General features: G+C 39.9%; 10 protein-coding genes across 20 annotated transcripts; 5 read left to right on the forward strand and 5 right to left on the reverse strand.

Moving 5' to 3' along the window:
- Positions 1-31,263: 31,263 nt before the first annotated feature.
- LOC110958010 (actin-related protein 2/3 complex subunit 5-A-like) lies at positions 31,264-36,412 on the forward strand. Its single transcript, XM_051953228.1, has 4 exons — positions 31,264-31,509; positions 32,830-32,903; positions 34,679-34,855; positions 35,841-36,412. Exons 1-4 carry the CDS (start codon positions 31,371-31,373, stop codon positions 35,901-35,903), a joined length of 453 nt encoding a protein of 150 aa, XP_051809188.1. The 5' UTR covers positions 31,264-31,370; the 3' UTR covers positions 35,904-36,412.
- A 281-nt stretch (positions 36,413-36,693) lies between these two features.
- Positions 36,694-49,580, reverse strand: rnf2 (ring finger protein 2). Of its 3 annotated transcripts, none has more exons than XM_022204278.2 (9): positions 49,466-49,580; positions 47,072-47,169; positions 45,763-45,923; positions 44,361-44,443; positions 43,430-43,562; positions 42,787-42,886; positions 42,504-42,676; positions 42,097-42,286; positions 36,694-40,489 (listed from the first exon to the last, which is right to left on the reverse strand). In XM_022204278.2, exons 2-9 carry the CDS (start codon positions 47,156-47,158, stop codon positions 40,388-40,390), a joined length of 1,029 nt encoding a protein of 342 aa, XP_022059970.1. In that variant the 5' UTR covers positions 47,159-47,169; positions 49,466-49,580; the 3' UTR covers positions 36,694-40,387. The 3 variants fall into 3 exon arrangements, with proteins under 3 accessions (XP_022059970.1, XP_051809187.1, XP_051809186.1); XM_051953227.1 differs by lacking the exon at positions 49,466-49,580 and adding an exon at positions 49,356-49,380; XM_051953226.1 differs by lacking the exon at positions 49,466-49,580 and adding an exon at positions 49,317-49,335.
- Positions 49,581-52,591: 3,011 nt separating this feature from the next.
- On the forward strand, positions 52,592-78,756 carry si:ch211-267e7.3 (ADAMTS-like protein 2). 3 transcript variants are annotated; one of them, XM_022204279.2, is made up of 19 exons: positions 52,592-52,800; positions 58,691-58,794; positions 64,481-64,556; positions 64,643-64,745; positions 64,983-65,128; positions 65,212-65,335; positions 65,786-65,866; positions 66,625-66,800; positions 66,932-67,265; positions 67,819-67,887; positions 68,002-68,293; positions 68,589-68,689; positions 70,029-70,155; positions 71,432-71,645; positions 72,454-72,609; positions 72,811-72,981; positions 73,819-73,995; positions 74,820-74,973; positions 75,554-78,756. In XM_022204279.2, the coding sequence occupies exons 1-19, from the start codon at positions 52,708-52,710 to the stop codon at positions 75,700-75,702; spliced, it is 2,847 nt and encodes a 948-aa protein (XP_022059971.2). In that variant the 5' UTR covers positions 52,592-52,707; the 3' UTR covers positions 75,703-78,756. The 3 variants fall into 3 exon arrangements, with proteins under 3 accessions (XP_022059971.2, XP_051809515.1, XP_051809516.1); XM_051953555.1 differs by having other exon boundaries at positions 75,557-78,756; XM_051953556.1 differs by lacking the exon at positions 72,811-72,981.
- Positions 78,757-79,614: 858 nt separating this feature from the next.
- si:ch73-14h1.2 (putative ferric-chelate reductase 1) lies at positions 79,615-87,088 on the forward strand. Of its 2 annotated transcripts, XM_051953243.1 has the most exons (7): positions 79,615-79,837; positions 82,076-82,280; positions 83,747-83,824; positions 84,373-84,449; positions 84,943-85,040; positions 86,330-86,420; positions 86,499-87,088. In XM_051953243.1, exons 1-7 carry the CDS (start codon positions 79,757-79,759, stop codon positions 86,556-86,558), a joined length of 690 nt encoding a protein of 229 aa, XP_051809203.1. In that variant the 5' UTR covers positions 79,615-79,756; the 3' UTR covers positions 86,559-87,088. The 2 variants fall into 2 exon arrangements, with proteins under 2 accessions (XP_051809203.1, XP_022059973.1); XM_022204281.2 differs by lacking the exon at positions 79,615-79,837 and having other exon boundaries at positions 80,571-82,280.
- An 897-nt stretch (positions 87,089-87,985) lies between these two features.
- agla (amylo-alpha-1, 6-glucosidase, 4-alpha-glucanotransferase a) lies at positions 87,986-125,171 on the reverse strand. Its single transcript, XM_022204282.2, has 35 exons — positions 125,030-125,171; positions 122,097-122,223; positions 120,439-120,649; positions 118,420-118,589; positions 117,905-118,108; positions 112,744-112,925; positions 111,013-111,124; positions 110,493-110,619; positions 109,076-109,178; positions 108,814-108,911; positions 107,010-107,149; positions 106,192-106,379; positions 105,026-105,149; positions 103,112-103,275; positions 102,914-103,015; positions 102,000-102,155; positions 101,222-101,372; positions 100,171-100,295; positions 99,976-100,088; positions 99,754-99,888; positions 98,969-99,099; positions 98,732-98,868; positions 97,943-98,076; positions 95,391-95,566; positions 95,175-95,277; positions 94,879-95,002; positions 94,298-94,399; positions 92,768-92,879; positions 92,345-92,480; positions 91,519-91,631; positions 91,235-91,446; positions 91,055-91,152; positions 90,822-90,909; positions 90,188-90,321; positions 87,986-89,217 (listed from the first exon to the last, which is right to left on the reverse strand). Exons 2-35 carry the CDS (start codon positions 122,182-122,184, stop codon positions 89,100-89,102), a joined length of 4,611 nt encoding a protein of 1,536 aa, XP_022059974.2. The 5' UTR covers positions 122,185-122,223; positions 125,030-125,171; the 3' UTR covers positions 87,986-89,099.
- Positions 125,172-129,546: 4,375 nt separating this feature from the next.
- frrs1a (ferric-chelate reductase 1a) lies at positions 129,547-139,949 on the forward strand. The gene is made up of 16 exons (XM_051953443.1): positions 129,547-129,983; positions 131,454-131,596; positions 131,699-131,793; positions 132,225-132,372; positions 132,457-132,576; positions 132,731-132,802; positions 132,880-132,978; positions 133,920-134,064; positions 134,607-134,720; positions 134,958-135,073; positions 135,177-135,263; positions 135,526-135,623; positions 137,879-137,937; positions 138,019-138,162; positions 138,288-138,346; positions 139,480-139,949. The coding sequence occupies exons 1-16, from the start codon at positions 129,761-129,763 to the stop codon at positions 139,570-139,572; spliced, it is 1,815 nt and encodes a 604-aa protein (XP_051809403.1). The 5' UTR covers positions 129,547-129,760; the 3' UTR covers positions 139,573-139,949.
- Positions 139,950-141,627: 1,678 nt separating this feature from the next.
- LOC110958008 (uncharacterized) lies at positions 141,628-178,221 on the forward strand. Of its 4 annotated transcripts, none has more exons than XM_051953209.1 (7): positions 141,628-141,720; positions 164,007-165,113; positions 167,401-167,615; positions 168,402-168,611; positions 169,756-170,318; positions 172,601-172,692; positions 173,568-178,221. In XM_051953209.1, the coding sequence occupies exons 2-7, from the start codon at positions 164,136-164,138 to the stop codon at positions 173,658-173,660; spliced, it is 2,151 nt and encodes a 716-aa protein (XP_051809169.1). In that variant the 5' UTR covers positions 141,628-141,720; positions 164,007-164,135; the 3' UTR covers positions 173,661-178,221. The 4 variants fall into 4 exon arrangements, with proteins under 4 accessions (XP_051809169.1, XP_051809167.1, XP_051809168.1 ...); XM_051953207.1 differs by lacking the exon at positions 141,628-141,720 and adding an exon at positions 153,023-153,430 and having other exon boundaries at positions 173,537-173,658; XM_051953208.1 differs by lacking the exons at positions 141,628-141,720; positions 173,568-178,221 and adding exons at positions 153,023-153,430; positions 173,355-173,530.
- Positions 178,222-180,538: 2,317 nt separating this feature from the next.
- palmda (palmdelphin a) lies at positions 180,539-190,392 on the reverse strand. Of its 2 annotated transcripts, XM_022204283.2 has the most exons (10): positions 190,234-190,392; positions 185,836-185,881; positions 185,558-185,638; positions 185,239-185,366; positions 184,267-184,381; positions 184,169-184,193; positions 184,002-184,094; positions 183,405-183,565; positions 181,873-182,839; positions 180,539-181,516 (listed from the first exon to the last, which is right to left on the reverse strand). In XM_022204283.2, the coding sequence occupies exons 2-10, from the start codon at positions 185,878-185,880 to the stop codon at positions 181,506-181,508; spliced, it is 1,626 nt and encodes a 541-aa protein (XP_022059975.2). In that variant the 5' UTR covers position 185,881; positions 190,234-190,392; the 3' UTR covers positions 180,539-181,505. The 2 variants fall into 2 exon arrangements, with proteins under 2 accessions (XP_022059975.2, XP_051809675.1); XM_051953715.1 differs by having other exon boundaries at positions 180,539-182,839; positions 190,234-190,391.
- Positions 190,393-190,960: 568 nt separating this feature from the next.
- On the reverse strand, positions 190,961-200,309 carry LOC110958016 (phospholipid phosphatase-related protein type 5-like). The gene is given in 6 exon segments (XM_051953979.1): positions 190,961-193,133; positions 193,878-194,018; positions 196,414-196,638; positions 196,641-196,936; positions 198,627-198,759; positions 200,101-200,309. Coding segments are annotated over 6 exon segments (1,029 nt in total). The 5' UTR covers positions 200,305-200,309; the 3' UTR covers positions 190,961-193,103.
- Positions 200,310-200,599: 290 nt separating this feature from the next.
- Positions 200,600-207,338, reverse strand: tyw3 (tRNA-yW synthesizing protein 3 homolog (S. cerevisiae)). Of its 2 annotated transcripts, XM_051953981.1 has the most exons (7): positions 206,631-207,338; positions 204,694-204,774; positions 204,507-204,605; positions 203,487-203,558; positions 202,854-202,987; positions 202,511-202,768; positions 200,600-200,712 (listed from the first exon to the last, which is right to left on the reverse strand). In XM_051953981.1, the coding sequence occupies exons 1-6, from the start codon at positions 206,796-206,798 to the stop codon at positions 202,522-202,524; spliced, it is 801 nt and encodes a 266-aa protein (XP_051809941.1). In that variant the 5' UTR covers positions 206,799-207,338; the 3' UTR covers positions 200,600-200,712; positions 202,511-202,521. The 2 variants fall into 2 exon arrangements, with proteins under 2 accessions (XP_051809941.1, XP_022059977.1); XM_022204285.2 differs by lacking the exon at positions 200,600-200,712 and having other exon boundaries at positions 202,334-202,768; positions 206,631-207,331.
- Between the last annotated feature and the right edge of the window lie 8,665 nt (positions 207,339-216,003).

The raw sequence follows: 216,003 nt of genomic DNA on the forward strand, positions 1-216,003 counted from the left end.
CACATACTAAACAATTATGTTTTTGGTGATTTTTCGGACGTCATAGTAACTTATGATGTTTTGAGTAACTTTTCGGACGAAATACTAAACTATGACGTTTTTGGTGATTTTTCGGAGGACATACTAAACTATGATGTTTTTCAAGATTTTTCGCACGACATGTTAAACTATGACTTTTTTGGTGACTTTTCGGACGACATACTAAACTATGATGTTTTTTGTGACTTTTCGGATGACTTACTAAACTATGACAATTTTGTTGTCTTTTCGGACAACATACGAAAGAATGACGTTTTTGATGACTTTTCAGACGTCATACTAAACTATGACGTATGTGGTGACTTTTCGGATGACATGCTAAACTTTGATGTTTTTGGTGACTTTTCGGATGACATACTAAACTATGATGTCTTGAGTAACTTTTCAGACGACATTCTAAATTATGATGTTTTTGGTGAGATTTCCAATGACATACTAAACTATGATGTTTTTCAAGATTTTTCGCACGACATGTTAAACTATGACTTTTTTGGTGACTTTTCGGGCGACATACTAAACTATGATGTTTTTTGTGACTTTTCGGATGACTTACTAAACTATGACAATTTTGTTGTCTTTTCGGACAACATACGAAAGTATGACGTTTTTGATGACTTTTCAGACGTCATACTAAACTATGACGTATGTGGTGACTTTTTGGACGACATGCTAAACTATGATGTTTTTCATGACTTTTCGGACGACATGCTAAACTGTGACATTTGTGGTGACTTTTTTTCCAACATACGAAAGTTTAACGTTTTTCATGATTTTTCGCACGACATACTAAACTATGACACTTTTGTTGTCTTGTCGGACAACATATTAAACTATGATGTTTTCGGTGATTTTTTGGACGACATACTAAATTATGACGTATGTGGTGACTTTTCGGACAACATACGAAAGTATGACGTTTTTGATGACTTTTCAGACGTCATACTAAACTATGACGTATGTGGTGACTTTTTGGATGACATACAAAACTATGATGTTTTTCGTGATTTTTCGGACGACATGCTTAACCTTGACGTTTTTGGTGATTTTTCGGACGACAGACTAAATTATGAAGTTTTTGGTGACTTTTCGGAGAACATACTAAACTATGATGTTTTTCATGACTTTTCGGACGACATGCTAAACTGTGACATTTGTGGTGACTTTTCGGACGACATACTAAACTATGATGTTTGTGGTGACTTTTCGAACAACATAATAAAATATGACGTTTTTGGTGACTTTTCGGATGAAGTACTAAACTATGATGTTTTTGTTGACTTTTCGGATGACATACAAAACTATGATATCTTTGGTGACTTTTTTTCCAACATACGAAAGTTTAACGTTTTTCATGATTTTTCGCACGACATACTAAACTATGACACTTTTGTTGTCTTGTCGGACAACATATTAAACTATGATGTTTTCGGTGATTTTTTGGACGACATACTAAACTATGACATTTTTGGTGACTTTTCGGAGAACATATGAAAGTATGACGTATGTGGTGACTTTTTTGACGACATACTTAACTGTGTTGTTTTGAGTAACTTTTGGGACGAAAAACTAAACTATGACGTTTTTGGTGAGATTTCCAAGGACATACTAAACGATGATGTTTTTTCGGACGACATACTAAACTATGATGTTTATCATGATTTTTCGCACGACATACTAAATTATGACGTTTTTGGTGAGATTTCCAAGCACATTCTGAACTATGATGTTTTTGGTGACTTTTTGGATGACATACTAAACTATGATGTTTTTGGTGATTTTTCGGACGACATACTCAACTATGAAAATTTTGGTGACTTTTCGGACAACATACGAAATGTGACGTTTTTTGTGACTTTTCGGACGACATGCTAAACTATGACGTTTTTCGTGATTTTTCGGACAACATACTAAATGATGACTTTTTTGGTGACTTTTCGGATGACGTACTAAACTATCACAATTTTGTTGTCTTTTCGGACAACATACGAAAGTATGACGTTTTTGATGACTTTTCGGACGACATACTAAACTATGATGTTTTCGGTGATTTTTCGGACGACATACAAAACTATGATGTTTTTGGTGACTTTTCGGGAGAGACATGCTAAATTATGATGTTTTTCATGATTTTTCGCACGACATACTAAATGATGAGGTTTTTGGTGAGATTTCCAACGACATACTAAACTATGATGTTTTTGGTGACTTTTTGGATGGCATACTAAATTATGATGCTTTTCGTGATTTTTCGCACGACATACTAAATGATGACGTTTTTGGTGAGATTTCCAAGCACATTCTGAACTATGATGTTTTTGGTGATTTTTCGGACGACATACTAAACTGTGACGTTTTTGGTGACTTTTCGGACAATATACTAAACTATGACGTTTTTGGTGACCTTTCGGACGGCATACTAAACTATGATGTTTTTGGTGATTTTTCGCACGACATACTAAACGATGATGTTTTGAGTAACTTTTCAGACGACATACTAAATTATGACAATTGTGGTGAGATTTCCAATGACATACTAAACTATGATGTTTTTGGTGATTTTTCAGACCACATACTAAACAATGATGTTTTTGGTGATTTTTCGGACGTCATAGTAACTTATGATGTTTTAAGTAACTTTTCGGACGAAATACTAAACTATGACGTTTTTGGTGACTTTTCGGATGACATACTAAACTATGACGTCTTTGGTGATTTTTCGGAGGACATACTAAACTATGATGCTTTTCAAGATTTTTCGCACGACATGTTAAACTATGACTTTTTTGGTGACTTTTCGGACGACATACTAAACTATGATGTTTTTTGTGACTTTTCGGATGACTTACTAAACTATGACAATTTTGTTGTCTTTTCGGACAACATACGAAAGAATTACGTTTTTGATGACTTTTCAGACGTCATACTCAACTATGACGTATGTGGTGACTTTTCGGATGACATACTAAACTTTGACGTTTTTGGTGACTTTTCGGATGACAGACTAAACTATGACGTTTGTGGTGAGATTTCCAACGACATACTAAACTATGATGTTTTTCATGATTTTTTGCATGACTTGTTAAACTATGACGTTTTTGATGACTTTTCAGACGTCATACTAAACTATGACGTATGTGGTGACTTTTTGGACGACATACGAAACTATGATGTTTTTCGTGATTTTTCGGACGACATGCTAAACTTTGACGTTTTTGGTGATTTTTCGGACGACAGACTAAATTATGAAGTTTTTGGTGACTTTTCGGAGAACATACTAAACTATGATGTTTTTCATGACTTTTCGGACGACATGCTAAACTGTGACATTTGTGGTGACTTTTCGGACGACATACTAAACTATGATGTTTGTGGTGACTTTTCGAACAACATAATAAAATATGATGTTTTTGGTGACTTTTCGGATGAAGTACTAAACTATGATGTTTTTGTTGACTTTTCGGACGACATACAAAACTATGATATCTTTGGTGACTTTTTTTTCCAACATACGAAAGTTTAACGTTTTTCATGATTTTTCGCACGACATACTAAACTATGACATTTTTGGTGACTTTTCAGAGAACATATGAAAGTATGATGTATGTGGTGACTTTTTTGACGACATACTTAACTATGATGTTTTGAGTAACTTTTGGGACGAAAAACTAAACTATGACTTTTTGGTGAGATTTCCAAGGACATACTAAACTATGATGTTTTCGGTGATTTTTCGGACGACATACAAAACTATGATGTTTTTGGTGACTTTTCGGGAGAGACATGCTAAATTATGATGTTTTTCATGATTTTTCGCACGACATACTAAATGATGAGGTTTTTGGTGAGATTTCCAACGACATACTAAACTATGATGTTTTTGGTGACTTTTTGGATGGCATACTAAATTATGATGCTTTTCGTGATTTTTCGCACGACATACTAAATGATGACGTTTTTGGTGAGATTTCCAAGCACATTCTGAACTATGATGTTTTTGGTGATTTTTCGGACGACATACTAAACTGTGACGTTTTTGGTGACTTTTCGGACAATATACTAAACTATGACGTTTTTGGTGACCTTTCGGACGGCATACTAAACTATGATGTTTTTGGTGATTTTTCGCACGACATACTAAACGATGATGTTTTGAGTAACTTTTCAGACGACATACTAAATTATGACAATTGTGGTGAGATTTCCAATGACATACTAAACTATGATGTTTTTGGTGATTTTTCAGACCACATACTAAACAATGATGTTTTTGGTGATTTTTCGGACGTCATAGTAACTTATGATGTTTTAAGTAACTTTTCGGACGAAATACTAAACTATGACGTTTTTGGTGACTTTTCGGATGACATACTAAACTATGACGTCTTTGGTGATTTTTCGGAGGACATACTAAACTATGATGCTTTTCAAGATTTTTCGCACGACATGTTAAACTATGACTTTTTTGGTGACTTTTCGGACGACATACTAAACTATGATGTTTTTTGTGACTTTTCGGATGACTTACTAAACTATGACAATTTTGTTGTCTTTTCGGACAACATACGAAAGAATTACGTTTTTGATGACTTTTCAGACGTCATACTCAACTATGACGTATGTGGTGACTTTTCGGATGACATACTAAACTTTGACGTTTTTGGTGACTTTTCGGATGACAGACTAAACTATGACGTTTGTGGTGAGATTTCCAACGACATACTAAACTATGATGTTTTTCATGATTTTTTGCATGACTTGTTAAACTATGACGTTTTTGATGACTTTTCAGACGTCATACTAAACTATGACGTATGTGGTGACTTTTTGGACGACATACGAAACTATGATGTTTTTCGTGATTTTTCGGACGACATGCTAAACTTTGACGTTTTTGGTGATTTTTCGGACGACAGACTAAATTATGAAGTTTTTGGTGACTTTTCGGAGAACATACTAAACTATGATGTTTTTCATGACTTTTCGGACGACATGCTAAACTGTGACATTTGTGGTGACTTTTCGGACGACATACTAAACTATGATGTTTGTGGTGACTTTTCGAACAACATAATAAAATATGATGTTTTTGGTGACTTTTCGGATGAAGTACTAAACTATGATGTTTTTGTTGACTTTTCGGACGACATACAAAACTATGATATCTTTGGTGACTTTTTTTTCCAACATACGAAAGTTTAACGTTTTTCATGATTTTTCGCACGACATACTAAACTATGACATTTTTGGTGACTTTTCAGAGAACATATGAAAGTATGATGTATGTGGTGACTTTTTTGACGACATACTTAACTATGATGTTTTGAGTAACTTTTGGGACGAAAAACTAAACTATGACTTTTTGGTGAGATTTCCAAGGACATACTAAACGATGATGTTTTTTCGGACGACATACTAAACTATGTTTATCATGATTTTTCGCACGACATACTAAATTATGACGTTTTTGGTGAGATTTCCAAGCACATTCTGAACTATGATGTTTTTGGTGACTTTTTGGATGACATACTAAACTATGATGTTTTTGGTGACTTTTCGGACAACATACGAAATGTGACGTTTTTTCTGACTTTTTGGACGACATACTCAACTATGATGTTTTTGGTGATTTTTCGGACGACATGCTAAACTATGACGTTTTTCGTGATTTTTCAGACAACATACTAAATGATGACTTTTTTGGTGACTTTTCGGATGACGTACTAAACTATCACAATTTTGTTGTCTTTTCGGACAACATACGAAAGTATGACGTTTATGATGACTTTTCGGACGACATACTAAACTATGATGTTTTCGGTGATTTTTCGGACGACATACAAAACTGTGACATTTTTGGTGACTTTTCGGACGACATACTAAACTGTGATTTTTATCGTGATTTTTCAGACGACTATGACGTTTGTGGTGAGATTTCCAATGACCTACAAAACTATGATGTTTTTGGTGACTTTTCGGACGACATGCTAAATTATGATGTTTTTCATGATTTTTCGCACGACATACTAAACTATGATGTTTTTGGTGACTTTTTGGATGACATGCTAAATTATGATGTTTTTCATGACTTTTCGGACGACATACTAAACTACGACGTTTTTGGTGACTTTTCAGACAACATTCTAAATTATGATGTTTTTGGTGAGATTTCAGACGACATACTAAACTATGATGTTTTTGGTGACTTTTTGGACGACATGCTAAATTATGGTGTTTTTCATGATTTTTGGACGACATAGTAAACTATGATGTTTGTGGTGAGATTTCCAACGACATGCAAAACTATGATGTTTTTGGTGATTTTTCGGAGGACATACTAAACTATCATGTTTTTCATGATTTTTCGCAAGATATGCTAAACTATGACTTTTTGATGACTTCTCGGACAACATACGAAAGTACGAAGATTTTGATGACTTTTCGGACGACATACTAAACTATGACGTATGTGGTGACTTTTTGGGCGACATACTAAACTATGATGTTTTTCGTGACTTTTCGGACGACATACTAAACTATGACAATTTTGGTGACTTGCCAGACGACATACTAAATTATGACGTTTTTGGTGAGATTTCCAACGACATACTAAACTATGATGTATTGAGTAACTTTTCAGACGACATACTAAATTATGACGTTTTTGGTGACTTTTTGGACGACATGCCAAATTATGATGTTTTTCATGAATTTTTAGATGACATACTAAACTATGACAATTTTGGTGACTTTTCTTAAAAAATACTAAACTATGACATTTTTGTGACTTTTCGGACGACATACGGAATGTGACGTTTTTTGTGACTTTTCGGGCGACATACTAAACTATCACGTTTTTGGTCATTTTTCAGATGACAGTAAACAATGATTTTTTGAGTAATTTTTCAGATGACATACTAAACTATGATGTTTTTGATGACTTTTCGGACAACATACTAAACTATGACGTTTTTGTGACTTTGCGGACGAAATATTAAAATATGATTTTTTTTTTTTTAACTTTTGGGTCGACATACTAAACTCTGATGTTTTTCGTGATTTTTCGAACGACATCCTAAACTATGACAATTTTGTTGTCTTTTCGGACAACATACTAAACTATGACGTTTTTGGTGACTTTTCCGATCACATACTAAACTATGATGTCTTTGGTGACTTTTTTGACAACATACGAAACTATGACGTTTTTGATGACTTTTCGGAAGACATCCTTAACTGTGACAATTTTGTTGTCTGTTCGGACAACCTGCTAAACTATGACGTTTTTGGTGACTTTTCCGATCACATACTAAACTATGATGTCTTTGGTGACTTTTTTGACAACATACGAAACTATGACGTTTTTGGTGACTTTTCGAATGACATACTAAACTATGACGTTTTTCGTGATTTTTCAGACGACATACTAAACTATGACGTTTGTGGTGACTTTTCGGACGACATAATAAACTATGACGATTTTGGTGAGTTTTTGGATGACATACTAAACGATGATGTTTTTCGTGGTTTTTCGGACAAAATACTATATTACGAAGTTTTTGGTGACTTTTCGGACATCATACGAAAGTGATGTTTTTGGTGACTTTTCCAATCACGTACAAGACTATGATGTCTTTGGTGACTTTTTTTCCAACATACGAAAGTTTAACGTTTTTGATGACTTTTCGTACGACATACTAAACTTTGATGTTTTTGGTGACTTTTCGGACGACATACTAAATTATGACGTTTTTGGTAACTTTTCGGAGAATATATGAAAGTATGACGTTAGTGGTGACTTTTTGGACGACATATTAAACTATGATGTTTTTGCTGATTTTTCGGACGACATACTAAATGATGACGTTTTTGGTGATTTTTCGGACGACAGACTAAATTATGACGTTTTTGGTAACTTTTCGGACGACATATTAAACTAAGACGTTTTTAATGACTTTTCAAACTATGATGTTTTCGTTGACTTTTCGGACAACATACTAAACTACGATGTTTTTGGTGATTTTTTGGACAACATACAAAACGGTGACATTTTTGGTGACTTTTCGGAGAACATATGAAAGTATGACGTATGTGGTGACTTTTTGGATGACATACTAAACTATGATGTTTTTGGTGACTTTTCGGACGACATTCTAAATTATGATGTTTTTGGTGAGATTTCCAATGACATACTAAACTATGATGTTTTGAGTAACTTTTGGGATGAAATACTTAACTATGACGTATTTGGTGAGATTTCCAACCACATTCTAAACCATGATGTTTTCGGTGACTTTTTGGACGACATACTAAAGTATGAAAATTTTGGTGACTTTTCGGACAAAATACTAAATCACGATGTTTTTGGTTACGTTTCAGATGACATAGTAAACTATGACGTTTGTGGTGAGATTTCCAACGACATACTAAACTATGATGTTTTTCATGATTTTTCGCACGATATACTAAACTATGACTTTTTTGGTGACTTTTCGGATGACGTACTAAACTATGACAAGTTTGTTGTCTTATCGGACAACATATGAAAGTATGACGTTTTTGGTGACTTTTCGGACAACACACTAAAGTTTGACGTTTTTGATGACTTTTCAGATGACATACTAAACTATGATGTTTTCGGTGATTTTTTGGACGACATACAAAACGGTGACATTTTTGGTGACTTTTCGGAGAACATATGAAAGTATGACGTATGTGGTGACTTTTTGGATGACATACTAAACTATGATGTTTTTCGTGATTTTTCGGACGACATACTGAACTATGATGTTTTTGGTGACTTTTCGGACGACATTCTAAATTATGATGTTTTTGGTGAGATTTCCAATGACATACTAAACTATGATGTTTTTGGTGATTTTTCGGACGACATACTAAACTATGACGTTTGTGGTGACTTTTCGGACGACATACTAAACTATGTTGTTTATGGTGATTTTTCGGACGACAGACTAAATTATGACGCTTTTGGTGACTTTTTGGACGACATGCTAAACTATGATGTTTTTCATGACTTTTCTGACGACATACTAAACTATGACAATTTTAGTGACTTGCCAGACGAAATGCTAAGCTATGATGGTTTTCATGACTTTTCAGAAGACATACTAAATTATGACGTTTTTGGTGAGATTTCCAATGACATACTAAACTATGATGTTTTTCATGACTTTTCGAACAACATCCTAAACTATGACAATTTTGTTGTCTTTTCGGACAACATACTAAACTATGATGTCTTTGGTGACTTTTTTGACAACATACGAAACTATGACGTTTTTGATGACTTTTCGGAAGACATCCTTAACTGTGACAATTTTGTTGTCTGTTCGGACAACCTACTAAACTATGACGTTTTTGGTGACTTTTCGAATGACATACTAAACTATGACATTTGTGGTGAGATTTTCAATGACATACTGAACTATGATGTTTTTGGTGATTTTTCGGACGACAGACTAAACTATGATGTTTTGAGTAACTTTTCAGACGACATACTAAACTATGATGTTTTTGGTGATTTTTCGGATGACATATTAAATTATGACAATTTTGGTGAGATTTCCAACGACATACTAAACTATGACGTATGTGGTGACTTTTCGGACAACATACTAAACTATGTTGTTTATGGTGATTTTTCGGACGACAGACTAAATTATGACGTTTTGGTGACTTTTTGGACGACATGCTAAACTATGATGTTTTTCATGACTTTTCTGACGACATACTAAACAATGACAATTTTGGTGACTTGCCAGACGACATGCTAAACTATGATGTTTTTCATGATTTTTTGGACGACATACTAAATTATGACGTTTATGGTGAGATTTCCAATGACATTCTAAACTATGATGTTTTGAGTAACTTTTCAGACGACATACTAAACTATGATGTTTTTGGTGATTTTTCGGACCTCATCGTAACTTATGATGTTTTGAGTAACTTTTCAGATGAAATACTAAACTATGATGTTTTGAGTAACTTTTCAGACGACATTCTAAATTATGATGTTTTTGGTGAGATTTCCAATGACATACTATACTATGATGTTTTTCGTGATTTTTCAGACGACATACTAAACTATGACGTTTGTGCTGACTTTTCGGACGACATAGTGAAGTCTGATGTTTTGAGTAACTTTTGAGACGACATACTAAACTTTGACGTTTTTGGTGACTTTTTGGACGACATGCCAAATTATGATGTTTTTCATGAATTTTTAGACGACATACTAAACTATGACAATTTTGGTGACTTTTCTCAAAAAATACTAAACGATGACAATTTTGTTGTCGTTTCGGACGACATACTAAACTATGACGTTTTTTGTGACTTTTCGGACGACATACTAAACTATCACGTTTTTGGTCATTTTTCAGATGACATAGTAAACAGTGATGTTTTGAGTAATTTTTCAGATGACATACTAAACTATGATGTTTTGATGACTTTTCAGACGACATACTAAACTATGACATTTTTGGTGACTTTTCGGAGAACATATGAAAGTATGACATTTGTGGTGACTTTTTGGACGACATACTAAACTGATGTTTTTCGTGATTTTTCGGACGACATACTAAACTATGGTGTTTTTGGTGACTTTTCGGACGACATACTAAACTGTGACAATTTTGTTGTCTTTTCGGATGACATCCTAAACTGTGATATCTTTGGTGACTTTTTTTCCAACATACGAAAGTTTAACGTTTTTCATGATTTTTCGCACGACATACTAAACTATGACAATTTTGTTGTCTTTTCGGATGACATACTAAATTATGATGTTTTTGGTGAGATTTTCAAGGACATACTAAACGATGATGTTTTTGCTTTGTTTTTCGGACGACATACTAAACTATGATGTTTTTCGTGATTTCTCGGACGGCATGCTAAACTATGACGTTTGTGGTGAGATTTCCAACGACATACTAAACAATGACGTTTTTCGTGATTTTTTGGACGACACACTAAACTATGACGTTTTTGGTAATTTTTCGGATGACATTCTAAATTATGATGTTTTTGGTTAGATTTCCAATGACATACTAAACTATGATGTTTTTCGTGATTTTTCAGACGACATACTAAACTATGATGTTTGTGGTGACTTTTCGGACGACATAGTAAAGTCTGATGTTTTGAGTAACTTTTCAGACGACATACTAAACGATGATGTTTTGAGTAACTTTTCAGACGACATACTAAATGATGACGTTTTTGGTGAGATTTCCAACGACATACTAAACCATGATGTTTTTGGTGATTTTTCAGACGACATACTAAACTATGACGTTTGTGGTGACTTTTCGGACGACATAGTGAAGTCTGATGTTTTGAGTAACTTTTCAGACGACATACTAAACTATGACGTTTTTGGTGACTTTTTGGACGACATGCCAAATTATGATGTTTTTCATGAATTTTTAGACGACATACTAAACTATGACAATTTTGGTGACTTTTCTCAAAAAATACTAAACGATGACAATTTTGTTGTCTTTTCGGACGACATACTAAACTATCACGTTTTTGGTCATTTTTCAGATGACATAGTAAACAATGATGTTTTGAGTAATTTTTCAGATGACATACTAAACTATGATGTTTTTGATGACTTTTCAGACGACATACTAAACTATGACATTTTTGGTGACTTTTTGGAGAACATATGAAAGTATGACATTTGTGGTGACTTTTTGGACGACATACTAAACTGATGTTTTTCGTGATTTTTCGGACGACATACTAAACTATGGTGTTTTTTGTGACTTTTCGGACGACATACTAAACTGTGACAATTTTGTTGTCTTTTCGGATGACATCCTAAACTGTGATATCTTTGGTGACTTTTTTTCCAACATACGAAAGTTTAACGTTTTTCATGATTTTTCGCACAACATACTAAACTATGACAATTTTGTTGTCTTTTCGGACGACAGACTAAATTATGAAGTTTTTGGTGACTTTTCGGAGAACATACTAAACAATGACGTTTTTGGTGACTTTTTGGACGACATACTAAACTATGATGTTTGTGGTGACTTTTCGGACGACATACTAAACTATGATGTTTTTGGTAACTTTTTGGACGACATGCTAAATTATGATGTTTTTCATGATTTTTCGCACGACATACTAAATGATGACGTTTTTGGTGAGATTTCCAACGACATACTAAACCATGATGTTTTTGGTGATTTTTCGGACGGCATACTAAACTATGATGTTTTTGGTGATTCTTCGCACGACATAGTAAACGATGATGTTTTGAGTAACTTTTCAGACGACATACTAAATTATGATATTTGTGGTGAGATTTCCAATGACATACTAAACTATGATGTTTTTGGTGATTTTTCAGACCACATACTAAACAATGATGTTTTTGGTGATTTTTTCGGACGTCATAGTAACTTATGATGTTATGAGTAACTTTTCGGACGAAATACTAAACTATGACGTTTTTGGGGATTTTTCGGAGGACATACTAAACTATGACGTTTTTCAAGATTTTTCGCACGACATGTTAAACTATGACTTTGTTGGTGACTTTTCGGACGACATACTAAACTATGATGTTTTTTGTGACTTTTCGGATGACTTACTAAACTATGACAATTTTGTTGTCTTTTCGGACAACATACGAAAGAATGACGTTTTTGATGACTTTTCAGACGTCATACTAAACTATGACGTATGTGGTGACTTTTCGGATGACATACTAAACTATGACGTTTTTGGTGATTTTTCGGATGACATACTAAACTATGATGTCTTGAGTAACTTTTCAGACGACATTCTAAATTATGATGTTTTTGGTGAGATTTCCAATGACATACTAAACTATGACGTTTGTGGTGAGATTTCCAACGACATACTAAACTATGATGTTTTTCATGATTTTTCGCACGACTTGTTAAACTATGACTTTTTTGGTGACTTTTCGGGCGACATACTAAACTATGATGTTTTTTGTGACTTTTCGGATGACTTACTAAACTATGACAATTTTGTTGTCTTTTCGGACAACATACGAAAGTATGACGTTTTTGATGACTTTTCAGACGTCATACTAAACTATGACGTATGTGGTGACTTTTTGGACGACATGCTAAACTATGATGTTTTTCATGACTTTTCGGACGACATGCTAAACTGTGACATTTGTGGTGACTTTTCGGACGACATTCTAAACTATGATGTTTGTGGTGACTTTTCGAACAACATAATAAAATATGACGTTTTTGGTGACTTTTCGGAGGAAGTACTAAACTATGATATCTTTGGTGACTTTTTTTCCAACATACGAAAGTTTAACGTTTTTCATGATTTTTCGCACGACATACTAAACTATGACACTTTTGTTGTCTTGTCGGACAACATATTAAACTATGATGTTTTCGGTGATTTTTTGGACGACATACTAAACTATGACATTTTTGGTGACTTTTCGGAGAACATATGAAAGTATGACGTATGTGGTGACTTTTTTGACGACATACTTAACTGTGTTGTTTTGAGTACCTTTTGGGACGAAAAACTAAACTATGACGTTTTTGGTGAGATTTCCAAGCACATTCTGAACTATGATGTTTTTGGTGACTTTTTGGACGACATACGAAATGTGACGTTTTTTGTGACTTTTCGGACGACATACTCAACTATGACGTTTTTGGTGACTTTTCGGATGACATACTCAACTGTGAAAATTTTGGTGACTTTTCGGACAACATACGAAATGTGACGTTTTTTGTGACTTTTCGGACGACATACTCAACTATGACGTTTTTGGTGACTTTTCGGATGACATACTAAACTATGATGTTTTTGGTGAGATTTCCAAGGACATACTAAACGATCATGTTTTTGCTTTTTTTTGGGACGACATACTAAACTATGATGTTTTTGGTGAGATTTCCAAGCACATTCTAAAGTATGATGTTTTTGGTGACTTTTTGGACGACATACTAAACTATGACGTTTGTGGTGACTTTTCGGACGACATACTAAACTATGTTGTTTATGGTGATTTTTCGGACGACAGACTAAATTATGACGTTTTTGGTGACTTTTTGGACGACATGCTAAACTATGATGTTTTTGATGACTTTTCGGACGACATACTAAACTCTGACGTTTTTGGTGACTTTTCGGAGAACATACGAAAGTATGACGTTTTTGATGACTTTTCGGACGACATACTAAACTATGACGTTTTTGGTGACTTTTCGGACGACATGCCAAATTATGATGTTTTTCATGAATTTTTAGACGACATACTAAACTATGACAATTTTGGTGACTTTTCTTAAAAAATACTAAACTATGACAATTTTGGTGACTTTTCTTAAAAAATACTAAACTATGACAATTTTGTTGTCTTTTCGGACGACATACTAAACTATGACGTTTTTTGTGACTTTTCGGACGACATACTAAACTGTCACATTTTTGGTCATTTTTCAGATGACATAGTAAACAATGATGTTTTGAGTAATTTTTCAGATGACATACTAAACTATGATGTTTTTGATGACTTTTCAGACGACATACTAAACTATGACATTTTTGGTGACTTTTCGGAGAACATATGAAAGTATGACATTTGTGGTGACTTTTTGGACGACATACTAAACTGATGTTTTTCGTGATTTTTCGGACGACATACTAAACTATGGTGTTTTTGGTGACTTTTCGGACGACATACTAAACTGTGACAATTTTGTTGTCTTTTCGGATGACATCCTAAACTGTGACAATTTTGTTGTCTTTTCGGACAACATACTAAACTATAACGTTTTTGGTGACTTTTCCGATCACGTACTAAACTATGATGTCTTTGGTGACTTTTTTTGACAACATACGAAAGTATGATGTTTTTGATGACTTTTCGGACGACATACTAAACTATGACGTTTTTGGTGACTTTTCGGATGACATACTAAACGATGACCTTTTTTGACTTTGCGGACGAAATATTAAAATATGATTTTTTTTTAAACTTTTGGGTCGACATACTAAACTCTGATGTTTTTCGTGATTTTTCGAACGACATCCTAAACTATGACAATTTTGTTGTCTTTTCGGACAACATACTAAACTATGACGTTTTTGGTGACTTTTCCGATCACATACTAAACTATGATGTCTTTGGTGACTTTTTTGACAACATACGAAACTATGACGTTTTTGATGACTTTTCGGAAGACATCCTTAACTATGACAATTTTGTTGTCTTTTCGGACGACATACTAAACTATGACGTTTTTTGTGACTTTTCGGACGACATACTAAACTATCACGTTTTTGGTCATTTTTCAGATGACATAGTAAACAATGATGTTTTGAGTAATTTTTCAGATGACATACTAAACTATGATGTTTTTGATGACTTTTCAGACGACATACTAAACTATGACGTTTTTGGTGACTTTTCGGACGGCATACTAAACTATGACATTTTTGGTGACTTTTCGGAGAACATAAGAAAGTATGACATTTGTGGTGACTTTTTGGACGACATACTAAACTGATGTTTTTCGTGATTTTTCGGATGACATACTAAACTGTGACAATTTTGTTGTCTTTTCGGATGACATCCTAAACTGTGACAATTTTGTTGTCTTTTCGGACAACATACTAAACTATAACGTTTTTGGTGACTTTTCCGATCACGTACTAAACTATGATGTCTTTGGTGACTTTTTTTGACAACATACGAAAGTATGACGTTTTTGGTGACCTTTCGGATGACATACTAAACGATGACGTGACTTTGCGGATGAAATATTAAAATATGATTTTTTTTTTAACTTTTGGGTCAACATACTAAACTCTGATGTTTTTCGTGATTTTTCGAACGACATCCTAAACTATGACAATTTTGTTGTCTTTTCGGACAACATACTAAACTATGACGTTTTTGGTGACTTTTCCGATCACATACTAAACTATGATGTCTTTGGTGACTTTTTTGACAACATACGAAACTATGACGTTTTTGATGACTTTTCGGACGACATACTAAACTATGACATTTTTGGTGACTTTTCGGATGACATACTAAACGATGACGTTTTTGTGACTTTGCGGACGAAATATTAAAATATGATTTTTTTTTTAAACTTTTGGGTCGACATACTAAACTCTGATGTTTTTGGTGACTTTTCGGAGAACATATGAAAGTATGACATTTGTGGTGACCTTTTGGACGACATACTAAACTGATGTTTTTCGTGATTTTTCGGACGACATACTAAACTATGATGTTTTTGGTGACTTTTCAGATGACATACTAAACTGTGACAATTTTGTTGTCTTTTCGGATGACATCCTAAACTGTGACAATTTTGTTGTCTTTTCGGACAACATACTAAACTATAACGTTTTTGGTGACTTTTCCGATCACGTACTAAACTATGATGTCTTTGGTGACTTTTTTTGACAACATACTAAACTATGATGTCTTTGGTGACTTTTTTGACGACATACGAAACTATGACGTTTTTGATGACTTTTCGGAAGACATCCTTAACTATGACAATTTTGTTGTCTGTTCGGACAACCTACTAAACTATGACGTTTTTGGTGACTTTTCGAATGACATACTAAACTGTGACAATTTTGTTGTCTCTTCGGATGACATCCTAAACTGTGACAATTTTGTTGTCTTTTCGGACAACATACTAAACTATAACGTTTTTGGTGACTTTTTGGACGACATGCCAAATTATGATGTTTTTCAGGAATTTTTAGACGACATACTAAACTGATGTTTTTCGTGATTTTTCGGACGACATACTAAACTATGGTGTTTTTGGTGACTTGTCGGACGACATACTAAACTGACAATTTTGTTGTCTTTTCGGATGACATCCTAAACTGTGACAATTTTGTTGTCTTTTCGGACGACATACTAAACTGTGACAATTTTGTTGTCTTTTCGGATGACATCCTAAACTGTGACAATTTTGTTGTCTTTTCGGACAACATACTAAACTATAACGTTTTTGGTGACTTTTCCGATCACGTACTAAACTATGATGTCTTTGGTGACTTTTTTTGACAACATACGAAAGTATGACGTTTTTGATGACTTTTCGGACGACATACTAAACTATGACGTTTTTGGTGACTTTTCGGATGACATACTAAACGATGACGTTTTTGTGACTTTGCGGACGAAATACTAAAATATGTTTTTTTTTAACTTTTGGGTCGACATTCTAAACTCTGATGTTTTTGGTGACTTTTCGGACGGCATACTAAACTATGACATTTTTGGTGACTTTTCGGAGAACATATGAAAGTATGACATTTGTGGTGACCTTTTGGAAGACATACTAAACTGATGTTTTTCGTGATTTTTCGGACGACATACTAAACTATGATGTTTTTGGTGACTTTTCGGACGACATACTAAACTGTGACAATTTTGTTGTCTTTTCGGATGACATCCTAAACTATCACGTTTTTGGTCATTTTTCAGATGACATAGTAAACAATGATGTTTTGAGTAATTTTTCAGATGACATACTAAACTATGATGTTTTTGATGACTTTTCAGACGACATACTAAACTATGACATTTTTGGTGACTTTTCGGAGAACATATGAAAGTATGACATTTGTGGTGACTTTTTGGACGACATACTAAACTGATGTTTTTCGTGATTTTTCGGACGACATACTAAACTATGGTGTTTTTGGTGACTTTTCGGACGACACACTAAACTGTGACAATTTTGTTGTCTTTTCGGATGACATCCTAAACTGTGACAATTTTGTTGTCTTTTCGGACAACATACTAAACTATGACGTTTTTGGTGACTTTTTGGACGACATGCCAAATTATGATGTTTTTCATGAATTTTTAGACGACATACTAAACTATGACAATTTTGGTGACTTTTCTTAAAAAATACTAAACTATGACAATTTTGTTGTCTTTTCGGACGACATACTAAACTATGACGTTTTTTGTGACTTTTCGGACGACATACTAAACTATCACGTTTTTGGTCATTTTTCAGATGACATAGTAAACAATGATGTTTTGAGTAATTTTTCAGATGACATACTAAACTATGATGTTTTTGATGACTTTTCAGACGACATACTAAACTATGACATTTTTGGTGACTTTTCGGAGAACATATGAAAGTATGACATTTGTGGTGACTTTTTGGACGACATACTAAACTGATGTTTTTCGTTATTTTTCGGACGACATACTAAACTATGATGTTTTTGGTGACTTTTCGGACGACATACTAAACTGTGACAATTTTGTTGTCTTTTCGGACAACATCCTAAACTGTGACAATTTTGTTGTCTTTTCGGACAACATACTAAACTATAACGTTTTTGGTGACTTTTCCGATCACGTACTAAACTATGATGTCTTTGGTGACTTTTTTTGACAACATACGAAAGTATGATGTTTTTGATGACTTTTCGGACGACATACTAAACTATGACGTTTTTGGTGACTTTTCGGATGACATACTAAACGATGACCTTTTTTTGACTTTGCGGACGAAATATTAAAATATGATTTTTTTTTAAACTTTTGGGTCGACATACTAAACTCTGATGTTTTTCGTGATTTTTCGAACGACATCCTAAACTATGACAATTTTGTTGTCTTTTCGGACAACATACTAAACTATGACGTTTTTGGTGACTTTTCCGATCACATACTAAACTATGATGTCTTTGGTGACTTTTTTGACAACATACGAAACTATGACGTTTTTGATGACTTTTCGGACGACATACTAAACTATGACGTTTTTGGTGACTTTTCGGATGACATACTAAACGATGACGTTTTTGTGACTTTGCGGACGAAATATTAAAATATGATTTTTTTTTAAACTTTTGGGTCGACATACTAAACTCTGATGTTTTTCGTGATTTTTCGAACGACATCCTAAACTATGACAATTTTGTTGTCTTTTCGGACAACATACTAAACTATGACGTTTTTGGTGACTTTTCCGATCACATACTAAACTATGATGTCTTTGGTGACTTTTTTGACAACATACGAAACTATGACGTTTTTGATGACTTTTCGGACGACATACTAAACTATGACGTTTTTGGTGACTTTTCGGAGAACATATGAAAGTATGACGTATGTGGTGACTTTTTGGATGACATACTAAACTATGATGTTTTTGGTGACTTTTCGGACGACATTCTAAATTATGATGTTTTTGGTGAGATTTCCAATGACATACTAAACTATGATGTTTTGAGTAACTTTTGGGATGAAATACTTAACTATGACGTATTTGGTGAGATTTCCAACCACATTCTAAACCATGATGTTTTCGGTGACTTTTTGGACGACATACTAAAGTATGAAAATTTTGGTGACTTTTCGGACAAAATACTAAATCACGATGTTTTTGGTTACGTTTCAGATGACATAGTAAACTATGACGTTTGTGGTGAGATTTCCAACGACATACTAAACTATGATGTTTTTCATGATTTTTCGCACGATATACTAAACTATGACTTTTTTGGTGACTTTTCGGATGACGTACTAAACTATGACAAGTTTGTTGTCTTTTCGGACAACATATGAAAGTATGACGTTTTTGGTGACTTTTCGGACAACACACTAAAGTTTGACGTTTTTGATGACTTTTCAGATGACATACTAAACTATGATGTTTTCGGTGATTTTTTGGACGACATACAAAACGGTGACATTTTTGGTGACTTTTCGGAGAACATATGAAAGTATGACGTATGTGGTGACTTTTTGGATGACATACTAAACGATGATGTTTTTGCTTTGTTTTTCGGACGACATACTAAACTATGATGTTTTTCGTGATTTCTCGGACGGCATGCTAAACTATGACGTTTGTGGTGAGATTTCCAACGACATACTAAACAATGACGTTTTTCGTGATTTTTTGGACGACACACTAAACTATGACGTTTTTGGTAATTTTTCGGATGACATTCTAAATTATGATGTTTTTGGTTAGATTTCCAATGACATACTAAACTATGATGTTTTTCGTGATTTTTCAGACGACATACTAAACTATGATGTTTGTGGTGACTTTTCGGACGACATAGTAAAGTCTGATGTTTTGAGTAACTTTTCAGACGACATACTAAACGATGATGTTTTGAGTAACTTTTCAGACGACATACTAAATGATGACGTTTTTGGTGAGATTTCCAACGACATACTAAACCATGATGTTTTTGGTGATTTTTCAGACGACATACTAAACTATGACGTTTGTGGTGACTTTTCGGACGACATAGTGAAGTCTGATGTTTTGAGTAACTTTTCAGACGACATACTAAACTATGACGTTTTTGGTGACTTTTTGGACGACATGCCAAATTATGATGTTTTTCATGAATTTTTAGACGACATACTAAACTATGACAATTTTGGTGACTTTTCTCAAAAAATACTAAACGATGACAATTTTGTTGTCTTTTCGGACGACATACTAAACTATCACGTTTTTTGTGACTTTTCGGACGACATACTAAACTATCACGTTTTTGGTCATTTTTCAGATGACATAGTAAACAATGATGTTTTGAGTAATTTTTCAGATGACATACTAAACTATGATGTTTTTGATGACTTTTCAGACGACATACTAAACTATGACATTTTTGGTGACTTTTTGGAGAACATATGAAAGTATGACATTTGTGGTGACTTTTTGGACGACATACTAAACTGATGTTTTTCGTGATTTTTCGGACGACATACTAAACTATGGTGTTTTTTGTGACTTTTCGGACGACATACTAAACTGTGACAATTTTGTTGTCTTTTCGGATGACATCCTAAACTGTGATATCTTTGGTGACTTTTTTTCCAACATACGAAAGTTTAACGTTTTTCATGATTTTTCGCACAACATACTAAACTATGACAATTTTGTTGTCTTTTCGGACGACAGACTAAATTATGAAGTTTTTGGTGACTTTTCGGAGAACATACTAAACAATGACGTTTTTGGTGACTTTTTGGACGACATACTAAACTATGATGTTTGTGGTGACTTTTCGGACGACATACTAAACTATGATGTTTTTGGTAACTTTTTGGACGACATGCTAAATTATGATGTTTTTCATGATTTTTCGCACGACATACTAAATGATGACGTTTTTGGTGAGATTTCCAACGACATACTAAACTATGATGTTTTTGGTGATTTTTCGGACGGCATACTAAACTATGATGTTTTTGGTGATTCTTCGCACGACATACTAAACGATGATGTTTTGAGTAACTTTTCAGACGACATACTAAATTATGATATTTGTGGTGAGATTTCCAATGACATACTAAACTATGATGTTTTTGGTGATTTTTCAGACCACATACTAAACAATGATGTTTTTGGTGATTTTTTCGGACGTCATAGTAACTTATGATGTTTTGAGTAACTTTTCGGACGAAATACTAAACTATGACGTTTTTGGTGATTTTTCGGAGGACATACTAAACTATGATGTTTTTCAAGATTTTTCGCACGACATGTTAAACTATGACTTTGTTGGTGACTTTTCGGACGACATACTAAGCTATGATGTTTTTTGTGACTTTTCGGATGACTTACTAAACTATGACAATTTTGTTGTCTTTTCGGACAACATACGAAAGAATGACGTTTTTGATGACTTTTCAGACGTCATACTAAACTATGACGTATGTGGTGACTTTTCGGATGACATACTAAACTATGACGTTTTTGGTGATTTTTCGGATGACATACTAAACTATGATGTCTTGAGTAACTTTTCAGACGACATTCTAAATTATGATGTTTTTGGTGAGATTTCCAATGACATACTAAACTATGACGTTTGTGGTGAGATTTCCAACGACATACTAAACTATGATGTTTTTCATGATTTTTCGCACGACTTGTTAAACTATGACTTTTTTGGTGACTTTTCGGGCGACATACTAAACTATGATGTTTTTTGTGACTTTTCGGATGACTTACTAAACTATGACAATTTTGTTGTCTTTTCGGACAACATACGAAAGTATGACGTTTTTGATGACTTTTCAGACGTCATACTAAACTATGACGTATGTGGTGACTTTTTGGACGACATGCTAAACTATGATGTTTTTCATGACTTTTCGGACGACATGCTAAACTGTGACATTTGTGGTGACTTTTCGGACGACATACTAAACTATGATGTTTGTGGTGACTTTTCGAACAACATAATAAAATATGACGTTTTTGGTGACTTTTCGGAGGAAGTACTAAACTATGATATCTTTGTTGTCTTGTCGGACAACATATTAAACTATGATGTTTTCGGTGATTTTTTGGACGACATACTAAACTATGACATTTTTGGTGACTTTTCGGAGAACATATGAAAGTATGACGTATGTGGTGACTTTTTTGACGACATACTTAACTGTGTTGTTTTGAGTACCTTTTGGGACGAAAAACTAAACTATGACGTTTTTGGTGAGATTTCCAAGCACATTCTGAACTATGATGTTTTTGGTGACTTTTTGGACGACATACGAAATGTGACGTTTTTTGTGACTTTTCGGACGACGTACTCAACTATGACGTTTTTGGTGACTTTTCGGATGACATACTGAACTGTGAAAATTTAGGTGACTTTTCGGACAACATACGAAATGTGACGTTTTTTGTGACTTTTCGGACGACATACTCCACTATGACGTTTTTGGTGACTTTTCGGATGACATACTAAACTATGATGTTTTTGGTGAGATTTCCAAGGACATACTAAACGATCATGTTTTTGCTTTTTTTTGGGACGACATACTAAACTATGATGTTTTTGGTGAGATTTCCAAGCACATTCTAAACTATGATGTTTTTGGTGACTTTTTGGACGACATACTAAACTATGACGTTTGTGGTGACTTTTCGGACGACATACTAAACTATGTTGTTTATGGTGATTTTTCGGACGACAGACTAAATTATGACGTTTTTGGTGACTTTTTGGACGACATGCTAAACTATGATGTTTTTGATGACTTTTCGGACGACATACTAAACTCTGACGTTTTTGGTGACTTTTCGGAGAACATACGAAAGTATGACGTTTTTGATGACTTTTCGGACGACATACTAAACTATGACGTTTTTGGTGACTTTTCGGACGACATGCCAAATTATGATGTTTTTCATGAATTTTTAGACGACATACTAAACTATGACAATTTTGGTGACTTTTCTTAAAAAATACTAAACTATGACAATTTTGGTGACTTTTCGTAAAAAATACTAAACTATGACAATTTTGTTGTCTTTTCGGACGACATACTAAACTATGACGTTTTTTGTGACTTTTCGGACGACATACTAAACTGTCACGTTTTTGGTCATTTTTCAGATGACATAGTAAACAATGATGTTTTGAGTAATTTTTCAGATGACATACTAAACTATGGTGTTTTTGGTGACTTTTCGGACGACATACTAAACTGTGACAATTTTGTTGTCTTTTCGGATGACATCCTAAACTATCACGTTTTTGGTCATTTTTCAGATGACATAGTAAACAATGATGTTTTGAGTAATTTTTCAGATGACATACTAAACTATGATGTTTTTGATGACTTTTCAGACGACATACTAAACTATGACATTTTTGGTGACTTTTTGGAGAACATATGAAAGTATGACATTTGTGGTGACTTTTTGGACGACATACTAAACTGATGTTTTTCGTGATTTTTCGGACGACATACTAAACTATGGTGTTTTTGGTGACTTTTCGGACGACATACTAAACTGTGACAATTTTGTTGTCTTTTCGGATGACATCCTAAACTGTGACAATTTTGTTGTCTTTTCGGACAACATACTAAACTATAACGTTTTTGGTGACTTTTCCGATCACGTACTAAACTATGATGTCTTTGGTGACTTTTTTTGACAACATACGAAAGTATGATGTTTTTGATGACTTTTCGGACGACATACTAAACTATGACGTTTTTGGTGACTTTTCGGATGACATACTAAACGATGACCTTTTTTGACTTTGCAGACGAAATATTAAAATATGATTTTTTTTTAAACTTTTGGGTCGACATACTAAACTCTGATGTTTTTCGTGATTTTTCGAACGACATCCTAAACTATGACAATTTTGTTGTCTTTTCGGACAACATACTAAACTATGACGTTTTTGGTGACTTTTCCGATCACATACTAATCTATGATGTCTTTGGTGACTTTTTTGACAACATACGAAACTATGACGTTTTTGATGACTTTTCGGAAGACATCCTTAACTATGACAATTTTGTTGTCTGTTCGGACAACCTACTAAACTATGACAATTTTGTTGTCTTTTCGGACGACATACTAAACTATGACGTTTTTTGTGACTTTTCGGACGACATACTAAACTATCACGTTTTTGGTCATTTTTCAGATGACATAGTAAACAATGATGTTTTGAGTAATTTTTCAGATGACATACTAAACTATGATGTTTTTGATGACTTTTCAGACGACATACTAAACTATGACGTTTTTGGTGACTTTTCGGACGGCATACTAAACTATGACATTTTTGGTGACTTTTCGGAGAACATAAGAAAGTATGACATTTGTGGTGACTTTTTGGACGACATACTAAACTGATGTTTTTCGTGATTTTTCGGATGACATACTAAACTGTGACAATTTTGTTGTCTTTTCGGATGACATCCTAAACTGTGACAATTTTGTTGTCTTTTCGGACAACATACTAAACTATAACGTTTTTGGTGACTTTTCCGATCACGTACTAAACTATGATGTCTTTGGTGACTTTTTTTGACAACATACGAAAGTATGACGTTTTTGGTGACCTTTCGGATGACATACTAAACGATGACGTGACTTTGCGGACGAAATATTAAAATATGATTTTTTTTTTAAGTTTTGGGTCAACATACTAAACTCTGATGTTTTTCGTGATTTTTCGAACGACATCCTAAACTATGACAATTTTGTTGTCTTTTCGGACAACATACTAAACTATGACGTTTTTGGTGACTTTTCCGATCACATACTAAACTATGATGTCTTTGGTGACTTTTTTGACAACATACGAAACTATGACGTTTTTGATGACTTTTCGGACGACATACTAAACTATGACATTTTTGGTGACTTTTCGGATGACATACTAAACGATGACGTTTTTGTGACTTTGCGGACGAAATATTAAAATATGATTTTTTTTTAAACTTTTGGGTCGACATACTAAACTCTGATGTTTTTGGTGACTTTTCGGAGAACATATGAAAGTATGACATTTGTGGTGACCTTTTGGACGACATACTAAACTGATGTTTTTCGTGATTTTTCGGACGACATACTAAACTATGATGTTTTTGGTGACTTTTCAGATGACATACTAAACTGTGACAATTTTGTTGTCTTTTCGGATGACATCCTAAACTGTGACAATTTTGTTGTCTTTTCGGACAACATACTAAACTATAACGTTTTTGGTGACTTTTCCGATCACGTACTAAACTATGATGTCTTTGGTGACTTTTTTTGACAACATACTAAACTATGATGTCTTTGGTGACTTTTTTGACGACATACGAAACTATGACGTTTTTGATGACTTTTCGGAAGACATCCTTAACTATGACAATTTTGTTGTCTGTTCGGACAACCTACTAAACTATGACGTTTTTGGTGACTTTTCGAATGACATACTAAACTGTGACAATTTTGTTGTCTTTTCGGATGACATCCTAAACTGTGACAATTTTGTTGTCTTTTCGGACAACATACTAAACTATAACGTTTTTGGTGACTTTTTGGACGACATGCCAAATTATGATGTTTTTCAGGAATTTTTAGACGACATACTAAACTGATGTTTTTCGTGATTTTTCGGACGACATACTAAACTATGGTGTTTTTGGTGACTTGTCGGACGACATACTAAACTGACAATTTTGTTGTCTTTTCGGATGACATCCTAAACTGTGACAATTTTGTTGTCTTTTCGGACGACATACTAAACTGTGACAATTTTGTTGTCTTTTCGGATGACATCCTAAACTGTGACAATTTTGTTGTCTTTTCGGACAACATACTAAACTATAACGTTTTTGGTGACTTTTCCGATCACGTACTAAACTATGATGTCTTTGGTGACTTTTTTTGACAACATACGAAAGTATGACGTTTTTGATGACTTTTCGGACGACATACTAAACTATGACGTTTTTGGTGACTTTTCGGATGACATACTAAACGATGACGTTTTTGTGACTTTGCGGACGAAATACTAAAATATGATTTTTTTTTAACTTTTGGGTCGACATACTAAACTCTGATGTTTTTGGTGACTTTTCGGACGGCATACTAAACTATGACATTTTTGGTGACTTTTCGGAGAACATATGAAAGTATGACATTTGTGGTGACCTTTTGGACGACATACTAAACTGATGTTTTTCGTGATTTTTCGGACGACATACTAAACTATGATGTTTTTGGTGACTTTTCGGACGACATACTAAACTGTGACAATTTTGTTGTCTTTTCGGATGACATCCTAAACTATCACGTTTTTGGTCATTTTTCAGATGACATAGTAAACAATAATGTTTTGAGTAATTTTTCAGATGACATACTAAACTATGATGTTTTTGATGACTTTTCAGACGACATACTAAACTATGACATTTTTGGTGACTTTTCGGAGAACATATGAAAGTATGACATTTGTGGTGACTTTTTGGACGACATACTAAACTGATGTTTTTCGTGATTTTTCGGACGACATACTAAACTATGGTGTTTTTGGTGACTTTTCGGACGACACACTAAACTGTGACAATTTTGTTGTCTTTTCGGATGACATCCTAAACTGTGACAATTTTGTTGTCTTTTCGGACAACATACTAAACTATGACGTTTTTGGTGACTTTTTGGACGACATGCCAAATTATGATGTTTTTCATGAATTTTTAGACGACATACTAAACTATGACAATTTTGGTGACTTTTCTTAAAAAATACTAAACTATGACAATTTTGTTGTCTTTTCGGACGACATACTAAACTATGACGTTTTTTGTGACTTTTCGGACGACATACTAAACTATCACGTTTTTGGTCATTTTTCAGATGACATAGTAAACAATGATGTTTTGAGTAATTTTTCAGATGACATACTAAACTATGATGTTTTTGATGACTTTTCAGACGACATACTAAACTATGACATTTTTGGTGACTTTTCGGAGAACATATGAAAGTATGACATTTGTGGTGACTTTTTGGACGACATACTAAACTGATGTTTTTCGTTATTTTTCGGACGACATACTAAACTATGATGTTTTTGGTGACTTTTCGGACGACATACTAAACTGTGACAATTTTGTTGTCTTTTCGGACAACATCCTAAACTGTGACAATTTTGTTGTCTTTTCGGACAACATACTAAACTATAACGTTTTTGGTGACTTTTCCGATCACGTACTAAACTATGATGTCTTTGGTGACTTTTTTTGACAACATACGAAAGTATGATGTTTTTGATGACTTTTCGGACGACATACTAAACTATGACGTTTTTGGTGACTTTTCGGATGACATACTAAACGATGACCTTTTTTTGACTTTGCGGACGAAATATTAAAATATGATTTTTTTTTAAACTTTTGGGTCGACATACTAAACTCTGATGTTTTTCGTGATTTTTCGAACGACATCCTAAACTATGACAATTTTGTTGTCTTTTCGGACAACATACTAAACTATGACGTTTTTGGTGACTTTTCCGATCACATACTAAACTATGATGTCTTTGGTGACTTTTTTGACAACATATGAAACTATGACGTTTTTGATGACTTTTCGGACGACATACTAAACTATGACGTTTTTGGTGACTTTTCGGATGACATACTAAACGATGACGTTTTTGTGACTTTGCGGACGAAATATTAAAATATGATTTTTTTTAAACTTTTGGGTCGACATACTAAACTCTGATGTTTTTCGTGATTTTTCGAACGACATCCTAAACTATGACAATTTTGTTGTCTTTTCGGACAACATACTAAACTATGACGTTTTTGGTGACTTTTCCGATCACATACTAAACTATGATGTCTTTGGTGACTTTTTTGACAACATACGAAACTATGACGTTTTTGATGACTTTTCGGACGACATACTAAACTATGACGTTTTTGGTGACTTTTCGGATGACATACTAAACGATGACGTTTTTGTGACTTTGCGGACGAAATATTAAAATATGATTTTTTTTTAAACTTTTGGGTCGACATACTAAATTCTGATGTTTTTCGTGATTTTTCGAACGACATCCTAAACTATGACAATTTTGTTGTCTTTTCGGACAACATACTAAACTATGACGTTTTTGGTGACTTTTCCGATCACATACTAAACTATGATGTCTTTGGTGACTTTTTTGACAACATACGAAACTATGACGTTTTTGATGACTTTTCGGACGACATACTAAACTATGACGTTTTTGGTGACTTTTCCGATCACATACTAAACGATGACGTTTTTGTGACTTTGCGGACGAAAAATTAAAATATGATTTTTTTTAACTTTTGGGTCGACATACTAAACTCTGATGTTTTTGGTGACTTTTCGGAGAACATATGAAAGTATGACATTTGTGGTGACCTTTTGGACGACATACTAAACTGATGTTTTTCGTGATTTTTCGGACGACATACTAAACTATGATGTTTTTGGTGACTTTTCGGATGACATACTAAACTGTGACAATTTTGTTGTCTTTTCGGATGACATCCTAAACTGTGACAATTTTGTTGTCTTTTCGGACAACATACTAAACTATAACGTTTTTGGTGACTTTTCCGATCACGTACTAAACTATGATGTCTTTGGTGACTTTTTTTGACAACATACTAAACTATGATGTCTTTGGTGACTTTTTTGACAACATACGAAACTATGACGTTTTTGATGACTTTTCAGAAGACATCCTTAACTATGACAATTTTGTTGTCTGTTCGGACAACCTACTAAACTATGACGTTTTTGGTGACTTTTCGAATGACATACTAAACTATGATGTTTTTGCTTATTTTTCGGACGACATAGTAAATTATGACGTTTTTGGTGAGATTTCCAACGACATACTAAACTATGACGTTTTTCGTGATTTTTCAGACGACATACTAAACTATGACGTTTGTGGTGACTTTTCGGACGACATAATAAAGTATCACATTTTTGGTGACTTTTCGGATGACATAAGAAACTTACATTTTTGGTGACTTTTCAGACAACATAAAGTATGACGTTTGTTGTGACTTTTCGGACGACATACTAAACTATGATGTTTTTCATGATTTTTCGGACGACATACTAAACTGTGACGTTTTTGGTGACATTTTTGACGACATGCAAAATTATGATGTTTTTGATGACTTTTCAGACGACATACTAGAGTACTTTGAAGAGTTGATGAATGAGGAAAATGAGAGAGAATGACGAGTAGAAGAGGTGAATGTTGTGGACCAGGAAGTAGCAAAGATTAGTAAGGATGAAGTGAGAAGGGCATTGAAGAGGATATTGAATGGAAAGGCACTTGGTCCTGATGATGTACCTGTGGAGGACCGGCTGGAGAAAAGTGTCAGGTGTGATGTGTGATTGAAGAGTTTCAGCTAAAATGAAAGGAAAGGTTTACAAAACTGTGGTGAGACCAGCCATGTTGTTTGGTCTGGAGACAGTGTCCCTGAGGAAAAGACAGGAGGCAGAGCTGTAGGTAGCAGAACTGAAGATGCTGAGGTTCTGTTTGGGAGTGACCAGGATGGATAGGATCAGGAATGAGTACATCAGAGGGACAGCACATGTTAGAGGCTTTGGAGATAAAGTCAGAGAGGCCAGACTGAGATGGTTCAGACATGTCCAGAGGAGAGAGAGTGAATATATTGGTAGAAGGATGCTGAGTTTCCCACTGCCAGGAAGACCAAAGAGGAGGTTTATGGATGTGGTTAAAGAGGACATGAAGGTAGTTGGTGTGAGAGAAGAGGATGCAGCAGACAGGGTTAGATGGAGGCAATTGATTCACTGTGGTGACCCCTGAAGGGAAAAGCCGAAAGGAAAAGAAGAACACTATACTATGGCGTTTTTCTTTTGGACAAAATTTTTGATGTTTTTTTTCCCCAAAAAACTGCTCTATAGTGTTTTTCACGGCCTACTTTAGATTATATCATCAAATGGCGTGTTTTTATGACATGTTGAAAAAAATGTCATTTTTTTCGACATAGTATACTATGGCTTTTTTTTTGGACAAAATTCTTTTTTTTTTAAAAAAAGAAAACTGCTCTATAGTGTTTTTCACGGCCAAGTTTACATTATTTCATCAAATGGTGTGTTTTTTTGGGCCTTTTTAGGCTTTTATTGATAGGTGCAGTGAAGAGACAGACAGGAAACGTGGGAGAAGAGTGGGGGAAAGACATGCAGCAAAGGGCCGCGAGCAGGAATCGAACCCGACCGCTGCGTCGGGGACCAGCCCTGTACATGGGTCGCCTGCTTAACCTGTTGAGCTATATGAGAAAGAAAAAGCAATGACAAGATTTACCTTTTTATATTTATTCTTTATTTGTTCGTCTTTATAATTTTATTTAATTCCTGTTTTAAAATATATATTTATTTATTTCTCTATTTTGAACAGAGTTATTTATGTATTTATTCCTCTATATAATTTTTTCCTTTATTTATTCATTTCTTCTTTTATTTGTTCCTCACTGTATTTTGACATTTATTTCCTTTTTTAAAAAAAGATTAATCTTTTTCATTTGTTCCTCTTTGTATTTACACACGTATTTCCTTCTTTATTTATTTCTTTTTATGTTTACATATTTATTTCCTCATTTTTAGCAGATTTATTTATTTATTTATTCCTCTTCATATTTATTTGTTCTTTCATTGTATTTTTATTATTTCATTTTTTTGCTCCCTTTACATTTTGCACATTTATTTCCTTATTTTTTTAACAGATTTATATTTTACTATGGCACTCCTATGACTCCATAATTTTTCCAGAAGGTTTAATAACAAAGATAAAGTAGGAGCTACACCCCGGTATCCCGACAGGGGGCGCTGCAGCGACTAAAGCGACCACCGACCGTCTCTACAATGTAGCAGAAGAAGAAAGAGGAAGCGAGGGAAGCAGGAAGTAGGGCTGCAGAGGGAAGTCTGCTGTTCTTCATCTTCACGGTTTTCCTCGTCGGGTCCAGAATGTCTAAAAACACGGTGTCCGACCGCTTCAGGAAGGTAGACGTAGATGAATACGACGAGAACAAGTTCGTGGACGAGGAGGACGGAGGAGAGAACCAGGGAGGTCCGGACGAAGCGGAGGTGGACGGTTTGCTCCGACAATATCCTTCCGCTACCGGGGGACCGGTGGGGACCGGGGCAGGCCTGGAGGGGGCTGTAGCTTCTCTGCTTCTCTGTTTACTGTTATAAATTCAAAATATCTCACGTTGTTGCTGTTAAAATAACACATGAGCGGCAGATACGTGGCGCATTTTTATTTATTTTTTGTAGTTTTCATCAAAAAGTGGTTTCCGGGTGTCAGACCCAGCAGGAGGGTGTGGTTCCCTCACATATTTCAGTCCACACGTCCAGAAAACGGGTGTTTTAACACGTTTTTTTACCCTTTAATTGCCCCAGTGTTTTGCCAGAGTGATGCCAGGTTAGTTTACTGTAAAGTTTTGGAACAATTAGCTCAGGTGTCAAAAAGTGAACCAGACTGCTGTCGGTGGGTTGGAGGCCTTCTTTAAGCTGTGCTGCAGTCATGTCTACGACAGGGCTGGAAAACCAACGACTGCATTCATTTTCTATCATTTTCTCCATCACTTGATCAGTAATTTGCTCTGTAAGTGTTCAGGAAATGGTGTAAAATGTCAGTGTTTCCCAAACCCAAAATATGGCAAATTTCTTCTTTTGTCCACAAAGATATTCAGTTTACTGTAACAGAGAAGGAAAAAAATGAAAATACTCTCATTTAAGAAGCTGCAGTTACATACAAACATAACTTCTGTTTGTGTGTCTTTGTGAAAACCACTAACTGACCAAAAACACGTTTGCAGATTCATCAGACGTGATATTTTACATGATTACAGGTGATGACGGGTTATTTCTGGTAATTAGTCTGTATAGTTTTGTTTGTTTAATGTCCTTAATTAAATCCTATTTAACAGGATCTCCAATGCATTTTAAACATCAGAGAAAAAAGGGACGATGTTTTTGCTGTCGTATGAGCTCAGATCTTTAAAATATGACCCCATGAATGACGTCAAGTTAGAACTAGCTGTTGATAATTGCTCTTATTTCATCTTTATTATCTAATATAAAGTCAATTTTATCATGTTTTTATGCAGCCTTTTATGTCGCAGTGTTTAAAATGCCCCAAAATGCAGAAATAATGAAGTTTTCCTGAGGTTTCTGATCATAGAAGACAAAAAGAGGAGCTGGAATGAGTTGAGTTTTGATTAAATATTTGAATAAACTGTCAAAATTGTTGTCCTAATACTCTAAATAATCATCTCAGCTCCAGAGAACTGGTTAGTTTCTGTACTGGAATCTATGATGCTGTAATCACACGTTCCTTCATTCTGCAGCGTTTTCTGTTTATCTTCAGCTGAAACCTGCTCGTATCTCTGTCCTCTGTTTGTTCCTTGACTGATGTTCTTTAAGGGGAACATGAACGGAGCTCTGCAGGCCGTCCTGAAGAACCCTCCAATCAACACCAAGAACCAGAACGCCAAGGTGTTTTCCTTTAATACGCTCATGCTCCTCGCTTTCTGTTTCACCAGGTTCATAATTTCAAGCATTAACCACAAACCTGGAGTGTTTTTTTTTTTAAAGGCTCTGAATGGATGAAAACAGAAACTCCTTCAGCTGATTAAAGTGATTCAGGAAAGTCAGATTCATATTAAGACCTGAGAAGGACGAACATAAAAGTTCCTGATTAAGTGAGAATCATCTGATGAGACTTTATCCGACTAACAGGAGTGGGAATGTTGAGATCAGTTTTTTGTTATTTTAAGGCTTTTAAAGTAGTTTTAATGTGTTTTTTAACATCTACTCACTTTCTTCAATCTAATTTTATTGATTTACCTGATTTCATTTTTCTTTTTTTTCTTAATTTCTCTATTTTTTTAATGTCCATTATCTATTTATTAGTTCATTTTTTCTCCGTCATTTTAAAAATATGTATTTTGCCCATCATTTTATTTACTAATAATTTATACTTATTTAGTCATTTTTCTGTCTTTCTGCTCCTCACTTTCAGTTGTGTTTTACATTACTGTGTGTATTACTCTGTGCAGATGGATGTAGAGGATTTAAACGTACGTCTGCATGACTGCAGCAGGATGTAACCAGTTTAAAGGCCGCTGTGGGATGTTATTGGTGGATGTGTGCTCCGGGCAAACAAACCCAACAGAAATGTGCTCTACACAGTTCTTCTGTGGATTTATCAATCCGTTTATTCTTTAACCGTTTAAGTAAAACATTTCCTTTAACTTTGTAAAACAAACAAACTAAAATCTATCACAGTAAAACATCTGTTTGCTCCCCGTCCAACACACCTGACCTCATTACTGGAGCTTTTAAAAACCAGGACCCTAGCGCCCCCTACAGATCAACATAAAACCTGATATAAGGCCAGTCCGTAGTAAAAATAAAGAGACATGAATAACGGCTCCAACATGACTTTCATAATGCGTACATCCATCTATGCTCTTTTCTTTTTGTCGTTGTCATTCTCCTGGCTTTCAGTTTTTAAAGAGGAATAAAACATGCTTGTGTTACACGACATGTGCAAGAGTGGAGAAAAGTTTTGGGACGTCCACATATTGTGAAATATCGTGTTAAGAGTCACTGTGAGGTGTTCAGATGTAGTTTCTTTTAGTACGATCACAGCCACAACGCTGAACAAATCCTACAAAGCCTCTAAAAACTTCACATCGATCGGTTCCATAACAAGACATTTGGGTCCAAACAAAGACAAACTGTTTGTGTCTGTTGCAGCCACACCTCGTGGAAAACACAAAAAAGATTTTCCACAAATATTTCTTGATCATATTTGAGATGCTGTAAAATTTTAAGGATGTCTGAAAACTTTTTTCTACCGCTGCATATCTGAAAAAGTTAAAATAACAAATAAAAAAAAGTCATCAAAACAGTTTAAGTGTGTTCTAATTAGAGGTGAGGTTGTTTGAACAGCTTTTAAAAGCTTCAACTTAGGAAGGAATTACTTTAACAAAGGAGGAAAGAAAGACATTCTGCTCATTTATCAGTCAGAGTTCCAGCTTTTAAATACTGAAGTTCCTCCATTTTTGTCACTGAACAGTTTTTCTTTAGTTTTCAGAATATCACAACATTTACACGGTTTGTTCTGTTCTCATTTAAATTCTCCTGTAAATTGGATGCACAGTTGTTCTGCTGACATACTGGAGCTCAGCGTGTCTCTTATCTGCTGTTAAAATGAGCTTCCTGTTGTCTAACGGATGGTTTTCTCGCTGCATGTGTTGGTTTAGGATCGAGCGGAGCTTCTGGTGGTCAAAGTGCTGAGCAGCTTTAAGAGCAGCGACATTGAGAAAGCCGTGGGCTCGCTGGACAAAGCAGGAGTGGACCTGCTGATGAAATACATCTACAGAGGCTTCGAGAAGCCGTCCGACAACAGCAGCGCCGTCCTGCTGCAGTGGCACGAAAAGGTGAATAAAGAGCCAAAAACAACACGCTGACAGAAGACGGGGACAAACTTTATACGACCTTAAAGCTGGAGCTAAAATCTGGCTTCATTTTCACAAAGAGCAGCGCTGTGTAAAAGGGAAACTAAAGGTGTAAATAACAGATCCCTCAGAGCTTTGTTTAGTTGTTAGAGATCGTCTGAACTCTGGTTTTCCTTGACAAACATCGATATTCTTTACCTTTATTTACCCAGAAAGTCCCACTGAGAATAGAGATCTCTGTTACAGGGCCGAGTAGCAGCCGTACAACATTTAAGAGTTCTATAAGACAGATGAGCAGATGGACATCCCTCCTTCACTGCATTCTTTATGATATTCTTAAACTCATTATTGGATATGAATGTTTCTAGTTTAAGTTTTAGAGCTTATTCTGGGACCGTGGTGCATGATGGGAGAACGTTGTTTTGCCAAAGTTCATTAGAGTCCAGGGAACATTGAGAAGCAGCCACTTGGAGGTTAGATGGAGATATTAGTATACTACATATATATTATACTCGTGGAGCTGAAAGCATGCTGAGGTGTTCTGGGAGTTCACCCTTTAAAGATGACACACATTTATTCACACATCACTGCAAACACGGCTGTCTGTAGGTCTGTAGGCCTTCCAGCAGTATAAGAATGAAGGACACTGATCTGATTTACCGTTGCAGAAAAGCCACTGACCACTGTGATGTTTTTAGAGTTTTTTCTTTAGAAGGCCATTTTAAATATTAAAGTTTAGTCTGTACTATAAAAACACTTCTAACTTAAAATCTGTGGAAATACTAAATGTAATTAAAATATTCACACATTTCAAGGCATCGTGATTTAAAGTGACTTTAGCAGGTGGTAGGAAAGCGTTGTATTAAAGCAGCCACAGTGGTAAAAGCTCAACCTAACCTGTAAGCTGGCCTTCAGCTTCATAACAACACGTACATGAAGCTGAATGATTTCTGTGTTTGGTCCTCAGGCTCTGGCGGTGGGAGGAGTCGGTTCTATCGTCAGAGTTCTGACAGCCAGGAAGACGGTGTGAAGCTCCAGAACCTGCAGAGTCTGTTGGTGGACTTTTATTTTGTACCGGAGCCGAGCGTCTTCCTGCTGCACCTTTTCCCTCCTCTTTGTGTTTTTTTCTCCCTCTGCATTCTGTCCTTTAACTTGTGGGATGTAGGAGATGCTGGCACCTCCTTCTGCCTCCGCTGGCCGAAGCAGAAACACAAAGCAGCTCCTTCAAACTGCTGCTCTGCTCCTCCTCCTCCTCCTGCTTCTCCTTCCTCCTCCTCTCTGGAGCCTTTGACTCATCCAGGCTGAGGAAATGAAACGATGGATGGACCGTCACTGACTGCTGGTTTTTCCCGGTGCATGCTGGGAGTGGATTCATTTTGACCCAAACCGTTCTAACTTTCTGAACATGTTTGTTCATTGACTCTTTTTTTCTACTTACACCAACACCATGCTGTTTTGTTGAGCCTGATTTTCAGGTTTTACCGCTTATATTGATTCTTTTGATATCTGGAAGCAGAAGAATAAAGATCTGAAGCTGAACACTGACTCATTAATGTGATCATCGCTCAGACTGTGGCTGCTCTGAGGAATCTCCTGTTTGCCACATAAATCCATGTTTCATCGTTTATTCTGCAGAAAAACTTAAATGTGTCCATATAAACATAGCAGTGTTACATCATCATCTAATCTAGTTTAACTTACATTTCATGTTATTTTTTGTTCTTTAATCGACGCTGTACAGAAAATAAGTTGAGACCTGAAATGCAGACTGAAAACACGGTTAACGCCTGTTTGGTGCTTCTGATGAGACAGACGATCAGTTCCTCTGAACACAGATTCAGGTTTATTGTCCAAACAGAAGAAAAATGCAGTACACAGATTCCACACAGAGATCAGACACTCTGGGACTGAAAACGAGACGGGAGCTCCACCGCCATCACATCAAATCTTTCTTTCCTAAAACCCAGAAAACCCACCTGGGATGTGAGACCAGCTGGCACGTTACCAACAAAAACTCAGTTATGGAGGCCACGTCGCCATGACAACGGAACAGGAGCTCAGCAATAAACATTAACATTCTCTATTAATCTAACTTTTTTCCTCGGTACATTGATTTTGTCCATAAAATGTCAGAATTTAGTTTAAAAATGTCATCTATAAATTTTCCAGAGCCCAAGGTGACACATTTACACTTAATTCCCCAATAATTCAAAACTTAAAGAAATGCAGCGAATCGGGCAGAAGAAACAACTAAAACTTTCAGTTTCAAGGAACATTTTCACCAATTTCAACTGGGAAGTTCCAAACTGGATGCAGGGAAACTGTAGCTGCATCTGCGGAGGAACAGATCTCCACAAAATAAAAATAAATCTGCACAGAAGGTGAAAGAGATGGACAGAGTGGAACAGTTTGAAAACATCTGGAAAAAGCTTCACAATGCAGCCGACGCAAACCAGGAGGAGAAATATGAAGAAAGAGATTAAAAAATCATCTGTGGAGGCCCAGTTAATTGTGATTTTTATTTATTTTTTAAATTATGTACAGGATAAATCAAAATTTGGCTTTTTTATCTCAGATTGTTGACTTTCTAACCTCAGATTTGATCTAATAAGTCAGACTTACTAAATCATTTCCATTCCAAAGTATGACTTTCCATCAATGAGTTTCCATCAATTCTGTTGCTGCAGCAAATATGAATCTACTCGTTTTTATCCCTGGCTCAGGTTTGTACGAATCCAAAAATCAAATAGAGGCTCGATCATAAACCCACTGCAAAATATTGAATTTTCGTACAACAAAAAAAGCTTCCAGGTTTCGCTGTCAGTAAAATGTCTTTTCCAACCTTTAAAAAACAAACGTAGTCGTAACAGCAGTGAGAACGAGTCCATGGGTGCAGACAGGTCATTTCAGAGTCTGATGCACAAACACTCATCGCTTCACTCAGATTAGTGTCCACGCCCCCTAGTGGCCGTCAGCAGCCATCGCAGCGCCGGCACATTTTCACACCAACTTTGCACTTCTGCTCACACCAACAAACTTTACATTTCTCTGTCACAGTTTTAAAAAACAAAAAAACAAACAAACAAACTGGTGCATCATCAGTTCAAACAAACAAAGTCCCGTTAAAAAGATCACGTGTGTAAATGTTGCGGTTCCTCGAGGTGTGACGACAAATCATCAACAAAAAAAGGCGGCAAAAAGAGTCAAAGCAACATCTGTGGTTTCACATTCACTGGAAAGGTTGAATCGTCACTAAATCCTCTGGAGGTTCTGTTCTCGTTTGACATTCAGACTCCTAAGTTAGCTACATAGAGAATAAAACATTTATCCAAACCCTCGGTTTAACGGCTGAGGGAGCAGGTTTGTGGACAGATGGTGAACATTAACGGTCAAACTGTCTATGGGGCTGCAAAAAATAAGAATACATCCCCTCCCTCCCCTCAGAACCCTCCTGCAATCTCACACCGCTTCCGCTGCAGGTTACAAAAGACATTTATAAAAGGACGAGCCGCAGAGAGCAGACATCAGAGGACAGTTTGTTCCTACAGACAACAGATCAACACATCAGCTTCCAGATCCTCCATCCAAACTGTTCATGTGTTCACAGGAATCCATTCACCCTCCGTTTGATGCTCGCTGTTCCCTACACTGCAGCCTCCCTCATGAACTCTCCCTGGGTGGACAGATTACAGAGAAATCGCTCTTTTTTAACGTCACAGCACTACATAGATGTAAGTGGATGAGCACCGTGTAGCGCTGCTCAAAGGCCTTCAGTGAGACAGAACATGGACACGGTCAGCTGTTCCACTGCAGGAACTTTGAGAGGAACCTGAACCTTTGGAGCACGTTCACCTGCAGGACGTCTTTCAGGTAAGAAATGAAATAAATCAGTCTGAGTGGCACTGGAAACCTGCTGATTATATGCCTTAAAATGCAACCAAACAACACAAAAATGACCATATAAGCCAGGAGGGTCCAACATGAGGCCCGTGGGCCCAAAGCGGCCCTCCAGAGGGTCCAATCCGGCCCTCAAAGTGGAAAAATGAGAGAAATTTAAAATATAATATATAAATTTAAAATAATTTCTAGACCATGACAAATTGTTTTGATCATAAAGTAAAATAGATTGTTCTTTTGTGATTTGGGGTCTCGTTCTGGTAATGTTTTGTCTGTTTTTGATGTTTTTTTTATCATAAATGCTATATAATCCAGCTCCAGACACCTGACTGTCAGCTTTGTGCCTTTTTGTAGATAAACTGTGACCTGGAAGTTGTAATGTGGAAATGATAAACTGAGGATGAATTTGGTTGAAATGGAATTTATTTTTCTTCAGAAATTTCAGGCTGTTCATGACGTTTAGTAAAAAGATAATTCCTTAAATGTGAACTTCTGATGCCGGTCCACCAGAGGTCAGACTGGGCTGAATGAGGCCCCTGAAATAAAATTAATTTGACATCAACAAAACAAACCCTGATGATCATAGAGCCGCAGTTCCATCCAGTTTGTTGTTTGTTTGTTGTTGTTTTGTTGCACCACGATCACAGAAACGTAGAAAGAGCCAAATCACGAGGCGGTTTCTGTAAGTTCCTGCAGTGGAAAGTGTCTCAATAAATGTTGGTTTCAGTCTGTTTGATGCCAATTTAGATTTTAAGATCTATGAGAACTAGATTCTCTAAACATGATTCCTTCATGTCAAACACTGATTACTACCTGCACATGTGTGATTAATTCCCCTCTGGGTGACGTCCAACTTAAAAAAAAAGCACTAATGTTCTTAAACTGAACAATGAATACAGTAATCAGATTTAAGTGATCAGTTTGAATGCTTCTAGTTCTTCTTCCAGCAGTGGTGTGATCTGATAAGAAACCTTCAGATGAGCTACCAGAAAACACATTTTCAAATTTACAAATCAAGTTTTTAATAGAGCAGAACTCGAAGTTGCACGAACATTTCAGAGAGGGGAATTCCAGCCACAGACGCTGAAAAGCAAAACACTTTGATGCTACATGATGAATGATGGTCTTTCTGTCTGTACGAGTCATTTTACAGAACCTTGTATAGTTTAAACACACCAACGTGTACGTCCACGAGTATTTACATCATTTGGACACAGCTGGATTTGTCTCTAAATCCACAGCGACAGACTCAACATTTCACCTCGTTTCTCAGTCCAAAATCTCCCATTCAAAGGAGGCTGTGCTGAAGACAAATAGAACGCATTTAATGAAGTCAGAAAGGAGCTAACAGAGTGAAGATGGACCGTGGTGTTTGGGGAGAACCTACAGTCTGCTGTTCTGATCTGCTACCTTCTACAGACACACAGAGAAAGATACAGAGAATATAAAACAGAGTTTTTGCTTTTTACAGAGTCCTTTCAGAGGGCTAAACGACCCCCTTCATCTCCTTCAGACACACACTTCTCCTCTGGTTTCTGGTGTGTGCAGGTGTAGCCCAGTCCGTGTGTTCGCTTCCTACCGCCGAGTGTGTGTGAGTGTGTGTGTTTTTATGTGCGTCTACTTGTGCTCTTTAGTGGGAGCGAAGTAGAGCTCCATGGGCTTGTTGACCTTCCAGTACTTTTCGCTGACCAGCTCCAGGGAGAAAGAACCGTTCAGAACCTGTGGACAGATCAGACAGGACGGGTCAGGGAGACATGCTGGTACCTCTGTTCCTGATCAGCTGCTTATACGCTACATGGCATTTTCAGGGAAACTAATTTCTGAAATTGAGAGTTACAGATGGACAGCGGCTTATAGAAGCGTGAGTCACAAACGAAGACCTCAGCTTCTGTCAGCTTTGAGTTTCAGTCTGAAAAGGCTCCTTGGTCCACTTAAGGAGCCTCAGCCTCATCTCTAAGAAGCTGTTCTGTCTGAGGTTTGCATGTATGGAGAAGCATCATAAGCTTTGGGTTTCTGTGTGAATTACAGCAGCAGAGCAGCGGGGGATTACACTCTATTCAACAGCATCACCCACATGAGCCCATCACCATAGCGACAGGTCCAGCTATGTCTCCCTGCTGCTCTTTAACAGCATCCAAAAGTCAGGGCCAAAAGTATTAGCAAAGCAGCTGCTGAACACAAGAGAGAGACCGGCTGCATCGCTCTGAGCTACTGTGAAACCGTACCGCTGGCCTTAACGCTTAGTTTATACTCATTCTAAATACATCACATTTGTCTTAATGAACATGTTTTTACTACATTTAACACTCAGAATATGGAGCTTCTGAGTGCCTTAGACGTAAAGCACGTTGTTGTTTTTGCTACTCAGAAGACGATGTACTGAACTGTGGCTTCAAAATCGAGGCACATATCAAAGTGGGAAGGCGCTAGAAAGTCTGGATGAGAACATTCAGGAAGGGAATGAAACAGAGCAGTCCGTCTCTTGGAATGAAGCACTATGAGCATCAGATTCTTTTTCAACTGAGTTTCTCAATTTTCACTCAGAACAAGCAAATAAAATGCAACAGACTGGCTCCAAACTAAAAGAAATCCTCTGGGTTTGAAGTCAGGAACACATTTTCATTACAGCAGGTCCTCCACTTACATCAGAGTTCTGTTCCTACAGAGTGATGAACGTTGATTTTTACCGTAAGAACTCAAAAAAAATAAGTAAACAAATCCGTTCTGTTCATCACGATATCCATCAGTTCTTCATAAAGTCATGAGTACCAACGACTTTCATGCATGTATGAATCATTTTACTAGAAGATAACAGAACATGTAGCACAGGTTTTACTACTTGATCTAATAATGCCGATGTTTCTGTTCCCAGTGTTTTATTCTGTCTAATCTCACTTCCATGGAGACGGCTTTCCTTTTCTTCCATCAGAAGAGTCTGACTTATGCAGGGAGCCATAATGAAGGTAAAAAGTTAGTGAATGCAGCACAATCCAAGGTGGAGTACAACCAGAGAATGGAAACAAAGACGTGTGACGACGTATTCATCCGCTCATCAACTAGTTCCACATAACCAGCTCTGATGTAACGATAAAACGCTGTAAGTTGAGGACGCCGTAAACTGAGGACCTGCTGTATTTAACACTGTAAATAAATGTTTTGGCCTCTTTTAAAGAGTCAGTGTGTTTTTAACTTTCAAATGCATTTCTACACAGAGTTTTTTGAAGACGCGTTGCAGAGTCAGATTGAGGTCAGCAGCATTAAACATCCAGCGGTGAAGATCAGAAAGCCTACAGCTCTACAGCAGCTGTGTGTCAGCGTGTACTCACAGTGAACTGGTTTCCAGCTGTGGGGATGTAGATGGTGTACTGTTTCTCTGAAGCTGCTTCCACGTTGACAGGACTGGCCTCGGCGTTTCTCCTCAGCTCCTCCAGAGCCAGTCGGACGGCCAGGTATTTAGACAGGTGATCCACCGTGGCGTTACCAGACGTCTTAATGTAACGAGGAACGAACTCCACGCTGCAACGATTCCATCAGACACGAGCACACATGAGCACACGGTCACAACTCAGCATGCAGCAGCCAGATGTGGACGCAGTGATCAATGTTCCTGTACGTTTGATGTTCTATGCAGGCAAAATCAGGCAGCAGAACGGTTCAAAAACATCCACGTATCACTGTATTAGTTGTTGAGAACACAGAGAGCAGAAGCAGCTGGGTTTGAGCGTCTGCCTACCTGTTGTGACCGTCGTCCTTCTCCATCAGGGTGGGATGAGGCCTGAACACCAGTTCTATTTCGCTGGCTCCCCCGTCAATCACAGAGTCCCCGCCCCCGTTCTCTGCAGCGTTATCCATGTCCAAGCCGCTGTCGTCGCTCGTCTTGGTGCGCTTGATGCTCGGACCCGCCTCCTGGGGAACCACATTCATTTGGTGTGAAAACGACACTAAACTGGATGGACCCCCCCCCATGTTTGTTTTGCTTCTTTTATGAGTTTCAGAATAACACGTGTCCGTCTCACCTGGTTGCTGTGGACGGAGGCGTTGCTGCAGTGAGAAGAGTCTCCGTTGTCCTCAGCTCCACTTCCATTCTCCACCGTGTGTCTCTTTCCGCGCTGCAGTCTGAGAAGAAATGCAGACGAGGCTGCAGTTTTAGTCGTGTGTGTGTGCTGAGGTGTGTGTGTGTTACCTGGTCATAGCCTGTAGGTGTGTGTGTGTGTGTGTGTGTGTGTGTGTGTGTGTGTGTGTGTGTTACCTGGTCATAGCCTGTGTGTGTGTGTGTGTGTGTGTGTGTGTGTTACCTGGTCATAGCCTGTGTGTGTGTGTGTGTGTGTGTACCTGGTCATAGCCTGTGTGTGTGTGTGTGTGTGTACCTGGTCATAGCCTGTGTGTGTGTGTGTGTGTTACCTGGTCATAGCCTGTGTGTGTGTGTGTGTGTGTGTACCTGGTCATAGCCTGTGTGTGTGTGTGTGTGTGTACCTGGTCATAGCCTGTGTGTGTGTGTGTGTGTGTGTGTGTGTGTGTGTGTGTGTGTGTGTGTGTGTGTGTACCTGGTCATAGCCTGTGTGTGTGTGTGTGTGTGTGTGTGTGTGTGTACCTGGTCATAGCCTGTGTGTGTGTGTGTGTGTGTGTGTACCTGGTCATAGCCTGTGTGTGTGTGTGTACCTGGTCATAGCCTGTATCTTCAGCCCCTCCTCTATGCTGTGGGACAGGGCTTGCTGGTTGTTGTGTTTGCTAATGCGGGCCAAAACTCTCTCCTGGTGGGCTTCGTACTCGTCACGGCTGGGATAAATCTTACCTGAAACAGGATAAATAAATGCAGGGTTTTTACCACCGTTCTGAGGCTCCACAGCACTGAGACAAAAGTGGTTTTGTGTAACGGTGCCAAAGCCCAATGAATGGAAAATAACTATGAGAGCTCTGTAAAGCTCTGGAGGGAAAGGATACTCGGATGGCCTGAAAACAAGACAATAGAGTTTTCTGAACGTTATGCTAGAAAAAAAGGGTTTGTTTTATATTTAGGTATGAGACAATGAAGTGTCCATTAGATATTATTAGAGACTTGAAGTGTTTGTTTCCTGTGTTCTGTGGTTTACTGCATCAGCCACAGAGGAAGCAAATGAATCAGTCTCCTAATGTCTTCACTACAGAAATGATGTGAGGAAAGAATGTGGACCGCAGTGAAGAATTACAGCTGTGAAAGAATGATTCAGGAAGAGGAAAAGGTATGAGAGGAACCAGGTTGGTTTCTCCATCCACACAGAAAGTGACATCCCTTCAGACCATTTAGAAATCTGACTGGCCAAATGGAATGATAAAGGATCCACAGCTGAAACAACAACCTGTGGTGTTTTGGGTTTTAAACATGCACAGAATTACACACAATGATGTAAAAACTACATTAAATGTCAAATAACAGAACATTTTCTTGGTGAAGGACCCCAAAACTCCACTGTAGCACCTCAGCCCTCCAGAAAGCCATGAAAAATCTCAACAAATGAACGCTTTCCGTTTGGTGTTCTGTGACAATGTTCGGTTTGTGTCGATCTTTTGGAGTTCTCCTTTAACCTGGTCCATTCCTCTGGTGATTACTTACTAATCAGAGCATCAAAGTTTGGGTCTGGACGCAACGACCTCTTGGACACCAGCTTCTTACGACAGGTAGGACACTCTTTGTTACTGCAAAGACAAGCAGAAGAATCATCAGCCAAAACCACAGAGCCATCAGCATTTACATTTCTGTCATAAGCAACTTTCTAAAAGCAAAATGGGAGGCAGAGCCTTCAGTTATCAGCGCCTCTCCTGTGGAACCTGCTCCCAGTTTGGGTTCGGGAGGCAGACACCCTCTCTATTTTTAAGACCAGGCTTAAAACGTTCCTTTTTGACAAATCTTATAGTTGGGGCTGACTGGGTGACCCACAGGGGTTCGGCTTGTGTCTTCATTGCACAGCTGACTCCTTCTTGGACGTCCCTTCGTTCTGCCCCTAGTCATGCTGCTATAGGCCTATAGGCTGCTGGGGGACTTCTCTTGATGCACTGAGCCCTTCTCTATCTACCTTTACATTTAATATGTATACCGTTATTGCAGTACATTCACTCTGTTTCCCCCTGTGTTATTTCTCCGAGTGTCCCTGGTTCCAGAGCTGGATGCTTCAGATCTGCGGTTGATGTTCCACCAGCTGGTCCAGTCTCCACCATGTCCACTGTGGGATGCTGCTGCTGACCTTCCTCCAGCCCTCTGCTTCCAGCTCCCTTTTTCCACCAGTCAACTCTGCATCGCCTTCACTATACTGTTATGCTAACTTACATACTGTTTGAATTTTACTGCTAGCTATATATGGAGTATGTTTAATGTCAGAGCCGTACATCATCAGAGTAAACTATGAGTCAGTTTTCAATGTTAGCTTATACTTTGTCTGTGTCACATATCCTGTCATACATGTATCCAAATGTGTGTTGTGTTTTCCTTGCTTTCCCACCCCTCCCTCTTCTCCCATCCCTCCCCCTTGCCCTCCTCTGTCCCTCTCAACCCCCCCGGCCAGCAGGCAGATGGGTCCCCCCTATATAGAGCCGGGTTCTGCTCGAGGTTTCTTCCCTGTTAAAGGGTGTTTTCCTGCCACTGTCTCCTTTGGGCTGCTCTGGGGGTCAGGCATATGGGTTCTGTAAAGCGTCTTGAGACGATTTGACTGTAACTGACGCTATATAAATAAAATTGAATTGAACTTAAATCTAAAACTACCCCCCCACCCCCCCTTCACTATTTTGGGCTGTAAAAGGTCATTTTAATACACATTCTAAGCTCTAGCCTTTCACCATCCACATTATTTCTTAAGGGAAGCCAACTTCTACCACTGGGCACCTGAAAAGATCTGAAAGAAGACACCCTCTCTTCTCTCAGAAGTCACCTCTTCTGATCCTCTACAGCTCTGACGTTAGCGTTTACTAGATTAGCTGGTGTTAACCTGGACATAGAAGGGGGTCGCCGGTCAGAAACTCACCCAGATCTCAGAGCTGTGATGATACAATCAGCACAGAAGCGGTGCAGACATTCTTTGGTTGTCATTGTGTTCTTCAACATGTCCAGACAGATGGGACACATGAGTTCGCTGTGCAAGGACCTGGGCGACACCGCTATCTCCAGTCCATCTGTTATAGCCTCCTGTGGCAGCAAGAAACAGATCGAGATGTAGGTCAGCACACATACATCTACGTCTATGGACTGAGACTCATGTTGTCGTCTTTCTGGATGCACATGTCTGTGTTATACACCGCCTGTCCAAAAAAAAGTCTCCACCTGGATCTAACTAAGCAAATAGTTCAGAATCTTCCATTGGATAATTACTGCAGTGATGATACAACTTGTTTAACCCTAGCTGATGCAGGGAGGAGCTTCTCATTCCTTCAACAACCATGGAAGACATGTCCTGTGGTCATAAAGGAAGTTAATCTGTTTTAAAAGGGTCAAATTATTAGCCTGTATCAAGCAACGAAAACATCTAAGGAGATGAAACGACTACATTCAGGTTAAGAACCGTCCAATGCATCATTAGAACCTGGAAATATAGTGGACAACCATCATCTTCAGGAACAAACTCTTAGATGATCGTAGGAAACCAACAGTAGAACTCACGGCTGTTTAATAGAGAAAGTAAGAGCATCCTCAAAGGATTGGGACTAAACAGCTGTAGCTCTAAGAAAACCACTCATCAGTGAGGATGATGAGAAAAAAAGGCTTCAGTTTTCTGTGGAGCATAAAGATTGGACTCTGGATCAATGGAAGAAGGTCTGATGGGTCCAGATCTACCCTGTTCCAGAGGGATGGGGGCATCAGGGTAAGAAGAGAGGCAGAGAGAATCTTTGGATGTTCTGAAGAAGACTTTGGTCCAACTACCATCATCAAAACAAGATCTTTGTAAAAACGAATGCACCTCTGGACAGAAATAAACGCTGTGACACTGCAGAGGCTTATTAAACGATGTCACAGCAAACGAGTGTCGTACTCAAAGCTAAAGGCGGTCCAACCAAATATTAGAGCGTGTGATTTATTTTTTTTTGGATGGCGGTGTATATCCAGGAGGATGGAGGAGCTTCAGCACCTCATAAATGTGTTCCAGCAGTGACTATATCATCAGAAGGTCTAAATCTGATAAACTGTGAGTGTTAAGGTTTGCTGTTACACATGAAATGCTCCAGCTCCTTTTCATGTTTCACCACATGGAATAAAAACACATTTACATCTGAGACAAAAAAGCATTTAAAGGCCATGTAGCAGAAAACACACAGCAAACACACAGAATCAAACATTACCTGTGGAGTTCTCTGGAGCTCATACAGACTCAGCTCCCAGGTCTTACTGAGGGGTTGAACCCCGTTGGTCTGAACTGTCTGAGTCATCACTGCAAAAACTGGAACACAGAAAAATGAAATGAGATTTTCATAGAAATCCAGGATGTCACAGTGACCTGCTGTGATGATCACCAGCAGGATTTTATTGTTGTTGTTGCAGATGAACAGTAAATGGACTGCCCTTTTCTACCTTCACAGACAAAAAGCACTTTCTAGTTTGTCTCTACTTTAAACCATCCACAGACGGCTGCAGAGCTGCAACACCAGGCCTGTTCTCTGGAAGCACCTCAGTTTAACGTCTAGCTCCAGGACATTCAGACCTGTGGAAAAGATGCTGCTACCATCAACCCTACAACCACTGAATAATGTAAATAAATCATTAGATTAAACGTGTGAATGTGGAGCTCAACTTTTCACATCTTTGCTTCACTTGTCACATATTTAGAATCATCCATCTGATTTCATTAATAAGAAGCTGCTTGTTTAACAATCCACCACCTGTCTGCAGCGATAAAGACGTTAAAGTAACAACTCCCTCCATCTCTACAGCTCATCATAACAGGACAAAAGCTATTGCAGAACAGCTCTAAATCTGCAGTATAACATGCAGTAACATACATGAGACTTCTTGCAGTTTATGTTAATCTGAAAGACTATTTAACAAATGTTAGAAATATTTTTAATTCAGTGTTTTTATCCTGCAGCAGGCTTTCTCTCTCTCTCTCAGATGGTAAATATTTTGCTGTGTGAAGCTTGTATTTCATGACAAAATCACAACTAAAACTGAATTATCAAAAGGTAAACCTCCTGTAAAAACAAACAAATATTTTTGGAAATGAAATATTTTGGGAAACTTTGGCGTTTTATGTTTCATCCAGATTTGATTTTCAGTTTTGTGTTTGGAGTCTGAAGAAGGTCTGAACATCAGGATCTGATAATACGCCACTTTGTCTTGGCTGATAATCTCTAAACAATCACCATCCATGCATTGTTGTTTTGTGAGGAATTCATCAGTTAATCTGGCAAAAAAGTTTACGTCACCAAAAGACTATCTGGTATCTCTGGTAAAGATACTGGGCTACTTTTCTGGCTGGCTGGACAAAAAGTTATGGCATCTGTTGATTAAATGTCTATTAAATGAGACTGCAGTAAATGTTATAACACCTACAACGTGGAATGTTGGAGTAACTGATGTGGAAGCCAAAAGCAAGAAGCAGCAGCCATCTAAAGACCAAAGTGAGCGAATTTTATTATTAAAAAAACTAGAACAGCCTGTATTAAATACCCAGACATCCATTCATCTAGGGGTAAACAGATAGTGGTTCACACCCAGGTGCTTTATGGAGTTCTAATTTCAGATATTCATATTTTACAAATAGGAAGATCTGAACTACAGTTACAGCTGCAGTTACTGGCATCAAGCATCCTCTACACAAATAAGACAATCTTCTGGTCAAACCCACAATGATACCGGTTCTGATGGGTCACGACTACTCACTGCTACACAACAGCACTTACGAAACACAGACACAAAGATAAATTAGACATACAAGCAGAAATGTTCATGTGAAATCTTCAAATCAGCCCTCAGAGCATGCAGCTGTTTCCACGCCGCCATACATGTGACTGGCATAAAGTGAAAGTGGGGGTGGTCCATATTCAAAGGTGCATCATTCCCCATGAGCTTAAATAATGCCAATAAACAATAACAATGGAGCTTAAGGTGTCATGACCACCAATGTATTTCTAGCTGCTAACCTGTACCGCAACCATCAATATATGTCAATAATCAGCTCCCTGTGTGTTGTAGCTGCTGACTGGATTTAGACACACGGCTGTTAGCTTATACTTTAGCTTTTCTAGCAACTAACAGGCACTGGCATCTGATTTGGTCCCTGTTTTTGGTACTAGCTGATCACAGACGGACCCCGCGCACAAATTTCAGGGGGCTCGGCTAATGCTAACTAGCTACCAGAGAGGCTCGCCATTCTTCACAGCGCTAACACTGAAGGAAAAATAAGCTCAGGGATACAGCCACAAACACAGAACACACAGGCGTGAGGTACGGTTCCATCGGTCGCATTTAAGCACGACAAACAATTATGAAAATAGCTGATGTATGGAATATTACTGGGGAGTCGTGAATGTAATTTGTGGCTGTGATAGAGGAAAAAAACAACAACAGATAAAGAGCCGACGCACCAACCTCCTGAGCTAAACTGATCGCCCTCAGAGCCCCACTTACAGCGTTTTAACAATTATAAACTCGCATGCGAATCGCCGCCGGTGAGCAAACCCGCAAATAAAAGCGAAATATTCACAGCTGGCATAGAATATTATTGTTTCTGTACTTACATTTTCTGTTGTAGGTACGAGCCTATCCAGCCAGCGCGTTTAGGCGAAGGCAATATGGCGGATGCACAAGGAGCGGTGCATTCTGGGAAATGGAGGCGCTATAAGTGAGGGTCCCTCAGAACATCTCTGCCCCTCTAGTACACACACACAACGTATAATGAATTTGGTTTCGGCTGTTGGTGTCAGCCAAGGAACATAGAAAGAGAATAATAAAAAGAAAGAAACTAGAGAAAGAAGAACAGAGGAAAAAACAATAACAAAACACAATGCATACAGATATTTACAAGCTAGAAAGGAATATATAAACACAGTAGTGCTAAAATGATAATTGCATGATACAGTGCAAAAAGCAGAGAATGCTGTTCATAGTGCAAAAAAGATTATAAATAAATAAGATAAGATAAGCTCCACTTTATTCATCCAGGAGGAAATTATTTTTGCTAGAGTACAATACAATAAACAATAAACAAAGATTAGTGGAATATGTAGAATTACACAGAGATTAGTAGTAAAATAGAAATAACAAAGAATACAAAGTACAAAATGCAAAGTGTCTAAAAGTGTTTGTGTTAAGTGTCTCAGTGTGTAAAATGTCTAGAAAAAATTAGAATAAAAATAAATCACTCACTCCTGGTTTAGCCTCTTTGCAGTGGCTCACAGTACGTTTTAGGGGAGATTTTGAGTTTTACTGAATAATTTTACCTCCTAGTTATATTTCTGTCATTTCAGTGTCATATGTGGCATTTTGAGATCAGGCCGGTTGAGTGAGTGACTTCTCTTAAGTCTCTTTTAAAGTGTAATTTTATCAGAGGCTTTTCCTGATTTTATTAGAGTTTTGATTTCCTTTGAACTGTATTTGTGTCTCTCAGTGATGTTCTTCCCTCCTCTAACGCTGTGTTGGTTTGTATCCACCTGACTGTATTTAAATCTGCTGATTTTATGATTTGTCTGTTTTAATTTGCTGACTTGTAAATCACTCTGTAACTATAAATAAAGATTATCATGCTGAAAATAAACTTGATTTGGTTTGAGGCAGCACAGTGTAAAGATGTTTTCCCATTAAGGACAAAGACAAAATATTCATGAATTCAACAGAAACAGTTCAAAAATCCATCACAATCAGTATTCTTTGAGACATCCACCTCTTTCCATTAATCTGGCGACAGCTGAACACGCCACCTTCATGTCTGAACGCTCACATTTCTGTAAAAATCGTGACTGAAATCTTACCAGCTGAGACTAAATAATATCTCTGTATCACTTTCAACACAAATCTGACCTGCATCCATTCGCATTAACAGACAAGTGACAGTGCTTCAAGTTGTGTGAAGTGATTAATGAAGGAATTTCACCCATTTTAGTACCGATATTTGGCCTAAAACACATTTATGAAAATACCGGCAGCATCAGACAACAAGAGAGCTTCTCACTACTGCAAATGTGGAACAACGGCACCGGTAACTTCATAAACCTACACTGACATGGAGACAGTAAGAGACAGAAAGGGAACTAACACTTAGTTTCAAAATACATAAACATTACAGATTTAATTGGATCCTGTGTCATATTTGATGGGTTGTGCTCAGCTGAGCAGGAGCACAGAGATAGTAAAAAAAAAACAAAAAAAAAACATGCAAAAGTAGTAAAATGACTACATGAAATGCAAAATGATTACAGAAGATGACCACAAGAGGGTGTAAAATGACCATAAAGTCACCCAAATTGACTGCTATAGCACAGAAATGAAGAAGCTTTTTAGATGAAGGTGAAACATCTTCAACAATCTAAAAGTAAAGTTGCTTTTCCTAGAAGCTCTCTGGATCAACATGACCTGGATCACTGAGAATATGCAAGCTAATATAACAAAATAACTGATTAAAAAAATCAAGAAGACCACAAACAAACGTGATGTTGTTTTAGGTCTCCTTCAGGCGGGTTGTGTCTGTCTCTAATGTACAAGTGGTCCATATATGAATCAACACTATCAACAGGCTTTTTGGATTGATAACAGATTAAATAAATAAATAAATGAATGAATAAGTAAATAAATAAATAAGGTGCCTTTTGTCTTTTCTATTTTTGGTAAACTTCTTCACTTAAGAACACAAGAAGTACGCTGAAGTGAAAAAACGTAGAGCTTAATATTTATCATGGCAGATAACATTGTAATTACTGAACTAAAAGTGAAATATGGCATGAAAACCGTAATATGAATTTTGATAACACATACATAGATTTAGACTTGATAGATGTGTAAGACAAAAGTATGAACTTCCCTGTAAACTTATTATTATTATTATTATTATTATTATTATTAGCTTAAATGAAGTTTGCTAGGTAGTACTACAGCAAGCTAATATAACATAACATTATTAGTTCAACATTAAATTTAGCTAGTGCTAAAACAAGCAATTATAGCATACTGTTATTAGTTCAACGTAAAATCAGTTAGTCAGATAATATAACAGTAAATTAATATAGGATAATGTTTTTAGCTTAACATTAAGCTAGCTAGTTAGCTAGGTGGTTAGCGCTACAGTCAGGTAATGCAGCATAATGTTGTTTTACATAGTCAGCTAGTTAGCCGGTGTTACAGCAAACGAATATAGCATAACATTTTAGTTTAACTGTCAGCTAGTTAGCCAGGTAAGTAGTGCTTTAACAGGCTCAGAATAATGCTATTCGTTTAACAAAAACTCAGGTAGCTTGCCTTTTATATAGAAGTATGTTTTTATTGCTTGTTAGCCGTTATGTTACTGTATCTGATGATTGCAAACATAAATGATCATTTAGACCTTTTTTTAGTATTTACTATTAAAAATTACTGCCAATGCCAGGGTATATTGCCTCCTAAATTTCCACATAATACAGAAAAAATATTTGTTATTTTTGCTCTTATATATTTACCATAGACTGTGATATTTACTGTATAAACAACAATTTTTTGTTACATTGCAATGTGTTTTTTTGTTGTTTGTTTTTAACCCTTGTTTACCCTACTATCAACAGCCACAGACATATTACACATTTGTTAAATAAAAAAAAGCAAAACTTTTTTTTTAGTAATGTTTGGGGGTCGTCCTGTCGTGTGGCGTGCGCGACCTCGTGTGCGTGTGCGCGCCGGACCCAGAAGGCGTCGCTACATCAGAAAGGGGGTTTAAGGAGGAGGAAGGAGGGAGAGGGGTGAGGAGGAGGTGAGGGGAGGGGAAGTGTTGTCGGTCGGTCCGCGACATGAATGAACCATGTTCGGTAACGGAGGCTTCGCTCTCCCGGTGTGCTCCTTTCTGCTGCTGCACCTCCCGGTTCTCCCGCTAACCAGCAACTGGCCCGTTAAGGTAAATAGCTCGCGGTTTGTTCACCGTTAGAAGCCGTGTGGGGCTTTTAGTTTTGCCCCCGTGGAGGGTAAAGTAACTCTACAAGTCTGTCACTTTGCTTCAGCCTCGTTTGTCGTCTCAGATTCACCGTTAACGGTTCGGTTTTCTAATTAACACACCGGAGCTCGTATTTCCACCCGTTACTTTTGGGTCTGCTCAGTGTCTGTGGACCCTCATAGCTGATACCAAATGCGGGAATGTCACTGCTCCCCTTCGGCGAACCTCCTGGAACAGCCGATACTCTGAATTTACCGTGCTCGGATGCACGAGAATGAACGAGTCGTTGAACCGCTCAGATGTGTTTACATGAGACTAAATGATGCTAATAAACGGTGTTCAGGGAGAGGCTTTAATCCAAACCTATCCTCCAGAACATTATTATAAAAGCCGGACCTCAACCCTTCTTTCAGCACATCACTGATGTTATTACAAAAACACACTGTAGTGCTCAATTAATTTAATTTCTCATTTGATTCTTTCTATTATTGACCTCTTAATGTTGGATTTAACTCTCTGGGCAGAGATTTATTTGCAGAACTCTCCACTAAGATCAATCTAAAGGCAGTTTCGATAATGGTACAGTCCATTTCAAACAGCTTCTGGTCCCAAGTAGATCTTCATATCCCTTTTTCTTTGTCCCTAGAAGGTGTTTGCAGGTGATTGCAATACAAAACTCGTTCCGATTGGATCAATCTTCATCTCTGTCTTAGGTCTATTTCCTCTTTTTGCTGCATCTTTATTTTCTCACCTGTTCATGTCTTTTTGCTGTTCAAATCAATGGAAATCAAACTGCTTTAGATGCTGATGTAATTGTTGTATATTGGGTCTTTGTAAGTGATTTTTCTCCCAATCGGAGGAGAAAACTTACTCATAACATGTGAGAATTAATATCCGTGACGTCACACTCCTTTAAATTTGCTCCAAACTTGAATGCCCTGCTGTAATCTGTGGTTTTCATTCAACTTGCCTGTTTAACTGTAATGCTTTGGTGAAAAACAGCAGCTGAGATCCAACAGAAATGATTTTTGCGACTATTATCGTGTTTTTTGATTCAAGCCGGTGGCTGCGAATGTCATCACACGAGGAACAGGAGATGTTAAGGTGTTATAAATGCTGTGGTCTGCTCAGAAATACGTCTATAAATCAGATCTTTAAAAGGAAACTTTCCTTGCTGTTGAGACCCACTGTTAAACTGGACACAGCTCAGCTCTATTTAGCAGTAAACTACTCATGTTTAGGGTTTTAATATATTTGTATGACCAGGTTTTATCAGCAGTTATAGTAGGGTGCCCATATCAAAGATGCCTTATAATTTCACTACATTTAAAGTATGCCTCCTCTGTATGGATAGAAAATCATCTTACCAAATACTATCTATAACCAAAGACATAAACTCAGACAGAGGTTCCTCAACATGTTTTATTATGACGATCACAAACTTACAAAAAACTAACTAGTATAAAATATTTGTGAGTTAATTTTAGTTCAACTTAGTGGCCCAGTGAAAAACAATGAAAACCAGGATATTTTCATCACTTTATAAATAATAAAAAACAGCCAGGACAGGACGTAAAAACAGGACGTTTGTTCCCCCTACGTTATGACCAACCACTCTCTTATTAATAGTCTTGGTCCACACACAGAACCTCACTCTGTTCTTCATTTGTAGCCTTGCTAATGCCACTTATGGGCTCATTTCAACTAAACAGCACTTTATTAGAATCATATGTATTATTAACCCTTTGATGTGCGACATGGGTCAGAAGTGATCCAAATCCAGTGGAAAATGGGAACTCCTGACCCACACTGTGCATCAAAGGGTTACGTACATAACTCTGTCACGTAGATATGAATTCTCTAGAAAGCAAACATGCAAGTCGGTGCATAGATACCATCTCTGCCTTACAGTTGCATGGTGGTGACTGACCATCTGGTTCCAGCTAGCAGACTGACACACTAACACACTGAAAGCCTTTTGGTCTGCAGTGTAAAGAAGAAAACCAGGGATAGCAGGGTGTCTAAACTCCAAACAGATGCATCACCAAAGTCTTTGCAAACAATTGTTTGCAGACACTTTCTCTCAGCTGTGGTCACCAGCAGATCCCTGAGCCACAAACATTACTGGGTCTGTGTGCAGACGAACATTTTGCTGGTTTCATCGTTCATTCATTGATGTGTGAAAGAGAACGCTCATATGGTGAACATGAAAGGATTCCTGGATGTGAAGTTTGTGGGTGAAGATGACGACAGCAGTAAAACGTTGTGGAGCTTCACAACAACTGGCAGGACATCTATTGCAGACTATTGAAGGCATTGTCTTCCAGCATTATTACACACCAACGTAAGGCAGCGTAGCAGCAGTGAGCTAATGCTTTCTGCTTCCAGGTTTATGTCCGCTGTGGTAACATCATCGTAGCTCTTCCTGTTGAGGCGAGGAGCTTAATTCAGCTTCATGATCAGCCAGTTACAGCACTGACTACTGTTTATATTAAATACATTTCAGCTCCACAGACAGACGTGGTTGTCAAAGTTGTTTCTACCCCGGTTAACCTTCCTGTTGTCTTCATTTACGGGCAACAAAAAATATTGTTTCCTTGTCTGAAAAAATACAAGAATTCAGCAACAAATTCCCCAAATTTCTGAAAATTGGCAAAAACCTTCAGGAAGAAAATTCCACTAATTCCTTCAGTTTCCCTTAAAAAAATACCTCAAATTTGGCAAGAAAATTCTTGTAAATATTTTCAAAAAATGAGTAAAAATCCTCTAAAAAATCCTAAAAATATCTAAAATGATTCCATATATACCAGTAAAACGTATAATGTTTTCTTTAAGAACATTCACATAAAATCAACCAAAATCCGGTGAAATTTGCTGGATTTTGTTTGATTTTTATGTGAATGTTCTTAAGAAACATTTTTAGCATTTCTTTTTTCCACCAAAAAATGTTCAAAAATTCCCCAAAAATGTTGAAAATGTGGACATCAGAAGTTTCACTGTGAAAATGTGTTTTTTATCCACATTTTTAAACTTTAAAACGGGTCAGTTTGACCTGCAGGACGACATGAGGGCTAAAAGCGTCGTCCCAGCAAACCCAGTTCATCCTACAGCCCTTTGATGGCCACAGCTTTGATAGTCAGCAACCATTCCTGTGTATTTTCAGCTGGCAGGACGCTCAGTATCCCAGTGTGTGTGTTTATGTCTGAATTAGGCAGAGGGTAATCTGACAGCGTGAGCGGCTTGTGTGGACTTGTTTAGGAGTCTGTTGACACAACACAGCAGCGGGACGTGGAGCCTTGATGTGTGACTGTGGCTGATGGTTGAAGGATTAAAAAATACCACTTAACCAAGACTTAAAGCGAATCACATCCGTCTGACGCCTGCCACTTTTCTTCAGTCTGCTTTAGCAGCTCAGTGTGGATCAGTGGAAGATTATTTAACTCTCCTGTGGGTCAGATTTACCTGCTCTAAAGTTTGAAAATGTGGGGAAAATATATATATATTTTCAAAGTGAAACTTCTGATGTCCACATTTTCAAACTTTTTTTGGAAAAATTTTAATATTTTTTGATGTAAAAAATGTTTTAAGAAAAGTTTCTTTAATTCACAAAAAACAAACCAAAATCCAGCAAATTTCACTGGATTTTGGTTGATTTTTTTCAGTGTTCTTAAAGAAAACAGAATATGGAATCACTTTAGATATTTGTAGAATTTTTTGGAAGGTTTTTACTCTGAAAATATTTACGAGAATTTTCTTGCCAAATTTGGGGGATTTTTTTAAATAACATTTTTCAGGGAAACTTTGAAGAAATTATTGGAATTTTCTTCCTGAAGGTTTTGCAAATTTTGTAGAGTTTTGTAGAATTTTTTTGCTGAATTTTTGGATTTTTTTCAGACAGGGAAACTATTTTTTGGTGCCTGTAAATGAGGACATCCGGAGGGTTAAATGAGTCTATTCAAAGAGCATCCATTAGACACACACACAATCCCATGGATAATGTTTAATTTGGTCTCTTTGTTTTTTAGAATTGAGCTTTATCAAATTATTTATCAGATGTAAAAAGCTGAATGTCAATTAATACTAAATATGATGACTAAACACTAAATATGAGACGCTGCTTGGAGAAAAGTGGGATGAAAATGACGTTTCCACTAGTAGGTCACAGAGAAATTATTATTTAGAAAATGTGTTATTCAAGTAAATAAACTGTCTTTTTGTTAGCATACAGAAAAAACTCAAACTCAGACAGTTTTCATTTTCTACAAAGTCCTCATGAAGCGTTTTAAAGGGTCGGTTCAACTAAAAGTCTATTTATAAATCATCAATCAGTGGATCCACTTCTATACACAGCAATGTGTGTGTGTGTGTGTGTGTGTGTGTGTGTGTGTGTGTGTGTGTCCATTTTTTTGCTTCATTGTGGGGACCAAATGTCCCCACAACTGTAGGAAAACCGAAAACTATGTCACTTGTGGGGACCTCATTTCGGTCCCCACAAGTTTAAACAGTGTTTTCTTGGCCATGTTGTTGTTACTGAAAAAAGTAAAAGTGCAAAAACGTTTCTTTAGGGTTAGACATTGTTTTGGTGTTGGTTAAGGTTAGGGTTAGGGTTAGATATGAATGGGAGTCAATGTTAAGTCCCCACAATGATAGCAAGACACACGCGCGTGTGTGTGTGTGTGTGTGTGTGTGTGTGTGTGTGTGTGTGTGTGTGTGTGTGTGTGTGTGTGTGTGTGTGTGTGTGTGTGTGTGTGTGTGTGTCAGGACAGCAGTGAAGGGAGGCTGGAGCAGCGTAGCGTCCATCTGCAGTCAAACAGCCACGGCAGTCAGAATGTCAGACAGACGAGCACAAAGGTAGTACAGTCACAGTTTCTAGTCTTTTTCATTTCTGTCTGACTTTTCATCTTTGAGGGTTTTAGCTCTGTGATGTGTACCTATAGAAGTTTTTTTAATCGGGTGACATACAGTTATGGCAGAGATGCAGGTATCTTGTTTGACTTTTAGGTATTTTTATCTCATTCAGGATTGTTTTAGGATTACATCTGAGTGCAGCAGTAATCTTTTTAATCAGTAAGTGAGGGCAGAAATTAGCAGGAAAAGATCATTAAAGCCATTATAAGCTCCTTTTATGGCGGCTGCTGTTGATGCTGTTATCAGTGTTTTAGTAGCAGATTGTTTGTGTCAGATTGCTGCAATAATAAAATGATTAGACATTACAAATTCATATTTCTTTGGTCTTACATAAGCCTTGTATTTGTTTTGATGTCTAAAATAGATGCGTAGTTTAATGCAGACTATAAAAGAAAAGCCTGAGTTCTGTAATCGGTCCTGATGTGGTCCGAGGTCGCTGCTTGTTCAGGTTTGGTTGAAGGTGTTTCACTCTCATGTCGTCCTGCAGGTCAAATTAATCTGTTTCAAAGTTTGAAAATGTGGAGAAAAAAAAATTCACAGTGATGTCCACATTTTCAACATTTTTTGGATTTTTTTTTTAGCATTTTTGGTGGAAAAAAAGTTCTAACATTTTCTTTAAGAACATTCACATAAAAATCAACCAAAATCCAGTTAAATTCGCTGGATTTTGGTTGATTTCTATGTGACTGTTCTTAAAGAAACATTTTTAATATTTCTTTTTTCCACCAAAACACGTTGAAAATGTGGACATCAGAAGTTTCACTGTGAATTTTTTTTTCCCCCAGATTTTCAAAACAGATCAATTTGTCCCACAGGACGACACGAGGGTTAAGTAAGAAGCAGCACAGTTTTATGAACTCTCCTTAACTCCAGCATCCAAACTGAAACCTGAATCTGCCTCCTCTGCCTGCCTTTCTAAACCCACTGCTCTGTGAATGTGCTCCAGGAGGAGGTGTTCCAGTGGTGGGGGGAGTGGTCCAGCTGGTCCTCCTGCTCCAGGAGCTGTGGAGGAGGAGTGAGGAGTCAGGAGAGACACTGTCTCATCCAGAGGTACCGTGTTATAAAAACCACTCCATAAATTCTTGTGAATGTTACTCTTCTTTCTAAATATTTAGATTTTTAACACGAATGCAGCCGCGGTCTCAGGAGCCAGCGTTTGTAACTGTGATTGTCTGGAAGCTCAGAGCAGCTCTGATGTCATCATAAACTGCAGGGATAAAGCTGAATTAGTCTGAGATGTCCCAACAAACATAAATCCACCGTGAATGTCGCTCTAAATAGTGGACGATGTCCTGTTTATAGCAGAGTTTATGTTGAGTGTAATGGTAGGCCTGCCGAGGCAAAATCCACTTCATTCTATAATAAGTTGTTGTTTATTTAATTAATTAAAAATTGGGATCATCTAAGCACCGTTTATAGAAACGCTGACATACAGTACTGCTTCAGATATTTTAGGATGTGAGTGCTTGTGGCAAAATGGAATTCTCTCCATTATATTGTGAAAAATATCTTGATTGCTCAGAGAAAACTGAGCCATGGTGGAGCTGTGGATGAGGGCGGCCGCTGAACACGCTGTACTGGTAAAGTTGTGTTTAACAGGAAAATTAAACTTAAAAGCTCCTGTCGTGTTTTAGATTCTGAGCAATCCTATCACTTTATCAGGAGATTACTGTAAATTATTGAAGTTAAATGGCTGCATGATGATCAAATCAAATTAATTTGAACAGCAAGTTTAAACAAATCTGAGTGGAATACGTTTAAACAGTGATTAGTTCATCAATGAGAATAAAACTGTTAAAAATATTACCAGGAATAACAGAATAACTAGTTTTAGTATCAAAGTTTAAGATTAAAAAATATATAAAGCATGAAAATTAGGGCTGTTAGCAGCTAACAAAAGACACTGAAAACATCTACAACTTGAGATTATCTTAACCCTTTTGTTATCTTCATTTATGGGCACCAAAAAATATTGTTTCCTTGTCTGAAAAAAATACAAAAATTCAGCAAAAAATTCATTCAGGAAGAAAATTCCAGTAATTTCTTAAAAGTTTCCCTTAAAAGTTTTATTTTTAAAAAATCCCCCAAATTTGTCAAGAAAATTCTTGTAAATATTTTCGAAAAATGAGTAAAAATCTTCCAAAAAAATCCTAAAAATATCTAAAGTGATTCCATATATATCAGTAAAACATTTTTTAAGAACATTCACATAAAAATCAACCAAAATCTGGTGAAATTTGCTGGATTTTGGTTGATTTCTATGTGAAAGTTCAACATTCTTTTTTTTTCACCAAAAAATGTTCAAAGATTTCCCAAAAATGTTGAAAATGTGGAAATGTTACTGTGAAAATATAGATTTCTCCACACTTTCAAACTTTCAAACGGGTCAATTTGACCAGTAGGATGACACGAGGGTTAATCATATGAAACTGAACATAACAGATCATTACTGTGTGATTACAGGTGGCCATAGTAAAACACACTGAACTGAAAGCCTGCTCAAACCCTGACCTTTACCAGGTTTAACGCCACTGTAACACCATGCTGAGCGCTGAGCAGAGGCCTGGCCGTATACAGCAGGAAGTTTGGTAAAGCTCTGACAGAATGTGTGTTTGTAGCCGTCCGGTTTCATCTGACCTCCCTCTGTCAGACCGGCGGAACTTTCTGTCAACCAAGATTAACAGCACTCTGCCCCAGTGCTGCCCTCCGTCTCCCCCTTTCCTTCTCTTTATTCTCTCCTCTCGTTTGTCACTTTTACTCCTCCATCCATTTGTAAACCCCACGTCTCTCCTGCACACCTCCTGTTTTCTCTCCACACCCCTCTCCTCCCTTCTCCTTCCTCTCTTGTCCTCCCCCCTTCACCTCCCTTCTCCTTCCTCTCCTGTCCTCCCCCTTCTCCTCCCTTCTCCTTCCTCTCCTGTCCTCCCCCTTCTCCTCCCTTCTCCTTCCTCTCTTGTCCTCCCCCTTCTCCTCCCTTCTCCTTCCTCTCTTGTCCTCCCCCTTCACCTCCCTTCTCCTTCCTCTCCTGTCCTCCCCCCTTCTCCTCCCTTCTCCTTCCTCTCCTGTCCTCCCCCTTCTCCTCCCTTCTCCTTCCTCTCCTGTCCTCCCCCCTTCTCCTCCCTTCTCCTTCCTCTCCTGTCCTCCCCCCTTCACCTCCCTTCTCCTTCCTCTCCTGTCCTCCCCCCTTCACCTCCCTTCTCCTTCCTCTCCTGTCCTCCCCCTTCACCTCCCTTCTCCTTCCTCTCCTGTCCTCCCCCCTTCACCTCCCTTCTCCTTCCTCTCCTGTCCTCCCCCCTTCTCCTCCCTCTCCTGTCCTCCCCCCTTCACCTCCCTTCTCCTTCCTCTCCTGTCCTCCCCCTTCTCCTCCCTCTCCTGTCCTCCCCCCTTCACCTCCCTTCTCCTTCCTCTCCTGTCCTCCCCCTTCTCCTCCCTTCTCCTTTCTCTCCTGTCCTCCCCCCTTCACCTCCCTTCTCCTTCCTCTCCTGTCCTCCCCCTTCACCTCCCTTCTCCTTCCTCTCCTGTCCTCCCCCCTTCACCTCCCTTCTCCTTCCTCTCCTGTCCTCCCCCTTCACCTCCCTTCTCCTTCCTCTCCTGTCCTCCCCCCTTCACCTCCCTTCTCCTTCCTCTCCTGTCCTCCCCCCTTCTCCTCCCTCTCCTGTCCTCCCCCCTTCACCTCCCTTCTCCTTCCTCTCCTGTCCTCCCCCCTTCTCCTCCCTCTCCTGTCCTCCCCCCTTCACCTCCCTTCTCCTTCCTCTCCTGTCCTCCCCCCTTCACCTCCCTTCTCCTTCCTCTCCTGTCCTCCCCCCTTCTCCTCCCTCTCCTGTCCTCCCCCCTTCACCTCCCTTCTCCTTCCTCTCCTGTCCTCCCCCCTTCTCCTCCCTCTCCTGTCCTCCCCCCTTCACCTCCCTTCTCCTTCCTCTCCTGTCCTCCCCCTTCTCCTCCCTCTCCTGTCCTCCCCCTTCACCTCCCTTCTCCTTCCTTTCCTGTCCTCCCCCCTTCACCTCCCTTCTCCTTCCTCTCCTGTCCTCCCCCCTTCACCTCCCTTCTCCTTCCTCTCCTGTCCTCCCCCTTCTCCTCCCTTCTCCTTCCTCTCCTGTCCTCCCCCCTTCACCTCCCTTCTCCTTTCTCTCCTGTCCTCCCCCCTTCACCTCCCTTCTCCTTCCTCTCCTGTCCTCCCCCCTTCTCCTCCCTTCTCCTTTCTCTCCTGTCCTCCCCCCTTCACCTCCCTTCTCCTTCCTCTCCTGTCCTCCCCCCTTCACCTCCCTTCTCCTTCCTCTCCTGTCCTCCCCCCTTCACCTCCCTTCTCCTTCCTCTCCTGTCCTCCCCCCTTCACCTCCCTTCTCCTTCCTCTCCTGTCCTCCCCCCTTCACCTCCCTTCTCCTTCCTCTCCTGTCCTCCCCCCTTCACCTCCCTTCTCCTTCCTCTCCTGTCCTCCCCTCATCACCTTCCACCAATTAGAAGTGACACTCTCACACAGTGACCTCCTGCTCACCTCCTCCTGCTGTCTCCTGCTTTACTGTCTAAACAGAGGAGGAGGATGGGCTGGAGATGGATAGAGTGAGGAGGTGTGTGTGTGTGTGTGTGTGTGTGTGTGTGTGTGTGTGTGTGTTGGGGGTAGTTAACGTGGGGTAATGAGAGACAGATGCAGTAACTCCACGCTCGGTCCTTCCACACAGAATAAGGATCCTGTTCACCACAACCACAGCGCTCTTAGAACTTTCCGTCGGTCCAGCTGTTGCAGACAGATGTTCCTTGTTGCTGCAGAATGTTATTTTGAAGCGCTGAGACCCTTAAGATTTGTTTCTTTCAGCTGGTGTGTGCAGACCTCTCTACGTCTGTGCTGTCAGAGTCCAAACAGTTCATGTTGTAATGTTATAATGTAGTATGATTACACATGTACTGTAGAAAACACAGCAGTATTACAAGTCAATAGAAGTCATGACATTTTTACTGTGGCAGCAGTTTCACATCCACGTATCATATATTAATTATACTGTGAGTGACCACAATATCTTTGTCTTTTTGTGGACATTTTCTAATAATAGTTCCACTCTTGTGCCAATCAGAAGCAAGAAAAGACAAAATGAAGGCAGATGAGCTTTCTAAAATGTAATAGTCTTTCTTAGGATGTTCTCATAGGGATGTTGTCTGTGATGCTGTAGTATTATTGGATATGATTTTAAAGCTGCATTAGCTGTTCTTTTTTTAGCCATCTGGGAAACTGACATACAGCATTAGCAACATTTGCCCCTGTTTAAGGAAAAAAAAATGAAATACTTCCTTATTTATACATCCTACACATATAGAACAGCATTAGCATATTTCTCTGTGCTAGTTTAGCCCTTTGGTTTTGGTTTCCACTAAGGATGTCTGATATTGGCTTTTCTGCCGATAACAGATACGCCGATATCGTCCAACTCTCAATTTCCAATTCTGATATCAGCCGATACCGCTATCTGTGGCTGTTTAACTAATTCTAGCTAACATCTCATATCTCCTGTGGTGGAATTAACACATCAAGACTCATTTTATTGTGATGCTCCATTGGATGCATTCGTAGATGGAAACATTGTAAAATAAGAAAACTGCTTCAACTGAAGTTATGGAAAAATGGCATATTTATGCCTTTTTGTTTCTTTAATTGTGTCAAACAACAGTTCACACTCTCCCTCCCTCTATGAGTGAATGCCGGTGAAATCCAGGCTTTATCAGTTTTCATGAGAGGCAAAAAAACAATAACGTTATCGTCCGATATTACATTTTCATGCCAATACCTTCACATCCTTAGTTTCCACCACCTCTGTGAGAATTATCTGCATCTTTAGCTGCAAAATGCTCCTCAGTGTTCACTGTTTTTGTGTCTGTCTGATGTTTGGGACTAAACAGGTCATTTCCGCTGTAAACGGATGAAAGCAGAGTTAAACCAAACCGTGAAACCAAAACAGGAGGCTAAAAGAGTCTTAAAACCTCCATTAATTGGATAGCAGATGCAGAGCTGGGTAATAAATCTGAAGTGACCACTTAACTTAAAGTTCACCCAGCATGAAAAACATTTAGTGCAGCTTTTATCCTAAACATGGTGAGAATAGTCGGCGTTTAAAGAGAGACAGCGGTGTGGAAACATCAGGAATCCTCTGTGAATGTGACGTGTGAGTTAGTGCCAAATGTCTGAGAAGTGTATATAAGTACTGTTTGCACAGAGCGTCGTAGCTGCTTATTACAGAAACAAGCCCACTTTTCATTATGAGCACTAAATGTCACTGAATCACTGTTTATTCTGCAGAGGAGGAGCAGTGGGAAAAAGTGGTTCTGGATGCTAACATTTTCCTTTATTTCAGACATTTCCAAAAACCCAATGAGCCTCAGTTTGGAGGTTTATTTCTTACAGTAACACTCTTTCATTTTAGGTTTTTTGTCAAATATTGTGAGACTGTCTGAGACTTCTTCTAAAAATCTGCCATAGGTGCTCAGTTGTGTGGAGATCCGGTGACTGTAGATGCCGTTAAATCGTTCTCCTGCTTATGAAGCCATTCAGCGAGCGTTTGTGTATTAGCTCCACTACAGACAGCTCTGCCCAGAACAAACATGACTTCAGTTTTTGAGCAGAAAGGACAGAATAAAGTTGCTTTTTCTTTTTCAGCTGAACTGAGTGGACATCAGTGCACAGAACAGTACACCAGAACAAGCACATGGTGATGAGGATGGCATGGGTTAACTGTGTTTCATTCTGTTCCAGGTTATCAAGCACCCAGAACGTAAACAGCTCGTTCTGTGCCGGCTCTCCCAAACAGTACCAGCTCTGTCCAAACCCGGTACCACACCACACCCACACTGATAGTAGAAAACGTGCATGTATCCTTTATCTGTGTGTGTGTTTACGTGTTGTTGTGTTTTCCAGCCGTGTCCCAGCCCCAGTGTGAGCTTCAAACAGCACCAGTGTTCCCAGTTCAACTCTAAAGCCTTTGGAAGAAGATATTACCAGTGGATACCGCTTTATCCAGGTGTAGTTTTAATCTGTCTACCAGTTAATGTCATGTCATCCATTCCTGAATAAGACAGCCATCCTCTGGTAAAGACTCACTGTTTCCTCGTTTACCACTTTCAGCATCAGGCAGCTGTGCATTTCTGCAATCACAAATTCTAACCAGATGTAACTAATTGAGTTTCATTACACAGAAATCCTATATTGTGATGTCAGTAAAGGAAACACTTTCCTAAATGTGTAATTCCCCGTGTAGCCGATTACATCAGCATCTCCAATAAGCCGTGTGACCTCCAGTGTACGACCATCAGCGGTGAGCGGCAGCTGCTGGTTCCGGCCCACGACGGCACCTTCTGCCGGGACACCAAGCACCACGGAGTCTGCATAGAGGGGACATGTCAGGTACGCCAGCCTGTAGGAGATATTATCCTACAAATAAATATATTCAGTAACATGTCTGAGTTTACGCTTCACCTCTGCTGCAGCCCGTAGGCTGTGATGGGAAGCTGTACAGCAGCAGGACAGTAGACAGATGTGGTGTCTGTGGAGGCAACGGGACGTCATGTCAGCGCATCTCTGGATCCTACAGGACGGCACTCACACAGTTAGGTAACACACACACACACACACACACACAGACACACACACACACACACACACACACACACACACACACACACACACACACACACACACATGTAGACAGACGCTCATACAAGCGCTAAGCATGATTACAGTCAAGTTATCTGGTTCACTCACAGGTCAGCTGCTGTGTTCAGAGGAAGATGTGTTTGTCTTCAGCAGCAGGTTTCTAGAAGAATGTCTTCACATAGATATATAATAATAATAACTTTATTTATAGCAGCCCTAAGAACAGCTTTGACGGTTAAAACATGCATGACAGACAGACAGACATGCTGTAGGAGACAAATCAGAGCAGCCAGGTATAATAAAAAGTAAATGAGTGTTCAGCTAGATTTCAGTTCTCTCTTTGTGTTTTGTTGCACAGCTTTGGGACTGCTGGTAAATCTAAAGTTTAAAGTGTGTTTTTGCTTTCAGGTTATGTGTTCATCACCAACGTTCCAACTGGAGCTTCAGACATTCAGATTATAGAGAGACACAAGACGGAGAACATCCTGGGTGAGAACCTCCAGCTTCCTGAAGATGAAACGAGAGATTTGTGTCTCCAACTGGAACTTCTGGGATATTTTGATCAGAAACATGTCTTTTTGGTTTTAACCCTCATGTCGTCCTGTGGGTCAAACTGATCCGGTTTAAAGTTTGAAAATGTGGAAGAAGAAACACATTTTCACAATGAAACTTCTGATGTCCACATTTTCAACATTTTTGGGAAATATTTGAACATTTTATGGTGGAAAAAAAAATGTTAAAAATGTTTCTTAAGACTATTCGGAAAAAAATCAACCAAAATCCAGAGAATTTCACTGGATTTTGGTTGATTTTTATGAGAATGTTGTTAAAACTTTTACTGATATATAAGGAATCACTTTAGATATTTTTATTTATTTGAAAATATTTACAGGAATTTTCTTGCCAAATTTGGGGGATATTTTTCAAATAATTTATTTCAGGGAAACTTTTAAGCAATTATTGGAATTTCCTTCCTGAAGGTTTTGCAAATTTTCAGAAATTTGGGATTTTTTTGCTGAATTTTGGGATTTTTTCAGAAACGGAAACCCTTTTTTTTAGTGCCTGTAAATGAGGACAACAGGAGGGTTACTACAGCTAACATAAGTCAGGAAAAGTTGTAAAGAAGCTAAAGAAGAAACTCGTCCTTACTGAGACACCGCTGTCTTCAGGATCATTAGTAATGTTGTGTGTATGTTTTGAAAATGACTCTTCCAGTTGTACTTGCTGATGTTTTTCCTGCTGTCCAGCCCTGTCAGATGAAGCGGGACATTTCTTCTTCAACGGAAACACTGTGTTTGACAATCCTCAAAACTTCCATGTGGCGGGAACGGTGTTCAAATACCGACGACCAGGCAGCGTGTTCTCTGACGGGCTGGAATACATCATAGCACAGGGGCCCACGCTGCAGGGCCTCAACGTCATGGTAGCACACCTGGACATGCACTCATCTGTTTAGTGACACAACCATGTGGAGGATCATTTTTAGCTCTCCAGGTTGCACGTCCTTCCAGTATGAAGCAGTAAATGAGTCTGTTTTTCTCCCTGTGTGTGCAGTACTACAACCTGAATGGGAAACTCCCTCACATCACGTATGAGTACACCATCCCCCTCAAGCCTCACCATGTCACCGCAGCAGGCTCCGCCCACCTAAACCTCACCTTTAACGAGGTAAACGAGGACGTCAGAGGGGATCAGAGCAGCCTGATGAACCACAGCAGAACCGTCCATCACTACAGCCCTCAGGAGGAGGAAGTGGTGTGGGAGATCCGGACACCCAGCCCGCCTCCCCCGGTGGCCATCTTAGTCTACAGACCAGCTGATGTCACGAGTCACGTGTTCACCCACAACGATGTGGAAGAGCAGGGACCTCCAGCACCATCCGGATACAGTGAGTGACCGATTGTCTGATAACTGACATCTGTAGGTGTTCTTATAAAACTGCTAATACACAGTGTGTCACTTAAAATATATACAGGGGGATCTATGGGTCTGTCTGTCTGTGTCTATAGTTCATCTATCTATCTATCTATCCATCCATCCATCTATCTATCTATCCATCCATCCATCCATCCATCCATCCATCCATCCATCTATCCATCAATCCATCCATCCATGCATCCATCCATCCATCCATCCATCCATCCATCCATGCATCCATCCATCCATCCATCCATCCATCCATCCATCCATCCATCCATCCATGCATCCATCCATCCATCCATCCATCCATCCATCCATCCATCATCCATCTATCCATCCATCCTGCTCATCCATCCATCCATCCATCTATCCATCCATCCTGCTCATCCATCCATCCATCCATCCAGCTCATCCATCATCCATCCATCCATCCATCCATCCATCCATCCATCCATCCATCCCTCTCTCTCAGGCTCTGATCACTGCTCATTGTCTCTTTTATTGCTCTTGTTTTTGTTCAGAGAGTTCTTCCAACTCAGTTGATGAACCGTCCAATGCTGATGACAACACACTGCTGCTCTCATTCCCAGGTAGAAAAGCCAGATTAGGCCTTTATTTCAGCATGCTTTTTGTTGAAATTCCTAAATGAAAGTAAAACATCCACCTAGAACTGAATGCTGTGAAAACTCTTCATCCATCCACAGGTAGTCAGAGTGTTCTTTCTGCTGCGCTGCCAGACGATGCTGCCTACGTCCTACTGGAGGATTTACATCACAACCAGACACAGTCCAACACTCACACTGTCCAACACACACTCACCCATCCACCAGCAGAAACACATGCAGAGACTCTGGCTGCCTCAGATGCAGAAATCCAGCCGGACACGCTCACGGTTACCGACACACGCTCTGTCGTCCACGCAGAAACAGAAGCACACACCGGCATGTTAGTGCAGCTGCAGCAGGTGTCAGCCGTCCCAGCCGCCAACACAGAGAGGTAGGAGGCAGCAGAGAGGAGAAAACCCACAGTTCACCACATGTTTACGTCACGTCATGTTCAGCCTCCTCATTTATAAAAACATCACTGAGTAGAAACTGTTTCTGGATATTTTCCTCATAAATCTGGATTCTGATCGTCTGTGAACTCTTTGTGACTTTGCAGAGACTTGTCTGTGGGTCTGGATGTTACCCTCAGCTTTAATGTAATTTACGTGGTTGTTCCATTAGTGGGTTCAGATAAAATAAAGCTTTCAGAAACCTACCTGACTGTCTCCGTTGGTCTTTCCCTCCAGCAATGACTTTGATGTGGGCCTGGACCCAGATATCAGCCTGGCAGACATGTACCGCTGGAAAGTTTCTGCTTACGCTCCATGCAGCTCCACCTGTACAGCAGGTAACCACACGTACACCAACAATACATACGTTTATTCACATTTTATCTGATCGTGCCTCTGGAGAAAGTCCCTCTCCTGCAGCCAAGAAAAACATTTCTGTCTGATTGTCTGCTATTGTTGGTTTATGTTAAAATAAAAATCAGAACTCATGAGATCTCAGTTTATCCTTCGTTTAACCCTCGTGTCGTCCTGCAGGTCAAACTGATCCATTTTAAAGTTTGAAAATGTGGATAAAAAATATATATTTTCACAGTAAAACTTCTGATGTCCACATTTAAAACCTTTTTGGGAAATCTCTGAACATTTTTTGGTGGAAAAAAAGAAATGTTAAAAATGTTTCTTTAGAACATTCACATAAAAATCAACCAAAATCCAGCAAATTTCTCTGGATTTTAGTTGATTTTTATGTGAATGTTCTTAAAGAAAATATTAAAGATTTTATCTTATATATATGGAATCACTTTAGACATTTTTAGGATTGTTTTAGAATACTTTTACTCATTTTTTGAAAATATTTACAAGAATTTTCTTGCCAAATTTGTTGTTTTTTTTTAAAATAAAACTTTTAAGGGAAACTTTTAAGAAATTATTGGAATTTTCTTCCTAAGATTTTGCAAATTTTCAGAAATTTGGGGAATTTTTTTGCTGAATTTTTGTATTTTTATCAGACAGGGAAACTCTATTTTTTGGTGCCTGTAAATGAAGACATCAGGAGGGTTAAATGAGTGTTCTTTGATTTCTCAAACTGACTTCAGTACAGATTCTAACTACTGATTCAGATGGAAAGCAGTAAAAACCTGAGACTCTGCTCTTACATTTGAGCAGATTCTCAGGTCTGATGAGTCTTAATGTGAACTGTTTGGGTAGAATTCCAGCCTCCATGTGTGGTTGGTGCAGACACAGCCTGGTGGGATCATCTGCAGTGAAGCATACTGATAGCAACCACTGGAACTATTTATAGGGTTAAAATCAAAGGGAAATATCAGCAGTGAACACAGGCCGGTTCCTGAAGATAGAAATGACATTATTTCATAATGAACTAAATGTCTGAGCAATTTTGTAAATGAGAACTTTCAGTTTTTGTTTGTATCTGTTAAGAATTACATTTACGTTGCAATAAAGTTGCGTTCTCTGAATGACTTTGTTTCATGTTGTTGCTGTTCATCGTATATATAAATAAACCATTCATTCATTCATCATCGTCTTCTGCTCCACACAAACTGTTCTCACATTCATTCTACTGCCTGTGTGTATCTGACATATCTCAGAGGAGCTAGCTTGTATAACTAACACTATCTGGGTTCACCATGTTACCGTTGTTTGTGTTTATTTTTCTAGGAATCACCACCAGCTACGCCCTGTGTGTCCGCTATGATGGGACTGAAGTGGATGACGGTTACTGTGACTCTGTGACCAGACCAGAACCCACTCATGAGTTCTGCTCAGGAAAGGAATGTCCTCCACGGTACTGATCCAGCTGATTTAGCACAAAATGTACAGATCTACAGAATGAAACGTATCAGGTTTATCTGTGATGATTAACCAGAAAAACAAATCTGAATCTGTGACATCACATTTAAAGACACAGTGTGGGCGTGCCTGAATCTGTGACATCACATTTAAAGACCCGGTGTGGGCGTGCCTGAATCTGTGACATCACATTTAAAGACCCGGTGTGGGCGTGCCTGAATCTGTGACATCACATTTAAAGACCCGGTGTGGGCGTGCCTGAATCTGTGACATCACATTTAAAGACCCGGTGTGGGCGTGCCTGAATCTGTGACATCACATTTAAAGACCCGGTGTGGGCGTGCCTGAATCTGTGACATCACATTTAAAGACCCGGTGTGGGCGTGCCTGAATCTGTGACATCACATTTAAAGACCCGGTGTGGGCGTGTCTGAATCTGTGACGTCACATTTAAAGATCCGGTGTGGGCGTGCCTGAATCTGTGACGTCACATTTAAAGACCCGGTGTGGGCGTGCCTGAATCTGTGACGTCACATTTAAAGACCCGGTGTGGGCGTGCCTGAATCTGTGACGTCACATTTAAAGACCCGGTGTGGGCGTGCCTGAATCTGTGACATCACATTTAAAGACCCGGTGTGGGCGTGTCTGAATCTGTGACATCACATTTAAAGACCCGGTGTGGGCGTGCCTGAATCTGTGACATCACATTTAAAGACCCGGTGTGGGCGTGTCTGAATCTGTGACATCACATTTAAAGATCCGGTGTGGGCGTGTCTGAATCTGTGACATCACATTTAAAGATCCGGTCTGGGCGTGCCTGAATCTGTGACATCACATTTAAAGACCCGGTGTGGGCGTGTCTGAATCTGTGACATCACATTTAAAGATCCGGTGTGGGCGTGCCTGAATCTGTGACATCACATTTAAAGACCCGGTGTGGGCGTGTCTGAATCTGTGACATCACATTTAAAGATCCGGTGTGGGCGTGCCTGAATCTGTGACATCACATTTAAAGACCCGGTGTGGGCGTGTCTGAATCTGTGACATCACATTTAAAGATCCGGTGTGGGCGTGCCTGAATCTGTGACATCACATTTAAAGACCCGGTGTGGGCGTGTCTGAATCTGTGACATCACATTTAAAGATCCGGTGTGGGCGTGCCTGAATCTGTGACATCACATTTAAAGATCCGGTGTGGGCGTGCCTGACTGCTGGATCTCCAGCTTTCCTTCACGTCCTAATAACTGCTCCATCTCACCACTTTTCTTCAGATGGGAGACCAGCGGTTGGAGCGAATGTTCTCGAACCTGCGGTGAGGGCGCTCAGTATCGGACCGTACGCTGCTGGAAGATGCTGTCGCCTGGCCTCGACTCTTCTGTCTACGATTCCCTGTGTCTGTCCCACGACCTCCACAAACCGGCCAGCAGGAAGGTCTGCCACGGACAGAGCTGTGGAGCTCAGTGGGAGGTGTCAGAGTGGTCCGAGGTAGGACGGACTTCTCCACCATCACATCTAACCCTGAGCAGGAACTACTGGTCTTTATTCCAGACAGACGACATTTATTCCAGATAGCCATTATTTCAAACAGAAGACAATCATTGGTCGATTCAATACAAAAACATCTGTATTCTAACAAAACTCAGGTATTCATGTGAACATTTAACAGGTTTTTCTGGCTATTATTCACACTGGCCATTAAAGATCCTCCTGTCATATTTATAATGCTGAAGCTGTTTAGACAAATCAGCTGGATGTGTTCCATAATTCTACTTTTATTTGTGCTAAATCTCCTCTTTGTGTGTCTGTATTCCCCTAGATAATGTTTACCTTCTAACAAAGAATGTATTTTATACTAAAAGGACAAAGTTCAGATGTTATATACTTGATTTAACTAAACAAGAAGCCTCATAAGTCTCAGCCAAACCTTTTATTAAGTTTGTAATAAAACCAGGACTGTGGATTTTTCCTTCCATTTCTTTCACTGAAAATCCACTGAGAAGGGCTTTCTGAACATGGATAGAGGAAAGTTTCAGGCTTACACAGGCCTCTGAGTATTGTCTGAAGACAAACTTAAAAAATGTAGATTTTGATCCTTAAACTACAACCCAGCAGACTTTAAATCAACAAAACTTACAAACAGAAGAGCGTACAATAAAAAGCAGTAGTTGTATTTGGCATGTTGAGTAATTTCGTGCTTGTGTGTTTTTGATGTTTGTTAACTATAGCCCAAGCGCTGCAGTAAGTATGAACATATAAATAGATAAATAAAAGTGTGTTCCTGTTTGTCTGGCAGTGCTCGGCTCGTTGTGGCTCTCGGGGCGTCCAGACTCGAGAGGTTCGATGCTCCGTGGAAATGAAGCTGTGTAACAAGTCCTCTCAGCCAATAGAGAGCCAGGAATGTGAAGCCCCGCCCTGTGACAGACGATGGACCGTCTCTGATTGGGGGCCTGTGAGTTTGTGGTTCACTGCACAGAAATGAGTGAAGGAAATGAGCTTTAATCAGCCAGTAACAGCAGCCCTACAGAACTGTGTCGTCATTTTACAGCAGTCATGTTTGTGTGTTTTTGTGTAGTAATGAGTGTAGTAATCAGTAGTGAATGTGTGTGTTTTTGTGTAGTAATCAGTAGTGAATGTGTGTGTGTTGTGGCAGTGCTCAGGTGTGTGTGGGGAGGGGAGGATGGTGCGTGCCGTCACCTGCCGCTCATCAGGTGGGCTAGTGATGTCAGAGGAGCAGTGCGACCAATCACTGCGGCCGCTGGCCATCTATCCTTGTGGTGACAGAGACTGCGCCCCCCACTGGGTGGAACAGGAATGGCAGCAGGTAGCTGAGGATCATTTTAATGGTTTAATGGACAACACCTACAGTTTTAACGGCTCGTTTATTAAAGACGACAGAATTCATCACTTTCTGCTCAAACATTTCAGTTTCTCTGATTTACGTGAAACTTTTTTATCGTAGACTATCGATGGTTCAAATGGTAATTTTAGATTAATTTGGCAAGAACTTTATGAGATTTTAAAAATTCTTCTCATTCAGCAGGTTTGTTTGCATTGAAATGTGAATCTATGTTTAAATGAAAATATCTCAGGAACTATTGAAGATAAAAGTGGAAATCTTCAGTGTGATTTTTATGGCGTTTATTCAGAATCTGAATTCTTCATTAAATCAAATAATCTCTGATTATGGGTGAGTTAAATGAATACAAACATTCAGCTGATCTGGAAAAGCTGCTGATGTTTTCTGAACTACATGTAGCTGCAATAATACAAAATATTTTAAAAGTGAAATAGTTATTGATGATAAACTTTCATAACTGATGAAGCAGGTCTGACACAGAAAGAAGCAGTAACCCAAGTAGAAGAGAGAGCGAATTCTACATCAGTAACATGATTACAAATAACAGGTTCAGGCTTTTATCTGCAATAGCTCTAGAGATGTTGGTGTGCACATAAAGTGTTAAGAGTGGGTCAACAGGCAAAGTTTTATCTCAGAAAGTACTTCAAATATGGAGCTCAGATTTCACCAGCGTCTTTATAAATATTCAAACTTTGTGCTATAAACCGTTCAGGCCGATCAGTGGAGCAGAAGTTGCTCTGTAAATGTGAGGATTTGCCGTGTCGTTGCCTCACATGGAGTTGTGTGTTTGTCGTGCTTCAGTGTAACGCTACGTGTGGCCGTGGCGTGCGACAGCGTCAGGTGGTGTGTGCCGGTCTGGAAGGAGGCGTGTTCAAAGAGTTTCCAGACAGCAGCTGTGAGCAGAGTAAGAAACCAGAGACGAGCTCCTCCTGCTTCCAGAGACCCTGCTCCAAGTGGTTCACCACATCCTGGTCCCAGGTAACGTCACAGAAACCACAGTGAGCTCACACAGTCTGTACGCGTCAGAGGAGGTCAGATTTGGTGCACATTTACACATGACAGCATCTGTCCTAAGAGAGTTTACATTAAAAAAAACTATAATGGGAAAGAACTGATAGAAACCTGGAACTAAAAAAACAATCGGTCCTCTGAGATGAAAAGATGTGATTTTATAAATGTACAGACAAGCGACATAGCAGACAGATATATGGATAGATACTGGTATAAAAATGTAATATCGGTCAGTATCATTACTGTTTTTTTTGCCGATCGTGAAAACCGATAAAAAAATGGATGGATTTCACGGTCAGTTTTCAGAATTATACAGTAAAGCTGCCACATTGTAACAGACTCAGAGGGAGTGTGAACTGTTGTTTGAGACTAAAAAAATTAAATAAAAATGTAATTTTTTTCTATAACTTCAGTTGAAGTAGTTTTCTTATTTTACAGTGTTTCCATCTGAGAATGCATCCAATGGAGCATCACAATAAAATGATCCATGATGTGTTAATTCCACCACAGGAGATACGAGATGTTACCTAGAACTAGCTAAACAGCCCACAGATATCGGCTGATATCGGAATCAGACATTAAGAGTTGGATGATATCGGTGTATCTGTTATCAGTAGAAAAGCCAGTATCACACATCCCTACTTTTACCTGTACAGTGTGTCAGAGTAATTCTTAAATGGACCATAGCTTCTTGTTTTGTAGGTCCAGCTGTAGTTGAACTGAGAGTCTGCAGCTCTGATCATCACTAATGTGTCCAGAGGAACTGAACATTTCCCCTCTTGCTCCCTCAGTGCAGTAAGACCTGTGGGAGTGGCGTCCAGGTTCGAGAAGTCAAGTGTTACCAGGGGGAGGAGCTGGTAACCAGAGGCCACAGCTGCAACTCTGAACTAAAACCAGAAGCCAGACAGAGCTGTGAGATCCAGAGCTGTCCCACAGAAGCTCCAGGTACGAAAACAAACGTCCTTTCAGCTCCACCAGCAGAGGATCAAGTACCTCCTGGATGCATCATCATCAGAAAGTTTTTTTCTGCAGTGCGTTAACCCGCCTGTTGTCCTCATTTACAGGCAACAAAAATATTATTTCTTTGTCTGAAAAAAATACAAAAATTCAGCAAAAAAAATTCCCCAAATTTGGCAAGAAATTTCTTGTAAATATTTTTGAAAAAGTGAGTAAAAATTTTCAAAAAAAATCCTAAAAATATCTAAAGTGATTCCATACATCAGTAAAACTTCTGATATTTTCTTTAAGAACATTCACATAAAAATCAACTAAAATCCAGTGAAACTCACTGGATTTTGGTTGATTTTTATGTGAATGTTCTTAAGAAACATTTTTAAAATTTCTTTTTTCCTCCAAAAAATGTTCAAAAATTTCCCAAAACTGTTGAAAATGTGGACATCAGAAGTTTCACTGTGAAAATATTTTTTTTTATCCACATTTTCAAACTTTAAAACGGGTCAGTTTGACACGAGGGTTAATAGATGTCGGGGATCGGACTCATTCTGACTTTTGTGTGTTTGTTCAGCAGCGCCGCCGGCAGCATCGGTGTCTGGAGACGACTCCTGCCAGGACAAGCCCACGGCTAACTGTGCCCTGGTCCTGAAGGTGAAGCTCTGCTCCCACTGGTACTACAGGAAGGCCTGCTGCCAGTCCTGTAAGGCACCCAGACCCTGAAGCCTCCACACCATCACTGGTACAAAGCTCACACTTCATGGTGCTACACGAACGCCTGCTGCTGGCAACGGAAGGCCTTCAGGACGTCAGCATTAGCCTTATTACTGTTACCCTGACACTGATGTCCACATGTGGTCACTGTCATCCCTTTACTCTTTAGGCACTACTACTAACGATAGAACATCTGAACTACTTCCCCTTCCTTCAACATTCAGTCCATGTTCTAAAGCTCCACCCTGTTCCAGAGGGGTTAAACATTCACCCACCACCTCCTCCCCACACAATGTGAAGACAGACTGACTTTATAACACACTGGGACACACTTTGTAACAGATAAACAACAGGTCTGTATTCTCTCCATTCTTCTTCTTAAGGGGCTACAGAAGGTGCATCCAGACCACACTAAAGCCCTGAGGCAGCTTTGTTGTCACCGTGGCAACAGATCAGGACAGAAAACAAGCTGACTGAGCCTCCTGAGGCTGTCCTGCTTCACAAACACAAACCCCTACAGAGAGTTTGGTCTGAGGTTCTGCTGCCATGCTGTGGAGCTGCACACTTTATCTTTTTAGTACTTGCTCTTTTTTTGTTGTTGTTGTTACCAAACTGCTGCATTTCTCCTAAAACAAACTCATTCTAATAAATCCTGTGCTCAAAATGAACTTAAATACAGAAAAGGAAAAATAGATAACTGCTGTTTGTGACTGAATAAAGCAGGCGACAGTCTGTGGAAGCTAAACTAAAAAAGAACGTCCGTTTTAACAGACACCAAGCTGGATGGGAACACATGAAGAGAAGTTTACAAAAGACATAAACCAGCCTGTTTTAGATGAACAGTTCTCCACTCATTCAGCTTCACACTCAGTGATGTCAGACTCAGAACGGAGCGCTAACGAAGCAGCAAACTAAAGCTTCACTTTTTTTGAAGAGCTCCTAAAAGCAAACGTTGTCCACAGTGAGAGGCATCAGTCTGAGTTAATGTGTGACAGATGAGCATCCACAGAGATGTACTGCTGTCCACACACTGCTGGACTTTTCAGGCTTTTCTGTGTCGTTAGCTTCAGTCGATGCTGAATGAAGACGTTCAGCTGGAAACTCATCATTTGGATTAACAAACTGTTCATTTCCCCAGATCACATGAGAACATCTGGATTAGCGTTATAAGTCTGAGATATGAGCTGCTAGTTTAACTACACCTGTCAGAGGAAAGAAAACAGAATGATGCCCAGGAACTTCTTCTGGCTTTGATGCTTCTGTCGACGCTGCAGATGTTTCATGAACTCAGAGGGAAGACTTCTACAAACAGCTGGATTTCAGCTCAGGTTGATGTTTTTTGTTGTTGTCAAAGCCTGGTTTAAATCCATTTTAATGTGACCTGTTCTAGTCTCTCATCACAGTAAAGTCCTGTTTTTATGGACATCAGTTTGTAATAGACACAAACCAAAGTGAAACTGCCAAAGTACTGTTCACAACATGTATAAACTTTACCTTGTAAAAGCTCGAAATACACTCAAACAACAAAGACACAGTGAAGTGTGTTTTGCTCTCAGTGTTGGTGCTGAAATGAGGATAAAGCTTCTACAAAGTACCCGCCTGGACATGTTAAAGAGAGAATTGTTCATATTTAGACACAGCAAACAGCAGGAACTCACTGAAGAACTCTAAATAGAACTTATCTGCTCCATGGAGTCAGTATTTTAGAACTGCATCACTTTTTTACTTTGCTAACCATCTTTTCCTTACTTAGTTTTTATGTAAAAAGTGATGCTATTCTAAAGTCAGAAATGACAAAATGAACGTAATCCATCTGCCAGGTGGAGACAGTAAAGTTCAGATCTAACATCAGCTCACACCGTTCAGCGCTCCTCTATTTCTGAGCTACACAAACAAGCACAGTTCCTTCAATAGTTCCTTAATGTTGGCATGTTCCTTTAAAACCAGACCGTTTCTTTAGCAGAAATCCAGCGTGCTTCTACAGTTTTCCTCCAGATCAGGATCAAACTCATTTTAATTCAACCCGAATTCATCTCCAGTGACCTGTCAAATCACAGCATAAAAACCAATAAATAATGATAAATCCTAGTTTTTCCTTTGCTTTAGTGCAAAAAGGTATGAAATTTGTTCAGAAAAATAAGTTCAGTTCTAACAACATTCATCCTCAGTTTATCATTTCCACATTACAGCTTCTAGATCAGAGTTTCTACAAAGAAACACAACATTTAGTCACCTGGAGCTGAACCACGGAGGATTTACTGGAGGATCAATACGACAAAAAAGACAAAAAACAACAAAAACAAGACAATATATTACAAAAATGAGACTCGGAATGACAAAACAAGACAAAAGAACGGCAAAAGTGAGAAACAAAATGAGACAAATAACACAAAAAAGACAAAAAAATCTGACAAAAGGCTACAAAGCAACAAAAATGAGACAAACAACACAAGTGAGATAAAAAAAGACACATAATGACAAAAAAACAAGACAAGAAAACCCACAAAATGACAAAACAACGCACAAAACAAAAATAAAGCGAAACACAAAGCGACAAAATTAAGAGAAAAAACAGAAGCCCACAAAAAGGAAACACAAAAACATGAGACAAACGACAAAAATCAGACAAAAAAGATTAAAAAAACGAGACAGAAAATGGCAAAAGAACAATCTAATGTTTTACTGAATGATCAAAACAACTCATGGTCCAGAACTTATTTTAGATTTACAGTTGTTCAGTTGACAGTTTGTGTTTTCTGTGTAATTTTTCCTCGTTCCGTAGACCAGACTGGACCGTCTGTTTGACACCCTGCTCTGGATGGGATTTGTGACAAATGGAAACTGAACATGTGCGCTCATATTCCTGTTTCATAGTTCAGTAAACTTCTAAATAGAAATAATTGAAACACGGCTGCAGTAGAACCTGCTGGGCCAAACGCTCCTCTACAGAATACACTGCTGTCTCCCAGAGCCTGGTTTACCTGGTGTTGCATTGCCCACAGAGCTGCTGTTGTTGTTTTTGTTTGTACTGTATCGCACATAAAGAATAAAAGATCAGCTGTTTGTGTTTTGTGTCTGACCTCTGACTGCTGTAACCTGGACTGACCCGCTGGACTCTGATGGTTTTACCCTGGTGTCGTCCTGCAGGTCAAACTGACCCGTTTTAAAGTTTGAAAGTGTGGAAAAAAAATCTATTTTCACAGAGAAACTTCTGATGTCCACATTTTCAACATTTTTAGTGGAAAAAAAGAAATATTAAAAATGTTTCTTAAGAACATTCACATAAAAATCAACCAGAATCCAACGAATTTCTCTGGATTTTGGTTGATTTTTATGTGAATGTTCTCAAAATATTAGAAGTTTTACTGATATATATGTGATCACTTTAGATATTTTTTCCTCATTTTTTGAAAATGTTTACAAGAATCTTCTTACCAAATTTGGGGGATTTTTTTAAAATAAAACTTTTAAGGAATTGGAATTTTCTTCCTGAAGGTTTTGCAAATTTTCAGAACTTTGTGGAATTTTTTTGCTGAGTTTTTGTGTTTTTTTTTTAGACAAGGAAACAATAATTTTGGTGCCTGTAAATGAAGACATCAGGAGGGTTAAGAACGAGGAGAGAAACTATCGAATAACGAGGTGTGAAAAGCTTAAATTTCAGTAGTTTCCAGCTTAACGGCAGTAATTCAAACCAAACATTAGACAGTAATAGTAATTAGTGACCAGCATGAAGGAGCGTTTAGCTGTGGGGGATAATTAGACCTGAAACCCGACCTGGACCTCTGCTGTGCTCCACAATTTACCATTGTGTTGCTCCAAACGTTCGCCCCTCTTAACCTGCAGTTAGCATCGCCATGGTTACAGGAGATCCCAGCCTTCACTGAAACCAAATCACACACATAAACACACATGAACACACACATACACATAAACACATAAACACACACATACACACACACAAACACACACCGATTACTCCCCTCCAGTGGCACTTTGGGTTTGAAGAAGCAGACCTGAGCAGAGGAGCTGCAGACGCCTGGAGGACCTTCAGGTGATCTGATTCATGAGGTCATTTTACTGTCAGGTTTTATTGTTGATCCCTAATTTTCTGCTTCTGTCTGCAGGAACGGCCAACAGAGAGAAGGTGAGTAGAAACATCTCAGCTGATCCGTGTTCAGACAGGATTTAGTTTATTGTAAAATCAGATCACATTAATTTCATCAGTGGTTCTGCTTCCAGATGTTTCTATTAGATTGAAAACTACAGCATGTTTTTATTGTGCTGAACCAGAGGTTTAAAGGTCAAATAGTCATTAATAACTGGAACCTGTAAAACTAGACGTAGCAGAAAAACAGTTCAACTGATGGGATTGTTCACATCTTTAACTGTGACTGTTCAGAACATCACTGACTCTGAAATCCTGTTAGAGACGGGACTGTGGTTTGGATTTCCCTTTAATGATGTTCAAATCTTTGAATGTTTTCTTGATGTTGGTTTCTAAATGTTTTCTGACACTCGGCCCCAAACATTAAAACCTTCTACGGCTCACAAGCTGCAACAATTCACACATTATCAACGATCTTTGTGACTAAACTAAGATAAAAAGTGAAAAACTGTCTGATTCCTGCATCATGAATGTAAATCTTTTTGGTTTTTATGACAGTAAACTGAATATATTTGGGTTTGACATTTTATAAACCAAAACAAGAAATGAATTAGTGGAGAAAACAATCAACAGATTAATGGACAAAGAAAACGTGTTTTCCAACATCTATGTCTGAATTCCTCCAACATTACAGGATACACACAATTTAAATTCAGTTTTATTTATAGAACACCAATTACAGGTCAAACTGTCTCAAGACGCTTTATTTTTATATTTATATATTTTTGTCATATTTAAAATATGACAAATTAAGAAATTTAAACCTCTTGACTAATCCAGTTTATTATTTGGTTTTTAAGAGACTAATCAACAATTAAAATAACTTTCTCCATTAAAACTAATAAACATGAGGTCAAATAGAAGGAACAGTTTTAAATCCTGCAGTCCCACGACGACAAGAATAAAGTTTGTCAACAAAAACTAAATCTGCTGCTGGATTCCATTAAAGTCCTAATAAATGATCATAAAGTGTGATACTAAAGGTTTGTGGTGCTAAAAATCTGAAAGTAAAGATATCAAGTTGAACATCTGGATGGAGGCTGATAAAAGTTGACCTCCCTTCATTTCTCTGGAGCGACTCCATGGATTTTAGGGATGCTGCTTAAAGACCTGCTCTTCTAGTCGTCTTCCTTCTAGTCGCTGTAAAAAGTCACTCCATCCTCGCCGACTTCAACACCTCTTCATGACAACTTGTTCTGCCTCTGACCTGGTGGAAACAACAGAAACTCGGGGAAACTCGTCGAGACTTGGATTTTCGAAAAACTGGTCGGGCGGGTTAAGGTGTGGTGGGCGGTGGTGGTGGGGGGGTGTCAACATCCTCAAACCCCAAGATCAGACTGAAGTTGAAGATGGCTTTAAGCAGTACGATGTCATCACTGCTCTGGACATGGACGCCATGATGAGGAAGATCTACGCGTGGCTGGAGAACCCGGTGAAGTTTGAGAAGTCTCATGGCGTTAATAACACCCTGGACACAGAGATGGTCCTGAAGGAGGAGGAGGAGACTCACATCCTCACTGTGGTGGACTTCCTGCTTCACACCTACAGGCCTTTGATGGACGCTAAACCAACGTTACTTTATTTCCATCCGACATGAAGAATGCAGAAAGAGGAGGAGCTCTAGGAAGTCCACGGTACCAGACCCCCCCCCCAGCCTGTTCGATGTCCACGTCTGGACCATGGACCTGCAACACCAGAACATCTGCTCACTGTGGAAGATTACTGAGAGCAGCTTTTAGTGATTTCTGTGCAGAACACTGTGATGTTTGCTGAGCTGTGAACTATTAAATGACTGAAGAATATGGAGTATTGTTCCTGTTTATTATTGTTCTCAGGTTTATTATTAAATGCACAGAGTGCTACTTACTGAATTTTATTGTATTTAAAATGGACATTCCTGCACAGGGAGGAAGGCGGCAGAAAAACGACCTGTGAAGAAAAAGAATCCCAGTTTCAGCCCTGATCTTTTTACCAGGTTTTCTATGTGAGATTTGAAAGAAAGCCGATCATCAATTAGAACAAGAAGATGCCTGTAACAGGTTATCTCACAGCCTTGTAATGATGAAATGCTGGGACAGGGCTCAGGGGATCACTTTAGCTTTGGCAGCATTTAAAACAACTTTTATCTGAATGAGGTGACGTTGCACAAAGGTGGACCACAGCAGAACATGAGCGTATCGGCGCATAGACGTAAACTGTGTCTCCTCTCTGGTCCAGATGTCTCTAAAAGTCGCGGTGTTCATGCTCGCACTGCTGTGTGTTTGCTGTGTGCACCGATGTGTGTGTTTCCCCAACGGCTCGGTGGCGTTCTCCTGTGGAAACATGATGCCGGTACACCCGCCCTTCACCCCCTCTACCAGCAGCCCACCCTTCACAGTGTCCACCTCTGCTGCCACCTACAGGCCAGGTGATGTCATTACAGGTAAGAGAAGCAGCTCCTTTACACCAACACTGTTACATATAACCTGCTGTATGTGAAGCACATTATATTAAATCAAAATATTCACATCATTCTGCTTTGTATATTAACGACCATTCGTTTCGTTACATTCATGATAATCAGAGTTATTTCACATTTATTTACATCCTCTGTGATCTGAGGGGAACTTTGTTTTCATGCTGAGAGAGTTTAATCTATGTTCATGCTCAGTTTCCTTTAGTTCTTCAAGTTTCATTAGAAAATGGATCTTCTTTCTTGTTTTCTTGTCAGCCTGTGTTGAATTCAAAGCATCGCTGTTTTTTGTTTTTTCATTACAAATTTAAAATTGCAAGTTGTCGTTTTAGCTCCAAAAAACAGGAAAACACAAAAACAAGTTAAACTGAAAGGATTGTGACTAACAATCATTTTTAAAGAAGGACTAAAAGATTGAAAAGAAATCAGTTCAAATAAACAGCAACTGGAGCAAATCCTATAAATTTAAAGTCATAAAAAGTTGCAGTAATATTTACCGTGTGCAGGAACGTGCAAAACTTTGAGATGTGCAGAGGATATAAATGATCCTGTTTAAAATGCTGCGTATTAATGGACCACTGTGGACTTGTAGATTGATCTGGTTCTTCACAGCATTCATTCACTTAAATACACATACACATATAGTAATAATACATAACAACAATAATGCATAATAATATTACTGCAGTGGTGGAAAAAAGTTTTCAGAAACTCTTGAAATTTGACACAATCTCAAATATCATGAAATATTTGTGGAAAAACCTTTTTGTGTTTTAAAAGTTGTGGCTGCATCAGACAGACACACAAACACAAATTATATGTTTTTGTTTATTGTTTACAAGAAAAATTAAATTCTACCAAAATGACCCAATATTCAAAATGTATTATTTTTATGGAACCAATTTTAAGTTTTTAATGGCTTTTTTTAGTGTTATGGCTGTAATTGGACTCAAAGAAATGACACTTGAAGACCCGAGGCTCTTAATGTGATATTTCACAAATGTATGAACGTTTTTCCACCTCTGTATCTGCTGCTATTATGATGCAAACATGGTTTTAAAGATGCAGAGCTGGTATTAAGTGTTGAGGTTAAAATGAACAGTGTTGGTTCATCCTGACTGGTCCAGTGAACAGATCCTGCCACTCTGTTCTTAATGTTCTTCCCTAGAATAGCTGACTCCTTCCCTCTCAGAGGTGGTTTTGTAGTTCAGAGGTTGAACGTCGTGTTTAGAGGAACTTATGTGAGCCTCAAACTCTCTGCGTCCTTCTCCGCCACATCAATGAACTCATTACTGAGCTAAGAGGCTTTCTATGAGACATTCTTACTGCTCTGCTTTGCTTCCTCACTAACACCTCCTGTCCATGTCGCCTCTTTGTCCTGAATCTGTGCCATGTTTCCACAAACCTGCTGCTTCTCTCTCCTCTCTGATCTTCAGTGACGCTGGCGGTGGTGGACAACAGCTCCTCACAGTTCCAGGGTTTCCTGCTGCAGGCCAGGAGCAGAGCACAGCAGGGTAAAGGAAAGCTTTAACAATAAGTCTGTGTGTGTTTTTGTCCTTCACAACAGCAGACACATGGAAAACTAAATATTCTCTAGTAGTAGTAAGAATCTTGGTATGTTTCCTTCTAAAATCTGACAGAAGTGGTTGTTCTGGTCAACAACACATGACTGCAGAGGTTTGTACCCATCAGATGAGCTGCATTCATGTTCTCTTAGAGGATCATTTTCTAACCGATGAACGATCAGATACTCGTTAAAACACTCCGGGTCAAAAGCCTGGTCCAGCTCAAAGCTTCTTCATCTCAGGGCACTCTACATGGAGAAGATCATCAATAACCCAACAAATGAGCAGCTGTTTGGCAAAAAAACCTCCATGAGAACCAGGTTCAGGAGGTCAGAGATCTGACAGAACAACAGACACCAGAGAAGAAGCACCAGAGAAACCTGCAGAGAGAACAGAAACTACACGTCAGTGACATGCACGGAGTAGAGCAGAGGTGCATCATGGGAAGTCTACAGGGAACACCTGTGTGATGGGAACTCTTTGTTTTCTGCTTCCAGCTCTTCTTTGGCCTGTAGGAAAGTTCACCAACATCAACGCCTCCCAGGTCACTGCTCTGCACTGCAAAAACATCCAGGTATGAAAACGCTGCATTCCAGCTCATTTCTGACCACATTTAATAACAAAAAGACAGACGGACGGACGGACGGGCGGGCAGGCAGACAGACAGACAGACAGACAGACAGACAGACAGACAGGCAGACAGACTCCAGTCGTCACATAACTCTGCTGTGTTCCTACACAGAGTAAACATGACTCTTCCTAACAGCTTGGAGCATCACTAAGCATAAACCATGAACTCCATGATGTGGTGTCTGGAGGAGCTTAAATCCTAACAGGATCTGTGTGCTGATGTGAAACGGGTTATTCTTAACATTCAGTAACACATTATTGCTTTATCTTTGGCATTAATATAAAAACAGGTTGTCTTTTAGTTTTAGTTTATTATTCATCCAGAAAGGAGAACAAACTGTCAGTGGAAGGTTTTGTAGAACTGAAATCAAAAGTCATAAAAATAATGACTTGTCGTTCATATCATCTGAACACCAACATGAGCACTACTATTGCAGAACTCCACCGTGAGTCAGGCATCAGGAGACAAGAAGAATGAAGTCCGGCTGAGCTGGGAGGCTCCTAGCAGCAGGAACTATGGAGACGTCTACTTCAGGTGAACACACCACGACGCCACCAGAATCTGCTTTTAAACATGTAAAAAATGTGGAAATACGTCGTTCTTATTGGACAGGAGGGATGTGAAAAAATGTGACCTGAGGAGCAATTTAAGCTTCTTTAAAACTTTGACTTCTAAATGGTTTCCTGTTCTTCCTGCAGACCGTGCACTGTCATTTCTGAAAGTTAACTAGAGTTCATGTGACTGAAATAAAGACGTTCAGCATTCAGAGCTTTGGTTTGGTGAAAGTTTTCAGCCTAATTTACCTGAAGAAAGGACAAATATCCTGCAGAACCATGCTGTCAGTGTCTGACTGTCATATGCAGGGGTTTAATTCTGCTGGATGGTTCATTTTACTGCTGCAGGAGTCAAACTCATTCTAGTTCACGTCCACATTCAGCCCAGTCTGACCTCCAGTGACCAGGAAAACCAGGAAAACCAGTAAAACCAAGAAAACCAGGAAAACCAAAGCAGAATAACCTCTAAATAACCACAACTCCTAATGGTTCCTTTGTTTTAGTGCAAAAATGTTCACATTTAAGGAATTATCTTTTTACTAAACATCATGAACAACCTGATTTTTTTAAGAAAACTTAATTCAGTTTCCTCAGCATCCATCCTCAGTTTATCATTTCCACATCACAACTTCCAGATCACAGAGTGTCTACAAAGGAACACAACATTTAGTCACCTGGAGCTGAACCATGGAGGATTTACTGGAGGATCACAACCACAAAAGTCAGACAAAAAAACAACAAAAACAAGACAAAATATTACAAAAATGAGACGCAAAATGACAAATAATGAGACAACACAAAAAATTGACAAAAAATTACAAAGCAACAAAAAACATGAACACTAACAAGACAAAAAATGACAAAAAGACAAAATATTACAAAAATGAGACACAAAACAACAAAAGAACAATCTAGTATTTTACTTTATGATCCAAACAACTTGTCATGGTCTAGAAATGATTTTAAATTTATAGTTTTACTAATTTAAAATCTGCAGTTAATGTCTTCCCTGTAATTTTTACACTTTGAGGGCCGGATTGGACCCTCTGAGGACCACTTTTGGACCACGGGCCTCATGTTGGACCCCCCTGGTTTAAACCTTCAACCAAAATCCAAAGTCAGAAATTCAACAAACCATCCTGTAGCTCAAATCCTGCCTTTAAAACCAGCCATTAATCTGCATCACCTGTTATATTTCTTTAAAGACCGTTTAATGCTGACGTCATTATGCTCTCTGACGATCTGTTCTGATTATGATCTCTACCTCAGCGCCACCCTGGTCCAGGACTACAGCAGCTTCTGGGTGGGTCTGAACAGCAGCTCTGTGAAGCTGGACGTCAGCGGGAGCTCAGCGGCTGCAGTGAGTAAACAATGAATCACTTCTGTTCACCGACCGAGCTGCTGGACTCACAGTTTGCTGGTTTCTGTATCTCTGCAGGTTTCCTCCTCCTCGGCTCTGCTCTTCATCAACCTGCTGAGTCTGACTGTCTACTACTGACGCACAAAAACACACACAAGCCCACCAGCAGAGAGCTCCTTTTAACTGTACTGTGGGGCTTTCATTAGGAACCATTAGCTGAGGTGGTGTCTTCACTAACGGATGTTTTCACTGTAAATTATCAGCTCAGAGCCTCTCTGCTAACAGAGGGGATTTTATCTGAACAGTCAGTTGGAAAGTTTCTAATAAAACATTAATAGGGGAGCAAAGCTGGACGTTCAGCAGTCATTCTTTTCTTTCTTTACAACCAAACCGGTGTGACGTCACTTAAACGTCAGTTAATTCAGAAATGAGCTCACCTTTACTGCAAACATTTCCTCTTATGAACTATCAAAAACAAATACAGGTCCGAAGGAAAACACCTGAAATGTCTGAGTTCAGCTAAGATGGGCCCATGTTTGGTATAAACTGAACAGCGCCATCATGGTTTAAAGCTTCGTCCTGACAGGGAAGCACACAGATTGGAGAGTCACAAGTTATCAGCTGGAATCTGGCTCTTTATGCCACGATGTGACAGACATCACATCGACCTTTATAGATCCACAGTCCTACAGTTTAATTCAGCTTCCATCCAAAGCCACGTACATCTGAGTAAATCCAACACAAGCAAGGTTCTGGTGAGGAGAAAACAACCTGGATAAGATCCATGGAACAAGTTCTGGAGTCACAACAGGACCGTGGCGTTTACAGGCAGGAGACAGAACAGGATTTTATTTTTAGTTTGCAGTCTGTTCAGTGCCAAGTGTTCAATCCATGAAAAAAAATGTGTTTTTCTAATGATTAAACTGAAGAACAGGAAAGGAAGCCTGGTGAATATTTGGAGGCTCAGATGTGAGTTTTCCTGAGCCACAGTGAACACATCGTCCTGACAGTGAAGCACAGATGTGATGAGATCAGGTTTTGGGGAGGTGATAGATGTCTGTGAGGTGAATCATTTTAAAGTGATTAACCCTCCTGTAGTCCAGTTTTAAAGTTTGAAAATGTGGATAAGAAATATGTTCCCACAGTGAAACTTCTGATGTCCACATTTTCAGCATTTTTCTTTAAGAACATTCACATAAAAAAATCAACCAAAATCCAACAAATTTCTCTGGATTTTGTTTTTTTGTGAATGTTCTTAAAGAAAACATCTGAAGTTTTACTGATATATACGGAATCACTTCAGATATTTTTAGGACTTTTTGGAAAATTTTTACTAATATTTCTTGCCACATTTCCTTTTTTTTTTTAATAATTTTTTAAGGGAAACTTTTAAGGAATTATTGGAACTTTATCGCTGAAGGTTTTACAAATTTTCAGAAATTTGTAGAATTTTTTGCTGAATTTTTGGATTTTTTTCAGACAAAGAAACAACATTTTTTGGTGCCTGTAAATGAGGACAACAGGACAGTTACAGTCATTGTGAACAGAGAGGAGGACACACCGCGCTCGTGTAACAGTTTATTCAGTGTTGCTTTGTCTGCGGCTACGAGGAAACATTACAGACGACGTGACAGAGAGTCTAAGTTACAGCAGTTTTCACTGAACGCTCCACCACCGTTCACCACATAGAAGTTTAAAACAGAACAGATGGAACCAGTGGAGCTGTTCAAAGACACACAGCGACTGTTCTGAGCTTTTCTCTTTAGATTCACCTAAAAGTCTTTTCTATTCTGCTGCTTCTCTCTGAGAGGAAAACGTGTTTGGTGGAGGTCATGAGTAGATGCACAACACGGTTACACACTAGCACCAGAAACGACATCCAAGCACAAACCTGGAACACACAACGTGAAGACGATGGTGGAGCAGAAATATGAGGGCATGGTGAGGCTGAGGGAAGCTGTGGAAGACCGTTTATTAGATCTAGGAAGGCTGCAGAAAGAACTCAGAGCAGCTTCTGATCATCAGGAGTTCTGTAGGTGGAGGCTGACGGTCAGAGGTAGGATTTAAACGCACAAAGGGACACAAACACATCATTAGTACAAAACACTTGTTCTTTGATGGGTTAGAAGTCAGCTAAAAGTAAGTTCAGCCCTTTTTTTCTGTTTTCTGAGCTGCTGAGGGGCTGGTGTTGATCTGAAACCTGTAACAGATAACCTATCACAGTTCTGGGATCAGTTTATGATCATTTAATGCTCGATAAGAACCATGTCTGCCTTATATTAATGTATATAGAAGGTATAAACGTGTGGCTGTGGGACCGGCTGGGTCTATTTACTGGTCAAATAGCAGCTCTAATGGGCGGTGTGCTGCATTTGGGATCCAGGAACAGATGTTCTGCTGGAAATACAACACATCTAAGCTTTTCATGCAACCTGTGAGCAAAGATATCAGTCAGTGAACCTCAACCGTGTTTTTAGAGAATTCCACCTGAAAATGATCCTCAGATTCACAGCAGAGGATTCTAAAAGCCTAAAGTGTCCAAACTGTGAATGTGCTGGATGTGGTGCAGGCTGTGTTTTAGGAACAGACGATGCTGGTGAATGTTAAACGTGACAAGAGGACTAACTATCCACCAGTCAGTCACATGGAGGCAGCACAGAAACAGCAGTCAGAGCTCCTCTACAGGTCATAGAGAACCTCCAGCATGGTGCCCACAGACCAGGCCTGGGTCTCACAGCTGAAGGAGCAGTACTGGCCGTTCTCATTGGTCAGCTCCGGCAGGCCCTTCCATGGAGACCTGAGGAGGAAGAAGGACGGTGAGACCAAACACCCAATCAGAGGCTGGATTGGCTCATTTTTATTCCATGTTTGTGTGTTGTTGCTAACCCTACTCTAATCCATGCTAATGTGATCTTTTTCTCAGCAGTAGAAGCTAGATATTTAGCTAGCTGTTACTGCTGACCACTGATGGAAAACAGTCCAAAGAATGAGTCTGATCCTGATAATGAGGTAGAGAGAGACGTTCAATCAAAAAGATGGAAAACAGAAGAGAGGACACAGCTTTGATCTACACATTCTGTAGGAACACTGATGGAGGATGGAAACGACAAAACCGAGACACAAAACGACAAGAACGAGACACAAAAGTACAAAACCGACACATAAAATGACTAAACTGAGACACAAAACGACAAAACCCAGACACAAAAGTACAAAACCGACACATAAAATGACTAAACTGAGACACAAAATGACAGAAACGTCACCAACAGGTGATGCTAACGTGGGAAACGTTCCATGCATAATCGTTATGTAAAATATTATACTGATTACAAAATGTTCCTGCAGGTACAGAGACATGAATGAAAAAATAAAACCTAACAAGAGTCTTAAATTTCATTCTAACTGTTTTATCAGAGATTTAGTTTGGTCATCAAGATAAAAATGGTATTTTAGGGGAAATCCAGACTTATTTGATATTTTAAAAACATTCAAACATTATTTTCTCCTAGTTTTTACAGATTTGGTCTCAGGATAAGAACATCTATAAACTACAGCATGTTTTAGTGTTTTGGATGTAAAACGTCCTCCAGGTCTGGACTGATCCTTGCATCACTTCCTGTTTATGTGCAGCTGCTGTCTTTACTATTTATCCTTCTTTAAAATGTTCTACGTGTTACTGTTAAGCACCAAGTTTAAAAGTCCTAAAAGTGAGAAGCTGCTGGAGATAAAGTGACGCTGAGCAGCTGCAGCAGAAACTCTCTTACCTCTCCAGGTGAGTGAAATGTCTGGACAGAACATTTTTCACCAGAGTCACTGTCTTGGTGTACGTTTCTTCTCCCAGCTTCCTGGCAAAGTAGAGTTTAGCTCGCAGGAAGTATCCGACGGGCCACAGCCACTCCTGGACACAAACACAGAGATGTTCAGGAGGAGAAGATGTTTCTGCTGCAGGACCGACCTCTAGAACCTCATCTTCTGCAGCTCAAACACGTCTTTTCTTTTTACCGCCTTCCAGCATGTTTGCATCAGGATTTGATCCATTTTTAGCAGGGGGGGTGTGATACTGGCTTTTTCACTGATAACAGATATGCCGATATTCCAAGATTCCGATATCAGCCGATGCCGATATCTGTGGGCTGTTTAACTAATTTTAGGTACCATCTCATAAACAGTATCTCTCCTTTTAACACATTTTCATTTCATCATTCTGGGTTACTCAGTGTGGAGTCATCACCAAAAAGGTCTTTTATCCATTTAATATTAACTCTATCCCCTACAATGATGTAAAACGTGAAACCATGGATACTTTCTGAGGACCAAACTGTTGGATTATCTGCTCCCTGTGCAGCTGTAGCTTCATCATTTATCTGCTCTAACCCCAGCAGAGTGTTTGAGCCTCACCGGTCCCTGGTGGTAGTTGAAGCCTTTTGCCAGGTTGTAGTTGTCGTTATCCAGAGCGTTGTCGTACACTCCACAGTACACCATGTCGCTGGAACACAACACACACCGTCACAGAGTTATTTCTACTGAATCACAATAACTACACTTTTCTTTCCACCTCACATCATGAACCTTCCTTTAAGGGTTCAGAGCAGAGATTCAACGTGTTTGAAAAGAATCTGAGGCTTTATTACTCAGGGTCCAGTGTTTTCATTCCCAGTGGTCCCAGTAGTTTCTTCTCAGCCACATCCAAAGCCTTCCAGGCCTTGTCCACTGAGAACAGCTCAGGAGCCTGTCACACAAACACACAGACATGATTTACTGCTGGTCCAGACGCTCATAAAAGCCTCTAACGGTGATGCAGCTCTGCGTACCACCACCATGGCGATGGGGAAGTTGGGTCTGAGCTGGTAGTCACACCAGGGGCTGGAGGCTCCGTAGCTGTCCTTGTAGATGCCCTTCTTGTGCACCAGGTCGGGGTGCTTCTCGTTGGGGTCGTCTGGGTCTCCAGACACCCAGAACGCTGCTTCAAAGCTCTGCTGGATCTGCTGGTTCCACTGGGAGTACGAGATGAAGCCTGTATCACCTGGAACAGAACCAGTGTTTTACTGAGCAGTCAGACTAATATTCACTAGAATTACTGGTGAGTGTGTGCTACCATTGGTGGCCACTTTAGCTCCGTCATAAGGGAACAGTCCTTTAGCGTGAAGCTCCACAACCCAGCGGACTGCTGACTTACTGAGACCAACGATCTCCACTGCTGCTCCGTCTCTGCACAGAAAACCACAGAAAAAACTAATTAGGCTGAACATTACTGCTGTTATTGGACTCATTATCCAAAAAGCCAAAAGCAGCCGTTTGCTTCATTAACTGGATGAAATTCAAAGAGCAGCTGGAAATGATTTAACCTCTGAGCGCTCCACCGTTTAACCCTCTGACTCACTTTGTTACACTTTATTATTGCATCAAATCCTCCAGAAAACAAAATCTTCTGTGCTTCATACGTTTTGTTTTTCATCTGTGTTGGTGTGTAGTTTTCTCCTCCTCCAGCCCTGGTGGTTTTACTTTCCTACAGGTAGAACTTATAATAAAAATGAGTCCACAGAAGCTGCTCTGAGGATTAAAGAACTGTGCTTTGTTTCTCACATTTATGGTGAGACCCTCTGGAAGGACCAGAACCCCTGACTCCTTTTCTAAGTGTCCATAAAGTAATTAGCTTCAAAAGTAAAACGTTTTTACACCTTTACAGTCAAATGTTAAAAATTTATATCAGCCACAGGAAACAGAACATTTCTGGGTTTTTTAATTCATAAATGTATTAAAGAGTGTTTTTTTTTTTTAAATAAATTTTAAAAGATGGATCAGTTTTAGTGCTTTCTGGTTAACTAATACAGAGCATTGAGTCAGACTCTAAATGTGACACAGAAGGTAGAGAGCGATTGGTTCTGACTGTTAGAAAGCGCTGATGAGTTCGTGTCCGGTACCTGGGAGTAGCCGGCATGCCTTTGTTCCTCGCTCTCTCGCTCTCTCCCATCTTGTCCATCCACGTTCCACAGTTGAAGCGGTTTCCTCCGGTCACGAAACCCGTGGAGTGATCCACCTTAGCGACCACGTTGAAGCCTGGACACAAAGACAGACAGTGGAGTGGAGGCAGGACCACAGAATCAGGATTTTCTACCTTTTCTACTGCTGTAAAAACAACTAAACATATGAGAGTTCATAGAAGAAAAGCAGTAGTGCAGTGTTTGTTATATTTCTGTCTTTATTGTGCTTCATCAGCTGCTGTGATGTGATGGATGGAAGTTTATCTCATGTGATCCTACAATAATAAAACAGTCACTCTACCAGCAGCTGATAAACTTCCTCATCATCTTCCCTCCAGTTTAACACCTCACAGCTTCTTCTACCTTCATCTCTCATCTTCATGTCGATCTTGGGTCCAGCGTTTCTCTCTCTGAAGGAAACTCCCTCCAGGTGGCGCTGCAGAGCCTCCTGGATCACGTCATACAGAGGCTGCTCCTGAAAACATACATGGAAGTATTTTAGTGAAAACAGTCTGAATGGTGGAGTTAAAACGTCACTGCAGCGGCATGAATGTTAGATCTAAACTCCTGCTGCTTGGTGTCAGGAGCAAAAAACTCATCTGAGTTCAGGTTCCACATCCAGTGACCAGTAAAATAACAGCAGAATAACCTGTAAAAAAATACTGTTTTCCTCTGTTTTAGTGCAAAAAGTTCATTCTGAAAATGTTCACATTTAAAGAATTATCTTTTTACTAAACATCATCAACAACCTGAGCTTTAATAAGTTCAGTTTCATCAACATTCATCCTCAGTTTATCATTTCCACATTACAGATCACAGAGTGTCTACAAAGGAACACAACATTTAGTCACCTGGACCTGAACCACAGAGGATTTACTTTATGATGAAAACGACAAAAGTCAGACAAAAAAACAACAAGAACACAACAAAATATTATAAAACTGAGACACAAATGACAAAAAACGAGACAAACGGCACGAAACAAAAAAAGCTGAAAAATGTGACAAAGTTACAAAGCGACAAAAAATGAACAAATGATAAAAACAGGACAAAAAAATACACAACAGAGTCCAAAAATGACACAAACGAGAAACAAAACAACAAAAACAACACGAGACAAAAAAAAGTAGAAAACGACACAAAATAATGAAGCAAAACACAAAATGGCAAAAATAAAACAAAAAACACAAGTGAGACAAAAGAAAACAAAAACGACAAAAACGTGAGACAAACGAGAAAAATCTGACAAAAGACAACAAAGACTAAATGTTACAAAAATGAGACACAAAACAACAAAGAACAATCCAGTGTTTTACTTTGTGATCTCAACAACTTGTCATGGTCTAGAAATGATTTTAAATTTATAGTTTTACTAATTTACAATCTGCAGTTAATGTCTTCTCTGTAATTTTTACACTCTGAGGGCCGGATTGGACCCTCTGGAGGACCACTTTTGGACCACGGGCCTCATGTTGGACCCTCTGGAGGACCACTTTTGGACCACGGGCCTCATGGTGGACACTCCTGCTCTAAATGCTCAAATGATGGAAGTTTAAACAGACATTTAATCCTCGTAAACATTCCCTATCTAAAGTCATGACTTTATTTTCAGGTGAAATGCCAGAATAATAGTAATAATCATATTTTTTCTCATCACATCCAGTCAGTATCTGGAAGATTTGCCTTTAAATTTTATGACTTCAGTGAAATGTTTCTAATAGTTTTTCACAATAAAATGCTTGAATTTCAGCCTAATCTTTCACAGTCAGCTCACATTCATGTTTTCAGTCTGCATTTAAATCTCCTACTAAGCTGAGCTTCTCCAGAGCATATCAAAGTGGTTTCTGGTGTCCACATCCCATAATACTGGGCTGGCTGTGTGTGCTTACGTACCACCTCTCCAGGTCTGCAGGGTTCACAGTCATCAGTAGGATACATGCGGGTCACAGGACAGAGGAGGATCTCATGTCCTTGGGGAACGTGGACGGTGTAGTCCTGCAGAGAAGAAGGTCACAGAAACAGCATGAGTAGCTGCTGACAGGCCTCCATCCTGTCCTCCACATCATCTAAGGCCAGTCTGTCTTTCCTCAATGCAAACTGGCTCCTTTCTTTCTTTTCTTACGTATATATATATCGTGTGTTTATATATATAAACACTCCGTATAAACAGAGAGTTGGACGATATCATCACATTAGTTATTTCCCTAATCTGTAATTATCCATAAGTAAATTAACCGGGCCTCGTCTTTATAACCTTTATATTCCTATATCTGATCAATAAACTCTATATTCTGTTATATTCTATTAGTTTACATGTTTAGCCCTCTTCTACTTCCAGCAGCTCTCATCCATGCCCTACCTGTATTAAGCTGCTGTAACATGCCTTAATGAGCCTATATTCAGTGACTGTGGCCCCTCTGAACCCCCGCTGTGTTCCCATCTCTTTCCGTTTCCCGGTAAGCGTGTCCTCCTACCTGGATGCACTGCAGCCACCACCACACAGCGTCCCTGCAGTTGAATCTGGCACAGCGACCTTCTCCCAGCAGGTTGGGGATCAAACCGTGACGTAAAGTACCGCCAAAGGCCAGGATGATGTTCCTGTGAGGACAAAGAACGGCTCATTTTAAGGTTAGATTGTTAACAAACAGGTCTACCAGTTAGATAAAGACATCTGAAATAAATCCGTCAGCAGCAGCTTCTGGGCTCGTTACCACCAATATCCTGGTATGCAGCCAGGAACAGTTCAGATCACGTATAAAAGCACACGTACCGAGCCTCGATGTGTCTTCCAGGGATGATCATCACTCCTCTGAGAGCGATGAAAGTGTCTCTGCCCCAGCAACGGAAAATCCCAGCAGAGAAATGAGGAAGACCTGAACAAACATGAAGCGTTGTCCATCTGTATTTGCAGCTCTGTGTTTATCACTAGCACTCAGATTATTCCGTTTCATCCATGAATCCAACATTCGGTGTGTGTCTGGACTACCTGCTGAAAGGGAGGGGCAGCACTGCTCCTTCTGGCCTGTGATTGGACCGATGCGATACGGGACGCCGTCTAGTTTAGCAGACAGCGGCGACAGAGCGGGGAAGCGTCCGACACCACACATCTGGACCGAACACAGCGCCAGGTGACGGACAAAGCTGGAGCCGTTCTGGATGAAGCTGTTCAAAGACAGACAGTTCACTGCTCCACCTGACTGCAACAAACATCCATCCATTCTCTATATTATTATTATTATTATTTATTTTATTTAACAAACTCAAGGTCCACACAACGTCTAAACACATACAGGTCTAAACGCCGCTTTATCCTCACTAGTGCCACAAACAGTACATGAGTCAGTCTAAGGCTGAGCTGTCAAACGCATTTTAGTTCAGGGCTCACATCTGATCTGCAGTGGACCAGTAAAACCAGTAAAACCAGTAAAACTAGTAAAACCTGTAAAACCAGCAAAACCAGCAAAACCAGCAAAACCAGTAAAACCTGTAAAACCAGTAAAACCAGTAAAACTAGTAAAACCTGTAAAACCAGCAAAACCAGCAAAACCAGCAAAACCTGTAAAACCAGTAAAACCAGTAAAACTAGTAAAACCTGTAAAACCAGCAAAACCAGCAAAACCAGTAAAACCTGTAAAACCAGTAAAACTAGTAAAACTTGTAAAACCAGTAAAACCAGCAAAACCAGTAAAACCAGTAAAACCAGTAAAACCTGTAAAACCAGTAAAACCAGTAAAACTCGTAAAACTTGTAAAACCAGTAAAACCAGTAAAGCCAGCAAAACCAGTAAAACCAGTAAAACTAGTAAAACCTGTAAAACCAGTAAAACCAGTAAAACCTGTAAAACCAGTAAAACCTGTAAAACCAGTAAAACTAGTAAAACCTGTAAAACCTGTAAAACCAGTAAAACTCGTAAAACTTGTAAAACCAGTAAAACCAGTAAAGCCAGCAAAACCAGTAAAACCAGTAAAACCAGTAAAGCCAGCAAAACCAGTAAAACCAGTAAAACCAGTAAAACCAGTAAAACTCGTAAAACCAGTAAAACCAGTAAAGCCAGTAAAACCAGTAAAACCAGTAAAACTAGTAAAACCTGTAAAACCAGTAAAGCCAGCAAAACCAGTAAAACCAGTAAAACCAGTAAAGCCAGCAAAACCAGTAAAACCAGTAAAACCAGTAAAACTCGTAAAACTTGTAAAACCAGTAAAACCAGTAAAGCCAGCAAAACCAGTAAAACCAGTAAAACCAGTAAAACTAGTAAAACCTGTAAAACCAGTAAAGCCAGCAAAACCAGTAAAACCAGTAAAACTAGTAAAACCAGTAAAACCAGTAAAACTCGTAAAACTTGTAAAACCAGTAAAGCCAGCAAAACCAGTAAAACCAGTAAAACCAGCAAAACCAGTAAAACTAGTAAAACCTGTAAAACCTGTAAAGCCAGCAAAACCAGTAAAACCAGTAAAACCAGTAAAACTAGTAAAACCAGTAAAACCAGTAAAACTCGTAAAACTTGTAAAACCAGTAAAGCCAGCAAAACCAGTAAAACCTGTAAAACCAGTAAAACTAGTAAAACCAGTAAAACTTGTAAAACCAGTAAAGCCAGCAAAACCAGTAAAACCTGTAAAACCAGTAAAACTAGTAAAACCAGTAAAACTTGTAAAACCAGTAAAACCAGTAAAGCCACAGCAGAATAACCCATAAATAACCACAACTACATTTTCCTTTGTTTTAGTGCAAAAAAAGTCCATTCTGAAAATGTTCACATTTAAGGAATTATCTTTTTACTAAACATCATGAACAACCTGACATTAAGTTCAGCTTCCTCAGCATTCATCCTCAGTTTATCATTTCCACATTAAAGCTTCCAGATCACAGAGTGTCTACAAAGGAACACAACATTTAGTCACCTGGACCTGAACCATGGAGGATTTACTGGAGGATCACAACCACAATAGTCAGACAAAAAACAAAAACAAGACCAGATATAACAAAAACGAGGCACAAAACAACAAATGATTAGACAAATCACACAAAACAGAAAGACAGAAAAGTTACAAAGCAACAAAAAAAAATTGATAAATGACAAAAATGAGACCAAAAATGAAAAAAGCAACAAAACCAAACGACAAAAATAGACACAAGTGAGACAAAAAAAACAGAAAACGACCAAAAGGATGCACAAAACAATGAATAAAGTGAAACACAAAATGACAAAAATAGACAAAAACACACAAGTGAGAAAAAAAGGAAACACAAAACATAAATGAGAAACAAAAGAACAAAAACATGAGACAAAAGTCAGACAAAACAGCAACGGAAATGAGACACCAAATGACAAAAGAACAATCTGGTATTTTACTTTGTGATCCAAACAACTTGTCATGGTCTAGAAATGATTTTAAATTTATAGTTTTACTAATTTACAATCTGCAGTTAATGTCTTCTCTGGAATTTTTCCACTCTGAGGACCGGATTGGACCCTCTGGAGGACCACTTTTGGTCCACTGATATAAGTCATGAAAGGACGGACGGACAGACAGACTCTACCTGGACATGAGCTTGTAGGTGGCGTCCAGGGCCGTGGTGTAGGTGGACACCAGGATGGCGTCGAAGTAACAGGGGATGAGGTAACGAGGGATGTGCTTCAGGAGGTTAAACATGGCAGCCATCCACTGACCCACCTGGAGACAGAAGATAGAAAAGATGATTTACTGCAGAGACCATAAAGTTACTCTGACAACAGAGACAACGTCCGCTGAAAAAAATCAGGACTCCACTTCCTGTTTCTGTGCGATTAAACTGGTTTTAACGAGCAGCCTCCTGTACCGCTAATTCTGCACTATTTATTACTAATTACCTGCCTGGGAAGCTGTGAGTGTGATTTTAAGTGTCTCTTTGTTTGGTTCTTCAGCAGATTGTGGCTGTTTGAAGAAACTTTATTTCCAACCTGAGAACTGTTTCAGAGATGAGACCAAGCACACCTTGTTAATATTTTAAACACCAACATGCAATTTTCTGGTCAGTAGGTGCAGATAATGCATCAAAGGGTTTTAATTCTCAGTTATGTTGCTGTAAATAGAACTTACCAGGTGAGTTTAAATGTCTAATAAGGAGCTCTGCTTTAGTTTGAGCAGCAGCCACAGCTCCTCAGTCGGCCTTTTTTAAACTGTCTTATCCTCCCAAAAGCAAACAACTCTTTAAAATTACATCCAACTTTGGTCCAATCATGACCACTGGTTGTTTGTTTGTTCCATAAAGCAGCTCAGTGGATATCCATGTCGCTGTGGCTGTAATGTTTGTGACTGGAGTGAAATTCTAAGGCTGCTCTATCCTGACCTGTGCCAGCGGTCCTTCTCTGTGGATCAGCCTGTTGGAGACAAAGTCGATCAGCCAGTCTCCCTGTCTGAGGTTGGCACAGAGCGGATGGCCGAGGTCGTTGTTGGGACGGATGTCAGCCAGCACTGAGATCAGACCTGCACAGACACAGTCACATGTACGCTGCTTTTCCTGCAGAACATCTTTGTTCTTTTAACTGATGAACTACTTAGATGTGTACAGCTGCTGCGTAATGACCTTGCAGTCCTGCGTATTTCAGGCTCTCCCAGTCGGGGATGTTGTAGCATCCTCCTCCATCCTCCTGTTCTTCTGCGTCGCAGCGAAACAGCAACACGTTCATGTCTGCTAAGGTCAGCTTGATCATCAGCCTAAAAACACACACAGCTTTAAAACACTCCCTTACACATGTGCTGCTCTGTTTTACGGTCTGACAGCATCTTATATTCTCTCTCTCATGGCATTTCCTGTTTGAACGTCCAGACTCAAAACTCAAATGGAAGTGAGATAAATGTGTCGTGTTTTTTGTGTTCACATTTACAAAAACTCGTTTTAAACCGTCTGAACCTTAAAATCTGCTTGTTGGTTTGAAAAGGCGTCATTTTATTTCATTACAGTTTTGTCATCTATCAGTAAAAACTGAAAGAGTCCACAGACTTTCTTCATCTTGTTTCTTTGTCTTCTTTGTATTTTCTACTGTGTCTTCAACGTTTGCATTCGCTCTGAGAGAAACTGCATTTCCATCCCGTTTATGTTTTGACTTTTAATTATTTGAATAATTTTTTCCAACAGTCTGACGATGAATGAATCAATCATCTGGGACGTGAGCGACCGTCAGAACATGATCAAATCTAAGCTTGAAATTGTCACATTTCATCCAACGAATCATTCATAGATTCTGTAAAAATTACAAAATTCCATGAACCTTTTTGAACTGCAGGCTGAGTTCACACAGAGCAGAGATGAAACTAATAAATAAACAGTGAAATCAGTGCTACATTCATAAAACAGAACAGTGTACTGACTGTGCCAGAGGTTTCTGCAGAGCGTCTGGAGGGTTCTCATCGGCCACGCTGCCTCTCCTGTACTTTGGGCTGAACTGGGACAGATAGTACCTCAGCATCCCCACCGCCTTCTGGGCTTTAGGGTCCAAACTGACTCTGTCATTAGGAGACAGGATGGGAGGAAAACACACAGTATGAATTCATGTGCTTCTAACAAACCTTTAACAGAATGCTGTGTGTTACCTGAAGGCGATGACGCTGCCGGGGGTCAGCTTCTGGAAGACGATCTCCTGCACAAACTCTGAGCGTCCTTTAGACGTCACTCCGGCCCGTTTCACCACCGTGCTCTCCTCCAACTACAAACAGAACTATTTTACTGATCTGCCACTAATGCACAGGAAAACACTGATCCTAAAACAGCAGCAGCAGCAGTGTTACCGGTATGTGCTCTTTTATTTCCACAGTGTATTCTGGCATCCCGTTGATGTAGCCGTCATCCTTCTGATAACTCCCAGCTTCCCGTTCCACCGTCCTCGCCTCCAGCACCACTTCCTCGATCTTCCCTGGAGACACAGAAACTCTCTGTTTACAAACTCTCTGTGTTCCAGACCCTCCACGATGGATGAAAATCCACCGAGCAGCGACCATGTTTACAGATAGTTTGAGCAGAGCAGCACTAAGCAGCGATCGGACGTCTGTGTGAAAGAATGAACGCTGCTGTAGACGGAGACAGAGGGACTGATGCTGCAGTCTCTGAGCCAATCAGAGCCCAGCGCCGCGCTCTGAGCCAATCAGAGCCCAGCGCCGCGCTCTGAGCCAATCAGAGCCCAGCACTGGACGCTACACATTTTATTTACAATTAATACTCTTAACATGTCTTCATTATTACTTTTACTACATTTTGATTGTTTTCAGTTTTTTAGGCTAGAAAATGCTTATTTTACCACAGAAACAATTAAAATAACGATGGCAGAGCCGGTCTGTGACTGAACTGTGGTGCTGCAATGCATCATGGGAGTTCAGGGTGTTTTGGGTTTAAATGTCATTATTGTGGTTTCTGGTAGTGTTCCAGTGTTATCAGTGTTTGTGTTTCATTGTGTTTCTGTGGTTTTATCAGCCTCGTTAGCTCGGTTAAATGCTGTCAGGACCGTGTGTTTGATGAACTTCCTGCCACATTTGCTATAATACTGTGTGTCAAAATAAAAGCATCTGCCAGCTGTAGAGAGCATAAAAGGCAGATATAATTTCTCCAGCATCATCATTCAAAGCAGCTCGTCACAATAATAAATATATAAAAATACGTTTATACCACAAAATCCTGCAATACAGCAAAAAATCCCCAATACCAAACACAATTTAAAAAACCCGGATACCATGAGACCAGAACACGGTGAGGAACGGCTGTACGAAGGGGAAAACACCACAGAATGTTCTAACTACATGTCCATAGTGTAGCATGATTGTTGTTGTAGGGATGCTGCAGTCGTACCAGGTATGAACATGGGCGGGACGTTGGCGTCGTACTCGTGGGTTTTGGGGTTCCAGAAGGCGGTTCTGCTCACAGTTACAACAGACTGGTGGGTGCTGGGACAGTGACGAGTAACAGCAACGATGTCTGCATCCACCTGGTCTACGTACACCTGAGGAGCAGAAACAGAGATGGAGAACTTCATGGCTTTGTTTTAACCCTGGTGTCGTCCTGTGGGTCAAACCGACCAGTTCTAAGTTTGAAAATGTGGAGGAAAAAACATATTTTAAACTTCTGATGTCCACATTTTCAACATTTTTAGGAAATCTTTGAACATTTTTGGTGGGAAAAAGAAAAGTTAAAAATGTTTCTTAAGAACATTCACATAAAAAATCAATCAAAATGTAGAGAATGTCTCTGGATTTTGGTTGATTTTTATGTGAATGTTCTTAAAGAAAATATCAGAAGTTTTAATGATATATATGTGATCACTTTAGATATTTTTAGGATTTTTTGGAAGATTTTTACTCATTTTTTAAAAATATTTACAAGAATTTTCTTGCCAAATTAGTTTTTTTTCCAAATTAAATTTTTAACTGAAACTTTTAAGGAATTCCTGGAATTTTCTTCCTGAAGGTTTTACAAATTTTCAGAAATTTGGGGAATTTTTTTGTTGAATTTTTGGATTTTTTCAGCCAAAGAAGCAATATTTTTTGTTGCCTGTACATGAGGACAACAGGAGGGTTAAATAAAGCCATCTTTAGTCTGAAAAGGCGTTCTGTTCTGTTTGCGGCTGTACCTGCATGAATCCCTGAGCAGCCAGCTCCCGGTGCAGTTTGTTCAGAGCTCGTTTTCCTGCGATGATGCCGGACTGGAATCCAACCTCACCGGTGGAGGTCGGGGCTGCTGAGGGGTTCCACTTGGGATAAAACCGTTCCTCCTTCACCACAGAGATCTACAAGCACACAGATAGGAAGCAGCTCAGCAGATCAGTGGGATTTCCTGCACTAGATTTAATGTAGAGCAGCTGGAAGAAGCCTCATCTGCTGCATACATGGTGACAGGGAAAAAATACAGCACACCACTTTTACCAAACGACTTGAATAACTATTCAGAACAACCTAGTCATTCTAAAACGATTAAGATGGACTTCTAAGGGAATACATCTACACAGAAAATAAAGATTGTTAAAAAAATCACTGTGAAGACTTTTTTTGAGTGCAAACCACAGCGAAACACTTTCCATACAATCCAACACCATCACGGACATATAAAGTATGTTTCTACACTAAATGCCATTGAGATCTGGCTTTGTAATCGTCATACAGAACGCTGTTGTTCCGATTTAAATGCTCAAACCACATTAACCATGTTGCTCATACAGCGGCAGCGATTACAAGACGCTGCTTTCTATCCCTACCATCACTTCTGCAGCCAAAATATTTCTGTACAGCCGACTGGAGCCGCACATTTATGACCAATATGATCATCACAATCATTTCTATCAATATTAAGATCACAATTATGTGTCAATATTCACCGATATTAGAGAGAAATCTAAGTATTGTATGTATGACAGAGAATTTGGTACAAAAACTGATAACTTTTTTATATCTGCAGGAAATAAACTGATGATCAGGACTTTATGTGAACATACAACACTATGATATAGTGACAGAGTGCTGAGTAACAGCTTGTGTGTTTCTAAAGAACCTGATGTGGCACTAGTTCATCGTATCCTCGGGTGGAGCCGGTAGCGCAGCAGGCCATAGAAACGATAGCAGAACTGGGCAAAGAGTCCAAAGCTGAACGCAGCTGGAAAACAAAACCCAACAAGCAATCATTTAAACCTGGAACAGACAGACATCCTTCATCCACCACAATCTGTAGCTGAAACTGACGGATGCCCACCTGGATGGGACACTCGTTGTCGTGGGTTACGTCCAGGAACATGGCGTGAGCGATGGAGGGCATCAGTGGGCGGAGGCTGGGCTGAACAAAGGCTCCCACCGGCTCTCCTCCATAACGATACACCAGCCGGCCTTCTTCATGGCTGTCTCCAGCCGACATGGCCTCTAAGGAGAGAGTGAGTGGGCGAAGTTAAGCTGGAGAGACGGGGGAGGAAACAACACCAAGCAACCAAAAACACCACAACAACCAACACCACACCAACCAACCAACCAACATCAACCAACCAACAAAAAACCAACCAACCAACCAACACCACACCAACCAACCAACATCAACCAACCAAGATCAACCAACCAACCAACATCAACCAACCAACACCACACCAGCACTACACCAACCAACATCAACCAACCAACCAACACCACACCAACCAAAAACACCAACACCAACCAACCAACCAACCAACACCAACCAACCAAGATCAACCAACCAACACCACACCAACCAAAAACACCAACCAAAAAACACCAACCAACCAACACCACACCAACCAACCAACACCACACCAACCAACACCACACCAACCAACCAACATCAACCAACCAACATCAACCAACCAACCAACACCAACCAACCAACACCAACCAACCAACACCACACCAACCAACCAACCAACATCAACCAACCAACATCAACCAACACCAACCAACCAACCAACACCACACCAACCAACATCGACCAACCAACATTAACCAACCAACATCAACCAACCAACCAACACCAACTAACCAACACCACACCAACCAACCAACCAACACCAACCAACCAACACCACACCAACCAACCAACCAACACCAACCAACCAACACCAACCAACCAACATTAACCAACCAACATTAACCAACCAACAAAAAAACACCACACCAACCAAACAACCAACACATGCTGCAGAACGGTGGATGAGTTCACAGTAAAAGCTCGGTGCAGCTCAGCTCTGGACACATTCCATTTGAGCCATGCAGATGTTTGTCACACTAGTGAAGACATTTCTGGTTTGCTTTTAATTAGCAATTATCATAATATGTTTCGTTTCAAAAGTCAAAATTGGCTCAACGATTTGAGTGAAACTTGGAATCTCTGAACATGTCCAGAAATGTCAGAATAACCTGATTGGTTTTAACAAATAAAAGCCAAGTAGCTTCTGACAGGGTTCTACACAAATTTCATTTCGGTTAGTTCCTGTACAGCTGCTCTAACACGGTACAGAAAGTCATTCCTTCCCACAGCGATGAGACTTTTTAATGCATCTGGCAGATCACAGAAGGATTTAATCATTTTACCTGCTGATGAAACCACTTTACATTCTAACGCCACTCATCACATCGGGAAACTCATCTGCACCTACTTATGTCATTTGCACATTTCTGTGTCACTCTTGTATATTTTGTGATTTTTGTCTTTATCTTACCTTCACTTTACACCTGACTCTAATATTCTGTGCTGTCCTATTGTTGAATACCGAGCTGCTGTAGCAACAGAATTTCCCTCTGTGGATTAAAGACTAAGTCTAATAGCATTGCTTGGTCAAAATGATATCAGTCAAAAAGCCTAGCATTGCATTAGCAGCAGCATTTAGTTACTATTCACTACATATCTGCAGTGACAGATCACTAATCTATGGACTGAATCCAACACATGGCTGCATGTGTGGATGTTATTTACTGATGCTTTACTAGAGTTTTACCCACCAACATTCATAAATTTAAAATGTTAGAGAACTATAAGGAGTGCTACATGAGCCAGATTATTTAATGACCTCTTTCTTTGAACTTCACTGAGTGTGAGAAAACACACATTACTGAATGAACTGGAGGCTGTGTGCAGGTTAATGTGTTAAAGTAAACAGTACTGTACCTCGTATGAGTGATGTGATTCCCAGCTTGGTAACAAAGACATTGTCCAGCTCCTCGCTGCCGGTGAACAGCTCAGCCACCACATACAGGTTAGGACACACTCTTTTGGCCACGTCCAGCATGAACTGGTCACAGCACGGCAACACACCGAAAACAGCGCAAGAGGAGAGAGTGGAGGAGGACGGGTGCAAGGCAGGCATAAAACAATAAAGAAAGAAAAGATTGGAGAGAGGGAGAAAGAGGAGGAGGAGGATTAATGTGAAGGGGATACAGTTGGTTAGTGATAGCAGGCCTCAAAGTAAACACAGCATGCAGTCATGTAGCATCAGAATAAAGAGGAGGGCAGAGAGGGATGTTTGGAGAGGTAAAATGCAGAATGATGCAGTGAAGAGAGAAGAGACAGACAAAGGCATAAAGTTAGTGTGTGCAGGAGTTCAGTACCTCGTATGAGGCTGCTAATTCCCAGCCGGTTCACAAACACATTGTCAACGAGCTCGCTGCCTGTAAAGAGCTCAGCTATCACATACAGATTGGGTCTGACCACTCTGGCTGCGTTTAACATGGCCTGGATGAGAAGAAGAAGCTGTTAACAGGATTACAACCACAGAAAACCACAGTACCTTATCTTATCTTCTTCTAAATGCCATAAATTAACCGGGATAAGGACACTACACCCGTCACTGTCTGCTCTACGTTCTAGCACTGAACACACCTGTCAGTATAGTTGGGCAATTTACAGCAAACAATAGAAGTGAGTACAGTTCTGTTGCACTTAAATGTCGAGTAATTAAAAACTGTTGCAGTAATTCTATCATTTCTATGTGGAAAAGAGGAGTTTTCGCACTTATGAGCAGTGAAAAACACACTTTAGACTGAAAGTCAGAGCAAAAAAAGTAAAAACATGAATGAGAAAACCTGTGATTCTAAAACAAACCTGAGTACATCTGCACACCTGTATCCCCCACGAGCAAAAATACGTCCGTTAAAGTAAAAAGTTCACAACAGGTCAGAGCAGCAGAAATGCCGAATCACAACTTTTAATGACTGAATCCAACTAATGCAGTGTGAGAAAGGTGTTATATGGGACTCATTACTGCTCAGTCAGCGTGCTTAAAGTCTGCAGGATACCAATAATAATAAGTAATGATGACTAATTTGTGACTATACCTCAGCAACATGTAACGGTGTGGAGTGGCAGTTGTCCAGTCTGACTCCGTGGAAATACTGGGCTGTGATTTCAGTGTATTTCTGCATGTGAGCCCACAGGTATGGACAGTCCTCTGGTCCTTTACCGTAGCGGAGTTTCACGCTGTCGCCCCAGCAGATCAGCTCCCTACGCAGGTACACGTTGGAGCCTGCAGAGACAAAGATGCACCTGAACGCCTCACGCAATGATCCAACTTCAGCTTTATTGTCATTCAGCAATGTGAACCCTCCTGTTGTCCTCATTTACAGGCACCAAAAAATATTGTTCTCTTGTCCGAAAAAATCCAAAAATTCTGCAAAAAAATACCCCAAATCTGCAAACCTTCAGGAAGAAAATTCCAAGAATTCCATAAAAGTTTAGAAAAAAATCCCCAAATTTGGCAAGAAAGAAAAAAATTTGAAAAAAAATTAAAATAAAAATTGTTAAAAAAATTTTAAAAATTAATAAAAATCTTCCGAAAAAAAATCCAAAAATTCTGCAAAAAATACCCCAAATTTGCAAAACTTTCAGGAAGAAAATTCCATAAGTTTCCCCTTAAAATTTTTATGTAGAAAAAAATCCCCAAATTTGGCAAGAAAGAAAAATTTTGAAAAAAAAATTAAAATAAAAATTGTAAATATTTTCAAAAAGATTAGTAAAAATCTTCTGAAAAAATCCTAAAAATATCTAAAGTGATTACATATATATCAGTAAAAAGTTTTGGTTGATTTTTTTGTGAATGTTCTTAAAGAAACATTTTTTTAACATGTCTTTTTAGCACCAAAAAATGTTGTTTAACCTGGTTCAGCAAAGTTGCGCAGCGGATCGTCGCCCATCACCCAGCCGTTGTGAGCCAGGAAGTGCGACGTTTTGTCCGGCTGGTCGAGCAGCTGCAGCTCCTGCTCCAGAGTCATGTCCTGGTATGGGAAGGTGAAATACCTGAGAGGGGAGGATGAAAACCATGAGGTCCCCCTTCCTGACATCATCATGATCCTTATTTTACCGCTGTAGCTGCCATTCATACAGCACTATTTTATACGTGGAATTATTGTGTCTGTGATCTTTCACATCACACAGAGAACAGAACGCTCACACAGCCACTGATCTGTTCCAATATTCTTTTGTCCAAAGAACACTGAAGCAGAAACTTCACTGAGATCCATCATGGTACCAAGAGAACGAATAATTTACCATTTCAGATACAGAATGAGCTTTTATCTTTAAAGTCATAAATGAAAAGTTCTACTTTGAGCATAAAATACCTCTTACTGTACGTAGACTACCATGAAATCAGCAGAGTACATCCATGCTACACCTGCATAAGGTGATTTAATTTACATTTTACTGGCCAGGTTTCCTTCAAAAACCTTGAAATGTTTGGCAGGGCCTGTGGTAGACCACGTTTGCTTTTTGTCCATCCTTCTATCTGTCAAAGTCACTTAAATCACTCGAATTCATTCTAAAAGTCACAATGATTTAAAATGTGTAAATATTTTATATAGAATTTTAATTACATTAAGTATTTCTATAGATTTATAAATTACAAGCATCTTTTACAGCATTGTACAGCAAGTTTTTCACAGCATATACTAACCTTTAATGTTAAAGTTACTAACCTTCCTGTCTTGTCTTTTTGTTATTTATGTTGTTGTTTCTAAGCCGCTGAACACTTAAATTTCCCTCAGGATTAACAAAGTACCCATCCATCCATCCATAGTCTATCTGTTCATCCATCCATCATCCATCCATAGTCTATCTGTTCATCCATCCATCATCCATCTATAGTCTATCTACCTGTTCATCCATCCATCATCCATCCATCCGTCCATAGTCTATCTATCTGTTCATCCATAGTCTATCTACCTGTTCATCCATCCATCATCCATCCATAGTCTATCTGTTCATCCATCCATCATCCATCTATAGTCTATCTACCTGTTCATCCATCCATCATCCATCCATCCGTCCATAGTCTATCTATCTGTTCATCCATCCATCCATAGTCTATCTGTTCATCCATCCATCATCCATCCATAGTCTATCTACCTGTTCATCCATCCATCATCCATCCATCCATCCATAGTCTATCTGTTCATCCATCCATCTATAGTCTATCTATCTGTTCATCCATCCAGCCATCCATCATAGACCTCAAAGTTCAACAGAGAAGCAAACTTCACATTCGGTGTCAGTCAGCACCAACCTTCATGTAGATGACCCTCAGTGCTAACAGAAGCTACGTCTGCAGCTACTATTGGAAGAAGACATGAGATTGCAGTTTCCAAAACTAGGAAAGGTCCATCAGGTCAGGAGCACACCAGGAACAAATGTGTTGTTTTCTTTAACTTTAGAGAATTAGTCTCCCAAAGTCAGACTGTGGATACAAAGACCTACTCAGGTTGATGGGTTCCTGTTTTCACATAGTTTAAGAGACTCTGTGCTCATTGCAAATGGTGCTTATCATGTCCAGCTAACAGGACTTGCAGGTAGCATTAGAAGTGGTAAGTTCAGTCTTTGAGCTTCTGGATCACCCTTACTATGCATCACCTTTCCCTTCCACATCTCCACTTCTTTTTCCTGTCTCACTAAATCCACGTCTTTACCTGGTGACCAGAGGGTTCTTCATGGAAACTGGACCCAGTTTGGGGCCGTGGTTGGCCAGACGTTCATACAGCACGTTTCCCACAATGCAGTTGGCAGCCTGGTGGGAAAAAGAAGGAGAACATGATGAAAAATGATGAAGTTCCACACTATATGTGCACTATATCTCTGACTCCGTCATGCCAACACGTTCACATGAAGCAGACACCCCATCCTGTCATATACTGCTGCTGTGTCACATTCTGTTTAAGAGCTCGACCGTACCTGCTCCTGATGCTGGTGGATGATCTGATGCTGTTCTTCATTCAGCTCATTCAGTTTCTGTTTCAGCCAACCGCAGCAGTCCTCGATGTGCTGAGGGGAGGAGCTACAGAGAAAAAGAATCACGCTCTGAACACGTATGCATGCTGTGAACAGCTGAGCACAGGAACAGTGGAAAAGGAATGTCAGGACATGGTATCTCAGTTTTACAAACATTCCTGCTTTTTTGTGGAGCACATTTTCAATCACAGAAATTCAACCACAAACATGTTTATTTGGCTTCCTGCTTATAAAGTTTCAAAATTTAAAACGTGTGTATTACGCTGAAGTTTTCTTTCTTTTAAACACGTTGGTAGCGCCACACTTCACGTAGTTTTCTGATATTTTAGTGCTGGACATTACAGACTTTAAAAGTACAAGACCTCTAAAAGCAAAAGATTTATCAAATAGAAATCTTAAATTTTTCCCCTTTTATTTGAAGAAATGGTCACTGACAGACCAGCTTTGTTTGTAAAAACAAGTGTTGCTGGCAGCTAACTAACAAATGTTAACACTGATATCAATTTTGAAAAATATGAACATTTTTATAAACAGTAGGGATGTCCGATATCGGCTTTTTTTTCCATAACCGATATCGTCCAACTCTCAATGTCCGATTCCGATATGAACCGATACCGATATCTGTGGGCTATTTGACTAATTCTACGTAACATCTCATATCTTCTATGGTGGAATTAACACATCATGTCTCATTTTATTGTGATGCTTCATTGGATGCATTCTCAGATGCAACAAGGCTTTCAGATGGAAATACTGTCTGTGCAAAATAAAAAAATTACTTCAAGTTCAGTTGTGGAAAAAATGCCTTTTTTATCTTTAATTGTCTCAAACTACAGTTTACACCTCCCCTTTATGAATCTGTCACAATGTGGCAGCTATGCTGTAGAATACTGAAAACTGTTGTTGAAATCCAGACATTATTTTATCAGTTTTCATGATCGGCAAAAAAAACTCTGACAATGTTGACCGATATTACATTTTCATGCCGATATCGGGCCAATAATATCGGTGGGCCGATATTATCAGACAACGCTAATAAACGGTTATGAAATATTAATGTTACATAATTTTTTTGTTTGTTTGTTTGTTTGATTTTGCTAAAACAAACCTTAAAGCAGTTAAGAACAACTAAATCTCACTTTTGTAGCCTTTGTAGAAAAAAATCTAAAGTTTTTCCAAAAGTTAATTCAGGCATACTTTAATTCATCAGTGTTAGCTAAAATAAAGTTTCAGCATTTCACTAAAAAACAGATTAATGTGTATGATCAACATTTAGGCAAGTACAAGCATCAGAGCAGATTATTAAGGTGAGACCTAAAACACTGGATCTTGACATCCCTACTATAACAAAAAGTCTCACCTGTGAGGTACGAAGGTCTCCAGAGCAGAGTCCATGTCCACCGTGTTTCCAAAACGACGATAGTACGGGTCCTGTGTGATCTTCAGGCCCTTCTTCCCTTCAGTCTTACCATGATCTGGCTTAGTTCCTAAAAAAAAGACACACAAAGGTTGTTTGATGTCTAACAAGTGTCTCTACAAAAGCACAGAAGGGGTGAACCCACACTGATTTATTAGCAGACAGACTGAAATTTACATTAGTTATGGTTGATTTTAAATCCGTTTGACCAAGAAGGTATCTATCAGCACAAAATACTGAACACATGCTAATCGTTTCAAACCATTTTTCGGTCTCATTCACATCTCTGGTAACAGTTTTACATCTCTTACCAGAGGAGTGAGTTTCTATACTTTGGCTGTTTTCCAATTTACACACTTAATCTCAGTGACTTCACAGTATATTAAACTGAAGTTACTGCAGTTTTTTTATAGATTTCACATTGTTCTGGAGTAATACTTCCCATCTTCAGTGATCTACGCACCGTTTTGCAGCAGGATTCTGAACTGCTCCACGGCGTGGTCCAAGTTGACCTGGTAGAACTCCCACAGTCTGATCTGAGGATAAACGTCCTGCCACAACACACTGCGGATGGCCTGACACACAAAACATCACTATTAAATAAATGGCGTTAATCATGATAAACTGTAAAATAAGCAAACGGTCAGCATTAACAGCTGTGTTATTTTTATTATGTTTACATCAGTGTGAAGCAGTCTGGAGTCCAACAGAATCAGCCTGTCTACGTCTATGAAATATTGGTATTTTCCACAAAGGAATCTGTTAAAAACCTGAATGACTACAAATAGAAGAATCTGTGCAGCATCAATAAAGCTGATGTAGATCTCTTGCTTAATTACATTTCTCCACATTTATGCCTGTATTTTTTTTTATTTTTAAAATCGGTCCATGGATGTGATGATGTCCAGACTCTGATCACACATGTAAAGTCTGATTGGAGCTTGTACAGGTGAGTCAGACAGCACTTCCTGTTTCATGGCAAAGGATCCAAAACGGCCGCATTCCGTGGGTCGCCATTTCCACGCCATCAGACTTTTGCAGAGCGTGTTAATAACTTCTGATCACCCATGCCTGCTGTACATCCTGGTCAATGTTAAGCTCTATCAGGGTTACCCTGTTTGAGTTCATAGCTATTAAAAAATGTCCAAAAACAGCTGCGTTTCCATTACCCTTAGATATGCACAAAATGTACATAGTGCAATAAAAAACTGGTAATGGAAACACCTGAATTTCGAAAAAGGACTAAAATATCGCTAAAAAGTTTTTACGCTCTCATGAGGTGGTTTTTCAGACGTTTCCATATTGAAAAATATCTCAAAAGCGCAATGGAAACACTTTTTCCGCAATTCTACGTGACCAGACGTGACGTACCTGGTCACATGACCAGTTCTCTCGGAGTAAACATGGCGCGGTACGTGTGGACAGAAGAGGAGACCGAGACTTTTCTTGCCATTATTCTTGAGAAAAACATCACAGCCATACTAGACAGCAAACAGCAGAGGAATGCAGAGTGTTAGAAGGAGATAGAAACGGAAATGAGGGAGAAAGAAAAATCTCGTGGGATGATATTTTACGAGAGTTACGATGCTTCTGCCCAAAGCGCAAATATACTTTGTCGAAATTTTAGAAATACCGCTTTTATTTAGCAAAAAACTGTCATGGAAACCCAGCTAATGACAGAAAACTGTCCAAATTATGACTCATAATTCAAAATGGCCGACTTCCTGTTGGGCTTTGGGTAATGATGCACGAGGCTTCATTGTGCGTCTTGATGTGTTACAGGTCGGTCGGTATTTTATTAATCCTGAGGGAAATTCAAGCTCAGCTTCCTTTAAAGATGTGACATTTACCCTGACTTCACGTGTGTCATTATTTATGTCATTATTTGCAGGTTTAAATGCACATTTCATGGTAAAAGGCAGCAAAAAAATGACTTATTATAGTTCCCTTGTGGATTTTTTTGCAGCACAGGAGGCATCCCACTGATCAGAAAAACATTCTACGTGCACTTATTCTCACTCTGCCTCTGAAACGTGACCGTTTACCAAAGGTTACGAGGTAAAATGTAACGCTGCGGTCTTTGTCGCATGGCCACAGTAAGCTAAAGAACGCTTTCATCTGACACACTAATCCCACTGGTGACATGTGTCCTCTGTGATGCCAAGTCATGAGGCTGGTTTCAGGCTGCACTCACATTCAGATGGCTCTCAGTGGTAATCTCTGCAGGCAGTCCTTTGTCCTTATAGCGTCCCTCTGCTACTCTGGTGGTTAAATGCCACACGGCTCTGTCCAACACCCAGGCAGGACGCAGGTGAGGAGAGTTCACCAGGTTATAACCGCACTCTGGATGTTCTTTAATCCACACACTGTTAGCAGCTGTAAAGACAAACAGAAACACAGAATACTGATGATTAATAAATGCTTATAATAAAACAGGTTTACTGTCCCGTTCAGTGGGAATTTAAAGTGTTCAGAGCCTTGCAGAAACCTGCTGATGGACTGACAGTGAGGCAAACAGTAAATCAGCTGCTCGGTCTGTGTTTAACCTTTGAATCAGGCTCATTTTACAGCACGACCTTTTCTGAGAGAGAAGGACGAGGTGAGAAGGCATGAGGGGTAACAAGGAGTACACGGTGCTAATATAAGACAGCACATATAGTACAGAGCTGCAGCGCCGCTCCTCCTCTAGATCAGTGTTTTAGTTTAAGGGAAAAAGGCTGCCAAAGACTCAGCAGAATAAAACATCAGTACAGTCTTTAAGAGGAACAGAATGAGCTGTAGAGCTCTGGGAGTCTGTTTTATGGAGGGAAGACACAGACGAGACGAGACGAGACGAGACGAGCTTTATGGATCCCACAGTGGGGAAAGTTCAGCGTTACAGCAGCTCCAAAGGAGAAAACCAGTATAAAGGCAGTGCAGAATAAATTAGTGCAAAAACAGAAAGAACAGTAAAACTATTTGGACCAACGGGTCAGCTCTGTTTGGCATAAGAAGGGAAGAACCTGTAGAACCATAACAACTGTATTTGTGTGGCATTTATGTGCAAAAAGACTTAAAACCAAGGCCATAATACAATAAAACACTGAAATTATTACTAACAAAACTGAAAAATGATGTCAGATTTAAAGACACCAGGAGGTTGTGAGGCCCAACAGGAGGCTGCTCCACAGCTTAGGGCCATAAAAACTGAAAGCCTTTCTAGGTCTCTTTTTGGCAGACATAAGGAATTTCTAAAACAAAGGGAGTAAAAGAAGAAGCATAATGTGAACTTGTCTTTTATTCTTGTTTCAACCCTGCTGTGATTTAAATGCTTTCTGAAGACATTCTTTAATGTTTTTATGGTCATTATCATCATGTCTTTATAAATTGCATAATTATTTATCATGGAAGCAATCACTTAATAAAAAATGACAATTATATATTGAATGACTTGAAAATGATCCATAATTATGGAAAATTAGTCCAGAATGACCTGACATTTGTTTGAAATGACTCGAAAATTATTCCAAAGACACAAAAATTTTCCAAAATGATCAGAAACGATCCAAGCTGACACAAAATTTGGTGAAAATATAAGAAAATTGTCTAAAACGACTCAAAAACTGTCAAAAATGACAAAAATTGACCAAAAAGACAAAAAAACATCCAAAATTACATTAAATTAATCCAGAATGACATGAATTTGTTCTAAATCATTTGAAAATTTGGTTTACTATAATGTCTTCATGAATAACTTTCTATTTCATTTTTCCTCAGTGGTATATGTAATATTTAGAAGATTTTTTCTAGAATGCCGTGTGGTGTTTGGTTATAGGCGGCCATGTTGGTTTTAGGCCTGAAAACAGCAGAAATGTCAACTATGATACTAAAAGTCCTGCTATTATTGACCCATGTATTCACAGCATGTATCTGGATCACTGGTGATTTTATGTCTGTGACCTCATTAAGAAGGCAGCAACAGTTTACATGGGATTACTCTCACATCTGTAATATGTCTGGAAACATCTGCAGTATCTGCCACAGCAGGATCTCTGTTTTCTGCTCATTTCATTCAGCCTTTTTTAAAGGAGAAACCAAAGAATGCAACATTTAGGTGGGTCTGTCCTGTTGTGGGGATAAATTTAAGTCTTTCCTCATCATACAGACGCTGTAATGTTGGTTTTAAGGTGGTAGTCCGTTCACTCTTAGCTGAAAATGGACAGTAACAGTCCTGTTCCCACAATGTTGAGTTGTCAGCATGTGTAGTGTTTTGTGTAACATCGTCTTCTTCCCCTGACTGTTCCTCTGCTTTATGGCTTCATGCCAGCAGCCTCTTTGCCAATTTAAAGCCACTTCTTGGTTCAGCAAGCGTCACACACTCTATTACTCCACAATGTGTGTTTGAGAAAGACTCAGAGAAACAAGAACATCATATACGCTGAGCGCTGAAAGAAATCCACCATGTTTATACAGAGCTGTGTTTAATAGGATAAATGTTTAACTGTACTTTTTGTTGTTGCTGCTGTTAGATGTTTTTGGCATTTTCCAGATAAAAAACTGAAGCGACACCATAGATTTTAAAGATTTTTGATATCAGCACATAGTGGAAAAGAAGAACCATCTAATTAGAGTGTGGAGAAGAACACAAACTGCACTTTTGTGTGACATTTTGGCAAGAGATTACAGCAGCATGGAGGAAATGATGTAAATGGTGTGTTCACTGCACAAACAGCTGCACCAAACACTACACAGAGATGTGGTTTGATAACGTTAAACGTTTCTGTTCAGGCTGAATAATCTGAAGTAAAAACTGAATTATCTATTATATGATACTCTCCATGTGCTACAGAGATGAAAAACCTACATTTGCTTTATTTTTTTTAAGAATTATCCCACCTTATTTACTCTTTATCCCCATTTTCTTTTAGTAATTCCAGTATTCTTTCCCCCTATGATTCATGGGGGTTAACAGTAACACTGGAGATGAAAATGAGAAAACAACCTACAGTTTCCTAAATGTCAGAGTCACTGTGTCGTATCATTTGAAAATAACCAAACAGGAGTAAAAGAGCAATGTCTGAGGCATATTTCATGAGCACGTTATAAAAAATTTAAATGAGATATTAGAAAAAGAACAGCGATCTAAATTAGAGAACATTTTCAGACACCTCCCAGTTATGAGCACTAATCTGCCACCTGGTGCTAATTTCCTTAATTATCTGACTAACTCCATGTAACTCGCTGTGAATAAACTGAAACCCTCCAGCAGCAGCTTCTCCAGATGAAGGCCACAGCAAGAGAAGCTGTTTGCTCCAAAGCTGTGACTTCCGGCATGCTGCATCTTTACAAACTCATTCAAGTCTCCCCAGAAGGATGGCAATCCATGACAGAGAAACGCAAGAGAGGACAGGATAACGCAGAGGATCTCAGTGGGCAGTCGGTTCAACGCTGTGGCTGGGACTGCTGACAGGGAAAGGATCTGTCTCATCACTCAGTGTCTCCACGTCTGACAGCGTTTGGACTGAAAGCCGACTCTGCAGTGACCGAACCTCTCATCAGCAGAAAGAATCCAAAGTCAGACTAATCCTGCTGAGGACAGAGGAGAACCGGTCCAAAGCAAGTTTCATTTATTTGGCTTCAATGTGAAACTTGGTTTGTTGTCAAACTGGGGAAAGACTGAAATCCAAATGTGTGAAGACGTCAGTGAAGGTGGAGGAGGAAGTGTGGTGGTTTGGGGAATGTTTGGCCTCCAGTGAATGCTGATGTTTAGCAGAACCTTCTTCAACAGCATCTGGTTCCATCATCCAATCAGACAGCAGCTTTCACACAGCAAAACAGCTAAAGCACTCCTTGAAACTGGAAACATTGAAATGGTCCAGAATCCTGATCCAAACCCAACAGAGAACCTCAGCTGTGGACCAGAAACCCACTAAAGTCACCGAACGGTGGCAGAGACTGGAAGAAGAGTGGACCAAAACCACACCAGAGCAGAGTGAGAGACTAGTGTGGCCACAGAGGTCATTTAAAGCTTGAATTTCTCCTAGGATCAATAACGTATCTGTCTATCCATCCATCCCTACAGTACAGACACGTCATACTAACTGTGACTGCTGTAACTTTTACAAAATGTATTTGTAATCTCTCTCCATTACAGCCGTCGTTCTCTAAGTTTGATCATTGTGTTTTCCACAAAATGTCTGTTTTTTCTGTTTTGTTTGTTGGTTAAAACACTGTTCTAGTAGCATGGAATAGCCACAACAAAACCCCTCATCTGTTGAGTAATGAAGATTAAATTACTTCTGGAAAGAAAATCAAGTGTTCATGAACAGTTTTCTAATTTTGATCTCCGGTGTAGTTGTGATGCTTTTATATGCATCTTTTTTTACGTGTGCTTTTTCAAGGATCCAGTTTCCTTTAGGGATCAAAAAAGTTTACTGAGTTTTTATCTCACTCTTGTCAGAACAATTTAAGCCCCTGTCTGTGTAGAAGGAGGTTAATAAACTGTGAAGGATCAGATCATGGACTACTGACCCTGTTGGCTCATGGTCAGCACTGTGACTGTAACTGGATCACAGTCAGAAAAAACACAACATGTATTCTATTCACTTTGTGGAAACCAGTCTGTCAACGAATCAGCGGCTGTGTTCATATCTTGTTGACCAATCAGAGGCCGTGTCGCAGTTTCATGCAAAGAAATTAACGAACCGCCGTCTTGTAATTAGCTTAAAATGTTTAACCAACCTCCTAAAACTGTGCCTGGTAGACAGGCAATAAGAATGACTGAGTACAAACAGACGATGACAAAACAACACTAGAGATGTCCGATATTGGCTTTTATGCCGATAATCGATATGCCGATATCGAACATCTCTCAATTTCCGATATCAGCCGATACCGATATCTGTGGGCTATTTAGCTAATTTTAGGTAACATCTCATATCTCCCGTGGTGGAATTAACACATCATGCCTCATTTTTCTGTGATGCCCCATTGGATGCATTCTCAGATGCAACAACTTTCCAAATGCGAACACTGTATGTAAAACAAGAAAATTACAACTGAAGTTATGGAAAAAATGTCTTTTTTGTAATTGTCTCAAGCGACAGTTCACATTCTCCCTCCCTCTACGAATCTGTTACAATATGGCAGCTATACTGTACAATTCTGAAAACTGTCTGTGAAGTCCAGGGATTATTTTATCAGTTTTCATGATAGGTAAAAAAAATGAGAACGATGTTGACCAATATTACACTTTTATGCCAATATCGGGCCGATATTATCGGACATCCCTACACAGCACCAAAGTCCTACAGAGGTGGTCTTAGAAGTTTCCATGGATCAGTTTGAATCCATAAACACACACTGTAAGTTCTTACCAGTATGATTGTACACCACGTCGGTAATACACAGCATGTTCCACTCCGTCCTCAGCTTCTCCACCAGCGCCCCCACGTCCTCCCAGCTGTAGCTCCGACCCTCCGGACTGAACTCAGGGTTGAAGGTCAGCTGGTCAGCTAAGGAGTAGCAGGACCTGGACTCTCCCAGAGTCTGCAGGGGGGTGAAGTGGATCATGTTGTACCCTGGAAGAGAAATTCAAAGACATTATTCTGTTTAATTCTACTAACATCCTGAAGTCACCACACAAAAACCCAAATGTCTGTGTGATAACAAACCTGCATGCACACACAAGTCAGGGGTAATGACTCATTTAGGTTCAGCCTTCAGAGTTCAAAGCAAAGACTAAAACAGCACAGAGCAGCTGTCTGTCTCTAAACGCTCTTATTCTTCCTAAACAGAAAGTTCTAAACATTAACAAACTATGAGCTCCATAATGGTAAACATTTGATGAAAAAGACCAGATTCTTCTCATTTACTTTAACCCCAAACCCACCGGACTCCTTGGCCACCCTCAGCCTGTCCGGCCAGTCGTCCAGGTGTCCCAGACACTTGGACAGGTAGGTCTGGATGGTGATGCAGTCTAATGGCAGGACGTGGTTGTCTGCACCGACACGAAGGACGGGGTCAACGACGATGTAGCCTCCTCCTGAACGCTTCACGTCTCTGAGGGAAAAGGGTCTAATTCAGTATAAATACATAACAGAGACAGCGCTATAAAAATAACAGGCAAGCTTCACTTCACTTTCCTCTTAATTCAATAAATGTTGAAGAGGTTTGGCATAAAAATAAACAGCATTAGGCTACATTTCTGCTGATGCATAAAGCATCAAGACTTAAAAACATCTTCAGCTGAATTCAGAGCTTCTCCTATAAGCTAAATATGAATAAAAGCGTTCACTGCTTAAAAACAGACACTAGAACTTGTTGATGCTTTCTAAACACATCACAGCGCTAAAAGTAGATGCTAGCTTCTCAAACAGGTGTGTGACCAAAAAATAACATAAAAAGAGAGATATTAGGGCTTCTAATGTCAGATTTAGCTGAGATGAAACCAGTGGTTTTACCTACAGGACGTTTCCTCTGAGTCGAGCATTTCAAACCTAAACATCACAGCCAATAGTGTTCTTTGATTAATATTCTGTTAATTGCACCCTCATGTTCCTCACTCATTGAATAGAAATGTGGAAACAATACATCATGCAGTCCTAATGTACACCTGGTATTAACATGCAGCAGTGATGATAGCAGTTAGAATAAATGAACACCGAGCAGATACAGCAGCATCTCTCTGCTTTACGTAGTCACACACCTCACCTAATTAAGTTACTGAGATCAGATCAAACTGCAGCCACAGAGCAGCAACCTACTTTAATACCAGGTGGAAAAAAAGACCCACGATTCAGATCTTATTTAAGAAGTTAATTAAATGCTGGCATAAAACGTGGAAACATGAGGAAAAATGATCATCACTGACAGCTTTATGCTACTGAAGAATGAACCCTTTGATGCACAACATGAGTCTAAAGTGACCCATATTCAACTGAAAACGATGTCTGCTGACCCATGCTGTGCATCCAAGAATTAAAAACGCCGTGAGGCAGAGGAACACTTCTAAGAGTTAAACTACTGACTGTCATGTTAAACCGTCACAGATTAACGGGGTGCACGTTCCAAACAACTTACGCAGAGTCTTTAGAAACCATGCTGAAATTAAAAGGTCACACATGATGGTATTAGCATTATGTTATGCTTTAACAAGATGACAAGTGATGTCATTTATACCACTGCTTTATACTTCTAAAATAAACAACAGGGTCAATTTATAACTGAGGGACTTCTGAAGTACATGGGATATATCTGCATACATTTTCATTAAAGGTAGAAAAAAAACAATGTTTTTATGTCCATTATGATCATGTCTTCACTTATTAATAAAAATGACTGAATATCACTAAAATATCAACTAAATAACGTCTGAATTTAACACCAACCACCTTCTAACGAGCTAAACAATAATAAAATGAGCTGATTCACAAATAGTTTGGATTGTGTTCTTTTATTAAGGTGAGAGAATCAGGACTCATATTTATTTTATGGCAATATATCAAATTTTATATGGACAAATTAAATCCCTTTCCACTAAGTTCCCCGTTCCAAAAACTCCTCTCCAGGAAGTGTGTTAATTCCAGATCACATGACCTGCTCCACATGATGTCATTTCCTCCTGAAGAAAAGACTGGAAGACTCCAAGACTTTCTGACTTATTTCATATAAAGTAGTCAACAGGTTTACTACAATGTCTGTAGAAATCAGTTGTATAAATAATATTCAGAAGAGTTTTCCTCTCAAATGCCGTGTGGTGTTTGGTTATAGGCGGCCATGTTGGTTTTAGGCCTGAAAACAGCAGAAATGTGGACTAAGATACAGAAAGTCCTGCAGTTATACACTGACTTACATAACTACACAATAACTAAAGTCTGAAGTCACAGATGTAGGAAACCATTGTTCTTACGCATGTCCAAAGTAGTACTGGTAGGACCCGGCTGTCTGGAGCTCCAGAGAGCAGTACTTATCCGAGTCATCCTCTCTTCCTGTGGGGTAGTTCCAGGCCAAAGCACGAAAGTTGTTTCGATCGAATTTGTGTCCTTCTAGAGGGTAGTTTGTGTGGACCATGACACTCCTCCCCTGCAGGCTGGGACCCAGACGGAACTGCAGCTCAAAACCTGAGGATCAGAAATGCTTTATAGAACAACACAAAGGACAGGTTATGTCTGGAAAATTCCACACTATTTCCATCCTGTGGCTAAATCTAGTTTGGTTCATGCAACGTACAACCACGTTCTGTCTCGACATGTTTGTGCTTCACTTCCTGCAGTTAGAAACCCTCATCAGCTGTTTGCTTCAGCTTCAGCCGTGTCACTGCTGCTATGAAAACAGAATTCCATCCCACAATGCTCTCACACAGCGAGGCATTAGCCAAAAAACGTCAGCCCTGTTGGTTCTCTAGAGTCTTGTCTATATTTAGTCCAGTTTAACCTTTCAGGTTCAGAGGGCTGTAAATGTCAAATGCTACTCTTCTCCCCTCACGTCTCTGAACCAACGCTCTGTCACTATGATGTCCTGATCATCATCACACTGGACCTACTGTGAAATAGTCCAGCTTCACAGCAGAGTGTCTGAGGTACGTCTCTGTCCTCGTGGTGTCCTGGACTATTCCACTGTTTCATGGAGAGACTCAACCATTTACCGGTTGAGTTTGACTGTTTAAATTAAAGTTGGATTGCTATTCCAGATGCCTATAATGACCCAAAACAACTGTGATCCAGTTTGGATTGTCAATCTAATGGAATAAAAACTGTCATTCAGAATGTCTGCCGTTACGTCTTGGTTGGTCGTAATTCCAGTTTGAGAAATCTAAAATGACATTTGCAGTAATTTACACTTCAACAAAGATAAGAAATGACGACAAAGACATGCTGAACTGAGGCGAATTAAAGACATCAGTGGTGAAATCAAACTGTTTATCTCTGAAACTGATCAGAAATGAGCTGCAGGTATCTGGAATTTACAGAAATCTGCAGGTGAATTTTACAGAATGAAACCCCACACACACGAACAGAAAAAGTGGGATAATTTGTCCATAAATGTGGATATCTGAAAAACTCTTTTTGTCTCTCATGGACTGAGCTACAGGTGTTAAACAGTCGGACACAGTGAGTGACTCAGTCTGTGAGAACTCATCTAAAACCAGAGATGGAGAGAAACTGTCAGGACAAATTAGTACGACGCACCCAACCTGAATTAAGCAGCTGTGGCAGAGAAGCTAGTCCAACCAGAACAACAGAAAGAAAAAACTAACTAAATAAAAGGACAGAGAGAGAAGTTTGTAGGGAAAAGCTTTGTAGGCGGCAGGACAACCATCGTCAGTCCAACCTGTGGGAAAACACCAACATCCACCAACAACTGCATCAGACTCCACACTTAATCCAAATTTTTTGGAGGTTTTTTTGTGATATTACAGAAAGTTAAACATCTGACTCTCACTGGTTAGAGCAGCAGAATCCTACCGTATATTTCAAACTGTATTTTAAATGCACAACAGAATAAAACTTTAACTATGAGTTTGTTGTACTTTAATATCACCAAAGACTCACTAATCAGCGATCTTACCTTGTTCAAGCCTGAACAAAGTCCTCTCCAGGTTTTCCTTGTCGTTAAGCATTAGAACTCTGATCTGCTTCAAGTGTTGAGGCAACATAATGAGAAGATCTCTCCACAGTGAACTGATTCCCGCCTCCTGTAAGGGCAGAAAGAGACACGTTACCACACAGGGAACACCCACTGATCAGCTGCAGCACGTCCTGTCAGATTAACCACAAGGACAGGCTTCCAATGACTTGCAGCGATGCAATGGAAGTACGTTAGCGCTTCATTCACACCGTCTTCTTATTGGGGTGTTCAGGGGAAACATCCAGACTCAAAGCTTCCATTTAGACTGATGTTCCTCTAATGTGCTTTTAATGTGAGTGATGGCCGACAGAGCACACCCTCCATGCAGTAACACAGTCTTCCAAAGCTGCCACTAGTATGTACTGTAGTGCTATTTGTAAAACCTCACAGTACGGGGAGTCCTCGGTTTACATCACTTTGCCATTAGGTCAGAACTGGTTCAGTGGAATTAGTTGGCGGAGCGGACGAATACGTCGTCGCACGGCGAGCAGGGCGGATGAATACTGTATGTACAGCGGTCATGTGGCGCTATAAGACGGCTTTGTTTACATCTGCTAACTTCACTACGGCTACCAAGCCCATGTTAGGCTCACAGTTTACATGTTTGCTGGTGTTTTCCTACCGAGAGCTAATGACTGTTTGTTGTTGCTGTAGTTGTACAGATGTGTAAACTGATCGACATCGTGATGCACGGAACAGCTTGACCCTCACTGGATTTCTTCAGAAATAAAAAGTGGACCACCGACATGTTACTGCTGCAGTAACAGTCAGTAATATACAGTTTCAGGGTATTTTCCATTCATTCTCACAGCAGCTGTATACATCTCCATTGTGTGGAGTAAAGACTGCTGAGATGAAGTGATCGACTAAACCTCTATACAAACTGATAAACGGGTCAGCATGCAAATGTAAACAGTTCAAACTCTGAAGGAACAGATGATGAAATCTCCTGCAGAAGTGTGTCAAACTGCTATCAGAGGTCATCTATCAGAGATCTAACAGAGCTCTGCAGTGCTCTGATCATCATACATGCATCAGTGTGGAAATTCTGACAGCACATCCCAAAAACAGCATTCAGCAGTGAGCTACTCAGCTGGCAGAAACAGAAAATATAGTTTACATGAAGACAAGAAGGTTTAAATTTTCAACAAAGAGATTTAAGCAACGCATGGATTGAGACACGCTTTGTACAAACCATGGGACTGAATATGAGGAAGTTAGAGCTGATAATTCACCGACTATAAACCAAACTGATGCTCGACATAAACCTTCCTCAGATAGACGCAGATGGTGATCTAAAGGAAGTTTTCTAACAGGTGTTAAAACTTCATAAATGCACATCTTGTTGCATCTGTAATGCACATGATTACAAAGAAATGTCTGTGTAACTTCTGGCTCTGTTTATATTGCATTATGTAACTATACACACATATATATATAGACAGACATATACAGTATAGGCAGTGCCAAGTGTAAAAAGCAGTACTCACACAGTGTACTAACGTGCACTTCCTACCTACTTTTCTGCAACTTTCTCCTACTTTATACTTTTATTCCACTATATTTCAATTCTAGTAAACAATTATTGCAGATATTGTACTATATTGAGCATTAAACTGTTAAAGGAGGCTTTGCATTGACAAACCACACTGCATAACATCCCATAATAGCACTATACAGCAGATATTGTGCAGAACACATCATATGCTCCCACAGGGATAAAACCCACACAATGAAATGACTGACTGTATTGCTTGTTAAACAACGTTTGATCAAAAGGGGAACATATTACAAAGTGAATTTTAAAGAGCTACAACTGAATTCCACTTTAGCATAAAGTGAGCAGCTTTTAGAGGACGGTGATTAAACAATTAGACTAATATCTGACTATCACAGGCCCCTGCACAGTACTTTAGCAGGAGTTTGATCACAGGATAACATGCAAGCAGGTCCAAACCTTCCTGTCTGAGCTCTGGGTTCAGTTCTGCAGGATTTGGAGGCAGCAGGTTAACGGATCCAGAGTCAGTGAACCCCACTGAGCCCTCCCTCTGAGTCTGCGCACTGCTTTGGTCCGACCGGGACAAGGTCAGGAATCCAACCCTTAATGTCACACTATTTATAAAACTCCCACCACTGTTTCAGTCCGCCCGGTACACCAGGTTCACACCGACACAAAGCGACGAAGACACAATCACATCGAGATGACGGTGGACATTTAACCTCCACGGGAACGTCCTGTTTGTGGCTGCACCCCAAACTCCATTTTAAGAAGTACTACTTTAAATTTGCGTCGCCTAAAAGCACGTCTATATTCAGTTTAAAACAAAAAATAAACTCTATGTTACGTGGTAGTAAACTCTTAACAATTCGGCATACGTATAATCCACCAGTGGGACCGTATTTTAATAAGGCAAGCTAATGAAGTCGCGGCTCATCATTTTCTTCGTGCAGCGGCCCCCGTTAGAATGCACTGCAGTGGGCGGTGACGTCGAGCTGGAATTCACTGAAAAAATAACGACCGCTGGTTTAAACCGGAGACGCTCAAACTTCAGATTGGGGTTTATATTTAAATGCAGCGTTTCAAAAAGGGAACATTGAGTACTTTGAAAACTAGAATGAGGCACTGTCACTGTGTAAATCAAAGCGACTGACAGCTAGTTCTCCCATTTTAGGGTGTAAATGTCAATAAGCACCGTGAGCAGCGTCACGTTTCACTCTCGGTTCTGACAGTTAGCCCAACTTCTGTCCGCTAGCTGACGGAGCGACTGTTTATCCTGCAAGCTAGCAGCGGCTAGCTGGGGGCTAAAACTCTAATACATGTCAGCACGGCAAGGTAACGCAAAAACACGTCAAAAATGTCCATTTCCATTCACCTGTCAATTGTGTTTTCAGTCCGTCACAGCAACAGGAGAACAGTCTGCGGAGTGACGGTTCTATTTTTCCTGGATGGACGGTTAATTGAGCGGAGGAGGCGTGGCTTGGGCGCAAGGGGGCGTCGTTTTTACCGTAATGCAACGAATAAAGCGGAAATAGAAAAGAAAGAAGAAAATTTGCGCTTTTATTTAGTGAACATATTTAACCTGTTATGTTAATCATCGCTTATTCATTTATTTATTCATTTTCGACTTTTGCTTTCTTGTTTTATAAAATAAGATAAGATAAATAATAATAAAAATAATAGTAAATGATAATAATAATGACAACAGTAAAATAGAATAAAATAAAAATAAAAATACAATTTTTATATTTTTATTTTATTTAAAAAATAACAAAATAGAATAACATAAAAATAAAATACAATCTTTATGTCATTTTATTTTATTTTAATTTTTATTATATCCGATTATTTTTTATTATTTTGTTTTTATCGTATCTCATTTTATTTGTTATTTCAGTTGTGTAAAGGGAGCTTGCAAAATAAGAATTTCACCCCTCATGGTAACCGCTGTGATTCTGCTGTGTTTATGACAATGAAATTCTTGAATCTTGAATTTTGAATAAGGTGAGATAAGCTTTTGTTAATCCCACACTGGGGAAATTTACAGCAGCAAAGATCGTGTACATTTTTTAGGAAATAAAACGTATGCAAAATAAATCAAGCAAAACAGAAATAACATTCTTCCCCATTACATAAATGGAAATATCACCACAAATATTATTATTGCACAGGTTATATCTATATTGCACAGACCTTTATTTAAAGAAGAAAAATACCTGCATGTCCTCGATAAGTATAAGAAATAACAAAAGTCCGGAATGCTCATATTCACACTGTTACCAAATATTAATGTAATATGTCCTTGATGAATGACACATGTTTTCATACAACTTTCTTCTTTTTTCTTATTACTTTCATGTCAATAAAGCAAATTGAATTGAAACAGTACTTTAAACAAATTTAATTTTGCTTGCTGAGGCATTACTTTTGTTTTGAAGCCTTCACCGTTTGCATTTTGATTCAAACCAGAAACGTTAAATCATAAAGCTTCTATGCTGGCTAAGGAAACACCTTTATTCCACTGCAGATATGTTCATTGATAAATTATAGATAAATTCATAAACTCTAAAGTCTTCTCTGCGGTGTCCGTGCAGTTCTGGAGCGCTTCATGTAATCTGACATCATGTTTGCAGTCTAAGTGGAGGCTGCTGCCACAAAACGGCCACAGAAAAACCTCCAGTTGCATAATTTCTCTTGCGCAATTTCTGAGCATTACCGCCTCCTGCCGGCATCGTGCACGTCTCTGGTGCACACGCATGGAGGGAGGTTATGTAATGTGAGTCTGCAGCAGAGAGCAGGAATAAATCATCCACCGGAACAGGTCAGCTGAACCCCGTCAGAGTTTTTAAAATCACATTTCTACCTCATCATGTTTCCAAACATCATGATTCTGATTCTGCAGCACATCCACCCATCCAAGCCTGGACATAAAGACTGACTTCATTTACTGCCCATATGCTTACACACTATTCTGCATATTAATTCCTTCATGAATCTGTTTTGACTGAGACTGAATGTTTAGCAGTGATACAGAATAATCAAATACTTCTATATTTTAATCCTTTATAACAAGATGAAATTATCATATTTTAACATTTTTGAACTGTATTTTTCTGAACACTTCATGGTTATTTTACATGGTCTCATATTTGTTCCAATACAGATAATCATTAGTAAAAATCACAGAAAAAACAGCATTAATTCACATGTTAACTGTAAAAAACTATGCTAAAATCAACAGACATCCACATTTTAATAAGTCTGTATGTATATCATTTACATTAGCAGCAATAAAGATGCAGAAAGGCTGCGTTTGGTCTGCTGATGCTGTAAAGCTCCACATGTGACGTCCTGCACCATCAGCAGGAAGTTTAAGTATGTCCTCAGATTGATCAGTAACAAATAAAACACTGCTTCAAACCTCCGTCATCACTCTGCTGCTTGTTGTAAAATGCACTTTATGATCACATGATATTACCAATCCCATAATCATCACGTCATTAATAGTCAGTAATACTTCAGTGAGATTGTTGCTCTAATAGCAAATGATTGGTTTAAAAATTACACTTTTTCTGTACGTGTGTGTTGGTGAGTTTTAGCTTTTACTGCTGTTTGTTGGACATTAGCTGATAAATAAGCATCCTTCCTTTACATTTAGTGTGTAAACCTTTGCACAGCCTGTAAATACAGGAGGTGTGACAAAGCTGTGAAACGCCATATCTGCACATTCCAATAGTCCATCCTCTGATCGTAAAACTGCTGCAGTTTCCTCAAGCTCCACTTTGAAACACACACAGAGTTCAGGCTGGATTTCTTTGTCCTGCAGCTGAGCGGTGAGTCTAACCATGTCATCCATTTACCTAAACACACATTTTAATGAGCAGCACTTTTTCATTTTTTTTAACCATTTAGTGCTATTTTAAAGATCTTACCTCATTTCTTACTCAAAATAATAATTGTGTTGTGTAACATCACAAAAAAGTATTCATTTATAAACTAATGATTAAACAGTCAACGTCTGTAAATAACATCCACATCACTGCAAATGCTCATTCTTTTATTACCCTCCTTCTGCTACTCATCTGGATTTCACAGAGGACATGAAAAGGCGTGTTAATGCTGGAACAAAACTGACACCGCGTCAAATCCCATCTGCTTAACAACTAGTCTGTCTTTGAAAATTCAGCTGTTTCTGATGTCTGATGTGTGCCAGGTCCAGGCTTCATTCAGGCTTCATATTAAGGTTATCAAGCAGGAAAAGCCGGGGCCTTATGGGAATCAGGTAACCACTATTTCTGTCCTCGTAGGCAACAGAAAAAGAAAGGTGGCTATGTCAGACACAGAAAGAAAAAGCTTTTGAATATCGTACATATTGTTTGTGAGCCACAAACAACTTCCGCTCACATGGCTGCCAAAACTCCTCAAACTTTAAAGATGGCTTTATTAAACATCAGATCTTTAGCAGGGAAGACATTTTTAATTAATGATTTTATTATTGAGCACAGTCATGATTTGATGTTTTTAACTGAAACTGACCAAAATAACAGTACAGCTGTTCTCATCGACCCCTCCCAGCTTCAGTTTTATCAGTGAGGCCAGGGTGCACAAGAGAGGGGGCGGTGGTGCAATTTTATTCAAAGAATCTTTTCAATATCAGCAGTTATCCTTTGAACATTTCTCCTTGTTTGAGTACGTAGCTCTTCAACTGAAGTCCTCATCTCGAGTTGTGCTACTTAATGTTTACAGGCCTCCTAAATACTGTGCAAACTTTTTGGATGATTTTAGTGAACTGCTGTCTATGATCTGCATTGATTTTGACTGTGTAATTATTGCTGGCGACTTTAACATCCATATTGACAATCCTCAGGGCAGAGGGACTATAGATCTGTGTAACTGCTGGTTCAGCATGTAACAGAGGCCACACATGACAAAGGGCACACGTTAGACCTACTTATCTCCAAGGGTCTGAGTATTTCCAATGTTACAGTGTCTGATGTTGGTCTTTCTGATCATTCCTGTGTTTTCTTTGAGAGCACTGTCTCGGCGCAGTCAGCAACTTTCACGGAGGTAACCAAAAAACGGTGTTTTACTGAAAACACCTCTGAAATATTTAACCAGGCTTTCTCTTCTACACCAGCTCTGTCTGGGGCTTCAGTCGATGAGCTGATAGGTAGTTTTAATGCTAAAATTGTAAACATTATGAATGTCATTGCTCCAACTAAGGTGAAAGTAATCTCTGGTAAGAAGAAATCTCCGTGGAGAAATGCCACACTGGTCAGAAAAGAGAAAGTAGGAAAGCTGAACGCAGATGGTGAAGATCAAAACTCCAGGTTCATTATGACATTTACAAAGAGAAACTGTAGACTTACAATTTACAAGTGAGGAATGCAAGACAATCTTATTTCACAGATATAATCACCAAAAACAGTCACAATACACGAGCCTTATTTGCTACTTTGGACAGACTAACAAACCCCCTCAGCTGCATTCTACGTTTTATGACAGTTACTTTAAACAGCTTCTATTTTATGACATTTATTATAAACAGTTAATATTTTATGACAGTTACTTTAAACAGCTTCTATTTTATGACATTTATTATAAACAGTTAATATTTTATGACAGTTACTTTAAACAGCTTCTATTTTATGACATTTATTATAAACAGTTAATATTTTATGACAGTTACTTTAAACAGCTTCTATTTTATGACAGTTATTATAAACAGTTGATATTTTATGACAGTTACTTTAAACAGCTTCTATTTTATGACATTTATTATAAACAGTTGATATTTTATGACAGTTACTTTAAACAACTTCTATTTTATGACAGTTACTATAAACAGTTGATATTTTATGACAGTTACTTTAAACAACTTCTATTTTATGACATTTATTATAAACAGTTGATATTTTATGACAGTTACTTTAAACAACTTCTATTTTATGACATTTATTATAAACAGTTGATATTTTATGACAGTTACTTTAAACAACTTCTATTTTATGACATTTATTATAAACAGTTAATATTTTATGACAGTTACTTTAAACTGCTTGAACTCCATCACTTCTGTTCTTTCAGACAACCTGGACACCAGCTGATGCTTCGTCTGCAGATGTCTCCTGTGGGTTTGTGCTTTCTCCTCTTCTTCTCTGTCCTGGTGAGTCACTGGGAACCAGGATGTTGCTATGCCAACGGTAAGGTCACCAGAGCGTGTGGCAGCATGAAGCCTCATCATGGTGGAGCCTCTGGTCAGACGACAAAGAGTCCATACCAGCTCCAGACCAACACCTCCACCTTCAGCCCTGGAGATCAGATCAAAGGTAACTAAGGACAGTTAAACCAACAGATTTGTTAAAATGTCGAAATTCTAAATTATTTCGATAAGACAGATGGATCAGGAGAACATTCTGACCACTGACAGAAGAACACTGATCATCTCCTCATCATGGCTCCTGGTAGAGGGATGGATTTATCAGGCAGCAGGTGGACATTTGGTCCTCAAAGCTGATGCTAGAAGCAGCAAAAATGACCAAGATTAAAGATTTAAGTGACTTTGACAATGCGACTGGGTGAGAGGTTCTCCTGTGGGTTTTCCTGGTCTGGGTGGTCAGGATCTATCAGAACCGGTCCAAGGAAGGAACAGTAGAGAACCAGAGACAGGATCATGGACGGTCAAGGATCACTGATGTATGTGGGGAGGAAGGCTGGTCCATGTGGTCCCACCAACAGACGAGCTGCTGCTGCTCAAACTGGTGCAGAAGTTCATGCTGGTTCTGGTAGAAAGATGTCAGAATCCAGAGCATCAGTGTGATGTGTCTGCATAGATAGACCAGTCAGTGTCCATGCCGAGCCCTGAGCATCAGAACTGGACCACGGAGCGATGGAAGAAGACGGCCTGGTCTGATGAATCACGCTTTCTTTTACAGCAGCAGATCTTGCTGGTATTCCTCTTTGTTTACTCTGGTCTTCTCCCAGCTGTGCACATCGTTGCAAGTAAACAAAACTACCAAAAGAATTAGAAAAATTATTCAAATCTTCTCAAAAACTCATGAGCAAAACAAAAAACTAGTCCAAAATGACTAAAACTTACATAAAATTCTTACAATTTGTCCAAAATTATGTAAAATCTGTCCCAAATGACTAAAATTTGTCCAAAATACATGAAAAAAAATGTCCAGAATGATCCAAATTAAGCCAAAATGTGCAGATAGTACAAAAAAGATGAAAAAAAAGCATGTCTTTATGCGCATTGTTGTCAACAATTACCCAAAAATAGTCCAAAACCAGACTAGAACTTTTGTAAAATTCCTAAAATTTAAAGAAAATATACTTTCCTTATTTAGTTTTCAGTTTAAAGGTAATGCAATTCTATAATAAGAAACGACAAAATGAACATATTGTCTCTGAAATCAGATGAAATCCATCCAAAATGAATTAAATTGATGCAAAATTGATCCAAAATGACAGAAAAAAGTCTAAAATGACTCAAATGGGCCCAAAATAAAGTCATACCGTGTCCTTAATGACTTCAGTGTTTTAAAAACGGCTCAAAATTTGTCTAAAACTACATAAATTTTCTTAAAAATATTTTTCTAAATGTCCCAAATTACTTAAACTTTCCAAAATTTCTAAAATGTGTCCAAAATTAGGTGAAATTTGTGACCCAAGTTTGTCTAAAATCAGTCCAAAAGTTAATGACTCAAAACTCAGAGAATTCAGTTGACTGGGTCCCGATATCTAGGAAATATGCATTTCTTTAAATGCTTTAATATGAAACACTTTATTTCCAGTGGTCCTCTCTGGAGCATCGTACTTTGAGGGTTTCCTGCTTCAGGCCAGAGATGCAGCCCGACCAGAATCACACTCAGCGATCGGCAGCTTCACTCCGACCGATCCAGACAGGACACAGCTGCTCACCTGTAACAGCCAACAGGTGGAGATTCACACACAGCTTCTACTAACAAACACAAAAATAGAGGTAATTAGTGGCCAAAAATCGGACATGTGGACTGAATTTTAGTTTGTGTGTTTTCAGGGTTCAGCGGTGAGTCACACAAGCGATGCCAGACAGACGGAAGTGGTCGTCTTCTGGACCGCTCCTCGAGATCCTCCAAAAGAGGTTCAGTTTTTGTAAGTTTAATTCTCCATAGAAATGCTCCCCTAATGCTACAGTGAAAAGAGAGACTCAAAAACATTACAATATCAAAGGATAGTATGAGAGCTAATCTGCTGTATTTCCACCTGATCTGTTGTTAAATATTAGGAGTCTACTTATGGCCAAAAAAAACGTTGCTACATAAATTTAACTAAACAAAGAGATGGATGGATGGATGGATGGATGGATGGATGGATGGATGGATGGATGGATGGATGGATGGATGGATGGATGGATGGATGGATGGATGGATGGATGGATGGATAGATAGATAGATAGATAGATAGATAGATAGATAGATAGATAGATAGATAGATAGATAGATAGATAGATAGATAGATAGATAGGTAGGTAGGTAGATAGGTAGTTAGTTGTGTTCATCTCTGTTTGTGGTTGTATTTTCCAGTGTGACTGTCGTTGCCCACTACAAGGTGTTCTGGCTGAAGGTACCTGGACCAATCATCTACCAGCACGGTGCCACTCCTCACCCCCATCAGACCACCACTACACGTCCTACAGTTCCACCGACTCCGCCCTCCATCCTGCCTGGACCTGTGAGTGTCCCAACATTTACCCTGCTGACGGTGAAACCAGTGCAGCTCATGAAGACTAAGAATCACCTCGTCTCACACCTTTAGTTCACCTCTGAGGGCTGCGGCCAATCAAAATCCTGCCTGATGGACCCTCCAGGATGTGATCCAGAGGAAGACCCTCACTGCTTCTTCATGTCCATGTCCACAGAGGGCGCAGACAAAACGGTTTGACGGTTTAAGTAACAGAAGTGAATGTACCATAGAGATAGACATAGAACACTACAGTAAAGGTGATTAGAATGATGTCACCGTGTGAAATGACAGGATTAACATAACAACGTACAAACACCTGCTCCATCATCATCACTTTCCTCTGCAGTCTGTGACATTCGAGCTGAGTGGTCCGGCAGAGGGATACGTTTCCTTTGCTCTGTCATGGGATACGTGGATGGTGAGTTCAGAGGAACACAACACGATGCATCAAATACAGCAAGTATTCAGTATTCATGTTGGTGTTTGTGTGTGCAGGGCAACGATGACGTGTATTTGTGTATAAAAGAGGAGGACAGAGTTTCAGTGAGCGCGGCCTTCGTCAGCGGACGGACGTATCCCGAGGACCAATCACAGGTAACAGACGGACATGTTTAGAATAAATACAGAGAAGGTTTTCAGCAGGAAGGGAGATGAGTGGATATCAGGTTCCACTGAAAAGGATAACAGACCAACAGCTTTGGATGCTGCATTATTCTGTTGTGGTTGTATGTTTTGTAAGTTTGTGCTTGAAAATGTTGCTAAAAAATAACTGATACAAGAATTCATGTCTGTGTGAAGGCAGACATCAAGTTTTTTGAAAATGCAGTGGATTTCTGGCTGCATGTGGACGCAGAAACTGCTCCACACGTTAGAAACTAGAAGCCCATGTCTGTGGTTATTGGACTGTTTGCCTTAAGAACCAGTTCTGACTCTTTGTAGAACCACCTCTGTAGACTCACCAGGTCTTCATCCCATCATTCTTTTCAGTTTTATGTAAGGAGACAAAGCTGCTTTAGAATTTCTGGCATCCTGGAAAGTTGTTTTAGTGAGATGAAGGCGTATTGGGACAGTAAATGTGGGCTGCAGTAGGTGGAATATGTTGACATGCTCCCAGCACTTCACAGTGATTTATTTCACGATTTGAAATCCTAGTTTGTACTTTATATATATACTGAATTTTTTTGAATGATTTGAATTTGGCTGTGTGGTAAATAACACATTGTTCTGTGCCGTGACAGACTCAGAGCCACTAGACCAAACATATAGATCCAAAAGTGAAACAGTGACAGTGCTCACAGCTCTGTTCTTACAGCCATGTTCATGTTGGGTTACTGGGAAATCACAGGTGGACTCAGTTTGGTTTCTAGGATTATTGTTCAAAAGAGTCTTTCAGAGTATGTGTTTTTTTATTGTTAATAAGAGGAAAATCTCTACTTGCCAGCTTGGAAATCATGCAGGTACAGTTTGACACTCATTCTAGTGTTATATTACATTTCCTGCTGTCCTAGTTCTCTGTTCTGTGTCTCTATCTGCAGTCTGCTCTGTCCTCGGTGTCGTGGCGACTGGCTGATGGATCGATCCAGTGCAGCTTCAGTCGACCAGTCAAACTGTACAATCAGGAACGCTTCGATCTAGACCAGGAATACTTCCTGTTTCTAGCCAGTGGACACGCTCAGTACGGTGAGAAAGATTACATGATCGTGTGTTGCTTTTAAAACTTTGAACCTGCTGAACCTGGCAGTCGTTCTGTCCTCATTACAGTTCTTATTAATCAGTAAAGGTTTTATCATTAATGTGTCACAGGATGCCATTAACGGGAAATGATGAGAACATAAAGTACTTACTGCTGCTTTGCTGCTTCTTCAGGACTTTTTCTTACATCCTGTTTGATATTTAATTAGCTTAGCAAGATTTCAATGATCTTTGAGTCGAGTCTCATTGCTTTTTAATAACTATGGTTTTACTGTAAAGACTGAATGTTCTGAAGGTGCTGCAGTGGACTTTATGTTGAACTGTGACTCATGAAAGCTACATTTCGTGGATAAGGATTTCCTGGTTTTGCTGTTTGTTCAAAGGGAGTGGAAGATCTTGTGTTTTTGTCAGCTTTGTCAGACTGCTGGTGTCTAATAAATCCTTCATGCCCTACATAGTTCACCTTCTTTGACATATAAATAAGTGCTACCATAAAAATTAGGGATTTAACAAGCATCATCTTCCTGTAGGTGAAATAAGAAAACACCACCGTCAGCCGCTGATCTCTAGAGGCAGAAAACTCATCACCGGTCCTCCTCAAGTCCTCAAAGGATCCCGGAGTCCAACCATTATGAAAATACATGGTGGGTTGAGCTCTTAATTTTTAAATTTCAGTTCCAGAGGACATTTTATTTAAGCCTGATTACATTATGTTTCTCTATGTGTTGCATAACTCTGTACAATAACTGCAATCAGAATAACTTTCTATGCACAATCAGTGACAAACAAAAGCCAAAATTAAAGTAATATCAGTCAGACAGCTCATTTTGTTTAGAGGGAAGAAGCTTGTTCAGCGGCTGAATTGCTTCCACTTCTCCTAGGTACGCTAATGCTGTTAGCTTGGATGCTAACAGGAAGCGTTGGTACCTTCATTGCCAGCTTCTACAAACCTCACTGGCCAAATCAGACTCTGTTCGGCCAGAAAGTTTGGTTCCAGGTGGATATTAAGCACACGGACATCATCACACAATATCAAGTCTGCAAAAGCAATGAAACAAAAGAAATATCAGTGCTGTCATATTGTGTGTGTCTCTTTGTAGGCTCATCGAGGCCTGATGATGCTAACTGTGATCCTGACTGTTGTAGCTTTCTGCCTCCCGTTTGTCTACAGGAAAGGTTGGAGTACGGTAAGATACACAAACACTATCACACAGGGAAAGATTCACACAAACACCTGGAGGCAGCAAGTGGGTCAATATATAACTGCAGGACTTTTTGTATCATAGTCAACATTTTTGCTGTTTTCAGGCCTAAAATCAACACAACTGCCTATAACCAAACACCACACGGCATTTTAGAGAAAGACTAGAAAGACTGTGATGTTCATCCTCCACCAGCAGAGGGGGATGTTGGAGCAGGTAGCAGTTCTTACCCTGTGTGTCTCTGTAGGACGCAGGTGTCCATCCCTACCTGGGCTGCTGTGTTCTGGTGTTATCTCTGATCCAGCCAATAGCAGCCATGCACAGACCACCACCTGACTCCAACAGGTAAACACTGATTACATTTACATGCAGAAATCAGCTTTTAATGTCTGGAATGACAGGAAACCGGCTTTCTGTGTTTGTTGTGTGGTTTGTTCTAGTTAATATGATGGATCGGTGCTTCAGTAGAATCTAGTGAATGAAGAGGTTTAAAACAATCCCTGTATCATATTATTTTAGCTATACTGACATATGAAAAGAGATTACTGAAGTATTCACCGCTCTAAAGTGGCTCACCTATTTCAATAAAGGTGCAGCCAATCGACACTAGAAGTCTAACAGTGAGTGAAACGGAGACGATCTGAGTGCCGTGAATGTAACTGAAGTGATTGTAGTATAAAGACTCCTGTATCTGGAAGGTCCAGTACTGGTTTTAACTACACCGTAAAGACTAAAGAGTGCTTCAGGCAATTCAATGAAAAGGTTACTGAAAAGCATAAGTCAGGGGATAAATACAAGGAATGTTCCAAGTCACTGAAAATCTCTTGGAGTCCAGTTAAATCCATCCAGAATATGGCACATGTGTAGATCTTTGGAGCAAGTCTTCCACTGTGCGAGAAGGAAACGGGTGAGGGAGGCCACCAAGACAACGATGACTCCTTAAAATCTCAACTAGAGTTTGCCAGAAGACACGTGGAAGACTCTGAAATCAACTAAAGGTTGTTCAGCTTTTTAGACATCAGGAGTTGCGACTTCCTGCTGAAGGCCAGAGATGATCAGCAGCTTCATCAAACATGACGTCAAAAATCAATTCTGGTTCAAAAATTGGACTCTTCAAAAGGTTCTCAAGAAAGAGTCTTCAAGCAGTCTTCAGAGTCTGATATGAATAATATTTATTCAATACAGAGGCTGTAAGAACATACATGAGTAAAATATCCAGATTTTTACCGGCTACACAAAGCCTTACATCGTCTTCTATACCTTCACTTAAACATTCCTCTTCCATTCTGAAAGCTACAACCCATCGTCTTAAGCCCCAATCAGAATGCACATGAAGTAATCGTATCAAAAGTTAGACCACCTCCTCTTTTTATTTCTGCTTAGCTCAGACTGAGGTTTCAACTCAGGAGAGCAGATCAAGAGAAGGTTCTGGTCTGATGCCTTCCATGGGCTCCATGGGCGTCCATTGGGTTCCACAGGATTATTCAGGGTACTCAGAACTTCAGCTGGCACATTAGGTCTTCCAATCTGATCATTGTTTGCTCTTAAATTTGATTCAAATACACCAACGACCTCACATCATCTCAAACATCGTGAAGCACGGTGGAGGCAGCATCATGATGTGAGTTTGCCTCACTGGATGGTAAAATTAAAGCAAAGTATAGAGAAATCCTGGAGGAAAACCTGAATTGTAAAACAAAACTGTTTTCCAGCAAGACAATGACCTGAAGCATACAGCGCAGATACATATATGTTTGAAGGTGATTGTTGTGGAGCCCAGAAATCAATCCAGGTGAGAATTTGAAAAGGACTTTTAACTCATAATCTCAGAGCAACATGAAGATTTTGCAAAGAAGAATGATGTAAAAGATGTGTGAGACTGTTTGAGCTCACAGGTTCAGTGCTGTCATTGTGGCCATCCTTTGTTTTTGGACACCCCATCATTTGCATGCATATTGCATTAAGAATCACTTTTAGGTCTTCAAATGCAATTTCCTTTAGTCCAGTCACAGCCATGACACTAAACAAATCCTAAAGAAAAAAGCCATTAAAAACTTAAAATGGATTGGTTCCTTAAAATAACAATTTTTTTTAGCACTGGTTCATTTTGGTAGAATTTAGTTTTGTTAGTTTCTTTGTAAACAATAAACAAAAACAACATCATTTGTTTGTGTCTGCCTATTGCAGCCACAACTTTTGAAACACAAAAAAGATTTTTCCACAAATATTTCATGATAATATTTGAGATTGTGTAAATTTTGAGGGTGTCCAAAAACTTTTTTCCATCTCTGTATACTGGCTTTAAAAAAGGGGATAAATATTTATGGAATTTCTTATTTTCCATTTTAGATTCCCAATCGGTTGACATTATTTTGTAAAAAATTATTTTTCACTTTGACATACAAAATTATTACCAAAAAAATACAAATTATGTCGACCATGATTCAGTTTCAAAAAGCTACAAAAGTGGAAAACTTCCAAGAAGGTTGGATACTTTGATATATTTTTTTCAATGCTCTGTTGTTTGCTGTTTGATAATCACCGTATTTCCATGTATTTATGCTGATTGTTACGGTCATGTCGTTGCTATCTTTGTCTAGGAGGTTTATCTTTAAATGGACTCACTCGAGCGTTGCAGTCATTACGGAGGGCCTGGCAGGTACGTCTGCTCAGACAAACCAGACTTCTACGAGAACATGGTCGGTCTTTTTAATCCAGTTAACACTCTGTTGTCTCGCAGTGGCGGCCATGTTCCTGGGAGTGATTCAGACATCGTTAACGCTCCCGTCTCCGTGGGCTACACACGTTCTGATTGGCTATGTGGTCTGGGTGGCGTCGTTAAGGGTCGCCCTCGCGTGGCACACTCACTACTACGTCAGAAAATGTACGTAGCTGTTCACACGTTTTGTGTTTTACTGGGACACTTTTGATTTGAACCCACTTGGAAGAGCTTTAGAAGCAGTGTGGAGTGTTTTTATGTTTTATAAGTGTAATGTGTTTGACCTGCAGCGTTGGGATCAGATGAACAACAGGCCGTTCTTCCTAAACAAATACTGCAGAGTCACTGGGTAGGAACACGCTCTTCAAACTTACTAATCCCACAGTATTTGTGTTTTTGTGTGTTTTTTCAGTGTGTTGTCTTAGATTTTGTTTCAAACTGTAACAAATAATAAGCTACAGACGTGTCATTCTGACTTTTTATGTGTGAATCTAATAGTGGTTATGCTCCTGTCTTTAGTGACTCATATGAACACAGCTGAGTCATTCCTCGTGTTATCTGTTGCTCTGATGCTTTTTCTGCTATGATGAGTCAAATCTGGCCTGTTAGGAGTCCATTAAATCTGCAGTCTTTTTTTTACTGCCATCCACAGCTCAGGTGAGCTCAGGTGATTACACATCAGTACATCCATAGGTTAGACTGGGCCGGAGCACATGGGAATGGAGTCTGTTTTAGTATCACAGAATGAATGTAGACTTCCTGTACAATCACACAGCATCATGCTCCAGGAACTGTGCTCCATTTATTTAGGTGGCACAGCAGCAGGAACTTGTTCTGACGCGTCATCGTGACCAGACGTAGCTTTATGAACCTACAAATCTTGGCTGTGCTCAGATGAGATTTCCAGCTGAAGTTCAAATGCAGTTTCCTCTGAAGAATCACAATATTTTCCTTGCATATCAAGTGGAATATGACAGGAAGGTTTATAGGGACGTTTCAGTTTAGCAGCCTGATTAAATGCAGTGATATTTGCTGGAGTGCTCTTACTGTGATCTTCCAAAAGTGAAAAAGCTCAGATAACCTCCTGTAGATACTGCAGTGGGTTTGTTCTGTACACTTAGGGCGTTAAATTTAGGTTTTTTGGAACTTCAGAACTTCACCAAGGTACGAATGTATAAAATGGATTTAACCAAATCACCAAAAGGTACAGAAAGAAAATAAAAATCAGAACCTTAACAGGCGAGAATCTTAGTGGGGCCAGCAAAGGATGTTTTACTGAAACAAATCCACTGAATACCACGTGTAGTTTTCACACCTGAATTTAACTTTGAATACCAGCATCACTCTGATTTAAAGTGTTTCAACACAGGATTGAGGAGAACAGAGCAGCTTGAGAAATGTTTCCTATCTGCTGTGAGAAAAGTCTCTGTGGAAAGCTCAATGGTTCTGTTTCCACCTTCTAATCTCCACTTTCTGTTTCAGGTGTCCATCACAAAGTCTCTCATCCTGGTTGCGCTGGCTTTAGTAAACTGTGCTCTCGTAACAGCTCTGTTGTCTTCCATCGCTGACATTTGACATTTATTACAAAAGAAACTGAAATAAGTTTAGAGAGGAGCAATGTTTCAAGTTCATTAAAGCTTAATAACATAAATGCACATGCTGTTTTATTTTTTAATCTGATATCTATTTCATCATATGTTTCCTTATTGGTCATATATAGATTTATTTTACTTTACATATGGTGTTTACTCCCATAAACTGTTAAATAGACGCTATTTTCAGTGATTATTAATGTTTAATGGTAAAACTTCTAGGCCCTTTTTATTGAATAATTCATGAAAGAAAACATTTATATCAGCAAAATGGTGTGCTACACATGCTTTTTCTTGCTTGTCATTTATTTTTTTGTCTCAATTCTCGTATAGTTGTAAAAATAAAATAAATAAGCTTCACTGCTACGACAGCTTTTGTTTGTGCACAGGTAATATCTGTTATGTTCAGTGTTCCTGGAATAGCAGAACTATGAACAAACATGATGATCATCTGGTGCTGTAGTGCTGCATTACAGCTTCTTTCACATGGAAGTACTGGAGAAAACCAGCAGAACCTGCTCATAGCTGCTCCTACTTCTAAACATGCTGGAATTCATTGATTATCGTGTTGCAACAAAATTTATCCATCAAAAAACATGAATCCCGATGAAACTCTTGTTGAAGGAAGACGACACATTTACTTTGTTTGAATGCGGAAATGAAATGAAGCACAACAATGCTGCATCCATTTCATTAATTAGTGCTAGGTGGCCTCTTAAATGACTGCTCCATGCTGAACAACATTCAAAAAAATGTGTTTTTATTACAGTTAGTCTGGTCCTGATACATGGATGGAAAAGATTCAAAGAGTTCACATCCATCCATGCTTTAAGGCAGTTTAAATCAGAGGAATCGCTTTAAAAGTGCTGCTGCAGCAGCTAAAATAGACAAGAGTATCATCTGCATAAAAAATAGACAAGAGTATCATCTGCATAAAGACAGAAACCAATACTGTGCATCTCTAAGAGCGATAAGATCAAGTAAAGATAGTATATTCAGTATATTAAAAATAAAAATGTCCCCGAGGAACGTCACAAAGCAGATCTATACTAGAGGAAAAGAGGATTATAGGGTTCCTGCAGATCATTTTTCCTTACGACAGTTTAAAATAAAGAAAACCTCCTTAAAAAAAACAGAGTATCGTCTGCACAAAGGGAGAAACTGGTGACAGTATGCATGCTGAAAATAAAATTCACCCCGAGGAACCCCACAAAGCAGCTTTCTAGATAAAAACAGGGATTACAGGGCTCCTGCAGATCAGTTTTCCTGAACCCAGCAGGGCACCCAGGTTAATCTGGTCATCATTTTGTCCAGTTCTGATATGCAGGAGGCTTCTAGGGTTCACCTTGTTAGAATAAACATGTGGAGGGTTGCAGGAGGATTCACTGAATAAATTCCCCTGAAGGATTGAATGCTGGTTTCAGGATCTGCTTTTAGACTCTAACATCCAACCCGGAGATAATTTATGATCATTTATATGTTACGTGACTCATAATTTCCTGTGATATCCCGAGGCTTATGCTAACCAGCATCGTTTGAATGAAAAAAGCACCACGCTGGAGAGATGTCACATTTTGTTGATTATATAAGATTCTTAACCCGAGAAGATAAGATTGCATGTAAATCGGAGCGGCATCACGAACGGCAGCTTTTCCATGCCTCGTACAAAATGAAACACAAGAAGAAGACATCAGGAAAATCTCAGCGCTGCAACAACCACGCGTTCAGTCACAGAGATTATCAAGTTGAGTTTCAACGTCAAAAATGAAAAAAAAACACGCTAATCCTCTGAAACGTTGGATAAGATGGTCACAGATGACAGATGTGCTTCAGTGTGTGTGTGTGTGTGTGTGTGTGTGTGTGTGTGTGTGTGTGTGTGTGTGTGAGAGGCAGAAAGTATTATGTACGTCTGCATCCATCCTATAATAAGTGTGTCAGTATGAGGCTGTGAGACTGAACATGTGGGAGCTGCTGTTTTCTGATTGGCTGCTGCCCACACACGCTCAGTTTGCCCCCCGCTGCCAGCGAGGGGGAGAGAGAGGGGGTATAAAAGGGCAACGACGGCAACAATATAGGGAGACGAGAAAGACGCTGAACTGTTGATTGGTTCCACAGCAGCTGAAAGCAGCAGGTAAGACTCACTTCCTGTTTGGGTTTTCTCTGTTTTTCCCAAGTTTGTTTTCAGGCATTTATTAAGATTGTGAATGAATAACTGCTTCAGTTGTTGTATTTTCTGCGTAGTTGGTGGATTTGATTCATCCCAAAGGTTCAGTTGGGATGAAGATCGGTGTCATGATGATGATGATGATAGGAGATGTTCATATTTTCGTGCAGATGAGAGATCTCCAAGTCCAAGAGTTTTACTTTCTGTTTCCTTTCATCCATCTATTAGCTGTACTCGCTCATGCTTGGGGGGTGGGCTGCAGCCAATCACAGCTGGACACACACCAGATAAACCAATCAGTCAACAGAGACACAGCGAGACCTGATAACATCCAGGATTTAAAATGCATGTCTGTAAGAGGAACAGGTTAGAACCCAGAACCGTCCGGCTGTGAGGGGACGCTGCTGATATTTATTCAGGGGAACTTAAACTCTAATCAAACATAAAACCTGCAAAAGTGTTCACAAGTTTAAACACAAAATAATATAAAACATTCTAAGCTAATAAATTCATGTTGAATCTGACAAATCCAGCAAATGTGTTTCCTCTTCAGGGAATGAGAAAAATGCATTAGAAAGTAAGTGGTGAAAATAACAGCAAATTTCAATATAATATCAATATAAATAAATCCTTTTTTTCTGATTTTTCACTAGGTATGATCTGTCTTTAAACGAAACAGAGAAAATGTGTAAAATATTATTTTTAATTACTAATAGTTCAATAACGGTATTTTTGCTGCTTTCTTTCACACACTGAGAAAGAACAAATGAGTGTCTTTAAAAATACTGATTTTTGATGTGGACATTATGATTTAAGCCTGTTTTTTGTAGTTTTTTAACAGTCAACATGTAAATATCTATTTTTTCATTTTTTTAATAGAAGCAACAAAGTAAAAAATCTGTAAAATTGTGCTTAAAGAATTATTTACTATTTTTGAAAATATTTAATATTCAGAATTTTTCTTTTAATTTACAGAAATATTTTTTTATTTACATAAACACACACGATTTTACCAGATATTATCTATAAATGAGCTATAATTTGACAAATCATGAGAAAAGCTTTGAAGCACACTTGCTGCTCTTGTACGACTTCAGATTTTACTTGGAGAATCAAACAGTAGACCAGTATGTGTGTGTTTCTTTCACCCACATCACTGCTCTGAAGCGCCGTCACCTCACAGACAAAAAGGTTCAATGTGGACTCTCTTTATGGGAGAGGACAAAATTTACGTCACACAGACCCTAACGGACACAAACATGTAAAATATCAACACTGGCCTGAAACCGTCAAAAATCAACCATGAAATTTGCTCAAATATAAGATGTTTGTTTCCTGGTTACAATGACTGTTTTTTAATAGAGAAACTGTTGAAGACATTTCACTCTTAGTCCTTGATAGTTTGCTGTAGTAGGTGTTTGTTGGTGTTCTGACCAACACAGAGCATCAATCTGTGAAGGTAAAACCACCCAGAACATTCAGAAAGTCCACATCTTACAGGGATGGCTGTAAATACAAGAGGAATGGTGGTTAATTTGGTTACTGATCAGTGACAGAAGGTCAGACAACAAAGAAGTGAAGGTGGTTGAATCAAAGTGTCAGACAGACGGTAATAAATGACAGAAGATAACAGAGCTGAGGATAACAGTAGAAAACGGAGTGAAGGAGGGACACTAGAAGGTATCTGCAGTAAAAGGTGTTATTTTCTTCATCATGAGTAAAAGTTATCAGAGTGTTGCATTATGGGTCGGCTGTGGCCTGACAAGAGAGTTTATAGAGAATCTTAAAGAGCTCGTCATCTCTGAAAGTGTTTGGTTTGCCCACTTTAACCTGTAGCATGATCTCACTGAGGAAATAAACCAAATAAACCTTTTATAGAGTCTCCTGACACCTTTAGAGCAGAAATGAAGCAGGAAGAGAACCAAGAGCTGTCACAGATGATGAGCTGATAAAATCAGATTATTCTAGTCCAGTAAACATGGTTTAATGTATTATTAGTGGTATTTCAGGGAGTGTCAGAGTGTTTCTATCTGCGGTTCTATCAAAAGTTTGACTTTAACATATTAAATACCTGCCTGTACACTTCAGTCACAACAATCATATGTTTAGGGAGTGAAAGGAACACTAACTGGTCAGTGTTCGTGTCAAAACACATTCAGAGAAACTACTAACTGGAAAAATTGGCTCCAAAACGGACCTTTTCGTCCTCTGGAACACACTGAGAGATTGAAGATTAGCGATGGGAGGACGGAGTTTGGAAAGGTTTGATGGATTTAACGAGTCTTAACATACAGATTTAGGGAAATTTTGCAATATCTCTCGGGGCTGATGGTCTAACGAGGCTCAGCTGCATTTATTCATGACATTCAAGTGCTAAGAAAATCAGACAAAGCTCCACAAGCCAATGACAAAGTGTTTCATTAAGTGAACATCTGTCTTGTGACCTTTGATGCAACATTTGTGCATGAAAAAGCCCTTCGTCTCTTCATCTACGGGGTAAGTTCATCCATTATTGTGTCCCACGGCAGCATTGATCTGTCTGTGTGGACACAGGAAACACTGGTGACGCTCACATGTGAGGAAATGAGCATATGTGTGCGTTGGTGTGTGTTGGTGTGCGTTGGTGTGCGTTGTCAGCACAGTGTGTCTCGCTGTGACCTTGTCTTTCATCCATTAATCAAACGAGAAAAGCATGTAATGATTCACACGGTTGGAAAATCCGCTGCACGCAATCCGATCGATGCAATACGATGAAGCCAGTTTGAAATATGGCATGAAGGCAGGATTACAGCCACATGTGGGACTGTATGACAGGAAGGTTTCACTTTTAATAGCCGAGTTTCACTATTTGCTATCAAAATTATGGATAATAACTAACTTTGACTGTTTGTAGTTACATTGAGAGTAAGACTTTCTATTCCAGATGTCTTGAATTTCCCTCAGGAATAAAGAAGTATCTATCCATCTATCTATAGTCCATCTATCTATCTATCTATCTATCTATCTATCTATCTATCTATCTATCTATCTATCTATCTATCTATCTATCTATCTATCTATCTATCTATCTATCTATCCATCCATCCATCCATCCATCCATCCATCCATCCATCCATCCATCCATCCATCCATCCGTCTAACTTCTCAGATTTCATTTTAATGAGAATAAATTGTTGTGTTTAAAGCCTCTGTGATGCTGGATTTTGGTCCAGCAGTTGAAAACGCCGTGAATTAGAAAAAGTTCATCAGGGAGGAATTTGTGGAAAATAAGAGCTGCATTCACTGGAGATTTGTGGTCAAAATACAGAAGAACTTTGTCCTGAAGCTGCTCCTCCATGGCTGATAACATGCCATTGTGATTGAAGTTGCATCTTGTTGTACTGTTTTACACAAAGAGGATAAATCTTTCTGATTCTGATCTTCTGGTGTAAATGCAGATATCTGTAAAGTCGTTTAATCTCCTCAAAACTCTAATTCATGATATCTGTAACTGTATTTTGATCAGGAAGAATTCCAGTTTGAGCTATTTTCAACGTCATGCAGACTAGTTAGGGCTTCATTTAAAGATGTCTAAAAACGACTAAGAAATTCTGTAAGAAAACGACAAAAATCTGGCAGCAAAACACAGAAAGTTTCAATATTTTTAGCTGACTTAATTACAGTAGAAAGGTGTAATTTTATGATCACATTGGTTATAGGCGGCCATGTTGATTTAAGGCCTGAAAAAGCAAAAATGTCGACTATGTCCCGAAAATGTCCCGCTATTAAACACTGACTCTGTGAGTATTACAGATGCAGGTTAACTAGTACAGCTTCATAGGAAACTTTACTAGAAGGAATCCATCCATCCATCTTTTAATCCTCATCAGGGTCATGGGGGGTGGAGTCTATCCCAGCTGACTGAGGGTGAAGGCAGGAGACACCTGGACAGGTAACAGTCTATCACAGGGCTACACATAGAGACAATCACACTCACATCCACACCTACAGACAGTTTAGAATCACCAGTTAACCTCAGCATGTTTGTGGACTGTGGGAGGAAGCTGGAGAACCTGGAGAAAAGCCACACATGTACAGGAGAACATGGAGACTCCACGCAGGAAGATCCCAGGCCCAGGCTAGGACACAAACCGGGGATATTCTAGCCGCAAGGCAACAGTGCTAACCACCACCAACTATACGGCCCTAGAAGGAACCCAATATTGATAATAATACTTCTGGTTCATTTTAACCACGCTAAAATAGCCATTTTGTCTCTATGGATCATGCTAATGTTGCATTTTCCACCTATGATGTACAAATTACGAGAAAAGCATGAATCAGGACTAAAAGCTAACCTTCATCGTTTAGTTTAGCTGTTGAGTTTCATCAAAGTCAGCCTCATACATGCCAACAAAGCAACGTAAAGAGATGAATGTAGGTGAAATGGGAAGTATCACCAAAAGGAAATCAGTTTGCAGTTTGTAACATGGACGATCCAGATGTCTCACTTTGTTTGCTTTCAATCAGACTCAGAAACGCAAAAAGACTGAGCTTGAAAAGCAGTGAATGTGTCCTACAGACCTGAACGTTGCACAGCCTTTTCCTATCACTGAACACTCAACACATGATCCTCACTCAGAATGTTTTTACTACATCCTCCAGGGATGGCAGTTAATCTGCAGAAATACTTTCACATAAGAAAACACTGTTCAATAAATCTCAACAAGATCTACACTTCCCACAAAGGTTTAAGAGCAGATTGTCTCCAGATTAAAGCCCAAGTCATTTCATCAGCAGTCTGGGTCGGTGGCACTTTAATAATGGTCTCTATTCTGAAGGTCAGATCTGGCTTTTGCTTCCCGTAGTGGCAGAAAAGCCACACTGAGAAGACTTTCCCTCTGAAATCACTCATTTTTTAGTGCATCGACGAGGATTTATATGCCGGTTATTTAAAAAGGTGTTCAAATTTGCTGCTTCTGCTTTTTTCCAGTAAATCCCCACAAAAATAAAGAAACCAGTATAACACTAAAACAACGCACATTCAGGAAGCTATTTCTGTTCATTACAAATCTGTAATCATTTGTACAGCTGAATTTGTAAGAATAGTTTTAAAGATCTCTCAAGCATAATGTAGTAACTCTGAATTAATCCAGCATCAGCAACAGTTTAACACTGTCAAGCTTGGAAACAAATCTTTAGCACATGTAAAAACCAACTGTATATCAGTGGAACCAATCAGCAGCCTTCAGGGACGAAAAATGAAACCAATGTGCAAATGCCAAAAGCTGCACTACCATGAATGACCACTGGAGGCTCCAAAAGCAAGTTACTTCACATAGACCACCATTTTAAAATACTTAACTGTGCAGCAGAAATAAACATGTTTACAGCCTGGTACGAACAGCAGTTTTGGTCTTTGCAGCTAATTTCCTTGTTGATGAATTTTTTTATGGATGTCACCTGTTGAATTTCACCTAAAGTTCAAAGTTTTGCATAATTAAAGGTGCGGACACTCCATAGTGGTTACATGGCCACTTCAGCTCCACTCACACTCCGACTGTTCGCTCATTTTCAGATCAACTGGGAGTTTGACAGAGGTATTAAGATCCAGACGGTGAAAACCAAAGCCACCACGCTGAGGTTTAATACGGCTGTTTGGACGTTTCATGGGGGGAAGCAGGGAGCTTAGGGTTCGTTCCTGCAGCCAAACTTGTGCTTTTGTGATGTGGTCTGTATTGACTGCACACCTACTGAACAATTCTCTTATTGCTATTGATGAAAAGTCCATCATCTGATGCCGAGTAACAAAAATCAACAAAAAATGAGCAACACAATTCACTGGTCAAATACAAGTCATTGGTAAAATACCAAATCTGAAACAAACTAATACACCGAAGAGTGCACCTTATTTTACAGAACCGGTCGAGAAAATAGAAGAAAACCGATGTGCTGAATGTAGGATGGTGTGTTTGTAAGAGGTTTATAGACAAAGATCAGAAAAGATGACCTAAAACAGACTTCACAAATGTCTAAAAACACCTTAACTTTCCTGTTTGCTCACTAATTTTTAGCTCCACTCATTTTTGGCGACTTCATCCAATGAAACGTTTTCTGAAATGGCAACAGTACGATTGTAACGCAGACAGAACTAAAGTGGACACGGTCAGTTTGGATGCTGTGGTCTGAAGCTCAGGACATCTTATTTATAAATCAGTAGTACTTTGATTAATAAAACCTGAAAATCAGAATCATCGCACAGTGCTGATCGATAAATACTGGACTTTTTAAAGAATTCTAGTGTATATTTCTACGTCTTGACAGAAGATACCGTTTTATGCCGATAGTTTACACCCAAACAACGATTGTTTAACAGCGTTCCGGTCCTATTCCTGCCTTTCTCTCTCTTTTTACATATATCTGTCTGTATCTGTTTCCCAGCTGTAGTTCTTATTCAGGCTGGTGGATCTCAGTATGAGTCCTCTGATGTGCTTCCATTTGAGCAGATGTGATCTGCTGTGCAGACTTTACCTCATCAAATCTCTTCCACAAACACTCACAAACAGATGACATAAGAGTCTGTCAGTCGATGCTGAAGGTCGCGAATCAGACGCCAGCAGGGTCATTTCATTTCAGCCATCACTTCTGCAGCGATAGGCTGTGATGGTGGGAAAAGGTACTGATAAAGCAGAAGGGTCTGACTGTGTGGGGAAAGCTGAAGACAATCTGCCCCACAATGACAAATCTAAGCAGGAGACATAAGGCTGTCATACAGACATACAGCTGGTGAGAGCTATGTGATGCACAGTGCACAGGTCTCTGGTAGTTTTATCTTTTACAAAAGGAGGATTTTGCATTTTGCTGATGAGGATGACCATGTCTGTGGTACAGTAATGCTTTGATGACACATCGCAGATATTCCTTTCCCAGCTTCTTTAAAGTGTTTGACAGCTGCATGGTAATAACCCATGTAGTGCTGCTTTGTCAGTCTATTCTGTCGTATCATTCCTCTACGGTGGGAAAAACACTCGATTTTTTTGTTTTTCTTCAATCCAATCACTGTCATCTTTGGCGGGGGGGTGAGGCAGTTGGAAATTTCCCTCATTTTCATATTCCAGGGTTGGAAAGTATGCCAAATTTGTTGCTGTTACCAGCCCTAATAATCGCATACAGTCATGGAAACAATGATCAGACCACCTGGTTCTCTCTAATTCCTTGCTCATTTAATGCCTGGTACAACTAAAGGTCCATGTGTTTGGACAAATATAATGATAACAACAAAACAGCTGATCAGAGTTTAACTTCAGAGCTGATATCAAACATTTTCATGTTTTCTAGATAGTAACCAGAATCTCTTCAGTTCTTCCATCAGTAGCTATGGCATTGTTCTGTCAGAAACAGCTTTTAGGATTCCATGTTTTCTTTTCTGTCTGTTTTAGTCCCATGATCCACCAGGAGTTAGTACTGATTCAGAACCGATGTTCCTGATGTCTCTTCATGCTCTCCACCAGCTTCTGATCACAACAGTTCATTCCTGTTGCACTAATTCTAACTAATCTGCTTTGTTTTTGGGCTTGTGGTTCTCTGTTTAGTGTGTGATGATTTTCCACAGGTTTTCAGTTGGATTTAGATCTGGTGATTGAGCAGCCAAGGCATGGTTCCAGTGTTCTGGTTCTCCATCCAGGCTTTAACTGACCTGTTGGAAAATCCAGTCATTGGAGGCAGGAAAGAGTTTTCACTGTATTCTTCAGGTAATGTACCTTTAGTGGTACCAGGCATTAAAATGAGCGAGAAATTGAAGAAAACAAGGGTGGTCTGATAGCCTAGCCACGCTAGACCCAGCTCTGAAGACGCAAGGGTCTAGGACCGCTCGACAGGGAGGGAGGCGGGCTAAAAGGTTGTCTATCAAATCACTCTGCAGCAGTTGGGTAGGTATACAACCAATCAGCGCAACGAATAGGCTGACGTAGTTCCTAGAGCACCGGCGGATTGTGGCTAAGTCCCATTAGCTTCCCAACCAGCGGAGCCAACTGGTATATTAAGGATTTGCCATATCCCGTCGGCATAAGTCCAAATACGTCTTTCTTCTCAATGAAACACTTCAGTGCCGTCCTTTGTTTATCTTTCAAGTTGAATTTTAGCTTCAAATCTTTAAGGGCTGTGGCCAAAGCCGAGTCGAAAGATAACTGTTTATTGTGCGCCGGTTGTTTCTGTCAGAATCGTCGCGCCTCTGTCGTCACTTAGTTACGCCCGCCTTCTGACTCTACACTTCATGGTGATTGGTCCGGCCAGTTTTAGGAGAATCCAGCCTCGAGCCTTATGGAGGGTAACTAGACCCACCCTGGCAGAGAATTAAATTCGTTGCTGTGGGTTGTCTAGCGCGGCTAGGCTAGTGGTCTGATCATTTTTTCCATGATTGTATCAGTGCAAAGGGCACTTAGAGTACCAAACACAACATCACAGACTATGCTGGAGACTCAGGAGATCTGGTGTACAAAAGAGTTTGTGTACAAAATCCAACTGAAGCTAGATGCAGTACCAGGACATCAGGAACTGAGGAGGCTTCTGCTCTTTATGAGGCCAGCTGTGGATCATAAGCTCACAGATATATTGGAAAAGGGCATGATGGAACATATCGATGCGTCGTAGTGGATCTCTTCTATAGCTGAAACCAGTGAAGGCAGAGAGGAAAGCTGCTGTATGTTGACCTCAGAATGGAACAAGTCAATCATGAGCGACTGTCATCTTTTACTGCTCATGAACTGCAGTCGTTTCTACAATCGTTTCCACCGTTCTAACATCTGCCTGTCACTCGATGCTATTTCCAGATCGCTGTGACTTCTCAGTATTTATCACTCATGATGGTGTTTTTGATTTCCAGCCTATCGGGGCTGCAGGTTTACCTCGATGAAGCCATATGCTATGAGGCTGACCAATAACCGGCTCTAAGACCCACACTCCCTGTGATCCTTCATGAGCCTTGCTGAAGTTGCTACAGTAAATTTATTCTCAGCTCTACTGTTGTTGAACTTTAACATTCAGCCCTCAGGGAATGTGCAGAACTGAAGTTCAAATGTCCTGCTGAGCCTGAGCATCATGAACCAGTATTGGACAAAGCTGAGAGAAGGAAAAGAAAAGAACGAGGTGAAGGAAAAGCACAGCGCCTCCAGCAACCACTTCATTGTTTTTGTACACATGTAGCGCTGCTGCTACATTTAGCTGTGTGTGTGTTTTTTACACTACAATAACTACAACAGGGATTTTGTATGCTGTGAGCGTGTTCCAGACTGCCATATTGACTCAGTGTCCAGAAAACTGTGCACCCTGGGCTATGAAAAAAAAAAAAAAGCAGAAGAACTGAGGCATGGACATGAACTGAAAACATCCTAAATGACAGTAGGACAGATGTTGGCCCGTACATATTGAATTTAGCAAACAATGAAGCTCTCCTTTATTTGTTGTCACTTTGTTAGCTTTTTTTAGTCTGTTTGCATCAGATGGTGTGTTATATTTGTCACCTAAAGATTCAGAAGCAGCAACACTTTTTATGACTTTACTGTGGGGCAAACTGAACTAGTCTGTACTCATTTAAATGTGTTTCCTATAAAACTATGAATGTTAACAGAGAGAAAGAGAGAGAGACCAAACAACCAAAATATTAACTGTTAAATATCAACTTTTATGAGTCTATGCACATCAGATTATCGGTAACACTAAATGTAAAATAATAAATCAGTGTATATCAGAATGTGATTTCTCAGCTCTCATACCGACATATTTTACTACTAGCCTCTAAAACAGCAGAACAGAACTCCTGAAATTCAGTTATGTCTTTTGCTTTTTTTATCCACCCCTAAGACTGTCATTGGCCCCATTTGTCTCCACTTTGAAAAACGTTTGGAAGCGATCCTTGATGCTTGCAGCACCAGTTGAACATCTACCATACCTACATGACTTGTATTAACCACTGGGCTTTTTCTTACTTTAACTAGTATGGACTGATGGTCAGATAAACGAATCATGGTGTTTGACTGCTCCAGCTCTGAAAAGCCTGAACTGGCAGAATGATGAATAAAGAGACTATGGGTCTCTCCTGTGGTGGACATTAATTAATAGTATTTTAAGAACAGAGTCCAGCCTATAATGTTGGTCTTCAACGCCAGGTTTATTGCCAGTGGAACCCAAAGCAAAAGAATCCATTTTGACCCTCAAACAAAAGACTTTCTTATTACCACATCATCCGGTGCCTTGCTAACCTTTCATTAAACCTCTAGACCAGCTGCTGTTGAACTACAGTGAGGACAGATTCAGAAAGAGCACCAGTTAAGCACACCAACTTGGACGTCCATCGCTGGGAAGCAGTGCAATCCTTCAAGCACACCTGTGGACACGTACCTGTATTCTGCATCCTATCTGTCAAAGTAGTTTTATAAAACCAAACTGTAGTCTGTTATGGTTTATTTACCCTCTAGATGTGGTAATTATGGTCTGTGTGCCCAGGATTTGTCCGTTTAATACTTTCCATTCAATGTCTACGTATAATGCCCAGCACTGCATTCTGGTAGTGTCGCATTACATTCTGAGGAACGAGGCGTCGTGTTGCCCACTGGATGACTGGACCTCAACTTTATGCAAATCAGGCATGTTGAGCGCAGGTCTGGTGCTTCGTGAACCTTTCGTTACACCTCTAGACCAGCCGCTGCTGAACTAAAGTGAGGACCAGCTAACCACACCCACTTTTTTTCTTTCATCTTTATGGGAATTTCTGGACTTTTCAGCAACGTCTTCGTCATGTCAAAAAACCGCTTCTTAGATAAACACTTCCTGTGCTGCTGGAATGTGACAAAAAAATCCAGTAACATTAAAAAACACGCTTTCAAAATAAAAGCCTGGAGGGAGCAATTATTTTAGCGCTAGCAAAACAAAGGCTTGCTAAAAAGGATGAACTGATCAACAGACCTTTATAAGAGTAATTTACACGCAATTTGGTATAAATACATAACATGCACACGTATAACACACGCCTGTGCTCAGCACAAGGTCATTTTTTATTAAATATTTCATTCGTCTGAAATGATACATCAACTGAGCAGCCTTGGAGGAGGACTGCGCTCTCTGAGTGCTTTTCTAGTTATGTCTGTATTTTACAATAAAATAAAGAGAGATTCTTCTTCAGGGGGGCTTCTGTCCCCCACAAAATAGTGATGTCATCATGATGCATCCAATCAAAGCGTGACTTCAGTGAGAGTTCCATCCCTATAGGCCTAGCCTACTTGTTCTGATGAGGATCTTTTACAGTTTTGGAACCTGGAGGGCGGGAAGGAACGAAGGAAGGACGGAAGGAAGGGGGTGCAGTGATAGAGAGAGGTACAGATAGAGAGAGAGAGGTAGAGATAGAGAGAGGTAGAGATAGAGAACAGAGATGAGGTGAACAACATCCTGCCAATACAGATTATTCCTCTCTTCTGCTCTAATTCACGGCCTCAGCAGCGGCTCGATCCTCTCTCTCTCTCTCTCTCTCTCTCTCTCTCTCTCTCTCTCACACACACATCCAGCCGTCCGTTGCCGCATGCGTCCCTCCTCGCGCCGCCGGGTGGCCGCCTGGCTGCTCGCGCTGCCGTCAGGGAGAGGAGAGGAATGCGCGCGCCGCGGCCGCCTGGAGATGATCTCGTTTTGGCTGCTCTGCTGGAAGCTGCTGGTAGGTACCGAACCGAGCCGAGCCGAGCCGAGCCGAACCCAGCCGAACCGAGCCGGAGACCTGTGGAGGCTGACAATGAACCGGAGAGACCGTTTCATTCCGAGCCAACACCTCCTCCTCCCTCAGGGGCACATTTGGGGTGTTTTGTAGTTTTTATTGTTTTATTATTTTTGTCTCAATGCTTGACGCTCTGGCTCAGCTTCTGCTGCCATCAAATCCCGGTTTTTCTTGGCTCCGGTTCTCGCGCTTATCTGTCACGATTCTGGTGCCGTTCCCGGTTCCAGGATGCTGCTTATATAACATCCTGGCTCGGTGCCGCTCCCGTTAACGGAATAAATCAGGAGGAAATGCTGTAGCAGATTAGAGAATGGATGGATGGTAAAGAACAGGAGAGAACATGACCAAACCCAGAAAAAAGGTTTAAAAACAGAGAAAACAGCAGCAGATGTCTGTCAAATGAAGCTGTTGTAGCTGATTTAATGCACACAGCAGGAGCAGTTTAGGGGCACACTTTGTAAAAAAAAAAAAGAACAATTTTCTGACTTTGTAACAGTCAAAAAATCTGCTTTTTTAAACCTGTGATTTTTCTAGATATTTTCTGCAATTTTACAAGAGAATAGTGTTTTTTAAAGAGGTAAATACCTGTAAAATTACTTATTTTTTGCTTATTTATATGCAGTAAAAATACAGCAATTTTATTTATTTAACAAATAACAAATTATCATTTAATTCTGATGTGGATGGTATTCACACCATGTGCATGTTTTTTATGGTTAGCATGTAAATAATACTCTTTATCTGTGGTTTTACGGCTTGTTTGTTTTGTATTTTTGTAAAAACAAAAAAATACAGAGAATATCTGAAAAATAACAGTGATTTTTTCAAAAATAATCCTGAATATACAGAATTTTATTTTCAAATAATGGCAGATTGTCTTTTCTTACTTTTAATATGTAAATTAATAATATTTTTTCAGTAATTTTACTGGATATTTTCTGTAATTTAACTGGAACTAATCAAGTATAATCTGTAAAATAATAGTCAAAATAATTATTTACCACTTCTAAATATATACATGTATTTATATTAAATAATGGTAAAATCTATAAAATAATGACATCATTTCCTGATTTAAGTACAGTGAAAAAAGTGTAATTTTCCAGTGAAACATTATAAAAGAACAGATTGCCGTTTGTCATTTCTTTGCATCTTAAAAAAAAAAATCAGTTTTAAAAAAGGTTCATCTTCAGAGTGCAAAAACATAATTTTTGCATTGGAATGTCAGAATATGACTAGCTGAGCGCTCACTGATGAGGTTTGAAGTGATAAAGCTGCTCTGTAATCCTGTAAAGCCCTCCAGATGTTTGCTAGGTGGGTTTAAGGTGAATTTACTTATAGTCACTTATTTCCATGGCTTTGATAAGCGACAAGTTCAACAAGTTGACCGCGGTCACCGAGGTTCAGCAGTAATCTGAAAGCCGCCGGTTCAAATCCAGGCAGGCGGTGATCAGAAACAGGGATTAGAGCTGAGAAGTGCTGCAGGATGATAATTCTGTGCTCTGGTCTGAATGTCGTTATGAATTAGAGCACAGAAGCACTGACCTTGTTTCAGCTTTATGGGGAGCATGTGGTCTCTGGATCAGAAATCATTTTATTTGATTTGGTCAACAGAAAACATTTAAACCAGGAGTGTCCAACATGAGGCCCGTGGTCCAAAAGTGGTCCTCCAGAGGGTCCAATCCGGTCCTCAAAGGGTAAAAATTCCAGAGAAGACATTAACTGCAGATTGTAAATTAGTAAAACTATAAATTTAAAACAATTTCTAGACCATGACGAGTTGTTTGGATCATAAAGTAAAATCCTAGATTGATCACTGTTCTTTTGTGTCTCATTTTTTGAATATTTTCTCGTGTTTTTGTTTTTTGTCTTTTTTGTCTGATTTTTGTCATTGGTTCCTTGTTTTTGTCGTTTTGTGATTCCTTTTTGCCTCGCTTGTGTCTTTGTCTTATATTTTTCATTTTGTGTTTCTCTTTATTCATTGTTTTGTGTTTTTATGTCTCACTTGTGTCATTTGTGTAATTATTTGTCTAGTTTTTGTCATTTGTACATTTTTTTGCTGAAATATTGGTCTCTTTTCTGTTTCGTTTCTTGTCGTTTTGTTCTGGTTGTCATTTTTTGTATCATTTTTGTAATATTTTGTCTTGTTTTTTGTTGTCAGACTATTGTTGTTCTGATCATGACTAAATGTGTTCCTTTGTAGACACTCTGTGATCTGGAAGTTGTGATGTGGAAATGATCAACTGAGGATGAATGCTGATGAAATTTAATTTATTTTTCTGAAGAAACTTCAGGTTGTTCATGGTGTTTTGTTCATTAAAGCTGAACATTTTAAGAACATACTTTTATGGCTAATATGCTGTAATTTAACTGGTCCAGAACATTTAAGATCAAATTGGGCTGATTGTGGAATATAACGAGTTTGACACCCCAGATTTAAAAGCATCAAGAAGCTGCACAGATAACTTTAGGTTGCTCTTAAAGGGGTAAATGAGAGTCAGACAGATGTTCAGTCTGCCGTAGAAATGAAGCAAATGCACCGCTGGATTATTCCTTCATTTATTCTTAACTAGTCTGGACCGATGGCCGGATGAACTAATCATGGACTGAGATCTGTTTCCACGGCCACATGTTCTGAAAATCTCCAACTGGCAGGACGACAAGTAAAGAGATTTTTGGTCAGTTTTAGGCAGCAGCAGCGCTCCAAAGGGTCTCTGCTGCGGTGGAGATTTGGACTCTATTTCCTGTTCTGGTAAAATTACAGACAGTAACTTGTAAAATCAAAGGAAAAAAGTTCTGATTTACATGTTTACCATTAAAAACAAGTCTGGTATTTTGTTTATTTACAGTGTTTGACCATGAAGTAACACCTTTTATTATTGTACTTCAACCAGTAAAAAAGAAAAAAGTTATTTTATAGATAATTGTCGTTATATGAAAGAAAAATTATGATTTATAATTAATATCTAATATTAAATTATTACAGGACCGAGGACTGAAAAATGTTAAACATAAAAATAATTCTTTAACGGTTATTTTACAGTTTTTTCTGTTTTCTAAAATTACAGGTAATATCTTGTCATATTACAGAATAAAAAGTGTGATGTGTTAATCGTAATAAAAGCTGAACAGTAATTTGTTAATCAGTGTGTTTCGCTGTAAAATTGCACCTTTTTTACTGTATTTAAATCAGCTAAAAAAATCACCTTATTCCAGTAATTTGCTGCTGTTTTCACTGTTATTCCAGTTTTTTAGTGTCACTATATTCCACTGTTTTTACCTGTATTACTTGCTGTCAGATTTTCATTTTTCAAACAAAACTTTTTTACAGTGTAAAAACATTGTTAACAAGAAAAGCACTCAGTCCTCCTCCAAGGCTGCTCATTCCCCCATATGGAGAAATGCAGTATTTTTATTAGTTATTGATGATCAGAAATCACCATAGAAAGTTTCCATTTAATACAGATGAACACACAAACCAAATGACCTGAGTACAGGCGTGTGTTCTGCATGTGTACGTCATGTACGGACACCGGATCACGTGACCTAAATATGTAGCAGGCGACTCAGAAACACCCCCACAGTTTAATCAGTTGTTCCTTGGATCATTTCTGATGGATAAGTCCTGATAAGTCCTCAGAGGTGGATTTGTAGTAGGATCACAATCAGCTGATGTAGTGTTCACTGGTTGCCATGGTTACTGTGACACCATGCTGCTATCTGATAATGATACAGAAATGTTTAACTAATCCGTGGATCCAGACTATAAGCTGCATCACTGCCAGAATCTGATCACTTTGTTCGTGTCATGTTTTACAGCAAAATGAAACAGAACAGATCAGTGATTGTGATTTTATTGCTCTGACACGTGTCTGCTGTGAAAAAGGCCACAAACATGATGGTAATTACTCACCACATTAACAGAACTAAACAGTGAAATGACAAAGAGAGGCCATGTTCTCTGAGCTCAGTTTTTATGCAGAACTAAAGTCTGGACAGCAGCCATGAGGACTGATTGATCCTAGCAGATACAGTCATGGAAACAATGATCAGACCACCTGGTTCTCTCTAATTCCTTGTTCATTTAATGCCTGGTACAACTAAAGGTCCATGTGTTTGGACAAATATAATGATAACAACAAAAATATCTCATGAAAGTTTAACTTCAGAGCTGATATCAAACATTTTCATGTTTTCTAGATAGTAACCAGAATCTCTTCAGTTCTTCCATCAGTAGCTATGGCATTGTTCTGTCAGAAACAGCTTTTAGGATTCCATGTTTTCTTTTCTGTCTGTTTTAGTCCCATGATCCACACAGGAGTCAGTACTGATCCAGAACCATTGTTCCTGATGTCTCTTCATGCTCTCCACCAGCTTCTGATCACAGCAGTTCATTCCTGTTGCACTAATTCTAACTAATCTGCTTTGTTTTTGGGCTTGTGGTTCTCCATTTAGTGTGTGATGATTTTCCACAGGTTTTCAGTTGGATTTAGATCTGGTGATTGAGCAGCCAAGGTATGGTTCCAGTGTTCTGGTTCTCCATCCATGCTTTAACTGACCTTGTCTTGTTGGAAAATCCAGTCATTGGAAGCAGGAAAGAGTTTTCCAGCTGATGGAAGAAGATTGTTTTCCAGAGTAGCCCCAAACATGACCTGGTTCATTGTCCCTGATCCTCCCAGACTGAAACTACCCCAGATGGTCACTGATCCACCCCCATGTTTTACTGTAGGGACAGACAGTTTGGTTTGGAGCTTCTCCAGGCTTCCTCCTAACCAGTAAGTTGGATGGAGTGGACATCAACTGAAAACTGGAGTTTTGTTGGAAAATCCAGTCAGAGTGTTCATTGTGTTTTTCAGGTAATAAACCTTGAGTGGTACCAGGCATTAATTAAATTAAATGAGCAAGAAATTGAAGAAAACATGGATGTTCTAATATCTTTCCATGACTGTCAGTGCTGAACAGCAAACTGAACCTCCCATTTGTTTCAACAACGATTCCTGATTTATTCCCATCGTCTGATTGGACTTTGACTCGTGAAACTCTGAGACTCACTGATCACTTACATCCATATTTACATGAGTTCATGATAAAATGAGCAGCAGAGGAGGAATTCTGCACAGAAATTTGTCCCGTTTGACTTGTGAGCAAGTTGTGAAGATTTTAAAAAAGCCCTGTTTGCAGCATGTGGATGTTCATTTTTCCAACAATCTGAATGTATTATACTTCACTGACGCACAAATTAGAGCTGCCAGCAATGATGGGAATGATGACTCATAACCCCCAGAAATCTCCATTTACTCGCTTTTCTTTAGCAGACTGAATACCTGAAATACATGTGGATTTGAACGGTGATTAAGGAGCGATTTTTGACACATAAAGATGCTAAATGTACAGCTTTGGATTAAATGCTGTTATCCAGCACATAAGCAGCTTGAATCCTGAATATATTATTTACTGTTCCAGCTACATTTAGCCTTAATATGCCGCATCATTTCACAAATCTACAGACTGCAGTTTGTGTTCTTACTCCTTCTCTGTCTTCAAATCATAAAAAAACTAGTTTTAGCAGCTGAAAGTCTCTGCTGGTGTCAAAGAAAACCACAATCACCACAGGGGCTGTTTTCTTCACAAACTGTTTTATCATTTTAACAGAATTAATGATCCTTGTACACCAGGGAATACATGAGAGAATAGTTCATCCTATTTACAGTCTGATTTTGTTAAACAGTTTGTAGAGCAGGATGCTTCTATTACGACTGAGAGTAGAAATGTACAATGAGAACTTAAAGTCTGGACAATGAGCTCAAAGTTATGGAGAAACAGTGAAAAAGGTAAAAGTGTAACCTTAGTAATAAAGATGTGTTAAAGCAGAAGAAAAGATCATGAATGGTTGAAACAAGCTAAAAGTGATGGACAAATGGTGAAAAAACCAAACAGTAATGGATAGATGATGCAAAGAACTAACTAGAAGGCAATAAATGGTTAGAATAGACAGATACAACTGTGGTGGATAGCCATTAAATGGTAAAAATGTTGGTAAAGGTAGTGGATACATGGTTGAAATAACTAGAAAAATGTAGTAAATAAATGGTTAGAGTACAGCTAAAGGTGGAAATTGTTAGCAAATGGTAACTTATAGTTGGTAAATGGCGAAAAACATTGTTAAAAGTAGTGGATGAATGGTTGAAACAAGCTAAAAATGATGAATAAATGGTGAAAAAGACAACGAGCAAATAGGCAAATGACACAAACCTGAAGAATAAACATTAAATAAGTCAAATTGAAAGTGTAATGGATAAATGGTTGAAATGGCAGCGAAAAGTAGTTGATAAAATGTTGAAACTGATCACCAAAAGCTGTGGCTAACAAGTTGAAACCATTAGCTAAAAGTTATGAACAGTTGGTAAATGCTGAAAAGGCTAAAAGTGGTGAAAAAAATAATTAAAATAATGACCTACAGGTTATGGATGAAAAGGCTTGAAGTAGTGGAAAAACGGTTAAAGCAGGTAAACATAATGGATAAACCGTAGCTAAATGTCGTGGATAAATGGTTGATCGAGGAAGGAAATAGTTAACCGTCTGCTGTGTCTGAAGTTACGTCTAATCCAGGAGAAAGAAAACGGCCTTTCAGCCTCATCACATCACAGTTCATTGAAATTAAGCTTTACTGCCAAGGAAATTAAATTTGTACAACACAATGAAGTTCTGCTCGTTAGTTTCAGCTGTGAGCTGCTGAGGTGATGTTTGGATGACGACTCAGAATGAGATCTGAAGGAACGTTTGCTGGGAAAAGACGGAGACTCAACTCAGACTGTGAAGATTTCACTTTGAGAATAAAAATAGAAATGACTTAATGTATTCAGACTCCTTCATCCACCATCAAACAATGCTGTGATCTTATTAGTTTGTTCTTTCAGAAACCATAGAAAATGCATGAGTCCATTTAGAAAGTCTGAAAACTGCACAGAGGAAGCTGCTGGAAACTTAAAGCTGCTAATTCAGGGTTTCTGCTGACACACATTCATGGGGTGCATGCATGTCAGAGATGCAGTCACGTTACGTTTTCAGATCTTCTGATGCCTTTCCTGATCATTTCAGATCCTAAATTGTATCGTATCACTTTTCACACATTTTCACATTTTAGTTGTCAGACCTTTAAGAAGTCCGTTTAAGACGCCAAACACGTTCAGTCTCAGGAGAATCGTTGCAGAACATGTGACTGAACTGGTCTGACTTTAGCAGCTCGCCTGCCTCTGCATCTATACTTAGTGTTACCATGGCAACGCCTCCCGCCTGTCACCAGCACATGCCTGGAACGACAGACCACGATAAACTGCAAGCCCACTCACAGCCAACGCAGCGTCGCCATGGCAACGCTGTGAAGGTTTGAGTTTAGCCCATCAAACATTTGTAGGGAGAGTTTTAATCTGCTCTGCTGTGAGTGTTACTGCACTGTTATTAATGGAAGTCCATCCAGTCATCATTAAGCACGTCTGTGTGTACGTATGCCACATTATACTAGATAAAAGTAAGTGTAGACTGCTTACTTTACCTTTATGTTGTCTAACAGGTTGCTGAAGGGTCAATATTTGCTGTTTCTGGCTCTGTTTTGATCTCCACCAGCTTGTTCTTCAGCTGCTACATGTTCGGCAGCTTTTTACTGACTTTGGCTGCAGGTTCCTGGAGATAGAAATGACACTAGGTTTAACCAAAACGGTAGAATTATGGCAAAACAAACAGCTGAAAGACACTAAACTGTGTGTAGAGTCGAGAAGCTGCACAGTTGGGTTCATTTTCTTTATGGTTATTGGCTCTGGGTGACGCCTTTTAAAGGCTTTTTGCTTCGTTGTCAATACAACAACACTGATTAGTACAGCTGGAACTGCAAGGTACGAGGTCAGTAAGTTGGTACACTTACTGACATCTGTTGGATTAAATGTCAAGTTTTTGAGAGATGAAGTCACAAGTAAAAATGAAAAGATGATAATTTATCATTTTTAGTGTTTACGGCCCTCATATGAGTCTTAATTCTGACACATTTTAGACTAAGTCATGAGCAGGGGCGATTCTAGGATCAGAGGTTTATGGGCGGTCACCGGCCAGGAAAGATAAATTTCACTGTTTTGTACATTTTAATGCAACTTCAGTCCCACATTTGTGAAAGAAAAGTCTAAACCATCCAGTCTGATAAAGATTATTTAAATGCTGGATCACAGCAAACGAGGAATGCATTGGAATCTTAAAATAAACATATCCTAACCCTAATTTCTGTGAAAAGACGACTCATTTCGATGCAGCAGCTCCTTAACATACACATAAACAGCATGTATGTTTGTGGAGTAAACCAGCCCCTATACCGAGAACCAAAACAACAAACATGGACCTTGGACTTATTTTTTTAATTTTATTTCAAATGCGATGCACAGCATCTCTCTCCCTGTTCTTCTCCTCCTTGTATAGTGAAATTAAGCAAATATTAAAGCATATAGATAATTAGGAAATGTAATGAAGACGTCCTGTTTAGAATGAAGTCCACTGATATCTGTTAAGTGTGTTTCTGGGAAGCATTTACTGTGGAAAGAACACATAACTTCCATGACATATATGTCAAATTACATTGTGAATGGATGTTTTTCTTTGTCATCTTAACAGGTGCTGTTTTGCGTGCCTTTATTCTCTGTTTGTTTTCTTACCTGGTTCTTCCTGACTTTGCACTCTCTCCTCTCCTTCCCCTTTTTCGTCTCTCCCTCTTTGGACTGACAATCACACACAAATAGATTGTATTCAACTAGATGAAAAATTACATAAATATGAAAAAATACCAATAAGAATACCAATAAATAACGTCCTCTCTCTCTCTTTGTACTGTCAACCTAAAGCAAAATAACCAAACAATGTGTTTTATATCTGATAAGAGATATAAACATTGATCCAACTTACAACATTACTCATGATTGATCATTTTACACTCTTACCTGAACCTGGCTCTTTTTTGTTGTTGTTGTTTTTAAACTGTCTTACGTCCATAATGAGGCTGTCTGTCTGTGTACACACACACACACACACAATAGGAGTTATAATGTTAACGGGCATCCGGTCAGTTAGCTAGTCAGTAGAACCTTAGCTTTAATATTAACACATGCACTGACACCACAGCTAGCTTCTCTCAGTCCAGTTCAAACAGACACTGACCACCTGTAACGTTTGATAGCCAGAAAAAACGTAAGCTAACTCCTACCTAACAACACAAGCAGTAACCTGTGATTAAATGCAGCAAAAATAAGGACTTGTATTGATAATAATGTGTTGGTATTGAGTGGTAGAATCTAAGAATTGTGCCACGTATCCTGATTTAAACCAGGTACTTACACTACTACAGCACATTAGCTCTTGTGGGGGGCGGGGCTTAGCTCTGCAGGTAGAGGCCAGGCGTGAACTAACCGTGACGTCACCCGCTGGTTTCAACACCGAGAAAATGAAGCCCGGATTTTGCTACTTCCTGGTCGCCGTTTTGGATTTTCTGGAGCCAGTGACATAAAAAGCGTCATCAAACAGGCTGGACCGGAGAGCAACTAGGGGCAGGACCAGTCTATGGGACTGTCAATCAAAGATAGCCACGCCCCCTGGCTCCGCCAACTTTAACGATTTATTTAAAATTCAGTATTGATTTATTTTAAGATCGGCCACCTGATCTCTCATTTTGACCATGAAAACTAATGGGGAAAAAATCCTGAGCTGTAGAAAATCAGTCTATCAAATTTTATTTTCTCCAAAAATGAATTGGGGTCTATGGAGGAAAAGCTTTTTGGAGCCAACCCTAGCGGACGGCGTGATATTGCAAGTTTTTGACACTTCCGGGTTGGCTTCAATTCTGGAGCCAGATGCTACGTCCATCTTTATATACAGTCTATGGTAGAGGCTCAGAGCCCAGCTGGGAAAGTCGGACTGGATCAAACCATTTGTGAGGCAAGATGGGGGGGGGGGGGGGGGGGGGGCTGTATTTTTGTTGTTAAAACATTACGTATCAACCAAGTACTGTATGATTTTTACACTTTTCTGGTTCTATGGTCATTTCCCTGCTCTCTGCATATTTTCTGTCTCTCTTCACTTCACTATCAAATAAATGCATAAAAAATTGACAAAAGGGATTTTTAACAAACATACATTCGTTAAGTCAACAATTTGACCTGCTAAGTCAAATTTTTGAGTTATTATTTAGTAAAAAGTAAGTGTTTGTAGCACTTTAGGACTTTTTTGATCTGAAGAATATTTCTAAAATGGAAATCTTATGCAGTTATTTTTTTATGGAATTTGGACTTATCTCAAAGTTTTAAATAATTTTTCAAGTTATTGACAATATTTCAACAGTTTTTTTCATTTTTACTGACATAAAAATATGACAATAAAGTAATGTAAAGCTAGTATATAAAATAAAGTACACTAATTGGTCAATAAAATAAAGAACAATGATTAAAACCTGTCAGCACTGGGTCTAAATCATAACTGTGTGTTTCCACAGAGAGCTACAGCAGGACTGAGGAGGACCACCCCTGAGCTAACAGACGGTAGCCACGACAACAGTAGCCCCGGCAACGACAACCCTGTCAGTGACTCTCCCACTGCTGCACCGCCGGTGGATTCGGTTACCATGGAGATCAGCCCCTCACCCCCGCTAACAGACCTAGAAAGAGACAACTTGTTCAGCTGCCGTAGCCCAGAAGAAGAAGAACTCCATTACCCAGAGGGCCATGGGGCAGAAGAACAGGTTGCAGGGGAGGAAAACGGAAAGGGGGACGAGTGTGACTATCTGGTGTTTGAGATTGGAGAGAAGGAAAGAGAGAGAGGAGATGAGAGCAAAGGAGGAGAGGAGGGAGGATATGGGGGGAGAGGGGAGACAGAGGGTGAGGACGAAGGCAGAGGGGAAGTAGAAGGAGAAGAAGAAGGGAGAGGAGAAACAGAAGGAGAAGTTGAAGGGAGAGGAGAGAGAGAAGATGAGGAAAGAGGGAAAGTCGATGGAGAAGATGGAAGCAGGGGAGAAACAGAAGTTTGGGGGAGAAGGGAAGTAGATGGAGAAGATGAGGGGAGGAAAATGACAGAGGGAGAGGATGAAGGGAGTGAAGAAACAGAAGATGGAGGAAGAGGAGGCGTGAAGGAAGAGGATGGATGGATGGGAGAGATGAAAGACGACACACTCTCAGACCTCCTCCTCATCACTGACAGCTCCTCAGCCGAGCCGCCGGCCGACGCTTCGGATCCCTCTCAGGCCTGGAGCCATGACCTCGGCAACAGGGACGACCTTAGCGACGGTCACCTTAGCGACGGTCACCTTAGCGACTGCCTCCAAGCCGAGCTGGCCATCGTATATTCGGACAGCGACGCAGGGGAGGACCAATGGGCGGCCTTCGCTCCCAGTGATGTCCCCAGCCAGGTGGAAGGAGAGCTTCCTGATAGTTTAGAGAACAAGGAGGTGAAAGGAGGCAGTGAGCAGGAAGTAGAAACCAGGAGAGAGGAGCAGAGAGAGCAGGAGAGGAAGGACGAGGAGGAGCAGATGAGGACAAGAAGGGATCTCTTCCTGAGATCTCCTTCAGTCAGTTCCACAGCCAGCTCCATCGACCCGGACAGGAGGGTACGTTTCACCTTACAGCCATGTAGTCTGTAGAATCAGACAGCACACAGGTAGCAGTTACCTCTGAATGACTCTAACACCAGATGATTGTAACACACCACACAGAAAGTAGTCCCCAACAAACCAAATCTGCATGTCGACTCACACAGAAAGCATCAGCTTTAAAAAGATTTTTTCACACATGAGGGTTCACTTCCTGTCATGAGCTGCATCACCACACTGTGTGATCATCCAACTCTGGACAATCCTAGTTTTCGGTACATCTTGTAATTTGAATGTTGAGGCTCCTATCGATGACTATGAGAGCTCAGAGAACATCAGTGTCTAAGCTTCTTATCAGACGTCTCATGCACATCTTACTGGCCTTTTCTTCCGGGCATATAGCATTAGTTTATGGAATGGTTTTACCTTAATAAAGACCATCTTTGTATTTTAGCTTCTGTGATTGGACAGATCAGCACATCTGTTGTAAATGACCTCCCAGGTGTCTCTGTTTTCCGTTCTCTTTCCAAAACAGAACAACCTCCTCGACTTCACACTGTTATCAGCCAGCTGTGTGGAGGTGACAGAGGAGTCGTGTTCATCTTTCTGGCTCTTTTTTCATTTGTTGGTCAGCTCTTTGGTCTGTGCAGCACCATCAGAGGCTGTCTCAAAGTGGGCTCCACTATCTCAGTTTTTAAAATGAAATCGCACACAGAGAGCAGGCAGTGTGGTCCGTTTAACGTTTGATGTCTAACATGGTTTAACAGCACATGGTAAGAATCATTTTGACAGACCATAACCCACCGCTAACAGAACTGACTGAACTCCCACAATTAACATTTTCCATCTGAATTACAGGACTTTACCTTCAGCAACAACTAAAGCAAACCATCAAGATAAATTACAGATAACATCACAAAACTCTGAAGATTTGTATAAATGTACATAAAAAATGGAGAAAGCTGAACACTGCCACCTTGTGATGGAAGTGTGTGACACAGATGACAGCCGGCGTACAGTTTTTTCATTCACTTTGGTTCATTTTTCTGATCAGAAACTACTTGCTCAATCTTCACATCATCGTGTCTCTGGTCCACATCAAAATCAGTTTCTCCTTTCTTTGAACCAGTTGTAAATGTTTTGGTTCATCCATGAAATGATTCTGTATAATTCTCTGCTGTTTCCTCCATTATCAGCTGCTTCTGTCCTGCTGATCTAAATGTTTTCTAACGGGTCTCTGTTGAATAGTCTCACCCCCACAGCATTTAGCATTAGTTCATCACATCAGTCTTTACATGCAGAATGGCTGAACAGGCTGTCAGAATGTGTCAGGACGTTTCTGTACATTTCCATTAGACTTTGTTCTAAATCTGTCCTGAGTTGGTAAACTGCTCCCAGGTGAATCCTAACTTTCTCTAAGAAGGGAAATGTGTGAAGGTTTCTGGTTTTCTGAAATCACTCAAAGACACACGATAAGATTTTCATGATGAAAATTTGTGTCCAACAGACGGACCGTCAGGTGTAGGAAGACTGATTCCTGCATGTACAGTTTTCCCTGAGGAGATTGTTCTATGTTCACATTTCTACTTTAGTCTATTCTTTGTGCTATGCAGCGCTGTTTTCCTTTCTGTATCACAATAACATGGTCTGTCAACAAATTACAGCTCAAACAGTAAAAGAGTAAATGTGAATCAATCTCCCACATACACCAAGGTGGAACTTACGATTTACAATAACTGTAATCAGAACTTTACCCATAGTTTCCATCAGAACATCCCTACAGAGAACACTGTTATAATGACACCATTACTGGTCATTCTGATGGACCTGACATGTTCACTGACACACATTTGCTTTGGAGAGATGAACTCAAGATTTGGAGCCAGAGACGGGCTTTTATAGGCAATCCATGACGTTTTACTATTTATAAATGCATTTACTGTTTTGCAGATGTGGAGGATGATTGGAGAAATGTACCGACTGAGAAAAACTGAAAAATCTACTTTCAGTTGGGTAGACTCAAGAGAAAACAAGGAATACATGAATTGACGTGTAAACGACTTTGGGATTTGTACGAAATGTAAAATAACATCTCAACAAATGAATCAAGCAGCTCCATTGAAGCTGGTCTGTTCTTGTTGGTGGTTTTCTCAAGGAAGCCTGCAGCAAAGAGATGGTTTGGAAAATGGAGAGGCTTCAGTAAACTGAACAAAACTGTGATCAATTCTGATTTTCGCATTTGTCTCAGTGGTTCTGTAAGTCTAATTTCTCACATCTGTGCTAAGTGTCGGATCTTTCTGATCAGGTTCCTGCAGATTTCAGCGTTCACCAGGACACCCTCAGCGAACACGTCTCCACAGAGCATGTGGACTTCCTGTTGGCCCGCCAGCAGTGGAGGAAGATGGAAGAGGAGGTGAAAGGTCGGCCCATCCCCAAACCGGGACTGAGAGCTCAGGGGAGCTTCCAGGGAACCCACACCTCCCTGTATCCCCCAACTAGAAGCCCCCGACTCAAACACAGGTACACGCACCTGTTTACTGACTGTGCTGTCTTTACCCCAAAAAATGAGAGGTAATTTATGGTAGACTTTAGCATTTAAACAGGAAACACACAAAGTTCTTGCACTGTCGAGGGTATTATAGGCAGGTATACTGGTGACAACAACATGTTCCAGATTGGAAGGATGAGATCTGTCAGTGTCAGAGACTTCAAGGGTGAAGTCCTGACTGACATCAGAGATACTGGATGAACCAAGATGGAGAGAAGAAGCCGGGAAAAAAGGGTATCTCCTCGAGTCCTGAGCAGCGGACCCAGCTGAAGGACCAGATTTCAGTGATTGACGATTCCCTTACAGAGAGCAGAAGCAATCCTGTCGATATTAGAGATTGAACTAATTGAACATTTTGGTTAATTAGTTTTGCAAACATGTCATAAGGAGAATATGAATGGACCTTTCCTCAGGAAATAGATACATATTAATGGCAACTTTGTCTTAAACTTAAAAGCTAAAAATATGTATGCAGCTAAAAGAACTGTACCGTAACACTGTCTTCCCAAAAAGCTCAAACAAAAAAAGAGTGAAAAGTGTCGAGCTTCCATTGTTCAAGTTTAGATGCGGCCCTTGTTGCCAATAAAAACACCACATGGATCAAACAAGACAAGAATCAGAGTATCAGAGTTACTGCAGCTCAGTTCATTCTGTTCTACGTCACTTTACATACATTAGAAACAAACACTTCATAACTATAGTGCAGTGCTGGTTTTTAGTCTAGCTAATGCTAACGTGAGCATGGTTTCCTCTACTAGGGAAGTTCAACCCTCCGTGTCCAGGGAGCCTCCTTTGTCCTCCACCATGTCTCCCAGTTCAGAGGACTCGGGCCTGGACGACTCGTCGTACCGCAGCCCGCTGGAGGAACACGAGACTGCAGTGGAGAGAGAGATCCGGATGACTCTGGAGAGAGAAGAACGACACCGCAGAGAGAGAGGAATGATCGCCCAGGGCCTGAGTATACCCAGGTAGGACCAGCAGAGGGCAGGTACGCTACCAAGACAAATAAAAGCACTCTGGATTTGGTCTTGATTTTTTTTAAAGAGTCAGTTCAGAACAGAAACACCAAAGAACACCATGTCTACTGTTGAGCATGGTGGTGGTAGTATTATGCAACTGAGATAATGAAGAATGAAGATTACCTCCACATTCTTCAAGAAAACCAAAACCATCAGCCAGAAGGTTTGGTCTTGGACACAGTTGAGTGTTCCAAGAAGACTCTAAACACACATCAAAAGTAGCAAAGAAATGGCTAAATCTGGCTATAAATGGGAGGTTACCCTCCCCAATGTCCTGACCTTAACCCCTTCAAGAACCTCTGGAATATGAAGAAGAAACTAATCTCTGTCAGAAAGTCAAAAACTTAGTTTAACTACACCAGTTCTGCCAAAAGGAGGTCAGAGATACAACCAGAAGCTTGCAGACGGCTACCAATAGCGTTTAGATGAGGTCAAACTGGTCAAAGGACATTTGCCCACACACTACCATTGTTGCATGTCAATTTTTAACCTATCAGCAATAATATGACAAAATAATGTGTCCCAGTTTAATGTGCACTGAGTCTATTAAATGGTGACCAGAATGGGATGAGTTCTTCATGTTTGGTTCACTGATGACCATCAAAACACACAGAAGCGTTATCATTCTTTTGGAGTCAAGTTTCCTAAACTCACTCTGTTTAAATACAGATTTGTTTTCCACCAACTCATCAGTATACATAAAATAAAATTCAAGGCTCTATGGCTTCTAAATGCCCCACTGTGCTGGAATTAGTTGTTTACTTGTTGGTCTGATGCTTGGTGCTCATCAGGCAGGTTTATCGGAGCTTTTTCCTCTAAAACTTGCTGCCTGCTGCCAGAAAACCAAACCAATGAGGTAACAGAGGCTTAAACATGCAGTGAAGAGTCGCTCTGTGATGCTTTGCTACCAAAGAAGAACACATCACATAGATGGATTTAATCTACTGGTTACATAAAGGAAACAACGCAGCTTAAAAGATTTTCAATATTACGCAAAATTTTTCCATAAACTGAACTGGCAGCACGAGCAGTGGAAAAGCTGAGTGGATGTTCTGATGGATCCAGACTGAAGCCTGCTGTGTTTGTTCTTCAGACCGTCCACCCTGCAGACAGGAAGATCTCCTCCCAGACCTCCAGCCTGCAGAACCCCGACTCTGTCCATCTCCCCATCTCCTTCCTGCTCCTCCTCCCTGCCCAGATCTGTGTATCATGAAATGACGGCCAACAACGTCATCATCCTGGAGCCCGACTCCTCCAGCTCCTCCTCCAGGAGCCGCCTGCTGTCCACGGCCATCGGCGGCCTCTCCGATTGGCCAGCCAGCCAGGACGCGGTGTCATCCGCCAATGTCATCGTCGTGGAAACCTCCAACCTGATCATTCGCAGCGCCTCCGAGTTCTGCCTGAGCTCCGCCCCCGTATCCATGGAGACGCAGGAGAGCACCTTCACCTCCAACCCGTTCTTCAAGCTGCGCTCCCTCAGCAGCCAGTCGCTGGTGGAGCAGGAGATCCGGATGGTGAGGCAGAGGGAGGAGGAGTGGAGGAAGCAGAGGGAGGAGATGTGGAGGAGGAGGAGAGAGGAGGAGTGGAGGAAAGGGAGGGAGAGGTACGACACAGTGCTGGTGTCTCCAGGACTCAACGAGAACATCAGCTTCAACGGTATGTACCAACAACACATCAACTAGAACTCCAGGAACTGTGTCTGGTAGAATATTCACTCTGAGGCTGTTCAGTGGATTTCAACTTCAGTTAGTTACTCCGACAAGTAAGGTGGCGGAATAACATGATCATAGAACATTTGTCTGTCTGTCCGTCCGTCCGTCCGTCTGTAGCATCACTCTAAAACAGACCAACAGATTTGGATGAAATTTTCAGGGAAGGTCAGAAATGACTCAAGGACCAAGTGATCAGATTTTAGCAGTGATGCAGCTGATAGTCTGGATCCACGGATTGGTTAAAGATTTCTGTATGATTGCCAGATAGCGTCACTGTAACCATGACAACCAGTGAACACTACATCAGCTGATTGTGATCCTACTACAAATCCACCTCTGAGGACTTATCAGGACTTATCCGTCAGAAATGATCCAAGGAACAACTGATTAAACTGTGGGTTTGTTACTGAGTTGTCTTTCCATCCTTACGTGATTTTTTTAGACTTTTCGGCAGCGTCTTCATCATGTCAAGAAACCTCTTCTTAGATAAACACTTCCTGTGCTGTGGGAATGGTGCCCAAAATAAAAGCTGGTAACCATTCAGCAGCACAGGAAGTGGTTATCTAACAAGAGGTTTCTTGACATGATGATGACGCTGCTGAAAAGTCTGAAATTTCATATAAAGATGAAAGAAAACGGTTCCAAAGGATGTGTCTAAACTTAGAAGCAGCTGGAATGGAGACAAGCTCTGATGGTGTTTCCTGAAAAAGGAGTGAAGAACAGAAAGGTGAATTTGTGTTCAAAATAAGGCTGAATGTAAATAAAGGCTTTGTGAAACATCAGGAGCTTCTCTGGTGTCTGGCTATGGTTTGCTACATACATGACCTAAATATGTAGCGGGACTCAGAAACCTCCCACAGTTTAATCATTTGTTCCTTGGATGATTTCTAACTGATAAATCAGTCAGTTTGTGGTAGGATGCAATCATGTGATCATCAGCAGGTAACTGACACAGTGTTCACTTGTTGTCATGGTGACAGTGACACTGCGTCAGCTGCAGTATCTGGCAATGGGAAATCCTGAACAAAGCTGTGGATCCAGACTATAAGCTGCATCACTGTGAAAATTTAATGAGGTGGTCCTTGTGTCATTTCTGACCGTCACTGGAAATTTCATCCAAATCCATTATTTCGTTTTTGAGTAATGTTGCACACAGACAGACAGATTCACAGACAAACGTACCAAATGGTCACATAGCTCTGCCATTCCTTGGCGGAGCAATTCTAATAATAATAAAATACTGAATTTCTACAATAACATATCAATCAATCAATGATTGATTGAGGATTGATTGAATAACATATGCTGCATTTTTGACACTGCCATATGGGGGAATGAGCAGCCTTGGAGGAGGACTGAACTCTCTGAGTGCTTTAACATAGGAAAATATTCCTCATATGAATTAGACTTTTAAAACTGGGGTATCTTACATTTAAAGAGTAGATAATCAGAACAGAGAGTGATGCATTGTGGGCTGGTTTTAGCCTTAATGTCACAACACTAGTCATCTCGCTAAGCCATTATGGTTTGGCTGCACCCCTCTATCATTCTGCACGTAGGACACCATCCTAGTCCTCTGAATAACTTAATATTTTCTGTGTGGAACGTTGCAAGCCCAGAGATTGTTGTTGTTTCTCATGGCAAAGAAAACACTAGCATGCTGATGGGGAAAATCAGGAAGAACAAAATGAGGGAAATTAGCTCCCAGTGCCATTCTCATACCAGGAACCCACTGCAACACCAGTGTTTTCAGTTAATAGTGAGTGTTTCAGGGTCAGTCAGCCCTAAAATGGTCCATTTTAAGCTAAAAGAGTTCCTGAATTCTCCTGTGATGTGTTTTACTGCCATAGAAGACTCATGGAAACGGAAAATCAGTTAATGCTGGAGCTTCTGGCAGCATCTTTAATGCAGAGATGAACCAGCGAGAAAATCTGCCAAACAGGCGACGTGTTCCAGCTGAGCTCTAAAAGACGGAGTGAAAAATGCAAGCTGTCAGAGAAAACGATTCTGAGCACTCCAAGAGGAGACAGATAAATGCACTACTGTGGATTTTACGTTTGTCAAGCTTCAGGGATGACTCTGTTGTCCTCGGATCAACGTGATTTGGAAATGCTAGAGAAAGATGATGTAATTGAGCCCTACATTCAGGCTGTTGTTGGGTTGAACATGATGGTTTTCATTCTTCTTTTGTATTAAATTATTTTTATATTTGCATTTTAATTCCAGTGCCAGAGGTTCTAGACAGAAGTGTTTCGTCCCCGTCGTCCCCCTCCAGGACCCGCAAAATGGAACGATCTAGTTTGTCATGTGACCACAAGGTTGGCCACCACACACACACACACACACACACATGTACAAACTCTGCAGTATGAATTAACAGACAAAGCTGTCCGCTGCAGCATCAGTATAGATGTAAACAGGAACCACCAGTCTTTAGTTTGGACTCACCTTCTCATTTAATGTTTTCTCTTTATCTTCAGGACTATTTCCATTGTAGATTCTCATTGAAGGCATCAAACTATGAATGAACATCTGTCTCCCAAGTTTGATGTCTTCAGTGAGAATCTACAATATAAACAGTCCTGAAGATAGAGAAGAACTACTGAATGAGAAGGTGTGTCCAAACTTCTGACCGCTAATGTGTGTGTTTCCAGTTAACCCTCGTGTCGTCCTGTGGGTCAAACTGATCCGTTATAAAGTTTCAAAATGTGGAGAAAAAATATATTTTCACCGTGAAACTTCTGATGTCCACATTTTCTGCATTTTTGGGAAATCTTTGAACATTTTTTGGTGGAAAAAAAATGTTAAAATGTTTCTTGAAGAACATTCACAAAAAATACCCTGCAGCTGACTGGATTTCACTGTTTGATGTGTTCATGTGTTTAGAACATTTCTACATGTTTGGTAATTTCTTTCTTCCTTTGCTCACTCACTCATCTGTTACCTTTACTAATTGTGAACTTGCTGATCCGTTAATCAGTTGGATTGATTATATCCCTAATCTGTTAGTTCACAATTATGCAAATACGTTCATTATTTCGCTCATTTTTCATCTTCCCATCATATCTGTCCACTCATTCCTCCACCTGTCCCGTCTTTGGCTGTGTCCATTCGTCTGATAATCCATGAAACTGTCCATCCGTCTGTGTGTGTTTGCTCCAGTGGTTCAGCTGAATCTCCCCATTCCCTCCAGTTCCCTCCTTCCCTCTCCTCGGTGCCTCGACGACAGAACGCCATGGCGCAGCGATGGGAGGCCTCCCTGCTAGCCAATCAGAAGAAGGAATGAGCGGCGATGGTGCTCGACTGTCCACCGATTTAACAGCCAAAACCCGACACCCGTTTCTTCCTTCTTCCCTCCAGAGAACTCAAAGCTTCCGTCTGTCAGCAGCCAGTGTTTATGGAAATGTCTGTCAAAGGGTTTGAACCCAAAGTCTGTTTTCTGCTGGATGGAAGAGAAAACGACCATTTCTGTCTGGAAGCAAAGTAACAGTAATTAACTTTGTTTGGGTTTCTGTGATGTTTCAGTGGTTGGAAAAGTCAAACTGGTCTTTTGCATGATGTCTGAAACAGTACGACACACTGGAACTGTCTGTAGTCTCACATTTCTCTTCCATAAATTAACATTTGTGGACTCGACTCACGTTCCAAGGAGGTGAATCCCAGTACCAGTTCACATCGCTGCTTCTGATATTTCATGCAAGCTTCAGAAGCACACGTTAAAACATGCCATATTCTCCTTCATATTTAAGATTTACAGCACCTTGATTCCTAGATGTAAATGAATTATCGCACTGATACAACTATTTATTGATATTTATCCATTTTTATTCATATGACTGACTGTAATGCAGTGATTTTCAAACTTTTTCTGGGAAGTCACGTTTTAATTTAAAATTTTCTCTCTCTCTCTCTCTCTATATATATATATATATAAAATTATATATATAATTAAATATATGTGTGTATATATGTATATATATATACATATATACACACATAATTACATATATATATACATATATATATATATACATACATATATATATATATATATATATATATATATATATATATATATATATATATACATATATATATACATATATATATATATATATATACATATATATATATATATATATACATATATATATACATATATATATACATATATATATATATATATATATATATGTATATATATACACACATACATGTGACTCTAATTTTAAAATACTAAAGCTATGCATTGCAGAGATTTGAGAAGGCACATGCAAAAATAATTTAGCATGTTGGGTCCTTTTCAAATGACAAATCATGTATTTTGAAAGCGCCCTCCTAGACTTTGAAAATCACTGCCTTATTGAAGCGTTGATGTAAAGAGCCAGGTTTCTGTCGGCTTCTTGGACTAAATATATTCATTCTTTTTTGAGGATATTAAACCTCAAACCTGCAAGCCATGCTACTCCCTCGTATTCCTTTGGCAGCATAAAACACAAAACAATGAGGTGTGGACATTTTAGAGGAAAGCTGTTGGTGTTCTCCTCAAAGCTAACGAAACGTCAGCTTGTTTTTAAGTGTAACTTTTGGTTAGCTTGTGAACCATTTTCCCATAAACCTGAAGAAACCTCCCGCTGCCTGGACGGTTTGCAGGATGCAGCCTCAGAGCTCCTGTGTGTAGACTGAATGCAGAGCAGACTGGTGTGTTTTCACTCTGGGAGCTCTAATGGAGATGTTCTCCACAGACTTTTGAAAAAGCAGGAAAAAGGTCAGGTTTCAGACACAACGCCTTGCTAACTAGCTTGCAGCTAACACCTCAGCAGTTATCCCATTAGCTGTTTAGGGCGAATCATCGGATTGTAAAAACGCTGTCAGCTCAAGGTGAAAATTCACATTCAGTCTGAACACAACTCTGAAATGAGCTGCCGCTTCCCTGTAGGGGTTTCATGGTTGTCATGACAACTGATTCCATTTAGCATTGGAGCATAAACTGTACACAAAAGATGGAAATAACAACCACGGCATCACCCATTGGCTTGTGGACTACTGTTTTTAGACCCAAATTTTGCCATTTGGCAGTCATTTTGTCGTCTCCCCGAGTCTGCAAGAGTCCACATGGACCCCACTGTAGACGTCCAAGACTTGTGTTTGCACAGCAACTATGCTACAGGTGCACTAGCTCAGCAATAGTGTGAATGCGTAGCCTCCTATGAACTGGAAAGTAGTATAATACCAGCAACTGTTTGTCTGTGATAGCCACAACTATCTGTGTGTGCATCCACAAGAAAGTATAATCAGTTTTAGTATCTTGAAACCAGATAAAACTTGTGTTCTGACTGGAGAACTGGAGGAAACTACTATTACAGTAGTGACCTATAGACCACAACATAGCCTACTGTGTGGCTTATTTTACAGTAAATAAAACCAGAATTTACTAAATGAATGTCACGCTTTATTGAATGAGACTTAAAACAAGCGTTGAAGACCATGACCTCATTAGAAAAATGTTTACTGAGGTCGCAAATCAATTAAAAAGTATGGTTTATGTCCTCATAGATGTTGAACCAAGAGGAGTCGCCCCCTACTGTCCAGTCAAAACAAAGCAGCTTTGAGCCTTTTCTGTATGAGCTTCACTTCTGACACCTCGAGGTTCCTTCCATCTTTTCTGTACAGTTTGTGTTTGGAGGTGTTAGCATGAAGCACTTACTGACTAAAACTGTCCTTCTGTGAAAGATACTCTGATATCTGATCCTCTAACTTTAAGGTCTAGTGAAGATTTTTACAGATTTCTATGTCCTGTCTTGATTCCTAAAGAGAGATTTATTGTAATGTATTTTTGCTGCATATATTTATGAATTGAGCAATGCTTCTGAATCCTTAAAGCTTTTCTTTGTAAAAGGTTTCTAATATATTGTGACCGTTTGACTACTGAAAATGTGAAGCCATGTTTTCTAGGAGATGACTTTTGTGTGTGGTGCGTGCATGTGTGTGCGAGCGTTTACCAGTCCGTCCTCCTTACATCAGCTAGCCTGGCCTATCTGCAGTAGAACACAACAAACTGGGTCCCCAGTAAAGGTTAACTCAGAAATGGGATGAAACAGAACAAAGTGGAGCGGTGACCAGCAGTTTCCATTTAGCATCACTATTCTGTACTCAGTGCTAAAAGCTTTGATGTGCTGCCGTACAATAAATACTGAGGAACCAAACAATCTAGAAAACTACGTTGGAGTTGTGAGTCTGCACACATGAAGTAGCCTATGTCTGCATTTCCTGCCATAAATGTAGGTTTGAAACACATTTTACACACTGGAAGAGGCAAAGTGTGTTAAAAATTCCTCTGCATTGTGGTTGATGGTATTTTTTTTCATTTTCTGCCCACACCTTTCAAATAAAGAGACCAAGAACCTTGGAACAAAACAAAAACTAGAAACACCATCCAGTCCACACATGGGCTAACGCTAGCTACTTTAGCTCCATTATGTTTTCAGCGCAGGTAACAGAATATATCGCAGCTGTAAGCCTTCAGATCTTATTAACGCAGCAATAATTTCCAAAATGACCACATTCTTGGAGGGCCCAGATTTAGTAAATACGACCATAATGACCAGTGAAAAACTGACTGACGTGCTTAGAATGGGAGTCAGTTCAAATCATCCAGTAGCTGCTTTCAGGTCTGGCCTCAGCTTTGAGTCATGGAAGCTGCTGCTTGAGTCAAACTTTTTGTGCTCAATGGACAAGATTTCAAAATCAAGCAGTTCCTCAAATCCTTGGGTTTGGTTGCTTTTGCTTTTTGCACATCAAAAATATGACTTTACACGATGTAAAAATGACAGAAATCCATGTCCTTTAAAGGTCCCACACAGTGAAAATCCATTTTTAGTGTGTTTTAAATTTAGAGGTTTAAAATGTAAACTGTTAGCATTTTAAATATTAGTACTTCTTTCCTAAGAGGATGGTTTTAAAATGAAGAACTGACTCTTACACTCTTTGACTTAGTTGTAGAAGTTTCTCAAAAACATTTTCAGAACAAATAAATGGAACATCTTCGCAGTATTTTGAGCTGAAAAACTGAATGTCACATTGTGAGACTTTGAAGAATTTGCTGAAAAGAAAAACAAAACGGGACGTTTAAATGCAGGATTGAGGGAGAGGAAATAGCTTAAATTGATCATTATTAAAAAAAAAACCTCATCCACCTCTTATTTATGGAAATATTACCAAAACCTCACCTTTAAGAGCCTATCATTCTTAAAACTCAGTACTTGCTAAAGATTGGCCCACTGATGACCACAAACATGAGAAAAAAACCAAACCCATCACAAAGAAGTCTTATACTCAGATGTTTTAGGGGAAAGTTCTAGATGCTCAAATGGCACTTGACTGTTGTATTAATGCAGACCTAAAAGAGTCTGAATGTGGCGTTTAAAGCTCCAGGTAGTTGTGTATGAATTCTGCTGCTCCATCCAAACATCAGCTGGGTTTCCTGTCCAACCACTGATCCACTGTTTGACCTGTAATTTCATGGAAGCTGAAGACTTGTATTCAATCTCACACTTGTTTTTTGCTCCATTTTTAGTTTTAGTGACAGTTTATGGCATCAACACTTTAGTTTTAGTTTTGTTCTGGAATAAAAATGCATTTAGACTCAGATCTTCTCGTCAGCTGTAGTAGAACTAACGCCACCTCTCAGAGAACACGAGGAGGACTTGCCTGGACAGACAGCTGTTTTCCTCTCTACTGTCATTTATTTTGCTTCTGTTTATTAGTTTGTTTGCCTTCTCTAGTTTCTGTTATTTATTATTGCCAAATGAAAGGTCTGGTGATCTTCAATAAAGAGTGACTCCTGAGTGCTGCTGTGTTGTCGTCTTTCACCATCACATGAAAGATTTCCTGCAACATTAACACTGGTACCTTTACTATTTGGTGATAAATGAATGCTGGCTGTGTGTCAGAGCTAATGACACTAGCGGCTGTTGCTTTATGAGATGATAGAAACTAACATGGGCTGATATGCAGCGTGACTCTGTGGGAGACATCTGGACAGATTCACATCAGTGAGGATTAATGTTGTGTTGGGTGACGGTCAGAGCGGCACAGACAGGCCATGAGCTGTTTACATCCATAAAACAACAACAACAAAGTTAGTTAGCATCCTCATTACACGCTTCTCCACTCGCTCTTCATCTCACATGCTGCAGACAAACACCAACATACAGGAAGTAAACTGAACATGTGGATGTTTACACATGTGGAAAAGTAGCGTCCATCTAATATCTGCAGATGTTCTGTAAAACATCACAGCTCCAGATGTGATGAGGAGATAAAGACACCACAAACCTGACCTGATGGGAGCTTTCAGTAAGACAAAAAACGTCTCTACTGTTGCTAAATCCATGAGAGGAACTGATAACTTTGCATGGACACCAATCAGCCACAGCATCATGACCACTCACAGGTAAAGAACATCCATCATGTTGGTTCTATGAGGAGTTCTGCTGGAAAACCTTGGATTTTGGCATCCTTGTTGATGAGACTTCGACGCCCAAATAAACGCCCCAGAACAAACACACTCCTTCATGAAAATGGAAACTATAAATGTCAAAATACACACACCACCACATCACAAAAACATCAACCAATCAGGAACACAACAATCAAACAAGATGTTGATTTGACCTCCAAACTTCCAGGACTCCATTCTGATCAAACATCAACAGGATGCAGTGGAACAAGTTTGATTCCCAGAGAACCCACTGGAAAACCCAGAGAACCCAAAGGATCCACTGCCAACGTCCTGGTTCAGACCCCACAGGACGCCCTGAGAGGTCCTGTGGTCCAGACCCAATGGTTCAGAGCATCTCTGACAACACAAATTGGACCAACAGTGACAGGCAGGTGGTCATAATGTTCTGGCTGATGGGTGTATAATAAGAACATACAGACCTCTCTGAACCCCAGTTTTTGAGGTTCTTTCTGTCAAGTCAAAACAGCAAAAAAAAAAATCCAACCTTGGTTTACAATAGCTACCATATATCAAGTTCTGCTCTTCTCAGAGGCCTCAAAAGTTGGTGAAATTGTGGACCAAAGACATATTTTAGCAGGAAGAACACTATAATGGGGAAGTCTGAGGAGTTTAACAAAGACCTTAAAAAACAAACCACTGACTGAACAAAGTAAGGAAAGTGACCTGGAGCCATTTCAAATCTCAGCATGATCTGTGCCTTTAATCTTTGGTAAATATAATATGGTACACACATGTCACTGCCATGATCAGGAGGAAAAACACAAACTATCACCTGCTGCTGAGAGACAATCAGTCAGGACGGTCTGGAGAAGAATCACCAAAACGCAGCCCTGCAGTGGATTAAACCACTGTGTTTTAGATCACTATGGGCTAACAGACGGAAGGAAGATCGTCTGTAGAAGCAACACCTGAAGTCTGGACTTAAGTTTGCTGCTGATCACATGGACTAAGAAAAGGAAAGTTCTGGGGTCAGATGAAAACAAAAGAATGGCTATTTGGCTACAATGACCAGAAATATGTTTGAAGGAGAGATGAGGTGTTTAAGCCCAAGAACACCAAACTACTGTTAGGCATGGTGGTGGCAGCATCATGACATGAAGCATGGAGGTGGAGGCGTCATGCTCTGAGGCTGTACCACTGGAACTGGAGCTCTACACCAAGAAAACTGAATAATGGAGAAGATGTAAAACCTAAAATCCTCGTCATAAAGGTTGTTCTCGCACATAGTTTGGTGTTCCAACAACACAATGACCCAAAACACATTAAAAGTAGAGAAGAATTGGTGAAACCAGGCTAGAAGGTCTGGACTCCCCAAAGTCCTGAACTAATCTGTGGACTGTGATGAAAAAACCAAGTCTGCATCAGAAAGCCAACAAATCTAGCTAAGCACTATTTCTGTCTAGAGGAGGTCAACGATACAACCAGAAGCTTTTAAACGGCGACCAAAAGGTGAAAACTGATGAAGGACATTTAAGGAAATGGTAGAATTGCAGGATATATATCTTTGACCCAGCAGATTTGGACATATTTCCACAAAGACCTGCAATCAACCTGCAAAACAACTTCATTGTATGATTTTTTTTCATAACACACATGAAAACGTTACACTCATTCCATCACAGAAAAGTACATTATAGGAGTTATTGGAAACTCCAGACTGCCAGTGATTTATTCATGGTCTTTACAAGTGTAAGTAAAGTTATATTCAAAACATTTAACACAAACAGATGGATCGATGCATGACCCACATTAGGTCCAATTTCACAAAAAAAACCTTTGAAGCTGACACCAGACCGATCTGTGAGGTACTGAGATGATACAAAAAGCATTTCTCTAGTCTCTGATTTTTCTGATATGTTGGTTTATTTAGGTCCCAAATGGTTTGGAACTTCTATGAGGAGTCACAGGTGAATAAACACCTGGTTTAGACTGGAACACTGGTGATCACCTGTTGTTTTATGTAAAATTCTAAAATGCACAGTTACAAATAAAAACAGCTGAGTTAAGAGTAGAGCAGAAGTATGAAGTGGCAGAGGAATGTCGTACCAAACTTGGCCACAAGGTGACACTCCATCATCAGTCTCAGTGAGGTAGGGCAGCTCCTCCTCAGGTGAAAAATCAACATCAGTTTGAACTTGTTGGCATGTCCAAATCATGTTTTATGTGTTGGAGGATTTAACATGGATATTAGGTGTACAAAATCTGTGTTTTCTGTATCTTTTTGATCATTTTTTTAAAATTATATTCTCCAAAATACATTTAAAATAATTTCTCTACAAACTGATACAGAAACTGTTAAACTGTGATCATTGTTTTGGAAGACATAAGACATATAGGAGGTATTTTCTGAGTTTCCTGATGCTGCCGATGGATGGATGGATGGATGGATGGATGGATGGATGGATGGATGGATGGATAGATGGATGGATGGATAGACAGATTAATCCCGAGGGAAATGCAAGATATAAATGTATAAGACAGTCCAGTTGCTCCTTTCTGACTGAGGCTCCAATGACCTGGAGGACGAGGAATCTGGGAATCTACACGGACATCTGGAACCAGCTCTAAGTTGGAATCAACTCCAGAAAGCAGTGACTGAAGGTACAGTCAAACGTTACCTGGAACCAAAACAGAACCCATCAGTCATGTGCTTTAGTCACTACAGCGCTAAGAAATATTGATGGCTAAAACTTTACAGATGGCTGAGATTCAACAGGACAAGAGGCTCATCAAACTTTATCTGACTAGTCACTGATGAAGCAGAAATGAGGCTCTGCTGATGATTCCACGTCTTCAGTCAGTGTGTGAGTGATGCAGCCCATTTCAAACACCATAAAAACAAACAAACACCGCAATCAGCCGTTAGTTTAACAGACAGGTGTGTACCGAGTTAGTGTTGGAGGCTCAGGCATGCGTTAGTCCAGCTAGCAGACTCTACAGCACGGTTTCTGTTTCCGCTGCATCTTTCTGATACCTGCTCCCACTCGCTTCTCTGTCCGTCCTCCACCTCCCTCCAGAAGTCTGTTAGTGGAACTTCCTGGACCCTGGACGTGGTTCTTCTTCTCCTTCCTGAGGTCTTCATGGTGGTCCTCTGTGTCCTCGATGATGACCAGCTCGGCCTTCAGGGAGCCGTCAAACTCCTGAACTCCGCTGTCGTCCTGGGCCGTCTGGAAGCCCATGAAGATGGCCGTGATGGGCTCGGTGGTGTCCAAGGCGGTGAGGATGGTGTAAGGCGTGTCGTCTCCATAGAGGGGGGAGGGGACCCGGTCGCAGTGGGCGGGGCCACCGTACAGAGCGCTGGATTGGCTGAGGCTGTTCTCAGTTTGGATGTAAGACGGCCGGTTGTAGCGATAAAGCTCCTCCTCGTCAACGCTGATGTAATCTTTCAGAGGAATATAACTGGCTGGAGTGTAGCTAAGCTGTGGTTGGTGGGCCATCACTACTTCCTGGTCATGTGATCTGAGTGAAGAGAAGCCACTGGATCTGCTCCCATTCATCCCGCTGTTGGTTCTGACGATGCCGTTGGTTTGGTGGCTGGTCGGCCTGTCTTCCTGAACACTGTGATGATCTCTCACTTTGTACGAGCTGCAGTGACGATCGCTCTGGTTGCCGTGGTGAAGGCCGTTGTGGTTTCCAAGGCGCTGTCGTTCCCTCAGGTTGCCATGGTTGCTTCTGTCTTGGTGCCTGATGTAAAGGCTTTCCTGGTGACAGCGGTGATCGTCGTGTGGTTTTCTCTGCCAGGTAAAGTCTTCCTCGGCTCTGTAACGTTCCTGCTCTCGGTCTCTGAGGTCTTGGCGGCTACAGAAGCTAAGATCTTCTCTTTTCCTGGGATTCTGGTGGTAGCTTTGATGCGTTGCTTGGCGATGCACCGTGGCACTTCTCAGTAACTGTTCCACCTCATTGGCTGACAGCTCAGAAACACTGCTCTGGTCATGTGACCCCTGGAGGTACAAAATGAAAAAAGCAGAAAACAGCAGCTATTTTTACTGCCTTACATCCCAACATTATCTCCTTGACAAAATAACACAGATGAACTCATAGTCTGTCAACAACAACGCGTACAGTCATCATTCTGGAGTTACTGGACTGTAAGAGAAAAATCTGATTCCTCTTAACGAAGCTAATATATTTTACACCGACACACTTGTCTTTGCATGCAACAAACCCAGGATGAGTCTGCCTAAAAAGTGAGAGTTACAGCAGTTTCTAAGGAGTCAGTGGAGCGCTGATGCAACAAACAGCTCAAACATCTAATCAGAGCAGCAAAGCCATTCATTTGTCCATTCAACTGTTTTTTAATCTCAGATGTACATTGAGATACGGAGGAATCACTTCTGATGTAAGAAAATAAAAGATGGTCCACAAATGCGAAATCTGGTTCATAGCAACAAAGAAAATGAATAAGTGGGTAAAAGAATAAAAAACCATTTAGAACATTCAAAAACAAATGGATTAACTGATTTAATCCAGGATAAAACAGAGTAATACAGCAACAAACAGGAGTACCTCTGGAGGACTGAGGGCGTAAACACACTTCCTGCCGTCATCAAACACCTTCAGCCCGTTGTGCTGGTGGAACTCTTCAGGAGGAACAGTGGCAGTAGAAAGTACCGTGTTCTCCCCAGTCAGCATGTTTTTAGTCACATTCATGTCCATGGCAAACACAGCTGAGACACACACACACACATTGTTTAAACGTCTACTGAAGGAATAAATGAGTCCAGCAGCACTGACTGAAAAGGAATTCAATAATGAATCAAACATGCTGTAACTTCACATATATAGGTTCAATACACTGGTTAACAGACTCCTTTATTACTACCAATGAACTGCTAATAACCAGGATGGGGCTGAAACAACCAGAGCTCTGCTTTCCTACTGCTGGCTACACACTGAGGATTATTACAGCTGCTGATATGCTGGACGTCTAAACATCACATCAAAGAATCTCTAATCTGTGTTTTCATCAAACCAGATTACTGAACATGACCACACTTTACTAAACGTTCTGATTACTGTCTGCATGTTTACATCCTGCAGATTTCAGTGGAACTAAAACTGTGCATGGATTTAACGCTGCACAAATGTGTGCAAAAGTCTCACTCTTTCTTGTTGTGTTGGGTTCAGAGTGTGTGCTGCTCGGTGAAGAGAGGGATTCTGGGATGTCAGGGATCACCGTGGCGACCTGTACCGGTTCTATGGGACAGGTAACAGAACCGTTAGGATGGTTCCTGTGCAGGTGGAGAACCAAACATGATGTCAGGACTTACCAGGAACAAAGCTGTCCTGGACCTCCTGGAAGACAGAAACACATCAGTGAGAGCAGCTTCATGAAAGCACAAAACTCCAGCTCTGAGGGTCTGTGTACCTTTATGATAGCCTCTGAACTTTTCTCCACAGCCTTCAGTCTGGTCAGGATGAAGGTCTCATTGGTAGAAATCATAGACTCCTCTCTCTCCAGAGCTTCCACCTCCATCTCTATCCTAAAGCAGCAGCAGTCAGAGCAGGTTAAAGCAGCACCAGCAGCTCCTGCTGGAGATGTGACTGTTGTAGATCTACTACTGTGTGTGTGAGTGTGTGTGTGTACTTGTGGGTTCATACTAGTGTGTGTGAGTGTGTGTACTTGTGGGTTCATACTAGTGTGTGTGAGTGTGTTGTGTACTTGTGGGTTCATACTAGTGTGTGTGAGTGTGTGTGTACTTGTGGGTTCATACTAGAGTGTGTGAGTGTGTGTGTGTACTTGTGGGTTCATACTAGTGTGTGTGTGTGTTGTGTACTTGTGGATTCATACTAGAGTGTGTGAGTGTGTTGTGTACTTGTGGATTCATACTAGTGTGTGTGTGTACTTGTGGGTTCATACTAGTGTGTGTGAGTGTGTGTGTGTACTTGTGGATTCATACTAGAGTGTGTGAGTGTGTGTGTGTACTTGTGGGTTCATACTAGTGTGTGTGTGTGTTGTGTACTTGTGGATTCATACTAGAGTGTGTGAGTGTGTGTGTGTACTTGTGGGTTCATACTAGTGTGTGTGTGTGTTGTGTACTTGTGGATTCATACTAGAGTGTGTGAGTGTGTTGTGTACTTGTGGATTCATACTAGTGTGTGTGTGTACTTGTGGGTTCATACTAGTGTGTGTGAGTGTGTGTGTGTACTTGTGGATTCATACTAGTGTGTGTGAGTGTGTGTGTACTTGTGGGTTCATACTAGAGTGTGTGAGTGTGTGTGTACTTGTGGATTCATACTAGAGTGTGTGAGTGTGTTGTGTACTTGTGGGTTCATACTAGTGTGTGTGAGTGTGTGTGTGTACTTGTGGATTCATACTAGTGTGTGTGAGTGTGTGTACTTGTGGATGTGCAGCTGCAGCGCTCTGGTCTGCTGCTGGTCACTCAGAAGGTTCTGCTGTTGTGTGGAGTCTCCTGCATGGAGGACGGTGGAGTCCTTCAGCAGCCACTGTTCTCTCAGGGCCTTTTTCTGGTCATTTCAAAGCACACAAGGTTCAACAGTGTGGATCACAATAACAGCGGTGGTCAGACAGATGGACAAACTGATGACTACAGGCTCTCTGCCATTCATCCTAACAGCAGATAATACCCATACGTCATCTGCTGCTACTGCTGACCGTTTACACATTTATTCACACAGCAGAAATGAGCGGAACAAACCTTTAGATGCTGTACTTTGAGTTTTTCCTGGTCCAGTTCCAGTTTCTTCTGTCTAATGTCCTCTTGAATGCGATGCCTCTCCTGTTCCGTCAAACACAAACGCTTAAATGTGCAACAGATTTACAGTAAACTGAAGTTAAATGACTAATGAAGACATAATTACTATTTTATTCTACTATACTGTCAACAGTAGCAGATAGCTATGGATACAGAACTCTGACATGTTTTCCTGAGAAGACACTGAGCAGAGCAGTGATAAAGTAGTAACAGAGGTTTACAGTGATGGCCTGGAGCCTCTCCTTCAGCAGATCACACTCCTCCATGCTGCCTCCAGACACACAGAAGGACGACAAAGTGGAAAAGAAAAGAGAGAAGTTTATGACACACCATGGTACACACACAAATGATTTAAACCCTTAAAAAGTGATCTCTGTCAATCCAAGTTATTTCCAGAATATAATCATTTCCTGCTTTGAAAATGTGTTTCACCCGACTTAAAACTCTCCTAAACTGCTCAAATACTGTAAAACTATTCTCTCCAGGCATGCATGCTCAAATCACACAACAATTCTAAGGAAGAGCAACGAAGAAAATCACGTGTGAACGGCAGGAAGAATCCATGTTTCTGTAAGTATACTGCTGTGGAAAGCCGGCCATGTTCAGCCATCAGCATGTGAAACACACCACATATATATAATATATATATATAAAGACAAAATGAACATAATCCAACCACATGAACATGCTACACCAAAAACAAACCTGGATTTTCACCAGAAGGAGTCTTTAAATAGAACTGGTCCCACTTAGATCTCAGGGAGTTGACATGCATGATGTTTACAGACAATAAAAGTCCAGAATGTTCTACTTATAGTTTAGTAATGCTCCTTTCTTCAAACCTTATTTTTACTGAATATGATCACTAGTCCTGCTGAAAACCTGCCACAAGGTGCAGCTACAAAATGAAGAAGAAGATCAAAATAAAAATGCAGCACCACTGGATAAATGTACCCTTAAAGTGACAGGTTACTGGAAATCAAGCAAAGAAAAATGCTGCTTTACACCTTCACTATAAAATTGCCCAGTCACATTAAATCTGCTTTATTTATAATTTTACAGAGTTAAAACTGCTTCCTTCTCTGCTCTGTTCCCTCCATGCCTCTTGTTGTTTCTTTTGTCCCTCATAGAGCTTCATTTCTTGCTAAGTTCATTGTTGTTGGAGCTGTCAGCTGTCAGTCCATGAAACCAGGAGGTACAGACTCTACGTCCAGCTGGCTGTCTGCCACACAGACCCTCAGTCAGGGTTTTGATCACTTTAGAAGCAGCCTCATATCTCGTTTTAGCCTAGATCTTCCTCCTAACATGATGGAATGATCACATTTCTGGCTGGATTGGGTTGCATGTATACAGCACAGGCCTCTATCAGGTGTTTCCCATAAATCACTGCAGCTACGTTTACTCTTTTACATGAACTAAACGTCTGAAGCAGCTGCTGCAGGTCATGGAGGAGGTTTCTGACTTCCTGTTCAGAAATACACCGCTCTGGCAGGGTCAGATCTTTTATTTATATCCAGCAGGTCAGTGGGAAAGTGCTGCTGGTCCAGCTGTCAGGAAAGTTTTTATTTTGTTTAGGCCATCTGTGCTGCTGTTAACGAACGTTAAAAAGCGTTTTAAAACGCATAGAACAGTCCTAAGCTGACATTCATGTCGGTGTGTTTTTTATGTCTACAGAAACATGTACGACTGACATGCAAACAAAAGACACACATAAAATATTATTTTTTGTCATTTAACATTTGCTGAAATGCTGCAAGCCGTCAGCTTAAAAACATAAAAATAAATACCTCTACTGTCAGTAATGCTCCATGTCAACATTAACCTGTTCACTCTGAAGAACGGAATAAATCAAATGAGCATCCGATCAGTCAAGGTCGTACTTTAGTCCACTAATTGGCCAATTAACAGACATTTACAGTGAGATTCAACAAGTTCTACGTTCTAGTGGTATGAAGACGGAAACATGTGACTGAACGGTGTTTTAAAGGCTGATCAAGCTGAAACACAACATCAGACCAGGAGTGGAAAGTAACACGAACAGGATTATTCTGTGCGTGGGAAATTATTGATTTGCACAGGTCCTTCTGTGACTGATTTCTCTTATGTAGAAAAATACACATACACTAAGACTTTCAAAATGCTAAAATATTCATAATGTGCTGCTCTGAATGCCTCTATGCTGCATAAGAGTGAAATAAGTCTGTTTTTCAGTAAACACAACAATCGGATCACAACAACTGCACCAAGACGCTGACAGGACTTTGAGAACTTAACGGGCATTTTAAAGGTGGAAAGTAAACAGCTGAGAGGTTTTTGATTATTCACAGAATGCAGCATTTCAGAGCCCTGACTGCACTGTAGAACATTTCCATTTTTTCAATGTTAAATTAAAATAAATGTCATACATGTTTTGCTTTATGTATTGAACTGTAAACCTCAAAACCAAGGCTCATGGTGCACAATGAATTCAGTGTATAATTACAGGCCTTTAACACCCCTTTGCAGCAGTGTTTTTAGTTAATTAGCCGCCCTGCAGAGTCAGGAAGGCCGTGTGTTTAATTTAGATGTAGGTCAGGGTTGGTTCAAACACATGGATAAAGGGCTCGACGGGGTGGAAGGTATTCTTAGAAGGAAACATTCACATTTTCCGCTTCTATTTCCAGGTCAGCATTTGCATAAGTCTGTGTTAAACCCATATGGTTAATTAAAGGCACACACACTTCTATCTAATCAGTCTATTTGATCAGATTTTACATCTCAGAGAAGCTATCTGGGTGTTTTACCAACTCTTTCCTAACTCTCTGGGCTGTATGTCAGCAGTATAACTAATATATTACAGATAATAAACACAATCCTAACATGTTATTGACCCACTGCCTCAGGTCAGACAGGACAAAGGGCTGCCAGATTATTTTGCTCTATAATAAACCGATCCATCCACAGTGAGGGGTAGGAACTCCGTATTATTCTGCCCTAACTCCTACAAACACATCCAGTCTGTCGGCCCTCAGACAGGGTTCAGTAGACCTGCCTCCAGCCTGTCGGGACAGTCACAAACTCTACCGTCACACCGTTTTTAGGTTTCTGTTCACTGAAGTGAAAACACACTCGCCTACCAGGCCTCTGGTGATCGATCAGCACAACTGAATTTTCTCCCGCTTTTACAAACGCCAGGCAGCGCAGAGCTTCTAGCAGCCTGTCAGTCAGTCGGTAAAGTAGCTGCTAACCGGAGCTAATCTTCTCATGAGGCCGTTAATCTGTGTAAGCCATCTGCTTGCCAACTAGTCAGAACACCATGTGGGCCGATCAGCACCACCACCATGTGCTCTGCTCAAATATCTGCTCATTTTATTTCTGTGTTGTGGTGTAAAGCGAGGCAGTCGAGACTATTGCAGTTAAACCAATTTTTCATCCCATCAGATTGCAGCTTAACGCACTATTCAGCTCCACTGTGGTACAATTAATTAGAAGCAAAGTGAAAGCTGTGCCACCAACATGTCAAAGTCCTAAAAGATGATCTGTTTTCTGTCCTGTGCACAAGACATCCAAAGTAAACACATTTTTATTTATTTGTATTATTTTCTACATTGAAGATTAACACTTTTGTTTACAACATAATTCCAGATGTTTATAGTTTACATGTCTTCAGTATTAATCTGCAATGTTTAAAATAGTTAATGAGAAGGTGTGTCCAAACTTTTGACTGGTAGTGTATTTTGTGTGTGTAAGAAGGATCTTAGATTTTGTTCAAACAAAAATAAATGTCCTCTGGCACTTCGAAGGCTTTAAAAACACTACAGATTGGTGAATATTCTCAGTCTACAGATGAGGGATGAAGCGTCCCATTCCACTAGAACCATTTAAACTAGCAAACTTGGAGAAAAATGTCTTTGTTTGGTTTGTTTTTTTCTTGGGCTGCGAGGACAACAAACCAGTTCCAGCTAATGTAATGTAACATATGTACGGCTGTGTGCTGAAAGGTTTGTGCTGTTTGGAAATTCATGCAAAAGTTCACACTCATGCTGAAGAGATGAAGCATCCACAACTGCAAATGTGTTATAAATCCTGTACATTCAAGTAATTACTGACAATAAAGCAGCAAATGTTTCAGAATAAGAACTTAAATCGGTAAATAACTGGAGGTAAATCAGCCCACATTACACTCTGGGCTCTAAGCAGAATCCAGGAGAAACTGAAGCTTAAACAGAATTAAGGAATTATCTCCATCTCTCCCTGTGTTGTCTTTCTTTCTAAACGATAAACTCACTTCAGCTTGAGGTTTATTTATAACATATTTTGATTACAAATGTGCTACATAACTCCTAACCAAGTTCACTCCTTTAAAGAGAGAATATTTAGCTTTAGCGGTGTAACGTTACCAGCCTCCTGCTGTTGTTGAATTGTTGTCGTTTGTATCGGCTAGCTGGCTAACAGTGTTATTTATATGATAAAATATTGTTAGTACATGTCGGAAAACTTGAGTCAATAAAGTTAAAGTAGTTTAAACAGATGAATTAACGTCTTATTATGTCGCTGTGAAACGACAGAACACTTTAACTTTAATTAATTAGCACATTTTATGAAGGAAAAACGGAACAAACACAGCCCAGTTAGCTTACCTCCCACGAGCTGCTCTGACCGCTGACTAACTGACTAACTGAGCGCGAGACCCTCTCGGCTGCAGGTGCGGGTAGGCGGGGCTCTGCGGTGTGTCAGTTGATTGACAGTGCGTGTCCTCCCATCAGCCAATAGAAAAGACAGGAGCGTTGCTGACAGAGGCAAACTAAAATTCTCTGCTGAAGTAAACAAACAGAAAAAAAGCCACCAGTTCATTAGCAGCTGACTGATTAGTAACTATGACAGCAGTTTCAGACCTTCTGTAGCTTCATGTTCACCACAGATGGATGTAAATATCTAAATACACAGTTACAGGATGATTTTAACAGATTTTAAGCAGTGTTATTTAACACCACTGATTACAGAAAAGTTCCACTGAGTACAAATGTCAGTATTTAGGATGTTTTGGTCGCATATCAGATGGCAGTTGCAGTGACAAAAGCTGGAAGTTTCAACCATGTATTTGATTTTTTTACACAAGTACGTCAACCTTAGCTCATCTTAGAGCAACTTTAACTAATATAGAGCAATTTGAACTCATTTTTAGAGCAACTCCAATGTACAGCAACTTTAACTAAATTAGAACAACTTAAATTCATTTTTGAGCAACTTTAACTAATATAGAGCAACTTCAAATAATATAGAGCAACTTTAACGAGTATAAAACAACTTTTTCTCATACAGGGCGACTTTAACTAATATGGAGCAATTACTCACTACAAGTCCATCTTCCCCTGTAAAACATTTTATTAATCCATTCTTTTTGTTTCCTGACTCTCAGAGCAGACGAGAATCACCACTGGACAAAACATTTTATCACAGGTAAGCAAAACACCACACATCTGTTTATACATCATAATATATATGCTCAGTAATATAGTTCATACAATATATTGTACATCCAAATTTCCAGATAAAGTCTCAAAGAATTCTTCCAACAGAGTGTAAACCCCCACAGAAGCTTGATAGCAATATCACAGATGCAAGTTACTGATAAATAAAGCTATATAATCGATAGTAATTCTGTCCCTATTTAAACAAACGGCAAAACCCATTATTGTGGCAGTAGGTAAAGTATCATGGGACATTGCATGAGAGACAAAACACGGTAAATACAGCATGACACAAAAAAACGGGAACTTTTTAACAATCCAATAAAACCAAGAGTGATGGAAGAAAAATATTTTATTCATAGTAACTGAAAACTTAAAACATGCCATTTAAGAAACAATGATGGAATTTTCATTTTTTAAAATGACTTCCTGTAGATGGCGTCCTCCTGTACGAATGCATTCTTGAAATCTGCTGTTGAGATTCCTCATTGATCGCTGCAGCATCTCAGCTGGATACTGTGAAATTCATCCTGAATTCTCTGTTTTAACTCATCCAGAGTTCTTGGTCGAGTCGTGTACTCTTTACTCTTGAGATAGACCCAGGTAGATTTCAAGAATGCATTCGTACAGGAGGACGCCATCTACAGGAAATCATTATAAAAAATGAAAATTCCATCACTGTTTCTTAAATGGCATGTTTTAAGGTTTCAATTACTATGAATAGAATGTTTTTCTTCCATCACTCTTGGTTTTATTGGATTGTTCAAAAGCTCTTTTTTTTTGTGTCACCCTTTAAATCAGAAATCAATAATCTCTTTGCTGGCCTGTGAGTTTGAAGTAATTCACAACACTATGCTTTCAAACATGACATCCTCACAGACAAGAAAATTCAGAAAACAGCACTATAGGAGAAAATAGGAAGAAAATTATCTTTGGTAAACTGGGGCACAGATTTAAGGATTGATCTTTTTTTTAAATATATGTTTTAAAGTGTCTGCTGAAAGACATGAAACGGTGAAAGCATGACCAAAAAGAAGAGAAATGTGGCCATAAGCAGGCTGAATCTGACCAAAAAGTGGCAAAATATGACCACAAACAGACAAAATATGACCATAAATTTTGGATTTATGATGCAGGACTCCCTGTAAACATGCCACTCCTCATCCTAAGTGGACACCGAAGACATCAGTGAAATAGACAAATAGTGTTATATAGCCCAAGATAAAGTATTTTGTTAAAAAAATCATATAATATACATAAGTCTATTTGTGTTATTTCACAGGGCTGGTAGCTTCAGTTTGCTTCTACATTGTGGAAAATAAATGTAGAAAAGAAGAAAGTCGATGTTTCCTCATTTTTCACCTTTGAAAAGACAAAAAGACTAAGATCTTCCATAAACCACAGGGTTTCAATAGGAGTGGCCATGAAGCAACCGCACCACCAGATGGCAGCAGAGATCTCCTGTTTCTAAAGACAGATTTGCAGAATCTGATCAATGGTTGGAACAATAAATGCAGATGTTGTTTCTGTGTGGAACGCCGATAGGCTTTGACAGGAGGACAGAAACTATGACCACACACCAAAGATACAACCAGCATGAATGTACTTCTGTTATTTTACAGTTTTCCCCTTCAGATCCCTATAACTCACCGATTACTATGATATTCTATGCTGTCTTTAGTTCCAAGTGTTTAAATAAAGATGCATGAATAGCAGTAATATATTACATACATGTAGCATTGTACTAACATATCAGACTATATTTAATGCTACAGCTGGTTTACAGCAGTGATCTTGCCTAAATAAATACCACAGTTCTTTTTTAAATGCACCTTCCAGATTTCCCTCTGAGAGAACCACATCCTCCTCCTGTTGTTGTTGCTCTATTTACACTAATTACTCCTGATTAAAGTGGTGTTTTCTGATTAATTCTGAAATGCTGCAAAAAGCAGCAGACAGCTTCAGATGAAGAAGGCGATGAGCTGAAAACACAAAGGTCCATGTCCCCCACGCTCATGCTGTGGGGGTGGAGGTCATAGTCATGTGACTTCTGTGCAGGATCCAGGAGTCTAGACAGGCAGAAAAATCACATGAATTAAAAATGTTCAAGCAGAAGTTCTACATTACTCCTGACTCCTCCTATTTATTTTATTTTATAGCATTTCATGGAGTGTTAAGCACTAATTCCTAATGTCCAAGACGCTGCAAGTCACTTTTGCTTTTTGAATTTCCCTCAGGATTAATAAAGTATCCATCCATCCATCCATTCTTCCATCCATCCATCATCCATCCATTCTTCCATCCATCCATCCATTCTTCCATCCATCCATCATCCATCCATTCTTCCATCCATCCATCCATTCTTCCATCCATCCATCATCCATCCATTCTTCCATCCATCCATTCATTCTTCCATCCATCCATCCATCCATCCATTCTTCCATCCATCCATCCATCCATTCTTCCATCCATCCATCCATTCATCCATCCATCCATCCATCCATCCATCCATTCTTCCATCCATCCATCCATCCATTCTTCCATCCATCCATCCATCCATTCATTCTTCCATCCATCCATCCATCCATCCATCCATTCTTCATCCATCCATCCATTCATTCTTCCATCCATCCATCCATTCTTCCATCCATTCTTCCATCCATCCATCCATTCTTCCATCCATCCATCCATCCATCCATCCATCCATCCATCCATCCATCCATCCATCCATCGTGTTAGATTATTTTGCAGCAGAATATGTAAAAGTGTGATATCAATCAATCAATCAAACTTATTTGATATAAATAGTCCACCTGTGCGACAGCATATTTGTCGCTGTTGTCCTTGCTGTGGTTGATCTGAGGTGAAGCCTCGTCGGTGTCAGCTGTTCCAGCGTCTGAGGGACTCTGAGGAAGTCTAGGTCTCTTTTTAAAGTACTGGACCACAAACACCACCTGGACACACAGAACAACAGACAGTCGCTTAAAATGAGCCTTTCCACCTGTTTGCATGACCAGAAAGGTGATTTATGCCGTTAATCATGAGGTAAATACACAGATATACACCACTAAGCAACAAATGAATGAGCCAGACACCATCCGGTGTTCGGTTCTTCCACTGGAACTGCAGGGAGACATTCATCAGTTTTTCCTTCCAGTGTTACTGTGACCCAGCTTTTAGCAGGACTCACTGTACACAAGAGGAATTCAAGTTCATCCAACCAATAACAGCTTTGCTGTGTGTGTGTGTGTGTGTGTGTGTCCTGCAGCCATTCAGTCCATTAGACCAGTCTTTTTAAGGAAAGAGCCTTACATCTTTGTCCAGCTCACATAACGATGAGTGATGGACCGACTCCCTAAAAAGAGACTCTTTATTACCGAAACACTGCTTTAATAATGTGATCAGTGTGAAAGAAAGTAAATGATTCTTGATAAATGCTGTGATTTGAGTTTCTGATTTGCACTTGGGGGTCATGTAGAGATGCTAATGTAGAACTGGTCTGTGATGTGACTTATTCTACTCATTTTTGGAGCTATAATTGGTAAACATTGGAGATGGCTGGGGTTAGCTAAAGGTACAAATCTGATTATACACACAGCATATAGTGGAATCCATTAAAGGCAGGATTTCATTAACGGCTGAGTCACCATTCAGACTCCACCACTCTGTTCATTCTCTAATACAGAGAGAATATGGGAACATGTTGGTCTGCTGCTCTGACGGTCACATCGCCCTTCATATCAAACACAGAACAGCACACAGAGATCCACGGTGCTTCTGAAAGGCCGGCTGTTTCTACAGGATAGAGCAGGAGTTTCCTAACGGGTTGTAGCATCGTGTCAGCTGATATTCCTGAGGAGAACCAAGCACAGGTTTCAGAGGCAGCACAGGATTTCTGGAGAATTTAGAACTTCTAATGAGTTTGGGAAAAGCTGATGAAAACCTGTGCAAACCAAATTAAAGGCAAATCACAGCTTTCCTAAAAAGTGTCAAAAGTGTCAGCCTCACAGTCATAATAATAAAAGCTTTTTTTTACATAGCAGCCTTAAGAACAGTGTTCACAAAGAGCTCTGACCGTTAAAAACATGAAACAGACAATCAAACAAGAAATAAGGAAACGAGTCAGAGCAGTCACTTAAAACAAACAGTAAACATGATAATAAATTAAATGGACAATTAACTAGATCAAGAATCATAAAAAATGAACTAGGCAGCTTAAAAATTGAAGAATTAGACTGAGAATTAAAGTTAGAAATTAGAAATCAAAAAGTCAGCGAATTAAAGAATCAGAGAGACGACATCAGACCAAAGAACCAGGCATCTAAAAGTCAATAAAACATCTAAAATAAACAGAATAAAACTAAGTAAAGCTAAAAGTAAACCTCACACAAATACAGGTCTGTAAAAGAGGGTTTTCAGAAGTGACTTAAATGAAGTTAGAGACTCTGCAGGCAGTGATGGGATGGAAAAGTCAGAGGATGTCTGAGGTCTTTCAGTCCAACTGGACTGTTAAAGTGTGTACTGTAATCAGTCCACCTCAGCAAAGCTTCTAGCATCATTTAAAACAGTTAAACCTTAGTCAGTTAAAAGTGAATGCAGCCAACAACACTGTTCCTGATAAATGCTGTGTAACGTTAAATCTGCACTATAACAGGATTTAGGACACACAAGTTCAGAGCAACACCAAACTAGAACATGGAGCGTTTGTACAAGCAAATGTGGTGACACAACGATGAAAGCACAAGTCTGGGGTTGGGTGGAGGTGGGGGTTGATGGAGGGGCTACAAACGCATTATAAACCTTAACATGGAAACAGCAGATGATTATCTATCTAATCAACAGCTAATGGTACTCAGTGGCGTGCTTTGGTACCCACATGTTCACTGTCCTGTTTAACTCTTCTGCTGTCTGAAACCAAAGTCGTTTTAGTGCCTGAAGGAAACCAGGATGTGGAGTCACACGACCAAAACGTGCTGCAAAAACCTCCTGACGCTTTTCACACTCAGTTAAATTTACATAAATCATTTCACACACTTGCTTCTGACTCTAAGTAAAAGTAAAAATAGAAATTTGGCGACCAGTTTAGCTTGAAGTCAAGAGGAGAGTTTTTGTGGTGAAAGTCAGCTAACCAGACGAGTTTCCTGTGACTCCTGTTCTTTGCAGATGTCTTTTTACAAATTCATTTGCAGCATCTCATTTATTTTTGATGGTTATTTTAGTTTTAATTAGTTAAGCACTGTTTATATACTGGTCTATTAATTTACTAGTTCATCTACATCTAAACATATATGAGCTAATCTGAGCAGTTAGATCTGCTACAGAAGCCACACTAGATGGATAATAACCGACCAGAAAGACGGCGATGGCAGCTCCAACAGCTTGTCCTGCGATCACGTCCCTCCAGTGGTTTCGGTTTTCAGCCACTCTGTTGATTCCTGTCAGAACGGCCACGCTGACCAACGACAGACTGAGCAGAGGCCCGGCCAGCCGACCTCCATTGGAGCCAACACAGGACATGACATACATCTGACAGGAAAGAGTAGTTCCACAATAAAAGTCCAAATAAAGCATTGAAACGTTTTTCTAAGTGGTGAAGGTAACCTGATGGAACGGTAACTCACTGCCAGGTAAACAGCCAGGTACAGACTCAGAGCTGCCTCTTTGGACGGAAACGTCTTCCTGGCTCTCATGATGTCATCGGGGTTACCGGTGCAGGCGTCTGATTGGCTGATGAAGCGTGCCGTGTTCTGACAGTCCAGAGCCGTGTAATTGGGCCGGCAAACAGACAGGAAGTAAGGAGCCAGACTTCCTGTCACCATCTGGCCAGCGTTGACAAAAATGTCTGTCATGAACAGACCGAAGACGTAAACACCTACAGAAACACACACGATACACGTGTGAACATTTAAGAGAAGCATGTTTTTGTTTGTTGATTTTTACTGGAAACTGTTCTTGAAACAAATCTTCCAGATCAACAGAACATTACTAACATGTTCGCATGGGGCTTGGTGTCATGTGAAACGGTGCTAGCATGTAGCCTCCAATACAGAAGGAATGTGAGTCGTTGCTGTGGCAGTCCAGAACTGCCAACACGAAGAAAATATTCTTTGTAATTCCAGCAATTAAAGTGTCATACACAGAACAGAGGGTTCCGTTCCTACGGTTCGATGGAAGTCGATTTTCACTGTAAGTCGGAACTCGGGTGAAAATGGAAGCAAAGCCGTTACGAGCATCATGATATGGATCAGCAGCCGGCCGATGTTCGCCGGTGTTTCGCCCTGTTCCAAACGTGTTATTCCAGTGTTTCCTCTACGATCATTTAGGAGTGGCGGCCCGCCATTCCTAAATGATCGTAGAGGAAACACTGTATTCTGTCTAATTTCACTTCCATGGAGACGGCTTTCCTTTTCTTCCAGCGTCAGAAGAGTCTGACTTACACTGGGAGCCATAATGAAGGACATAAAGTTAGTGAATGCAGCACAATCCAAGGTGGAGTACAACCGGAGAATGACAGCCGTCTGATAGCGTCGTGTGACGACGTATTCATCCGCTCCGCTCATCAACTAGTTCCATGTAACCAGTTCCAACATAACGCTGAAACGCCGTATGTCGAGGACGTCGTAAACCGAGGACCTCCTGTATCAGCTGTTAATGTGACACCTGACAGACTGAGGTGGAAATCTAGCTTGGGTTGTTGGGAAATAATTCTCTGTGGGTTTGGTGCTACAAGGGGCATCTTTCAAATTAATTGTAACTCGATCCATGTCTTGTATAAATCAGGTTTCAATACAAACGTACTACAAATAGTGACTATCATGCAGGAATGTGAAAGCATGACTTTAGCTGAGAAACTTGGGCTGACAACATCAGAATAATGAGACAGGAACTCCAGGTTTTATTCATTATAATTTTGCTTGTTTAGTGTGGAAGCCTGGATGTGCCATCATGGCAAAAATATTTTAAGGTTATAAAAAATACATACACACACAATATGTAAAGGCTATGTGTTATTTCTATCCACATATAGAACAAATACTACCTATCCTACAGGACTGTGAATGCATGACCTGATCTAAGAAACTAGCACTAATACAGCTGTTAAATGAAACAGACACTACAGAGTTCACTGACCATCACTTTCCTTGTTTGGTACGGCATCCCAGAGCGCCCAGCATGTTTAGAATCATAAAAATGAGAAAATAAGGCATTTCTTTTTTTAACAACTGGTTCTAATTTAATCTTTTTCTGCTCTGTTTATTACAGTCATGTGTAATGCAGCATAAACTGCTACTTTCTGATGATATTAGGCAGCCCAGTTAACTCGCTCCAAAGCCAAAATTACATTTGCGACATTTCACAAGTTTGCTTTAATTTCCCGTGGCAGTTTTATGGAAATGTGGCTATGAATGAATGACATTATTATGAAACTAGCAATACTTATCAGCCACCCAGAAAGATCCTGAATCAGCAAAAAAATAAAAATAAAGCAAACACATATAAACAGACAGCTGAATGTCAGCATTAAATATTTCACTGCTGTGTTTGTGCTGTCTTTAGATTACCCAGGAAACGGAAGGTCCTGCGCACCATGGGGTTGACGTAGCAACAGTCTCCCATGACGACGGCCTTCTCCTGGTCATAAAGGTTGTTCAGGTTGTAGTGAAGGAGGAAGATAGTCACCTCTACACCTGAAATCTGCAAAACAAAATGAAAAAGGAGAAATATATGCATCTCACATCTGGCTAATTTATCGACGCATCAGGACATAAGTGAATGCAATAGATAAGGCGACAGATATTACCTGGAAAATTACAACTTATAAATCATTTGTCATGAGAAGAGAGCCACCAAAATCCAACTTTTTAAAACTTGAAATCAAAAAACTCAGTCTAAATGCAGTGCTTTGAATGGTGTTTAACCCTCCTGTTGTTTTCATTTACAGGCACCAAAAATATTGTTTCCTTTTTCAACATGAAATCCAAAATTCAGCAAAAAAATTCCCCAAATTTCTGAAAATTTGCAAAACCTTCAGGGAGAAAATTCCAATAATTCCTTAAAAGTTTCCCTTAAAAGTTTTATTTTAAAAAACACACTCCCTAAATTTGGTCAGAAAATTCTCGTAAATATTTTCAAAAAAATTTGTAAAAATCTTCCCAAAAAAATCCTAAAAATATCTGATATTTTCTTCTATTTTCTTTAAGAACATTCACAAAAAAATCTACCAAATCCAGTGAACTTTGCTGGATTTTGGTTGATTTTTATGTGAATGTTCTTAAAGAATTTTTTTTGACATGTCTTTTTTTCCACCAAAAAATGTTCCAAAATGTCCCACAAATGCTGGAGGGGCTACAAACACATTCTGCAATTCTACAGTTTCATTTATCAGACGCTTTTGTCCAAAGCGACGTTCGACACAAGCAAGAATTCAGACATAAGGAAAAACCTGCAGTAAGTGCAAAAAGTGCTTCGAGTGCGATTGGTCAAAGGTGTTGCCATCAAGTTGCAGAAGAAATGCCAACCCCCCCCCCTTTATTTTACTTTGCCAGCGCTAAATAAGTGCTGGGTTTTGGACCACCTGACTTATTCTACCCCTAAGGTGGAGTCAGATTAAGTGCCTAGGTGTTCTCTGAACAACTGAGTCTTCAATTGTCTCTTAAAAGTAGAAAGGGACTCAGCAGAACGCACAGAGTTTGGTAGATTGTTCCACCATTTGGGAACCACAGAGGAGAAGAGTCTGGTTAGAGATATGGAGCCGTGCTGGACTGGAAGCACCAGGCGTCTCTCACATGCAGAGCGAAGTGGGCGTGAATTATATTATATGAATTATAAACCTTAATATGGGGAATATAAGATCAATATCTATCAAATTAACAGAATGTTCAAAAATGTTGTGGACAGTTTTCTCCCCACTTTTCTAACTTTAGAACAGGTCCATTTGACCTGCAGGATGACACCAGGGTTGAGGAAATGTTGATTAAAAATCCGCCGTCTTTACACGTGTACAGCTGAGGACCATGAAGGAAAGCTGTGACCTACCAGCACCACCGGCAGTCCGCCCACCACACAGTACAGGATCACCGGCTGGACGCTGCTGGACTGCTCAGATCCAGGATCAGGTCTGCTCAGAGCCGGGTCTCTGCAGATGAAGCCCTGCTCGGCTGGACTGAACGTGTCGGTGAACTCAAAGTAGTAAACCAGCATCACCGCAGCCGCCAGAATCACCACCTGGAAGTACAGCATGGTCCAGCAGCGTGGCCTGGAGACTGTTACCACGGCAACAAGGAGTCCTGCTGTACCAGGTCTGAAACAGCGTTATGAAAAAGGTGAAAAATCCAAAGTTAGGAGGTCTGGGCTCCTGCTAATACGGTGAAGAAGAATCTAACTCTGGATCCTGCTGTTTCCAGTTTGTGTCACGATGAGGAATAATCCAGTTTCCCTGATTCCACCATGCTGGTCTGTAGGCCGCTCTGGTCGCATTAACGTGCAGTTACACAGCACTTCAGAACAAATATGAAACCACAGCAGGTATAGATGACGATGACGTGACCCTCAGACACCGAGGAAGTCGTTCTTCTTCGCCTGTTTCTGTGACTCTGTCAGACGGAAACCTCTGTCCTTCCGCTCCTCTGACTTCATTGAATCATTTGACTGCAGTGGAGCAGAGAATTTATTCTGTTTCACTGAACAATCTCTAAAGAGCAGCTTCAGTCTACTGAACACAAACTGCCATCAGAGCAGAGCAGAGCAGGAGGATCAGAGTGTTAACAGCCATCCTCTGCAGCGTTCTGCTGGGATGCTTTGGGTTCTAACATTCTACTAAACATGCAGCATCACCTAAACATTGTTCCACCACCCCCACCATTTCAGGACATCTCAGCAGATTTTTTGGCCACTTGAGGACAACAGAACCAGGTGAAAAACAAAAAATGGCCCTTTACTTGCACATTTTCATTAAAAGCATAAAAATCTTAAGCACAGATGTTTTTGTTTTCCTGATAATGACCTGCATTAACCACTGCCTAAAAATGGAAAAATACTTAGTATTTGTGTGAAGTGATGAGAAATCCTTTATCTTCCTCACATTAACACATGAAACTAACAAACGTCACACTTGGATCACTTCATTCATTTACACTATTTGAGCTCTGACTTGTTCTTTCCTCTAAGCATCTATTCAATGTTTCCAGTTTTACTCATTCAGCTCCAATTACAGTCTAATTGTCTCCAGACACTTTCCAGAACCCACATGAACCCCCAGAGCAGAAATAAGGACACAGTGGACAGAAAAACACCCTTTAACAGACTGAAGTCATTGTATTTGGCCCCAAACATCTTAGAAACTCGCTTTCAAAGCAAATAGTTACTCTGGATGGCATCACGTTGGCCTCCAGTACTACTGTGAGGAATCTTGGAGTTATTTTTGACCAGGACATGTCCTTTAACTCACACATAAAGCAAGTCTGTAGGACTTCCTTTTTTCACCTGCGTAATATTGTAAAAATCAGGAACATTCTGTCTCAGAGTGATGCAGAAAAATTAGTTCATGCTTTTGTTACTTCCAGGCTTGACTATTGCAATTCCTTATTATCGGGTTGTCCAAATAGTTCTCTCAAACATCTACAGTTGATCCAAAACGCTGCTGCCAGAGTACTGACAGGAGTTAGCAAAAGAGATCATATTTCCCCTATACTTGCTTCTCTTCACTGGCTTCCTGTTAAATCCAGAATAGAATTTAAAATCCTTCTTCTGACATATAAAGCTCTTAATAACCAATCTCCATCATATCTTAAAGATCTGATAGTACCTTATTATCCTAGTAGAACTCTTCGCTCTCAAACTGCAGGCTTACTTGTTGTTCCTAGAATTTCTAAAAGTAGAATGGGAGGCAGAGCCTTCAGTTATCAGCTCCTCTCCTGTGGAACCAGAACCAACTAACTGCTTTCCTTCTGTATTAAACACACCAAGTAGAAAAGTAGCATCACTGATTGTTTATCTGGAAGAATCAGCTTCTAATATTCACTCAAGAATGTTCTGTAAACCATGTTTGATTAATTAGCATGATTTCTGAATAGAAACCCAGATACTGACCAATTAGCAAACACACAGTAACACCTTAGAAAACTGTTCAGGCCAATATATGAACACACAGCTGCAGAACATCACATCAATCAGGTATTGATTAGTAAGCCTGGACAGGAAGCCCCGCCCACAGCTGTTTGATTGACAGCTCAGTCCATCAAGTAAAAGCAAAACACAAAGACAGAAAAAACAAAGACAAAATTTAACTTTATATTTCCATTTTTTAAAATGTATTCCTCTTTATATTTACACATTTATTTCTTTATTTTTTAGCAGATTTATCTCCTCTGAGTCCAAAACATACGTCGTCTCTACTGTCTGAACCAAACCCAAACCTGAGCGGCTCTTTAATCCACCACAAACTGACCGTTCATTATTTCACAGGAACAGATCCAAACAGTCGTCCAGCTCCGTTATCCTACCGTCCCCGTCACCATGGCAACAGTCCGTCTGATGCTGTTCTCTCTTCCGCCTCCGTTTATACACATCTGATTTCTTCCTCTCCTCCTTTTCTGTCTCCAGAACATGAGGCGGATCGTGACGTTCATGGGAGCCGGGAGGTTCTGGGGTTTGTAGTTTTTGTAGTTTCTCTGCGGACAGGGCTGACTGGAGGTTCTCGTAGAACCTGGAGACGACAGAGGGAAGGATGAGGACGTTTCATAGGGTCTGCTCACAGGTTAGGAAGCTTTACATCCACCCTGCAGACTCACCTCTGTGTCCGTCTGAGGTTCTGCTCCATTTTCTGATTGGCTATCTGCGTTAGGAAGCGGATGTACTCGAGTTCAACCAGAAGCTTTCCTTCACGGCTCAGAGGAACCTCCAGGCCGTGGGTGCTACGAACCGCCTGGAGGGACAAACACAGCAAGAACATCAAACCTTCTGCAAGAAACACACAGAAAAACCAAGCCGACATAAACAGTCCACAGATACAGCCATGAAAGTATCACCAAATCCAACTGGTGCCATTTATCTAAGAGAACTTATTGATGTTTAGTTTGTTTTGTCACAGTGGTAAGGTTCATTCCATGAACAGGACTTCAGCTGTCAGCCTCACAGAACACAAGTTTGGGTTTAAAGGTTCGTTTAACGGAGCTCAGTGGTGCCTCTGCTGCACCGGTACAATAAAGACGCATCGCTAACTCTGCTTCAGTTACACATGACGTTTAATTTATGGTCTGTTCTTCCTTTTGTTATCCTTCAAGACAGAAACAACAATGGAAGAAAGTAACTCATTCAAAAACAGTGAAAATCTGGCAGCAAGTGTGCCACAAAAACACATTAAAGATGGATGAATAAACAACAATAACTGTGGTAATAACAGCCGTAAACGTGTTGGGGCGCACCGCCATGGTCTTTCCCGTCTTTCCCACCGTGATCCCAGAGTTCCTGAAACCGGAGCTGACGGCGACAGAGTGCTGCAGGAGAGAAGAGAGGTGTTAAATGTGAGCAGACGCTGGGATTTTTAGGAGTTATTCATTCATGCAGTTATAGAACTGATGCATCACAAACACAGTGTGTAGCTCATTTACAGCTCCTGTCCCTGGTTGGGCTTTAAAGTAAAAGTAGTCAAAGAACCAACAGCACAAATAAAAACAGCACAGACAGCATTAAAAACCTATAACCCCCATCCACACACGGTGACTGAATAAAGAAAATCCAGTGCTTGAAAAACGATGACAGCTTCATGCAGCAGAAAGAGAAAAAACTTAAGGAGGAGGTCTTCAAAAATAAAACCACGAGTCTTTCATATTCATGAATCATCTTCAGACAAAGAGAAACCCTAAACCAGCCCAACGTTTGGTGTGAGAACTCTTCATCTACATCATCCTGGAGAACTTTCCACAGTTCTTCTGAGGATCCACGCTAAATCTCTTTATAGAATATTATCATTTTTTCCCTTAATGCTGACATGAGCAGCTGTTTAAATGAGCCGACTGCTTTCATGTGTACGATTCACAGGATTAGCATCACCTGGAGATCTGCTAATCTGTGAGTTACTCCCCCTCATCCCACAGGACAGGAAAAGACCACAAGCTGCATCACTGCCAAACCTCATCGCGTGTGTGAGTGTGTGAGCGACCGACCGACCGACCGACCGGCCGACCGACCGACCGACCGACCGACCGACCGACCGACCGACCGACCGACCGACCGACCGAGGGTTAGCAGATCACTGATCACTTCACATAAAAACAAACCAACGCTGATGGTCACAGAGCTCCACTGCTCCTCGGTGAGTATCAATAAAGCAGCAGAACAGCTGTGACACCAGTTAGAAGCTCCACATGAACCAGAGAGGAAACATTTCCATCAACACAACGTGAGCTTTGAAAGAAAACAAACCAAACTCTGTGCAAACCCACCAGCAGCTGAGCATCTTCCAGCCTCCTGCACTGAACGTGGAGCACAAAGGGCTCAAACTTCAACACAGCATCACCACTGGAGCCCGTCAGACCAGACATCTGCAGAACAGACATGCAGTCAAGCACAGCATCCAATCACTGCTAATTATGATTAAATTATCCGTCACTGCAGTCCGTCGTGTCTCACCAGGTCGTCAGAGGAGCATTTCTCATGTGAGACAAACAGCCAGACACAGTTCTGTTTCTGGACGTCGCTGCTTTGAGAATCCTGCAGAGGAACAGAAGAAATGTTTTACTAATGATCACATGAATGAATGATGCTTTACAAAAACTTAGAATAAAATAAAAATCTGTGGAAAATCAGGCAGCAAGAGTAACGGAAAATCTACAACAAAAAACACATTCAGAAACTACAAAAATATGGACAAATATCTGTAAAATAATAAGATTTTCTAATGACTTACATCCACTAAAACTACGTATTTTATGTCACATAAAAGAACACATTACATCTGTAACTAGAAAAGCACTCGGAGAGCACATACCTCCACCATACCGTCTGTCTGTCTGTGTGTGTGTGTGTGTGTGTGTGTGTGTGTGTGTGTGTGTGTGTGTGTGTGTGTGTGTGTGTGTGTGTGTGTGTGTCTGTTTGTTAACAGCATAACTCAAAAAGTCTCTGTCCAATTGAGAGATGGTCTGCGGCCATCTCTCAATTGTCCTTCGACCTTCAAAAAAATCCTGGATCCAGACGGTGATCCGGATCACCTCCAAAATCTAATCGATTCTTACTCTTGCTCTTCTGGACATCCTGTAAAAATTTGGTGAAAATCCATCCATGACTTTTTGAGTTATGCTGTTAAAACACACACACACACACACACACACACACACAGACACAGACACACACACACACAGACACACAGACACAGACACAGAGACACACACACACACACACACACACACACACACACACACACACACACACACACACACACACACACACTCCAGTGATTACATAACCTCCTGGCGGAGGTAAAAAATAGAAATGATGGACAGTTTTAGTCTCTTTTACAGACAACATGTAAATGACTGAATGTTTTCTGCAACTTAAAATGTGGAAAAAAAAGTTTTATAAAAAATATTTATCATGAACAATCCATAAAACACATTTATTTTCTTTCAGAAACCAGCAAATAATATCACTGTTTTTCTAATTTAATTACAGTACACAGAAAAAGAATGAATTATTTATAAAAGCACAGATTTCTGATGTGGACGTTATGCACTATTTTTTTACAGTAAACATGTAAATTAAAACCTTTCTGTGACGTTACATTAAATACAACAGCACAAATCTGTAAAGTAACTGTAAAATGCTTTAGTTAAAAAATAAACTAAAAACTGTTTTCTTTTCACAGTAAAAGGTAAAACTGGACGGACAATCAATTCACTTGGAAAAAATACATGTAAAGAAAAGATGCAGACGTCACATTTCACGTCATGCAAACACGCGTGTCGTCATGCTTTACACCAAACACACCAACTCTAAACCTGTTTCTGACAAACACACTGTGACATGAAAACGTTCCTCTTCTAAAACAGAACTCTAGATTTTCATCCAACCAAAAGAAATCAGGATAACCAGAGGACATGTTCCTCTCTCCGTATACACGACAATAAAACAACTTATCCTAAATCACTCATTAAATAAAGTAAAAACCTCCCAGCCTCTACAGCTAACGGCTACTGAGTGGATCTCTGTGTTTTACTTTAATTATTCTTCACATCAGGTTCCACCCGATCTGTCCTTTATAAGACAATGGTTTACACCAAATACCAACAGACCATTGTTCTGTAAACCTAAGAAACATACTAATCATCTCCTGAGCATCACACAATAACCTGTTATGAAAAATACATGACGAGTTATTCAAATAAAATAAAGGTTTTAGCTCATCAGCCCAGGAATGAAGATATATATAAACCATAAATACGTGTTTTTATGCTACAGCTGTCCCTGAACGCCTCATCCAGACCTTCCTGTCAGGTTTTCTACTCTAAATGTTTTTAGGATCTTCCTGCGGTTTGCTCTCACAGCTCTGTCCAGGATAAAGCTTCTCTCACCCCGTCTATGAGGATGATTCTCCCGGAGCAGGAGCTGGTGGTGAAATATTCCTGGCAGCTGTTGATAAGAGAAACGACGTGTTTAATGTCTTTATCCACGCTTCCTTTCTTACTCTGGTCCAGTTTGCTCAGACTCTGCTGCTTCCACTTTCTGAACTTCTGCTCCATGACTCTTCAAACGGAACCAAACACACCATGAGCAGTTTCAGTCGGAACTGACAGAGCAGCGACAAGTTCAGAAGCTCACAGACCGAGTGTGAACGCTTTAAAACACATCTTTAAATGGTTTTCAGTCCGGGAACATACACTAACTGCTAGCAGGACGCCATCAGTCACTGTTTCTTCTTCTGCTGCTGCAGCGTCCTCTGCTTCTTCTTCTGTGGTGCTCTACCGCCACCTACTGGACTGGACCTGATACAAGACCGGCGGGATAAAACTGATTTCTCTCCATCAGCTCCGACTGATTGGAGTGTACACATAACCTACAGAAGGGCTTTCCTGTAATAAAAGTGTTTTATTGAGATCAGAGTGACATATTGTGACATCACACTGCTGCTGTACTGCCAACTTGTGACCAGACTTCAGAGTGAGATTTGGTCTGTGTGATGCTGACAGGGGTCTGGGGGTCCTCCCCCAGAAAAATTTGAAAAGTATTGATCCTATTTCCTGCATTCTGGTGTAAATTAAGAGCATTTTGCCCTTTTGAAATGTTATTATAGAGACAACATTAAGGGATAATAAAAAAACATCGAGCAGAGAATTACTTCTCCCACTTATTTTTACAAAAGTACTTATGACTTACTCATTGTCCTCTGTTCAGATCAGTGCAACTGATCGATGCGGATCAATGATGCTGTCAGAGTTTGCAAACTACTCAGAACCAATGGAATGAATGAGTGATTGACATCACTGTTAGACAATGAGCCAATCAAGGGGGAAGGAACCGTCTTTGTCGCCTCTGATTGGCTAAGTGTGTACAGTCTGAGCCTTGTCCTTGCTGCTGTGTGAGCTTAACTGGCAGCTGATATTTGTAACTGGCCAGTGGGGTGGCCAGCAGATTTGTAGGGGGGGCCACGGCCACCTCAGGCCACCGCCTGGTGGCATCATTTGTCTCTGGAGTAAAAACTGGAACTGGATTTCCCCAAAGGTTACTTATTCCCATAACAGCAAAATGGAACTTTTTTTTTTTTTTGCCCGTGTGATATTTGGAGAGTGGCGTGAGCGCGTGTGAATTGACTGAATTACGTGTCTCACGGCCAAAGCGTGACAGTTAGAGCCCTGTGTACTTAGTATATTATAAGCTAAACTTAGATAGATAGATAGATGGACGGATAGATGGATGGATGGATGGATGGATGGATGGATGGATGGATGGATGGATGATGGTTGGATGGATGGATGATGGATGATCTTGTTCAAAGCAGTGTCCAGCTGGGAAACCTTGGGTCCTGAGCTTCTTGTGGATGTTCCTTAGACACTAGTTTTGTTTTTCAGATCATTCTGTAGAACATACAGGTCTGGTTATACCGTCGTATCATTTCACAAAGAATAAAATAAAATGCTGTGTCATGTTTGTGTTCCTTCCAACCAGTTACAGTCATCTCGGTCAGCTAAGTGAAGGATTCGGCTTCGATGTTCCCTCAAAATACAGACAGGTGGGATTGTTTTGGTGAAATATTTGCATGCTGGGAGATGTGAACTGTGATTAAAATGGACCATCTGACACTAATGATAGCAGGATTTCCAATAAAATCAAAGGCAAATTTTAAATTTTAGAATAGCAGGGAGCTCTTGGAGGTTGTTCTGAAAACCGTGTGCTATATTTTTATGCTTTTGCATATTTTTTGCATATCTAAAATCTAAATAATTTGCCTGACATGCTAAGGAGTGGAGAAAGCTATTGGACATGAGCAGTCAGTGGTGGGTTTTACCTTCAGTCTTCATCCAGACAGCTTTGAACATCCACCTGAACATAACTGCAGATAAAACACACTGATCCAACAGGACACTGGAATAACTGCTCAGAAATGGACGAAAAACACAACAAAGAACACGATGTGCAGTCTCCAACCAAGCACCAGTCCATGAAGGCCTCACCACGTTCATCCAACATCCCAGACGAGAGCAGACTAATTAATAGATCTATTTATTTTATTTGAAATGATGTAATTAGCAAATTACAACAGATGACCCTTCAAAATATATGTTATTACAACCCAGAGTTTAATCTCTCCAGTCAGTGGTTTTATCAATTCAAGCAGTCAAGCTTTTGATGACGTCCAAAGTGGTGAAGCTCCATCGTGTTCGAAACTAATTAAACTATAAATATTGAACTGAAGCTTCATTTAACCATAAATCAAAGCACAATATCTGCCACAAATGTTCCCCAAATTGTTCAGACTTCTCCCAGTGCCCATTTCCCAATGGATGAGTGGAAAAACAAATCAGCAGGAAGGTCATTGGTTTTAGTAAAATCAACTCAGAATTGTTGGAAAACTTTGGTTCAGTCTTGCACATAAAGTCTGAAGAGTTTCTCAGTTGACAGCCTGGTACAGCAGCAGACACCGTTCTGTTCAGAATCGAAAGAAGCCACGCAGTCAAACTCCGAAACAACACCACAGCCAAGAAAACCTACAGTCAGCCATCTGAGTTTGTAGAAAGAAGAAGAACTGCTTCACACATGAGGACTGGATGGTCACAGAATGGAAAAGAAACGATAAAACAACAACGATGCGTCTTAAAAAGGCTAAAAACACTGACAGAGAGATATTTAGATGATATAAACACCTCAGAAAAATCTTACTTCTATTTCACAAACAAAGAAAAACATAATTGATAATAACAATGGACAAAAGCAACCAATGGTGATGTCGGGCGTCTTTGTGAAGTTTTTGATAATATCAAAATCAAGTCGCCAATCTAAACCGTGTTTGCTAAAGTATTGTGTGAAATGTCTAGTTTTGGGTCCAAAAAAGCTTCACATTTCACAGTTTTACATCTTATTTTTGGTAGAAATGGCAGAAAACTGTTAGAATGCAGGTGTAATTTTATACTATTCTTCACAGTGCTCTTGTATTCTGACTGCTTCACTGCAACCAAACATTTGGCCAGCAGATGTCGCCATTTTGGACTGAATCAAACATTCAGAAGAATATATTGAACTGCTTGAAGGTGACGAGTGCTTCAGAAAGCTTTGTCTGCAGTTTGTTTTCTATTTAATTGGTCTGAACTGATCATATACTGGCCTTGTATGCACCCCAGAACACCCAGCTATTCGTGATTGACATATCTGATAGAAATCCATCCAGTGAACTCTGACGTTTTTGGGAGTCACAGTGTAGAGATGGGCACAACAATTTCAAAAACATCTGGATAAAATGAAAAAGCCCCTGACTGCCAGGATAATACTGGAGGTAATGGAGAAAAAGGGAATGAACTGACCCATTAAATGGACCAACAGGAAGAGGAATGGGTTTATTAGAGCTAACCTCTGTAACCAGAACACAATGAAAACACTCTGTACTCTACTGGTGAAGACATTTCAGTCTTAGTCCTTGTTAGTTTGCTGTAGTGAGTGTTTGTTGGTGCTCTGACCAACACAGAGCATGAATGTGTGAAGGTAAACCCACCCAGAACATTTAGAAAGTCCATTTTATAGGGATGGATGTAAGTACAAGGAGAATAGTGGTTCATTTGGTTACTAATCAGTAACAGAACGTAAGACAACAAAGAACAAAGTATGGTTGAATCAAGGGGTCTGACAGACAGTAATAAATAACAAAAGATGTAAGAATTGTGGGTAACTGTGGGAAAAGGAATGAAGGAGGGTCTTTCCAAATCAGAAACCCTGGTTAACCAGCCAGGTCCACACACTTGTTCGTGACGCTGCCTTCAGGTCAGGTGACAGAGCCCTTTATAGGACTGCTCAAGCGGATCTGAAAAGAGGAATTAAAAAAGCAAAGGCGGACCATAAGAAGAGCATAGAGTCCCACCTGTCCAGCAACAACACACGTGCGGTGTGGCAGGGCATTCACAACATCACAAACTCCAGGGGCGGCACTACAACAACAGAAGACCTGAGTGCATCACTGGCTGAGGAGCTAAACAGCTTTTTTGCTCGCTTTGAATCGTCACAACAGCAACACTCAGCAGCCCCTGCCCTGCCCCCACCCCCACTCAGTTCCTGCACCACTATACTCACTGTCAGCGAGCATGAAGTCAGACGGGTGCTCCTGGCAGTGAACCCCAAGAAGACTGCTGGCCCTGATGGTGTTCCTGGTAAAGTGCTAAAGGCGTGTGCCCTCCAGCTCATCCACATCCTCACCAGAATCTTCAACCTCTCCCTGGCCCAGGCAGTCATTCCGCCCTGTTTGAAAACCGCCACAATCATCCCAGTACCTAAGAAGTCTCCCACCATGAGCCCAAATGATTATCGTCCTGTAGCCCTCACTCCGATAATCATGAAGTGCTTCGAGAGACTGGTCCTCCAGCACATCAAGGACCATCTCCCCCCAGACTTCGACACCTACCAGTTTGCATATCGTGCAAACAGATCCACTGAGGATGCCATCGCTGTAGCTCTCCACTCCGCGCTGTCACATCTGGAGCAACGGCAGAGCTATGTCCGAATGCTCTTCGTAGATTTTAGCTCTGCCTTTAACACAATCATTCCGGACATTCTCATCACCAAACTGGACACTCTCGGCCTCCCCCCTCTCACATGTGCCTGGATAAAGGACTTCCTCACCAACCGGCCCCAGGCTGTGAGACTCGGCCCCCACCTGTCCTCCACGCGGACACTGAGCACCGGCTCCCCACAAGGCTGTGTGCTGAGCCCCCCCTGTACTGCCTCTACACCCATGACTGTCGTCCGGCCCACAACAGCAACCTCATCGTGAAGTTTGCTGACGACACAACGGTTGTCGGACTCATCACAGGAGAAGATGAGACAGCCTACAGAGGGGAGGTCCTGAAGTTGGCAGCTTGGTGTTCAGAAAACAACCTGGCTCTGAACACCAAGAAAACAAAGGAGATCATTGTCAACTTTAGGAAGCTCAGCACCGACCTACCCCCCCTCTACATCAACGGTGAGTGTGTGGAGAGGGTCCACAGCTTCCGGTTCCTGGGCGTCCTCATCTCCTCCGACATCTCCTGGACGGACAACACTACGGCGATCATTAAGAAGGCACAGCAGCGGCTACACCTCCTGAGGGTTCTCAAGAAACACAACTTGGACCCCACCCTGCTGACGACCTTCTATCGCTCGTCCATTGAGAGCCTGCTGACTTATTGCATCACAGTGTGGTACGGCAGCTGCACCATGGCAGACAGGAAGGGGCTTCAGAGGGTTGTTAAGACAGCACAGAAAATCATCGGCTGCCCCCTCCCCTCCCTGATGGACATTTACACCTCCCGCTGCCTTAAAAGGGCAGAAAACATCATCAAGGACAACTTCCACCCTGGTTCCGACCTGTTTGTCCCGTTGCCCTCAGGAAGACGCTACAGGTGCATCAGAACCTAAACAGACTCAAAAACAGGTCATCCAGATAATTCCATGTTTTCCATGTAAACTCCCACTTTTATCCATGTGCTAACATCACTGCAAGGGTTTTCTAACCATCAATGAGCCTTTCAGCAGCATTAGCTAACACAATGTAGCATTAGAACACAGGAGTGATGGTTGCTGGAAATGTTCCTCTGTACCCCTATGGAGATATTCCATTAAAAATCAGCTGTTTACAGATAGAATAGTCATTTACCACATTAACTATGTCTACACTGTATGTCTAATTCATTTGATGATATCTTTATTGAAAAAAGCTGCTTTTCTTTCAAAAATTAGGACATTTCTAAGTGAAAAGAATCTGACATGCAGCAGCTGTGGGCAGCAAACAGACTCAGTAGATCTAAGAGTTCTGCAAAACCCCAAATTACATCCTTTTACAAAGACTTCACTGTGAGTTTCAGACATCATTCTAACAGGTTTCAGATCTGCTTCAGTCACATTAATAGCTGTATTCTGACAGACGTTTCCATCCGTTATGTAAGAGCGTTGCTTTGACAGAGAGGTAAAATAAGACATGAGAGCTGATGTGTGAAGCAGCAGAGCTCTTTGTGTGAAACATTAAAGACACAAACTGAGGCTTCAGAACAAGATCTGAGCAGAAATGTGAAGAAAGACTGGAAACTGCTGCAGTGAAAAGAAAACAAGTAAAAAAAATACTCTAAAAACAGAATATTTTGCAGCATGGGCGCCAAAGAACCAAGATTCATGTTCAAATACTCTAAAAGTCATATAAATTATGAGAAGTTTTTTCACCATAGGGATATTTATAGTAGATTTTAAAACAGCAAAAGAATGAATTACTATTTGTTAATGTGCCGATTATTGATGTTGACTTTTTTTTACAGTTTGGCCTGTTTGATTTACAGTTAACATGTAAATGAATACTTTTATGAATAAAAGTTAAAAAAACATTCATAACTTTTGAAACTGTTCTTTTACAGATTTTGTCTGCTTTGTTAAACTACAGACTATACCTGGTAAAACCGAACTGAAACAGAATGTTTTAAAATGTGAAATAATGCCAAATATTTGGAAAATAACAATATTATTATTCTGCCAAGAAAGAGTGAAGATATATAACGATCAGCATTGGCCTGCCTGCCTGCCTGCCTGCCTGTCTGCCTGTCTGTCTGTCTGTCTGTCTGTCTGTCTGTCTGCCTGTCTGTCTGTCTGTCTGTCTGTCTGCAACATCACTCTAAAACAGACCAACAGATTTGGATGAAATTTCCATTGATGGTCAGAAATGAGACAAGGACCAAGTGATCAGATTCTGGCAGTGATGCAGCTTATAGTCTGGATCCACGTATTAGTTAAAGATTTCTGTATCATTGCCAGATAGCAGCACGGCGTCACTGTAACCATGACAACCAGTGAACACTACATCAGCTGATTGTGATCCTACTACAAATCCACCTCTGAGGACTGATCAGGACTTATCCATCAGAAATGATCCAAGGAACAGCTGATTAAACTGTGGGGGTGTTTCTGAGCCGCCTGCTACATATTTAGGTCACGTGATCCGGTATCCGTACATGACGTACACATGCAGAACACACACAAAGTAATTTTTCATTAAAGATTTCAGCTGTAGGAAATGATACAAGGACTGAGCAGTGCTGCGCTCTCTGAGTGCTTCTCTTGTTATATATATTATAGATATTTTACTGATTTAAATACAGTATAGAAAAGATTGAATTACCATTTGTGAAAATATATACTGCTGTCCAAAAGTTTGGGGTCACCCAGACAAGTTCATGTTTTCCACGAAAACTCCCACTTTTATCCATGTGCTAACATAACAGCACAAGGGTTTTCTGATCATCAATGAGCCTTTCAGCACCATTAGCTAACACAATGTAGCATTAGAACACAGGAAATGTTCCTCTGTACCCCTATGGAGATATTCCATTAAAAATCCGCTGTTTACAGCTACAATAGTCATTTACCACATTAACTATGTCTGCACTGGATTTATCTTTCATTTAATGTGGTCTTCATGGGGGGGGGGGATCCTTTTATTTCAACAATAAGGACATTTCTAAGTGACCCCAGACTTTTTTTTGTAAATGTATGAAATGTGTGCTTAAAGGACTAAAATAACTAATTCTTATAAATGTAGCAAATTTTCCTGCAGTATTAGCAACAGGGATACAGATCTTTTATGAAAGCTACACAATAAAACATTCTGTTTTCTCTGCAGGACGACAGAAAACACAAAATCAATAGAAGTCCATCATTTGGGAGCCGAACACAAATATCGCAGGAGTAGATTTAAGTCACAGACCGGCACAGCGTTCTAGCTCACAGCTGCCCCCTAGTGGCCACAAATGTATAATGCAGGTTTAAGGTAAAGCAAACAAAAACAAAAAACAAAAAAAACCTGCAATACAACACAGGTGCTCCTTTTCTGTTTTGGCCCCGAGCCCTCAGATAGTCCATTCACACCACTGTCCTCTGCAGTCGTCTGTCAGGCCTCTGATTGGTCTGTCTGTCAGGCCTCTGATTGGTCTGTCTGTCAGGCCTCTGATTGGTCTGTCTGTCCTGAATCCTGACTCGATCACACACTTCACTTCCATTTTCTCTGATTCACGGTGCTAAACTCACTCTGAGCTCTGTGGAATAGTTGCCATGGTGAATTTCTGACCAGCCAATCAAAGCTTTGTCTGCAGTGTGTGTGTGTGTGTGTGTGTGTGTGTGTGCAAATACACACACACAACACGTAGCACATGCTAAATAAAGACAGCGCATAAACACACAGATATTGCATTTCTGCTCAGAAATGTGTGGTAAACATCCCTCTCTCTCCACCCCAGTCTGTTCCAGCTCTCCCTCTGGTATCGCCATGGAAACCCAGCTGAGATTGCAGGGTTGCCGTGGCAGTGAGGAGAAAAGGTAGAGATTGAGGACGAGAAAGGGAGGCAGAGAGACAGGAGCTAAAAGATGTAGTAAGAATATGACATGTTGTTCATTTTAAATGGTTAACCGGCAGACTGAGTCATCATGTCCACATCCATCCTTCCTCTCAGCATCCATCTTCTGGATTCAGGTCATCAGCAGTCGGACTTTCTTGCTGACTGCTCTGTTGCTGTTCTTAACCTTCATGCTTCTGTAAAACACCCTGACGTCGTGTCGCTGCTTCCCTCAGTAAACATTCCGTGTTTCTTCCTCCCTCCTCGGATCGAGACTGATCCACATTTAAATGACCTTATAATATTAGAACTAGGCCTTACTCCTGTCACTCAGTAAGCTATTATTAGTGTCGACGCTCCGATTAAACACTTCCTGTTCCCTCCTCAGTGATGGTTCCACGACTTGGAAACTTCAAAACTGCACTGCGTCACTTTTACACAAAACAATAACAGCAAAAACCAATCCTCCTTCGGTTTTTATAGCATTCATCACAGCATGTGATGAAATGAATAGAAGTCCAGTTATTGTGTGACTGGGCGGAGATGAGGAGACATTCAGACATTTTACAATTAAAGCTGCAGTAGGCAGAAATTTGCCTGTCCAAAAAAAAAAGTCTCCACTTGGATTTCACTAAACTAAGAGTTCAGATCCTTCCATTGGATAATTTCTGCAGTGATGATACAACTTGTTTAACCCTAGCTGACGCAGGGAGGAGCTTCTCATTCCTTCAACAACCGTGGTGGAAGACATGTCCTGTGGTCATGGAAAGGATGTTAATCTGTCTCAGAAGGGTCAGATTATTGGCCTGCATCAAGCAAAGAAAACAGCTAACAAAAGTGTCTGCTAAATGAAATTGTAGAATCTAAGGAGGCGAAACAACTAAAATCAGGTTAAGAA

Source organism: Acanthochromis polyacanthus, chromosome 9 (assembly GCF_021347895.1).
Source record: "Acanthochromis polyacanthus isolate Apoly-LR-REF ecotype Palm Island chromosome 9, KAUST_Apoly_ChrSc, whole genome shotgun sequence".
In the NCBI taxonomy this organism is placed as follows: domain Eukaryota; kingdom Metazoa; phylum Chordata; class Actinopteri; family Pomacentridae; genus Acanthochromis; species Acanthochromis polyacanthus.

What these genes read in the sequence shown, in the direction of transcription:
- LOC110958010 (XM_051953228.1), top strand. Translation starts at nt 31,371, where the DNA reads ATGTCTAAAAACACGGTGTCCGACCGCTTCAGGAAGGTAGACGTAGAT. An exon ending in CCAAGAACCAGAACGCCAAG is followed by an intron (nt 32,904 to 34,678) that starts GTGTTTTCCTTT and finishes GTGTTGGTTTAG; the next exon opens with GATCGAGCGGAGCTTCTGGT. An exon ending in TGCTGCAGTGGCACGAAAAG is followed by an intron (nt 34,856 to 35,840) that starts GTGAATAAAGAG and finishes TTTGGTCCTCAG; the next exon opens with GCTCTGGCGGTGGGAGGAGT.
- LOC110958008 (XM_022204275.2), top strand. Translation starts at nt 153,302, where the DNA reads ATGCGTCCCTCCTCGCGCCGCCGGGTGGCCGCCTGGCTGCTCGCGCTG. An exon ending in AGCCCCCGACTCAAACACAG is followed by an intron (nt 167,616 to 168,401) that starts GTACACGCACCT and finishes TTCCTCTACTAG; the next exon opens with GGAAGTTCAACCCTCCGTGT. An exon ending in GTTTGTCATGTGACCACAAG is followed by an intron (nt 172,693 to 173,567) that starts GTTGGCCACCAC and finishes CATTCCCTCCAG; the next exon opens with TTCCCTCCTTCCCTCTCCTC.
- agla (XM_022204282.2), bottom strand. Translation starts at nt 122,184, where the DNA reads ATGTTGCCTCAACACTTGAAGCAGATCAGAGTTCTAATGCTTAACGAC. An exon ending in ACAACGAGTGTCCCATCCAG is followed by an intron (nt 103,016 to 103,111) that starts GTGGGCATCCGT and finishes TTTGTTTTCCAG; the next exon opens with CTGCGTTCAGCTTTGGACTC. An exon ending in ATGAACTAGTGCCACATCAG is followed by an intron (nt 102,156 to 102,913) that starts GTTCTTTAGAAA and finishes GTGTGCTTGTAG; the next exon opens with ATCTCTGTGGTGAAGGAGGA.
- tyw3 (XM_051953981.1), bottom strand. Translation starts at nt 206,798, where the DNA reads ATGGAGCAGAAGTTCAGAAAGTGGAAGCAGCAGAGTCTGAGCAAACTG. An exon ending in AATGCTCCTCTGACGACCTG is followed by an intron (nt 204,606 to 204,693) that starts GTGAGACACGAC and finishes TCTGTTCTGCAG; the next exon opens with ATGTCTGGTCTGACGGGCTC. An exon ending in AACCTCAGACGGACACAGAG is followed by an intron (nt 202,769 to 202,853) that starts GTGAGTCTGCAG and finishes TGTCGTCTCCAG; the next exon opens with GTTCTACGAGAACCTCCAGT.
- si:ch73-14h1.2 (XM_051953243.1), top strand. Translation starts at nt 79,757, where the DNA reads ATGAGGTCATTTTACTGTCAGGTTTTATTGTTGATCCCTAATTTTCTG. An exon ending in CAGGAGCAGAGCACAGCAGG is followed by an intron (nt 83,825 to 84,372) that starts GTAAAGGAAAGC and finishes TTCTGCTTCCAG; the next exon opens with CTCTTCTTTGGCCTGTAGGA. An exon ending in GCGGGAGCTCAGCGGCTGCA is followed by an intron (nt 86,421 to 86,498) that starts GTGAGTAAACAA and finishes GTATCTCTGCAG; the next exon opens with GTTTCCTCCTCCTCGGCTCT.
- si:ch211-267e7.3 (XM_022204279.2), top strand. Translation starts at nt 52,708, where the DNA reads ATGTTCGGTAACGGAGGCTTCGCTCTCCCGGTGTGCTCCTTTCTGCTG. An exon ending in CCAGCAACTGGCCCGTTAAG is followed by an intron (nt 52,801 to 58,690) that starts GTAAATAGCTCG and finishes AATGTGCTCCAG; the next exon opens with GAGGAGGTGTTCCAGTGGTG. An exon ending in GTGGATACCGCTTTATCCAG is followed by an intron (nt 64,746 to 64,982) that starts GTGTAGTTTTAA and finishes TTCCCCGTGTAG; the next exon opens with CCGATTACATCAGCATCTCC.
- frrs1a (XM_051953443.1), top strand. Translation starts at nt 129,761, where the DNA reads ATGCTTCGTCTGCAGATGTCTCCTGTGGGTTTGTGCTTTCTCCTCTTC. An exon ending in CCTCCATCCTGCCTGGACCT is followed by an intron (nt 132,373 to 132,456) that starts GTGAGTGTCCCA and finishes TCACACCTTTAG; the next exon opens with TTCACCTCTGAGGGCTGCGG. An exon ending in ATCCCGAGGACCAATCACAG is followed by an intron (nt 132,979 to 133,919) that starts GTAACAGACGGA and finishes CTCTATCTGCAG; the next exon opens with TCTGCTCTGTCCTCGGTGTC.
- rnf2 (XM_022204278.2), bottom strand. Translation starts at nt 47,158, where the DNA reads ATGACTCAGACAGTTCAGACCAACGGGGTTCAACCCCTCAGTAAGACC. An exon ending in AAGATACAGGCTATGACCAG is followed by an intron (nt 42,887 to 43,429) that starts GTACACACACAC and finishes ATTTCTTCTCAG; the next exon opens with ACTGCAGCGCGGAAAGAGAC. An exon ending in CAGCTGGAAACCAGTTCACT is followed by an intron (nt 40,490 to 42,096) that starts GTGAGTACACGC and finishes ATCTGTCCACAG; the next exon opens with GTTCTGAACGGTTCTTTCTC.
- palmda (XM_051953715.1), bottom strand. Translation starts at nt 185,880, where the DNA reads ATGGAGGAGTGTGATCTGCTGAAGGAGAGGCTCCAGGCCATCACT. An exon ending in CCAGGACAGCTTTGTTCCTG is followed by an intron (nt 184,095 to 184,168) that starts GTAAGTCCTGAC and finishes CCTGTCCCATAG; the next exon opens with AACCGGTACAGGTCGCCACG. An exon ending in ACGCCCTCAGTCCTCCAGAG is followed by an intron (nt 182,840 to 183,404) that starts GTACTCCTGTTT and finishes TTGTACCTCCAG; the next exon opens with GGGTCACATGACCAGAGCAG.